We start from the raw sequence: 285,494 nt of genomic DNA on the forward strand, positions 1-285,494 counted from the left end.
CCCCTGCGGCACCGAGACAGATTCACTGAGGCCAAAGCCAGCTCTGCTTGGTCTCCACTGGAGTCCAGCAAGGATATGGCTAACACCATGTCCTTCCTAATGGCAGATGTTGTTGTAGAGCAGGTATGTTCACAGACAAGAGGAAAAAGGCCAACTGGCAGAGAGAAAGCAAGAGAGGAGCAGGAAAGCTGAGCTGAGGGTGCTTGTGACGGGAGGACTGATGTTTTGCATGGTTTGGTTCCATCAGGAGCCAGGGTTAGAATTATAAAGATTGTAAAAGACCTCTACAATCATCTAGTCCTTGTGGCCAGCCCTCCCCCCAGCATTGCAACACCTCGAAAGGACAGGAGCCCAAAGAGCAAACACAGGAAACCCCAGCTCTGGTCAAGGTCTGGGAAGTAAATTTGTAACTTGGGACAGATCGTGAGGATGCTGCTGTGCAATGAACAAGCACTCCTTTCTCTCTGATCCTCTCCTTCTTCAGAAGCCTGGCGTGGATGGGAGAGCTGATCCCAAAGCTCCCTTCATGGTTGAGTCTTCCGAAGAGACAGGACGTGGGTTGGAAATGCAGCCAGGCATGCAGGCTCCTTATTCCCTGGAGATGGGCTCCTTCCCACACTTCTGTAAGTCCTTGTTTTGTTCTCACATGAGACTACTGTGCACTGGGTACATATACAGAGGGGTGGTGGGACACCAAGAGATGTAGTGCTTGCTCAGCCCCATGGGCATGCCCCAGCCCAGGTATTGGAAAGGAGACTGTGCTTAGGGGTGAGGGATGCAATGGCTCATACTAAAGGAATTCTGGGGATTGGCTCATGACTGGGTTACACATAGTCAAGATATTTCTATTTATTCTTTTAATGGAGCGGCATATCAGAAGTTCTTACTGAATAAATATTGATTTCTTGTCAAAAGTATTCACTGTGTATGTGCATAGATGCACGTGCTTACATGTACATGTGTGGGGTGGGACAGAACTACACTGAAAACTGTTGAACTGATCCAATTCATCTCAGTTCTGCTTGAACCTGGTTTGTGTTTTGAACTGACCCATACCCATATTTATAAGTCATACATGATTAAAAATGGCAACTGCTCTTGTTGCCTCCTCAGTTAATATATGTCACATGTTGGGCACACTGGTGATAGGTTGGTGGTTGGACTCGATGATCTTAATGGCCTTTTTCCAACCTCAATCATCCTATATCAATATTAAATTTGATTAGCATCTGATTATACATTGTTGGGCTGATTCCTGTATATCAGGTAAACCAGTGCTGGAATCGATTTTCCTGGCAGTTAATTATGGCTGCAGCAGTCAGTGAATGCTTCATTTCAGCCCAGTATTATGGGGATAATTCCATTTCTTAAAGAAACTTGCATAAATAGGTGTGCATGGTCATGGAGGACAGAGAAAGGTATCTGAGGCTCGGAGTCCTGAAGAGCTGATGTGAGCTGATGTGATCTGCAAGATCCAGAAGGGCTTCCATCCCACTGGCCCGCTCTCATCCCCTGGGACAAAGAAATGCAGCCTGGTGCCAGTTCCAGGCTTTGTCCCCAGCCTCTTGTCAGGAGGTGACCCACAAAGGGCTCATTGCTGGCTGCAGCTGCCTGGAGTTGAAGCCTAGCGTGCGCTGCCAAAGCCACCAGGCAGGTACTCCTGGGTCAGCCCCTTCCTCTCTGCATCTGTCAATAACACAAGCAGCTTTCCCTTGCTGACTTTTCCCAGATGACCTTTCTAAGCATGGCTCTGGGTTCTGCCCCATCTTCCCTTTGACAGCTCTGAAGACTCACTCTGAACTTTGCAGCACAGACCGGCTTATGGCAGGGATCAGCAGCATTCCATGGCTGTGGGCTCACCTGCCTTTCCCTTCCTCAGAGCTGAGCTTGTGACCACTTGTGAGGGATGCTGCCTTTTTGGTGGATGGGGTGGTCCACCCGCTGGTGAAGCTTGGAGTTGGATTTTGCTGTGGTCCTGCTTGGCTTCTGCCTTTGCTCCTGCTGCAGCTGCTAGTTGGGGCTGTTCAAAGTCTGAGATGCAAGTTATCACTGTGTGCATTGTTTGATGCATGGCTTTACTTTTCCCCTACATTTCTTGATTGTGCTAAGCAATACCTGGCTTTCACACAGCTTCTGGTGCCTATGAAGGGGTGGCGAGGTAGCCCTGATAGAGGGGGAGATATGGCAACAGAAATCTTGGGGTTTTATGAAGACTTTACCTTTATTGTCTGGTATAGGTCATCTCACTATGGCTGTATGTACCTTGTCATGGGAGCCAGCAAGGTTACAGGAGGATAGAGCAGTGCTGACGGTAGCAAAGGGGTTAAAGCACAGTCGTTCTGCCCAATCAGCCTGCCTTGCCTGTAATAACCAATTAACAGAGTGTAATTGTGCAAATCCATATGTGGCAGTAATTACCAGGGAGATTAATGGATTCCTTCCTTTCTGAGTGGACCCCACTGCTGCTTGCCAGCATCCTCCTGCCACCCAAAAGGACTCAGTGAGGAGGGGAACAGGAGCTGCTCCATGCTGGGTGCTCTGTGATGAGCCCAGCAGACAGGGAGGCCCTGTGGGAGCTGCCCTACGCCTCTTGAAATACCCCTTTTCATCTGCCTGCACTTCCTTACGTGCAGCCTGGCTGCCTGGCTCGGACCTGGCTGCCCAAGGACAGTTTGTGCACAGCCCGCTGCGTGCCTGCTCTCCTCATTGTCCATTCATTCCCCACACCCCTTTTCCCTATTTAGCCCTAATTGCTGCAGAATATCATGTTTGTTTGGCCCTTTTTTTGTTGTATTTGTTTTTTCTTTTTTGCATCTTTGTTGCTTTAGCTGCAGTGGGTAACTCAGCAAGTTGCTACAGGCACATGCAAGGTGAAGAGGGACGGCAGCCAGGAAAGCAGGGCATTTGGTGCTGTGTTTGGGGTGGGTTTGCAAATGAAGTTTGCTGGCGTTGTGTTGGGAGACAATTGTTCTGCAAGCAAGCTGGGCCACCTTGTCCTTTGTGATGAGCTCCCTTTAGGCCACAGAAGCAATGGGTGACCCTGGAGCAGGGGGCTTTGTCCCCCTCTTTGTGCTCTTGGGGGTGTAAAAGAGCACTAATTAATGCTGAGGGAGAAGCAGATGCAGCTGGAGGAACTGTTCTGGGCTCTTCCACAGCTGTACCACCCTTTGGCCACTCAGCTCTGCAGCCTTATCTTGGCAACATGCATGTGCTGTTCAGTGGTGCTGGGCAGCTGGGAAAAACATGTCCCTGTGTCTGTACCCAGCCACAATCCCTGCTCTGACAGCTTGAGCAGGAGCTGGGCAGGGTGATCTCATGGAGGCTGATGTGCCGGCCGTCTTGGCACGCACAGGGCTGTGGGTGCCTTGGGGCAGCTGTGCGTGCTCAGCCAGGGATGGGGAGCCAGGTGCCCTTTGGAGCCTGGGAGGGCAGGGAGCAGTCATATTGCGTCTCTATGTCAAGCAAAGGTCTCTCATCCCCACTGCTGTCCTCATCAGGCCAAAATGCTGCATGAGGTGCTCAGCAGAGAGGCGAGCAAAGCCGCCTCCCAAGGTGGGCTGCAGGTGGTGGAGAAGGCTTTGGGAATCACTTGCCTGGAGGTGATGGGGATGCACAGGGAGGTGCAGCTTCCTAGAGGAGAAGTAGGGCTGTGGAGCCCTGGCAAAGGAGCTAGTTTTGCTCTGCTTGTGTTCCTGGGAGCCAGAACGTCCTTTGAGGCTTTTTAACCCAAAAAAGAGGTATGAGTGCTGCTCTGGGCTACTGCTGATGGGAGATATGTTTGTAGGAGAGCTGTGTCCACTGGTGTCAGCTCTTCCATTTCACCTGGCTAAGGGTTTGTCAACACTCATCCTCCCTTGCTGCTGTGTCATCCTGGGTTAGAGGTTATGTGTGTAGATGGCTGTGATTTAAGGGCTCTGCTGGTGAAATAAGCCAGGGTAGGCTGTGAGGGCAGCCTGCTCTGTGTGGGCACAGCTTGGCTCTTAAAAGCTGTCAAAATTCCTTTGTGAAAACAGCTCTTGCCCAGTGCTGACTCGCAGCCTGCACTTGGGAATGGCATGACGGAACGTCTGTGGTTTCTGCCAACAGGACAGACTCCATGCTGTGTAGATAGTGAGTTCACTGGTAGGGATGCAGACTTTAGATCTGCTGGAAACAGTTGTGGCAAAGAACCCAGGACACTAACAAAACTCTCTGCAAAGTTGAAAATCTCTGGATTTTGCAGCTGGGGTGCACTGGGCTACCAGAGATGGCTCTGCGTTGGAGAAGCTGCTCTGTCATCCTCAGAGCTTTCTTTAATACTCAAGCTGAAAGTTTCATAAAGTCAGTGCACATGGATACAGTGCAAATACCCAAGAGTGCATGGTTGTGCCCGTGTGAGCTCATTCCCCTTCTCTCCTCCTGCTGCTCCTTCTGCTCAAATGGACTGGGCCAAAGCATGCGGCTGTGGGCAGGCACTCACTGCTTCCTTCTCTCCCTTTCTTCTGGGACAGAGAGAAGCTATTGGACAGTGCCAGCAAATATCAGCACACGTCCCTGCCAACTCTTCACACGTTTGCTCTTTGCTGCTGTGCTGTCTGGGATCTCTGCTTGGCAAGGTCTGTGCTCACCTTGATCCAGGGCTGCTCCTTTCTTTGAGGCATGGGGAGTTATAGTCTTTAAACAGCAGTGGGTTTTCTATTTGAGGGGGAACGTGTGGCTTTCAGGAGGAAAAATATGTTTGAAAGGTGATGGAGGCTGTTGATAAGGAGAAGGATGCACAGAGCTGCTGGCTCCTTACCTGCCCCTTGGCTGTGCAAGCAGGGAATTGCTGAGGGGAGCAGATCTCATGGGGCTGTTCTGGCTGAGCTCTGTGCTGTGCTTGTCTCCCTCTGGCTGCGCAGAATGTGGGGTCCCAAGGGAAGGGCCTGCAGAGAAGAGATGTGTGCATCTGCCAGAGCGAAGCAAAGCTCAGTGTTCTGAATATCAAACAGCAGGCTGGTGGGATCAGACTGATGTTGGCTGGTGTGCTGTGGGGCAAAAGTGCAGTTGTCTTCTGTTTTCTTGGTGGCCCGAACACATTGCTTCCAGTGTTCAAGATGGCCATACTGATAGTGGTGGGTCAGCAGTGCTGGATCAGAGTTCTTGCAGCAAAGGAAAGTCACTCCAAGGTTTGCCTGAAATATAGCAGAGCTCAGAAAAATTGTCTCCAGGAAGACCCTGTCATTATAGAAATAACATGAGATAATAGAAATAGTGAGATCTTTATGCACTAGGGAAGACAGTAAAGTACTGAGAAACCTCTTCCTTCTTTCATGCAGGCTCATGTATAAGCTGGTGGTATTTGATTTTCTCCTCAAAGAACAGGCTGGGTCTGCTGGAGAAGAGTTAAGGAGAAGTACTCAATATACAGAATCTGTGTGAGCAAGCCTGGTGCTGTAGCCTTGGAGAGAGTGTGGGTTAGAGTGGGATGTGTTGGCCTCCCCTCTCTGTGGCATGATGCATAAAGGCATGGGATGGGGAGTCCTATGGTAGATGTCAACCTTCAGATCCTGCCTGCTGTGGCTGGGTCCTTGGGAATGAGGTTGTGGGGGGTGATGGCTACTTTGCCCTCAGCCAGAGAAGTATGGCTGCCAGCCCCTAACATGATGCTATTCCTCTTGGATGCCTCCAACCCTTCCTTCCCTGAGAAAGTAGCTGCTCAGAGCAGAAATAACCCCTGTTACCTTGAACTCGAAGATCCATGTTTGCCTGGCTGGTATAAATAGACCATGTGAGGCAGCCAGATGTGATGGAGATTGACAGGTTGTCTCTGGAGTTTTGCACTTGCTGAGGCAGGAGGAAATGTAAAAGCACGGATGTGGGGATGCACGGAGTGAGAACAGCAAACAAAGCCCCTGGCTGCACTGGGGCTGTGATGTGTGCCCCAGGGGATGCAGGTGGGAACCCTTCGTGGCCTCATGCAGGCCAGCAGTGCCCCAGAACCTTCACACCAGAAGCTTCACATCAAGTGTTGAGAAGGACTGAAGCGGGGCTTGCACGTAGACAATGATTTCTAAGTACTGTAGCAATCTGATAACAAAGTTTTCTTGCAGGACAGTGTCAGGAAGGTATGAAGTTCCCCATCACCTGTGGTAACTCACCGCTTCCCCCACAATCCCCAACCCTGGAGCAATGGCTGCTTTTGACAGCAAAAATCCACGTGGCAATTTCTTTGCATCCACCTTCCTAGGAATATTTTGCTGCATGCTTTTCCATGACGCTCCACCGCTGACCTTTCTGCTCCAGCAATGGGGGTTGTTGGGAAGCACATAGGCAGTGATTCTTCCCCATACAAAGGCTGGGATTGTTGGCAGCTTGACGCCCTAGAAAGTGTCTAATTGACTCGACTCTCTCTTGCTGGGCTCTGAATGGATTTTCTGCCTCAGGATATCTTCGCATTATAGTGGACCTGTTGTTTTTGCTCCTTGCATGATATTAAAAAGTGCATTGTTGGAGCAGAAAGCCTGAGTCAGAGCGGATGTGTGAGGAGAGCTGCGTGTCACCCTGCAAAGGAGAGCCAGGGCAGAGGAGCAGAGCATGGTGGGGTCCTCTCCAGCTGATTTTAGGAGCCAAAAAGTTGCTTGGAGCATCTTTTAGCTTGATGGTTAGATGGAAACCTGTGTGTTTATTGCACTTTTTAAAACTGATTTCTGTATATTTCCCCATTCCAGTGCAGGTTTGGCTCTGGGTGCACTTTGGGCTGGGCAAAACCTTCTTCAGGTGCCTCTGTCACCCTGCACCTAAGTCTGAGATCATCTCACCTGCAACCGTGTCCAACAGCACCCATGTGGGGAGGTAATTCCTGGGAGGAGTGGGCAGCTGGGACCCACACCAACAAAGCTGCTGGAGGTGCTTAGGCAGCCCTAAGAGGATTCGGTGACACCACTGATTAGCATTGAGGGCCTCATTACGGTGCTGGTAATTGAACGACTCTCGAGGTTAAAACAGACTGGGAATTATCTGCCCTTGGATGCTGTATGGGACAGGGCTTCCTGCAAGGTAGGCTGTGCCCTGCATGGTGTTGAGGATGATGCCTGCTGTGCTCCTGACCCTGTGCTGCAGCAGGTGCTGGCCTGTGGGCAGGGGATGCATGGCAGGAGGCAGCTGGGGAGGAGGAGAGGGCGGGCTGTGTGGCCGCAGGTGAGGTGGTGCTGTGGCTGGACTGTGCTGCTGCTGGTAATTGCATTAGCCTGGTGGGGCTCCAGGGCTAATTTCATTAGCTTGGTGTCTGCGGTTATTGCTTTGCAAGAGGGAGCGGTGAGAGGGCAGGGCTGGGAGAGGAAGAGCTGATGCAGAAGCTCCCTGCCTCTCAGAGAATAGTACTGGTTGAATTGACTTATCTATGTCTCTGTGATGGGCTGATGGTTGGACTAGATGGTCTTAGCACTATCTTTTCCAACCTTTATGATCATATCTCTGTGCCAGCGCCAACCAGTACAGTGCAGAGAGATAAGACTGGGCCACTCCATTGATAAGCCTAGAGAAACTCTACTTCAAGTCCCTGTTCTGTCCTGGGGGATGTATCTGTGTGTCCTCCCCAAGAGTTGTGTGGGGAGAGCTCATGGGATACCCAGCCCTGTGGCCCTGCTGCACCTTGGCTGCTGTCTGAGGAGCCCTCATCTCTGCCACCCACATCTGTGAGCAATGGCTTTTCTTTGAATGCCTACAGCTCCAAAGCATTGTGATGGGAGAGAGCTGCATGTGCAGTTGTAGAATTAGAAGGGCTGCAGCCTTTTTATTTACATCTGCTGTTGCTGTAAGTATGACCACGGTTTGCCTTCTCCTTTAAACAGAAATGGGATGGGGGAGTGATGGGATTCTTGGTCACGTCTGGGGGTTTCCTGTCTCAGTCCAGTGTTTGGAGAATGGTAATCATATTTAATCTCTTCTTTCCTGGTTCTGAGACAGAGCGGGATAAAATTATTGCACTTTGGACCTCCACTGTTTAGGGCCTGGCTCCAGAGACTCAAAGGCTGGGTAGAGCTGTGCTAAATCTTCTAGATGCTGTCCCAGCACGCTGCAGTACAGTGACTATGGAAAACTGATGGGCATCTGAGCAAAGCAGGTCCTGGTGCCATGTAACATCTCAGCTGAGATCCTATTTGTTGGGAGAGGATGAGCTGGTTCTTGGAGCCTGTCATAGACTGAGCTGTGTACAAGAGCTGGAGCCTCACCCTACCCCAAACCCATGTGCTTCCCCAGAGTGAATTGCTTGATGCTTGCTTATCTTGAGGAGGGTTTTGTTTTGGAGGTGATCTGTGTGCATGTGTTCTGCAGCACTAAGCACTCACTAACCCAGATCTGCTAAAAATCAATAAGGTAATCCACTTACAGCCTGGGACTGCGGCCTTTTTAAGGAGCTCGGGGCTGTTTTGTCTTCTTTCTCATTTCTTATAGACTGGAAGGAAGGAAAAAGGGAGGAAAAAGGGATGGGGTGCTGGCTGAGCTGTGTTGCACTCAGGCTCTTTACTCTGGGCAGATCAATAAAAATAATTCCCTACTAAAATGTCATTAGCACGGAATTAAAGCTGCTGAGATCCTGTGCCGTGGGTAAGAACTAACGCTGCTGCTAAACTCAGCACGCTGTTGTGCTTAAAGTGCAAAGCAGCTTTGTTGCTCACACCTCCCAGTCCCAGGGCAACCAGATCCATCCTGTGCAGTGAGGGCACAGCCCTCGGTTTCCCTGGGCAAACAAAAAAGAATGCATTGATGAAGCAGACTGTTGGTTGGTGGGTTTTATTTTGATTGAAAAAATGTTTCTCAGACTTGTTGCAGAGTGATGGAGGAAAGCTTTCCCTGCTGAGAAATCCAATTTTCCATCTGGAGATGGAAAGAAGCCACCTTGTAGCCCACTGCTCCTCTGCCTTCTGGGTCTCACATGCAGGGCTGGGAGCATCCCTGCAGGGCAGGACATAGCACTGCCCGTGTTAGTGCTCTGGTGTGGCAGGGGAGCTGCTGATTGCATGTGATGCTTTATGCAGTGCACATGAGATTTTATTTTAAGTTATTTCGTTCCTTCCAGCTCCATCCTGTGTTTCCTGGGGTGGCTGCAGTCCAGCACCCTGCAGCTGGATGCTGAGAGTGCAGATGGAGTGAAGCTTCACACGGGGCAGGAGCACGATGCTCCGTGCCTGCACAACCCTGTTCCCAAAGCACTCGGACAGCATCCTCTTTGCGTGGCAGGAAAACACCTCCACATGGCTGGGGCCGGCATAACTAATAGTCTACATCGAGCCTTCACTGGTGGGAAAGCAGAACAGCCCCCTCCTTCTTCACGATGCTCCTCCCCTAAACAACTTAACCTCCCCTCCACCTCCCAATTTGTGATCTGTACCAGAGCCAGCATGCATCCGATTGCGTCTTAGCCGAGCGGTTATGCTACCGGGACGCTCCGCCGTGAATTCGCAGGGAGCTCTGCTAACTGAAGGCAGGAGCCGTCCCTGAGCTGCTGGGAACGGGAGCTCGTCTCATCCCGACCGACAGCTGTGCAAAGCAAGGATGGGGCCGAGGGAGGAGGCAGCTGCCCCGCAGCCCTCCGAGAGCCCCCGCAGAGCCGTGCCCCGACCCGGCCGGGCAGCACCGCGCTCCGGGCAGCTTTGAAGTGAGAGGAGACGGTCGTGTTCTGAAAGACGAGAGATGAACTGAAGATTAAACATGTATGGGAATTATCCTCACTTCATTAAGTTTCCTCCGGGCTTTGGCAGTGAGTATTTTCCTTGCGTTTGCAACCGGTGCCTGCGGGGTGAGATGGAGAAACTGATCCCGCGGTGCGAGCACGGGGATAAAGCGAGTTTAGAAATGTGTTTAACCTCTCGTGTGTGGGGCTGTAACCTCCAGCGCCTGCGTGCTGCTGGTTCAAGTTGTGCTGTGATTCAATGGAGTGGATACGTTTATGTGATGAGCTGAACCTATTGATTGAGAGGACCTAACTGAGGAAGCATCTTTCCAATTGCATTTTTATTCATTGGGTTATTGGAGGAAAAGAAACACCCAACGCTCTTTTAGACATAAAATAACTCCCATCCTGGCTCAAGGCAACCTACAGAGGGTTCTTTCTGTGCCCAGTGCCGGCTCGCTGCCCTACCCTCATGGAGCTGTGTTAAGTCAACCAAATGAGGCTGCAAACACAACAGGGCTCTGCCCACTTGCAGGGTTGGAAGCAGCATTGGTCTCCTCCACTCCAGCAAGACCCTACTGCCGAAACCAGAACTACTCTTAGGGAAAAGGCTCTGCAGTTCCAGAGCTCACTTATTATCTTTATCTGAAGTGATTTCTCTTATCCTAGCTTGGGGGGAGTGGAGAGGGGTTAGTTTGAAGGGCTGTTGGGTGTTGCTGGGTGATGTTTCTCTGCCGAAGATGAGGTTTGGGCAGGGGCTGGTTTGCAGGTGGGTTGTTCCCACTATGTATAATTCTCAGTATTGCTGTGCTCACCTCCAGTCATCTTCCATGTGCAGAGAAGTCACAGGTATAGAATCATTCAGGTTGGAAAAGGTCTCTAATGCCTAGCTGCTGGTATAGTAGCATAGCCAAATCTACCACTAAGCCTTGTCTCTAAGCACCACATCTACTGTTGGGATGGTGACTCCTAAAGTGTGTTTTTAGCACGTTGCTGCAGTAAACAGACTTCTTGTTGGAGAGATCTCACTGGTGTTCTTAAAGATCAAGAAGAGCAAAGCCAAACTCCTATTGCTGCAATAGGAGTGAAACAATGGGAGTGTTATTTGTGCTTAATTCCTTGAGTATTACGAATTTACGAGGAGACATTCAAACTGCTCTTTGTAGGAATCAGGCACAGATCCCTGTAGGGATAGGGGTCACAGTGCTCTGCAGAGCATTTGGGAGGCTGCTGGGTGAGGAACATGGGAGTAAGAGGCGTTTCTGCTCCACCAATGGAGAAAAAGGCACCAAGCCAGCATCGCAGCCACAGTTTGATATGCCAGGACATTACCTTTCATTTAAAAGTGCATTTAACTGATATTTTAGCTTGGTTTAGAAAGACCAAATTTGAGTCAGAGAATGGATGTGCGCACATTGCTCATAAGCATGTAATTTGCAATGAGGAAGAGCACACTCTGACTGTAGTACTGCATAGGAGAGCAGAGTAGCAGTGCTAGTTTGGGTTAGTCACACTCACATCCAAAGTGGGAGAAGGACACTAAGCAGTTGGGTTTGCATTCTCAATCTGGGTTTTAGGAACATAGAAAGTGCTTCAAAATGTGTTTTTTTTCTCCAGAAAGACGCATTTCATCCGGTGCCTCATTCCCAGGGCATGGAAAGATGCTGTGCTGATTTGTCCCCTCTCAGAGCACTCTGGCACAGTTGGTTAGGGACAAGAACTAACTTGGCTCCTCCACAGAGTCTCTTTTATGAGTACTCATGTAACTTGGCCTGCAGCCACACCACCTCTGGCTGCAATCTTGTCAGCTCTCCCAGGCAAAGCAGGGTTAGACCGGGTTGCTTGGTGGCTTGGGAGAGCTGTAGAGGAAAACCCATGCTGTGGGCTGCCTGTTTGGTTGGCACCTTTGATGGACCCAGGTTTTGGGACCTCTGGGCTGCTTTTCCTTTAGGTGCCACAGCTTGCCACGTCTGAACCTTCAAGACCTTATGTGAATGTGGCAAAGGGGTCTCTGACCCAATGGGAAAACATGTGAGAAAATCCAGTGATTGGGCAAACTCCTGCAGCCCAATGCAGACGTTTTAGTTGTGCAAGTGGGAAAAACCCATCCTCAGTTGCCTTCACAGAGCCACAGACCCTGCAGTCCTTGAGATGCTTTCTGATGGGAACTTGTATCTTCTCCAGGAGCTCAAGGACCACTGTAGGAATTCATGTGCATACTTTTTCCTTGGTGAAATCTGTGTTGGAGATCCCTTTGGTCAGGTGGGAAATCTGATCAGACCATCATATAAAGAAAAGCCTCAAATTCAATGACTTCTCTTTCTTTGGGAATGGAAGACTTTTATATCACTCATGCACTACCATGGTCACCTGGGGGATGTGATATCTTGTTAGGGTGAGTGAGGCTTGCAATCTTTATTTTAAATACCTGACAAGCAGTTGCTAAGGGGCTCTTTTTGGCTGGGAAGATTTCCATAGCAGAGAGATACCCTGCAATGAGTGGTTCCCATCAAAGTCATGGCAAAACTTGTGTTGGCATCTGTGGGTTGTGCTCCCTCCTTCCCCTGGCTTGGTTTCTCGAGGAGGAGAAGAACATGTGATTACACCACAGGTGTGTGTTGTCTAAATGTCCTTGGGCATCTTGAACTGTGAACACACCGTTCGATTTCAATCAAATCAGACCAAGATCTTAAAGTGGCACCTGATGCGGAGTCTGCCCAGCTATAGAATCATAAAAGTTGTAAGATCATCTAGTCCAACTATCAACCCAACAAACTGGGTGAAAGCCTCGTGTGCTCCCAGCCAACTGCTCCCTGGAGGCCAGGTTTTATGTGGCCTTGGCTTGGAGCAATATAACTTACAACCAGGTATGATGGTGGCAGCTCTTTCCACCACCCAACAAGCAGAGGGAAAATCTTGCATGCTCTTCTCCAGCCTTCTGCACATCCCTGCTGCAGGTCTCTCTACCTACCTCCAAAACTTTGTGTACCTCTGTGATGTTGGCTGTCAGGGGAAGGCTGCATTATTTATTGACTCACAGAGCGGAAGGAAAAGATGGGAGCACAAAGGTTACTGAACCTTAAAAGCCAGATAAAGCCAGTAACCTTTATGCAGGATATTAGCATGGGGAAACATGCTTGGACAGTTATAAATATCACCAGAAATTGAGTATTTTTTTGTATTAACTTTCATACTTTAAATAAATAGGCGATTGCAGCAGCAAAGCTTCGATTCCAACTAACAGAGAGTCCTTGGTACATATCTGCATTTCATTTCAGAAGTATTTCTCGCAGGTATGTGAATGTTGTCACCAAGGACGATCCTCCTGCCAGGCTGTCTCCCTTACACCCCATGTTCCAGTGCTGAAGCCCTTCCCTACACATCCCTATTTGGTGTTCTTGGGTCTGTGGAGGAGGGGGAGGCAGCACAGCTCACACCTCTGATCCTTCATGCCAATGAGACGATCCCTCTCTGAGCATATCTGGGGCCTCAGAGGCATAGGCATATTCTTTGTTATTCAGGTAGTTTGTTCTACCTCTCGATTCTCCTGATGCCTAAAGAACAAGTGGAAAGACTGAAAGAATGATCATCCCCGGACCTGCTATTAATTTGCAGGTCTCAGGAGGCAGGATTGCCACAGGTGCCATAGGTGATAGATTGATAGTTGGACTAGATGATCTTTGTGGCTTTTTCTGGCCTTGGTCATTTTATGGCTTAGTGGGCATGGCAGTGGTAGGTTTGTGATTGGACTTGATAATCTTGGAGGTCTTTTCCAGTCTTAAGAATTCTATGATTCTAGACCATAAACACAGTGATCTTTCTCTAATTAACATGGGCACCTTTCTACTAGGCTTGCTAGATGTTAGAGCTAAAGAGGCTTTAATCACTGCAAACTTACAACTGCTGCAATGACTATGAGCTAGTGTGTAAGGCTTGGATGTTTCTAGGCTGTGTTCTCTATCCACGTTTTGCTCAAACACAGCTGGTGAGATTGGTGTCTCCTGCTGTTTCTTGGGTGAAAATCAAGACATCTTGACGTGTAGCAGGCTGGGCACTTCTATTCCTGCTGCTCTTGCCAAGACACTTGTGGTCACTTGTATGCTCTTATCTTTCCTTCCAGACGTGGTCCAGCTTTCCCCTTGGAAGTGCTCACAGCCCAGATGGTCCAGGCTGGCTTCATTGAGCTGGTGTTGGTTGCGGAGCAGCGTTCTCCCAGCCCAGGTTGCTGAGCACTGATTTCGGGGCTCTGCATCTGCACCTCTGTGGTGATGGAGACAGCATTTCTATATTCCCAGTTCTATGAGTCTGTTCATGCTAAGCTCCCTCCCTCAGCCAGGGTTTTGCAGTGGTGGAAGAAGTAAGGAATCAAAGCTGAGCAGTGTCCTTGCATATCTCCTCTCCCCCTGATGCAGGGCTGCTCTCTGCTCCTCAGGGCCCCACTACAGCCAGCTGAGTCCCTGGCACTGCATGTCACCTTGCATTACCTGATGGGCAGGCTGCAGGCCCACCGTGGCCTGTGTAAATGTTACCTGGGTTGAAAGTCAAAGAAAATCCCAGACCACTGCTTTGATTTTTGAGTAGGATTTGTATTGCAATTTATTATGGTCAGATGCAAATATTTGTATCTGGAAACTGATGGCTCTGGCCAATGTATTTGCCCCAGCTTCAGCAGGACAGCATGGTCAGTGTGGGAACAAATGTATTGCATTTGGGGGTGTCGCTGGCCATGGCACTCTTGCCATGGACACAAGCACTCCATGGGGCTGGCTCTAGAAAGCAGTCTTCTTCTTTGACTGAAAGCCTTCCTTTGCATCTTCCTACAGCTTGGAGCCTTTCTAATAAAGATCAGTGTTTCTCTTAGGTCTGGTGTAAACATGAACAGGTGAAATACATTTCCTGTCAGTCTTTTCTTAGTGGCTTAAATTTTATACGTGATACTTTGAAAATACCCTTTTCTGTGTTATGAAAAAGGATGGTGAATCGTCCCTCTTCTCCTTAACTATTCTGGTGTGGAAGACCATCTCTCTTTTAGTGGCTGATTTCCCAAGCTGAAGAGTTCTGAAAAGTATCTTGCTGTTTGAAGCAATATGAAAAGCAGTTTACTTATAAGCTTGTGTATCGATGCTGGGAAGGGCCCTCCAGCAGTAAGAGGGAGCCCTGTGCCCAGGTACTGCTTCAAGGGCTTCTGCTGCTATTGTCGTGCTGGCTTCTTCTTGCTGCACATTGCTTTCCACTGGGAGAATTGATCCAAAAGCCAAAGCAAGAATTGACAAAGACCTTTTCTCCCCCACCCTCTGCAGAATTAAGTCTGAAGTGGGTTGATAACAGCAGATCGAGTCTTCCTTGACTCTGACAAATGTCTTTAATGTTATTCAGCAAGCTGACCTTTTCCCGTCTTTATTGTGCATCTTCCCTTTGAATCAGATTTGATTGTTACTTCAGGTAAAATAACAAACACTGTCACGTAAATAACTTTGCAATAATGTTAAAAGGATGGGGAGGAAAAAAAAACAAACCAACAGCAACTCAACACCAAACCTCTACCTCACTGCAGCCACAATGGGAACAAGCATCCTCTTTGCCAGCTATGGACAACCAACTATGTGACACTGCCACACAACACCTTTCCTTTGCTGCTCTAGAGAATGGTCTCCTGTGTTGAAAAGCCAGTAGAGAAACAATGGCTCGTTTAAATGTTAATGAAAGCTATTGCTTACTAGGGTTGATAATCTAGGGAAAGGGGGAAAAAGGTTGTGCATATATCCTTGAAATGCAGCTGGACCCTTTGAGATTGGTATTTGGTGTCAAAACAATCTCTGAAGATGGAAGATGGATCCCACGGAGCTGAGTTTTTTGACTCACACTTCTTGAACTGGAATTGGAGGAATGCATGAAATAGCATGGTGGAGAGGTATGTGGGTGGGAAGGGAAGAGCTGAGCCTTGGGGAGAGGAAGATGAGCCATCATGGGAAGTGAAGGCTCATTGCAAAGCACAGAGACTTGCAGGGGGTGCCTGGCTGTTGGGGATTTCTTGGCTTCAAAAATGCTCTGTCTCCACAGCTGGTTTGAACAGCAAATGTGAGACCTTAGGGAATAGAAAGTCAGCCTGAGGCAGGCAAGCAGCAATGTCTTCTTCCAAGTCAGCTAAGGCACCAACACAACGCGAGAAGATTTGATTGTTAAACATTATCTTCATAATATGTTTTGTTGCTGTAGGTAACCTTATTTCCTGTACCATAAACAATGTTTTGCTCTTTCCATTTATACAATAAGGCATGTTTGCTTGGCCAGCATCTAAGCTGACACAAACAAGGCAGGGCAACAGACCTGTTATACAGGCAAGCGCATTCAACTATATCTCATCTCTCCCTGTAGATTCCCCTGTTCATGCCAGCTCCACGTCTGTGAGCCCATCATCCAGCCTGTCTGTGGGGAGCACAGTGGACGGACACCACAACTACCTCGAGGCCCCCACAAATGCCTCCCGGGCGCTGCCATCCCCCATGAACACCATTGGGTCTCCAGTGAATGCATTGGGCTCACCCTACAGGGTCATTGCATCCTCCATTGGCTCGCATCCTGTCTCTCTGTCCTCCTCAGCCCCAGGCATGAACTTTGTGACCCACAGCCCACAGGTAGGTAGATGGGCATGCTGGCTTCATCCCCAGTTCCTGGTGCTCAGAAGCCGGGTGAAGACTGAAACTGAAGGGTGTGAGCTGGCTGGTGGGGAGCAGCATGTGAATCTTCCTGATTAAATCACCTTGACACAGAAGATACATGCCTGTATATCTCAGTGGGGGCAGGAGGAGATGATTCCCACATCTTACCTTACTATAGAGGCAATCCCCTCTGCTGCATCTATGGCCATATGGGTAATTATTGAAATACATGTACAGTACAATAGGAAATAGTCATTCCCATTCCTCCAGTAAAAGGGTATCTGCTATGTTTCATTATATGGAAAGGATGCAGACCTTCTAGGGAGACAAATGTTAATGCTAAATGCCAGCCACATACTCTGTGCTGCATGTAGATTTTCCCTGAAGAAAAATGAAATGCTCCTGTCCTTACTGCCTGAGCTCGCTCAAGGGCTGAGGTTCCTATCCAGGCAAAGGGGGATCCCTGGGGCTGGAGTCTGTGTCCCCCCAGGGATAGATTGGGGGCTCTTAGGGTGCTTGTGCAGGGCAAGGACCCTCACGCCACCCAGCTATTTCTCATTGACTAGACAATTCTTATAGCCCATGGCATGCCAGGCAGGTGCTTGATGGTGGTGGAGCTGGTGGCAATGCTGGCTGCATGAAAACCTTTTCCTTTGGGTCTGGGGATGCTCCAGGAAGCAGTTTTCCCCAGTCCAGGAGTTTCCCCATGTTACCAGCTCTGAGGAGTGTTTTACTCACTTTGTCTCTAATGCAAGGAGACAGCTGGGCTTTGGGGATTTGGCAGGGAGGCTGCTAATGGACTTGGGTTCAAGCAGTTGTCCCAAATATCATACATGATTGCACTTAACCTGCAGGAGCCAAAGCTCCTAGACACTGACGGCTAAAACTGTCCCACTTCTCTGCCTGCGTGTATGCTGTTATTGTCTGCAAGTGCAGCAGAGAGAAAAGAAAGGTGATAACTGAGCTCTGGGTAACATTTTAAACCACAAAAAGTTCCTCCTGGCTCAGCATCTTGGCAAGAAGTTTGCAAAGTACCAAAGGAGGCTGCATGCTTGAAGGGAAGGAAGGAGTTGAGTTGGTGGTGGGAAGGATGAGCTGATGGTGGTTTTGGAGAGATGTTGTTCTGCTCAGGCAGCTTGTGACAAGAGCTGCTCAATGGCCCTTCATCCTCACTGCCCTGCTGACAGCAGCTCTAAAGCAAACAGTTATCAAAGGAAGCACCAGGCAACGTCAGCCTTTGGTCTCTGATCGATGTCAGTTTGCAACTTGTAACTTGCAGCAGCCGAGAGCAGCTCCTGGGGATCTCAGCTGGGAGCTCTGGGCTGTTGGACTGCATCTCATTGCAGCTTGTTTTAGATGTCCTGCTTGCTCCCTTCGCAAATCTGGTAACCCCAAATCTTCTCTATTCTCCAGCTTGTGAATGAGTTTGGAAACTTGAGTCCCAGGGAGGGACTGGGATTGCCATGTTTTCATGCAGATTTGTACCTCGTAAGCCACAGGCAGCTGGTGACCAGCATCCCCCAGTGAAGGAGGCAGGACAAGTGCTGTTGTTCAGGGGCTGTAACTGAGCAGCTGAGGGTTGCTGCCCACCCTTTTCCAGCTCTGCTTAGCCCTGCCTTTTGCTTACAACATCAGGGTGGGATAGGGGTTGATTTCTGCTACCCAGCTTCTGCTTTAATCCCTCCAGTTGGATTCACTAGAGGATGTTGGTCTGCCCATGGGCTAAGGGTGAGCTTTGGGATGAGTCCAGTCTGGGCAATGAGGAAACACTCAACTCAGTTTGGGGATGGTTTCCCTGGGGTACAGAGCTAAGCCATCTCTTTGTCTTCTCCTCCTGCAGCTCAATGTTCTCAGCAATGTCAGCAGCTCAGAGGACATCAAGCCCTTGCCAGGTCTGCCAGGGATCGGCAACATGAATTATCCATCCACAAGCCCAGGTTCTTTAGCCAAACACATCTGTGCCATCTGTGGGGACAGGTCCTCAGGTAGGAGGCTTCCTTCCTCAGAGAGGGCTTTGTGCAATGACAGCTGCCCTGATGCCCTGAAGGCTTGCACAGCAGTGAATGTTATGGCTGAGGTTGTGCCAGTATCACAGGGTTCATGGCTGGGACTGGTTTACCTAAGTGCAGACTCTTCTCTAGGTATCATATCATTTTATACCTTGTCCCCCTTTAACAAAGGTGAACCATGCAAATCACCATATTCCTGTTTACCTGTGCTCTGTGTTAGCTGCTCTGTAGCCGTGCCTAGGTTATTCCTCCTACCCAGAGTCCTGCAGCCTGGCTGAGCCTGGCAAACCCCACCATGTCAGTACACCCCAATCATGGCTCCACATACCTCTGCTGGGATGCAGACACATGTGGTCCCTCCTTATAATGAGAAAGTGGTAGCACAACAGCACCCTATTCTCCTTGACAAGCCAGCCCTATTAAGGCAACTCCCTGCAGGCTCTTCCTTCACCTCTGGGGTTGGTCTGAGCTCGCCCACACTGACAGCCTGCCCTCACCTCCCTAGGGAAGCACTACGGGGTGTACAGCTGTGAGGGCTGCAAGGGCTTCTTTAAGAGGACCATCCGGAAGGACCTGATCTACACCTGCCGTGACAACAAGGACTGCCTCATCGATAAGCGCCAACGCAACCGCTGCCAGTACTGCCGCTATCAGAAGTGCCTCGCCATGGGGATGAAGAGGGAAGGTACACACGGCCTTGGAGACTTTATGTGTGTGCTCTGGCCATGCAGCTGTGATGCTTCGTCCCATTCCCTGTAGCATGGTCAGTGCTGTGCTGCCCCAAGCGCTGAGGGAAGTGGGGGAGTTGTGTAAGACCTTTGATCAAAAAACCCAATCTCAAGCACAGCTCTCCCTTCCTGCCAGGTGCAAAGTGGTTTGGAGGACCACAGAGTCGATGAGACTTCCCTTCACAGAGCATGAAAATGCAAACCCCAGGCTGCTGGTGGGCAGTGAGAGGACAAACCTGTGCTGGGGGGTATAACATCCTCCTCCCAGCAGCAGTTATCTAACTGAGAAAATGAGGATTGAGCTGTCAGGCAGCCTTAGGGCTTGTTGGAGGTTTGCAGAGCTGGTCCCTTCTTCAGCATCCTCTGTCCTCCTCTGATTGGACTTTAATCCCCTTGTTTTCATGGAAATGCCTTCCCCACTCCTCCAACTGCTGACTGCTCAAGGTTGGGGGGGGGGTAGTCATTAAGTTGTTCAACAAAAAACCCCAACATTTGCATAACAGGGGCCGGCTTTGCATCCAACTTCTTCCCAGAACCTTTATCACTTAGTGTGTATAAATGCCTACAGGTCACTACCCATGACTAGCCCAGCCCCCCACCTTTCCTTATGCTTATGCTGCATTCTGGCACCCTGGATGATGCTATGTGGTCATACTGGGGCAGCGATGCAGGCTGGTAGGGCTGCTCTGCTCTGTTGGGTCTCTTCTCCCCAACAACGAGCTAAACTGATGTGACACCTGCTGGTCACTTGCCTTACCTTTCTCCTAAAGCAGGATTTCCTTATGGGATTGCCAATACAAAATTGTACACCCAGGACCTGTTATGGGCATAAGACTTGGCATGCTGTGCGTACACATCCTACACTGACCTGTCCTTCACACGCCCAGCAGCCCTGGGGGTGAATAACTGATATTTCACCCATCAGCAAATATCTTGGGAAATGGTAGAAGAGTGGGAGAGCTCCAAGCTTGCAGCAGGAGGAGCTCCTTACATCAATCCATGCCCTTACAGATGTGGGGGCCCCAGCTTGGCTCAGGAATTGGGCATGCAGCAAACCTTAGTGGCTGGGAGATGAGGTCTCTCTAGCAGCTGGTGACCACCGAGCCCAGGCTGCCACCTGGAGGTATTACCTCCTCCTTCCTCTCTGCTGGAGTTTGGAGGTCAGCACTCAAGCTTGGAGACCACCAGTCTGCAGCAACCCCAAAGTTATTGGAGAGTGATGAGGGCAGGGTGGTGATAGCGCTTTGGTTGGACCTACATCAGAAGTGTCTATTTATTTTCTCCCTACCAAGAGAGTTCGTCAACAAATGCTCAGTAAGCAGCTGAGTGTTGCCTGGGTGTAAAGAGCTGCTTTTTTGTCCCTTAGCTGTGCAGGAGGAGAGGCAGCGGAGCAGGGAGCGCAGTGAGAATGAAGCTGAGTCCACGAGTGGCGGCAGTGAGGACATGCCTGTGGAGAGGATCCTGGAAGCTGAGCTGGCAGTCGAACCCAAGACTGAGGCATACAGTGATGTGAACACAGAGAGCTCAGTAAGGGGCACTGTGTGGTGTCAGTAATGTCACACAGCTTGGGATGCGAGCATTCGGGATGTGGTTTGAAGGGACAAACCCTATGCGAGCTGTGTGCAGTGCGGGTGGTGACTATCATTGATTTTACATTGATGAATTCTCCCCTCTTCCACCCAATGTCGCTGTTCCCATAGACAAATGACCCTGTCACCAACATCTGCCATGCTGCTGACAAGCAGCTCTTCACCCTCGTCGAGTGGGCCAAGCGCATCCCCCACTTCTCTGACCTGACCCTGGAGGACCAAGTCATTCTCCTGCGGGCAGGTAATGTCCCCAACCTGCGGCCTTTTCCTGCTATCCCCATCCCTTCTCTGGGTTGTGTGTTTGTGGGGAATGGGACACCCCGAGCTGATCTGTCCCTGTTGTTGGGGCTGGTTTGTCCCAGGCCAAGATAAGTGCTTGGCAGAGGGTGTAGATGGGATGCTGGGAATCTGATGTCAAAACAGAGAGCAGAAATCCCTGCTCTGTATGGGAATGATGCTTGGCTGCCAGCTGCCCTCCTTATCCCACACACCTCCCACTCACAGGTTGGAACGAGCTGCTCATTGCATCCTTCTCCCATCGCTCTGTGTCAGTGCAGGATGGCATCCTGCTGGCCACAGGCTTACACGTGCACCGCAGCAGTGCTCACAGTGCGGGCGTGGGCTCCATCTTTGACAGGTATGTGGCCAGTTTGTCATCCCCAGCAGCAGGGCTGCTCTGTCCTCACTGAAAGGGAATCAATTAACCCTTCCAGCTTGGGATATTCTATTGTTCTATTGGGAACTAAAGCAAACCCATGATAATTTGGGGCAAAATTAGGTGACATTTGACTGGCTTAAGAAAAACACAACAGCATGTGATGAAAACACCTTGAAAGGGATTTGTAGCTGCAGAAGCATCTCTGTAGGTGGGTGTGTTTGTACAGGGGGAGGCTGCTTCTCTGTCCTCCCTTTGAAGCTTTTGCCATAACTGGATCTAGAGCTAATACTGATCAGCAGAGCTTTAGCTGGCAGAGCCTTAAGCCCCAGCTTGCAGTTTCTGCTCATGTAACAGCCACATTTGTACTGTCTGTGCCACGTCTACTGCCAGCCCAGCAGGATGTGGTGTTGCCACCCATACATAAGTGGCATGCAGAGTGCAGTGTATTGGAACATCCATGTAGTTTTCCTCAAACACAAACTGTTCGTCATAATTCCAGCAGAGCACAGAGCCCTTGTGCAAACCAGAGCAAGAACAGAAGTAAACTTAATGCTCCTGCCCCTGGGTCCTGCTGGTGCTCATAGAAAAAAGCAGTGTGTTGATGGCTGCCCCTTATAGCCACCTCTCCCTTAGAAGAGGGGCTGGGGGGGATTCTCAGTGCCCATTCTGGATTATTTCAGCCCCCATTTCTGACTGTCTGCCCACTCGTGTCCCCCACAAGCAGAGTTTTGACAGAGCTGGTGTCCAAAATGAAGGACATGCAGATGGATAAGTCGGAGCTGGGGTGCCTGCGAGCCATCGTCCTCTTCAACCCAGGTAAGTTGCGGAGCTGTCACGCAGCATCACCACCTCTCCCCTGCGTGCCGCTGGATACCTGCCACTGACTCTCTTGTCCAGACGCCAAGGGCCTGTCCAGCCCCTCCGAAGTGGAGTCTCTGCGGGAGAAGGTCTACGCCACATTGGAAGCCTACACGAAGCAGAAGTACCCCGAGCAGCCGGGGCGGTGAGTGTCCCCTCCGTCCTGGGGCTGGGTTTATCCCAGCTATAAAGGTCCGCAATACAAAAGCAAACCCCGCTGCCGGACCGCTGCGTTTGGGATGGCGGCGGATCCCTCCCATCCCGGTGCAAGTTCACCCTCTGCTGGCTGCCGTGCCGCAATGCCGCGCTCCGGCCCCGGGGCCGCCGGGTGCAGCCTCAGCATCCTCGGAGGTGCGGGGCGAGACGAGAGGGCAGCCCTCCCCGCAGCCCTGAACCAGGAGGGGTGTTCCATGAATGGTTGCAATGGCAGAGAGGAGATGCAAGTCATCGCTTCGAGCCTTTGCTTTAGGGAGAAGCCGGGCTTTTTTTTTTTTTTTTTTTAATCTTTGAAACTTACAGATACAAAATTCCTCCACCCCTTTCCTCTTTTCCCCTCCCCGCCCACTTTAACATGCCCTGAGCTTTAAGATTGGTGACTCCTCAAGGCAGCGGGAAGATCTGAGCTCTGCCCTCCTCAGCTCAGGCTCAGACACAGGTGGCAGTGCTCAGCCAGTGCTTCCCTCACTCCTCTGCCTGTTCTCCCCCTTCCAGGTTTGCCAAACTCCTCCTGCGCCTGCCAGCACTACGGTCCATCGGGCTGAAGTGCCTGGAGCACCTCTTCTTCTTCAAGTTGATTGGAGACACCCCCATTGACACCTTCCTCATGGAGATGCTGGAGACACCCCTGCAGGTCACTTGAGGGTCCAGTCCCCCCCCACCATATCCCCACACAGCTCCCACCCCTCCTCTCCAGGCTGCAAGAGCTGCCCTCCACCCTCTGCTCCTCCTTGGTGGGATTGTTGTGTCTTTGTACAGCTGTAAATCGTCCCCTCTAACCCTCCCCGGTGGGGTTGCAGACCCTCTGCCCAGCTAACCACACACCTCCCTGTACAGATAATTGCTTTAAATTATTTTTTCACTCTCAATAAAAGCCGACAAAAACATAATATGTGAGAGATGCTGGTTGGAGCCCACAGAGCGGTGTCCTGCGTTGTTGTGGTCGTGGTTCTGGGGAGGCAGTGCTGAGTGGGATGCAGGGCCCACAGGGATGTGGTAGTGCAGCTGAAGGGAGAAGTAACCCAGGGATGCAGTGGTTGGGATGGAGAGGTGGACAACATTTCAAACAGGCTCATAAATTCAACTTTAGAGAGCACCAGGCTGGTTTACAAACCACAGTGTTTTAGGGGTTGTTACAACATTAGCTTGGGTTTTAATTATCTGAGATTTGATGGAACCTGTTCTCAAGGGTTTTGTTTCCTGATTTCTTTTGTTTTCCTGCTATTCAAACCCAAATCTATAATCACACTCATCCTTAAGAAAAGCTTACAGTGCACAAGCCACTCCCAAACTCCACCTATGCTTCCCCCAGCCTGCATGGCACTGTCAGAGCTGCCCATCACCAGAGCTAACCAGAGCCAAACGAGTTAAAGATGTGAATTTGTTTGATACGTGGGGTTTATCCTGGTGGGAAAACGCCCTCCCAGGAACCCAGCAAAGCTGCCTTGCACTATTATTCATAAAACAGGTGTAGTGTTAAGTGATCTGCTCCCTCTGACCCCTGCATCGCTGTGCGCTGAGCTGCAGCCGGGCTGCGTCTGTCCGCCTGACAGATTGCCACGCTGCAGCACCGGGGGAAGGAGGGAGGGATGGAGGGGAAGAAAGAGGGATGCAAAGCAAACAGTTTGATAAAGCTCCCACACAGGGGTGTGATTTGTTCTCTGGTGTTTTGCTGTGAAGAGGAGAGAGAAGCAAAAGAACAGGAGAAAAGTACAAGATGTTAGGAAGAAATTCTTTGCTCAGAGCAGTGAGGCTGCCCAGAGCTGTGGGTTTCCCATCCTTTCAGGTGCCACAGGCCATGGATGGGCCCTGGGCAGCCTGAGATGCTGCAAGGCAACCCTTCTCACAGTAGGGGGTTGAAGCTGGATGATCTTTAAGGTCCCCTGCAACATAAGCCCCTCTATAATAAGCAATTCAGGCTGCAGCGAGGCTCAGCACGTGGTACCACAGAGGGCTTCATAGCTTGCCAAGTCCTATGGGCTATTTACCTTGGCTGGCCTCATGCTGAGCTGGGTCCACTGTCTGTGAGGAAATCCAGATTGCTGTGTGCGGTGTGAACAGTGTCTTTTGAAGCTGGAGGTTATGGAGGATGATGGCTAAGGCTGGGGCAGAAAGTCTCAGGGTGACTGTGGCTCCTGGGCACCCGTGCTCTTGGCTATCTGCACTGAGGCTGGTGGACCTCAAGTTCCTGCAGGAGGACATCAGAGTGACATGGCTAGAGCCTATTGAATCTGAAGCCCTGCAAAAAATTAGTCTGTGTAATGTAGTAACAAACACCATCACAGGTAAGTCAAATAAAACTTCCTCCCTCGCACAAACGCTGACCCCCAGCTTGTGTAGCTGTATGGGAAATTGGTAATCACAGCCTGAACCTCTGATTAATCAGCTGAGGCAAGTGTCGGTCAACTATGGGAGCACAGGTGAGAGTAATTTCGCTGTGCTCCTGGAAGGGGTGGAACTTGACTCCACCTCCTCTAGACCTCATTTAAGGGCTGACCACCACTAAGGCAGCATCTCTTGGGGATTGCTCCCTGGTGGAGATTGCCTCAGCATTTCCCAGTGAAGGCATCCATATTGGTGAGTCTTTCCTTATAAACAACCTTTTGAGTATCTGTTACTATTTTTGTACCATTCCACCTTATAGTAGCTTTAAAGTAGCATGTCAAAGAACTCAAGAAATGGAGGAAAGCCAACACTTGAGCCCCTTAAATGTGTTTGTCCTTGCACACGTGTGGTGCCCTCAAAGCCCAGGCACAAGGAACCAGCATATTGAGGCCCAGCTACCTTCCCTACCTGCTCACCTGACTCCTATCTCCTGCAAATCTTACTCTTCCCAAATCCCAGCCACCACTTTGAACCTTCAATCACTGTTTCCCTGCAGCCTCTGATTAAGCTCTGGTGTTTTTTTCTCTTCCAAAATGAGCCATGCTTTGGTAATGGCAGGTGCAAAGCCAAGTATTGCATTCTCTTCCCACCGCACAACACATCTCGTGAGCTTTCAGAGTTAGCAGCATCCCCCCGCACCATGGGTGAGCTTTGTTTTAGCGCACGTGCCAAACATTTCTAAGCACTGATTGACTCTCATCTGTTCGCTCTGTAGAGCTCCATGGAGGAGGAGTTAAAAAAAAATAGTGGGTTGAGCTGCTCAGAGTGATGACACACGGAAAGGAAAACAAACCATGCCTCAACTCCATTGCTTTGTCTAAGCTGGGTTTGTTTCTCACCCAGTAATGAAGCCAGGGGGTTTCCCTGCCCTGTCTGCTTGGGTTCTGGTGCAGCTTCTTCACTTACTGCCAAAAGTCAGCAAAACTGGGAAACAGCAGTTCTGCCTTGAGAATAAAGTTAAACAGAGCCCGAGCCATAAAGAGCTGAACTGATGTGCATTCAGTTCAGCTCTGGGTTTTGTGCTGAATGCGGAGGGCCAAGGTCTCATCCTGTAGATCCCAGGTGACTTCAGCCACCACCCCCCTGACCCTTATGGGATGTAGAGAGAAGGCTGAAGTATTCCATCTGCTATAGGGACATCACAGGAGGTGAGGGTGTGTGGGGGAGGAGAATTGCCAGGTGATGCTTTGAATGCTAACAGTGGGGGGGTGGGAGGGAGGTGGAATATTTATCTTATGTTTTTACTGCTTCACCACTCTTTGCATGGTAGGGGGAGCTGCTTTCACTGACCCCAGAGCAACTCCCTTCACATCACTTGGAATAAGGGCAGCTTGGGTCCTTCGTGCCCATCTGCAACATGGGGTGCTTACACTTCAGCGTTCTGCTCTCTGAAGGGGGAGGGTAGGGGAACTAAGTTGGTTTTGCTGTGTCCATGCATGTCTCTGCCTCTGTGCTGGGTTTTTGCCCTGGAAAAGGGGGTGGGGGGGTCAGCAGGCTGCTGATGGTGCAAACCATAGTAAGACCCTGCTGTAGACCCTTGGTGATACTTGCTGGGTATATTCCTGTTCTTGCATGGACTGAGCCAGCAACTGTATACAGGATCTGCACAGCACATCAGCACCCAGTGCTCTCTTCACTTGGAGATAGGAAGGATAAATCTGTAGCGTGACAGTATTTGGAGGGCAGCTTCTTTCCTTACTTTCTGGCGTGGAAGGACAGGGGGCTGAGCCCTGTGGGGTGGCTACACAGGCTGAAGAGTGGCACCCGGAGCCTGATGGCATATGGCTACTTGTAGAGTTGGTGGGAGATGCTCTGAGACCTTCTGGAGAGACAAAGATGGATGTGTCAGAGCCCAGCACTGCTCTGTTGCTGCTCTGAGCAGCTGCTTCCTGCTGACTTGTGTGTGGGGACCAATGCCTTTGTGCTGTGGTAATGCTGGGACACACTGGGTTTGTCCAAGATTCTGCCAGGGCACTGAGCCACCCGTGCTCACCTGTGGCCTCTCCTTGTCTTCAGCTCCCCAAGGATGTGACTTTGTTACCCACATCACATGAAGTGACGAGGATGTCCCACTGCCAAGCTAATAGGTGGCCACAGGAGGTGCGGGTTCCCTAAAACCTTCACGAACTCATAGCATCTCCGTAGCTTCCCTGGGGGAAGGCGGCCGGGACGGGCTCAGCGATGGGACAGCGCCGTAGCAGCGGGAAGGCTCCGAATTTCGGTTTCCCGTCCCTGGTGGGACCTCCACCCCCAGGGGGGTTCCCCTCCCCGAACTCAGAGCGCTGTCGGTGCGGTGCCGGGGCATCCCTCCGCCCGTGGGATTCCTTTCTCCCTCTCTTCTGTCGTTCTTTCGCCTTAAGCACTGCCCCGGCCGCTTTCCTAAGCCCTCATCTCGAGATTCTCGGCCAACGAGGAGAGGATTTCAGCCTTTTTTCACTACCGGCAGAGGCGCGCCGCCCTCCACTCTATTATTATTATCGCTTTTCTTTTCTTTCTTTCTTTCTTTCTTTCTTTTTTTTTTTTTTTCCTTGTGTGTGTGTGTGTGTCTTTTCTTCCTTGTGGGCTGCTTTCTTCGAAAGCTCACACATAGCCGGGGAGGGGCCGGGGCAGCCCGTTCGTGCCCCCCGCAGCCGGGCAGCACTCCGGCCCCTCGAGGCGTGGCGGGGCCGCTGCTGCGGGCGGGCGGGCAGGAGAGCGGGGAGGAAACTTCTTTCGAGTGGGGTGGAGAGGGGAGGGCAGGGGGTGGGGGTCGGGCAGGGAGGTATCAGCTCCGGGAAATGTGTCTTGGCAGCAGTCGGACGGGAGCTTCCCCGCAGGTCGCCGCATTTCTCTCGGCAGCCGCCCGGGGCTCGGCGTCTCCCCCCCGCCCGCAGCCCCAACCCGCGGTGAGCGCGGGGCCGCCGGGGGCCGCGACTGAGCCCCCCCGGGGCGGTGGTTGAAGTCGACAGGCTGCTTCTCCTCCGTTCCCGAGGCCTCCCCACCGGGGCCGCCCAAGGTAAGCGGCCGAATCCCCGACGGCAGTTCCGCGTCCTCCGAACCCCAAAACCCGGCGATGGCGGGGAGGACGCGGGAGGAGGGTTCGGGGAAACGAGGTGCCCTGGGGCTGCCGGAGCTGAGCGCCGCGTGTCCGGGCTGTGTCGGCAGGCGGGCGGTGCGGCCCCTCGCCCGGCCCGGCTCCTCACCATGCTGGACGGCTTGAAGATGGAGGAGACTTTGCAGAGCGCCCTGGACCCCGCCGCCCCCTTCTCCTCGCTGCTGGGTAAGTCGGGGAGCCCTGGGAGCTGGAGCACGGTGGGAGGACCCCGGTAGAGGGGAGTCCGTGGAGCTGCTCCGCTCCCGGTTCGCCCCGGCCCGGCGCCGCTGCCCTCGGCCGCGGAGAGCCCCCGGCGATCGCTTCGTTTCGCAGTTCCACGAAACCGTGTGCCCCCCTCTCCTATCGAAACGAAAGCTTTCCCTTTATCCCTTTGCTTTATTTTTTTCCTTCGTTTTCACCCCGCTGCCAAACAACCTCCATCTCTCCGATCCGCGGCTCCGCAGCCGCCTTTCCAAACAGAACGAAATCGGGGCCGATTCCCTCCCTCGTAGCTCCCCTAAAGCACGGGCCCACCCCCGCAGCCGGGAGCAGCTCCTCGCACCGTCCTCTCCCCCTCGCGGCCCACCTGGGACCCCCAGTCCCTCTCCGACCCTCGGGGACGCGGAGGCGGCGGCTCCTTCGGTCCGTTCCCGTCCGCCCGGCGCTGCCACCGACCCCATCCCGCAGGCAGAGCCGCGACGCCCCGCTCCGTGTGCGAGGGGTGCCAGCGGGTCATCGCCGACCGCTTCCTCCTGCGGCTCAACGACAGCCTGTGGCACGAGCGCTGCGTGCAGTGCACGTCGTGCAAGGAGCCCCTGCACACCACCTGCTTCTACCGAGACAAGAAGCTCTACTGCAAGCTGGACTACGAGAAGTGAGTGTCGTCCCCTTGTCCCCTTTCCTTTGCCCTCATTCTGTTCCCACCTGGAAAGCGCAAAGTTGTCCCGTGCTCCCATCCCTGCTCACTGCGCCCCAAAGGTGTTGGCATTGCTGTGACATGCGGTTGGTTTTGGTTCTCCCTCAAAGCACAGCAGCACCCACCAGCTTGGGGGGGTTTGCCCCTAGTTTCGTTGCCTTTGGTAATTTAGGAACCTTTTGTCGGGTTTTGGTGAGCCCGAACCGTGGATCAAAAAGCACTGAATAAGAGGAATAAATTCCCCTCTTTCTTCATGCTATTTTCCTCTGAGCGTCCGGAGGAGGAATGTTCAATCTTTCCAACCCCCGACTCTCGTGAGGCTGTTTCCCCAGCGCCCTCCAGGCGAGGTGACACACTGGCTCCCTCCGCTCGGATGGGGACGCCGAGGCGCAGGGCTGGGCTCAGTGTTTGCTGCCGTGCGCTGCAGCCATCCCCTGCACTAGAGCAGGAAATTGGATGTAGGCGTCCAAGGCTTCTCCTCTGGAAAGTGTGGGGCTGAAGGGGGCTTTGTGTGCGTGAGGAATGAGGATGGGAAGCTTGTTTAATATACGTACTTATTTTTTTTTAATTAAAAAAAAAATTATATATATATTTATTAAGAAAAGCCAGTGGGGACAGGGAGAAGGCTGCTGAGATTCCCTCTCCTGTAGCTGCTTTCTATTCCACATCCTGCTCCTGCTGTCACCGCTGCTCCACAATATTCTGCTGGGAGCCCCATCGGAGCCCACATCCATGACATGGGGTTAGGGGCTGCTTGCCTAGCAGAACTCAGCACTGAGCCACACATCCCTCTGCACCCTCTTGGTTCTCCTGGCCAGCTCTGGGGCTGTTGGATGTGCCTCTAGGCTGGTTACTGGTTGTTTCCCGAGGCAGCCATACACAGGCTGGGCTCCTCACTATGGCAGCACACACTGGAGTGCTGTGATTTCACTCCAGGAGGAGAAAAACTTCTCCAGCTCAGCGCTGGGACCGGCCCTGCTCGGTGCCTGCCTCCTGTTCCCTCAGTCCTGTATTGTGGGGCAGATTTAATTGCTATGGATACAAGGAAAATTGAAAGCAGAATTTGTGCACACGGCCTTGTTTTCAAGTGTTTATGGAGAAGCGGAAGAAGGAGCTGCCGTGGGGTGAAAAGGAGAGCGCTGTGTTTTAGGCAAAAATTTTGCAGAGCTTGGGTGTGCTGCTTGCTTGGCTGTAGAAATACAGCTATCGGTTCTCCTGGGTTTCCAATGCAATTTACTATTTTTTCTTCTCTAACTGTACCTCTGCTTGGAGCATGTAGAGGGAAAAGGGGTGAAATGTTGCTGCAAAAAAACCCCTTACAGCTTACAGCACGCGCATGTTTTGCTGCCGTGTGTCCCTGTGCTGGGGGCTGCAACCCAAAAACCTCCTCCTGTATCTCTTCGGCCATGAAAGAAATTCCCTTTTGCTGTGCCCCTCACCCAGCAGAGCACCTGGTACCATGGGGTTATATGAGAATGAGTGGAAAAAGGGAACAATCAAAACTATGTGCTCGGGTAGTGGCTGTGCTTTCTTGGGGTGTTTCACGGCTGTGTTGCGGCTGCTCCTGCTGGGCAGGATGGGGACATCAAGGACATGGGGCAGAACCCCATGGAGTGCTGTGGCCTTGTGTATATATAATGTCTATATAATATGTTTTTTGCCTGAACTGCCTGTTCTCTTCTGGCTGGGCTTTCCCTATTGCCAGAGCATTGATGGCAATGGTGTTGGAAGAGCTGCTGGGGCTGATGAATTGGGAACAGCAGCAGCACCCAATGCTCCATGCAAGCTGGGAATTAGTGCAGCCTCAGCCATGGGTGCAAGGATCCTCCTTGGGATGTGCTGTGGTTTGTTATTTTTTTAATTGAAAGCAAGGTTGCTGGCTGTTGGGATGCCTTGCTGAAGAGCAATAGGTGCGGTAGTTTTGACATTGGGATGTTTTATCAAAGAGCCACATATGCGGTGTTTTTTGTCATTGGGATGTTCTACTGAGTAGCAGTAGATGCAGTATTGCACAACACTGGGGCACTGTACCAAAATAATAGGTGTGATATTTTCCTACGTGTCCTCATTCCATCCGTTCTAAGGCTGTGGAGGGTTAATGGCCAAGCATGAGGCTCCCGAGCTATGCGTTCAGTTATAAATACACCCGTGGAAAGTGTTGCAGAGTAGTTTTAAGCAAGAGGCTGATTTGCTGGACGCTCAAAATTGATGAATCATTTATTAAACCAGATGTTTTGCATTTCTTTATCTTTCGTGAAGGGGTCGAGGACCTGCAGAGAGATGGATTAAAGACTGGGGACGCTGGGCCGGGTCTCAGTGTCTCCTTGGGGCATTCCTCAAAGAGCTGGAGTGGCTTTGGGGGGAGCTGGGGGCCAGTGCCCCCCATGCTATACAATCTGTGCAATGTGGTTATGGGGAAGTTTTCTTGACCTATGTGCTTAGGACAATGCAAATTTGGGACAGAGGACATTTGTTACAGAACATCTCGAATGCCGGCGCTTGGCCAAATCTGATCTATCTGAGGATGAAAAGGTTCAGACTTCACCCTGGGGGTGACGCCATGGGGACAGCCCCACTGCAGGGTGATGCAGGAGGTGAGGTTGGGCTCTGGAAGCCCCTGTATCCATGAGCAGCAGCGGCCATGCCGAGGGGTGCAGCTGGGGAGCGCGGCGACGGAGTGCCGGCTTGGCACATCCCCAGCCACGGCGGGCGGGAGCAGATGGCCAGCACGGCTCGGAGCAGGCTGGCATGCGGGTCCCCGCCGCTGCAGCACTGCACTCCCCGGCCGGGGCAAGCAGTTGTGTGACGCCGGGGCCGTCTGCGCACTGCGTGATGGCTCTGTGCTGCTGCCAGCATCTGCGGAGAGGTGTGAGTCCCAGGTCCTCTGCTCCTGGGGTCTTGTGGGTGCCTCCATGCATGGAAATGTGTTGGTAAAGAAAATCCCCTCCTGGCCATGTGTGCAAAAGAAAATGCCTGCAAATTAAACCTGTAAATCTGTGTTGGAAAAATCATGCCCAATGGGTTTGTTTGGGAAGGGTGTGCTGGGGCGCACAGCCTGTGGGAGGACTTTTCCTCAGTTGCGGGAGGTGCCTGAAGGGGTGAGATCCTAAGCTGGAGTCCTGCCTGCACTCCCACTGCTCTCCATTCTCTCTCCTGACCCTTCCTTGCTACTTTCTGTTCCCACTTACCCTTTCTTTTGCAGCAAACCCCACTTTGAATTCAGCCTTGGCCCCAAAAGGATGTCTTTGGTACCTTGTCCTTGCCCATACTTAGGTTTGTGGCTTATAATTAACATCATGTCTAATGATCCCCGAAAGGAGCAACAACCTCACATGCCAAAGCTCCTCATCAGCCTTCCTATTGTGCTAGAAACCATCAGCACGCAGTGGTGGCAACTCTATAGGGTGTCCATAGATGACAGGATCAATTCCAATCTTTGTGAATTAGGTGTCTGGAATGAGTGTTCTCCACTTGTGGTGGGTGCCAAGGGAATGCATTCTGGACACTCTTAGTGCTGAGGATGCTTGAGTAAAAGGAGGCTGGAAGGATGTGGAAATAAAAGAGGTCTCCCAGGCACTTTTAGGCGAATTTAACTAAGAAAGGTCCAATGAGTGCTGAAGTGCTTTGAGTACCTTCCTCGGGCATGGCTTTTCAGCCATTCTCTGGAGCTGTCCTGGCTTTTGTGTTGTGCATGCAGACGGGTTTTCTACCTTTACACAAAGTTGACCCAGGGTGGTGTTGTATAGACTGTAACTTCTGAGGTAAGTGAACTGTGGGGATGGGCAGGGACTGGGAAAACCCCCTATAAGGGCACTGCCATCCATGCAGGTATTCTGTGCCATACAGAGCCAACACTGCTCCTGCCCCACTGCATCCATCCTCTGCTGCACCATCTCTTGCCACTCCCTTCCCCTCTCCTTCCCTTGTGGGCTCCATTTCCGAGCACCACTCCTGGGGAGAGCTTTCTGTCCTTGACAGCGGAACAAATGCTTTTTCACGCGGCCATCTCTCCTCTGCCCATTGTCCTCTTCCCAGCCTCCGCCTCCGCCGCCACCATGGAAAATCCCTGTGGGGAACCACTGCCTCCTGGCCCCAAACCCCCCTGGGCATGACTGCCAGACCCTGTGTACACTGAGAGCTCCTGACCCCAGAGCAGCTGAGCAGGAATGAGCAGGAATAGGGATGCTGGAGTGTTGTCTTTGCTATCGAAAGCTCAGGGAAGTGTTTGGGATGAAAATTTTGGTAAGAGGAGATGAATAGCTTGACAACAGCACTCAGCCACAGCAGTTTTTTATTACAGAGAGGCAGGGTTGTCATTTTTTTCCCTCTAGATGCCCCTATCCTGAATACATAGGTGTGTTCTGATTGTTGATGTTTCTGCTCAGCCTGTCAGCTCTGTTAAAAGTATTTAATTCTGCAAAAGAGTGTGTGAAGTACTGATAGTCTCTTGGCCAAAGACATAGGTGAAGGCCCTCATGGCTGGGCACTGGTGGTCTCTGGTGTGATGGAATGACTCTGACTCACTCATGGCCAACCAGGTTGGCAATGGAGAAGTGCAGTGCTTAATTATGTATATCTGCCGGGCAGAGCACTGGAGTGCTATCGAGCATCATCCTCTTAAACAGCACTGTGGGCACAGGAGCTTGGTTAGGAAAGCCATTAAGTGTTTGAATCTTCTTGATGCCTGCTCAGGTGAACGTTGCTCCTTCCTTTTGCATCCATAATTACAAAAGAGCAAGCCCCAGTGGGCTGGCTTAAAAATTTAATGATGCTTAAAGTCTTCCAGGTTGGAGCCTGAGCTTGCTTCAGTTTTGGTGTGAGGTGAAACTGAAGGGAAGAGAGGTTTCCTGCATGCAATGCCTTGAGGATATGCAAACCTATGTGGATAGGAGATGGGTTGGGAGAAAGTGATGGGACAGGATATCCAAGATGGGTGAAGGGCCCTTAGTGGTGTCACTGTAGGTCTGTGTGAGTAAGGGATAAGTTTTGAGGTGATTTTTAGGTCCTTTAAGCAAGGGGGAAGGAAACATGTGCACTGTGAGTATGATGCAGCTGGGGATTTGGCTATTTTCATGAGGCTACTTCTCCATGGCCACCAAAGGACCCCATGGCACACTGGTGCACGATGAATTGGTGCCACCCATCCCATAGGAAGTCACACGGTGAGCCTAGTATGAACATGGAGAGCCCAGATCCACCCGGCTCTGCCGGGATGGCCCACCCCTTCCTTCAGAGAAAGCACAGTTTTGCTGCCAATAACGTCTCTTTTTACTATTTCCAACGGCACAATAGCAATCCCAGCAACTCCCTCAACCCTTGGCTTTTCGACTCAACCTGCCCCCACCCCGAGCTGATTTATTTCGCCTGTTTCAGGCACTCCTGCCTCCAAAACACCAGCCCTGGTCCTTCCCTCCCCATCCCGGCGCCGGCAGAGCCTTGCGCGTCACGTCCAGCTCCATCCATCGGGGAAAGTGCTGTGGGTGAAAGGTGCTAACGAAACGAGAGCCGAGCCCACGCCTTCCCCTGCAGCCTCCTGGAAAAAGGCAGCGAAAGGCAACCGCCAGCACATCCTGCCGGAGCTGCGTGGCTTTTTCTTTTCCATGAGGATTAGTGGTTCAAGAGCGGGGATTTTCAAACTGACAAGCCCTTGGCAGAGAAATAATTACAGACTTTTTTTTTTTTTTTTTTTTTTTTAATGCTTTGTGTTCCTTAAGTAGTTCTAAATGACTTTATCCCTCGAGGCATTTATTTTATTTTATTTTTAATAAATTCACAAAAAGGGGAAGGGGGAGGTAGGGGGGGAAACGTACTTAAAAGAATGTGAGATGTTTGTGGAGTTGCTGGAGTCGCAGCACTATGGTTTTTGCGTGCCTCTGTTTAACTGCAGCCAATCCACCAGAGTTTCTTGGACGGCGATGCTTCAGAAACCGGAGATGGAGAGAGATAGATGTGGTCATTTCTCGGCCATCCTAGGAATGCGGGTTTCTGCCTCGGCCGTGGGTTCCCGGGGGCTCTCACCCCGCTCCTTTCTGCAGGAGATGATTTCTGGATCCAACAGAGTGGCTTTTCCCCATTGTTTGCTCACGTTGAGCAGCAGACAAGTGGTGCAGAGAGTGCAGGATGTGACCATAACAATGGCCAGGCTCTGCTGTGCCTTTATGGAGGCAAGGGAGCCTGTGGAGGGAGGGAGGGGGTGGCATTTGGAGTCATTAGGTGTTCTCAGTTTGAGGGGCAGAAATGCTCGTGTCCTGCAGATGGGACAGGTGACCCGTTGTGCTGCCTGTCCCAGCTTTCCTTGCCACAGCTACAATTCCTCAGGTTGGAAAAAACTTTTTGTCTTTCTTTTCCCTCATCTTTTCCCATCTTAGACACTGTGAATCCCACTAAAACTCCTGACTGGGGCAGGGATTAGATGCTCAGGTTTCAGCCCTTGTCTGTGAGTGGTGTAAACTTTCGTCTGGCTCTCGAGTGACATTTTGTGGGAGATAGGAAAGTATTAAGTGTTGGGCCCTGCAGATAAAAATAGCTGACCACACTTTCTGGCTTCTCGTGTCTGCTCTGGTCTGGCCCCATTACCTCTGCACTCTTCACCTGCTCTTTTCTTTGCTTCAGGTGCTGGGACACCCATGGCATGACCCAGCTGTGTCCCCTCCAGGTGTCCCCACCTGACTTCCACCAGCATCACAGGGGGATGTGGTTGAACCAGTGCTGCCAAATCCCACCAACAGCTCCTCTTGGGTTTGTGGGGCTAGAAGGTAATCCCCTGCTCACTCCACTTGCTAGGAGCTTGCCCAAATTAGTGCTGCATCCCCTGAAACCCATAGCTCAGAGCAGGTGCCCCAGATCACCCATTGTCCCAATTCTGATGTAGGAGCACTGCCCATCACGGGAGTCCTTGGCTGTGCACACGTGGTTTGTCTGTTTTCCCTGTTGCTGTGTTTCAGGCGATGTTTTCATCTCGAGGTTATGGCCAGAGCTGGCTCATGGCCCTCCAGTAGTGTGGGCAGATCTAATTCTTTGTGCTCAAGAACTTGGAGCCAGCCAGAAGGGATGAAAGGAAGAAGAGGAAGGGCAGGGTCTGGCTTGCTCTGTCCTGGGACCAGCCCTGGGATAGAGCTGCTCTTCAGGCCTCTCCAAAAATGCCAGCCTGGCTCTGGAGGCCCTTGGGTGTAGTGGGAAGGGATGTTCCCAGCATCAAGCATCTCATATGGCTTGGAAAACTCGGAGTTGACCTCCGAGGATCAGCTCTTTCCATGTTGTTCCTAGGGGGATGTCTCCATTCGAGATTGTTGTTCTTACAGTATCTGCTGGCATGCTGTGCTCCTCAAGAATCACAGAATGGTTGGGTTGGAAGGGGCCTCAAACCTCCCCAGCTTCATCCCCCGCCATGGTCAAGGATGTCCCCTGCCAGATCAGGCTGCCCAGGGCCCCACCAGCCTGGCCTTAGGCACCTCTAGAGATGGGGTGTCCACATGGACCTCCTCCCATGCAACCCATTAGCTGTAGGCTTATTTAAAAGACCTTTCTCAAACAAATAATGGCATATGAGAGCAGCATTGATGGGAACCTCTTGTCACATGTGCTACCAGCCCACCATCCAGCAGGAGCCAAGTTGGTCATCTGGAGTCCAACCGGTGCAATCACATTCGGCTGCTTGCACTGGTGGGTGATTCCTGAGCCCCTGCCAGGAATTCCTCCAGTGGGATTGGGAATGCTCTCGGGTGTTAAATTCGTCCGACAGCATGTCCTCTCTGAGCAGAGCCTGCTGTGCATTGGGACGTGTCATATGATGCCAACCATCTCAGCCCTGTGCTTCAAGGTCAGCAGGGAGCTTGGGTACTGAGGCTCTTCCTGGCCTCTTTTTGGGAGCCTGAAGACCAGGGCTGTTTCATGCTGTTGGGTACCTGCACTGTGCTGATCCCATATATGTATATCACATGTGGCACACAGAAAATGTTCCCTGACTTCAGAACTTCCCCAAAAGCTGGGGAAATCATGCTGGACAGCATTTGCTGGTCCTTCTCTGGGAAGAGGCAGACCCTCTTGGTAACAACTGGTTTAGGTTGTATAAAGCCATTATGAGGTGCTCTTTGGGTGGCTTGTTAAATAAGAATTAGTGGGTGTTTATAATATTAATGGACAATTGGCCCTCACAAGTTCTCTTTTTACAAGAACGTTTCATTTATAATTTGGATCCAGGTTAGGATGTGCTGAGAGATGCTTGAGCTGTGCAGGAGGGTTAATGCGGTGCTCACTCCTGCCAGAAAATAATAGAAGCCAGGGACTGGAGCAGGAAGGATTAGGGAGAGGATGTGCACGGGTCGGGCTGCAGCTGCTGGAAGTCTTGTGCAAAGGGTATAGCTGGAAATCATTGCTTGCTGATGGCTGAGAGGGGCCGACATGGGAAGGGAGTGCATCTCCTGGAAGCTGGGGAGCTCAGCACCCAGAGAGTGGTTTTGGTAGGGAGGCTGTGTTGGTCAGAAAGGAGAAAGCTCTATCAGAAATGTTCTTCTGCCTCTGCTTTCCTTGTCCTGACATTTTTTTGTTGTGGGCAGGTTGTTGGACTCCAGGGGTGGGGATTTGGGGCTGAGCCAATCAAACTGGGCTCCATTGGTAGGGATCTGGGGGCTACACTGGGAATGCTGGGCTCCAGAGATGGGGATTTTGAGGTGAGCTGATGATGCTAGGCTTGGGGGGTGAGTAAAGGATGCTGGGCTCCAGTGATGGGGATTTTATGGTGAGCCAACCAAGCTGAGCTCCAGGGGAGGGGTATTTCAGCTTCCTGCAGGATGCCTAGTGAGTCTACAGGTGCTGCCGGGAGCTTGGCTTCAAAACAGCCTTATCCTTGTTGTCCTATTGTTTTTAAAAGCTCCAGGTGCCACAATAAGGAGCTTTAATAAAGTCCTCCCCTGCCTCTCAATGGGAGCATTTCTGGCTCCAGGCTGGTCTGGAAGATGCTCAGATCTCATGTCAGTGTCATCTGTGCTGTTTCCCAAAATGCTCCCCTCAAGTTGGCTCAGGAGTCCCAGCTCTCAGGGTTACAGGTGTGTAAGAAGCCCAAGAAGAAGCCCCATCCACGACCTCCTGCTGGAGGATCATAGCAGCATCCAAACTCCCCAGAGTGAGGCAGGGCTTTATGGCCCTCGCCCAAGAGAAGCATGTTGCTTTTGTGGCAACTATTAATTGCTTCCTGAATTTAAAAAGCACAAACAAACGCACTTGCCAGGGGATGAGTTACCCGGCGCGTAAATGCTCTGCCATTAATGCACTACTGACCCTGACGATGATGCAAGCACCAGAAGGGCTTTCAAAGAATTTACCAGAAACCATTTCAGAGGAGGTTGTGTTGTAAATCCTTAAGTGATGGGATGGAGGGAATTAGGTGAGATAATAGTTTGCAGAAACTGGGCGCGATTCCCCGTTGAGGACCTCGAGGCTATTAGGAGCATGGCGAAGTTAGGCTCTGTCCCAGCAACCAAGGAGGGGTTTTACAACCTGGAAAACGAGATTAGTGGTGTGGCTGCTGGGCTGGATTCACACAACACTGTAAGGAAGGCTGGAGGGGAGAGATGAGGGGTCCTATTATATCTGAAGCACACTGGGATGCTGCCTCCAGTCTCTCTCATTTGAAAGGGGCGTCATGGGGAGGGGGAAAAGTGCTCCACCTGTGGCAGAGAGTATTTCCCAAATCCAATATCTATGCAGTAAGAGGTGCTGCATTGGGAATTGCATGTTGTTTGATGGGCCGGTGCTGATGGGTGGAAAAGGAAGCCACTGATCTGCCTTTAACAGTTTTTCTGCTTGCCTGAGGAACTGAGGCTTGAAAAAGCAAGTCCAGCTGGTGGCCGGGTGCCCTGGGAGGGTGCAGCATCAGTTCATGCAGTGACATGGGGGTCCCTTTCCCTTACCCAGCCCAGGTGGTGTTATCTTGGAAGGTGTTCATCAGGTTGTTCAGTAGTCAGTATGTTTCAGAATTAAAGCTCTGTGGGAGGCAGCAGGTTAGCCCAGGAAGTGACAGTGGCTGGCTCCGTAGCCTGGGGGGCTCCATAGTGCTTTGATTCAGACTGTTTGCTCTCAGATATTTATTTGCCAAGCTCTAGGGAAGGCTTTTACTTTGCATCGAGAGCACCCGCATCTCCCCCGCACGATGCTGGGCTAGGAAATGGGGGGAGCATCTCAACCTCCCTGCAGGAGGAGTCCTCAATACCCACAGCCCCAGTGAAGCCAATGGCAAGTTTCAGTGTCTCAGGACCTCGTAAGCTGGATGTATCCAATGTTTTCTATATCTCCACTCCATAGAGGAGGATGCACAGTCCTCTCGGCTTGCTAGCTGCGGGCAGGGAGGAGGAGAGCATCCCGCCCCGGCCATTTCTGGATGAATAGGTCATCTGGGCGTGGGAGGGGGACGGTGTCCAAGGCAGCCTGCAGAGGCTGAGCTCTGGGTGTACGAGCGATTTGGGGGAAAGTGAGAAGGGATTTCTTATGAGAGAGGAATGCGAGTCTCCTCCTTCACATATGTCTCCCGTTCTTCCAGTTTGCAACAAAAGTCATCCCATTGCCCAAGACCTGGCAGCGAGGACAGCCCAGGAACAACCCACAAATCACTGCAGAGCATCTCCCTCCTCCCTTTCTGCTTCCAGCTACTTGTGCATCAGGAACCACTTCTAATCCCCATTTGGGTGATAAAACTCCTGCCCTTTCCTGATGCAGGGCTGCTGCACAGCCAAGAGCCTCCCAAATTTATGTCTGCTCTAGCACTGGTCCTAGCTCCGGTGGGAGGAATTGACTTCTCCTTGGCTTGGTTGCACTGTTAGACCCTCCAGAGGACCAGGGGAAGGCCTGGGATGCTGTGACATTGGTGTCATGGTGGGGACACATTGACAAGGCTGGCACAGGTGTATTTGTAGGGACAAGGTAGTATTTAGCCAGCTTGTGTGCTCAGCTTATGGGAGCGTTCTTGGCATTTCTTGTCCTTTGTTATTCCGTGATCTCTCTCCAGGGCCTCCTTCCCATCTTCTCCAGCTTATTATCTCCTGCTAATGTTATTAACATGCTAATTAAGTCCCTTGTTGCGATCACCAATGAAGATGTCAGATAAAGGCCTGATGCTAGACCTGATCCTTCATATTGCTCCTTGCTCTTTCTCTGCCTTCTCTATTGCTCTTCTCTGCCTTCTTTCCCCATTGCTGACATCATTTTATGTGCTTGCTTTACAAAGGGATCCTCTCCTCTTTCCTCCTCCAGTAAAGGCTCTCCCAGATGTGGCTCACAAAGCCTTCAGGGGCAGGTCTGCAATGCTGGTGTCACCTAGAGGGGGTTTTCTGGTTGACCCCAAAGGGCAGAACATGGGCAGGAGGACTTGGTGACGTCCAGAAGTAGCATTTGCCATCACGCGCTCAGCAGCTCAGTCACCTCCCCACACACACAGCTATAAATAGGGGGGCAAAGAGACAGTGAAACTTGGGGAGCCCATGCCTGGGGGGTACAACTGAGGCACAGGGGCTGCGGTATGATGTGGGACCATATGATGCAGGCAGGGGGGTAAACGTGGCTCTTGACCGATTGTGAGTAGATCAGGGTCGGGAGCTTGACTACATGCCAAAGAAACCCAAAGGGATAAAATACAGCCTCTGTGCTGACTCTTAGCAAACAGCACGTGGGCTGAAATCTGCTGGATAAATTTATGCCCTGTGAATTGTTCGCCCAGCTGCAGCGAAGGGATGGCCGGACCCACGGCGAACCAATCACCATATGTGGTGGGCATGCTGCTAGGGCTGACCTTTAGTAGGCTGAGGGACAGGGGTGACATGGCAGGGATGTCACTGGGAGAAAGGGGTGCGCTCGATGTGAGGGGGGGTGATGTGGGTCTTGCTGCCCTACATGGATGCAGTGCTGGGTACCAGGCATGTGCCCTCTCTCCCCCCCCCGCCCCTCCCCACAATCTTTGCCTGGGGCTGTGACTTTTGGCATGGGATGGACATATTTAGCAGTGTGCTCCCAATGCACGCAGCCACCCTGTCACCTCCGCCCGCGCTGAGTAATGGGATCTGTGGTGGCCTATCCTATGCCCGCTTCAGCCAAGCTCTGTGTTCAGTCTTTCAGTGAAAGAAATGTGGATTCTGATGCTCTGATATGGTTAGGTGCCTTTGGGGGTTGATGGATCCAATCTACCTGGCCATGTCAGTTCGCGTTGTCGGTGGTATCTGTTGGTTGCAGTCATTAGGTTTCTGAATGAACAGCAGGCACCCCAGCAGACTCGATGCCCTGCAAAGGTTTTGCCTCTCTGCAGTGCTGTGTGATGTCCTTCTGGCTGATGTCTCCCCGGGGGCCCTCAAAGCCCCTCATGAGCTTCCACAACACTGTTTTGGGGGCAGGAGAGCCTCCTGGTGTGGGGCCGGTGGTGCTGAGCTGCCTCTGCTAATTGGTACAACTAATATTTGTTTTGCAAACGCGATTGGAGGGGAAGAGGGATTGCAAGAGCCAGAAATCCAATTGACCTGTAAAAAACAGATACAGTGTAAAGGGAATCCTTCCCCTGCCAAGCAAATATTTAGAAAGGAGAAGCAATAAAATGAATAAGCAACAAAGTAATATCCTGCCTCGCCGGGGGCTGCGGGGAAGGGCTGTGATAAACCCATGCGAGCAGGAGGTAGGAACCTGTCTCCTGGAGAACGCGTGTTTGCTTTTCCAGTCCAATGTAATTATTTTATTCTATTATATAAATATATACAAGTATACATTATAGAGATAATAATTATCTGTATGTGTGATTAAATATTGTATGGTGTATCATGTGCAAGTAAAAGAAGGGAGCTGAGTTCATGGGGAAGTGCTGAATGAGCCTCAGTGCTGAGCACTTTTAGGATCCCTGAGTGTTGTCCTTGCTATGGGTGCTGACTCTTGTGTCAGAGCCTGAGGCTGCTTTGCACTTGCAGGCATCAACCAGAGTGTGAGTATTGAAGGCTCAGCACCACATTTTTCTGGTTACTGGAAGCTGCGGGGCTGCGCTCCTGAGGATGCTCAGTGCTGCGGGATGCCAAGGGTTCGTTACCCTTGGGAGCACACATGGGAGAGGGCTGCAATGTGAGATGAGCCTGAGCTGGGGGAAAGACGGCTTAAATGCAATGTTGTTTCGGATGAATATTTCCATTCATTCAGAGCTCATGCAAAACCCTGTTCCAACAGAAGCTGCCCGGAGGCTGAGCCCATGGAGATGCAGGACGCAGCCCAACGAGATGCAGTTTGCCATGCCGGTCCAGAGCAGCTGGCTTCTATTTCAGGCTGCTCTGTCTCTGTTTAGGTTTCATCCAGCCCAGTGGTTTTTACAGCCGCTGGAGCACCAGGAAGCACCCTGCAGCACCGCAGGATGTTGGCTACACTGTGCCTGTGCCTACAATCCCTGAGGGTTTGAAGTCCTTTTATTTTTTCCCCCTTTTCCTTCTCTATTTTATTAATCTTCCTTTTGAAATTCTGTAGGGAAATTCACTTTTCATTTATTTATTTGTTAGTTTGTTTTCATTCTTCAACCCGAGGAAGGGTATGGAAATCACTCTTCTTCCCCCCCATCAGCAACCCAGTGCGCCACCAGCACCCTATAGGGCAGGAAAATGAGCCTGCTGAGGGGTCATCCAGCATTCCTGCTTTCTGGAAAGCAAAGGGGAAAAAAGGGAAAAAAAAAAAAAAAAAAAGAAAGAAAGAAAGAAAGAAAGAAAGAAAAGAAAAGAAAAGAAAAAAAAAATTTAAAAGAATCACTTTTTAATCTGCCAAAAAATGAATGGCACCAACAACATTCTCTTTCCACCGGTGCACTGCCTGGAGCCGCGTTGGGTTGCTGGTGGCCGCGGCGCATCCTCCCGCTGGTGGTGGCTTTGCTGTTCCATCGTTTGCCTCCCCATTAATCTCGGCACAAACAAAGGCTCTGAAAAGCTCCTGGGGGTCCGTTGAAATCAGCCCTTTCTAATAATGGCTGTCGACCTCTCCGTGGAAGCGCCGCTCCCCTAGGAAAGGACGCGGAGTGGCGGCCGAGCGCTGAAATATGGTGGGGTGTAATTAATTCTGACCTCTGGCTCCCGTGCGCTCCTCTCGATATTAAATCGGAGCGGTGATATTGTGGGGTTTCAATTATCCCTCTTTTCTTGGGGGCACAGCGGTGGAGGGGGGGTGGCTGAGATGCACTCTGCTCCCCGTGTCCTTCCTGAATGGAGGTGCTTAGTGCTGCTGCGTAGAGCCGTTGCGCTTCCCAGTGGTGCAGGATATTATGGATGGGGGTCCCCAAAATCCGGTGCTCTATGTCTTTGCCCAAGAGCTTGCTTTCTGCCCATGCTTTTGGCTGGGTGTGGAGCCAAGATGGGGTTTGTGCTACAGGGCAGGAACTGGGTGTGGGTTTGGCAAAGTGCTTCTTGGGGTCCCCCATGCCCAGCAGCAATGGGGGATTATTGGGAAGAGTGGTTGCTTCATCCCTTCATGGTTCTGGGATGTATCCAGCCAGCGGGACGGAGCCGGGTCGGGGGGAGGAGAAAGGAAATTAAACAACAACAACAACAAAAAAAAGGGAAACGGCACTTGCTGCAAAGAGAGTGAATTCCCCAATAAACCTGAATCTGCTGAGAATACATTTTACAAACATGCAGCTAAGTTGGCTGCTTTTGTTTGGGCGTTTGTTAAGCATTAACTAAAGAATGCCATGGTCCAGCCTGCTCGGTGTGAAATCTAATTCTCCCCCTTTCTGGAGCCATGGCATGGAGTGCTCAATTTTTTTCTCTCTGTAGGACTGCAGCCTTCTGGTACTGCGGCCAAAAATCACTCATATTTTAGCAAGCTTAGCCCAGGCACCGTTGCCAGGCAGTAAAGGGAACACTTGTCTGCCTCGGGGGGAGGAGGGGACAGTGGGGAGTCAGAAGGGTCAGGGGACAGCCCGGGGCATGGGCTGGGGAAGCACCACTGCTGCTCCCTGGTTCCCCACTTTGGGGACTTATGGGGACGGGGCGACCTGGAATGAGCCGCATCCCAACCCCAGTGCTGGGTGTGGGGTTGACAGCAATCAGTGTTTCTCCACAGCCCCACTGCCACTGTCCCCTGTCCCATGAGTGAGGAGGTGGCTGAGTGCCAGGACATCTCAATTCGGTGGCACTGAGCCCCCCTCCCCGTGCCCCTTGCTGTTCCCATGAATATGTCCTCTTGGGGTGAATGTACCATCATACCCACTGGAAGAAGCCATGCCCTATGACTTTCCCTGCCCTAAGGGTGGCCCCTGTGGCTGGGGCTGACCAGGGAAGGGAGCGTGGATGCTGTAAGGAGCATCCCAGGGGGTGTGAACCCACCCAGCAGAGCCGCACCAAAACCAACCTCAGTGGTGTTTGGGATTTGTCCGTCAGCATTGAATATTGCTGTTCTCAACCCGGAGGGGCTCCCGTTTGTATGCGGCGCATGCAGGCAGCTGGAGACAGACAGCAGCCGGAAAGCGCCTGTCAATCACAGCCCCTTTCAAAGCATCACCTCCGCATAAAGGACTACAGAGGGCAGCGGGTGCTGCGATGGCCCCATGGGAAAGTGTGGGTCAGGGATGTGGGATGTAGGATGTATGATGTGGGATGTATGATGTGGGATGCAGGACACAGGATGTGCTGCCTCATTGATAGCTTTGGGCTTTGGCCACATGCAGAAGCTGGCAGATTTCAGTGATGCTGCGAGGATGAGGAATACAGTATTGATAAGTGCCGTCTTCCAGGATTTTGCTGAGGCTTTCAGTGGGTCTCTGAGCACCTGATGGAGCTGTAGGTGACCCTGTTCAGTGCAGGGGGGTTGGATCAGATGGCCTTTAACGGTCACTTCCAGCTCAAACCATTCTGTGATTCATTCATGAAGATCTGCTAGCACCATCTTAGCAACTTATCAGTGGTTTATCACTGAGAATGCAGCAATCCCAACAGATACAGCTCACACTCCATTTAAACAGGACAAGGATGCATTACCTTGCAGGTACAAATTGCCTCCCTTTGACATAAGAGAGATGTAATGACAGACGGAATGAGCACAGTGCTGACACTGGGCTGCCTTCCTCGGGGCTAGTACAGATGAAAAACACAACAGGTAACTTTAGGGACTCTGTGCTCTATCCCTTGAGCCCTCAGCACTCAGCAAGGGAGCCCTCCCTCCAGCTGTGCGCACAGCTAGCAGTGGGGGGCAGTCCCTTCCCAGGGCTTGTCCCAGGGGGCATTGCTGGTCAGCAAGGGGGGCTGCTGCCCGCTTGTCCCCTCAGGCTTGTACAGCCAAGAGACAGACACTGTCGAGTGAGGAAATGAGAAGGGGAGAGGAAGACCTTTCTTTCTTTTTTCTTTTTTTTTCTTTTTTTTTTTTTTTCTTTTTTTTTCCCCATTTTTTGATGGTTTTATCAAAATCTTCTCCTGTTAGCAACAGGGCTGACTCAGCACTTTGCATTCCCGAGGTGTTTTTTTGGTAAGTGCCCCCACAAAATAAGGGCTAAAAGCACGGTGCTTAGTGGCTCTGGGCAGGCAGCTCCATTCCTAGGGACCACACAGGGGTGAGGGAGATGGGCAGAGGAACCAGCACCCAGCGCTGCTGGAAATGTTTAATCAGAGCTCAGTGGCCTTTTAAAGTTAAAAACTAGTAATTCAGCAGTGAGCTGGGGGTCTGAACAGCTGAGGAGAAGCAGTGGTGTTCCCATGCAGGTCCTGCCTGGGGACGCATTCAGGGCACCGGGGATGCTCTTAGATAACCTCAGGGTGCGTGCTGACTTCTGCCTCTTTCTGGGTCAAAGTCAAACAGAGAATACTGATGTCCTGTTCCCACAGATATTTAAGATGAGCCTGAGTAAGCAGTGAGGGCTTTTTTTTTATGGTATCCAAGCCAAAAGCACAGATGACTTGGGTACTGGGGAGGTTCTGGTTTGGTACCTCCAAATTTTGCACTGAGCCCTCAGCCCAGGTTTGGCTCCATGCTCATTTTCCCCAGCTGTAAATGAGTGATAGTGCTGCTGAGCTTCTTGATCAGGGCATTGAATGTGAAGGGCAACAAGCTCTGCTTTAAGCTATAGGTTATTGCTATCATTGTTATCATTAGGGACTGTACATTTAAGGGTGCTGCAACTACTGTCACAATCAATGTCAAGGGACAATCTGAGCTTCTTTACCCTTTGGTCAACATCATCATTTGGTCATCAGGACCATCATGAATGGTGGAGATGAGGTATTGAGGGGCATGATCAGCGGGCATGGTGGGGATGGGTTGATGGTTGGATTAGATGATCTTTGTGGTCTTTTCCAGTGATAATGATTCCATGATTCTGAGTCTTCAGCTCACTGCTGCTGCTAACCTCACTGCTTTGGAGAATTTTGGGGCATCCTGAATGCACCCAGTAGCCAAGATGGGGCCATTGCAGTGCTCTGCTGCCAGCTTGAGCCATGGGTTACTGCTGTACTGATGCCCACCAACCCCACCACAGCTCCCTGGGGTGCACCCCATGGGGTCTCACCTTGCTCCCGCAGGTTGTTCGCAGTGAAATGCGCCGGGTGCCTGGAGAGCATCGTGCCCAGTGAGCTGGTGATGCGTGCCCAGCAGAGCGTCTACCACCTGCGCTGCTTCTGCTGCTGCGTCTGCGAGCGGCGCCTGCAGAAGGGCGACGAGTTTGTGCTGAAGGAAGGGCAGCTGCTCTGTAAGGGCGACTACGAGAAGGAGCGCGAGCTGCTGAGTTTGGTGAGCCCGGCTCTTTCGGATTCCGGTAAGGGGCCGCCTGGCACAGCATTGCCCCGACCCACTGCTCCTGCCCTGTGGTCACTTCACTGGGGAAAGAGTTCCATTGCAGAGCTGAGGTGGGATGCTGCAGGAATAGGGCAGGGGGTGGCACCCTTGGGATTGCACCAGTTGGGGGATATTGAGATCAATATTTAGACGCCCCCACCCACCCAAAAAAACCAAAAACACCCACAACTCTCTACCCAGATAGCAGTGATGGTAACAAAAAATGAAGGAGGGTAGCAAGGGTGGACCACTGTGCTGGAACCCTGGGAAAGTGCACTGGGGATATCCTGATGGCTGCAGCACAGTGAGTTCTTCTCTATGAGGGATGCAAACGCCTTTGGTTAAAATAGGAACTGAGGAGGAAATGTCAGGCAGGAAAAGAACAGAATCAGCCAGTGATCCCACAACAGTTTGGGTTTGTTCCGACTGGGGGAAAAGGGCACTTTGGGAAAGGTTGGGGAGCTTTTCTCCCTCGTGGCTCATCAGCCCATGGCAGGCCCCGCTCCCAGCTGCTGGCCAAGACAAGGGCTTTGCATTGCAGAAATTCCCCAGAAACACACTACTTTCAGTGGAAAAGTCCCAGCGGAGGGATGCAGGGGGACAGTGTGGGGCTCACCAGTGCCATGCACCCCTCAGATGGTGGAAGCCCATCCTGAGCCCCCAGCACCCCCAGATCCCTCATCGAGGGATGCAACCAGGTGTCCCCGCAGGGCTGCCAGCCCCTCCAGCCCCCCCCACCCCCCCACCCCCCACCATTTTCCGTGCAGCAAAGGCCACTTTATGAGAAAGTGCAGATAAAAAGCGAGCCATATGTTGCCCATAATCTCCCCAAACCTCACTTCAATTACTGCCTCCTCCAAGCCCACCCCGGCCGAGCCTAAGCAAACAAGCCCCTCTGAAAGAGGACCCTGGATTCCAATTAAAAGCGTCCTAACTGTTCTCCTCTTCCTAAATCCTCCCAGGCGAGGAATGTCCCAGCCCTGCTGTGGCCACACTGGCCCCCCCGTGCTGGCGAGTCAGGCTGGGGGCATGCACAATGTCCCCCGCTCTGGCCCCTTCCCAGGTGACGTCAGGGGCAGCCCCAGACAGTCATTAATTTCTCCCCTCGTTGGGGAAAGGCTTGAAAGGGAGAGTTAATTAAAAGTAATACCCAGCCAAATCCGGCTCCACTTCTCCTTTGACACATGGAGGGATTTGGGGAGCAGGTGCTGGGGGAATGGAAAGGGAGGTAGGGATCGGAGTGGGTTTCTCCCCTTCCCAGAGCACAGCACCGTGGGCCTGAGCATTGCGTGCTGAGCTCATCCCCTTCTATACTAGGGACTCTGGGGCAGGCACTCCTTGCTGGGTGCAAAGGCATCTCATTGTCTCCATCAGTGCAGGTCTCAAATCCTAGTGTTTGTTAAACCTCTTCCCCTCTGCCAAAAGTAAGCTCAATGGTGAAAGCTCACATCCTGCTCCCAGAAAAACTCTGAAATACCTACTGGGAGTTGGTTGATTGGTGTGGCCATGAGCACAACATCCCTCTTCCTGGGAACCACTGCTCCGGTGCGAGTTTGCTGGAAAAGGCTGCAAGTGATTTACAACTCACGAGGGGGAAGGACATGTGTTGGCCAAACTGTGTTGCACCTTGATGCCAAGGACATGGGGACAGTGATGCCAAAGTGGGTGAAGATGACGACAGCACAGCCATACAACCTCACAGAGGGACCTGAATATTGGTCCCTCTTTGTTCTTTGTACCCACCCCCAGGTAAAAGTGATGATGAAGACAGTGTCTGCAAAATGGGCCCAGCCTCAGCAAAGGGAGCTGAGGAGGGGAAGGACCACAAGCGGCCCAAGCGGCCACGCACCATTCTGACCACGCAACAGCGCAGGGCCTTCAAGGCATCCTTTGAGGTCTCCTCCAAGCCCTGCAGGAAGGTATGGGGGCACTGGGGGTGTACCAGGGGCTGGGCAATAGTTCTGCCCCCTCCTGAATCCCCCAAACCTTGTGTGATACCCACTGTGATGTTCCTCCTCCAGGTGCGGGAGACACTGGCAGCTGAGACAGGGCTGAGTGTGCGTGTGGTGCAGGTCTGGTTCCAGAACCAGAGAGCAAAGGTGGGTGCAGGGGCCCCCTCCTGCCCTCCCCTGCAGCCGTGTCATGACCCCCTGCTCTTTCCCCTTCTTTTTACCCAGATGAAGAAGCTAGCAAGGAGGCAGCAGCAGCAGCAGCAGGACCAGCAGAACACGCAGCGCTTGAGCTCAGGTACCCAGACCTCCCCATTTCCCACCCCAAAATGCCCTCTCAGGGCCTTCCAAGCCTCCCCACCAAAAAACCACATCCCCACTACACCAACAGCTCTCTCTTGTCTTGCAGCCCAGACGAACAGCAGTGGCCCTGGGGGGCTGGAGGGGCTTATGAACCCCTACACTGCTCTTCAACCCCCACAGCAACTCCTGGGCATGGAGCAAGTCTACAGCTCCGATCCCTTCCGGCAAGGACTCACCCCCCCGCAAATGCCTGGAGACCACATGCACCCCTATGGTAAGGCTGGTGGGGCTGTGGGGGGCCGGGTTTGCACTCTTACTTGTCCTCACAGTGTCAGAGGGTGAGCTGCATGACAGGGGTGAAGCAAACTATGGAAAGACAGCAATCTCTTCTGCCATAAACTGCCACAGTGCAAAACAGGAGGCTCCAAGGTGGCCAGCACCATCATGGCACCCCACTGAGCAGCTGGATGAGAGCAGGAAGTCCTGGTAGTAAGGTTATGAGTGTCATCTCCTCCCTGGTGGTGCTGCCTCCTTTGTAACAGTTCCACCATCTCTCTGCTGATGCCATCCCAGCATCTCTGACAGTGCCAGCACCTCTATGACGATGCTAACCCATATGGGTTTAGCACCCTGGCATGGGACAGCACCCCCAGAGCATCTCAGCAGGCTCTTGTGTCCCAATAGGATCTGGCTGCAGGGGTTGGGAGCTGCAGCAGCACGCAGCATCCCTCCAGCACTCCAGCACTGCTCCTTCCTTTCTCCCCAAGGTGCTGAGCCCCTCTTCCATGACATGGACAGCGATGATACCTCACTGAGCAACCTGGGTGACTGCTTCCTCACCACGGCAGACGCGGGGCCACTGCAGACACGGGCGGGGAACCCCATCGACCACCTGTACTCCATGCAGAGCTCCTACTTCACCTCCTGAGCATGGCAGGGCCCTGCAACGGGATGTTGTCCTGTGACATTTTGTAGCTCGGGACGCCCAGGGACCCAATGAGTTTTGCGTCGCATAGTTTCATGTTTCTCTTAGGATCCTAGGGTTAGGGGCAGGTTGGGCAGCTGGTGGGTTGGATTCAGGTTGCCGTGCAGATGTAGAAGCCTGGAGACTTCTCCCCAGGGTGTGGGGCTGGGTGTATGTGTGAGGCACACGTGTGTGCAGAGCCATGCAGCTATGCATGGGGATGTCCTGCCAGATTGTATCCACAAAGTTTATTTCTAAGTCTATCAGAAATTTACTGTACAGCGAAAGTAACTTTATTTTCAGTGTGAACCATATTTAAGGAAATACTCAATGCACTTAAGTTATAAGATGAAATAATTTACTTTTTATAAACATTATGTTTAGGTTGCAAAAGCCCAGCGGCAGGGAAGGAACACCTGTTTGTTTCAGGAGGTAGGTCTGGGTTTTGGGGTCGGTTCTTTTCGGTACTCTCAGGTTACCCCACTTGTTTCGAGGTGAACTCTGCAGGAGGATCCTCACCAGAAGGGCAGTGGGGACAGCAAGGTGACGGCATCCTGTCCTCACCACTCAGCCTGGCTGGTGCTTGGTGCTGGAGCTGGAGACATCCCCACCTCTCTCCTCCAGCACAGACCCATCCCATACCCAGAAGTGGGTGATGGGGTGGTATGGAATGATGTCCTGGCTTCGTTAGGCACCGGCCCATGCCGCCAGAAGAAAGGAGCCCTGCATCTCCCACCCTACGCATGGTCCATCTCTGCAAGTTCTCCGGGTCGAGCTTTCAGCCGACCATCGCCTCATCCCCGTCTTGTTTTCATGAGTTGTGTCCTTTTGTGCTGCTTTTCCCAAACGATGTAAAGACATGCAATGAATGGCTGTGAGGCTCAGAACACTGGTTCATTGGCACAGCTTGATTTGACACTGAATGTAGCAGGATCTGGAGGTGGCTGACCCGGCAGGAGATGTGGACATTCTGTCGGGAATCACGTAGCAAAGTGAAATTAAAAAACAACAAAATCCTGAAAAAAAACAACCCAACAGCCATGCCTGGTCTCTTTTTGTGTGGGGTGTCCTGTTGACTCAGGAGGGAAGGATCTGGATCATCTCCTGGGTCAGCAAGTAGTTGGGTATCACTTCTTCTCACTGGGTATTAAATATCAGGGGAGGGTCAGCTTGGATATCAAGTAAAGGTCCTTCACCCGAGGGCTATGGAGACAGGCTCTCCAGGGCAGTGGTCATGGCACAGAGCTGCCAGAGTTCAAGGAGTGTTTGGACGACGTTCTCAATCATATGGTCTGAGTTTTGGGTGGTCCTGTGTGGAGCCAGGAGTTAGACTCCATGATCCCTATGGTCCCTTCCAACTTGGGATATTCCGTGGTTCCATGATCAAATATTGTCTGTCCTGGGTTTGTGCTGAACCTTGAGGGTCTCTGCAGCTAAGGAATGGAGGTCAGTGGCTCTAGAAGTGACACATCTTTCATCAGTAACCACAACCCATGGGGATGGGGACTGCTCCATCAACCTGGCACAGGAAAATGGCTGGAGTTTTTGGGTATGAACAGGATAGGAAATTACTGCTTGGGATTCCTCTGCCACTTGACTTAGTGGTCTTGGAGGAATGCTGTCTGGAGCTGGGAGGGGTGGAGGGGATCTGGGTGAGGGGATATTCACTGTGGGACAAAAGTGAAGATGTTGGCTGCTTTTGGGAAAGGGTCTTTAGGAAGGATAGAGGATGTGTGGTGTGGAGGAGCTGCCATGAAGCCAACATGAGCCTGATTTGCAGGATCCAGGTGTAGATAATGGCTGGGTTAACAGCAGAAGAAAAATGAATGTTTCCACTCAGGATTATTAAAATTGCCTTAAAAACTGCCTGGCTTGGATGTTTCTTAAACCATTGCATTTTACAATTTTTTAAGGAAAAATTAAAAAAAAGCTTTAAAGATGAAAGGTTTGCCTTCCCCACCCACAGCTATCTCCTATTTGAAAAACGTTCACCTATATCAGTCTGCCTTTCTGTCAGCCCAACTATCAATTTATACTTATGAAATAACTAACTTCCCCCAGAATAGCCCCCCCATAAAATCCTTGTCACACAGACAGCTTGCCTACTTCTTTCAAAATCTTACAAAAATGTAGTAGCAATATAATAACAGTATCTCAAGGCATGTGCATATACATGGGTAGAATTATTATATACGTAGTGTGCACGTATATTTGTTTGGGATCAGTGTTGTGGAAGGGGTTAGAATGTCATCTGGCAGAGTCTGTGGTCTTAAGCCTACCCTTTTTCTGCCAATTGGTTTGTGCTTGACACAGTCCATCTTGTAAGGGTACAATCCAGTAAGTGCACACATCCTCCTGTCCACCCGGATGTGATGTTATGGTGTGCTTTATTTTGGGATGTGGACTGCTCCTGACAAGGAAAACCATCTGGACTTTATCTTCTGAGGAGATTTAGTCACAGTGTTGAAAGCAGGAATCACAGATGACTTCTTGTCAGGGCTGCTGGGGTGTTGGTGGGCGGTGGGTTTGTTGCACCTTGGGCTGGCCCCATTGGGTGGATTATTGTGGTGCTGTGCTGCCATGCAGTGCTCCATGCCTGGGCCAGCTCTCAGCCCACAGAGCAACTCCCCAGGGTAAATGGCAGCTACTTGTCAAGCCCAGGAAGAAATGAACAAGGTCATGAAAACAGGCTCTACCTCGCTCTCCAAGGCAAGGGCAACAGCAGGATGAGGTTGGGAGCCGACCTTCGCATCCCCAGTGACTTGGTGAACAAAGCCTTCTCTGTTCAGGAACTGCTCAGTGGCCAAGATCAAGCCAGAGATTGCCTTTCAGTTGAGGATGCTGATTAGATGATACCGATAGGCGAGAGCAAGCTGAGTGATACTATGTTAATTAACTCTCTCTTTGTGAATGGATGGTATAGGATCTTGGGGCAGAGGCAGACTGGGAAGGAATTCAAAATGGTCTTGGCCAGTACTGGTTGCATTTGCATTCAGAGATTTTAACTGTGGTGGTATTTCTAGGTATGTGCAGACATGGAGCAGGAGCAAGCAGCCTTCCTGGAAGAGCGTGACCTTGGTAGCAAAGGCTGTCTCGGAAATCTGCCCAGGGAAGGCACAGGCAAGGTCTTTCCCTGCCATCAGACATGGGAGGTGGCAAATGGTGCTTTCCTGGTGGGAAAAGAAAAGGCTCTGGTTGTTCCTGACACCTTTCCAGAGTGAAATCATTTGCCAGATGTCTGATACCTAAACCGATGCTGTTCTGGGCATAAAATGTCACCCATCATTAGAAAATGCTTGTGTCTTGTGACACATGATATGGCTCAAACCACTGAGAACGAGTGCCTTGGCCTTATGGTAGGTCTGTGAGCAAGATCCTAGGTAACACCAGCTGTCCAGATCTGAGACTTGCATTTGCTAAAAGTCATTTTCTTCCACTGCTTAGCCACAAGGAAAGCTCCCTTAAAGAAGCTTGTGTGAAACGGCAAAGACTTGCAAAGAAAAGGCAGGAAAAGGGCGAGGAGTTCTTTAGGTGTAAAAAGGTGAATAGTAGTTTCTTATCTAGTTGGAGATCAGACTGAATTCTTGTCTCCATTCCTCCAAGTGGCAACGTGTTGGTCATGGAAAGGTTATCCTGTCAGCTGTAGACCTCCTAGACACCAACGTGGAGGCTGACGTGCACTAGCCTGGTTGACATAGATAAGTTCACAGGCTGAGGACGAGCGTATCCAACTGCAAACCATGTCAAAACACTCCAACTGATCAAATACTGACAGCACTTTCGGTGAAGAACAGCAGATTCCCACTGCCTCAGGCCCTCTGTGCTGCTGCTTCAGAGGGAAGCTCAGGTTTCGGCCTGACCCCAAGAACAGGGGGCTCATTCAAAGGATGCTTGGTGGGTTGGATCACAGGCTTGGGGCGGTGTGAATCCCTGCCAGAGCACGGGGATGGGCAGCAAGCCCCCCACCACAGATGGGAAGCTGGTGGTAAACCCCAGTGGGCAACATCCTTGCATCCTCACCAGCTTGGAGGTTTCAAGTGGGGTGAAGAGCCTATGACCCCGTACTGACCAACCTTCATTAGAACTCTGATAGAGTCCAGGCAGGCTCAGTGCTCTGAAGAGCCAAGCTTTGGCAACTCAGATGGATGAAACAACCTGGCCCCCAGCAGTTCTAACTCTCCTTGTGCTCTGTTTCTTGCAATAGTATCTGCTTCAGAGAGGAGGGGCTGTGAAGGGAGGTATCCACTGGTGTCTCAGTGCTTTCCCAAGAGCATCTGTAAGGAAACAAGACTGTGCTCAACACAGGCTCAATGACATGTGAGCATGGTGGGTCCTGAGGCTGTGCACAGGAGGAGGATATGGAAAATACTGAAAACCCAACTGTTTGCTGAGTGAGGCATGGATCGTGTGGAAAATACAGCATGAGGTCATGGAACTGAAGATGTAGCGTAACGCCTGTGCCTTGGGTGGCTGATTATGTTGTCCTGACAACTCAGTGCTGGTGTCCGGGAGTTGGAGGGTTTGGCTGTGCAGTCAGGAACATGTAGGTATGTGGGAAGTAACTGGAGAGCCCCTGAGGAGTGTGGGGAGAGGAGACCAGAGAAACCCTTCCAAAAGGATCAGCTGGAACGTGCCAGAAGATATAACTGCCTGCTGGCTGCTTGGTCTCCTCCTGGAGTAGGTGGAGGGAGTGAGGAAGGAGCGGTGACATCCTGATGCTGCCAGAAGGGGACACTGAATCCAGAGAGATGCATTGGTGTGGCAAGGAGCTAGACCTGCAAAGCCCAAAGGTGGGAGCTGTTCTGAGACTCAGTGCCCTTATGGCACCCCAGAAATGGCTGTAAAAACTGAGCTGCTTTGTCTCTTCCCTGGGCTTTACATGTCCCATAAATTAGAGGCTAATCACTTGCTTCAGAAGGCTTTTAAGTGCAAACAAGCTTCATCAAGATGGTGAAATTGCCTCTTAATTGATTATTCCTGCAGTTTAACAGCTGTCTCCCCAACTTGCTTAATTTCTCCTTTCCTCAAAACACAGATCTGCTGTTGGTACAACCAGCTCACCTCCAGCCAGGAGCTCAGGAGGAGCTGACAAATGCTTGAGGCTGTGCTGGCTTCTGCAGACAGATCGCTGGGAGTGGAGAGTCCATTGGACAGGGCTGGAGCTGATAGAAAGAGCTCCCCAAACCCATTGGTGTGCAGCAAGGATGTTGTGGTTTTAACCCTCCCTGTCACATCCTCAAAGCTACTGTGTGTCAAGGGTAAGGGGTCCTGTTTCACCCCACAGGCCCAGGCCATCCGAGCTTAGGTGTTGCCTGGCCGCGTGCGCTGGTCCAGCCCCAGCTGATAACATCAGGGTAAGTACAGTAGGGGCTTTGTAGCTGCTGGGATCTGGTTACCTGGGAACAACTCTGCACCCAGGGAGGATGATGACAATGTACCTGGGGGGAATGGGGACTTGGAAAGTGAATGACAGTGCCAGCTAGTGAGCTCCTAGGTGATGGCTTCTGGGTGCTTCCTGAGCATGAGGTCTGCAGGATCCCTGCTTGCAACAGGTGATCTGGCTTGCATCCACCTCTCTTGGGATGCTGTGGGGACTCTGTGCCAGACCACAGCCCCTACAGGACACATGTCCCACTCCCAAGCTCCTTTCTGTGCGGATCTCTCAAGTCACCCTAATGGTAACTGTATTCACTGTGGCATTTTCTGCTTCATGGACATCAATTTGAGGGAGCAGGATTCTTCTCTAAAAGGCACAAGGCTTGGGAAGTCTGTGGGAAATACAGCAGTGAAATACAGAGATGGTGATGAAAGTTGGCCATCTGCTCCAGAACAAGGTGACTGCAGGGAACATTCAGAGCAGTGCCAACACAAACTTACTCCTGCAATGCGTTCATAGCCTCAGTGGTGTGGGAACCCACTGGATGCAGCATCTCAGCTGCTGGTCCCTAACACAGCCTGCTGTGTTGAAGATGGATGGGGAGCTGCCCTTCACCGCCTGCGGGTTGTGACCCTGGTGTTCTGCTGGGCTGTGTACTGGTGGTTATTGGTCAGCTGTCCTGGGTGAGCCACTTTTCCAAGGACAACACACCTGGTTGTCCTATCTGTGGGCATCCATGTGCTGAATGTCACTCTGCATGCATGACACAGCCCTGCCAGGTCTCAGTGACAACCAAACCACCCTCAGAACCACAGCCCAGCACAGACCTGGGCAGATTTCCCTCGCGGGGTGAGCGGATCCAGTTTCATTGCTAATGGCTTTCCCAGGATTTGCAGATGTGAATTACTCGCATTCCTGACTCCAAGGTGAGCGCAGGTGCATCGGACAGTCCTGCGAGCACACAGAGCCACTATTGTGCGGCCGGGAGCATCGCCCGGTGCGTGCCAGCTGCCCGTGGATGCTCGAGTGCAGCTCTGTGCCTTCTGGAGGGCTCTCCTCTTTCTCCTCCAGGCAAGGAGAGCCTTAAAGGGGGGTCAAGCCCCAGCCTAGCCCTTGGGCTCTTGGTCTGAGGTCCGAGGAAAGCAGACCTGGCTTTAAGCTGCCTTCCTCAAACTCGCTCGGCTCAAACTCCGGGACTATTTAACACACTTCAGCTTCTTATAAAGTTTCTGTCAAGAAGGATTAGCAGCAGGCTGACAGATTGCTATTACAGCCTCAGTGAACTTTTAATACCTGCCGGTAAGTTGTGCGAGCCCCTTAAATCCTCCTGTGGATGCCTGGTTTGGGGACAGAAGCCATACATGGCTGCTATGAAGGGTACCTCCACTGCTGCCAGCAGGAAGAAGTGACCTCTGGGGGTTGTGGTGCTGTTCATGTGTGTGCATAAGTGTTCACGCACCTTCCCCTACTACTGCCATCATGACTAAAACATTATCTACCGAGGGAGGTTCAAGCAGGATACTGGGAAAATATCCTTCTCAGAAAGAGTGGTCATATACTGGCATGAGCTGCCCAGGGTAGTGATGGAGTCACTGTCCCTGGAGGTGTTACAGAACCATGAAGGTGTGGCACTGAGGGATGTGGTCAGAGGTGGGGATGGGCTGGGGTTGAAGCTGGTGATCTGAAAGTTCTTTCCCAACCTTAATGATTCTGTGGTTCTATGAGTGAAGAGGAAAGCTTGGTGACTTTCTTTACCCCAAGCAATGGTTGGGCTGATGTCGGTCCCTCCATGGTGCTGCAGCTTAAGCTGGGCCCCATCCCTCTTCCACTCCCCAGCCTCCTTTTCCCCCCACAGATTTTTTTTTTGCCTTCTAAATCCCCATCTCCTGGAAGCATGGCAACGTGCAGGAAGATATTTACTACACTGGATAGTTTCCAGTTGACCCAGCTGCAGAAAAAACTTTGAAACTGCCTTTGCCAAACTTCTCAAAATCAGAGGGCAGAAGTCACCCAATACTTAGTTGAAGCCTCATGATTTTTTGCGTGCTTAGGACAAAATACTGGAAGCAGCTTTTGGCCAGAATCTTTGTCCCAGAGTGCGTCTGAATATGTTCCCTTTGGGTTTCTCAAGGCTTTGCCTAATGGGACACACGTTCTCCCAGCAGGTAACTTAGATCCAGAGTCTTATTAGCCTTTGGAAATGCCATCTTTCTGTTGTGCAGCACTGGACAAGTTTGTGTAGCTTGGCAGAGATACCGTCATTCAACAAGAGGCTGCAGCCCAGCAAGATGTCATGTCTGGCATGGCCAATGCAGTGCTGCTATTTTGGCCTCCTGCCTGCAGGACGTGCCTCCAGGCACCCAGAGAGAGCTGCAGAGAGGGATGCTGTCACCCTGTTGCTGTGGGCTTGGACACCCTTGTAGAATTCAGAGGTGATGGGTCTGAATCTGCTGCTACACACAGAGCGCTTGAGCATGAGTAGAGAATGGGAGCCCTTGGTTTCCTGGTGCTCATCTCAACCTCCATCTGGGTTAACCTGGGCGGCTGCTCTTCAAGTGTCTTTTTTTTATTTAATTGCACAGCCAAATGCTTTTTGGAAAGCCAGGCTATTATCCCCCCAAACAGCCAACTCCGAACCCAAAAGAGAAAGGGGCGAGGGGAGGGAGAGAGCACCAGAAAGGGGCCTTTGAAGTGAGCTGCCCAAACGCGACGTGTGACATCAGAGAGATGGCAGATAGCTGGCAGAACAAGGCTGCCTTTCAGCCTGCCCCAGCCCCGGCCAGCACACACTTTACACCCCACCTCCCGACGTGGGAGATGAAAGATGCCCCAGGCAGCCTGCCTGACCCCATTGCCTCTGCTATCTCCACTTGATTGCACAGTGTTTTGCTCCAAACAATTCTTCACTGTCTGGGCTGCACAGGTGAATCTCCCAGCTTGGCTGGCGAGCGGGGATGCCGCACATAGCAGGGCTGCCTGCTCACGGGGTGGTTTCTTAGGGCAGGCATTGTTCCACAGCAGGGCATGGAGGAGTGCTGGGGAGAAAGGGGCAGTGGTGGGCAGCACAGGGACAGGTCAGGTGTGCTGGGGTAAGGAGCATCCTTGAGGACCTTGAAGTGTGGTGAGCAGGTTGGTGAGCCTAGCATTGTGTTGAGTGCTGAGGTTTTCACTCCAAGAAGGCAACTGAGATGTGAGAGTAATTGTCTTCTCTGCCTGCTGCCAGATTCAATGCTTCATGTCCAAAGCTTGCTGAACTCCTCTCTTTGGGTCATTGCTTTACAAAGGTAGGAAGGAGGATCTCTGCAAGCATGTCCATACTGCGAAGTAGCTCTGTTGCATGCACTTTCACAATATGAAGAAGCTCTTTCTTAGAGAAGTGGTTTCACTGTGAGATACACGATGAGTTGTGCAGAAAATGAGATATGATAAAATGACAGCAAATTCAGCATGTGTTCAGTGCCTGGGGGGACAGTGGGTCCCTGAGATACCAAAGAGGGACATGGGAAAGTTTATTAATTTGGGATTGAAGCTATTCTATAAGAATTTATGGAAGGAAGGGCTGGATAAATACAGGCCACAATGACTGTGTGCTTCAGGGAGGGCTGAGGATCTGTGGACCTTTATTTCTTTATTCTTAGTTGATTTGAAGTTTGGATACCTGCCGTCAATCATGAAACCACAAACAGGCTCCTTCTGAGTCTGTCTCTGAGCGTCTCCCAATGGTGTCAAGGCCAGATGGGACTTGTCTCCTTGACACCCACTAATGGATCACTCATGTCTGCCTGTGATACTCCTATGGCCTTCCAGATCTGTTGGGTCAGTTGGGGCAAGCACCCTGTTAGTGAGAGTAAGTATAAGGTTTATTTCCACTGTAATAAATGAGAGGGCTGATCACCATCGGTTTCTGGTTAGAGCATTGTGGAAGGGAAGTGGTTCTAGAGCTGGAAGATCAGCGTCCAGTGAAACTCAACCGCCACATGCCCGGTAGATGGGCTCAAGAAAGCTCTGACTGTTCACATAGGACCAGGGATTTGTGTGCCTGTCCTTCTCAGTAGGTTTTTCCTGAGCAAATGGAGACTGAGAGGCACTTCCTAGATATGCACGAGTGGGGTAGAAGTCAAGGCACTGAAGAGTATTTAAACAGTTGAGCTCTCCTAAGATCTGAACACCCTTTTGACCTCTACCAAAAAGATCAGAGCCAAGTTTTCCATTGCATTCAGTGGCTTGTAAAGACTGAGTGCCCTAAAATCAATGTTACCACTGGGAACATGGAAATTAATTGTGTCAATCTATCACTCATCTTGCCCTATTACATCCAGTGATTAGAAGTTGGCCTCAAATGCATGAACAAAGTGTCTTCTGTGACAGGTAACTGCTGGGCAGGAGATGACAGTGCATGACTGAGTGGTGGGGAGTAAAGAACAGAAGGAGGAATTGGGTTCAACACTGGTTTGGGGGGACTTTTTAGTTTTATTTATTTTGTGTGTGGGTTGGGGGCAAACACAGTGATCTTAGAGACCTTTTTGAGTTGTAATGCTTCTATAGTTCTACGATGTTATAGGTGTACTGTTCAGTGACCTTCTTAACGCCACTTAAGGCCAGGCTCTCTAAACATGTGAAAGACAATAGTATATTTGGGGCATTTGTGTGTCTCCAGTTACCAACATACCCTATCCAAACCTGGCTGTAGGGAGCATACAGCATTGCTGGTGATCTTTTTGACTTCCTCATCTCCACACAGACAGCTAGCTTGTAGACTGGAGGTGGGGATGTCTCAGCCCTGGCTGTGAAACAGCTGGGGCTCCTGATGACTGCAGGGTGGAGATAATGAGCTAATGGCATGAGGACCTAGCTGGGCAGCCGTAACAGCTGTAGCAGCTCAGAGCTGATTTGGGGTGAAGTGACTCCACCTGGCTATGGTTATAAGTTCAAATGATGTCGTGCTGAATAGCTTCTCTAAAGCAATGCAGGAATTTCAGCTTTGTTGTGTATGTAAAACACCTAAATGTTGCCATTTTGATCATGTTAAAGGCTGTTGCTCCCTGGCAGCATTTCCATATGCTCTGTGCTGTCTTCTAGCAAAGCCTGAATCTACAAAATGGAGGAAAAGTTGAGATGAAGGAAGTCGCCTACTCAGCAGTGAAACAGGTATGTGAGCTCTGTGTTAGTCAGGATAAATAGGCTGCTGGGCACCAAACTGAAAGCATCATGCAAACACCTGGATGCAGCCTAGGTAATGCCACAGCCGCTCCATGCCTCAGTTTCCCTACTTTTGTCTTCTCCCAAACTCAACTTCTCAAACCACAACACAGCCTCAAGGATCATGCATTTTGTAGAGACTGGTAGGTGCTGCACACCTAAATAGCAGCGTGGCTCCATCCAGGTTTCCACATCCTGCTCTCAGTGCTGGGCAGCCCATGGCACTGGGTTTTTCCAGCTCCAAGGGGGTCTTTGCCACATGGATGGGGTTGCAGCTGTCCCCACCCATGGGACCTCGGTGGTTGGTGCCACGTGTCCCCTCCCCGCCTCTCCTTCATTAAGGCACCGATCCCTTCCCAATAACGAGGGGGCTTCTGTTAGACAAAACCTGCCAATTAGTCATTCTGGCTGGGTATAAACGTGGCACTTGAACAGCTGAGGGGACGGCGGGCAGTCCTGCCCCTTCTCGCAGCATTGCCAAGCTTGCCATTAACACAATGTGACAACTAATCTCTCTATAGCATCTGACTGAGCAATTTTAATTAATAGCTCTGTACGCCTGCACACATGGCCGCACCCCCTCTGCTGAGCACAGGTACCGCATGCCTTCAAATCTCCTTCCCTTGCATTGCAGCCTGTGCTGACAAAAGGAGAAAAAACTGGCATGTTCTGTCCCAAAAGCATGCAATGAGTTTGGTGTGCTGGATTCCTTTAGGAAATGTTGGCAGAGGAAAAGACACCTTCATGATTAGGAAATGAGCTGGAGCTTTCTGTTGAGGAGTATGGATGGAAAAGATGGGCTCAGGAGGAGGTGGGATGCCAGTAGGGGTTGGGGCACAGAGGGATGATCCCATCCTTCCCCCAGCATCTTGACTCAGTGTTTTGGCACACCTAATACAGGTGGTGTTGGGGAGCTGAAAGCAAAGATGTGGTACCAGAGTGGCTGGATGGTCTGGGTGGAAGAGCATGACCATAGGCCATGGTGTTGGGAGCCCAAGGGAATGGCAAGGGCATGACCCAAAGTCATGGTGTTAGGAGCCCACAGGAACAGAAACCCCTGCTGATGGTGGTCCACAGGGCCATCAGTAAGTCATAAATGTAGGAGCCTTCTCAGTCAATAGATGTTTATGCTGTGCTATTGGACAAGGCATTTCTGGCTGGGAACATCCATTCAGCCTGGAAGAGTTGTTTGTTATGGGTAAATACAGGGGTTTGTGCTTTGTTTTCTTCTTATGGAGCGAGGTATATCCACTTGGGAAGATGAGAGATAAATAGGGCGCTGGGCTGGTGACAAGGACACGGTCTCCTGGACCTGCTGACCATGCAGCCCTGCATGCCTCTGCCTTGTTCCTTGCTGGTGCCTCCTGGCCATGGCTCATTGATCCCTCTGAAGCATCTCTGGAGCAGCTATCATCTGAACATGCCTTGCTCTTATAATAAATCATCCTGCACTCAGTAGGGCTGGGGCTGCCCCAAAACACCCTTGGCACCCAAAGTAACTAGTGACTTTATTTGGGGAGGGCTGTGGTAGGATGTCATCCCCACCTTAGGGGGGTCACCTGGCTGCTCTGTGCAAGGGAAGCTTTCCTGCCTGCAGATCACTCAGCAAAGAAATCTCATGCTTTGGACAGACAGCTGGGCATCTCCATCCTGAGATGGAGTTCAGAAATAGGGGGTGGGAGGGTGGTGTGTGAGCCCCCAGCCCGGCAGCGGCTTGTGGCCACGGCCCTGCCCCATCTGCCCGCACGGCAGCGCTGCGGGGAGCTAATGAGAAGCAAGGTGAGAGGCAGGAGACGCGCTGACAACTCTCTGGCTCCGCAAGCTGCGGACGGCAGAAGGACGGCATCTGCACCCGCCCCCCCATCCCTCCTCACCCCTCCCAGCATCTCCAACCTCATAATGAGGTTATTACCGGCCCTGCTGCTTGATGGCCAGCACCAGCATCCCTCGCCTCGTCCTCACCCCAATTCCCACTTGTGGCTGTGGGATGGGAAGGTTCACCCTGCCCTTGATTTTGGCAGGGGGGTTGCAATGGCTTTGACCTTGCTGGTGGAGGAGACAGTGCTCATGCGTGCTGCCTGTCCATTGCCTTCGTTATCTTGTGAGTGCTCCTGGCCACGTTTGGTGGTGGGAGAGGTCTCAGAGATAATTAAGTTCCTACAAGTTTGGTGATAATAGACAGGAGCTGGAGAGAGGCAGGAGGGCTCATACTGGGGAGCTCATGCCTGCTCATTCTGCATTCTCACTCTGAACATGGTGCTGAGCTGGTGGGGTTTCCTGCTCTGTGTCTGTTTGGAAAAGAATGGAGTCTCTTAAGGATGTAGAATCTGGTCTGTGCTCACAACCTGCAGTGCAGGATTGCTGCTGCAGGGCACCAGGGGAGTGCTGGGAGGGACACGGCACAACTACTGCGCAATGGTTGTCCTGTGGCTCTGGTGTGGAGCACTGGGTGCCCATTCCCTGTGAGCAGGTTGCCAAGAGAGGTGGTGGATGCCTGGGGCTGTGCAAACATTCAAGGTCAGGCTGGGGCTCTGAGCTGTAGGTGTCCCTGTTAATCACAGGGGAGTTGGACAAGGTGGCTTTTAAGTGTCCCTTACAACTCAAACGATTCTATGCAATGCTGCCCATAGCAGTGTGGGCACTGTGCTGCTCGCTGTGCCGGACTTTGTCCCTTCCACCATTACTACACCGACTTCAATCCAAAGGAAGAAACAATGCTGGCACTAACCTGGCACTGCACAGATAAAGGCAGCTCACCCTCCTCTGCCCATGCACAGATTGGAAGGGGACACGGGAGCAAAGCTGCCTCACCTGCATGGGGTGGGTTCAGAGACCCAGGGTCTGTACCCATGTCCATGTCTGTCCCTTTGGCTGTGTCACCCTTGCAGTGGTGGGTGACTGTAGCAGGGCCCCGTGCAGCTGAGTGGTTGCATCTAGTGGTTGGTAGCTCAGCCCACGGCAGGTGCTGGAGCTCGGTGGGTGATCTTTAAGGTCCGTTCCACTTTAGGCCATTCTAAAATCATACGATCTCCGCTCAATCTCGGCTAGTCGCTCCGCTGAGCTCAGAGTCCTCCCTCTCTGCGGGCCAGGCTCTCCCTCTGCTGGACGAGACCGGAACCGCAGGGACGGAGGGACAGGTTATGAGATGGCAAACTCTGCCCAACCCAACAGTCAAAGGAGGGAGACACCAATACCATCCACTTTCCAGCCCGATTCTTCCCTTTGAAGGGTTTTGCATGGGTTGCTCCGAATTTGCCCCCTCTGGTTTCAGCCTCTCCTTTCTCTCTCTTGCACTGTGTGTTGCTGTTAAGCCCAGAAATTCCTGCGGCTGGAGGTGCTGCAGCTCTAAGAAAACACTCCAGTTTAAAACTGGGAGCTATTTCCAACTGGAACTTCCCTTTAGAGAAATGTCTGTTCAAGGTTTGTGGTCTTGAAACTACAGGATAGAGAAGATAATCGTGTCCCAACCCAAGGAGAAAGGAGAGGTGATGTGTGTCCCTACAGTGTTCCCAGTTCAAAATGGGTTGTGCAGCCTCAGAGCAAGATCGATTCTACAGAAATACATGGGACACCTCACCCTGATGGTAGGACCTGGAGGGATGGCATGGAGCCCAGCACCATGCTGCAATGGGAACCCCCATGGAAGGATACTAACACAACACACAAGATAGCAATGGGAGGTGGGATTATTCCCCTTTCAGATATTCCATGGGGGGTCACCTCTCCTTCCCTGCACTTTGGGAGAAAAATCCATTCTGAATGACAAAGGTTTGTAAGTGCTGCAGGATGGTTTGGTCCTCACTGGGATAAATCTGGTCGTTTGCTGAAGTGGGACTGGGAGTTGGGTGTGACATGGGGCAAGGGAAGTTTCTGCAGACGTCTGTCTCTTAATTAATATTAATCCATCTCCAGCTTTTTATCTTTGCTTGAAATAAAAGGAATCCAGCCATGGCAGAGTTCCCACTGCATTAAGAAGCTCACGAAAGCGCAGTGATGGATGCTTCTAGAGATGGCTCTCATTAATGTCTAATCCTTCCCATCAGCCCCACTTGTCCCTGACAATTTGAGCTCGTTAACCATTTTTTGCAGCACGTTTCAGGGGGATTTAAGTTGTACTGGTTTGGGTTTCAAACAGGAAGGACATGGAAGAGAGATTTCTGGTTTGGGTGGGATGAGCAGCTGTTGAGTGGCCATGGCACTAAGGGCCATGGGTTGGTGATGGGACTCAGTAGCATCTGGGCTGATGACTGTATGTGGTGAACTTGAAGGGCTTTCCCAAGCTAGATGGGTATTAGAGATCGTTACCCAGGGACGTGGTGCAGTCACTCTCCATAGAGGTGCTCAAAAGAAGGGTAGATATCACACTGAGTGACATGGTCTGAGTGGCCATAGGTGTGGCTGGGTGGTTGGACTGGGTGATCTCAGAGGTCTTTCCAGCCTTTATGATTCTATGTCTTAGCTGCACGCATCTGTATTTGCAATTAGAGTGTTGGGCTTAAGCACATCTCGCAGCTGAATCTTGTGTTGAGGCTTTAAAGTAGGTGGATGGAAAGTGCTATGAAGTAAATAAGCAAAACCCGCCCTTCGTGTGCAGCCGCTTCTGCCTGCTTTCCACTAGAGGTAGCTGGAGCCACACACAACAGTGCCACATCCCAGCCCCAAAGCAGCGTCGGTACCAGCGCTCAGCCTGCCATGGAAGGGTGTATCCAAAGCAGAAGGAAGCTCCACGCAGCCTCCTCCTTGTGGTCTGTCCTCCCCTTAGCCGATTTTAAACCCTATATTTTGGGGCATTTTGTGAGCAGAGACAAAACCCCCCTCTGCTGCTCGCACAGCTCTTCAGCCCCGGGGACAGATGTCTGCAGCAATGGGGAAGAGTAAACTGCTTTCAGCTGTTTGTTCTCACAAAGGAGGAATTGGGTGGGAGTTTAGTGGTTTAAGGGCGTGTTTGGTGGAAATAATGTGATTTCTTTTTTTTTTCTTTTTTTTTCTTTCTTTTTTTTTTTAAAGAAAGGAGCATATTGTGCAGGGCAGCCGCTGCTGGGGAGCTGCAATAACCTTGCAAAGTGAGGAGAGAAATAAGGTCAGGAGGAGAAGGGATTATCTGCCTTCCCTGCTCCCAAAGGGATTGGAGCCCTGACTTTTAATAATAGCAAGGAAAGAGGCAGACTTTGCGCTTACCCAGAGGAAAAGGCCCACGTAGCACAAAGGATAAAGCAGAAAAAGCTCTTCTTATCTCACTTCACCTTCCCCATGCAGGTGGCTGTGCCAGGAGGTGCAGTCCCTGCCCCACAACTGCCCAGGGCCTTCAGCCGTGGGTCAGGTTCAACCTGGTGCTGGTGATACCTTTGTGGCACCATCCTGGCCGATGATGGAGACAAAGGAATTGGCACAGCTTTGTGTCTTGTGAGGGGTTGGACTTTGGGGCGGAGGTAGAGCTGGGGCCAACATGGTGAGAAGGGATTACATGGGCTCAGCAAGTGTGCCCCCAAATGGACCAGGATGGAACTGGAGGGGCTCCTATCACGATCTTTGCTCAGATCTTTGTATCAGCCCTGTAAGTTCTGCCCAGTGCCAGCAGCCAGCCTGGTGAACTGGGCAGGAGGAGGGCAATGGGTTGAGCTTTCTTATGGCACCTACTCATGACCACATGCTTGTGACGCCTTCCTATGTTCCATTCCTCTGCAGGGCTAAGTCTTGAACCAACACTCAGATGCTCTCCAAAAGGAGCTGTGGGTTTTCAAAGCCATTCTCCATGGAGTGGGCAGCACTGGAGGACAATGAAATTCTCTCTCTGCCCGGTGAGATGCCAGGGAGATTTGACAGATGAAGACTGTTAATATTGAAGATATCATTATGCTGGCCACAGCTGCAATTCCTTCTGCAGCAATGTGTAAGGAGGGCATCAATATTAAGGTGAGTTACTAAATGTATCCTAAAGGTGAACTGAAAGGCATTTTGGAGGCTCCCATCCCAGGTTCGGAATGGCTTTGAGTGGTGGCTGCAGGCAGTGGGGCTGGAAAACTGTTTTGGGTACTGGTGTGAAGCTGGGGATCTGGGTACTCCCAATGGGAATGTTGAGTTTTCTTTTTTGATGGAGGAAAGGAAATAATTTCTCTCTCTCAAAAATGAATGAAAACTTGGAAAATCTCAGGCAGGTTTATTTATGACCTCATCTATTAAAAAAGCCATGTATCTATTCCAGTGTAGGGGGTGCAATTCATTTTACTTTTCCCACAAGTCACAGAACATCTTAATTTCTCTTATTTTCCCCCCAAGGAAATAATATGGCTGAGTTTCTCCCAAGGGGAAACCATGCTGGAGGGCGCAGCCTTCCATGGGGCAGTCAGTTAGGGCTGGTCCAAGGACACCAGCAGACCCTGCATTGAACCTCTTTACTACAACCGTGTTCTCAGATATTACCCCATCAACACTGTTCTCCATCCCTCCTCTGCTTGGCTGCACAGATTTGGGTGTTTATGCCTGAATTTCTCTATTTTTGCACAAGAGCCCACCGTGTCCTGGACATTTGTCACCAAACTCATGCTATGCATACACTAGGCCCAGCATGGAGGCTGATGGATTTGTGCTGGAAGGAGCCATGCTTACCTGTTCTTACAACAGTCACCCAAAATACGTTAATCCAAGCCCATGAATAGAAAACCCCTCTGGTTTTTGTTGTGTGAGACACAGACAGGTTTAGAGTGATAGAACCATTAAGGTTGGAGAGGACCTCTAACATCACCAAGCCCAACCATTGTTTACTGCATACAACATCTTACGTTCAAGTTACCCAATAATGCTGCAAGTACTACTTGCTGGGTTTGACATTACTGCTTATTGTTATGGCTTTTTATAAGGAAAAAGGGGCTATTTTTGACTATTTGCTGCATTTCTTCTCAGTGTGGCTCACACCGGGAACAGCTTCAGCTGCATCCCCGAGAGAACATTTCCCTTGGGAGCCCTGTGCCAGCCCCCACACTGCACCCGAGAAAAAGCTTTATTTATACTCATTTAGCTGCTCGCCTTTTACATAATTGCAATCATTAACCTTCTCGCTTAATGAAGAACACGCCCAGGGGGTGGTGGACCCCTCCCGGGCCACGCTGTGGATTCCTGCCCGTTGCCATGAGTAGGCCAGCTGAGACATCCTTGGGAGGTGGCCTCAGGAGTGGGGCCCCAAACCTGCTCCGCGTCCCAGTGCTGCCGGCAGTGGGATTTCAGCTCACGGTGCCCACGGGGACGGCGGGGCTGGCGCTGGCATCTCATCTTGGCAGAGAAGTCATCCGCGCTGACCACGGGGAGGGCTTTTTGCCCGCCAGGTCCCACTTTGCTCCCCTATATTTAGCCCGTTATGAATATGGAATAGCGTTGAAAATGATTCGCGTAGACATCCCTCTGTCCAGCCGAATAACATCAACGGCGGTCGCAGGGAAGGCAGCGTTTGCCCTGACAGAGGTCCCTGTGCTGGGCAACACAAAGCCACACTGGTGGCCATGCGGAGCCCACCCCTGGGATGCTTGGGGTGCCACAGGGACCCAAGGGGCACAAGCCCTCTGACTGTTGTTTAAGGTCCCAGCTGGCTGGGGCAGGACCTGAGCGGTGTCCAGCTGTGCACCTATCTCTGTGGGCAAGGCCATCCCTGTTCCCACTCTGTATCCTGTGGAGGTGTGGAGCTCAAGCTTTAAACCCCTGCACTGCCCATGGGTGTGCTGAGTTGTACCAGATGGTCTGTGGATGGACCTGATGATCTCAATGATCTTTTCCAACCTGAATGATTCTATAATTCAATGCTCACCGTAGTGCTTGGCTGGGGAGCTCACATCTCTTCCAACAGAATGTGGATACCCTTCTGTCCACATCCTCCTACCCCTGTTGCCCATGGGGTTGGGGCACCCCGCTGGCTGGGGATTCTGTCCCTGGGAACCATCAAATCATTAAGGTTGGAAAGATCACTGAGATCATCTAGTCCACCATCAGCCCATCCCCACTGTGTCCCTCAGTGCCACATCTCTGTGGTTCTTGATGTCTCCAGGGATGGTGAATCCACCACTTGCCTGAGAGGGACAGTCCCCAGTGGGAGCTTGGTGGCTCCAGGGCCATTAGTATGGGTTGGTGTCCCCATGTTCCCATCAGAGACAGGAAACAATGACAAGGGCCATCAGCTCGGGACAGCAGTGGCATTTAGTATGGCTTGTTAGTACTGCTTCCACTCATTGCCCTGTCCCAAAGCCAGGCAGGGTGGAGAGTAAGTCCTGCCCCCCAGCAGAGACCCACAGCCCCTCCAGCTCCATTTTGTTGGACTGGGATTTGAAGAGCATTTGTGCAAAAGCTTTTGGGCATCGCAGGAAAGAGGGAAGCAGCTTTATCTGAGCCGTTAATGAAATGTCATTTGTGATTCACATCCACGGGCATCATGCGGTGACAGCCCCCGGTTGTGCCAGCTCGGAGGGGGGGCTTTTTATGGATGGGGGGAAAGGTTTTGCACACAGCGATGCAGCAGGGGCCAGAGGAGCCCCTCTACTCCCCCTGTGCTGACAGCAGCTCGTGCCCTGAGGGTGACTCTACCCGTGGTGGCATTGGATATGGTTTTTCTATCCCCCCTTCCTTTGCCCATGCTGGAGGTTGAGGCAGAGGACAGACCACCCCAAACCTTCCTGTGAGGGAGGAGTGCAGCCAACCTGCAAAATTTGCACCTCTGCAAGGTGAGAGCTCTGGCTCTCATTTGCATTTTTAATTAGCTGGGATCTGTAAGCACCTCTGGGCTCCCTGCCCTTGCCAGGGTGCTTTGTGAATGGGGTTGACTGTGGAAAATTAAGCATTTCAGGGGCCCATGGAGACCTGAGAACATGGAGATGGCTTCCAATACCCAGGACAAGGTGCGTGGACCATCACTTGTCACCTTTGTGCCCATTGGGATTCTTCCTCCCAGCCCTCGTCCTCCTCCATCTCACCCCTATATCGACTCTAACACTTTATTACCCCACTCCTGTGTCCCTCTAAAGCTACTAAAGCTCAACCTCATTAGCAATAATTAACAGGTATGGCACACATTCTCAGTGGATCTTCCTCCAGGTTGTGTCACTCTGTCCCAGCCTTCATGATGCCCAAGGGGGGCAATGCCATCCCTATGCCCCACTCCCACTGTGCCATGCAGACACCACTGTCCCCTGCCCACCCCAGGGCTCTGCCTGCAGCTCCCATGAAATATTTCCCTACAAAGCAGAATTACCCCAAAGAGTGATGGGCAGGCAGGCGAGACCCACTCCTGTTGATGGAGGCCATAAGTTATAGACTCCCTGTGAACTGGAGAAAACATAACAATCACCTTTTATGAGCAAAACTTCCCACAATATATTAAATTCTCCAGCAAACAGACACGGGGTTTACTGCCAACTATAACTTTAATGCCTCCCAACCACTCGGATATTTTTAGGGGGGAGTTATGGATAACCGGGAGTGCTGCACCTTGCCCTGTGCCAGGCGGTGGCTGTGATGAGGATGGGGGCATTCCCCAGTATGTGTGCCACCCCCAGGCCAGGCTTTTTGGGGCCATTTCCTTGGTGGAGCCCACTGAGACCTGGCATTTCTGCAGAGGGAGCAGGGATGAGCAGTTATTAGAAGGAAACAGCTGGGAGCAGGATGATATTTAAACTGGTATTAGGAGAGCACCGTTGTAGGGAGATAATGCCTGGGGTGGTTTTGCGGCGCTGGTGCCGAGGGGCTGCTGCAGCCAGCGATACAGTTAATTTGCAGCCGGAGCTGGAGGCTGGCCTGCACTGATATTGCCGTGTTATTTAGAAGAGAAAGGTCAGGCCGGAGATTGAATAATCATTGACAAGAAACCCACGGGGGAGCGCAGGCAGCGACGCCAGGAGAGCTCGGGCATCCTTGTGCTGGTAGGGATTTTGGCTGACATCCTGCATCCCGTATCCCACGTAGCACACCCTGCATCCCATGTCCCACATCCCATACCCTACACAGGGTATCCGTCCCGCATCCCAAATCACACATCCCACAGCTCACATCCCATCCTGCATTGCATCCCACATCCCGTATCCCGTACCTTATCCCGCATCCCACATCCTGAATCCCACCCTGCTTTCCAGAAAGCACTGGGAAACCACAGGCAGTGGCAAATCACAGCCCCTGGGGGTTGTGCTGAGCCCCCCCTCAGCCATCAGCAGCAGTGCAGGGCTGCCAGAAGCCCCCACCCTGGTCCGGAGCTGTCCTTATGAGACATGAGGATGGGGTGATGCCTCACTCTGGGCTCACCCAAACCTCTCCCCTCCAGCTCCCACTTTTTCATTCCCCAAAAATACGTCAGTATTGGTTTAAAGGTTTTTTTTTTGTGTTTTTTTTTTTTTTTGCAACAAAAGAAACTATTTATTTGGAATATGCATTACCAGTACAAATCAGGAAACTGTAAAACCTACACCTTGTTAGTATCGTCATAGAACATAAAAGTCTCAATTGGGATCAGAAAGACAGAGGCCTTTTCTCTTTACAGAAGCAGAAAAGCTTAAAGTTTCAAAACCAGGTCGGAACAGAGAGTCCTTTTTTTTTTTTTTCTTTTCTTTTTTTTCTTTTTTTAATATTTGGAATCCATTGGGAAGGGGGAAGGGGGGGAGATGGGGAAAATGGGGGATAAAAAGGAGAAAAGAAAAAGCAACTCAGAACAACGGCATCATCTTTACAAGGGACAGAAAGGGCTCTGCGAGGAGAACAAAAAAAAGCAAACCAACAAAACCAACCCCCCAGGCAACATCTGATTTACATCCACTGAATAATAATAATAATAATAATAAAAATAATAAAGGTGTACGAAAACAAAAGGACTCCAGGAAACCTCGGGAGTAGAAAGAACACCCCGAACCCTAAACCGTCCAGTGATGTGAAAAGCTCAGGTGTTTGGTTTTTTTGGGGGGATGAATGGGGAAAACCATCTTTGAAGAAGAGATTTCTTCTCCATGAGCCCCACCTGCAGCCATGCAATGCTGGGAGACACACGGGGGTGCTTTGGCTGCATCCTCTCCCTCATTTCTTATTCCTTCCCAGGGCTGTGTAGCTTGGTGGCACCTATAAGATCCATCCTAACCACTCAAGGTGTATGAAGGCAATGGGGGTTGGCACCTCTATTGCTTCCCATCCCTTATTCTTGGATTGAGTTCAGTCAAGTGGTGCATCCAAGATGAGCTCTGGAGCAGATGCATGGAGAGATGGCAAGGGAAGGATGTAGGGCAAAGAATAAGGGCACTGAAGCCCACAGTTGGAGTTTGGGGGAGAATTCATGGCTTCCTATCCCTTCTGTACAGCTCAACGCTGCATGTGACCCTAAGGCATCAGAACTGCAGGCTCAGAGCTGCATCCTTGCAGCCCACTGGGGCATCTACTCAAAGCGGTGTTCAAGAGGTCTTGGGCAGCCGAACAGGTGGGGAACTCATGGAGAAGAGAAGGACCCCCCCTAAAGAAAACAACACCTCCAGCACTTTTCACATCACCTGGATCCCAGCTCTGAAGCCAAAGGGAGGGGGAAAGCTGCAAGGCCATCGTCTCAGACAGGTCAAAAGAAAGTCATCATCATCAAAGACCCCCCCCCAAAAAAATAACGCCAAAAAAAAGGAATTTCTGGGTCTCAATGTTAAGAAACATAAAGTGTTAGAATGTACCTATTAATGCTCACTATTCCAACCAGCTTTTTTTTTTTTTTTCTTTTTTTTTTCTTAAAGTCTTACAAAATGAAATTTACCGTCACTTCTTTTAAACATCGCATAATAAGAAACGAGTGCTCACAACTCTACGTTTGTTTGCCCGGAACTAATTCACAAATGCGAGAAAACTGAAAGAAAAAAATAAAAGGAAATAATAAAAAAAAAAATTAAACAAAAAAAAAAAAAAAAAAAAAGGAAAAAACGAAACGAAAGGGGAGATGAATGTAGGTAGTCTGATGTTATAAACTATACAGGAATGAAGCGCTTGTTGCCACAGGAAGAGCAGGGATGGACCCTTCCCCCCCCCCCCCACCCCCTCCTGCTCCACTTTGCGTGCTAAGAGGGCCGTGTTTCATCCTTTTAATATAAACACTATTAAATTCAGACCTGCGTTTTTTGGTTCTGGGTTGTGGCTTTTTTTTTTTCTTTTTTTTCTTTTTTAAATTTTTTTTGTGGTTTTTTGTGGGTTTTTTTTCTTCTTTTTCTCCTTTATCTGAATATACAAGAACATTCATTATCAAATGTTCATTTATCATCAATACTACAAAGAACGAGACACGAATCGCAAGAAACGATGGAAAATGTTAATAAAGCTGAAAGAATCCTCGAGTTTTTTGTGGTTTTCTTTTTTTTTCTTTTTTTTTTCCCAAGTTTCTGCAGTTTTTTGTTTGTTGGTTGGTTTTGTGTGTGGAGGTTTTTTTTTGTTGTTTGCTTCGTTTTGTTGTTTGTTTTTAGTGGGGTTTTGCTGTTGTTTTTTTCTTTTTGGTATCGAAGTCAGGGTTTTTTTTGTTGTTTTTTTTTTGTCTTTTTTTTTGTTTTTGTTTTTTCTGGGCAGAAAAAAAATAATAAAAATTAAAAATAATTAAAATAACCACAACACTTTTTTTTTTTGGGGGGGGGGGGGGGCCGGGAGGGGGGTGTAATGAAAGGAGATGGGCAGAGAGGGGGTAAAACCACTTAAAAAATAGCACAGACATAAGGAGAATGACCGACGACGCGACCCAACCTTGAGGGTGCCAAGTACCGTGGAGGAGGGAGAGCGGCGCTGTCCTCGGTGCTGTCCTCGCGTGGGACCAACTTGCTCCTGGCCCTCTGGATTTCATGCCCCGAAGCAAAGCACGGCAGAGGCAGCCCTACGCCTTGGGTGCTGTATGTGCTGCCCGCAGCCTGGCCCTCTCCGACTGTGGCGGTGTGGAGTCTCTCCTTTTGGGTTGAATCTTTCAAGATTTGAGGCATTCGCTCCCTTGTAAGCTGTGGGAGGCGTGTTCGTCCCATCACCCATCCAGAAGCAACCATGGCATCGACATTTTGTTGATGTGGAGGTCACTGGCTGCACGCTTGGGAGGCCCTATGGAAAGCCACGTCCCCAGGGCCGCGCCCGAGGCACCACGAGCTGCTGGCACTGGGCTGTGGGGCTAGTGCTGCTGCTTCAGCAGAGAGGGTGGAAATGTTTCTGGTAGAGCTTTAATGTGAAATGTTTGCTCTGCACCAGCCTGATTCCCAGCTCAAAGGAGCCAATACTGGTGGGGCAGAGTGAGAGCTGCGGACATGAGCTGAGGTTGGGAGGCCTTAAGGTTTGTTGTCAGGTTGTTGCCCCACGCTGCCGGACAGAGCAAAGTGCTGCCCACTACCCATGACATGAGGCAGCGGGTGCTACTGCAATTCCCTCCTGCTGCCCAGAATCCCGCTGCAGCAGGATGAAGTCCCATTTCCACCCATCACCAGCTGTTCCTAAAACAGATGGGAAAAGCTGGGCAGAAAACCCCACGGTATATCCCAGGGCTTCAGATGCCCCTTCTCTGAGTAACTCCAAGCCACAGTGGAAGCACAACCCCCAAAGGGATGTCCACTCGCCTTGCAGAGCTTCACCCTCAAGCAAAGCCATTGTACAACCCATTTCCAAAGGCACCCAGAGCGCATCTAGCCTGTGGGGTCCCATGAACCAGGCAACAGTTTGGGGATGCAGAGGGGGCCACCAACCCTTTCACCAAGAAACCCACGTTCTCCTTTCCCTCTGGTGGACCTGCAGGGGGAAGCACAAGCTAACACCACACAATGCTCTTTGCAGAACTCTATCTGCTGCTGGCCTCCCTAGGTGAGAAAACCGCTCATGTTCCATCCATCATTACTTTATGCTTGATCACATAAAGCACCATGGCCATGCTCAGCACTTTGGTTACCAGCAGTGACCCACCTGCCTCTGCTTCCTGCCCTCTCCACCAGCACTGCAGAACAGTGACCGGGAGGGACTGTGGCAGGGGGCCACATCTCAGGGCCAATGCGTTTGGGAGCAGCGGCAGAGCAGGGCTGGGAGAAGGGCAAGCAATGCTGCCTGGGGGCTGGCAGTGGGTTGGTTGGTACCTCCATAAAGTAGTAGGGAGCCCCCAGCTCCAGCTCCTACGCACAGCAGGGTTGCAATGCCTGCCCTGCAGCCCACAGTGCACAGGGATGGCTCCTGGGGCATGGCATGGGTGCAATCAGTGTCCAGCAGCTGAGGTGAAGGTGCAGCAGGTCACAGGGCTGCCGAGGCCATTTCCTACGGAGAGGTAGCGAGTGAGGAACAGAGTAAGCAGGGCAGCTTGGTGGAGAAGGAGCGAGACCCGACCGAGGTTTGGTTTTGGCTCAGTGCGAGGCCATGCACTGCTTTTGGTTCGGTTGGCGTGGCGGTGGTTGGTTTTTGCTTTTCCTCCTTAAAATCCTTCTAGCTGTCAAAATATCCTTCAGTGGGGAGGTGGGGGGAGGGAGGTGTTGTGGCGGCGGCAAGGGGGGGAGAGCGGCTTCTACCCAGAAAAGAAAGGGAAGAGAGTATAAAGAAGTGTCCAGATTGGCTGAAAAAAGCATCCCGACGAAGAGAAGAGAAGAGAAGGAGTCTTCTTCTGTGTGCTGATTGGTTTCACCTCCAGTCTGACTGCTGCGGTGTTAGGAGAGGCCCCCTCCCCTCCTGCCCCGCCGGGGCTGGCTCAGCCAGGGATGCAATTTGCTGGGAGATCAGTTGGAGGTATCAGAGTGAACGCTGCCAGGGCCTTCTGTGGGGGAGGTCACCGACGATGGGGTAGTAGCGTCTTGCCAACCTCCATTAGCCTGCGGGGAGAGAGACAGGCAGACATCAGTCATGGCAGCACACAGCCCCACTGTAATGTCCCTGCCTACCCCAGGTCTCCACTTGGATAACGGAGTGGTGTTAGGGATGGAGGGTAAGAATCCCCCTCTCTGCCACCCCCACCTCATTATGGACACCCAAAGTACAAGAACAGCTCAGGATAGCACTAATGGAAACCAAAGTTTTGATGAATTTCAAGCCTTCATGGAAATTCTGCTCTTTAAACTAAGTATGGGTTTCTGCAGAAACCCTGAACTCTGATGGTTTTTAGCTCCACAAAAGGATCCTTCCTGATAGAAGAGGAAAATAGCAGACAACTAAACATCTTTGTTTTCTGAACTTGAAACCCCTTCCCAGAACTCCATCTGGACCCAAGTGCTATGGAAACGCAGAACAAGTGCTGTACATCAGCACACAACCGTCCTATGAGTGCAACATATCCATGCCCCCTGGCTTCCTCAGGCTCAGTCGTTTGGACATCCAACCTGGAGCTCCCACTTACACCACATACACTGGTCCTGATGCTGCCCCAATGTCCTGCAGCACTGTCCTACCACAGCTGGCAGCAGAGAAGCCCACCCAGAGGTGCAGCTGAGCATCCTCCTCATCCAAGGGGTCACACAGCAAAGGCAGGCAACGTTTTCCTCCCAAAGCTAATGGGTGCATTCCCACGCAAAGCCCCAGATCTCCGCAGGGCAGAGCTGGCCGCAGGGCCCTGACTGCCAAGCACAACAGCTCACAGAAGCTGCTCTTCTCTGGCTACCGACCCCTTTGGAGAGGAGCAGATGTTGCCCCCACCTCCCCTGCTCACTCTGACATTGATTCAGTGCTCGGCTAATTAATCCACCCCGACTCCTGCCTGTGCTGAGCCAGCAGCAGCAGCCATCCCGCTTTGGATGTGCCCAGGCTGCTTTGCCTGCTCTGGCCATCTCTGTGCCTCCTGCTCTAGGGCATCCATCAAGACCCAACAGTCCCACAAGAGACCTTGTGGGAGGGGGGACACAGCAATGTTTGGGGGACATACGGTCTCACCCACAGCCCTGCATGTGGCCCACTGCGGCCCCACTGCACATCTTGCTTTCCAGGACATGGCACCCACCCTTCTCCACGTCTTGGTCCACTGCAAGAGGCAGCAATTACTGTAGATTATCAGCCCCACAATGACAGGCCGTGTAGAGAGAGACACAGAGCCAACTCCGCCGCCCAGAGACTGGCATATTCAAGTACACTTAGGACATTAATAGCAATTTACGTGCCATCAGTGAGAGAGAACCACAATAGCGGCGCTGGCAGCCTCTTATTACGAAGCCTGTTATTTGTTGGAGTTACAAGCTATAATCACAACAGAAACTTTCAAAACCCTTATCTTCCGTGACGCACCAAATCTATTTCAGAGCCGTAATTGCTATGTCACCGGAGAGTTTGCTGCTTAATGCACTCAGATGCCATTTAGTGTTTGCAGGGTCATTACAGCGAGCAGAAGGGGGGAGAGGCGGCGGGGGCCGCTCAGAGCAGGGCTCGGTCCCTATTGTGTTGCACTATTTTTAGAGGCTTTTTCATGCCTTGCTGAGGCTGAGAGGAGCGAGGGGGAGAACATCTTGCAGACAACGGCTGCGGTGCCTCCACGTCCAGTGCTTCTCTCCCTGTCTCCCCAAAACGCTGGACAGCCCTTCTGGCCTCAAGACTGGGAGCCAGCCCTCACCTCTGGTAGAAAAGGTGGTTTTGTGCCCTGATCGTTGCCTCAGTCCCACCTAGTGGGAAAAGGAGATGCTGCTGGGGAGGAGCTGACCTCTGCTCCCATGGGTTTGGCCTTGAAGGTGCCCCACACATCACAACCTCCCCGTCCTCCAGCAAGACTAGTCCCAAATAACAGCCCAAGTGATGACGGGAGGGGGCCCTGTGAGGAGCCTTGCACATGGCTCTTGACTCCTGCAGGGGGGACATAGCTAAACACACACCAATGTTCTCCAGGACATCTCTTCAAATGTCACCTTCTGGCGCCAGAGCGCTGCCGTGGCCTTGGTGGTTGTCCAAGCGTAGAGCCAGGGTGATGGATTGCTGAAGTAACTGGGTTTGGGGCTGGTTTCTGCAGGTCTCACAGCATTTTTCCTCCAGCAAGTCTGGCTGGCTCCCAGCCCGGCCTCCTGCATGGGGCTGATTTTCTGCCAGTTCTTCAAGGAGCTTGCAGCTTCACACAAAGCCTGTTGCCACATCCCACTATACGTGGTCAAATCCTTGTCCTGCCAGCAATGGGCCAGGAAGTCAGGTCAGCCTCCCAACAAACCAGACACCAAATCTGACAGAGGGGAACAGGCTTCAAAGAGTGGTGAGGTGCTGGCATTGCTGCCCAGAGCTGTGGGTGCCCCATCCCTGGAGGTGCCCAAGGGCATGTTGGATAAGGCCCTGGGCAGCCTGAGCCTGAGCTGCCAGGGGTCTCACACGAACAAGGAGGTCTCACCTCCTACAGCCATCATGGCCACTGAAGGTCCCTGTGGTCCTCGCTCCCAGCTGGCAGGTGTGGATGTACAACCACTGTGCTATGGAGCACCACCATCACAATGACAAACACTGCTCTGTGAATAGGCAGAACGGTGTTTTTAAATCAAAACTGCACACTGACTGACTTTAAAAATAGCCTCCCGTGTTAGACTTTTCCATGATTTATAAACTAGCCTGCTTGGTTTTCTTCATTAGAGGGTTAGGGATGGAGGGCAGAAAGGGGAGAAGGAAAGGAGGAGTTGGGTGTCCAGAAAGAAATTTCTGACAGGATTTTTCTTGAAGATGACTATAAACCATTAATTAATTAGCAGACTGATCAGAGTTGTTGCAGCAACCCAGTCTGCATTAACGGCGTGTTTACAGGCAGATCCACGGGAGCAAGCACAGAGCTCCCCGTGCACACAGCAAGGAGGACACATACAGGGACATCCCCTTCCCAAGTGTAGTCAATGAGGACTTGAGTCCAAGCCCAGCAAGGCCAAAAGAGACCTTGTGGGGATGCGCTGCCCAGCACCATCTCCACCTAGAGATGTGAAGCCGGCTGTTTTCGCTCTGCCTCAGCCATCGCTGCAGGTCACGGAGATCCAGTGGCAGGGACACGGCTGATCATCCTGCTAACGATGCACAGACAGTGCCGGGCGGGCTGTCAGCCGCTGAGCAGCTGCAACCAGCAAGACAGGCTCACAGAAGAACCACGGAGGAAATTGGGCTCTGGGTGTATTTCTGTCCTCAGCTGTCACGACGTGCACGCGTTTAAAAATTCATCTTCCACCAAGGAAGGCGAGCCCTGCGTGTTGTCTCCCCTGCCAAGCTTTACAGCGGTGGAGCTGGGCAACCTGCTGCTGCCTTCCCAGACCTGACGGGCTCCAGGGATGACTTAACCTCAGCCCCGTGCAGAGATCTTTGTGACAGGGCTCTTGACTCGGTTTCGGCTCATCTCCTTCCAGCAGCTCCCAGGGATGCTCGGGTTAGGCAGGGATCGCAGCTCTCTGCATTACTGGCAGCTTTCCTCTGCATCCCACTTCATTGTTGCAGCTTTAATAGGGTTGAGGAGAGGCAGGGAGAACGTGCCCACTGCTCTGGCTATGAGACAGCCCCTGCCTACACGGACCAACCTGGGACCTCACCCAGCACCAGCACGTCCCAGAAGGCAGCCAGGCTGCAGGGGTGGCAGATCACTCAGCTGGGAGCTGCCAAATGCTCTGGGATCCAGATGGATGGGAAGACATACTATTACAAGCAAAGGGTCTGGGGAAAGAAAGGTAACCCAGAAGATGGTTCCTAAACCTTCTGCTCTCTTCTAGACTGGCTCCAGATGTTATATGGGGAAACACACTAACTAGATAAGGAGTCTCCCCCGAACTGGGTGGGCTGCTTACCCGCTTGCCTCCCTGACTGTTTATGACCTTCATCCTTCGCAAGCCTGGCCCTTCTAAGCAACTTTGGGTTCCTGTCCTCCTAGAAACGAGCCAACACCACGTGCCACTCATCTTGGGTCACCATTTGGGAAGCTGTCACCGTCAGCTCACCAGCTCCCAGTGCTTCTCCCATTATGACCACCATTGGCTGCCAGAAATATGAGTCCATCCACTAATGTCCTACTTGGCTTTCAACTTTACTCTCCTTCTTTCTTTTCCCCTCTCCCCTCATCCCCCTCCCTGCCTTGTAATCCCCATCAGCAACCCTCCCCCCCAAATTTTGGCTTAAACCAGCCCACTGTTATTTTCCAAGCCAACTGCAACCATAATCAGCTCAGCCTCTTTCCTTGGGGGTATTTTAATTTATACAAAAGTATCATCTCTTATCATGATCAGCCTCCGATTCATTTACTCTTCAAGTATTAAAAAGCCAGAAAGGGAATAAATTCAGCGCACAGAGAAGTTAATGTGGAACGATAGGCTCTTTCATGTGGCATTTCCAAGCACCGTTTTTGCAACGGGCTTATGTAATGAGACATAATTATCTGCACATGTTCAATTACATTACTTCACAAATCCTCCCTGGCTCTGTCTCGTGACGTCAAGCTGCCTGCTAAGCCCCGGCACCCAGCGGAGAGGGGAGCGCAGCCCCCATCCTGCAGCCCCTTTGTCTTCCACCCCTGGGGTCTCCCCACGTCAGCAATGGTCTTTCAGACACCAAGAGCCCCAAGTTGGTCATCAGGTGAAAGGTGTCAAATGGCAAAGCCCTCCTTGGAGGGCGAAGGGACTCAAAGGGAGATGTGGCAGGGTGAGGTGCCCCATGGTTGGCAGCTGAGGCCATGTTCTCCCGTCCCTGAATGAAAAGCAGAGGCAGGGAAGGGCTGGAGGCTGCGAGGAAGCTCTTTTAATGCCTCCTCATGTATCACATCTCCATCTCAGTGCCTCTGTTTCAAACTGACAGGAAGCCACTGACGCCGGCTGGCAGAGCTGAAGCTCCCTGGGCGTCCCTTGGCTGCCTCGCCGCAGGCGGCATTTTGCTGGAGCATCCCATGCTGCTGTTGGCCCAAGCCCAAAGCCAAGGTTGGGCCTGACCCCCTCTCCCCAAAGACAATACTCTCTCAGTCTTCCTGTGAGCTACAAAGGCAGCAAAACACAACATGGCACCCATCACTTCCCTGTGCAGCCCAAGACTGCCCCACCTCAACCTTCATCCTCCTCTCCACCCAATGGGGTTGTGGAGCACACTGACCACAGGCCACAGCCATCTTCCTCCCCTCGCCAGCCCGGCCGCCACCACCGCCACCACCACCCACTCTGCGAGCACAGCCTCCTTTTCCAGGCTGCCCTCTTCTCCCAGCTTGCTGTCACCGCTGCTGAGATGGTGGACGATTGATCTGAGAAATGAAGTTGGATTGCTGTCCCGAATCTACACTCGGTTCTCCTTGTGTGTGTCTGATCGATTTCACCCTGTACGACACAGCTTGTCGCTACGAATTTTCATGCTAGTCAGAACCCGCCAGCGCACCCAAGAACAAGGAGAAGATGCTCCAAAGCCCTCCCTCCCCCTCGCATCCTCCCCCAGTTCGGTTGGGCGAGGTTTCCTTGGGTTGCACTCGTATTTTTTTCCCCTTCTCATTCTATTTATGACCATTACCGCCGTCAACTCCATCATCGCCATGCTTTCAGCCCCCTCCCGCCCACCCAGCCCTGCTTCAGACGCTGGCCAGGGATGGGTTATTTTTAGGTGGCCGCTGAAGGATGCTGCCATCAGCCTCATCGGCGTGGAGCCATCTCTGGGCCAGGGTGCTCGTGGTGACATTCCCCACCGCGGTTACGCGAGGTGTCACCTGTTTAGCAGTTACTCTCAGCCGAACGCATGTGGCCGCAGGTGCCACGCGAACGCTGATCAGCTCTGACAGTCCTCGACGCCAGCTGCCTGCACAGAGCCTGCCCAGTCGCCACTTTTTTTGTGGGCAAAGCTCTGCCGTTGGCGTGACCGATACAGAAGCAATAAACTAGGTGACCGTAAAAGCAAAGACAAGTCCTACTAAGTGGCATTCTGAGCCCTATGGCTTTGAAATAATTGGTAGTGAGAGAACAAAAATGAAAGGGAGGGAAAAAAATAAAACAAGAACCCAAGCCTTTTTTTTGTTGTTTTTTTTTCTTACACTGATGCCCTGCGGACTATACATCTGACTTGCTGCGAGTCCGTCACTGTATCCTCCTGTCTGGCTGATAACATGGCGAAGGGTATCCACCTAAACAGACCAACGACAACAAAGACACAAATTAGAGTGAACGAAAGGTTAGTGGGAAAAGCCGCTTCAGTTCACGTTTGGCACGGTAAAACAAATAAACAGCAATAATGACAGCACTAATAAAGGTATGCATTAAAGAGGGGGTGGGGAAAAGAACTGTGGTTGCACTCATGGTGAGAGCCAAGTTGGAGGAGCACTCCCTTGCCTCCCCTGGTGGCCTACACCCGTCACACTCTTGGTGGCCCCAAGACCTTGTACACCAAGAGCGGAGAGGGAGAACAGCGTGGCAAGTACAGGTTGGCACCTCCTGGGACACATCGCTGTGACCAGCTCCAGCATCGTGCCCAAGGACCCACAGTCCTACCCCTATCTCCTTCCACACTTTGAGCTCACATCAGTGGAAGGAGATCTCTGGAGATGGGAGAAGACAGCTTCTCCTTCCATTTTGGAGGGTCCTGAGAGAATATACCTACCATGGTAAGGCACCGTCAGCTCACCTCTGTGTGCCTCACTCCTCTCCCTCCACTGAGCCCAGCCCCAGCAGTGGTACAAACAGTGACGTGCATCCCTGTGTCCAGCACTGCGAGGGGAGTGATGTGGGCTTTAGAAAGCTCTCCTTGCCCACTGTGAACATATCAGAGTGGCCGTCATCTCTCAACACAGAGCCTTAGACACCAGAGAGAAGACTCATGGCATATCTGGACATCAGGTAGGAAGGGGAAGATTTGAGTGAGCTACCAGCTACTTTGAATTCTTTCTTCTTCAAGCATAGGTTGATGTTTCAGTAATGCTGCTCAAAGCTCTGTCTTGCTGCTGTGTACATGGGCAGTGTGAATGCCTGCGCTTTGGGAATATGGGGAGACAATGAGGGGTGACTTTTAGTTTAAAAAAAAAAGTAAAAAAAACCCCAAAACCCTAGCTGTGTATTTGAACATTTCTCGCCTTGCAGCAGACACCTGGTTTGGCATCAAAGGAGTAAGTGGAAGCCATGTAAAACGAGACACCAGTCCAGACATCTGACCCCTTCCCTTGGAATAATAAAGCAAGCCGAACCTAGACCTCATTTGCCTTTGTATGAGTTCTCCTGAATCTTTCCTCCTGTTATGACTATCAAGCCAGAGCCAAATGCATTCACAAAGTGTGGGCAAGTCTCCTCAAGACCATGGTTGGTTTGGTTGGGTGTTCGGTTTTGGTTTCTTTTTGATTGATTTTTCGGGTGGTTGTTGCCTTTGCTTTTTTTTCTTTTTTTTTTCTTTTTTTTGGGTTGGTTGTTTTTTTTGGTTTGCTTTACTTTTTTTTTTTTTTTTTTTTTTAAAGTGTTGGTTGGTTCGTTTGTGCTGGTTGAGATTTGCTCTTTTCAGACGGGAGGGAGAAGTGCCAATACAATCAAAGGCTCCTCCAACACTAATGCATTCACTGGCAGTACATCGGATGGGTCCCTACCTGTGACTGCACGTTGGCTCCAACCTGGGCCCCTTGGTAAGAATCCCCATTGAGAGACTGCACGCTCATGAACAAATCTCCAGAGTTTGACATGTTAAAAGAACTGGAAGAACCTGGAAAGGAAAGAGTGAGGCACCTGAATCACAGAAAGGAAAAAGATCCACCCCATGACTCTCAGCCAAGAGGAAGGAACAACATGCAAAGCAACCACAAACACAAAACACACAATCAGGTTAGTAGTATGAAGAACAGAGCAAGCAAAAAAAATCCAACAACAAAAAAGGATGCACTCTTGAGGTTATTCAAAGCCACATGTTGTTACAGCTCAATGCCAAGAACATTCTTCAACAGCTCCTCAGCTGGAGGAAAGATTCTTCATGCTCTGGACTGAGATAAACAAAACCCGGCCTGGAGGACTTAGACAGCCCATTCTTTCACTTTATTTCAGGGCATCAAAATCCCTCAGGCAGCTTTGCAGATCTCAATTTTTGGAGATGTCTACCCGGTAGACTGCACTGGAGAACAGAATTACCCAAAGACGCCTTACTACCAAAAGCAGAAGCCACTTCAGCATGGCTAACCAGGCCCATGCTGCCGTTGTCTCTGAGAAGCTCAGCTCAGTGTGGGTAAGTCTAGGCCATGCAGCCTTATGGGGCCCTTCTGCTGGGTGACCACATCCAACCACCACCCCTTTCCATGCCCAGAGCTGCCTTGAGAGAGTGGTGCATGGTTTGCCTTCAGGATATCAGAATCCATCCCTGGGGTAAGCACAACGCACTAGGAGCGAAGGTTCACAAAAACATGAAGGCACCCAGGCCAGGCTCCCATTTACTGATCTTGTTGGCACCCTTCTTTCAGCACAGCAAGCTGTTAAGAGTATGTGGGCGTCCCAGCCCCATGGGGCCAGCTGCCCCAGAACAATGAGCTCTGTAAGCAAATCCCCACTGCATGCACCAGTCGCCAGCGTTATGTTAAAAAACAACAACGGCGAGGGCAACTGGGTGAGATAAGGAACAAAAAACAACAACCAAGAGATGATAAGGAAAAATAAAAAAAGGTCCCGCTTCCAGCTTTGAGATATCTGAGCATCTCCTCGACTACCGAACAGGAGAAACAAACCTATTGTGTAACTGGAAGGCAGGGGAGGAGGGAAGGAGGTTAAAAATAAATAAAAAGGTTTTATGGGATTATTTCAGAACTCATCGTGCAGATCAGCGCGTTAAGTGTGAGACAGCTCAACGTGCAAGGTTTGGTTATATACATGATGTTAGCCTTGGAAAGGAGAGACTTCAGGGGCCCAGGTCAGCTCTGCTTTCAGCTCCAACCCAAAATATGCTCTCATCATCTCCACTGCTGCTTCCAGCTTGGAAGATTGGCAACCACAGTCCTGGTGGAATTGCCCAACTATGACTCGTGTGCTCTGAGAAATGTCCAACAGTTTCCATCCCCTGCTGGGGAGGAGAGGGAAGAAATCCTCTGGGCAGTCCCCAGGCTCTGCCCTGGAGATGAGCCAGGAAGGATCCGGATGGGAGCCAACATCAAGAAGGCTCAGGGAGCAAGTCTGCAAGTAGGAGGTCTAAGTTCATAAAATCATAGCGTGGACTGGGTTGAAAAGTACCACAATAACCTCATTTCAGCCCCCCTGCTATGTGTAGGGCCACCAACCACCAGACCAGGCTGCCCAGAGCCACATCCAGCCTGGCCTTGAATGCCTGCAGGGATGGGGCATCCACAGCCTCCTTGGGCAACCTGTTCCAATGTGTCATAGTTCATGTTCATGACGCCCTACTGCAAATCTTACTCTTTGCAAGTGACTCTTTTATCAGGGGTGCACATGGCGGAGCAGCGCACCAATGCTGTGTGAAGAAAGCAGCACTAGGTGGCAGGGCTGCAGCCAGCACCTCCCTGCTCAGCCGGTACCCAGCTCCTGTCGCCTCCCCACCTCTCAGGTTCTAAAGGCAAAAGGCTATGGATGTCAATTGGCAGACTGAGGACATTCCCCACCGACACTGCTCAACCTGAAGCGTGAAGATGGTGAAGATGGACACTTTTCAAATACAAATAGCTGCTTCCTACTGGCTTTTCTGAATGATCACTTTGACTAACAGCATAAAGCCCAGAGCAGTGTGATGGCTTTTGTGCTCCTACAGCGGCTGAGAACCAAAGGATTTTGCAGTTAACCCTCACAAGAAGCAGAGAATATCCTGCAATTACTTTAAGGTGAGCAAAACCCTTTGAGATGACACAAGCAATCAGTGTCAGAGGTGGAAAGAGGACCTGGAAAGCCCTGAGCATCTGACAGGACTCCACCATCACTCTACCCCCAAGCAGAGCAACATTTCATTCCACCTTCCTCCCCTACCAAAACAAGATAATAATAATAATAACAACAACAACATATAAAAATACCATAAACGTATCTGGTCTTAATGACAATTTAACAAACCTGCCCCTTAAAGTTGAGACTGGGAAGGAGGAAATAAAAATAAACAATCACAAACTCTAGTTCTGAAGAGCACCGGTGTCTTAGAAACCATGAGGAGCACTGGAGATGTCACTTACAAGATATACACTGCTATCGGCACAGGGTATTTTTACAATATATGTGCATATCTAAACAGTAAATATGTCTTGCTGCTGATGTGGATGCAAAGATAAATATGCGCATACCAATGGCCCGCATGTATGGATGCATTTGTATCAGAGCCATAATTGCAGAGAGCCCTTTGAGCTGCTACTCTGCTGTTTCAGCACTCTGCTGCCTATGTGCTAGCCATGTATGAAAATTACAATGGCCCAAAGCCTCAGAGACACAGCTATGAGGGACTGATGCACTGGGGTGGAAAAGGGGGGAAGGAAAAAGGCAAAGAGTCCTCAAAATGAAGACACCGGTATCCTTTGCAGAAACAAGTCGTATCTGTCTGCTGGAGGAGGCTCCATCCTTAATCTGATCTGTCCCTCTGCAAGGCTCTGTTGGCAACACACCACAGTGGTCACAGTTTGACACAGAATTCCTTGAGAAGTGAAATGTAATAACCACCTTCGAGCTTGTGGACCCACAATGAAAGGTCTCTGAACTTGGCATGTGTAAGGCCTTTGATGCTTGCATGCGCAGGAAAAAGAAAACAGAAAGAAACATTCATAGCAGTGTGAAACGGTGGTCCATCTTCAGCATCCACACATCTTATCAAACTCAAGTCTAATCACCATCATTCCTCAGAGGTGAACTCCCATCAGAACACCAGCTTCAGAAAAAGTGGTGGCAATGCTTAAAAAGAAACATGCTTTGGCACTCGGATCTTGTTATTGGGTGAAAGCCTACATCAGAGCAACGCCAACAATGAGATCTCTTCTACTTCTCATGTTTATCTGCTGCTTAGTCCTACCACCTACCACCAATGAGACAAATCCAGGACCTTGAACCACTGAAATCAACTCTGGCGGTGTACATGAGATTCCTAATTAAAGTCAATGTCAGAAGTCAACCTATATGCACCAAAAATGCTTAATTTAATGTAACTTTTCCTTGTTGTTTCTACCACGGCCAAATATAAGGGAAGAAGATGATGGACCATGAAGCAGCTCAGATGGACAAAGTCCCTTAATCTACACAAAGTCTAAAAGCAAACATAAGCCTGGGCTGGTCCCACAGGACACCTGCTGTTCTTTTTCACTTGCCAAGCAACACTGAAGACAGTGAGACCATGACAATGGGGGAAGGCAGAGAAGATGCAGCCATCAGCCTGATGAAGATTTTGATAAAACAGAAGGATAATCAGGTAATAAAAACGTAAGTTCAAAAAACCAAAAAGTTCAGGATAATTTTGGCAGCTCTGCATGGAAGATTTCACTGGATATCATCACCTATGTGCAATCCTCCAGGACTCTGGTTGGCAAAAGGGTCAGTCCTCATAAAACAGCTCTCGTTTGCCACATGGTTTTTTGTGCTGAGATTGTCCAGACAATCAAAGTGAGGATGGGGAGTTGTTAGCCCAAATGAGCCAGACATCTCAGCTTATTTGAACATCTGGCTGATAAAACCCAACTGCATGTATTCAGGATGAAAAGGTGTTTGACATTCAGGCCTGGGTGACTGAGGGTGGGGGACCCTGTGCTGAAGGTGCCAGATGGCCAGCCAGATGCAGCCCTTGCCCTTGTCAATGTGTGGCCAATCTCTTTGACTGACTGTAGCCATTCACCGAGCTCCAGTAACATGGCTGTCAATGTAGAGAACAGATGGGTCCGTGCAACCACAGCAGAAATGAATTTAGCTCCTGTCCCAGGTCCCAACACATCCAGTTCCACCTCCTCTTCCAACATCATGGCCCTCCAGGGACTACACTGCTGGTTGCCTCCTTCTCATGACCTGTCCTCTGTCTGCTCCCCTTCTTTCCATTTGCCCTGTCATGTATTCAAACCAGAATACCCTACAGATTGCCAGTGAATCTAGTCTTTGTTCAGGCTCCCTCCTCAACAAAGTTCCTGCCAATGATCTGTAAACAGGAAAAAGACCTTTAATGATATTAAAGGAGAGGTATCATCCACCTCAGTCCTTCGCCTCTTCATGCACTTCCACATTCCTCCCAGGGCAATGCAGCACACCTGGATGGCTCACAACCCTTGGTGCCACCCTCCAAGTCTCTGACAGGTACTTCATCCCAAGAATGCACAGGTGTGCTTTTGGCTGTCAGCACCTACAGCACAACAGTATAGGCATGCCTGGCTGAGCAGGGGAAATCTCAACCTGGGGTGCCACTGCTGGAGATAAATTCCCAAGGTCCTTTCAGCTGTCTTCTCAAGAGAGGATATAAGGACATCCAATCCCACTGTCTCTGCAAGCTTTCCTAGAGACTGGGCTGCAGGGTCTCCCTGCTCTGCCACTGCTGCAGCATACAAGGAGAATGGTCAGCTCAGAAACACTTTGCTTCCAACACAGCAAGGACCTTCAAGGTGCAGGAGCTTGTGTGCATCAACAAGCTGCTTTAGCACTGCCTCAGCATGGGAAAAGGGGTTGGTGTTCCCGGGGAGTGGACAAGGGAGCAAGAAAGAGGACCCAGGAGCTCATTCTTACATGTTAATAACAAGGCTGTTTGTTCTTCCTTGAAAGCACAGTGTAATCCAGGGAATATCTCAACTGTTTACTGCAGGGTACCGGCCAATCTATCACTGAAACAGCCATGTTACTGCCTGTGGGGACGTCAAAGAAACAGACTCACGATGGAGCACTATTTAACAGGGCAGGCACAGGGGAAATGCCTATATCCACAAGCCACTTCCAAACCTATTTGGGTCATCTGAAGCTCCTCTCCTGCCCTTCCACACCTTTGGTTCTGACTCCAGTTGAAAAAGGCAGAACAGGAGGAGAGCTGTGCCTCGTGGGCCCAAGCTGTGTATGCAGGGCAGCACGGAACCAGCAGGTAACCAACCTCCCAGCACACACAGCTCTGCTTTCTGTCCTCTAGGCTTTCCTACAGCCGGGCCTCAGCCATTTGAGCAGGTAGTAAGGATGACATTTTTCAAACTGTATTTAAATCTTCTGCAGTTACAGCAATGGAAGGAAAAGGGAAAAAATAGAAAACACACTGTTGGTTTTCCCTTTGTCTGGGTAAGTGCGTGGCACCCACAAAATTGCCTTTTTTTTGTTCCTTTTCATCAGGTCTCAGTTTTCCATCACTCCTGGGAGCTGGGCATAACCAGAACAGAGCATGGCAACCACAGCCTGGCATCATTTTGGAGTCAGCCACTACAGATTAAGTGAGCATCGTTCTCTAGCAGAGGAGTTGAAATCCAGGCAAAGTGCGCTGTGCCTTTGACCCTCAAAACAAACAGATGGAAACCACAGCAAATGGGCAAGAAAAGGGGGAAAGGGAACAAAGTGACCCACAGGTCTCCTGGGATCATCCTGACACAAAGGGAAAATAAAATTCACACAGAGCACACTCTTGCAGGTGATGCACACGTCATCATGTACGTAATTGAAGGTAACCACAACAGAAAGAAAAGCAATAGACAGAAATCTGCCCCAAACAACCCCCAAACGGCGTGAGTTCAGACATCCCAGAAACGTTGGGCTTTATTAATGAGGGCCACTCACGCTTTCTGCCCTCAGTGAAATGGAACAACTGGAACAAGGATTTTGTTCTCCTTTTTTACACCCCCCCCCCCCACTTTTTTTCCCCTCTTCCCACAGAGTTAACAATTCCAGCCTTTTTTTGTTGTTATTTTTCTGGTCATTTTTCTGCTTTTGTTTCTGTGCGTAGAACCCAACACATCGCCGTTCACTCACACAGTCTGATCACATTGCTTTTCAAATAAGACCAGAACAGAGAAGGGGAACCAAGTAAAAAGCTTAAACAAATCCCCCCACGCCTCCCAAAACAACCCCAAGAACCAAACCCATCTCTCTTTTTCCTTTTCAAGACCACACAAGTGAGCCAACCAAAACCACAAAATAAAAACCGGAATAACCCAAAGGAGAAAACGAGAGAGACATTAGAGGGATGGGGGAAAAACAAACAGAAAACCAAACATCAACAACCCAAAAATAAAATAAAACAAAACTAACCAGCTGAATTGGGAGTTGAGGGTGAGTTAGCCTGGCTTCCATGGGCTGACACATTGGTAGCTGTGACAGCCGTTTTGGCAGCATAAATATTGGCTTCCTCTTGAAATTTACCTATGTTCTTCTTGTACCGGATTCTCTTATTTCCAAACCAGTTTGATACCTAGAATGAGTTTAAGAAAAGACAAAGGCGTTAACGTTTCTGCTCTAGAAAGAGCGCCTGGGTGACGAAAAGGGATTAGTTTAAGTTAAACAGTGCACTGTAACTTTTTTTTCCCCATCCATTCAGCCATGGGAGGGAGCACCTTCTACCTACAGCAATCCCTTGAATTACAGCGGGGATACCTGAGAACAGGGGGATGTGTGGGTCCATCTGGTGCCTTCAGGGCAGGGCTGTGTGCCTGTCCCCTATGTGTAGGGGATTGCTCTAAGGCCTAACTTCAGTCCCAGGGCACAAGCATGTCCTTTGGAGGTGTCTGAAAATGATGGGCTGGATGTAAAGGCAGAGAGAAGCAGTGCAGCTGTGCTACTGCCAGTCCTGGAGAGAGCTGCCTGCAGGAATGTAACATGACAGCAAAAAGCCCCAAGGAGAGGTGTGAGCAGGTGATCCTTAAAGCCCAGCGAGGTGACAATCTGGGCTCAGTGCTATGCAGGCCTCAAAGAACAGTCACTTGGCCATCCTGCCTGGTGTCTGGACAAACATCCCAAAGTTTGCATGTACAGCACAGCAATAGGAAGCTCTGAGTACGAGAAATGGGGCTGCAGTAGCCTGCCAGGGCTGAACCTCCAGGGAAAAGGTTAGGGAAACTCCAGAACCTTCATACACCCAGCACTCCCCAAATCCCAGTCAGTGCCTTGCTGACATGATCTTTTCACTGCTGCAGCCAACAACTTCAGAGATGTAGGGAAGATTCAGCCTAGGGCCTGGGATGCAGCTCCCAGCTTCTTTTTCAGCAACACAGAGAACTGGGGGGATGTCTTCCTGTGTGCAGGTATCTAAGCAGAGACTTGCCGTCACTCCTGACCTTGTTTTAGGAAGCTCAACAGGATGATGGAGACGGGCAAAGGCCATAAGATGCTGTAATTCTCCAACAGAAGTTCTTCCTGGGGTTGACCAGAGCTGGGGCTCAGAACAGATCAGCCTTTTCGATGAGACTCAAAGGATGTTCTCTGCCTGCTGCTGAGCAGCTCATAAGTGCCCCTTCCCTCAAACATCGCCCTGGTGCCAAGTCAGAGAGGATACGACTGGATGTTCATTCTGGGAAGCTCACCATTTTTTCCTCATCTTATGGAAATTGTTTTGACTTGAGCTGGAGAGCTCACAGACAGCTCAGCAGCTTCTATAGAGAAGCAGCTTCATCCACCAATTTATCTGGTACTGAATTGCACCTACTGCTGCTGCATAGGAGGAAAAGGAAATTGTAACATGCAGAGACTCTAGGGAGGCAAAAAGCAATAACTCAGATCAGCACCCAAGCCAGATCTGGGACTGAATACTCAATGGCACTGGGAGCAGGCACAGGTTGTTAAGAGCTCCATTCCACCTCTCAGTCCAGCTTTCTCATTAATGGCAGTGTGCTCCGTCTCCAGCTTCCCACTTAGCTCATAAGCACAGTATTTCTCCCGGGCATTTTCTCTCCACCAGGGAGAAGTTGTAAGTGTGAACAGATGAATTAAAAGTGAGAGGGGAAGCATCAGGACAGCTGCAGTTTTACTTGAGCCAATATGTCCTGTCTCCTGCAGGTAACTCTGGACAGAATCAATGCTTGGATCTTCTGGCACAGGGGATGCGGTCAGAGTGGCACAGCAGGCATTCAGCACAGTGACGACTCCTACCCTCGGATGCTGCTGCTCCTGCTGAAGGCAGACATGCTCTCACAAGGACACCAGATGCTGCCGCTGTCTTCAGTTTACTCAAGTGATGAGCAGGCATGTGCCTTGGGGCTGGAAGGAGGCCCAAGACGAGGAGTGCAACAGGAGCCTGGAGGGAGCGCTAAGCTCACACGAGGATAAGACTACCAGAGGCAACATTCCGGCCCTCAGTCACGAGGCTTGCTCCAAAAAGTGAGAAAACAAAGGGCAGGCCTGAGTAATGTACAGCCAAACACTTCAAGGACCAACGATGCTCCTCAAAAATCCCTGTAGCAGTTCATAACTAAAGACTCCAGGAAGTACACGGCTGCTTCAAATACACAGAAATAACTCAATCTGTCTTTACTGACCAACCTTTCTCTGAGGGATAAGCAAATAAGAGAAAAATGACCCTGAGAAAGCCCACTCTCCTCAAGCACTAACTCTAACCATTGGCCTGTTTGACCCAACCCCTTCCCACCAGGACCTTGTTCCTTCTGCCTCAACAGGCAAACTCTGCTCAACTCCTCCTACTGCCTTCAAAAATCACTTGCCCTGAAGAACAGTCTTTCAGCTCAAACGAGCTCTTGTTACAAACCAGTACTGATTCCCTGAGGAGAAAACTGCCTCCATGCATTGTGCTGAATTACTTCTGTGCTGCTGACACCTTGATTGCACACACAGTCACACACATTACATCTTCATCCCATCTAAGCCCTCTCCCAAATTCACCCACGGTAAGTCTGCTGTCTACCCTCCAACTCACCAGTCTACTCTGATCCCATTTAGTAATTAAATGCTCAACAGCGGGACATAAGTAACTAGACTGAGGTCTAAATGCCCTTCAAGGCGTTTGGTTTCCCTTGAGCAGCAGCTGTCTCTGCTGTATTTCTGGGCTCTCTCACCTGTGAGACTGTGATGCCGCATTTCTTGGCTAGCTCTTCTTTGGCTTCCTCACTGGGGTAAGGGTTGCTGAGATGGGAATAGAAATACTCATTCAGGATTTCTGTAGCCTGCTTGTTGAAGTTTCTTCTCTTCCGCCTTATAGAGAAGAAAGGAAAAGCAGAAGAAAAAGGAATCAGTACCAGAGTTCCAGAAACAGGAACATAACTTTCACAGAATTATTTGTTCAACCATCTACCCATCCCCACCATGCCCACTAACCATCAGAGCCATACCTGCATGGTTCATGACTACAGGGACAGTACTACAGTACTACAGTGATTCCACCACTTCCCTGGGCAGCCTCTGCCAGTGCATCACTGCACTTTCTAAGAGGAAATTTCAATGCTCTGACCTTCCCTACTTGCCTCCCATCTTCCCCAGCTCCTGGGAGCACAGAGTGCAGCGGACTCATGGCCAGGAATCCCCATCTGCACTTTGCTAGGGCCTCCTCTCTCAGCACCTTCCAAAGCAAGTAAGTCATGTCTCTTAACGCCAGCACCCAGATCCTGCACCTGGGAAGGTGACCCCCAACACCTGGTTGTGCTAGCAGAAGATGTCAGTGCTGCTCTGCACTGCTCTGTGCTGAGAAAGCACCCACAGATAAGACCTTGGGGAAGTCTGTTCCTTTCATAGCTGGATACTGTCAGCTATTTCTTTCCACGTTAGAGCTGCCCAGCCTCCCTATCCCTGAGGACCAAACAAGGCTGCTCAGTGGGTGCGGAGAAAGGTCTGGGAATGTGAACTCACCGTGCGTCCAGAAATCGGGAGCGCAAGATCATGACGGCTTCACACGTGCTTTGCTTCAACTGCATCTGGATAGAGCTGAACTTGCGGTGGATGATGCTCACCATCCGCTCTATCTCCTTTGGTGAGATGGGCCGGGTCCGGCTCTGCTCACGCAGCAGGTTCATCACGTGGGTGGTGAATTCGTTGCATGCCTGGGATGGCAAGAAAAGCAAAAGAAACCCCAGGATCGGAAGGTCATTCGATGGCGTCAAGGAGAGCACAGGAGCAGACAGCTAAAGAAGGAGATGCAGGCAGTAGCCTCAGTTGTTAAGGTTTGTTAGGGTAGATTCACAAAGGAGTGCTGCCTCTCAAGGGGACATGGATTCCTCTCACTGGAGGAGAAAATCCCAATGTACACAGAGCAAAAGGCTGGAGTCAGCTGTATGTTCTCACATCCCATAGATGGGAGCTGGAGCAACTGAAGCTCTAGGACCTGTCAGGATGTCCCAGCCCTTATACTTCTGGATAGGGCTGGAGGAGCTACAGATGAATCAGAGGACCGCAAACCTTTCAACCAGCACATCTTCCCCAGGATCAGCCCATGGGCAGGTGATGAAACCTACAGCCAACAGCCCTGACCTGCCTGGGCTGTGGGGTTGGGTATGAGAGCTCTGAGCCCAATGACTCTTTGCTCCCAGACAGCTGAGCAATTTCAGCTTGTCTCCTCTTAGCGTGAAATAAGAGCATTAAAGGAAAATTGCAGGAGAGTGCTGTGCTGTCACAGCGACAGCCAGACACGGTGTGAAGCCAGACAGAGCTAGAAAGAGGGGCTATAGAGGTCAGGAGAGCCATCCCAACCCCTGGTTTTGCAGGGCTGCAGGTGGTGGTTCTTGCTCTGCCTCCTGCAGCTGTAAAAATGTAGCCCAGCACATTTGATCCCAAAGCATCTTGGTGGTAAAAATGACACTGGAATGGGTTGTGAGAAGGAACAAGCCAGAGGGAAGGCGCTGGGAGGGCTCTGCCCTTCCCACTGCTCTCACTGGGCTGGGATGCCAAAGGACGTGGGGTCCCTCTCCCTCTGCAGCCTGAAGGATGAGCTGCGACGTGCCTTGTGCCCCAGCCACGTGAGTCGGCCACGCTGCCCTGGGGCAGCAGCAGCAGCGGCTGAGGACAGCCACAAAGGTCAGCCCACGCCATGCACCCCCTCACTGCCAGCCCTCCTCACCCCATGGGACAGTGCCTGTAACGCTGAGGCCATGCTCTGCTTCTCCACCCAAAAGGAGGGATGCTTGGGGTACAAACCACACTCATCACAAGAGCGAGTGGTGCAGCCTGGAAAAAAGCTTTGCAAAACATCTGGAAGCGTTTGAAAGAAAGCGATTCGGAGCTTTGGCTTGCAAAGCTTCTCATGCAATTGTCAGTGTTACTAATAGCTGCATTCATGACCCAAATAGTTTGTCTTCTTTTTTTTTTGTTTTTAAAGAATCATTTGCCACAAGAAAAAAGGCACATTTTCTTTTTTTCTTCCTTTTTTTTTTCTTTTTTTTTTTTTCCCCTTCTGGAAAATGAACTTTCCAAGCAGAAGTAATACACAAGAGAGATTCTGATTCAAGCTTAAGGGTCCTTGGAAAACTGCCTGCAATGAGGCCAGTGCCTCAAAGAGGAGTCCCCTTCAACAGTGCTAATTTTTAGCCAAATGCAAAGGGAGAAGCAGGAAAACTGAAGGGGGAACACATGCTGAGCCTATTCTCATTGCACACCCCAGCGCAAAACAAGAGCTGTCCCAGTACTAAGAAGACACGTTTCCACTGTTGTACAAAGCAACAGCTTGCGCTGCCCGCGCTCTGCTAACAATAGATGTCAGTAGTGGTCCAAGGCTGTTTGCCTGGCGTGGGCAGCAGCACCGTGCTGCTCGCATCCCACGCCATGAATGAGCCTGTTACCTGCTCGTACTTCTCCAGCTCCGTGTGGTAGATCTGCCGGATCTGGGACAGCTTGGCTCTGTAGTCGGAGTGCTCCACTGAGTTGTCGGATCCAGCTCCTCCCGATGCAGCAGCGGCAGCGGCGGCAGCAGCAGAGCCCCCTCCTTTCTCAGGGCCCGCGACACCCTCGGCCAGCAGCATGTTGTCTAACCGCATCAGCTGCGGGTCCGTGGGCTCCTCTTCCTGCGCTCCCCGGATGCTCAGCACTGCAGGGACACAAAGGGAAGGAAGAGATGTCCAGTGTGCAGGTATGGAGGGTCAGTGCATGGTGACCCATGTGGCACAGGCCTAAGCTGCGAGATACCCCCGGCTTCTGCAATTTCTCTCTCCCATTCCTGCTCCTTTCCCTCTAGAAATAGGGCAGAAGCAGCAGGAGCCTCCCATCAGAAGTAACCCAGAAAGCTGCATTTTGCTGCAAACACACAGCGAAGCTGCTCGCTTGCAGCCTGCAGCATTTCCCATCGCATCTGCACCGACGTGATGCTCTCACAGAACCAAAGAATCATAGAATCACTAAGGCTGTAATAGACCTCTAAGATATCTAGTCCAACCGTGCACCCATGACCACCGTGCCCACTAAACCACATCCTTTCTCGGTTCAGTTCCAACAACACCAACCAAAACCACGCTGAATGTACCCAAACTTACTGAAATCAGTAATAGAGACCACTTCCCAATTCAAGCACGGGATGGAAAGGCTCCAGCCCAAACCTCAGCTTGCCTAGACATCCTCAGCCCCAGGAGGAGGAGGCAGCAGCACAGAGCACAGGGCAGGCCATGCTTCAGTTTCCATGTCTCTATATACGGGTGAAGCTAAAGCACAAGGAGCTTTTAGCCACTCAAGGAAATAATACTAATAAGATGTATGAAATAAAATGCATCATTTTCAAAAGGCCTTTTTCAGCATCTGGTCGTTTGAGTGAATTCTAAAACCGTAAGAAAAGGGGCACCAATAAATCAATCCGCACAGAATGACTTGCCAAGGAGAGAATTCTTCTCCCCTCTCCGTACTCGCTGCTTTAATGACTGCTCCCACTAAGAGTCGTTCTTGGAGTGTCTCCCTCCTCCAATTAATGGGTGCTGCTCTGCCTGCAGACTGGGCTGAGGGGGGATACATGAGCACAACTGCAGACCCATGCAAAACACAAGGCGTTTCATCACATGGAAGGTCCCACCTGCCGGCTGTTTGCACACACAGCCGTGGCCCTCGCTTTCCACGTGCACACAAACAGGTGTGCGCATCTGCACGGAATAAAATACATCCTTGACAAGGCAACAACAACAAAAAAAAAGACATCTCAGAAGAGAAGCAAATTGTATTTTCCTGTCTCATCTGTCACAAGGACTCAAAACACGGTGGAAGAGCGTGAGCATCCCTCACGTGGAAGCTGTTGCATTGCTGGAGCTGTATGATGCCGTATGGGCTTTAGGGAAGCGGTGCCTGAGGTACCTGGGATGCTCATCCCATCCCTTCTGAACCCCAGGCCGCAGCAGGAGCAGCAAGAGCAAGTGATTTTCACCGCGTTTAAAAACATATCTGAAGGCAGATGCCAGTAAGATGTAAAATGAGAGTAGATGAGAAACAGAGCCAAGCAAGAAGCGCGTTCCTCCTGGCTCTGAAATATGCTAAAGATCACAGGATCACGAAATCATCAAGGTTGGAAAAGACCAATATTAAACGACTCCACCCTAGAGACAATCATTTATAAGAAGAAGGATGGGGGCATGGCACCAAACTGGGGAGCAGGGGTCAATTTCTAAGCAAGAGGAGTCCCCAGCAGATGGGTCCTGCATGTGCTGACATCACTGCTCCTCCACACGGGGAAGAAGTGACAACACTCGCCATATGAACTTGCTATGGAATGAAGGGAATAAATTCCTATCTCACAATTAAAAGAGAACATTAAACTGAAGCACATCAAAAGCCCAAATACAGATGGAACGCAGCTCGGGTAAAACACTCATTAAATAAAACAAACCCGAAAACAAATCAAAACGAGAGCTGTCGAAACAGCTGCATCCAGATTTCAAAAGGGAAATATTTTTAGATTAAAAATCTCGGGAATCACTGACCTGACAGGTAGGCACAAGTGATTAATTAGTTTATGTTTGGCGATCTGCTTTGTGATGGGAAGCACGGGCCATCGCCGTGCCATCGCTGTGCTGCAGCAGCGGGAGCACTGGGATCCCTGTGTATGTGGGTATGCCTGGATATGTGTTCCCAAAACCCAGCTAGGGCTGGGGGGTCAGGTGGAATAATGCTGCTGGGTAAATAAATGGGAAGGGCAGCGTGTCTGTATAGAACTGATGCAGCTCCCAAGCGGCCACAACCCTCAGCCTGCTACCCCAGTGCTCAACATTTGCTGCTCCTGATTAAACAGAGGGGAAGGAGAAGCCAAAGGAAAGATAACAACCGAGAGCTGGGGCTGGGGGAGGCAAATTCGTGGCAGAGCTTCTGTCCTTGGCTGCTTTTCTGCAGGCTTGGCAGCCCTGAGCGGCAGCAAATGCCACTAGAGGGTGCTCAGCCCTTGCTGAGTGTTCCTGCTGGCACACAACGCATCTCTGTATGTACGTACATACATACACATACACAAATACACGTAAATAGAATGTATCCATACTCTAAAATCAAAGCAAAACCACACTGCTTGTCCCCATTTGCACTGCTGCAAACCATCCCTCAGCTCGCTCGCTGTGCACTGAGCACGGCCCTTCCATGGCCACTGGTGACCAGGGTGACCATCACCAGCAGCTGGGGATCACTGAAACCACATCCTCCTCTCACCACCACCCCCACCTCTGCCTCCCACATTAACAGAGCCATGTTCTCCTTCTCCTGCTGGTGACCCCCAACCAAGTGTACCCAGCACATAGCAGTGGGTCTCATGCATCAGGTCAAGCCCAGGGAAAGGATGGCGATGCCCTGGGGACAGGAAGAAGATGTGGGGCAGAACAGAGGCCAAGCCAGGTGGTGATATAAGAGTCGGGCACCAACACAAGCCAACTAAGGAAAGAAGCAAACTGAGGGCTTTGAAGGGGTAACAGAGGGCTCCCGACCAATCTGGGATGCTTTTAAATGGCTTCTCTCCTGGCTGTTCCTGCCTGTTCCCAACTTGCTGCAGCGCCTTTCCAGGGGGATGCTTAAAGGAGAAGGAAATTTCAAGTAAATGATTGCAACTTATCGAAAATAATGTGCTACTTAGCATCGGAGACAAGCATCCTGGCAGGCAGAAATGGGAAGCCGTGCCGGAGCAGATGGGAGTAATTAGGTTGTGATTTTCAGAAGGGTTTTCTTTCCTGCCTCCACTGTGCCTAAGATGTACTGAGGGGGGAACAACGCAGCCAGCAGCATTCGCAGGAGAAGCAAGGATCCTTCTGCCATGGCTGTGAGCTTCCTGCATGACTTTTCCATGGGGAAACGGGAGCAGCTATGCCACTTGTAGAGCCCCGCGGGGCTACTACAAGGTCCTGCCCAAACTCTTTCCTGGACTGGGACGTGCCATAAGCACGGTGATGGCACTGCAGCTCCTCTGGGAACACAGGAACTCCTATGTGCCCATCAAACAACTCTCCTCCCACCCTTTTCAATTTAAGCACCATTCACAGTATCTGCTTGGGTTCAGAGAGCTCCAGCTTCAGGATTTACACCAGCTCGCTGTTCAACTAAAAGCTTTTAGATCTGAAACAACAGCCAGCAACCAGAGGGACTGCTGTGATGCCAACACTGTGCTAACAAAACCACTAACGAATCACATTATTTCAAGCTACTCTCAATATTCCCTGGAGCTTAGTTCTACATTTGTGAACATTTGAGATCAACAGCACTGAACCTGGTACAAAAAACACTCCCATCTGCCTCAGATTTGAGGACAGTTAAAACTGCAAGGACTTAACACATGCGGGTGGCTTGTGGCTGGCTGGGGCTCACACCTGTGTGTGTGTGTCCATACCCAGGGCAGCTGGAGCTGATCCACGCTGGCATGGCCTTCAGTTGCTCTTCCCAAACTTGGCTTTTCAATGCAGCCTCTAATCACTGCACACCTACCTAAATTCCTGCTGTTTTTTTTTTCTATTCAAGTATATGCGCAGCTTGCTTTCTTCTGCAACAACAAAGCAAACACAAAAGAAAATACAGAATTCCCTAACTTGGCAGCCCTGAAGCTTGAAATCCTGCGTAAATCAAGCCAATGTACCCGCACTGCATCAAGCACACGTTCAATATACTGACAGAAACTACGGCCATACCTTGGCCAGCATGGAGAGACAGCTCGACCAATGCAGGGAGAGGCATTAAACTGCATATCTCGAAGTCACAGCCCTGTAAAATCACCAATCACGGCCAACAAGGTGGAGTGTTTCCATGCTAAGTCAACGCAGAGCCTCTGAGACCTCAGTTGGGTACGTCCACCGTGCAAAGCAACGGAGAAAATCAGCATCAAAACATCAGTGCTAATTTCCACCATGAATGGAAGCTGCTATTTCCAAGTACGCAGGCACACACCCTTCCAGGAAGTGGGAATTAAGAAAAGTTAGGGTTTTTTTTTTCTTACAATTGACATCAAAGTTCCCCTCCTCTCTCCAACCTTTCCAAAACTTACAAATGGATGAACAGATTTTGCTCAGATTTTCCAAAACAGGCTGCCATGAGATGAGGCATGGAAAATTTCAGCTGGCAAAACAGCTTTTTTGTGCATCTTCTTATTTATTTCACGGAGAAAGGAGGAACACTGCGAAACTGACTGAATCCATGAGTGCTGTGTCTGCTCAGATTAAAGGCCCACCCTGCCCTGAGGCCAACTCCAGCCATGGCCAAGAAGCCTCAGTAGACCCATCAGGGCCATGACCACAGAAGAAGCATCAGATGCTCCAGCACATCACATTTGAGCAGCTTGCGTTGCAACCCAAATTCAGATCAATCAGAAAGCATTTCCTGAACCAAGAAAGAAATCTCTTTCCATTTCATGTCATAATTTTCCCCCTCCCTCCTTTTCTTTTTAATCAAAATTTGGGTCAGCTTCAAAAGAATCAAAAAGCGGTTCAGAAAATAATAACTCTGTATCTTTCTGGGACGGAAGAGGCCAAATTATTTCCTGAATTCAACCCAAATTCACACACACACACACACCAAAAAAAAAACCCTGAACTAACCTCACACTGTAATTTTGGAGTGTGGAGAATGGGAGGAGGGGGACTTATCACATGCCAAAACATCTCTCATATCCCAACAGCAGCTTTCCATCACTTCAGGGGGGTGCAGCTCATGTGTGCCATGGAAGCTGCAGAAGGGAGAAGCGGATCGTGCAGGATGGGGGGGAATCTGCTCAAGTTTTCTCCCAGCTCCTCCCCAGTGCCAAACCAGTTGCCATAGAGAGAGATAATCTGGCAGCACAACGCTCAAAAGGTCTGGAAAATGATCACTAACACAGTGGAAAGAAATATCCTCCAAAACTGAACAGTGACCTAAAATAGCCCTTTCCACAAAAAACAAAACAAAACAAAAACAACCCAAAACACCCCAAACACACTGAATTGGTAACTGCTGAAAACCAGATTCCCTGAGCAGTGTGACTCCTTGGGCAGCAGAATGAGCACACGTTGCGTGCTTCTTTCCAGCCCTTCCCCACGCTGAGTGGGTTAGTGTATGTCCAGTGAGTGAGCTGGGCACATAAACTTGACTCTATGAGCTCAGTTAATGCTACACTGGGGTACAATAAAGCATCCTGGATCTGCCTACAGTGGTGGGACCTCACCCTAATCTGCTGGAGCCTGTGACAGAGCACAGTCCCAAGAAGGGACTCTTCAAAGGGCAGCGCAAGCCACTGCACCCACCCAATGGCTCAGGCATGGCACACATGGAAACACTCCTCAGCTCCGAGCTGGGAGTGGATGTGAGATTCTCTAAGCCCTGCAGGAACAAATCAGCAAACAAAAGATGGGACTGCTTGGAGGACAAGTCCAGTCATAAAAAAAAAAAGAGCCCTGAATGCCAGTTGGGCTGGGATCTGCCTCCTGCTCCGTGTGGCGCTTTGCATATGAATTCTCCATGCTGAAAAGAAACCAGTCCTTTGAATGAGCTGAATCTACTAATGAGAAGCCGGGGCCTCCGCAGCCCCTCTGAGGACAGGGGTCCCGATCCCACCGCCCCAGGCCAGGCCCAGAGGCCTGGGAGGAACAAAGGGAGGCCTTCCCCAGAAGGAAGCGGGTTTTCCAGCCGCTCTCCTCCTGCTAAGGTCACCTGCCCCGCCATGCCTGCTGCTCTCCATACAAAGCAGCCAGGCCAAGGAGTCATAGGTGAAAGGAGTGGCCAAGGGCCAGGCACAGGAGAGAATCTCCAAAGCTGGGGGTCTCAGCACCAAGCAGTTCTCAGAGCCATGGCTCAGGGCTGCACCTTCCAGAGGCCTCAGCAGAAACAGCCATCACCTCCACATCCAGACAGAGATCTAGGAAGAGAGCAGGCAGGGACAGACAACATGCAGCTCCCACTTGAGCCCCAAACGTATCACAGCTGCAAACTGATGCTCAAACAGTCCAGTTTCGCTGGGGATTTGGGCAAACAAATGAGGACGTACTCAGAGCGATGCTCAGCCCCTTGTGCCACCACAGCAACCTGCTGGGCCTGGCCACAATGGGCCAGGCAAAGCAACAGCCGGTCAGCAGCATTTTAAGGCCAGAAAGCAGCTCCAAACATTCAGTTCCTTTTTTAAATGGAGGCCCCTTCTGTAAATGATCTGTTTGGACAGGAGGGAGAATGCTGCAAGAGTCCAAGCGCTTGTGAAATAGGATCGGCCGCGTTTGCTTCGGCTCCATGCGAAACATGTGGGGGAAGAAAGATACCCAAAATGGGTCTTTGCTGCTGAAGGGTGGGGAGGAGAGAGGAGAGGAGACCATCCATCTCCACGTGCCTGGGAGACACCAGAGAAAATGGAGCAAAATCGTTAAAAAGGATCAATTAATGGCATTTCTGTTTCAAGGCGTCTGTGTCTGTTTAGTTATATTGCCAAGCAAGATCTCACTGACACACATTTCCATGCTGTGGGGCCATGGTTTAACAGGATCTGGGCTGGTTCTCCCAAAATCAGGCAGAGTTTTAGGGACACAACCAGAAATATGCAGGAGATGAAGCAGCAAGGAGATGATCCATGACCCTGGACAGCTCGATGTTGGGTTTTTAACCACAAAGCCATCCTCTCCCACCTCCCTGCAGGCTCTGGGGCTGACACCAAGCCTGAGGTGGGGGGCTGGCCAGACAGACTGACGCACAGCCCCCCGGCTCCTCCAGCCTCCTGCGAGAGGCCCACGCCATAAACGGGCAGGAGATTAAAAAAGGGAGCAAAAATCTTCAACAAACTCCGGCTGCGTCCCAGATCAAAGATCATCTCCAGCGGGCCATCTGGTCCTTGTAAATGTAAAACCAAATTGAAAGCCCTGCCCTCACCTCCTCCGACTCCCCTGGCAATATCGCTTTTACCGTTTGGAGATGAGGAAGGAGCTCGCAAAAGGCATCTGTATGTAATAGAGAGCCGCCGTGCAGCTGGGCTATAGCCCTGCTACCCCCCTTTTGTTAATCATGAAGCAGAGGTAAATGTTTTCTTTGGTTCTCCAGGGGCCCCATCACTGCAAGGGGATTTGGGAAGAGCCTGCAGCAGCAGCCCCAGGCTGGAACAGGGCTGCCTTGTGCCCCACAGCAAAGGACATGGCTGTCACCCTGGTCTGGATTTAAGACAGGACACATCATGAGAGAAGCTGCATCCCCAGGCAGAGCGATGGGGAGGCCTGCAGCACCCCAGCATCCATGCAGCATCCTCCCTCCTTGTCCTCAGAGCATCTCAAGCGTGTCCCCTACCCCTGCCCTATGATCAGGAGGCAGACGGGGACATGGGCATGGAAAGGGACGGAACTGAGCTTCCAAAAAGAGGATGCAATGCCTCTGAGGCACAAAGGAACGGTGAAGAACTCTGCCACTGCCAGCCCTAATACTCTAGGCTAGGCTTGAAAGCTGCACAGGAAACGTAGCAGGCAAAGAGGAGGCAGCTTGAGGAATTCCTACCCATCAAGCTTTATTGTGTTATTCCAACTAAGCAGAGACAAAAAGACAAATCTCAGCTCCCTACTTTCATTTATAATTGAACCCAGTCCAGAAGGATGGAGCAAGTACCATCTGTAATGCAGAGTGCATTAGCAGCCGGCAGAATGAAATATTCAAATTACTGTAGGCTACCTCGCATTTTAATGACAGGGTTACAAAAACCTGACTTGTAAGTGGAGATTGGACTGGAAGAACAGAAAGTTTGTTTTTCCAGCGCATGAATTAACCGAACAAAATGCTACTTTAGGAGAAAAAACACAACTAACGAACCTCTTGCCTGGGTAATCCTGCAATATATTCCAATGGGCTATCAAGAGAAAAGAATATTATTCCATTTAGCTATCCTAATTGATGTATTGTCCTGGGAAATGAAAGAAAACTCAGAGAAAAATGCTTTTTCCCTTTGGCTGAAGATGCTAAATAAACACACCTATGTGTGCACGAACCTCAACAGCTTGAACAGCTCGTGTACATGTGATGTACGGCAGCGTGCAATTGCATCCGTAGGGTGTATGGGTGCAATACCTGCATTAGCTGCATCCTTTCAATGCAGTGCACAATTTGAATATGCAAATCACCCCTTGATTTTCGTGCTTGTGCCTGTGCTGGGATCCATTCGTTTTGATATCGTTAATCAGGGCTGCCGAAAAGCCTGACACAGTAAGTGGCTGTAGCCCCTAGCAGTAGTCAAGATGGAGTGACAGGCTCCATTTAAGATGTCACAGCATATAATAAAGTGTAAAACTATACTTAAAGTAAACGAGATAGAAACAATAAACTTGACTCTGGCTTTGAACTTTCACGGTGAGTGGCACAGAGACACGGGCACATGTGTACAAGTGGATGGTGGGCACAGGACAGGGGACAGGGTTGGTTGGTCCTCCAGTGCGGGGTGGCAGAGGGGCTCTGCAGCCCTCCCCCCCAATCCCTACAGCTGCCAAATCTCCCAGGTCACAACCAGAGTGGGCTGTGCTACATGGGACCGTACCTGGGCACAGAACCAGGAGCACAGCACACATTGGAGCAAGATGAGGCCAATGCAAGGGGGATGTTCCTTGGCCACCTCCCATGCCAACGGGGGTGCCCGGCCCGAAAGCCCCATTTCATCCACAAACCACCCCTTGGTACCCCAAATCCTCCCATCGTCAGCTCTCTGTGCTGAAACAAACCAGTCGCTCTTCCTCCTGCTAAGCAGTTAAATTAGAGAGTATTCAATTAATAACAGCTGAATATTCTGTCACATTTAGGAAGATGTATGGTAAGACAAGCGAGTTGTGATGTCTGTGACAGAAATGATAAAAGTTCTCCCGACACAGCCTGGCAGATACTTGGCTGCAGGAGCCGTTTGCACTCATGGACTCCAACGTCAGCGCAGACACAAGACCCGGCGCTGGCTTCAAAGAAGATGCTCCAAACTGAGCACAAAAACCTTTGCCAAATCATTTGCAGGCAGCTCCCTCCTGTCCTCCTTCTGCCACCCAGCTGGGCCGGCCAGGCTGCGGTGTCCCAGCATGTCCCCAAGGCAGGACTGCCACCCTCGGGTGCACAGAAAGTGCTCTCCATAGGATTTGTGGGTGCACCAAGGGCAGGGAACGTGCTGGAGAACACTCTCCTCCCTGCCTCTCCCCCCCGCGCTGCTCTTCTGGGGGGTTGTTTTTCACTGGTGTTGTTTGAGAACACAGTTTTGTTGCTAAGAAACTACCTCCGTATTGCTCCAAGAGCAAAGACAAAGCAACCGTCAAAATAACACGTTATTTTGACAGTAGCCAGATCATAACCATAAACGATCCATCTTCCCCGCTCTCCCGTGCGCTCATTAACGTGCTCTAAACACAGGATTGCCGTGGATAACCCATATGCAAGGGGCTCATGCCCCACACTCGGCTGCACCGTATCCAATTCATTCCCCAACAAGAGCAGAGTGAAGCCGAGCTGGGGGAGTTGGCATATGCAGGAAGATGGCATGAGGTTTCTTAGCAAAAGATATGTTGAGATTTGAAGGGAGGCAGAAGGAGATACCTGTGCCCACGTGGCAGCTCTGTGCCTTGGCTCTGGTTTGAGGATGGCATGGGGACATCCCTGCAGGCCCCCCTGGGCGCTCACTGCTGGTCCCACTGCCACCATGGAAGGAAGACAGGTTGTGCCCGCTGCCAGGTGGGAATGGGCAGCACTTTGTTATCTGAAAACACAGTATAGGAGCAAAACAACCCTACAAGGCAGCAGCTCACCATGCGTGCTTTCACTGCCAAAGTGCTGAGCTCCACCCCAGCGAAGGAGAAAAAAGGGAAGCGCCAGGAGAGCTCTGCTGAAACCCACCGAACACCAAACAACAGTTCTCCGCAGCAGAACAAAGCCCTCAAAACCCATTCTCCACTTGGGTCCCCCAGCCCACATGAAAGCGGCGTTTTCTGGGCTAATTACACAGGCTGCTCCGAGCCTTCTGGCATAAAGCAAGCCGCAAAGTCAGACATCAAAGGGGCCAACTTTAAAATAAATACATGACAAAGACAGCAGAGTCAATGAGAGATCTCTCTGCACTGCCTGCGAGGAACTCGGCTCACAATACACAGGTGACCCCTGGGGATGCCTTCCTCGGTGCACAAAGGAGAAATCTCAGTGGCATTTGGGGTGCGATGCTTGCAGGAGCGGGGTCACAGTGAAAGGAAGAATGGAGCAACCCCATCCTGGCTTCTACGAGCAGGAATCACGGGGTAAGACAAAACCACCTCACCAGCTCCACCTCCAGCATTCTCTGTGTGCTCTGAAGGCCTCGCAACACAGCCCCTGCACGCTCTGCAGCCCTCGTGCACCGAGATGCCTCCAGAACAGCAAGGCGTGACCAGAAATCCTGCGGGTTTTAGGGCTCTGCTCCTTCCATGGGCAGAAATGACCTCAGAGCATTGACACGAGGCATTTCCGCAGTGCCTCGGACAGGAGCAAGGGAACCCACACGGGATGCTCCTGTGTTCAGAACATCAGCACGCAAAGCTGTCATCCGAGGGATGCTGCCACACTCCTGGAAGCAGCCTCCATCCGAAGCAACTCCATGCCTCTCCCTCTCCGGCACTGCTCTGATATAAGCCATGAACACCCAGGCTCCCTTCCCAGTTACGGGCTGTAGGGGCTGGACACTGCTCCCACACACAGCCAAGCAGAGGGATGAAGGCAGGAGGAAGGCTGGGATGACCGTGCATGGGGTGCGAGGGGAAGGTGTCAATTAGAGCGATGAGCCCCTGCACATCCAAGCGCCTGACAGCCGGGCTGAGCCGAGCTGACAGCCTGAGCCGGGCCCACCCCGCTCCCCCCGCACACCCCGGCCCCAAACCGGCGTGCAGAGCAGCAGCGTGGTGTCCCCATCCCTGCACCCAGAGATGCTCCTAATAACGGTAATTAGGGTGATCGGAGGCTTAAGCAGGTCACCGCCAGCCTGGAGGCAGAGCGTAATGAAGCAGCCCAGGCAGGGTGGGAAGGCAGAGAGGCACCGGATCTCCCCGACACAACTAATGAGCGCCGGGTAACGAGGTCTTGGAGACACGAGCCCAGTTTGGGGACACAGAGGAGGTGGTGGCAGAGCAGTGGGTGCTGGGTGGCATCGGCGAGTGCCAGAGCCCTGCCCTCCCCTCCTGCCGCCCCAATCTGATTATGGCCAATACACGTCTCCCACTGGGCTCTCGGACACGCTCCCCCCAGCTGAAGGATTTGCAGGGACGCAGAAAACTTGTCCTGATGGTGGTGTTAATAGCCACGCGGCCCACGTCATCACTGGAATGGCCTCAGGGGGTGAGCTAATGGGTCTCTGAAGTCATCAGGACTACCCCACCTCATCGTGCTCCCCTTATTAAAACCATTCATCCTGGGAGCTAAATGAATATGTTTCATCTCCAAATGCTGAGACACAATGGCAAGCAGGCAGAGATCTAATAGAACAATACCCATCTAATCATTCCTATTTTTCTCCTTCATAGTGCACGTGCTGCTGCCAAGCTGTGCCCCACGGCATGCCCACAGCTCACTCTTGGGAGCCACCGCTGCCCCTTCAGCATCCTGCTGGGACAACAGGGATGCTCTGAGGTGCAGCTTTCCACAGCCTGCTGGAAACAGGTTAGAGCAGCAAAGCCCTGCTCTGCCTCATTATCAGTGCTACGAGCAGTGGCTGCCAGCTGCCCCCGCCCCACCTGGGGACAGGGGGTGACCCGTGGGCTGGAGCTGGGTACCAACCCCGCAGCACCGCGACCTGCTGGGCCCACCCAGGCTGCAGAGCTCATGTTCGCTGCTGTGGCAGGCTTCATAAGGCTCCGCTCTTTGACTGGCGTTGAGTTTATGTGAAAGTAATTAACAGTAATTAATCCTTAATTACAGTAATTAGCCAAGTCGCAGTAAATTAAACCACATCTGGAGCAGATGAGGGCTTCTGAACGGGAGGCTAGCGCAGGCGACAATCGGAGAGATGCTGAATTCATCTGACAGCATCTGATTAAGGCTACCTGTTGCAGGCAGCTCATTTGCATGGTGTTTTTGTTTGCAGTAACCCTTTCAGCTGGGCTCCTGCCCTGCACCTCCAATCCTGCCCTGCTCCACCTCCCCATGTCACCCCACACGCTGCCCTTATTGGGGGACTCTGGGAATCTGTGAGCAGGGAGGAGCTGGGATGGAAGAGATGGGGACATGAGGATGGCAGAATCAGAGAACTACAGAATGGCTTCTGTTGGAAGGGACCACAAGGCCCATCCAGTTCCAAGCCCCACCATGGGTTGGTTACAGATCAGGCTGCCCAGGGTCCCACCCAATCCTGCCTTGGGCATTAACAAGGATGGGGCACCCACAGCTCTGGGTCCACCCTACAGCCCCAGCTCATCCTGGGCAGTGGCACTGACCCCATATGAGGCCATGGCAATGAAGTAGGGGACATTGACAGGGCACACAAAATGCCCACCCCCCCACAGCCACAGCTGCAGAAGCAGCCTCAGCTTCCCCACATCCTGTCTTGTAGCAGCTACAATAATAATTGTAATAATAATAATAACAACAACAACAACAACAGACCTGTGCTCCAAAGTGGAGCACATCAGCAAGAGGGACAAGCTATTATTCATACCACCCAATGTTCTCCCAGCACTGTGCAGCCTCAGAGGCCTTTGCTGATGTTCAGTCATGCTTGCAGGGAGGGGGAAATCCTTCCTTTCCCTTTCTCACAATGAAGAAACCACAAGACAGTGAGATGAAGCAGAGCACAAGAGGCCCAGCTATGGTTTGTGGTATCGGTATGCTAAGAGAAAGAGTTGAGGGAGCAAACTGTGCTGTCCTGATTCATCTGCACAAGGCCAGGAGGTTTGGATGGCTCTGAATGCCTGCAGAAACACTGGGCACAGATCACAGCAACAACTCACATGGTGAACGGGTCCCCTCATCAGTTCCCAGGATGGAGATGTCCATCCACACAGCGACGCCTTAGAGAAAGACACCCCCAAATGTACCTGCTCCTCTCACTGCTGGCAAATCCATGCAATGGGGAGCAGCCTGGAGCCTCCTGCAAGATGGACACACATCTTCATCACTGCGTCCTGCTGCACACAGACTGAAAGCAATCTGCTCCTTCACCAGCCCAGGATGTCACAGCTCTGCCTGCTGGTTACTCAGAGTGGTTCCTACATGGAGGAGCCACAACCTGAGTACCATTGGGTTTTACTCACCAGGACAACATCACTCTGGGACTGTGATTGTGGAGGTCAGGCTGGGTGGGTTCTGAGCACGTTATGGAGCTCTAGGTGTCCCCGCTCACCACAGGGAGGTTGGACCAGATGGCCTTTAAGGGTCCCTTCCAACTCCAATGATTCTGTGATTCTAAGTTTTAATCTGAAATCAGTGCCCCCAAGCAGGGAAATTCCCCTAAGGCAGAGCAAGACCGGGTCCCTGCGTTTCAGAACAGCCCAAGCCCAGGTTGGGGGACAGGGGTAGGGCTGTGTGGATGGACACACACGTGTGCGCCTGCTCCTTGCGGCCCAAAGACTGGGGTCCCTCCTCATCTGCACGGTTCGAATTAATTATACACTTTAATTTCATGAATTATTAATTCGATTCTGACTCGGCAGCTTACGCTCACCCAGCGCTACAGACTCTACGATTCCAGCTTCATTAAAACATCACCAGCTGCCTGAGAGACAGACATTAAATAGCAGAGAGCAATAATAAAATTAAGCTCCCTGCGCATAGCAACAGAGTCTTCCCCAGCCCCTCTGGTGCACGGGGCCCTGCCAGCAGCTCTGCTCCCACCCCAAGGCTCCAGCAGTGGGGGGTTGGGGGATCTATAGGGTGCCACATGGAGAGGGGCATCAAGGGACAGCCACGTCCACTGCCTGCAGTGAGGACAGGGACAGCTCTGGGGTCGGGATCGGCTCTGAATAAATAAAGTCAGAACGCTGCCTCTCAGCGTCTCCCTGGCAAAACAATTTATAGAGGGAAAATGTCGGAATTTAGACATTCCATTTAGCTGCTTCAGAAATCTAAGGACCCCAAACCTTGTGGGATTTGAGAAATCGATGGAATTAATTAAGGGAGATGTCCAGCGGTCTCCGCTAAGTAATCAGCAGGTACAGTAGACCTGAAATTCTATAAAGAAAAATGGGAAGGGATGACATTGAAGGAGGCAGTGGGGATTAAAAAATGAGCATCCGAGTGGTAAAGGCGCACACCCATTGATCGCTGCATTACGGATTAAGGCTTCAACGAGCAGCCAGAAGATTCTGTAGCAGAAAATGGTTACAGAGGATGAGCATGAACAGAGCGGATATATATAACCTCTGACAGCCGGGAACAACCGAACAGAGGACAGCTCTGCAGAGAACCCGAGAGCACCAAGTTTTGGGGAGGGGGAGGCTGCGGGCCCGTGGAGCCATTTTGTGCAGGAACAACAGCCTGCAAGGGGATGTGACGGGGACAGGGTGCCCAGGGCCCAACCCGGGGACTTCAGTGTTGGGCAGGGAGGTGACATCACCACCACAGGGGACCGCTGGCTGCACCCTTTGGCTGTGCCATGCTATGGTTTCTTGAGCATCTCCCAGTGCTGTCCTTCCTTGTGCAGCACAAACCCTTGGGACCCCGAGGACACAATGCCCTGCTTGGCCACCCCCTGCCCAGTGCAGGGGAGGAGGCAGCAGGACCGAACAGGGCTTGCTGGAACATTTCAATGAGAAATCTCAAGTTGAAGCCCTGCAGAGCAGCTCGCTGTCTGTGGAGGTCACGAGGCTGAGGCCAACCTCACCAACCTCCCTTCATACATATGGATGGGGTGAGGCAGCCAAGCTAAATGTCATGGTGCCAGCAGGGCTCTCAGGCAGCGGCAGGGACCCCCTGTGCAGGGGAAGGGCGGGAGCTGTGGGTTACAGTGAATGCTGAGAGGATGATCCCCACAGCTGGGGGTCAGTGGGGAGCAGTGGTGGCTGGATTTAAACCTTATCCCTTCTCATTCTGCCACCTCCTTCTCACTGGGGCCGGCAGTGCCATCTCCTGCAGCGCTGGCTGAGGGATACGGATGCTGGGGCAGCACCTGTATGCATGTGCACAACACTCAAGGGCTATGAGATACAAGGAGGAAGCTGAGCCCAGGATGCAACATGATAAACACAGCCCATCCTCCACCCCAGAAAGGTCTGTGCTGTGCTGGGAAGGCTCCCAGAGCACACAAACCCTCAAGAGAGTGCCCTCCAGCACCAGCCCCAGGTCACCCACCAGGCAGGAGATGCTCATCCTGCAGCCCGCGCTCCTTGAAATCGCACTTGTGAGGCCTTACGGGTGCCGAGCAACGCGCCAGGCAGTGTGTGCTTTACAATCCATGTGTCGGAGAGCCCAGAGCAAAGGCTGAAGCAGATGCACAGTGTTGAGCACATTCATTCCCCTGGCTGAGTCGCAGCGCCAGGCACGAAGCAGCCCCAGCCCTCTGCCCCTGCCTCCCCGCCCCCAGCGCTGGTTTGGCATCCAGTGCAATTAGCTCCCGGGGCACGTGTGGCCTCGCCACAAACATCCTGCTCAGAGCAGGACGCCTGCTCCCATGGGGCAAACATTAGTGGGACAACTGGAAACGTTCAACTTGATTATAATGCTTTAAGAAAAGGTCATGGTGAAATTTCAGCGCTTTACCTTGAGCTCTGTTTGTTCTGTGCAGGACGAGATGGGAACAGTCAGCTTGCCCTGGCTTGTGGCAGCCACGCAGCTCTGCCCGCGCTTCCAGGGCTGCAGAGCTGCATGAACCCCACGGCCCTGGGGACATTGGGAAGCCACCACACCAGTGGGATGCACAGCAGCCTTCTGCTGCTTCACCCCAAAACCATCTTATTCTGCTTTTGGAATGGGCCCAAACACATCCAAAAAACACGCCATTACCTTCCTTTGAGACTGGGAGGTTTTCTAGCTCACCATCCTTCCAGGTCTCAAAGGGCAGAAGCTCCGCAGGACAGCAGGGTGACCCTTGCTGATGTCAGGGACATGGCACACCCCAAAACATGCGAGTATGGGAAGGGAGCAGCCTGGCAGCCCTCCTCTTCCATACACTGCAATGGGAACAGCTCTGACCACAGCACACAGTTTGCATTTGGTTGGGCGAGAGGAAAACCAAGGTCAGTTTTGTTTGTGGCCAACTGAAAGATGCTCTGCCCCCAGCCATGTTCCTGATGCGATAATTAAATCTGGCGTCCAACCATTCGCTGCCAGGGGAGATCTCAAAAGGTCTCCGTGCAAGGCCAGGAGACGGACTCTGGTAGAGATGAAGCCATCTGCACCCACCGGCGTGCGGGCTCCCATGTGGGTGAATGGAGGAGGAAAAACCACAGGGAGCCACAGGGCCGTTCCTAGGAAAGGGCAGCAGGCAGAAAGTGATGCTGTTCTGAATAAGCATCTCAGTTTGTTCTGGGGGGAGCACAGCCCTGTGCCCCCAAATCTTGCTCTAACTTTCTGGAGTGCATAGCTGCACCTGCCTGCAGAGCCGGGATGCTGTACTCCCAGTGCCCCAGCGCCGCTCATGAGAACTCCCAGCTGCTGCCAAAAGGTATTTTTAGCTGCATTATTTATTTGAACACCTGCCTGAGACTTCAAGGCAGAGTACGGAGCCTGAGCGAAGGAGGGAGGGAGGAGCGGCACCGGGCACTGGACCGCTTCCACTGGAAGATTCGAGAGCAGAGACAAGGAACAACTTTGGGATGTGGCAACGCAGGGGATGGCACAGCCAGGATTGTGGCACCAGCCTGAACTCTGCACCAGCACAGGGATGCTCCATCCACCCTCACTGTGGAGGGTGCTGCGTTACACACCTGAGCACCACTGAAGATGCACCAGCTCCCAATGTGGTGTCTGCAGCAGAACATTCAGCTCTCTGAGCATCTCTGAAGATGGAGATACATGTACCCCAGGGTGCTTTGGGGCATGGTGTAATTCATGGGGCAGTGGGCACATGGGATGCAATGCAGAACACCCAGCACGATGACTGCATGCCTTTTTTGCCATCCCATTTAGTGATGCGAACAAAACCTCCCTCCCCTTCTGCTGCAATAATCCCCCCTTCTCTCTGAAATCAGCCAGGAACAAGAAGGGACGGGGGGAAAAGCATCTAAAAATAAAGGCCAGGCCAGAGAATGTGCCTCTTGGTTGGGCTCCTGTGCTCACAGATCTGCTTATTTTGGCCTATCTCTCCCCAGCGATAAGGCAGCTAACAGCCCGTTATCAGCCAGTCAGTGAAAATGTGCTCCAGCCTGATTAGGGCTCAGTCTTTGCCAAGGTTATAAACAGCCGTTATCGTTCTCCCAAACAGAATAATCCGGACAGTATCAGCTCAGAAACATATGGGCCACACAGCGAAGATAGCCGCTGACGGACACTTCATTTTAATTGTAACGAGTGGTTAGCAGCAGCCTCCAGACAACAGACACAACTGCCCAATTGGCAGTGGGTTCTTCTCCTCTGCACCCCCCTCCCTCCTGCTCGCTGCTGCAGTTCTCCTCTCCCCATTCTGCTTGGATCTAGCAGGAGATGGGGACCTGCAAGTCACCTGCATACAGACAGGGGTGCACAGGGAGCCAGCTGCCCCCACAGTGCTCTGCAGACCCTTGGTGAGCATCACTGCCACTCCAAGAGCCCTGCTTGGTCCCCACTGCTGTGGGGCACAAGGAACACGTATGTGGCACCCTGCCACTCGTTCCCATGGGTACTGCCACCCAGTCCCATGGGACCAGCTGCAGCTCAGCCAGGAGAGCAGGGAAGAGTGAGCTGCTTCCATTGCCTGTGCTCCCCTCTTCCCAAGCCCATTGGGAGAGCTTGCTTGATGCAGGAGGAGACACCATGCCATGAAGTATCGCTGCCTATTTGTTTGTGGGTTCAGCAGGATGGAGAGTGGGGACCAAGGGGCACAGAAATGCCTCTCGATACCAGACAGAGGGACAGCAAAGGGGCCCTAACGGAGCACACAGCCCTGCACAGGCATTGTGAGGGGGCTCCCCTGCAGCACTCAGCATCCTGCAGCCCCCATCCCTGCTGCGGCCACCCCCTTGATCCCAGCCCCAGTACTGTTTCAGCAGCGCAGGGTGCTGGAGGAGGGGAGGCAGGCCCTCATTTCACATTCTCCCAGTGTCCTTTCCGTGTCATACTACTTTTTTTTTTCCCCCTCTCCCCCCTCCCTCTTCCCAAAAGGGGTGGTTTAGCTCAGAGAGTCTTAAACACATTTGCATTCCCAAGACAAGCTTAGGCATAAATTCATCTCGGCGCAAGGGATTTTTTTTTCCCCCTCCCTATCCTCCTTATTTTCTTCCATTCTCCTGTCCTCTCCAAACCTGCAATGAATTCAGCAGGAACCCTTGCAATGCCGGTGCCGCCGCGCTGTGCAGTGCAGGATTACAAGGGATGCGAGGGCTTTCCTTCCTCTTAGCTCGCCGCGCTGTGTCTCTGCCTGCTGCTGCTATTAACAACACGCAGAATAAGGCTCTGAGCCCCATTAGCTGCAGAACCTCCCCAGCCAGCCCTGGCCCCAGTATATCACTGAGCTCCCTCTCTTGTAGGAAGGGAGTGGAGAAACCCCCCCAGAACCATTGGAGAAGCGTTAATTTGGGGAGGCAAGTTAAAAACCTCAGGAAGACCCAGGACTGAGCTTCAAGTCACGGACACTTTCTCACATAATCTGTATTCCATTCTCGGTGCCAGCGGAGCTGTGATCAGAATATCCAAGGTCTCATAAAAGATTCAGGGCTTATTGACTTCCCGATGCTCGCTGCTGCTCCGTGCTGCTCTTCTCGCTCCCTCTCAGCCTCCAAAGGACCCGCGGCCCTTCCAAGTTGCCATCACAGATACCCACGCTGAAAAAAGGCTTTTCCTCAATGTGGTGCAGAGCAGCTGTGCTCCGTAAGCAGGATTTATCCCCACTGTGCCCCGGGCTGGAGGACAAGCAGGGTGCTGGCAGGACCACTGGCACCACCCCACCTCCCTGCCAGGACCGCTCTGCATGCACTGAGATACTCCATGGTCAAGCTGTGCCTGTCTGTGCTGAGCCATCACTGCTTCTCATTCATATTCTTCCTCCTCCTCAACGCGCGCATGCAGATACTGCAATTACAGGGAGATTATTTCTCCCCAGCTAAAACCTAGCTAAATCTAATAGAAACACTAATTAAAGAGGCTAGCACGGGAACAGGATGGAAAGCAACCAGAGGATGGAGGGAGAGATGGTGGCCATGCCTTGCCGTGAAAGAGTGACAGCAGCATAGGGCCACCCCATGACAGACATACGTCCCCACGGTGACACTGGTCACTGGGGTGGGCAGGTGGAGCTCCGTGCACAACTTAGAGTCCAACACTGAGGCAAAATCACGCCAAAGCTGGAGAGCAAACCTTCCTACAGGGAGCCGACAGGGCTTCCCACCGGCCCGCAGGCAGGACAGGCTCTCTGTAGGGTTCTGCTGTCTCCAGCAGCATTACAGCCCTGTTTTGCTGCATAAGCAGCTCTGAGCAAATCTGCAGACCCGAGAATCCCATCCCTTCCCATTCATTATCTGTGCACTCCGCCGCAGCCCTGAGGAGCGGGCAGCAGAGCAGGGCAAGCTGAGCCCTCCAGACACAGCACCCGACAGCAGAGTGCAGCACAGAAGCCCAGATGGGTCTCTGGATGCGGTATAAATGGAGTAATTTACACGCAGCAAATGTCCACACATGAGTAACGCAGAGGTGCCCACCTGCACCACATACAATCAAACCCCAACAGAACCATCACATCTATGCAGGCACCCCGGTGTATTTCTGTGCTATCTGAAAGCCTTCCACGTGCACCCAGGCTCCTCACTGATGGGCACTGCGTGATACAGGAACTGGACGCACATAAAACCAAGACATGTTGATTTACAAACACACACCTGTCTACCTACACGCACTCCAACACGCACATCTCCTTCCATGTTGGTGCAAGGGGATGCACACACAGCACCTACCTGCACAGCCCGGCTCACGCACCTGTACACATCCAGGCCTGTGGAATATTTATACACACAGCGACGCCCCGCACACCCCGCTCCGTGACAGCTCAGATTTTCAGTAATATCATAATATTATTTTTTAGATCAGTTAAGGTATAAAATGTGCACTCTCTCAGTCTTTAATATTAATAAGTCTTGTAACTAGCAGTTTCTCGTAGCTCCGAATTCTTGAGCACAACTAGAAAGGGCACTTATCCTGAAAAATCTAATAAATTTACAGTTTTATATACTTCCTTCAATTGTAAAAGTCTTGTTCAATAAACTTTAAAATGCCACTATAGAGCAATAACACAGACAGTATAAACCCAGCCCTGGGAAAGCTGTGCAACCAGAAATTGTTCCCCTTTCTGCTACAGCAATAAAGTTTTATATGTTTGAACTGACTGTAAAAAGGTTTGAATGTTGGCAACTGGGGAATAATCTGTCTTCTTTATAGTTATTATCATATTTCCCACAAGACCCTTTGGTCTGTGTCAATCCTTCTCGTATATGACACCTTTGTACTGTCAGCGAAAGCAAGAATACTTAACTTTTGGTGTGTGCGTGCGCATGTGACTACAGGTCCTTCTATCTGTTTTCCCTCAGATTACAGCACCCGGGAATAAATTATCTGTGACACGCTGCATTGGAAGCAGTTTACCAAATCAAGCTGATTTGGAGAGCAGCCTTCCTTCCTTCCTTCCCAGGGAGAAAGCGAAGCACGCCTTAACAAACAAGGGGATATTTCTCCTTTTTTCTTCCTTTCCTCTCAACTGGCTCCAGTGTAATTCAGGGAACGGGGAGATGTAAGGACCTGTAATAAAAAAGGGATTTGCAGGCTGCTCCTGAGCGCAGCAGGGAAAAGCTCTTTAAGTGACTGGCTGACTGCTGCCAGCCCTGCAGCCACCCCCGTGTGCTGGCACCCACCTGAAGAACACATCTGGGCTGAACAGGGCTTGTCCTGCCTCTCTGCTGATGCTGGAAGCCGGAGACGGATCCAGTAGCAGCGATCCAATGTTGGGCTATTGGGGACAGAGCACACAGACACCTCCCCCTGTCCAACAACTGGGTGAACGTGCGCTCAGAACCCATAGAATCCAACTCAAATCTTTAAGCAGCTGCAGGCAAACGCAAGGAAATGCCCTGGACTTGTTTGTTGCACCAACTAACAACTGCTCCAGCGCAGGGTGCAGGTGAGAGGAACCCATGGTTTGCCCCCAGTGTGGGGATCCCACAGGTGGTGATTGAGATGTCAGAAGAAGCGACGCTAAAACACGTTTGGAAAATGAAAAATGAGGAGTCACCAGGACCAGATAATACCTGTCTAAGAGTTCTGCAGGGACTCCGAAATAAAATGATTGCATATTTTCATTAGCAGCTCAATCTCTCATTACACCAGAGGACACAAAGTGTCATACCCTATTTTTAAAAAATGGAGTGAGATGAGCCACGGATTCACAGACTGGTGAGCCGCACTTCAGTACCGGCTGTGATGATAAATAGGCAGGATAAAGCACCGAGATGGACACGATACCGCGGAGATTAACTAGCAGCGCCTGTAAGGAAGAGGAAAACACGCCTCGCTAATCTATTACAATTGCCGCGCACCCAACGACGGAAAGCACCAAGCACAGCTGGTGCTTCTCGGATTCCCCCAAACACAAGGACTAAAAGTTGGCTGGAGAGGTGGAAGAAGAAAAACCATCATCTTTTTCAACCTGAAGCTCAAAAGGCGCACCCAAAGGCTCGCTGCTGTGTAGCTCATCAGAAGGAGCAGCGGGAAGAGGAGAGCACGAGCAGCGCGGGTTAGCTTGTTGCACCAAGGCTCCTGCAAGGCCGCGCACCCGAAGCTCCGTGAGCCGGAGATAAGATGCGAGGTAAAAGTCAGCGAGGGTGAAATGCGCAAGGAAGTAATTTAATTACTCACACACGCTGGCCACGCCAAACCTGGTGCGGCCGGCCAGCTGAGCGTGAAGGCGAGGGGCAGGCAGCGCTGCAGGCCTGGTACCCGGCTGGCCCTGCTGCTGCCGCCCAACCTCGTCCTGCAGAGGAGGAAGCACTGTGAGAGGGGTGTCCTGGTGACCCCCCGGTGCAAAAAGCCGCGGCACACACAGCTCAGGCAAAGGCAACAAAAACAAGAGGAGCTGCGGAGAGACTTTGTAATGAGGAGAGCGAGGAGAGACTGGAACGAGCACCAAGTGCTCATTAGGCTTCAAAATGCAATTTGATAGCTACGTGGACGATGGGAAAAGCCATTTATGCGAACCAGAAGAGGAGTTCAGAGATGCAGGCGGAGCCAGGAGCCAGACAGCACACAGCTCCTGCCCGCAGCCGGGCTCTCAGCCTGCCTGCAGACACCAGAACCGAGAGCTGGAACCCAACCTGAGCACTGCAACCACACGGCGATGGCCTGGGACCCCTTGGGATGCCGGTACAACACCTGAAGCACAGAGCTGGGCTCCATGGCTGCTGCTGGGTAAGGAAGGGCAGCCGAGGGGCTGCCAGGCTTCCATGCCACCCTCAGCAGAGCCCTAAGCATACCCTAGAGGATGCTGCAGCAGCCCATTGTGCCCCATATAGCGTGAGTGGCTTGGCTAACGAGCACCTGGCTCTGGCAACTGCACCCTGATGGTCCCTGCACATCCAATGGCCCCACGGGTGTGAGCCCCACAGCAGAGCAGCGAGGGTTAAGGCCGGGCAGCACCACATCCCTGCTCCGCGTGTTGTGAGAGTCCATTACCTCCCGCCACATTACCTCATTCATTTCTTACATGCGGATGGTTTATTCTCCCATGAGCACCCTCGCCGGCAGACATGGCTAGTATAAAGTCCCCTCCCTCTCCTGTATTTCTCTATCCATCACATTTAACACTCTGACAGTAACAGTCTATAATGTTTCTATTCTACAAAACCGCTCTGTCAACTCCGGGCTTCCAGAGCAGCAACTGAGGAAAATAAATAACATCAACGCCAGGCCCGACAGTATCACAGCTTGCTTTCTGCTGGGGGTTTATTTTATTTTATATATATATATATATATTTTAGAGAAAGGGAAAGCAAGAAAAGAAAAGAAAAGAAAAAAGGGGGGGTGGGAGGAGAGAAAGAAGCGTGTGCATGCAGTGCCAAGAAAGCATGCAGGGAAGGAGGGAATTTCCTCCCCCAACAGCAGTCTGTGCAGACAAAGAGGGCCCCGCTGCCCCCAGCCCCGAACCCTCTGACCCTGCTCTTTCATCCCGGGGCTGTGGGGAGGGGACACGCTGCACCAACCCCCCACCATGGCCTTTGTTTGGGGCGCGGGGCCTCGATGCTACACAGGCCTCACCGCAGCCTCCTGCTCCCAGAGCCGGCCCATGGCCCTGAGCCCCCGCTCAGGAATTGCTAATCCACTTAATAATCCACACCCGGCTTAGCGGCCTCACGTTATTTCCCATCTACTTTCACTGCTGTGAAATCCCCCTGAACGCAGCTCTATGCAGGAAGGAGCAGCATTGCTGTGGCCATGCTGGCCCTTGGGCTGAGCATCCTTAACAAATTATAATCTTAGGGTTGTTTGGGTGTTGGGTTTTTTGCCTTATTTTTGGTTTCCTCTGCTAGGACTATGAAGTTATTGGCTTAAAGCTAATGAGCTGAGTAGGCTCCACCAGCAGAGACCCGTTCAGGTGGTGCTTTTCATAGGGAAAAAGACAACATACATGCACAAGGACTTTTCCCATCAATCAGACAGAGACAGAGCCCTTGACAGCCCTGCAGACCTGGGGCTCAGCTCGGCAGGCAGCTCAGAGAACAGCGCAGGGAGGCTCTGCAAACAGCAAAGAGAAGGAGGAAATGTGTGGGATGGTGAGAAACAAAAGGGCTGGGAAACTGGGGAACTGGTGGGGAGCATGCAACATGGGCAATAACCTCCTGCTTATCCTTCTCCCCAGTCTCTTTAGCTCCCAGGGTGCCAAAATTATGCTGAGACCCATCTGAAACCTATCAGATCCACTGCAAGCCCCAATGAGGCCATGCATGTGACCACGTGCACCTCACCCATATGCTTGAAACCAGGCTTTCCCCCAAAAAATAAGAGAAAAGAAGGAAAGAGCAGAAAACTGTTCCCTCCTTTGTTTACACACCTGCCAAGGCCTGACACTGCCTGCTGTCAGTCATTTGTATGAGCTGACTGTCTCCCAGCAGAAAGCAAGGCAAGAGATAGCAAGGTAAAGAAACAGGGCCAGACCCTGCTCTAGCAGCTCGCCCTGCAAGCACCAGGCTGGGGGAGAATGCACCAAGCAACCTGCTAAGCTTCACGTTAGGGAAACACAGGGAGTTAGTGGGACTGGGGCTAAGAGTTGGGGCTGGAAGGGGATGCACAATGAGGGCTCCTGAAGCCGCGATTTTGCCACATCTCCTGGTTCTGCTCTGGGCTTTCATTGCTCTGAAAAAAGAAACTTCCCACTTGCAAGAGCAAGAATAAAGCTTCCCACAGAGGTCTGACAGCATAATACGCATGCAGGCCCACGTGTACACATATATACCTATACAGGCACACTTACAGGGGGAACATGCAAGAGAAATACACAGAATGAACAACAAACACAAGCCACAAACCAAACTCCCAGCTTTGATGTGAGAAAAGCTCACAAACGCTTTTTTTTTGGGTTGAACTCTATTATTTTCCATTCACAAACATCCCTCAATAGCTATATACATACACAGATAAAATTTGTATTTAGCTAAGCCCTGTCACTGACAAGCGTGTTATTTGCTCCCTGAGCACAGTCATTACAGGGCTCTGAAAAGCCCCTCTGCCCAGTGCTAGAGGAGATGCTGTGCTGATCCCACTGACCCCAGTGTGCAGCCAGGGAGCTGCCCTGCACCAGGGGTGCCTGCAAACAGCAAGCGGGCTGAGATCTGCCACCAGAACTGCCTTGCAGTTAATATATCATTAATCCATTTCCTATTTGCTTTGGAGTCAGGATTTGCTGACAAACAATCCACAAAAACTCTAAAATTAAAGCAGGGGATTTGGGAGCTGCAGGGAGGGCTCAGCATCAGCACTGTGTATGCTGATGAACATGAGGACCTCAAGTGGCACTAAGGGTAAAGCAGCCTGGGCCTTCCCATCCCTCTGCTGGCAAGCACACAGATAGTTCTTTTGGGTAAAAAAAGGCAGCCAGACCCAGCCACTGAGCTTGGCGTGCAGGTTTTTGTCACTGTTTTGACCCAGTTTCCAAACTCCAGGTACATGTGGGGCAGGGGAAGGCTCAGTTTCCAGCTGCAGGATGCATGAGGTTTGGGCTGGTCTCTGCAGCTCAGGAGGTACCTGAGGAAACCCCAAAACCCACAGTTTTAACCCAGCACCCTGGGATCCAAGCTAGGGCTCCCCAGGGACCTGGTCACCGCGTGCACCAGAGGGCAGCAGTGACAAAGCCACCCAGCAAAGAGAGGCAACAAGGCTGGGTTTGTAGGACATTTCTCACCTGGAGCTCACTTTAAATGGAGGAAAAGAGAAAAGAAACAGCACCAACCACTCAACTCCTCCCCTTTACAAAACGCGTGGTAGCATTTACCTGCCAGATGCAACCTTGCAACAACCTAAGCCGGAGCCTTGTTTGCTGCTGCTGTGAGGACACCCCCAAACACTGTGGTGCCACAGCAGAGCAGCCCCCACACTCGGGTACCCACATGACCTATAGAATTCCATTGCTATCACAAAAGAAAGTAAAACCCAGCAGCAATAGGACGCCACGAGGTGGGATCCAAACTCCTCATCCAGTACACAGGCGGGATGCTCATACCTGAAGCTCAGGTGCAGACGATGGAGGACGATGAGACCCATGGCCTGGTGATGGGCAGGGAGCAGGCAGAGCGGCGGCAGGCTGGCGAGCGGGCTGGGATGCATGTAATCAGAAGGGTTATCTAATGCTAGTTTCATTCTAATTGAGTCACTACCATATGTCACCCTGCAATAACAACGCAAGCAGCATGCAACTGAATACATATTTAATTCACATAATGGGTACAACAGTAGAAGTAATCAAGGCAGTTTGCCATAAGCCATAAAGAAATGTAGCTTGTTCCTATCGAGAAGTGTTCTGTGCGTGGGGAGAGCGGGCTCAGCGGGGCGAGCGGCTGCGCTGCATTGCTGCAGTGCTGCAAGGAAGGGGGAGAGCAGACCCCAAACACACACACACACACCCCAGCACAGAGAGAAGCCCATTCGATGTGAATGGAAATCAATGGGAGAATACTGTTGACGGATCGTTAGGCCCTTCAATATAATTAACAGTAATGGATTTATTGGCTGCAACTTAATGATTCAAATGTTAAATACCGGCCTGGAATTTAACCGTGCAGTCCAGCTGAAGAGATCGCTTTCTTTCTGGTCACAAAAAAGAGGCTGAGAACTGGGGAAGGTGCCTGAGGTTGGTGTGGTGAGGTCCCCATGCTGCTCTGCCAGCACTGCGAGTGGCACCGGTAGCCCCATGCACTCACTGCCTTCATTTCCTCCCGCAACGAGAAGATGAATACGATGGAGGACCACTCATCAATATCTTTGGACAGATCAAGCGGAGTTTTCATTAAAGCCGTATTAATGCTTTTGGATGCACAGCTGTGGACAGGTTGGGCTTCAGAAATAAAGGCCAGAGAGGAAAGGAAAGAGGAGAGAAAGAGCAAGGGAGCAGCGTCTGCTCCCAGCCGGGAATTGATGGTAAGCTGGCCCCGTCCCTCATTAGGAACCTCTCCCACCAACATGTTTTGATGTATATTTCATGAGGATAAACAAACATTCATTTCACTTTGGGAAGGTGCTTGCCGTAATGTATTGGCAGCCTCACCAGCAATGAGGGGACATTAATTTCCATTCTGGTGTTTAAACACTTTGTTGAGCCCCCATCACTCATCCCCAGCTCAGCACAGTGCAGTGCAGGGGGCTGCGGGTTGGGGCACAGGGGCAGGCAGCCCCCCCAGCCAAGGCAACCACACTATTCATTCATACCCGCAAATGCTCTCCTTGCAAAACAGGCTCCAGGAGTGTCTGCAGCTACAAGGAGCTGTAGGAGTGCAGCCGAGCTGCAGTAACTCCTCACCACAGGCTGCTCAGGGTGCAAAACCTCCCTTGGGTTCAACGGGCACTGGGGAGAAATCCCACCAACACCTGCTGCACACAGACATCACACACAGCACTGCCACCTTAGCTCTCCTTTGACTATAGACCAGCTAGGGTTGGAAGGGACCTCAAATATCATTCGGTCCCAATCCCTGCCATAGGCACAGTTACCAAACCAAAACAGTTACCAAACCACCCAGTCTGTCACCAGCAGGGAAAAATGGATCCTGCTGCAGGAGAGGAGCATGGTGACTTGAGGAGAAAGGGGCTGGAAAGGCAACGTCCCTGCTATTGCTCTCACGTGTGCTGCTGGATGACAGGTTCTTTTACAACTGATCTGTGGGTTAAATGGATGGAAACTGTGAAACAGGAAAGTGAGGCCTTTAAAAAAAGAAGTGACATCATTTACGTGCCTGCTGAGGGTTTTGCTTCTCACCACCCCTCCCCTCAAATACACTGACACATCCCTAAAGGAACAGTGGAGCTCCAGCCCCTGCTCCCACCAAACTCTCTGCTCAGACACAAGGGACAGAATTAAAAGAGGTTCCGGTATCTGAGAGCGCATCAGCAGCTCTGGGGTTGCTTTGTATTACAAAGCATGCACAAAGACACACAGACACACGCCCCTATCTATCTCCACATAAATGCAGGCGATACCATAAAAACATTCCTCCTTTCGCTTTACTTTGTGTGATCTGCTTTGTGGGAATGTTGTAGAGGCAGCAGAACTGTCTCCCTGCTTGTCTATGTGCCTGCTTGTTTCTGAGAGCAAAAAGCTCCTTAAAGGAGAAAACACATTAATGCCTAAAAAACAGCTTAAGACGGGAAAGCTGCTGGGATCAGAGCTACCAGGCAGCAAAACACCAAAGGACAGAAAGCTCCTTGCCCTCAGGACCCCTTGTGACAGGCTTTCATCAGCATCCCTGATGGCTCACCTGGCCTCATCACAAGTCTCGTGCTCTCCTGTAGAGGCTACAGGGGCTGTGTCCATCCCAGCAGCGCCTCCCAAATCCCTGCCTTGGCTTTTCCAAAGAGAGACACCCCATCCATACATCACATCCACTCCCACGCCCCCATCTCTGCTTTGAAACGAAGGCCAGATACCCCACTACAGCCAACCCATACATACCCAGCTGTCACCTTCACCCCACAGCTTCCCAGCCGTGTTGGGGCTCCTGGAAATGGCAGATCCATGGACTGGAGCAGTATGGAAAATCCCAGGGTGTTCCCCGCCTCTGTCCCCCCTCCCACGTTCAATAATCCTGTTAAACTCAACCCTGGCTGGATTAATCTCTTTCCCCAGACAAATGGGCGATTATTCAGGCGTCACATTGGGACTTTTAGGGGTTTGTGTGCATTTCCACTGATCTTCTCTTGGCTTCTTTTGTAAATGGCTTTCACCGCTCCCCCGACAGCACGCACGATTCAATTCAGCCTCTCCATTAACACTTCAGATACAAATACCCGCTCCCCAGGGCTACCCACAACAAATACCAGCACAGCTTTGGGAATCCTCCTTTAGCTCACTACCAACATCCTGGTGGCCATAAAATCTACTACAGCTATTTGTGTGTGTCCTGTATGGCTTCTGAAGCTTTGCTGAGACTCTGCAAATTTGGTCCAGCTCCCTGCACTGAGCAGGGACACCCACAGCTCCATCAGTGCTCACTGCCCATCCAGCCTGACCTTGGCTGTAGGCAGAGATGGCACCCACAGCACCCTGGGCAGCCTGTGCCTCGTTGCCCTCAATGGAAAAACCTCTTGCCCTGGAGAAGAAGCTGAGACCCACCAGGAAAAGCAAGAAGAGACCTTAAAGATGGTGCTCAAGCTCCTGGCCTGAGCAGCAGATCAACACCAGTAGGGAACTGACTCACACATACATAGACACGTACATATCAATATCTGCAAACAGAGTGGAATCAGATGTTGTTTCAACCCTTTTCGTTCCTTGAAAAAATTCACTTTTAAAGGTTCTTCGCTCCCAACTCCAAACAACACAGTCACACGAAAGCCAGCAAACACTGTTCCACTGGCCAGATGTTCTCCCTGCATGTCTCCAGCTATATTTATATACTTCAGTGACTACAATAAGTTAAAACTAATTTATACTCCAGCTTGCCCTGCCAACGCAAGCTGAACAGGAGAGGCCAGCTGTACTGAGCACCATAGCACTGTCCTGCTGAGCTCCCGTTCACTGCCTGCCTGAGCCCAGCCAGGGCACAGGGATGCAAAGGAGCACAGTGTCTCTTTAGTGCCAATGGGACCCTCTGCTGAAAGTGAAAAGATGGAAACCAGAAGAGCTCAGCTCTTCAAACCCTGTGCACCTGAGACAGGAGGTGCTGAGTCACCCCAAGAAACCCCTCATGCTCACCATAGACCACCACATGGACCAAAAGGTCGTGAAATCTGAGCCCCCCCAGCATCCATCCCCTAATCAGGATGGAGATAACCCAGGCAAAATTCCCATTAACCAGCTAATGCATATAACAGTGTTTCCCAGGCATCGCCGCTAGTGGCTAAATAACAGTCTTTATCCCCCAATTTCCCTTCATCATTTGTCATCTTTCAAATCAACTCAGTATTTCCTGAATCCTCGAGTACTAACAGACTAGGGAAAAAAAGCCAAGGAGGAAAGTGCTTAACCAGGAAAACTGGTTAATGTTTCCCACCCCTCTCCCTTATTGTCCCACCAAACTCCTCTCGTGCCACCCTGGGCATCCAAGCACAATCCAGGCAGCCCAGGGATACTGCATAGGGAGAGAAAATACCATCAGTGGCTTGAGGCAGCGTTTCACACCCATGGCTCAGCTCCAGAGTAGGGTCAGTGCTGCCATCTCCAAAGCCAGCTTTTCTCCTGTGCATTTTATTGGTTGTTATTTTTCAGCCCTTTAATGCTTTCCCCCCCCACTTTGCTTTCTAACACACCACCAGCCCAAAAGCAGGAGGGCAATTCCAGGGCAAGTGGAAAGCAGAGCAGAGCAGCTGCGGGTGTGCAATGATGGGGAAGCTGCAAAGGGAATGCAAAAATGAAAGCAAACACGAAGAAAAGGGGCTTTTAGAAAGACACGGGACTTGGGGGAAAAGCAAGGGCAGCACAAGTGGAGGGGAAGGGGGGGAATTCCTCTGGAAACCATTAATACTCCTGGAATCTTCAGGACTGAACCTGAATACAGACACTTAAGCTCTCAGCTCTGCCATTAACGCCAGGGCCTAAATTATTGATCTTTTGCCTTTATCAGCATAACAGTCACGTCCCGGTATCAAGATCTAACTACACTGCGGTCCCTGTGCTGCAGCCACTGAAATAATTAGGAGAAATTCTCATTAAAGGAGAGTGAAAGGTTCAGAGATGGAGGCAGAGGAAAGGGTCTGGGAGGGTGTTTAATGTCTTCCACGGGGTCGAGAGAGTGCTCTGATCAAATCCCTGCTCAGGGCCCGGGGATGACAGCTTATCAAAAGGAGAAGTGCAAGCACTGGGCTGGGTACAGGAGCACACACACACAGCCATAGTGAGAGCATGCTGCAGCCATGCACTGATCGGGTGAGGAATAAGGGGGGTTGAAGGGTTGGGGGTGGGGGGGAAGGCATGAAAAATAAATAAGAAGGAAAAAAATATTAATAATGGAAAAGCCACTGTGGGCTGGTTTGGGGTGTTGGTGAGAGGAGAGTGTGGGCAATGAAGGAAGGCACGGTGAATGGGTCCGGAACCGGCCCACAGCTGGGATTGGACCCTGCAGTGAGAGAAGGGCTGCAGCCCTGGGGACACAGCCCCAGCCTGGCCCTAATACACAGCACCACTATGGAGCTCAGGGAACTGGAAGGAAACCACAAAGATGAAAGGGTCATGGCAGAACCTAAGTGAGGAGGAAAAACCCACCTCGTGGCTCTGGCCAGGCCCCAAAGCACTACAACACATTGGACCCCGAACCTTCAGAAACACTGCAGCAAGCAGAGGGGAAAAAACATCATGGCCTGGTGGGCAGCAGGGAGAAGTCACAGGGGATTTCAGCAGGGCTGGGGAGGAGTGATGGCGAGATAAGGCAGAGGCTGGGGAGGGAGGGAGGAGGACAGGATGGATGTAAAAAGCAGGTCCCCTCCCCCCTGCACACACAAAGTTTGCCTATATTTAATGTCAACGCGTTGTAATTTAAAAGAAAAATTCCATTTCACTCGGCTAATCAGAATGGTTAGAGAGACCATTACCACAAACACTGGGAACATCTGAAATTGATTATTTTCTTACTTCATTCGGTTAATGAAATCCTCTAGCAACTGGGAGCTGGAGCAGACGGCTCTGTGGGGCGGAGGGATGCCGGGACAGCGCTGACCTTTCTGCCCGGGGCTGCAGCATTGGGGCCGGGCTCCCTTCCCACCATTTTGTGAGCCCGGAGATGCTTAGCATGGACAGCACATCCCGTAAGGAGCACCACATCATTAATGTCTTGGGCTGGTGCGGCGGGGAAGAGAAATGCAGGATGTCACCGCCTGATAGGGAGAAGACTCTGAGGTTATTTATTAGCGGACACTTACCACAAACTGCATTTTCTCCATTTGCATTCGATACGCCGCAGAAAGCTCAGCGTATGGAAAATGCAGCGGGATGGAGGGAGCAGCACCCTCACTGCCCCTGCTCTCCCTCCCGCCCACCTCATCCCTTCCTCACCAGCCCCGAGCGCCATCTCTCCACTCTCCATCAGTGCCACAACTGTGACCAGGAACCTGCGAGGCTCCAACACTGCAACCAAGCTCTGGGGTCTCACCAAGCTTTGCCATGCCCTACAGCAGTCACCGGGCCACCAATGGCAGGACCTATCCTGGACCTATCCACCCAGGATCAGAGCATAAAGGATGTTTGGAGGCTCAGTGTCATCACTGGGTATCAAATCCCTGCCAGCAGCACTGCAAGGGCATCCCTGCCTCAGGGCCAGCCCCCGGGGGCCACGCTCCCTTCCATCCCATGGCTGCAGCCTCTCCCCTACCTCTGAAAAGTGGCCGAGTGTAATTACGCAGAAAGCTCCTCTGGAGCTATATCAATAAGACAGACGTCTGTTGTATCATTCTCTCTCAGTAAGGCATTTCTTCTCCCCAATTGCTCATATAGAATCATAGCCTAATAGCATGCTATTAACATAATTGCCAACACAACTAGTGTTCCGTGTCTCACAGCCATTTGCTTATTTTGCCATAAAGAATATCAAAAAACAGCCCGAAAACCCACAGCCGGGTGGTGTGGCCAAGGGGACCGTCCGCTCACCCCACTGCCAGCTCAGCTGCTGCTTCTGGGACCTGCCCGGAGAGGACTGGCACTGGAACCCAAGTCACAGCCCCGACCACGGCAGCAGCGCGCTCAGACCAGACTCCAGAGCAGACGTGTGCTAAGATCTAAACGGATTCTGCCAGGCGAAATGAAATTCCCATTATTTTTAATTAATCCTTAATTAAAATATATTACTCCGCAGATTCCGCAAATCTCTCTTAATATGCAAATGCGGCCCATTCAAGGATATTTACATATCATTAATTAAAACGGCACATTCTTTCAGTCTAACAAGCTGGGAGCTGTGGCTGTTGCCACACTGGCAAGAGAGCCCAGCCTGGCACTGCCATGCTCATCTGCCAGAAAGATGCTCCATGTCATAGCAAAGGTGGGGAGGAGCAAGATGGAGCTGGGTGAAAGGAGACGGCACCCAGGGCTGCTCACACTGGGAAGTGATGAGTCTGGGAGGTCCTGGTCTGTCCCCCTTGGCCGTGGGTGGAGAAGGTGCCAAAAGAGCCCCCCAGAGCCTGGCTGGGGCAGTGGATGTGCAGCTGCAAGCCAGCATCCATCCAGGAGGAAGGAGGGCCTTAAGCTGAGCCTTGTGCGTGGTCAGTACCTACACATGGTGTCTGAGGGCAGACAGTTCTCTGTGACATCAGGGACACTTTGCTGTCCTACTGAGACCTCTCACCAAGGAGCACCCCCGCAACCCATCTGCCCAGCTCCAGAGCATAGAGATCTCTATGCTTACACAAGACACACCATCAGCAACATCCAGTTCCCAGTTCCAAATTCACTTTGGACTGCATTGCATTCAGCAAGACAACCCAACCCATCAGAAAGGGTTAGACCCTATCAGTCCTCAGCCCTGCAGCCCTTGGCTAGGTGGTAAAGTAGGTGATGATGTGTTGAGAGGGAGGAAAGCTCGCCCTCCCCTGGCAGCCCATTCCACCAACATCAGCAGGATCCTTCCCCAAGTCATAAGCAAAAGGGCAGCACTCACACGGCAGGAGTACAGACTCAAAGGACACCAGAGAAATAGAGGGCAACCTTATTCCACGTCTTGGAGATCAGAGAGGGTGAAGGGAGCTGCTTCTACCTTCTCTTGGGCCATGCACCATCACTGGAGGACAATCTCCCACATCTCTCCCAACCAAAGGGAGATCTCCACACCAGGTCAGGCCGGGGAGACCAGAGCCTTCCAACAGCCCTCCCAGAAGAATACAGAGAGCTCAACCACAGCTACAAACCCGCAGCGTGGCTCCGCGGGTGATTTTTGACGTCAAGCTGAGACAGCTGGGATGCCGCCCCTGCTCTGCCAGATGGAGTTGCTGTAGGACATACAAGCCGTCGCCGTTTGGTTTGCTGATAGCTGACCAGCCAAGGAAATCTGGCCCGCAGACCATCTGGGCTGGCAGCGACCCATCAGCTCAACAGCAGCGGGCACAGCGCCGGAGCCCGAGTGCATCGCATGGGAGCCTGCTCCAAGTTGTGCGGAAGCCTTTGAGATACAGCATACCTGCAGAGAAGCCTCTCCAGAGCAATAAAACCCAGGTTTTCCAAGTAATTGAGCCTGGGCATGGGTCAAGCACAAGCTCATCACCCCCCAAGAGCATTTGGTTGTGCATGCATGATGACAGCTCCCCATTAGCACCTGCAGCTTTCAAGTCTAACTGGTGCCAACAAGAAAGTTCTGCAGTTGAACACAACAAGAAGCTCTTCTGTCCTTCACTGCTGGGGAAAAGAGGGCAAAAGAGCAGCAAGTTCCTGGAAAAGGAAGGCAACCACAGCCATGCCTTCACAGGAACGTACCAGGACAGCTACTTCTCATCACAGCTGGGATATACAGCCCCTATAAACCAGGAGGATTTCAGCCTGCAGGACTGATTTCCATACGAATGACAGCCCCACTCCGATTGTCTCAATACTGTCACTATCTTCTTCCAGACGGAAAGAGCAGAAATTCAGCAAGCAGCTCCTCGTGCCGGATTGACAGATACTCTCAACAACAATTAATAAGCCTCTGTCCTTCTGCAGTGCTTTTCATCAGAGGACTTCAATGTGCTTGAACGAACTCATCTCTACCATACCACGGAGCCACAGCAAACGCACGTCAACCTCTGTAACACTGGGGAAACTGAGGCATGCTGATGGGTGCCCTGCACCCTACCATGCAAGAAGCTTTGCACTTCTGCACTTAGCAATGCTGAGTGAGGACTGAATGAGGGCCCCATGATTCCTGAGACAGGTAGCTGGGAACTGAAGCACCACATCATTGTGCTAATGAGGAGGATCTCACAATAATCCTCCCGCATTAACAGGAATAAGTACCGAGCCAGCAAGTGTTACTGAGTGCAAACCCTGCTCCTGTGCTCTGAAGAAAAACAGAAGCCATGTGGCTGGGTGAGCCAATTCCTGTATCTGCAATGAGCATCACCCAGCTTTGGTGGGGACACTGGGGAAGGGTCCCCCCTTTCCCGTGGCTCTTTTTTGCTCTATTTCTCTGGCCTCCTGGGCTGCATGCACCATGCAATGTGGCACTGAGAGCCTGAAGCACCTGGAGAGCCCGATGTCACAGAGGTGATTTCCACTCCGCAGCTTCCTGCTCTCCCAACCAATGCACAGCCTTTCATTTCCCTACTACTTACACTACCCCCAGCAAACATAGAATACAACATGAACTGCTTAAATCAGAACAACTGGTTGCATTTCAGTGCTTCCCATGGAAGGGAAAAGTAGCAGTACCTCCATGTAACAGACTGATACTAGCACTGAGTCCATTCTGGGCTATGCCCACCCCTTTCTGATGCACAGGTTGCCTTTCTTTCAGCAGGCTGAGCCCTTAGCCAAAGAGCCATCCCTAAGGGGATACCTGCAGGGAAAACATTTCTGTTTTATCACAGACTGTTCCTCTAGCAAGCATTCACATCACTTAACTCCTTCTTCAGACCTCTTCGCCATGCCAGGTGTCCCAGCCAGCAAACTGCCACAGCACAGAGCCATCCTGCCCCTGCACCTTCCCTGGCACCAAGTCCTTCCAAAGAAGCAAGCAAGGCCAGGCCAGAGAGAGAATCAGGCTGGGTCTGAACCCATATCCACTCTGTGTGCCAACCTGCACAGACAAAACCTGCCACCTTCCCATGCTCACCCTCAGACAGGTGGTTCTGGAGGCCCTTCCCTCCTCCAGCCCCTAGTACCACTACCCTGGGAGCCACCAGGTTTAACCCACCTCCCAGTAAAGCCTCCAAATTGCCCAGAGTCCCACCCAACGCTGACCCCAACCCAAGTGCAGGACAGTGCACGGACAGCACGCCACCAGGTGCCAAGTGCTTGATGAATTATGACAATTAATACTCCCCTGGCACCTCCTGCATCAGAGAGGTGTTTTAACCTTGGTGGTCTTGGCCCAAGGCCAGCCGAGGTGATTAAATGGCTGCTCCCTCCACTCACCCCCTGCAGTTCCAATTGCACGTGAAATTGCTCCTCACTTCCCATCGCACCCAGCTGTGCTCCGAGTGGGTTAAAGCCATCCCCAGTGTCCCCAGGGTTGGGGACAGCAGCCTGTGGGTCCTGAGCACACCCACCCCAATGGCTCCGGTGGGATACATGGAGATGGGGAGAGCCACGTCTGGCATGTCCTCCTCTTCGTCTTCCTCCTCCCACTCCAAGCCTGCCCAAGCAGCTGGAGGCAGAGCTGGGGTCTTCATCTCCTGCCAACAGCAGCCCTGAGAGCCAGGGTGGTGCAGCCAAACCCCCAGCACGGCCGCTGTGACCAACGCAGAGGACAGCTAATGAAGTGCAGCTGGCTCAGCACAAGCAGAATGGAGCAGCTGGCTCTCTGCCACTGCTGATCTCTAGGATTTAAAGTGGGAACGAGTCTCCTCCTGCCACGAGCTGTGGATCCAGACAGGGATAGAGAAAGAAAGAAGCCCACGGACACATCCTCCGTGCTCACCGAGGTGACATCCACAAAGCCAGCCAGGGACAAGGATGAGGCCTGCTGCTGTAATGATGCTTTGGCAAGGCCGGGGGTCTCTGCACACTTTATCCCCATCAGGAGGGCACCCAAGGCCAAGGACAAAGTCATCCCAAGCCCAGCCTCAAGGAGAAATCCCAGCTGCACAGGAAACAGCTTAAACATAAAAGCAGCTGGGAAATGGGAAACCTGGAAGGCAGTGAACCCCCACAACACGCAGTGCCCCCCTTCTCCTCTCCCCACCTCCCCTCAACGCCTTGTTCTTGTTCTCCTTTCCCAGGCCGGGCTTAATTTGACACCTTGAGCTTTGGTAACGAGGTGGGGAGAGAAGAGCCACAGCGGAATTCATTAGGCTGAGCACTGCAGGGCCCGCTCTCAGCGCGCTAATGACATCGGAGGATAGGGAAACGAGACAGCCGCCACGCCAGATGAAATAAACATGAGCACTGTCAGCGCTGACAGCAAAAGGGACAAAATAAGGCAGGTAGAGACCTTTCCCCATCCGCTCAATGCAAAGCGACAGCTTCCACAGCCCTCTTTCTGCGGCTCCCCTTTGCCCTGAGCTTGGGAAAGCGAAAGGGTGGGGGAGATGGGGAAGGGAAAGAAATGAGTGATTAAACCACCCCAGCAGGACCCACGTGCCCCTTCCACTGGCTCCTGCAGCTGGAGCCCTGCTTGTACCACCTCCTTCCTGTGGGCTGGGCATTAGCCCAGGCTCTATGCGGGGGTAGCAGTGCACAAGTGCCCCCAGCTTTCTTCCCTCACAGTCTCCTCTGAAGAATGCTGAGGTTTGAGAAACCAGCTCTCAAGGAAGACAGAGCTGCTGGCCTTCCCAGCACGAACTCTGCTCCATCTTGGGATGACTCCGAGGTTCAGCACAGCTCTGCTCCAAGCCTTCTCACCCACCACTTCCCAAATGCATCAGCCAGGGCAACAGCTGAGACACAGGAGCCCTGATGCTCTGCAAAGTGAAACGCTTCTCAATGCAACGGTGACTGCCACCAAAAGCAGGCTGTCCTACAAAGCACAGACCTGTCCCATCACACCACCATGAGAGGAGACCTCCTGTCCACAGCAGCGCACAGCACAAGAGCTCACCCACTGGACACAAGGCAGACAGCTGGGGGTGATGGATACTCTCACCCCATCAGGAGCTTGAGCTCTCTCCTTGGCTTTGGGGGTAACATCTTCTGGCTGGATACAGTCTCCAGATGGCTCTCTTTCAGCATCTTCACTCTGGCTCTTTTAATGCTCCTGGTTGCTGGCTCTGCTCCCAGGACACAGCAGGACCCAGGAGGGGAAGGAGGCGAACCTCTGGAACACAGGAGCCCAGAGCTCTGCTCCTGTCATGGCTCCTGATCCAGACCCAGCCTCAACAAGTCACACGTACCTCAGTTTCCCCTCTTATGAAAACAGCTGAATCCCCATCTGGCCCTTTTTCTTCTTCCCCTTCTGAGCAAAGGATGGCACTCGTTGTCAGATGCACTGCCAGATTTGCTGGATGTTCACCACCCTGATTTTCCCCCCAGTGAAGAACCCCACACAACGATGGGAATACGGGACCCATCATATGGTTTAAATGACCCAGGGCTGTTTCCAGAAGTCCACTCAAAGGCCAGGAACACTTCCAGGCTCAGCCACTCACCCTTCCCTCCATCCTCAGCTTTTCTTCCCTCCCACCACTCCCCCCCCCAAGCATCCCTTGAAAGCGAATGGCAATTGAGTTTGTAAGTCCCTATTCATCAAGGAAATTAATTCCTTATGCATAATTCATTTCTTTTGTCAACTTTTTTTTTTTTTTCTTTCCTTCCCCAAATGCTCCCAAATGCATCAGGAGTGGAAGCAGCAATAGGAGAACACAGGAGGCTGAGGGGTGGGAAGGAACAGCTTTGCTTTAAGCTATGCCCTGAAGCAACCTGGCCTCTCCCGGCCCCCAGATCCTGGATGTCACACGAGGGAGGCTGTCACAAAGTCTGAGCCACCCATGAACAGCGAGTTTGCTGGTGGGAAGAAGTCCCACAGGCTGAAAGTTTATGCAGGTGAGCTGGGGATGGTCCTGCAGCAGCCTCTGGGTTCAGAGAGCTCTCCAACCTTCTGTCTTGTCCATCAGGAGGCATCTGCCCGTCTGGTTTATTTATGGAGAACTCTGGAGCTGTGTCAGAGCCCTGGGGATCACAGAAGCTCTGCAGACAAGTTTACCTCAATGCAAACACGAGTCCGGAAGGAGGCCTGCTGGTAATGCTCCTTGGAAGAAAACCTGGCTGCACCAGGACGAGCTGGCTGGAGCTGCAGTGACAGGGACAGGGCACTGAGCCCTTGGTTCCTCAGCACAGAGATGGCCCCACGCCACCAGCAGCTCCCAGTCCAGACTGGAAAAGCTGGAGCCACACGTGACGCCGTAACACCAGCAGAATGCCACCATTCCCAGCAGGGCCGGGCAGGGCAGCAGCTTGGGTTACAGGGCTCAGTTACCGCTGACCTATCCACATTGACACTCACATCTCCTCCTGCAGCCAGCAAACCAGCTTTAGATCCATGACCAAAAAAGACTGCAGCGCACAGGCCTGTGCTGCTAATCCCCCAACTTGACGAGAAGTTTGCATGCAGCACCACTCAAACCCACGTACACAGACTTCCCACCCCGTAAGCTGGGAAACCCCATATAAATAAAGCTTAATTACTGCTGCTCCGACACAGCACACCCAGGCACAACACATGGAGCCAAACAAAGCCCTGGGAATCCCCGACTCCCCCGCTCCTGCACCAAGCAGACCCTCCAGCTGACGCTCAACCAAAGCCAGCACAACCACCTCCTTACCTGCAAAGCACACCCCTTCCACAACCACAATTCTCCATCTGCTGGGGAGGGGAAGACAACCGCATGGGGAAGTTGAATTTGCTCATTGCTTCTGCGCTTGCGACTCTCAGTGGCAACTGAATAGGAAAGGGAAAATTAAGGGATGGGCCCAGGTGCCACTGCCACCTTTATTTCCTTTGCAGAAGGGCTATGGCCCTGGCTGCATCCTGCCCCCGCCCAGAGCAAAACGCGGCTCTCGTGCTGTTCCCTGCACTAAATTTGGACAGTAAGTAACACCACCTTGTCACGGGGGTGCAGAGAGCGTTTGCAACGCCCCATTTAACTGCACTGTACTCCTATCCACAGGCTTCATCAGCATATTTCAGCGGCGCCCTGATGGATGAAGATAGATGGGAGAACATCATCCTTGGTGAAATCACTGTTTTATCAAGGTTAAACCATCCCCACGCTGCACCACCTCCCTTTGTTGCTTCGTTTCCAATCATGAAATTAACGGCAGATATAATGGACATTTCCAGACCCAACTCCTGCCTCCCCAACCCCACGGGTCCTCCATGGGGCGGGCAGGGAGGGGACATGCATGGAGCCCTTGCCCAGCTCTATGCTGCTCTGCTAAGCCCTCCCACGACCCAATAAACCCCAAATCCAGGTGAATTTCATGAAGCTGCCCCCACAGCAGAGTGCCCCAGAAGCTCCCATGAAAGCCAAAGGCCAACCAGTGTTCACTCTGTGCTGGGTGGGGAGCAGGGGATGAGGGAGGAGAGGCTTTCAGTGGAGCCAGATGGCCTTGTGGTTAAAGCCTGAGGTGGAAGGGGATGCAGACGGCAGGCACGACCATCAGTGACCTTTTTTCACTGCGAGGCTGGATGCGAGCCTGAGAGCCTGGGTAACTGGAGGAAAGGGGCAGTGGAGCCAGGCAGGGAGGAGACAGGCTTTTATCTCTGGGTCACAAGTTCAACCCAAGCCCAGACCACGGTGACAGAAAGCTGTTACCTTCTGGCACCCTGCAGGCTGGCGGTGTCCCCGGGGCCCCCATGTCCCCAGCTGGCAGGTCTGGCTTCATAAACCTCCACCCAGCTCCCCCAGTGTCCCCCATTCAGATACAGGGACATGGCCCCAGCTGCTGGGCCAGGCCACCACCAGAGCCAGGTAACCCACAAACCCAGCCTCACCCCACAAGCACATGAAGCCTCCAGCCCCCGCCGTGCCCCTGCACATGAAGGCCTGTCCCTGCCCTCTTACAGGGAAGGAGATACGCGTGGCCTTTCACACCATCTCTGGTGTCCAACCCATTTCTCCAAGGACGGACATCGTGTGCTGGCTGCACAGGGACCTTGTGCAGTGTCACCAGGCTTTAAAGCACCTCGGGTGAAACCGGAGCAGCCTCTGTGACCCACACGTCCACCCCACTGCAAACCCTGCTGCCAGGCTCCCAGGTCCCCTTGGCGCAGCCTATGGATGCCTTTTGGGGTTGGCTCGTCCCCTCCTGGAGGCACCTGTTATCCTTGTGGCCTCTGGCCAGAGGCTCGTCAGAGAACATGATCCTGGCAATTTGCGAACATGTAAGGGCAGACAATTAAGGTGGACTGCATGCAGCTTTTAAGCAGCCTGCAAGACACCTCAGCGCAGCCCCAGCTCCTTAAATACCTGTTTAAATCAGTACCTCTTTATAGCACTGCTTCTCCCTGCAGGGCGCTATTAAGTTACCATAGCATCTCTGGTTCGGGGCCAGCTGCCCTTTGGGTGGTCCCCAAGCACAGAAGGGTCAGGGTGGCTCCTGCAGGGCTGGCTGTTGAAGCCCCAGCTCTGCACCACTAAGGACAAAAGCCAGCCCAGCAGCTGGGACCACTCCGCAACCTGCCACAGCATGCCAACGGACTGCAAAAACTCCCTTAGTGCTTCATAAGCACGGCTTGAAAGGAAAGAGATGGTTTGAAAGTGACTGAACATCGCTTTTATCCGTGGGGAAACTGAGGCACAGGCAGCCCCGAGGGCTGGCTCAGGCTCAGGACACACAGCAGCATCAGGGCTGCCAGCTGACCCTGCTCCTGAGGGATCTCTCCTTTGCTCTTTCAGCAGCAGGGCAAAGCATCTCCAAAATGCAGCACGGCGGCCAGCTGGCCCTGGTAGGAAGGTGATCATCGAGCCCTGCTGGGTACAGCTTTGGTGTCAGCCTGTGCACACATACACACACACACACACACACACAGAGCAACCAGGACAGGCAGCTGGAAAGCTCCAGGCTGGCTTTGTGCTTTGGGACTGGTTCCCTATGCCCTAAGCCCCTATCCTGCAGCACCCAAGCATGCAGGAGATGGAGCTGGGATATAATGCTTCCTGGAAGTTCCCCCTGAACCCACAGTGCAGCAAAGTGCCCCAGTTTACGGCCCTTATAAAAACATCTATACAGAAACAACATGTTCCGATGCATATAAGGCCAGTCCCTTCAGCCTTGGGCAGGTCCCAACACCATATTCAGGCGAAGGGAACACGGTGAGCAGCACACATCCAAAGCTGGACACAAAGCAGCAGCAGCTCCAGCAACCTCCCTGCAAGCTATATATGGAGTGTGGAGAGCAGGCTGGCCAGCTGCAGGCAGGGAGGAGAGGCTGGGAGAGCTGTGCTGACCAGCACTGGAGATATGGCTGCAAGAACCGGTGCCTAAAAGGCTAAAGAGAGGACCCAGAGCAATGAAAAGCAAAATAGAAGCAAGACTTCCTGAAGTCCAGGTGTCATTACTGCAGCAGCAGCCATTCAAAGCAGCACAGACCTGGCTCAACACAAGGCGTTCAGGCTGCAAACAGGAAGCATATGAACCTTTTTAGTTTTGCAAGTGTCCCGTGTGCTGCAGACCCACACAGCTTTCTCTGTAAGAGCCCACAGGTCGTCCTGGCCCCAAACCTGGTCCCTTCATGGCAGCACGGCAGCTGATGGGAGCAGAGGCGCTGTGCACAGCTCTGCTGTCTCAGACACATCCAAGATGCAGGGACATTTGGACTTCAGTTCCTGGAGACAATTAAGAGAAATAAATCTGGCTCCTTTATTCCCAGCACAGGAGGGGGAACGATTTTCCCTAGCACTAATGGAGGTGCTTTTCCTTACATATATATCAGCGGAGATGATGTCCAGGCAGAACATTAAATTAGCCAGTCCCTATTAATTACAGCACTTCTATAGCTCTTTCCATCTTCCAAGTGCTTCACAAACAGCTTTCATTCCTGGGCACGTTATCTCCTTTCCAAAAACCTCCCTGAAGAGCTGGCAAAGCCCAGCAGACCAAGGGAGCCTTGGAGCGAGCGCTCCCCAGCGCAGGCAGCGTTTGCCCAAGACCATTGTTTGGGGATGGTTAATTTACGAGTCACAGAAGCAGCCAGAGCTCCCCAACGAGGTCTGCCCTGAGCCCACCCCATGCCCTGGGCTGCAGCTACCCCCACCGCAGCGTTCCATCCTCCCCCTGTTAAAATTAACGAGGTGGATTTGCAGAACTCGCTACAGAGCCCCTCCCGCTCCCTGAGTTTTGTTTTTGTTCAAATTGAGCTGCAAGTCCTCTAAGTGCAAAGTTATACTAAGCATCATTTACTTTACTGCTGAGCACTAAGGGTTGGGGAGGGATGCGGGTGCTCCCCTCCCAGCGCATCGTAAAGCGCTCGGCACGCACTCGCTGCCTGCAGCTCCCTCTGCTCCAGTCCGGCAGCGCTCCCGGTGCCAAGAGCTACGGCCTGGAAAATGGCACTTGTGCTAAAGTGCCCGCATCAATCACATCTTCCCTCACACCAGCAGGGAGACAGGAAGGCGGGGAGAGATCCCACCAGCTCCAAGCGGGCTGGGAACGCTCCTGCACGCTGCCAACAGCCTGGATGCGATGTGATGGAGGTTGAAACGGGAGGAGAAGGCAATGAAAGCCACCGCATCAAACCTTGCAGGAAGAAAGAGGAAACTGCAACTTTTCTAGCTAGAATTAGCAACACGGGCTAAAAGGATCCAGGGCAGAACAGAGCCACAGGGCACACAGCAGAAGCATCAAGCTCTGGTTTGACCTGAGAAACCAGCACCTGCTTTCCAACTGGATCCTGTCCTCAGGACCTGAGTCATCACTAACAGCATGCAAACGAGGCAGCGACAACGTGCATGTCATGTGTTGGACCCCCAGAGATGAGGAACGGCACCTATGGGGCAACCACCTAATTCAGTGCCACCTAACCCCACCCAAACACAGAACAACCTCAAGGAACAAGAGCAAAGAGATCCTCAGCACATCAGCACCTACCTCATACTGGGAGATCCAACACTAGGCCAGGCTCTTGCTGCTCCATCTTCCAGCTAGAATGGGTGGGCAGCCACGCACAGCCTGAGCTCCCTTCCAGCACTGGGACAAGAGTACCCTTAATAATGCTCACAGAATCATTTGTTAAGGTTGGAAGAGAACTCTAAGATCATCTAGATAACTATCAACCCATCCCCACCGAACCCTAAGTACCACATCTGCAGGTTTCTTGAACACCTCCAGGGATGGTGACTGCACCACCTGTGCCAAAGCACCTCTGCACTTTCCAACAAGTTCTGCCTCATTCCCAGCCTGAACCTCCTGTGGTTGGGTATGAACCTGAGCCCATCACCTCTCATGTTCTCCTGGCCTGCTCTGGGGACACTCACCACAGGATGAACCTCACGTCCCCCAAGAGATTCATGCTTTGCCGGCAGCCCATCCCATCCCATCCCACTGTGGGCAGGCCCATGAAGTCAAGCCCTTCCCAGCAGGCGAGAAGCACGGCCACACTCAGCTCAGCACACAGGCAAGAAAAGGAGAAGGAGAGTCCATCCAAAGCCACTTTCTAACCAGCCTTAATAAGTTAATGCAGAAATCCTCCCAAAGAGCGTGGCTACAGGAGACACTGGTCTCCACTGAATCAAGATCCGTTATGTTGTAATATAATAGATGTAAATTAAAACAGAAAATCTATCATGCCTCTAATGTAGCCTGATAGCTGAGCGTGTGGATCCGTACAAGCAGAAGCACAGAGAGGAAGGGTGATATATGGCAAAGCTGGATGGAGGGTGAAAAGCGTGGCGAGACGAGCCGGAGAATGGCGCAGCCCGCTCTACGCTCCTCAGACCCAAGGGCAAGAGAGGAATAAATGTTGATTAGTGTTGATTTTGTCCAACGAACGCTTGTCGAGTGACAGTTGGACTAAGCTGCTCTGAAAGAGAAGCATTAATCTTGGTCTGGTTTAAGTAGAGTATATTAATTTGTGTCATTTTTACTAAGTCGCACCGAGAAAGGCTTCTTACTGCTTTGCATCTGACTGCTTTGGTGCTTTAGCCTACTTTATTTTCACCCCCCTTTTTCCCTCCTTCCCCCCTTTTAAACAGATACGGCAGCAGCAGCAACATATTCAAATAGCTCAGCAGGAGAGCGGGGGACCAAACGCTTCACTCCTGGATTAAGAAAATAAACTCCCAGGGTGTTGGCATAGCAACAGCATTTCAGATGAACTGCTATATATTCCGTGATTAATAAATTAACATTTTTTTCATATGGTTGTTCCTCCTTTTCTTCCCCTCCTTCCGATGGCAGGGAGGAGGTTGTGCGGGGGGAGGTGGGCAGAGGGCAGGGGACACAGCAGTGATGTCCCCATGGGCTGGGGATGGGGCTGTGCTCCAGCAGGGCACAGGGATGGTGTGGGGATCCCTGCCTGCTCTGCTCACAGCACGAGGCCTTCTGCTCCACGTGTGGAAATACCGCATGGAAGCACTGCTATGTCAGTCAGGGCTGCAGAGTACTGACCACGGGGGAGGATGAGGATGTAAGAGCTGGGCAGGCAGCCTGTGGCATGCAGAAGGCTGGGCCGGAGGTGTTGCAATGCTGGGACGAGGCTGGTTCCAACTCCCCTTTCAGGTCTGAATAGCACCGACTTGCCAAGGAGCAGAAACAAGGCAGAGGCGAGTCTCATTCCCTGCCCCACGGCCAGCTGCAAACCAGAAAAACAGCTCCCTCCCCACAGCCACCTCAAGCTGCCAGTGGGGACAGGGGCTGAAAACAATACGTGCAAATAAACCCCATCCAAAAGCAGTCTGACCCTGAAAGCAGCGCATGAACAGCAAATCAAGCTCAGCTTGCTTCCACACCTTTCCCAAACAAACCAGGGAGGGATTTGAGCCCAAAACACGAGCACAGGGCCTCTGCATTGCTCGCTGACGTACGTATTTATTGGCCAGGGTGCAGCTGTGGTCCTGCTGCCAGCGCACAGCCGGGTGTGTGTGCACACTCGTGCCCAAGGGCAGGCAGCAGCACGGGCAGGCACGGCGTGCACTGCTCCCACCCACCTCCCTGCGTGGGACGCATGTCTGCAGGTAGGTCCGATCCCCTCGCTGATGGATCAGCCCTTCCACAGCCATCTCCTCCCGTCTGCTGCCTTCGTCCTCTTGATTACTTTCAAGGAAAAGGGAGAAGCTAATGAAAACAGCGTGAATTAAGAGCAAAAGACTGCAAAGTTCCCCAGAGCAAACTGCAAGCATAGAGTTAATTTTCCAAAGCTGGAGCAGGTAACGAGAGCTCCCGCCCATTTTGCAAGGCAGCAGTGAGCCTCTGCAAACATAACCCGGCACTGAAATCAGACCCTCCCTGAGGAGCACCGGTCAGTGACTGACCCAAATTCAGATGCTCTCCCCCCACTGTCAGAGCTGGCAAAGTGACCAGCACTGCCCTGTGCCTGCCTGCAGGCCTCAGCCTGAGAGCAGCGGGGAGAAAGCCAGCAGGCAGGGTTAATGATAGCCCCGGCACCAGCAGAACATCAAAACGAAAGGAGGGAGTGGGATGTGATGAGCGGAGCAAAGGGAGCAGCGGGAACAAAGAGTCCTGCAGAACTGCCTGGCTCCTGGGTGCAGCAACAGCACCTCCAACAGCCCCCAGCCCAACACCCACACATCACCTTGTATCTGCTGCTCACACAGGAGCAGGCTTCTCACGAGAGCACTGCTCGGGCAGCTCCAACACGTCACCAAGGGGGTTAACAGCAAGCCAAAACCAGCAGCTCCGCGCCGCTGCCCGCACACAGCTTCAGGCATGCAGCAGAAAAACAAGACGAGTCCCAGCTGGTACGAATCGGTGAAGCTCCCCTAGCACCAGCGGAACACCCTGCTGTAAGCCAGCTGCTGATCCCTCCCGGTCTCCTACCAGGTCTCAACACATCTCCCCCACAGCATCTCTCCCCAGCCGTGCGAAGCTGCGCCGTCGCAGCATCCCCTGTATGGCAGCAGGGTCTCAATCTGTGCCTCCGGGGCACCGCTACACCCACGAGACCTTCCTCTGCCGCCAGCAATCCTACAGACATTAAAACCTTCAAATTGCAGCCGCTGGGGAGAGGGAAGCCCAGAGCAGCCCCACAGTGCTTCCCTGGCCCAATGCTGCAGGGAGCAGCGCTGCCACGCTTTGCTTTTAGTGTTTATCTCTCAAGTTGCAGCACAAAGGGCTACTTACAGAGCCCTCACCGGCACCGTGATGTTTCTCAATGAATTCTCTTATGGATCCTGCAGGATAAAGCATATGAAAGCGCTTCTGCAGCTGCATATGGAGCATTTGGGGTAGCTAAGGATTATTTATGGAACCGCCAGGCCCTGCACAGCACCTGTGTGTTCAGGGGAAGACGGAAGCAAGTGACATTTTAAGTGCCAATACCAAACTTCAGGGGCGACTTCAGTTATTAGCACATTCTATGCTGCCCAGCCCTTCCCTACTGCCATCCATCCAGCCCCAAGTATTTTAGGATCAATCAATCACTCGGAGCAGCTCTTTTCCCATGGGGCCTTCCAGGGCTGGCATCACAGCCTACAGTGGGACAAGAAAGATCCTGCAGGCCCTGCTGCTGTCTGGATGCTGCCCTGCATGGAGGATGCCCCTTTCAGCAGTGTGTCAGTGGTCCTCTCACTGCTCAGTCCTCACACCAGTGTGCTGGACCAGATGGTGCTCAGCATCCCCTCCAGGGTCAGCCTCAAGTATGGGATCCCCTTAAAAACCAGAGAATCATTAAGGTTAGAGAAGACTACTAGGATAATCTAATCAATCACCAGCCCACCCCCACCATACCCACTGCCCACATCACTCAGGGCCACGTCTCCACGGCTCTGGAATACCTCCAGGGATGATGACCTCCCTGGGCAGCCTGTGCTCACCGCTCTTTCTGATAAGTTCCTAATATCCAACCTGAAACACAAGTGGTCAATCAGCCAAGAATGGGATGGGGGATGGACCTGCTTCTGACTTTGTCAGTTCATGCCTTGTCTGATCTGACGTTCACCATACAGCTCCCCAGGTAACCCCTTACCATGTCCTTACCAAGCTTGAGCCTCCATACACCTCTGCAGAGGTACAGTGCCAACACCAATCTCCTCTCAGCAGTGGTAGATCCCCCCTGTTTGTTATGGACCTTAACAAGATTCCACCAGGAAGGGAGAATTCCTCCCGGGAGCTCCCCAGCCCCACACACATGCAGTTGCAAAGCCATCTCCGTTTTACTGATATTAATAAGATGTCTGGAGACACATGCCATAGGCAGTTAGGAACAGGAACTAAGATCTCTGCTGCTCTATCAAGTGTGGCTGCGCAGCCCAGAAAGCCCACCGCTGCACTCTTTTTGCCAAGCCACGCTGCAAATAACACATCTAATTTGCTCTCCGCTGTGCTCCTTAGGTCTTTTGCAACATTACTGATTTCCAGGAGCTTTCCTCCCACTGAATCTTTCCGGTTTGGATGGCGACGGCGCTATTTTGCAATTCCTTCCTCGCGCATTTATGAAGCGGGGCTGTTTGCCACTAAAAAGCAGCTTGCTGGGTTCTACCCCAAAGGCAGCGGCGTTGCAATGGCCGGGAAGCTAATACCATACATTACCATAGCGGTAGGCAGGGAGAGAGACACTGATGTCTGCACCATCCCCGCGTGCCCGACGTGGGAGCGGGCAGCACGCGGTGCCGATCGATAGATCAAGATCAATCGCTTCCATTGCGCCGGGCGTTAAGTGTGGCGGGGATTGAATTAAAGCAAGGCCTGTAAGAGCAGCTATAAGTTATGCCTTTTTCCCTTTTAAGAAAGAGACCCATAAAACCCAGCTTTTTTTTTCCACCCCCCCAACAATGCCCCCACCCTTTTTCAATTAGGTGAGTGGAAGGACGGATGGTGCAAATACATTCTGCTCAAGTTCTAAGTGCTTCTGAAACCCCTCCCCGTCAAAGCGTTTAGTAACGCAAGATTTAAGATGCCCAATTAATTCTTCCCCAACAAGGAGCCAAAAGTAGATGCAGGAGGAGGTTAAAAGCTAAGTGTTTAATTAATATTAAATTTATATGATTCTTTATCACTGAAAGCATTGTAAAATTGAAAAAGCAGTTAATTTTATGGTTGCTGTGTAGTCCTCTGCTTTGATCCCTGATCTGTGGAATAAAATCACGGAGTGGAGAGATTCTCATTGCTTTATGGCACCTCCTCAGCTATGGGAAGGTTGTGGTGAGTACAGGATGGGGCCATCCCAATTCTCCCTCTGCCCCAGCACTGAACGGGCACGGTGGTACTCACACACAGAGCCAGGTTCCCTATGGCTCAAGGCACACAGCCCGCAATCACCCTGAAACAAGAATCTGGTGCTATTTAGTTAGGTGCTGGTTGGACCCCAATGGGATACTACAGCCAGGAGGACACGCAGCACTGCAGCTCGCTCCCTGCATCTCCTCCCTCACGTTTCACCTTCCCTTGCAGAGATGGTAACAATGAATGAAGAACACTCAACCACCCGGATCCCCACCATCACCCGGCCCTGCCACTTGCGGGTAAGGACCCTCCAGGGCACATCTAGCAACCTGCACAGCTCCCAAACTCTTCTGCACAGCCTCGCTGCTCAGCTCCGGCTCCTGGCCTCCCCCGTGCCTATCAGTGAGCAAGACAAAGAGCTATTATGCAGAATGGATTTCAGTGGAAAGAGAGGAAAAAAGAAGGGGGGTGGTGGAAGAGGAATAATTTCTGCGAGGGTTTGTTGGTTTTTTTTGGTGGGCTTTTTTTCTTGTTCTTTGATCCCACTGGGAGCTTCATTATAATTTAGTTATTAGCAAGGGGGGAAAAAAAAAAACCAAATAAGTAGAAGAATTTCAACGTTTTTAAAATGTATATATGTATTTGAAGGGAAAAGGAAAAACCAACTGGATGAAAGTCCTCCAAGCTTCAAAGCGGCTTCAAATTCCCAATTCAAACACTTTAAGCAGCCCAACCAGCAGCGCTCTACTTTTGGGATCATGGATCCATCCCTGCTCCCTGCCCAGGGTCCCATGGGGCACACACAACCCAGACAGAAGCATATCTCTGTGCCAGCAGCACCGGCTGACCCCACTCCTTGCACCCAGCCCATCAAGGGGTGCCTTAGGAAGAAGCTCCATAAGGGTCAGCACACAGCAGTTCATGATGAAGGGCAGAAATGTGTGATGCTGACTCAGCTGAATCCCACATCAAAACAATCAGAGAATCACCAAGGTTGGGAAAAACCACTGAGATCCCCAAGTCCAACCCCAACCCGTGCCCACCACTGACCGCATCCCTCAGCACCATGGCTCTGTGGAGTAGCGAGAGTTTAAATGAGAATGCATTTGTATTAAAATCTTAATTTTAGGGCAGGTTTGAGAAGCCCTGCATATAAAGATGCACAAAGCAACAAAACAGTGCATCTCTGAGGATACAGCTGGGAAAAGCGTGAAGTCATTAAGAAAGGACAAAGATTAGGCTTGATATCATGAAACAAGATCTACTAATTGGAGCTGCTTCACGAACAACAGGAATTAACACTGTTAACCATTTGCTCTCAAAGGAGGGCAGTCCCTTTGCTGCCCTATGGGAAGCCCCAGGTCACGCAGGGAGCCCACCATGATGGTGGGCGATGCTTTGCTATCTTTAAGGTCCCTTCCAACCTGTGATTCTATGTGTGCATCTCAGGAAGGGCTGCCATTAGGTGACACTGATGGGACACAGGCAGCACGCGAGATGTGGTGCTGCTCTGTAACCTCTGCTCACTTGCAGGTGGAGTGCAGCACATCCAACACAGGCAGCCCGACTGTATTTTATACATATGCGTGCAGCTATCGACAGATGGAGAGAGAAAATTACTGTGCCCATAAATTGAAGCTTTGGTCACGTCAGTTCAAGAAGCAGAATGGGAAATTTAGAGCCACAAAGCAGCTTGTGTCAGTCAGGTTGATGGGCACCAAGCCCAGCCCCTGGCCACAGCCAGGCAGCACAGCCCAGCTCCTGCTCATCTCTTCCAGCAACTGTTTGTCTGAGGCCACATACAACTGGATTTGTCAAGCCCCCTTTTAACAACTTCTTGTCACAGTCCATTACCAAATTGCATATAGTTATATATTCCACTAATTAGGCTTCTAAAATATCATTAACATGTCTCTTGATCATTAGCATAACGTATGAGGCGTCCTCGTTAGGCACGACTCGAGTTTGTTAACGCGGTAATGAAAGGCACGGGGCTGATGCTGCAGGAACTGCGCAGAGATGGGAGGCTGGGAACATCAAAAGTGTTAGTGCTGGGCTGAAAAAATAACAACAGGGAGGGGGGAGGCAGGCAGGGCAGCAGCCAACCTCTGGGAAAGCAAGGTGATGTGGAGATAGGCCAGCATGGAGATACTGCACACAGTGTCTGCTCCTGGGCCTAAATAAAGCCCTGTGATCTGGGGATGGTGCAAGGCAGGGATAAATGGGAATGATGGCCCTGAACCCACCATCATGAGGATTTGGAAACAAAGGAAGTTACGGCCAGGAGCCATATAGGAGATCAACCCAAACCAGCACATGGCGCAGCCTTGGGCTACGATGTCTGCAGGGATTTAGGGCCATAGGCTGGCTGAGAGGTTTCTGTACATCTACACTGAAATAAATCCGGGTATGGGGAGATGACAGCACAAAAAGCACCTCCAGCTGAACCCCTCCACCTCGGGGCACCATCTCAGCATGAACCCCGAGCCCAACATCACACACTGTGGTTTATGCACATCCCTTCCTCCTTCAGATGTGCTCCCTCTGCCCTACCTACAACTGCAGCACCAGCCAGCACCTCCATCCAGCTGGCTCAGACTGAGCAAAACCAAGCAACAAGCACAGTTCTATCAATGACAGAAGACCAGCACCCACCAGGCATGAAACAACATGAGATGGAACCTGCTGGAGTACTAGCCCAAGATGGTACCATGGCATGGGACCTCAGTGAGGAGCATAGAGAAAGGCCTGAAAGGACTTATGTTCCCAAATGGGACACCCAGACAGCAACATTTACAACAGACACCTGTGTGCTTTGACGCATCCAGGGCCGGGGGGTGACGGATGTGAATTAACAGCCCAAGGTTTGACCAGGACAGATGCTTCCATGTCCAAGCCAGCTCATGTATCAGTGGTTACCACTGTTGCTATAAATAAGCAGCGTTGGCTTTTTTTTTTTTTCCCCTCCCCTTTGAGCAAATAACTCAATAAGTCACCGCATGAAAGATATTGTAAATAGCTCCAGCAGAGTGTAAGTTAGGGCTGCTTCCAATTAGCTTTCACTTACGCTCCCCCTGCCTGTGCCAAGTTTGCAGAGTATGTTCTCAACACGCCGCTGTCTGGGGAAGGATGAGGGGAGCAAACCCCGGCGCAATCTGTGCCACCGCTCCTCCAATGGAAAGATGGTTTCTCATTTGAAGCTGCAAAGGAGTCAAAGCAAGTGAAAACAGCCCGCCTGCCTTTATCTCCATCCAGATGTTAATGCAAAGGTTGGGGGGTGGGAGGGGGGGGAGACCAGGAAACAACCAAGAGCTTTTCTTCAGCTGCTGAGAGCTCACATCGCCGCCGCCACCACAACAGCTTGGAAATATGAAGCAGCAGAGAACTTTTATCAGAACAAAGACTTCAGCTCCGCAAAGGCAGCCCAGGGGCTCCGCTCACATGCATGTGAAGCAAATCCCCCCCGCCCCTAAGAAATGGGCAGGATGCACCTCGTGGGCAATGCCACTGCCAGAACAACATGGGGATGATGGATGATTTTGCGAGGCTTCATCAAAACATTCCTCTTCTATGAGATAAACGTGGTGTTCGGCTCTTTCTGAGTTTTCACTCATTCATACACACAACCTTTGCGCCCCGCACATGCGTGCATCCTCACACGGCAGCTGGTCCCAATACCAGAGGAGCATCACAGCCAGGAAACTATCACCAGCAAGATAAAACACAGGGCAGGAGAATGTGGGATCGGCTGGCAGCCTGCAGGAATGGGAGTCCCAGGGAAGGGGCTGGATTCCCCACACCTGGGAGAGCCACGGGGTGCCCGTGCCTCACTCCTGTCATCAGCACCACGTAGGTCTCATGGGTCCATCCTAACCTGTTGCCAAGGATTCAGGGAGGTGGAAGGGAATCCAATTCTCCCTTTGTACATCAGGTACCAAGCTCACCAAGCCCTTCGCAAGGGGGTCAGCAATGCTCTGGGGTCCTTCTGCAGCCAGGGGAGGAGCAGGAGATCTTTCCATGCAGGCAGATGCATTCATTCAGCGATCTCCCTTCCCTGCCACCCCAACCATAGCACTCAGCTGAAATATGGACACTGGAAGCCATCCATTGCTTTGGGGAGAGGGGGGCTGCAGCAGGCAGCACGGCACATATTGCTTTTGTTTGCTTCCTGGCTTTCAAGCCAAAAGCAACAATTGCAAAAAAGAAAAAAGAAAAGCCACTAACATTTGATAATACTTTTTGATTTGAAAGGGGTCAGGAAAAAGTTCCAGGAAAAGGAAGAGAGACAACCCTGTTTTAAACCCACAATCCAAGCAGCTTCCTGGTGCTCCCATCTCCCTTCTACTGCCCATCCATCTCCAATCCCTTCGCTGAGCCTTCCACGCAAGGGAAGTGCACATTCTGCTGCGACATTGCACAGGTAGGGCACGGTCATTAACTACAAAAGTACAGCTTAAAAACACACTGAGAATTAGCTTTGCCATGAAGGATCAGAACCCCTTTTGTGCAGCCTGGCAACTCTACACAAGAAAGAAGTTTTTACCAGGCTGACTTAGGCGAGCAAAACAGAAGATTTAACTAACTGAAGCAAAAAGCCTCAACAGCAATTGATCCATACAACCTTGTCCAGCCTGGGACAAGGCAGCCCTTGCTCCAGATGAGTTTCTCCTTGGGAGCACAGCAAAGTCCCGTGTGTTTTGGTAGGAATGTACCAGAACTCCTGCAGATCCTGCAGGCTCAGTCACCATTTACTGGTTTTCCTTTGGAAAGAAGCCTCAAGGCCCACCACAGGCTGTGGCTGGAAGGAGCGCTAAGGCAATCCCAGCGCTGACAACACTGCAGCTCAGCGCTGCCCGGGCTGCACTTCTCTGAATAAACAGCATACCACCGCTATTTGTGCTCCTGGAGCACGTCCAGGCCTCACATTGCATCAGGGAAGCTCTCCTTTACATCAGAGAGCAGATACACAGTGAGCTGCCTCCTACAACCGTGAACGATTCTGACACAGGCACGCTGCTGGAAGATCACAGTGATGCTCCGGTAGCACATGGGGCCCACATCAACCACCCGCTCACTTGGGCTGCTTTATCCCAGCCGCCTTGCACCCAAGTGCAATGGACCACGCTCAGAGCACGCCTCGATGGCTCCTGGAGGGACCATCTCCATGGACAAAGCCCCTGCATGAGAGCCTCCCTGCTGCCAGCCCTGCAATCAACTCTGTTTATTTTTGTTTGAGCAAAACTTCAAGCTCTGAGAGGCTGGGGAAGGCTGAAAGGGGGACGGAGTGCTGGAAAGCCAGGCCTGCAAGCGGGTCTCCAAAGGGATTCAGACTGCGGGGTGGGAGGAGGGGTGAGCTCTCCTTTCCAAAGAGCTTTCAATAGGAAACAGATGTTGAGGGCCCAAGCACCGAGAGCGGGGTCTGCAGCAGGCTTCCCGAGCTCCACGCTCCCTGCAGAATCTATTTTAATTAAAATATTTAAGTTCAAGCACGAGGCAAGGGGCAGCGGGAGCAGGGAAGGGCCAGGGTTACATGTGTGTTAGCTCTGAGCAGAGCGGGTACCAGGGGCCTGGCTGCAGGACCCCATCCTGTACCCCCAGCCCACGCTCCCTCCCCTCCAGCAGGGCTTGACATAAATTCTGCTGACCTTGAGTGAAAAATTGCCTCGTTTCAGTACTGAAAAATAACATTACATCATGTAGCCTGTGTCAGGTTCCATAAATGCCCCCTTCCCTCCCTTCCTCCCTCCCTCCCTCTCCCAGTGAGAGGGGGATGTAACCCAACACTATGAAAACACCAGCGCTGGAGAAGAAAAGGGGCCATTGTTGTGGACTGTCAGCTCCCTGCTCCTGCCTTAGGTGAAGAAAGATCTCGGAAAATGTTGGGCTGGGAGGTACGGGCTCCAGGCTCTCCCCTCATAGCACCATTCCCATTCTCTCCCCAATTCCCACCTTCCAAATCACTGCTTCTCCTTAGCTTGTGAGGGGCAGGCTTCTGCTGATTTATCCTCCCTTCAGACCTATTTGTAGGGGTCAGCCCTGTGGAAAAAACTACATGATGGGAGGCCAGGAAGGCAAGCTGCAAGATGACATGAGGTTAGGAGCCCAGCTTGAAGCCTGGATGAGTTGAGCCAATCCAAGTGGTTGGGTTCAAGGAGTTCCCCCAGGTGAGAATTTTCTCCCGGCTTTTCTTCCTAAAGGAACCAAATTTCTTTGCAGGAAGGGGAAGCAGAGCAGAGGACACGTGGACACACAAACCCAGCTCAGAGAGAAGAAACACAGGAACACCAGGGCCCATACCCTGGAGGACAGAGCTGAGAGGAGCCCTGCCAAGCCACAGCCACCTGAGCACACCTCACGCCCCATAGGAGGCAAGGCAGAGACAGCTCATCCCATCAGGGTTCCTTCAGGTAGAGGCACGAGCCAGCAAGGAGGAAACCAGGACCTGCAGGACATCATGAACACCATCAGCAATGCACAGCACCCCAAGGCTGTGGGTACTGCAGAGTCCATCCTGTGCATGCCCACAGGCAGCCCAGCTCAGCTCCCATCAAGGTGGCCCCACTTGGGGATGCAGGCAGGGCAGGCTGTGCTGCTTGCCCCAAGGCGAGCAAGCAGGCTCTAACCTGCTTTATTTACTTAGAGAGAGAGATGTGGGAGCCTGAGGCCCTGCAGACATAAACGTTCAACTGAGTAAGGAAGGGGGTGCAAACAGAGCAAGCCCCCTCAAAGCAGACATAAGGCAACAAGCAGCCGATACCAAATCATGGAGCAAAGCATGCCAAGTCCAAACTCTGCATGAACCCCAGCTTAGGCACCAGCACTGTGTGAGCTACTGTGGCTCTCCCTATAGCAGCGCTGCAGGGGCAAAGCCCCAGCACTCAGGAGCAGAGGGGAAAGCAGCAGCCGGCTGCCTGCGACCTCAGGGCTGCGCATGGGTCGAGAGGAAATGGAGGAGAACACCCAGCTCGCCCCAGGCCCTCGGCTCTCCAATGTATTTTCTCATTAACGTGTAATACGGTTTTATTGTCTCAAACAATGTCTGTTTTCGATCAGTTCCTTTATCCCAGGCACCGCTGCTCCGAGAGACTGAGGCCAGATGGTTCCTATTGCAGGAGGCTTCCCGCTCTTCCCCTCCTCCCGTCCCCGCCGCCACCCGCCCGGTAATTCCTTACAAATTCCTGGAATGCCTGTGCCCTCCGAAAACCAGCCGCAGGGAAGGAGGCGTGGGTCCCCCCATGAGGGGCTGGGGTCCCCACCGTGGCCCACCCCATCCCATCACCACACACTCCTCCTTGCTGCTACACAGTGCGGCTGCTGTGTCCCTCCGAAGGGTTCAGACCCAATATTTGAGACTCACACACCTCTCCTAAGCCCACCAAGGTGCAGGGGAGGTGTGAGCCACCCCCAGCCCCAAACGAAGCACTGACACATTACGCACAGGAGGACGTTTGTCTGTAATCCCCACCACGTGCCAAACATCACCCGGCCCCTGCAGCATAGCTCCCAGCTCTGGTTTTCACCCACGCCTCCCAGCATTAATCCCCACAGGGCTGCCCCTCCTTGGCTCACAATGCTCATCCCAAAAGCCAGGCGCCCACGTGGACCTCGGCCAAACCAAAGGGAAGGCTTTGGGTAGCCTGCTAGGCCAGCCTCAGCATCCACTACTCCAGCGGCACGGCTCAAGCCCATCGTGAAGCACAGCTGTGGGGTTCAGCAACACCCAAAATGTTCCCACCGTCCTCTGAGCAACCCTATGACACAGTTCCTCAGAGGAGCAGGGTGCTTTCTGCAGGGACACAGGCCTCTCAGCCTTAGCACAGGCAGCAGCCCCTCAGAACAAAGCCCAGCGCCGGCCCCGAGTGAAAGCAGCAGGGGGAAACCAGGGAAGGCGAAAGCGATCGTTCGGCCTGGAATGGGGCCAGGAGACGAGTGTTAACACCCTTAAAGATGGGAAGAGAGCCATGAGAGCGCAAAGAATCCCATCTGGGAAAAACCTGAGTCTGGGAGAAAGGAAAAAAAGATGGCACCTTCTGCAAGGCTCTCAGCAAAGTCCCATGTAAGCATGCAGAATTCAGCTCCATCTTCATGACAATCCCACTGCCACGATCCCATAGCTCCTCCCAAGAGGAAGGGTGCCAGAGCCTCAGGAGCACCACCAAAATCCCACTTGCACTGCAAGCAAGATGCCACCTTCTCTTCCTCCATCTCATCTTCCTGAGCCACTCGGTTCATTTTAGCAAGCGTTGCACCAAATCTGCCTCCATCTGGAGGAACTTCAGGCTGCACAGTTAAGAGTCCTGCCAAGCTCTGAGTGATGGAAAAATGGGAGAAAATAAGGAGGCTGGACGACTCAGGCAGACAGCTCTAACCGGCAGGAGCTCTAGTCATGCCCTGTGCACAGCCTTCCTATAGCATGACCATGAGCACCGAGTGCTGAGATGGAAACAGCCACTTCAAGATGCTCTAAAGGCAAAGCAAGTGAAGCTGAAGGGCTCAGAGATGTTTGGTTCCAAATTGAGAAGCTCACGCACAGAAGAAATGCTGGCATAGAGCAGAATAGAGGGACACAAGGAGAGGAAACAACGGCACAGCAAGCAGGGGACACAAAGGCATTTTGGTGGTTTCTTTTCCCTTAAGAGCAGAGCAAACATCACCTGCCACCTTTGGGCACCTTCAGGCATTCCCAAAGAGCTTAACTTTGGCTCCATCCAGAAAGAAAATAACACAAAAATGTAAGAAGGGCCCACAGCAGGAAAGAGTGAGCAAGCTGAAACCTGATATCCTGCAATGCTGGACGCAGTGTCTGGCTTTTCTTACCGGCTCAGCCGACCTGTACGTGCCAGCCTGGGAACTCGTAATGGTTCCACTAACAGAACTTCATTAACTTTTTATACACTCGGCCGCTAATTTATAATCATTAGCGGACAAACAGCCAACAATTACGCAGGCAACATGTTAAGAAGAGAGGGAGAGAGTAAAGAAGCGGCGATGAGGACACACTGGTGGAGCCATGGGGCAGGGAGAAGCTGGGAACACACATCCCCATCATGGGGCTGGAATGTGACACACGGGGCCAGGAGAGACAGGGGTGACCTCTCCTAAGATTTACTGGTGCATGGGTTTGTGGGCTGTCATTTGTGCACTGGGTGGCTGAAAGGCAAATGGCACAGGTGAGCAGGAGAGAAAGCACACAAGCCCAATTCTTCTAAGGGAAAAGGAATAATTGGAGATGTAGGCTTCCTGCAAAACATAATAAACGCTGCGTGCACCCTGCTGGGCCTCTGCTGCAAGGCCTCCATTGAGCTGCCCCAACCATCCAACCCAGCACAGCACTGATGGCCTCAGGACAGCGTTTCACCTCTCTGCATCCAAAACCCCAAGTACTGCATGCAGCACCCCCTGAAAAAGGAGAGCAATGCTGGCGGATGGCCATTGCTCCCCCCAGGGATTTGATGGCAAGATACAGCTGTGCTTGAGCTGCACCATGCAGGACCCACTGTACCCCATGAGGAGTTCCATCAGGGACTGAAAGCTCCAAGAGCAGAGACACAGCTGCCCAGGCCCTGTATTTCTTTACATCACACAATACTGACAGCTATAGAAGCGATTCTTTGTAAAGCTCCCACCAACATCCACTCACCCACGTGACAAGCCCTCTTCCTTCTACAGCAGCTTAACAACCAAACGTGCGAGAAATAAAAAGAATTAAAAACCTCTCCACTCAGAAGTGCAGCTCTCACAGGGTAACGCAGGGGATCAAGCAGCAAAGCTAATTTAGATGCAAATTCCAAGCACTAATCCTGCCTGGGACAGCCCCAGAGCTAGCAGGATCACTGTACCCACACACACTGCTTGGAAGGATGGCCCTGCACCACGGTCTGGAAGCACCACCACTTGTTTGGGTTATTTCCCTTTGGCTGTTCAGTCTCCACAGTGCTACAAAACCCTCACTCTGCTCATCTGAGAAAAGCAGGGAGGGGAATGAGCCACACATTATAAGCCATCATGCAGTCCAAATTGGGTAATACTGTATGATCATACAATTAAAGGCAGAATGGCAGGATATGCACAGGGAGGAACAGTGGAGGTTGTTCGTGCAAACTTGGCTTTGGCATTTCCTGCCTTTGAACGCGCAGCTCGGCCGCGTTCATCTCCCGGTTGCAGGTTATGCCTTTGACAAAAGGGTTGTTCCTACCCCTCCTTCAAATAAACGAGGAAAACCCTCTAACCTGAGCACAACAAAAGCCAAGCGAAAGCCTCACGAAAGCAGCTTTTCCAACAGCTGCCCCAATACCTGTTTGTTTCAGGACTTGTTATTCTAAGCAGCATCTCTCTAGAGTTACAGCTGTCCTTAAGGTTCTCCTAAGAGGGAACTGAAGTCAAATTGCAGAGAAATGCTTTTAATAAAAAAAAATATAGGCAAAGGCTTAATTTCACAAATGTAAATATGAGACGTTACCATCTTCTTTATGCTTCCCAAAAGCAAACCCAAAGAGCCTTCTTTGCTCAAAGACGTTGGGCAATTGAGCTGCACAAATTCACACAACGTTTCTGTCAACCCAAATATGCATTCGTATTTCATTCCCTCCTCAAGACCTTTTAATTTGGAAGGGGGGGAGGAATAAAAATAAATGAATTCCTCTTGCCTAATGAAATGGGGAAGACAGCAACGCTTCCCAAGGCAGGGATGGAAAGGATGGGGAGATGCACAAGCAGGATCCCACGCTCAGCCCCAGCCATGCCAGCTCACAAGGTTGTGAGCCCAAAGAAAGTAATAGGGCTGAGGTGGGATGCAGGAAGACGCTTAACCCATGGGAACCACCTGGTTAGTGCAAGCAGCTCAGAGGAAGGCAGGGAGACCCCACACCAGGGTCAGTCAAGCTGATAGGAAGCGCTAACATCCAGGAACCTCTGACAGAGGGAGCTGAAAGCAGACAGGCCTATAAGGAAGAAGGAAGAGGCTCACAACCAAGGAAGCAAGAATGAAGGAGACACCTGGACTTATCAGGTCCTGGGGATGCTTGCACAGCACAGGATGAGAGCAAAGGAATCACAAAGCAGGCGGCCAGTGCTGGAGCTGCCAGCAGCAGCCTGAAGGAAGAACACGCTGAGCTGGGCCAAAAGGAGCCCAGCAGCAACGTTTGCATCACTGCAGCATCAGTGGCAACCGCTCTGTGCCTGGAGGGGCTCTCCTATAGGGGCTGAACACATCTGGGAATGCTTCCATTGTTTGTAACCCCAAGAACCCCATCAGCAGGCAAGACTCCACGCCTCCTCAAGCAAAGGCCAGCCCCATCCACCTCCCATGAACAAGCAGTGAGGGACAGCACAAAGCACCCCATGCCATCACCCCACACACATCCACACCAAGGCTGGCCCCTCAGCCTGACTGCCAGCAAAGTACTGCCAAAGCCCTCCTGGGTGGGGGTCCATAACCCCAGCACCCCGTCCCCTCCCAGCGCCTCTCCCTCCCCCTAAGCTCACTCTTGGGCCCATCCTCCAGAACAATCTCGCTGCAGGCAGCTTTTGTAAGCCTCCAGCCCCAAAAGAAAAATGATGGGTTTGAACTCTTAACCCCGCCCCAGAAAAGGCTGGAATTAAAAGGGGTTTATGACTAAGTATGCAGATGGGAATACTGTAATAACAACAGGCAAAATGTTTGCCCAGCAGTTCTGGGCTCGTTCGGGAGGAAGGGAGAGAAGGGACGGGCGGCTTCTGGCCGGAGGATGACGCCACAGAGAAAGAATTCAGCGCCTCAGAGGGAAGGGAGGCTGCTGATAAATGTTGGGGCAGAGGCGGGGAGGGGGCCGGGACCCAAAGGCTCAGCTCCGGGGGTTCTGGCAACAGCAGCCGGCTGGCTCAGGAAGACACAGACATGGAGGAGGCAAGCAGGGACTGGGAGAGACAGAAAAGAGACCTCAGCTCCAGGCTGACTTGGCTGCATCCCCAAGGAAAGGGCCAGCCGAGGAGCATGCATCCTGTGGGATGCTGCTGTGTCTGATGGGAATAGGGACAATGGGAGGCAGGTGGCACAGCTCCCCCCAAACCCTAAATCCCTTCTGATTATGGGGGGACTGCACACATGAGTCCTGTTGAGGGGCAGCCTGCAAGCACAAAGAAGTGGTTTTAAGAGCCCTCGGACACCAGCTCTGTTGAAAAGGTGCTTAAGTCACTGAGAAGTGTTTTTAGAGGATACCCTGCCTCTCAAACGGGCTGTGCAGAAAAGCCTCACAAATGGGGAGCCCAGAGTAGAAGAAACAAACCTCAGACAACATACTGTGCTCTTAATGCTTCTGCACAAGGGGAGATGCTGCTCCTCTGCTGCCCATCCCTGCACCAGCCAGCTCCCACCCAGGCTTTGGATCCAAACTGGGCTCTTCCAGGCCACCAGGAACCCTCCTGGGGCAACAGCAAGTCCACCCAGGCTGCATGAGGCACCACCCAGCTCAGCTCAGCAGCTCAGTGTCTTTTTGCAATGCTCTCAGCCCCAGGGAGATGCTCTTCAGCCCAAAGGAGAGGGAGGCAAGCACACACCAAGCAGACCACAAACTCTTTGCCAGGGATATAGCTGACAGTTATTCACCCAGTGAGTCCTCCCACGCTCTCAGCTGGCGGCAGGCAGGGCTCCTCTCTCTGCTGGCACCAGCCAGGAGAGCCACCAGCCCTGCACATTCCTCCTGGGAGAAAGATGGGAGCTTGCCCACACCCAGCATGGTAGGAAGGTGCTGGGCACAGCCCAGCCTGATGCAAGAGAGCTTGTTGCCAAACCAACCATAGCAGAGAGCTATGAGATCTGGAGTGAACACTCCCTGGCTGCTTCCCTGCAGGGGTGAGGACAAAGTCTGCAGAAAAACCATAGCACAATAGCAAGCCGAGAACTCCAGGAGCCTCCAGTTTGCAACACAGGGGATTTCCAAGCATCTCACACCCACCTTTGGCAACAGGGACTTCAGGGCTTGCAGCATCAGCACACAGAGTTCTGACACGGCTCTTGTCACCTCCTGTTCACACGCTGTGTTAACCAGAGACTGGAGAGTAATGGAGGAGCCTTCAGGTCTTTCCCACTGCTATAGTCCCTCTCCAAGTGTTACCTGTTGCACATAGGAACAGAAGTAGCCTTTCCCTCATTGCTGCGGGACTGCTCTAAAGGACACCCTGGAACCACCTACAGCATCCAAAACTGCTGCTATTAACAAAGCACAGAGATAAGAGATAGAGAAGAGATCAAGCCTCCAAGTTTGCTTCTCATAACGTCCACAGAGATCTTTATTCTGCCTCACATACAGGGCAAGTGCCCCTAAGGACACGTGTGTTGCTGCCATTTGTGGGGTCAGGAAAGCCAGGCCCTATAAAGCAGGAGGATGCTTTGCAAAGGGCTTTTTCAGCAGGACAGCAGAGAGCCACGCTTCAGTCCCTTCTAACAGCACCTGCCTGCAGTGGGTACACAGCATGCAAATGCACAGCTCCCTTCATGGCCACTGCTCTGCGATGGTACAACAGCAAGAGCTGACATGCTGGGAAGCGCTCGGATCGGGTAATGGAGGGTGTAGGAGACTCACAAGAAGAGCCCTGTGAGTCAGAGCAGCTGGCTGGGGGCCAGGCAAGCTCTGCAAGACCAGGGAACAAAACGGCAATGCCTGCAAATCCCCAGCCCCTTCCTGCTGCTTCCGAGGTGACCCCAGCACGGACACAGTGCTGGGAGGAGGCATGCAGGGCCCCTCCATGTTTAGCTCACGGCAGGGCCTCCAACAGCCAGGTATGGCGTCTGTCTGCATAAGGGATGGATATTTGTGTCTCCCTGCAAAAAGGGCTAACCCAGAGCACCCAAGCCCCAAATCTGCCTCATACCTTGTGCTCCTGGGGGTGTGACAGTACAAGAAGCCCTCCACCTATCTCTGTCCAGGCTCCATACCTTCAACAGAGGACATCAGCCCTCTGCCCAAAACCCCTGAGGAGAGCAGGCAGGCTCGTGCCAGGCAGACAGAAGCAAGGCACAAGATGACTTAAGCAGCCTCTGAAGAACCACAGCATCTCTCATGGAGCAGCTCCCAGCAAAGGATGATGATCGCCTTCCCACAGAAACCTCACCTGCCTGCAGGCTTGTGAGATCCGTGCTTCCAATCCTGCCAAACTTGGTGCCACAGCTTCCATGAAAGCACCCACAAAAACCCTGCCGTGAGGCGCTGCCACCCTTTCCTCAGCTGCATCTTCCAGACATCCCTGCCAAGCTGTTATTTTTCATGTAAAGAAAGATGAGAGAAGGTGAATGGTGGGGAAGACACCTGAAAGCGGGATCAACGGGATTCATCTGAAGCATCTGACAGTTGGACGAGATAGGTAAGTGCTATCCTGCAGCATCTAGCAGCAGCAGGCAGAAAGGAGCAAGTTTGAAGGACATGCTTTAGCGGGCACGATGATCCTAGGGGTCTTTCCCAGCCTTATCAAGTACGATTCTAAGTTTGCAGTGAGAAGCACAAGCCAAAAGCTGGCCAAGCTGAGATGGCGAAGCCAAGAGGCGAGCTGTGCCCCATTCCCAAGGACAGCCTCATCTGCAGAGTGACCTCCATTCTTGCCTCCAAGGCACCCTTATCTCAGATCCATTATGGCCCTTAGCCCCTTCCTTCCCCTGCCTGCAACCAGAGGCACACCCAGAGCTAAGAGCTGAGGCTAACTTTATCCGGTCCTTCTTCCCCACCTCTATTGTCACTAAAAATTCATCCAGCTTCTGCCAAAAAAATTTCACTGCTCTTCAAAAAAAAAGCAGCTCTGCTCTCTTAAATCTCCCCCCCCCCCCCTCAATAAAGATGAGCCCGCACCCACCCAGGACCTTTCCCCCTCCCCACTTTCACAGAGTCGGGTCCCGTCAGCCTGTCTGTGGCATTTGATTCCTGTCTGTCACTAAGTGATGAGGACAAAGGGTGAGGAGTCAGGAAAAGGTCTGAGCCACTTTGTTCATCGTCTGGATACGAACTTTGGATGAACTCCGTGGGGAAAGAGAAAAGCCGCATGGAGTGGGACGCACCATGCAGAGCTCTCTCTCTCTCCACCAAGAAAAAAAAGAAGAGAGCCTTGAACAAGGGGAAGGGGTGGGAGGGGAAGGGAGTGCGGAGCATTCCCCATCCCCATGGCGGCAGGCAGTCCTGAGAGCTCCCTGCTCCGAGGAGACAGAAGGATATTCAAGCCGCCTTCCCAGGAGGCATGTTCAATAAAGCAGGATGCCAACGCAGCCTTTTCTCAAACAAATCTGTTAGCGGCGGGCCAGGGGCCAGCCACAAGGGCTCGTTTTTTTAAAGCAACCCAATGGGAATTTCCTAATAAATTTATTTTTTTTTTTAAATAAAAAAAAAAAACAGGCCCACAGTGGCACGGTTAAATGGAAGCTTGCTGGCAGCACTGAGAGCTGTCTTACATGCAGACCTCCCTGGAAACACAGAGGAAGGATACTGGGATGCACTGAGGGCCAGGCAGCCCAAAACATGTTCCCCATCCCCTCCCCAATACCAACCAGGGGAACTGAGCACTCACACTGCAGCTATTGAGGCAAAAGGAATTGATCCCCCCAGTGCCACAGCATGGGGATCAAGAAGAGCCCTGTGCCACACCACAGAGGACAGTTATTGCATCTGCATGTGCAGCCCTGCAGTGCTCACAAGAGATCTGCTGAGCACCAGGTGCTGTAGGTTACCATGCATCTCTTTTCTCACTGCTCCCTATCAGCAGTCAAACAACCCTGCATCAGCCAGCTCTACGTGGTACACAATCAAAACAGCCCAAAGCAGCAAAACCACAGAAGGCAAGGGAGTGGTTTCCCTTAACTAAGGGCACAACACGCAGAACACACAGTCCTGATCAAGACAAAAGTTGTACTCCTCGTGTAATGCCCAGCACATCCAGTGCAGGACATAGAGAGCTGCAGAGCTGACCAAGGAAGAACTGACTGCAGCTCCAGCCTGGCCTGTCTGCTCAGGGGGATGAGTGCTCAGTACCAGGCAGGATAGGGAAAGCAGGGCTGGGACTCGTGGAGGCAGAAAGGATCAAGGCTCGGGTTCATCTGTGCAAAGATACACGCAGCTCCAGCCCTCCCACAGATCCGCCCACTGCACGCAAAGACCAGAGAGAGAAGAGAGGAATGGGAAACAAGCTCATTTCTGCAGAGGATCCAGGCAAAGAGACAGCTAATACACAGAAGCTGGGAACACAGGGTCCTCCCTCTGCTGTCGGCCTCCTCCATGTCCCCCAGGAGCACACGCTAAGAGGGAGCACACAGAGGCACCTAACACAGAGGAGCTGGAAGGTGGGCAGGCAGAGCACCTAACAGGAGCCCATGAGCACCCTGATCTGCAGCCCTAATAGGAGAAGCAAATACAATCAGAGGAAACCAGAAGGGACCAGGACGAGGGGACTCGGAGCGATGGAGGCCTGCCACACGCAGCAGCAAGGCTCAGGACCTGAGCGAGCAGTTTCCATTTTAATCAGCAGACAGCCTCCTGATTAAACAGGAGCTCAAAAATTATCCTAATAGAGCTCCTTTCAAACACAAACCGCAGGGACCTCTCCTAATTGTGCAGTTCCTTTCTCAATCACAGCCTACGTATATAATAAGGCAGGTCTGTCCTCCGCCCTTGCCTACAGCCACATGCCTTGATATTCAGGACCCAGCGAGCTCCACGCAGGCCTATAGCATGCTATGGCCAAGCCACACCAAGGAGCAGGAGGGATCTTCCAGCAGCAGAAAAGGGATTAGAAAGCCTGTCCTGCCATCAGCATGGACTCTGCCACCTTTCTGCTGCACAGTAACAGCCTCAGATTCATTTAAAGATCAGGGACTTCCTCTACCTCCGTCCTTCTCTGTGTTTTATCTAGTCTCATATCATATGGTTTTCCTGAACCTCCACCACACTAGCACACATCATCCCTGTCCCCCTTTTGTCACTCCAGGCTTCACTCTGCTCCCTTCCAGTGGCACCGAATGCAAATACAAGCCTTCTGCAATAGGAAACAAATAAAGTAAAACAAACTAAACACCCGCAGCAACCCAGACCTGGTTACCCAACTGATCCATCACCACAACAAAAAGGATGAAACCAAGCAGGCTCGGAGCTCTGCAGCCTGGGCCAACAATGATCCACCCAGCATCCAACCCAGCAGGGCCCAGATGGCAGCACGGGCACCATCACGCTCTGTAATGCGGCTTCCTTCCTTCTGCTGGGTGGAGGACACAGCGCCTAACAGCTGCTCCCACCGCTGCCTGCCGCCAATAAAGAACAGCACAGATAAAAGATCACTTTTGCCCTGTGACCTTCTCTGCCATATTCCCCCAACCCCTCCATAGCTTAAGCGGCCCAGGTGTGCAAATGTTACCGAATGCCCTTGCCAGAAGGAAAGTAAATTCCAGCCAAGCAGGGAAATGCCAGCCACAGTCAGACCTCAGGATGTGCAAATAGCAGCCAGGGACCTTTGGGAGAGGAGCAGCCCCAGCCCACGCGCTCCTCCTGATAATCCTTCCCGGGACACTTCCACCAGCAGCACCCGGACCAGAAGAACCATGTTTAACTATCTGAGGGAGAGCAAAATATATACTGAGATATGCCATTGTGCTACATGACCTTGTGGTCACTGGGGGACAGCACTACAGCAGGGCTTTGCAGGAGCCAGTGCTGCCTGCCCCAAGCAACAAGCCCAGAGATAAAAGGAGATGCTTTGCTCCTCCGGGTGCCTGCAGAAGGCTCTGTGCCTCCAAACAGAGCACCTGTACTGGTGTGATGGAGTTAAGGAGTAGTTGAGGTACAAAGGGAAAAGCGGGCTGCTAAGAGCCTGCTGAGCAAAGCGCTTCACGCTGCTTCATTCCACACTGCTGGAAGCGTAAATCAGTGAATCTCACCTCGGGTTTTTCTCCATTAGCAAAGTATATTGCAACCCCCCCATCACCGATACCAATCGGTACGTCACATCTGCTGACCAGCTCCAGCAGCCAGGATTTTCTAGGGCGATAATACATCCCCCAGAAACACCATTGCTGCCACCTGCTCCCTGTGCTGGGAGCAGAGACATGCAGAGCCCTCGGTCCTTAGCAGGCACACAGGACTTGTACTCAGGACTGAGCCAATACATTTGCAACCTTTTTAAGGATAGAGCCCGCTCAAGTTAAGAGCTGCATTCGAAGCCTGAACATGGAGCCCAACCCACCCAGAGGCGCTGCAACCAGCAGGCGCCAGGTATTGTATCATTCCTAACGTTTCACCTGAGAAACACCAGGCGTGAGAAAAGAAGGAGCTGTGTAAACAAGCAGACACACACCCACAAGCAGCTTGGGCTTCGAAACATTAACGCTGGGTTGAGAAAGGCACGTTTCAGAGAGTTACAAGCAGATTCACTTTCATTTTGGCTTCAGCCCCGTGCGTATCGAGCGTCAAAGGAAAGAGCGGCACTGGATTAGAAGGAAAGAAACCTGCAGTGCGGAAACGTGTGCAGGACTGGGACTGCTGAAGTTGGGAAAGGAGCAGCAAGGAACAATGCACACTTAGCAACCGGAACGGTATTTCTGCCGCTTAACCTGCCACTGTTAATTTTGCTAATCGACATCACTCTGGAATTTGAAAATGTTATCCAACCAGGAGAGAAACTTGATTTTCCTCTTCTGGTAACAAGGAGAGGCAGCCCAGCCGGGCTACACCAAATGTGTAGTTACAAAACGCCGTGCACAGAGAGAAGGGAGGGAAGCAAGGAACCGAGTTGCTCAGTCTGGACTCTGATGAGAAACAAGTCCAGCCGTCCGCAGCAAAGTCCGGCTGGGTCCACTTGCAGCTCTGTTTGTTTTTCCATCGAGACTGAAGTAAAATGGCAAAGTTATTTCAGCTTGTTGTGACTCCTCGCAGTGCTGCCTGGTCCAACGGGGTTCAATTGATCTGTATATTTTTAAGAGGGTGGGAAAACAACCCTTCGGGCTGCTCAGGGCAAGGCAAAAAGCTATTTCGGGTAAGGCTTCTATAAATAAAAGGCCGTGCAAACTGAACGCACTGGTCAGGGCGAGGACAGTGACAAGGCTCCGTTCTGTCAAGGCATTGGATGGGACTGCTGTGATCTGCTCCATCAGCTCCCCAAAATGTCCTCAGTGCATGGATTGGGGACAGGCAAGGCCATTCCCCAGCACAGCACTGCCAGCTCTGGGGGAAGCAGCTGGTAAAGCACAATCTGTATGCAGAGGTTTTCCCAGCCAAGCTATTGCCTGGATTCCTCCCTCCATTCCCCAGCTCTGCTCGCCAGGCCTGAAGAAAGCTATTAAGGGCTGGGGAAGGGAGATTAGCAACGGCCAACAGAAGGCGAGCAGAGAAAAGGTGACTCTACAGGGAGGAGACCCTGATTGAAAAACACTGCTGAGACAAGAGAAGCACCCTAAGCTGCAAAACCCCCCTCCTAAAGCCCATTTTGGGGTGTCCCTAGAAGAAGTAGCTAAGCCCTGTGAAAGCCCAGAAAGCTTGAAGACGGCATTCAGGGCCAACCTGCTATGTTTTACAGCAGGCAGCAGATGCGCAGGCTTCTTTCTGGACCAGAGAACGGCCCCCAGTCCTGCAGCAGGGCACAACAGGCTCTCCCCACCCAGCACACCCCTTTCTACAGCTCACACATGGCTGCAGGACTGTGTGTCTCAGGATCACATCGTTCTGACTTTAAGAAGGAAAAAAAAAAAAAAAAAACCACAACAAAAACACACAAGGGCAGGGCTCATGAACAAGGCCAAGAGATATAATTCTTCAGTGCCTTTTTCTTTCCAACACAATCCCAGCACAGGCAATGCCCCAGCAGCTCCCCACCCCAAGCACTGCTGCATGTGAAGGCCCTGCTGGCGGCCCAATAGCTCCATGCCATAATGTGTTCAGCCCAGAGCCTCCTCATGCCACGGCTTTCTGCAGTCTGTATCCATAGTGCCCATCACCTTGTGTTATTTCAGCCAGCTGCTGGGGGATGCAGTGCCCCTGTGACAGACCGTACGCAGCAGCTGACTGCCCAGCCCTCCAAAACACTAAGCTGGGTGGCTGGGCAGACGTTGTTATATTGGCACCTAATGCAACCTGGCAGCATTTAGGCATCACGTGCTACTCCAGACTGGCAGTCAGGAGGTCTGATAACGTTCCCAAACAGCTCTGCCACCCTCCTGAACACTTGCCAGGGCAACCAAACCCAGACAGTTTGTGTGGACGTTCAGGGAGAGCCAAGGTGCACAAGCTGAGGAGGGGAAGGGCCCAGGTTTATTAGATTACGGACTGTCCCCACGCAAACAGGGATGTATTGATCCAGCCTGCAAACACCTGGCTGGGAATAAAAGCAGCCCCTGAGTATACAGAAGCTGCTATAGATTATTAACCAGATCCACAGCTGTAAATCACATTACCTCCTTCAAAAGGCCGAATCAGGACCGAGTTCCCTTGTGTTAGGTGCTGTACAGGCAGGAAAGCATATATCCTAGCTGTGCAAGGGAGTGTTCCTTCTGGCAGCCAGAAGCAAAACACTCAGCACAGGAGCGGGGAGCCCTCCAGGAACACACTGCTCCCCCCACATGAACCCCCAAACCAAGCATAGAATAAAGAAACTCGTTAACTAAGAAAACTGCCCAAGGAATACAAGGGAACAAGAAAAATCAAAGAGCTAGGGAAAAAAAAAATACATATACATGTATATATGCATATATCACTTATCCGGACACTAACTCACCCTCTGCTCCTGCAGCTGCCTGGAGAGTTTTATTTTGCACCAGGTGCATGCACTGCAAACAGCCCCTCCAGTGCACAGAGCCAACAGCATGGGCTCCCTGCATCCCAAAGCACCCCAACTCCAAACACAGGAAGGGAAAAACACAGGAAAATGCTTAATGCAGCTTCTCAGAAGATGACAAAATCCTCTGCAGAGCTTCAACAACAGAGAGCACAGCAGCTCCTGGATTAAAGCAAGAGCTGGGAAATGAGGTGCTACACCAGTGACAAAGGAGGAATCCCGTATTTCTCTGTTCTCCCTGCCAAGATCCCCAGCTCTGATTCAGCAGAAGCACGAACAGCAGCAGAGCTTAGTGCATCTCACTGCAAACAAACCCATTTACATTTAAAACACCACCCTGCTCCCCTAAAGAATTGCTGCATGCAGTAATTTCCTTGTGACAAGGGTGGGGGGGGAGGAGTGAGAAAGAAAGAAAACCATGATGAAACTGTCTGAGTTTCTCTGCATTTTGTTTACAGCTGCTGCCCTCGAAGCTAGGGCCAGCACACAGAGCACGAGCCTGCTAACAGGAATAAATCCAACATTTGAGACCGTTTAAAAAAGCTCTGCTTGCAGACAGTCAACGCTCAGAGGGGGAAATCCCTTCGCTGCTCTCAAATAAGGGAACTCGAGCTGTTTTCCCTGGAGAAATTTAGGCCTGAAAGATCTTCTGAGTTTCTCGTTCGGAGCTACACAGCCCAATAACAGACCCTCCATCCCCAGACTGGATATAACCACAGCACTTGGAAGCCAAGAGCACTCACAGGGGGAGTGGACAGAAACCCATAGGATGCTGAAGACCCCTAACACATCCATTAGACGTGGTTTATGTGGGCATTTTTCCAGCATCTGCCCCTAAACCAAAGACAGGAAGATGTGTGGCACAGGGGGCTCAGCCCCTTGCCTGCAATGAGCTGGAGCAGGGTGCTCAGCAGCCAGCCCCAAAGGCCTCCCCACCCACTGCAACCAAGGAAGCTGATCTGACACCAGGCACCCCAAATACATCCCAATCTCAGAACAAAGCCCTGACATTTGGGCAATTCTCTCCCCAAAGAGCACGGAGCAATAAGGCCCAGCCATGGCCCCGCTGTGCTGCCTGAGGGGAGGGTTGAGGAGCCTGCTGGCAGCCCCCGCTTCCACCTCCTGCCCTGGTGAATTGCAGGAGGCCAATTTTGATTAAACTAATTAAGCCCGCTCCGTTCAAAGAGCTCCAGCCACATGCTACCAGGGGAGAGGGAGAAAATACAAAATTAAAAGGAAGAAAGAGCAATCTCGCTGCAAGCACGCTGCTGCGATGCTACCCATCCTCGACAGGCCCTGACGGACAACACCTTGTTTGAGGAGGAAAGCCCAAAGAAAGGAGTCCCACCCCACAGAGGCAGCCTGCTGCTGCCCTGTGAGTCACCGGGCTGCACTGGAGCATTCCCATTAAGGCGACTGGGTTCCATCCCCACAGCTAGGCCCCTCACAGCCATGCAGCTTAACCCCCTCAAGCCAACATCCCCCAGACATCATTTCCCTCCCATACCATCATCCCTATCTTTCAACCCTTCCAGAACATCCCTATCTTTCAGCCCTTGCACATTCCCTTCCCTTCAAGGCAGTGGGTTTCTGGAAGCAATTTACCCGGAGCTGCACAGAGGTTTCCCTGCACACGCAGGCCTTGCCCTCAGCAGGGCCAAAGGAAAGGGGGAAAAACATTCTGCTCTCCCTCCATAGGGACCCTCAGACCCACGGGAGCACCAGCCCCATGCACAGCACGCTGCCCCTCATGCAGTGCCTCCATTGGGAGGGCAGAAAGAGAAAGAAACCTCATAACGTAATTGCTAGATTAAAGAGAAACGGCAGGCAAGGATAATAAGAGAGGTGTCAGGAGTGAAATACAGTAACAGACATTATAAAAAAAAAAAAAAAAGGCTACAGTTCTGTGATGGGGGTGTTAATTGAACACAGAGCTGGAGAGAACAAAGGGGTGTTAAGGATGAAGAAGTAGGGGGGAAAAAAAAAAATCCTGCCTCCTCCAAAGATCTGATTTGAGTTAAGTTTGGTGAAGATAATGCGCGGGGAAAGGTAGCTGAGAGGCACCTTATATAGCTATTATGTTCTAAAATTAAAGAAACAAACCCATTATTCGACAACAATTGCACAGCTAATCAGTGCTGTCTATAAATATTCCACTTAGTAAATTCCATCCATTGGCTGTATGCACGCTTTTCTGCTCAACTCTAATCCCTGCGCCGCGAAAAGCCAAGCAGGGGCTCTGCGGGAAGAAGTCAAGGCCTTGACAGAAGCACCGTGCACCTTACGCCCTCACCTACCCAAAAGAGCAGGGAAAGTGAAACGATAGGAAAAGCTCTTAAGGAGAAGGAATGAGATTAAGCAGCCCCATATCCTGCTCTCGCCTCTGTCGGTCCCCAGCAGTGAGATGGGCGCTGGAGGCTCGCGGCCGAGAGACGCCGCTGCATTTTGACAGCAGATATTTTCCAGTTTGCCATCCAAGGACCCCACCACGTCTGCACGCCTTGTTTGCTCCTTCTGCTTAGCTATTCTGCTCATGCAGAGAACAGCTTAAAGAAAAGGGGGGAAAAAAAAACCACACGGGATTGTGGGGGGGAGAGGAGAGAGAGTCAGAGCCCATCCCTGCCTTCAAACTTTCTATAAATCCACAATGCAATTTCCAATTTCAACCCTATCGATGGAGCAATTGATTGTATTCCGGACAACAATGCCTCCCATTTCCATAATTATTATTCCAAAAAGCCAGCCAGCCATTTGAAGGCAGTCCTGCCCCTCCAGCTCATAACAAAGCAGCCAACTGCAAGTGAACGCACACCAAATGAGTGCCGGCGACTCCGAGATGCAAGCGGCGATTCTTCCCCTGCATGCTCCCCAACACTCTCAACTTTTACTACTTCTAAACAAACATCACCCAAAGGAGAGAGCCTGAGGATAAAACACAACTGATGGCTTCCAACTGCTCGGCTTTAGAAAAGAAACCAGAGAATGATTATAAGTGCTTTAATGTCATTGAAAGGGCTGAGCGCGGAAGGGAACTCTTCGGACGGTAAAGACAACCTATTTTTCTGCAAAACTTTATAGACACTTTGGGTTTGCTCAGGCAACGTTAGCGCTATGAAATATTATCCATAACGCTGCGAGAGACGGTGGTAAAGTCTCCGTGAGGCTCTGGAGTCACTTAAATCAGGCAGCGGGCAACTGAGCGAATGCTATCGCACACCACAGCACCGGGGGAAGCTGCACTGTCAAAAACCCCTCAGTGCCCACCAACGGCATCTCCTGCAGCAGCTCTCATGACATAGAAAGGGAACCCAAAGGGGAAGAGCAGAGGGAGAGGTCAGCTCAGCTTACACGGCACTGCCTGCACACACAGACCCTGCAACCAAGGGGAGAACGCGGGGCCCTCGGCCCCAGAAAAAGCAGGCAAACCTCCCGCCACTGCTGGGCCCGCAGAGCAATAATGAAAGAAAAATACCATCTGGCCGTTTGCTCACTGACAAAGTGTGACTTTTGGGGATGCAGATGGGGGAAAGGGGAGGAGGTTTCTTTAATTTGCAAAGCAAAATTCACCATATCCAAAGGGAGATAAACAGTGCTCCAAGAGGCACCTCCATTCAGCCTCTTCAGAGGCTGCCGTACAGCAAGCAGTGCATCCACCTAACCCACACACAACAGCAGCAAACAGTTTTAGAAAGGTAAGACGGCCCCAACCTGGACATCAGTCATCCCCAGCAGCACGGCTCTGCTCACCACCTCACCAGGTTTCACTCTGCTAAAGGCAATGAACGTGCCCAGTCCCCGTGCCTATCCCCACCCCATAACTTTATGAGTACCCTGGCATCAGTACCCGTCACCTTGCCAAACAGCGCAGCACCACACACATGCCAGCAAACATCTTCTTTGCTTAAAGCAAAATAAAAGGGGAAGAAGGAGAGGAACCCGACAGCTCCTGTTTCAGAGAGGGGGCACACAGCAAAAATCCTAAACAGCGGCCATAAAATGTATTTGCACACAGCCTCCACCACTTCACACACAGCACCAACTCCGCAGAGGTTCCCCTATGGAACCCATCGCGTGTTACTGTGCAAACTACACAACGAAGGGCTGCTCGGTGAGGGCTTGGAGCTGAATGCCATCGTAGTGCTTTGTCTGGGCTACAAGCTGCACAAACAACATTTAACAATAGGCCCCTTTAGTCATTTCATATATATTGCACAAGTCAAGTAATTGTATTTTCAATCAGCTGCTCGCGCTAGGAGGTTTCATATATATTTAAGGAAAAAAGAAAGTAAGACCCAGACTCAGGTTTCCGAAAGCTGTTCCCTTTTTATGTGTAACTATCAATGTATATCAACCCGGAGCGCAATCATATTTATTGTCACTTTCATTCATGTCATGCCCTTGCTTATATGGTTTAGATATGAATTATTGACTGTTACAGTCCTTGTTGTAAAAGGGGGGGGGCAGCAGGATACTTTGCCGCGTGCTGAAAGCAGGCAGCTGAGAGCCCGCTGAGCACCCCTCGGTTGGCCCTGAAAGGGGCCCAAGTCAGCCCTCCACACCACCTTCCTGCTCTGCCCTTTTTCCACCCCCCAACCCCTCCTCTGAATAAAGGAAAAAAAAGAACAACAAGGAAAAAAAATAAAGGGATTCCGGCAAATAAATAAATAAGTGGTGCATGTTGCTAAATGTCCTTCCCTGAGCATCTGTTGTTTAAGATCACCCTTGATTGATGACTGCTATTTTTTAATTGTTGCTTTTAAAATTTAAATGCCCCCCTGGGATGTGTTATAAGTGTGTTAGTACATGGTAGGAGGTCTGGAAAGTGGGAAACGGCAGAGCCAAGGCTCTCATGTCATTAGCTTCTTTAGAAGCCTGAGAACACCCCATGTCATAAAACAACAGTACCCTAAAGTAACTAACAATCTAATATATTGCTTTCACTGAAGGCAGCTGACAACTTGCTCTTACACCAGCCAGGATGGATGATTGGCAGACGTGAGCATTTTAACCCTTCCTTCAAAATTATTAAAAGGAAAAGTGAGAAACCTTTAGGTTTACCTTAGCACGCACAGCAGGAACGCTGCACTATTTCACCCCCCCCTCCACGCAATGCTCTGCAGCCAATTATTTTTCTTAAAGCAGTGCCATGCTTTAAGGAAGGGAAAAACATAAAAATACCAACAGAGCAAGAGAGAAACTGCACCGATTTCCCTCCTCTTCCCCCCCCAAAAAAGACAATACATAAGAAGAGGCTCCACAATAGGAACTAAACCAAGCTATTCTCCCCGGCAGACACAAACCACATCAGTCGAGTCCAGCGCCAGAAGCACTGCATACCAGTGAGCTGTTTCTCCCCACTTAAACACTCCCACACACACGGATCGGGGCGGGGGGGGGTCACAAACTTTGTGGAATAACACCTTCAAAGAGCAGAAAGCAAAACCAACGGCGTGGCTTCCCTACCTGTTTTTTCTTTGATTTCACACAAGACATTAAAAAGAGCCGGCTTCATCCTGTGGCAGTTTAAAGCGTGTTTCCTGAAGAGAAAAAGGGAAAAAAAAAAAGGGGGTGAGGTTAGGATGAGGTGCAGCCACAACTTCCCCAGACTCACAGCACCCTGTTGGTGTGCCCCAAGGGTGGGGGGATGCTTGGGGTAGAGCCCTGCTAGGACCTCAGGGGTGCAGCACCGGAGCGGCCAGCAGCCATCTCCCCAGTGGAAAGGGAAGAAATAAGGCCAATTTTGAATGGCTTTCAATGCAGCATTTGCTACTGAGCTGCTCTCGAGGCAAGCAGCTCCCTGAGCCAGGAAGCTCAGAAGCCAGGCTTGGTTTAACTCTCATTCACACACACGCAGCACCGCGGCGGGCTACCTCCGTCTCCCACCTCCAAACTAAAGCCAGCCATGTGTTTCATCCTCATCCTGCATAGCAGAGGGAAGAAAAGCCCCCCCCTCCTTCACCTCCCCCCAGTGCTGAAACATCCTCTGCTGAGAGCTGTCAACCCAGGCAATTTCAGCGCCCAACTTGGAGCACCGACACGCACAGCCACAGGCACGCGCGCAGATGGAGAAATAAATCCGGCTCTCCGCACCCGTGCCGCACTCCTTGTGTGCACCCAGCTTCGTTGCAGGTGGTAAGGTTGAATTCCTTTCAATTGGGGCAGGAAGTATTTACAAAACACAGCCTGGTGCTGCTGGGAAGCGGTCGCACTGCGCTCTATGCGCTCTATGCGCTCTATGCTCCCTTCTCCAGGTCAGCGTTGCGGGGCTGGCCGCCCTCCGCCTGTAGGTTTGGGGCAATGGAGAGCTTTTAAGGGTGGTTTTACAGGTTTCACAGCCCGCTGGATGCCTGCAAAGCAACAACACGGGATGGCTGTGGGTTCCTCCTGCAGCCCTATGAGGGCTCGGCCGAGGGCTGTGTGGTACGAAGGGCTGCTCTTAGCAGGCGCCGGTTACGGGATTTCTGTTTACCAACCGAAACAACACGCAAAGCCGATGTGAACATCTGGCAAACATTCACACCACTTCCCCCCCACCACCCACAACATGTTGGGAGAGATTTATGCGGCCGACGAAGCATCCCCAAAGGTGGATAAACCTCGCGGAGCCACGGTGTGCCCCTTAGCAGATGGGAGCAGGAACTGGGGTGCACAAATCACGTAGGGGCACCAGTGGGGCCCTGCTGCAAATCACACTGCGGGGAAGAGGCCAAGCCCCAAAGTTAAGGAGGAAAACAACAAGAAGTAAAAAAGCAGCAGAACACCCCTATGATAGCTGGATGGGTGCAGGAAATGCAAAGCCAAAGATCTCTGCTAAATAATGAGTGTTTGGCAGCAAAAAGTCTTATGAAGATGGTGCAGGAATTGCCCGGCGAGGCAAAACCTCACCACCTCTTAAGGCTGCTCGGGTCTGGGCAGCTGAGTTGGACCAGTGTGAAGAAGCACCCTGAATGCTCTTAATTCCCATAACTTCCAGGAGCAGAGAGCTCTCTCTGCCCTATAGATGGGAAGAAAGTGTGCTGCGTCCTCCTGCTCCCAGGAGCACCACCAGCAGTGGGGTGAGGGCTGCGCTCCCCATGCAAGCTATCCCGAAGTTGTGCTGTGCTTCCATGCCTTCTCCCAGCAGCAGGGGATGTTGTGGCACTGCACCCCTCGGCCTCACGCTGGGTGAACTCTGAGTGCACCCCAACAAGGCCGACCGACTCTTTAATTCCCATTATTTACCCCTCAAACCCTGCCTTTAAGTTGGATGGTGTTTTCTTCTCTCCCCAACTTTCGCTCGCACCCCATACCCTACAGCCTTTCCTTTCCCTCCTTCTTTAAGAATACTCTGGGGTTTATGGGGAGGGAAATAAGAATAGGGTAAGGAAATTAAAGGCAGAAAGGCAGGCGGTGCGCTCACCCTGCCAGCAGAGAAGCACGGCCTCGCCAAGCCGGCGCTGGGCCCCGCCGGGCAGCGGCACCGCGCTGCGGGAGCGAGCGGGCTGCGAGGAACTGCCCCAAAGTTACAAGAAAAGGAGGAAAAATTATTTCCTAACGCCCACCCCGATGGAAACGAGGATGGGAAGCAGCAGCCCGAGCCGAGGGGAGCGGGGAAGCCGCCCTCCCGCCGCACAACAAAGCCGCACAAAGGGCTGCGAGCCGGGCTGCTCTCCCCCCCGCCGCCTCCCCCCGGTAAAGTTCCCCGCGCCCGCCCTCCGCTCACCTGGCCTGCGCCTCGTCCAAACTCTGGTCCGTGATGGTCATGATCTGCTGTAAGATGTCTCCGATGTCCTGCTTCCTGCCTGCCTCCCCCTCCGCCCCGCCTGGTCCATCCTGCATGTGCTGGGACAGGCCCGGGTGGCCCGGCATCCCCACCCCGCTGTGCGTGTGCATCAGCCGCGGCTGCTCGTCCATCTCCGGCCGCCGGCTCCCGCTCCGCCGCCTCCCTGCTGGCTGCCGGCCGCGGCGGCTGGGCTGCCCGCCTGGCTCCGCGCTTTCTTTTCTTGCTCGCTTTCTTCTTCTTCTTTCCTTCCCCCCCCTCCTCCTCCCCGCAGCCTCTTCCTCCTCTTGGCTTTTTTATTCTTATTATTATTATTTATCCTTCACGCTGCCTTCCAGCTCGGCGGTGGAGAGGAAAAGGAGGAGGAGGAGGGAAAAAAAACGCGCACACACACACACAGAGACAGAGAGGGGGAAAAAAAAAAAAAAAAAAAAAAAGGAAAAAAAAAAAAAGAGAGAGAGAGAGAGAGAAAAGAAAGGGGAAAAAAAAATCCCTTTGGTTGCTGGAGGAGGAGGAGGAGGGATGGAAAGAGGGAGGGAGGGAGGAGGGAGGGGGGGGTTCCGGGGAAGGGAGGGGAAACGGCGGCGACTCCGAAAGCAGGGCAGCGGCGCGGCCCGGGAGGCGGCGGCGGGGGGCGGGCGGGGCGGGCAGGGCGGGCAGGGCCGGCGGGCAGCGGGCGCCGCGGGGCGGAGCGCAGCGCCGAGCGGAGCGGGGCGGCCCCAGCGATGGCAGCGCCGCGGGGCCGGAGCTCGGCGGGAGCGCGGCGGGGGTGGGCTCCAAACTTTCCCCCACCCTCCGCGCTCGGCTCCGCGCCCGGCAGCGGCGCCTTCCCCTCCGGCCGGGCCTGCACGCGGCGCTCCCCCCCCCACCCCTCACCCCGGCCCTCGCCTCCCGCTTTTGTTCGGCTCCGGACTCCTCAAAGTGGCACGGAGGAGCCCGAGGAGGAGGGACGGAGGCGGGGGGGGGGTTGGCGAGGAGGAGGGAGGAAGGGGCAGCGGCGGCTCTCCGCCCCCCCGGCCCCATTGGCGGCGGCGGAGGGAAGGCCGGCCCACACGGGCCGCACCGCCCTCCCGGCGGCCGCCCGTCAATCTCCGGGTTCAGAGGTGGGCCGGGGGCCGCGCCCCGCCCGCGCCTTAAAGCGGCCTCGGCCTGGGGCGGGTGGGAACGAGCAGCGCCGCGGTGCGGTACCGCAGGCCGGGATCCTTCCTTGGCCTCGGGCATCAACGGCCCCGGCTCGCAGCAGCTCGGCCCCGCCGTCACCCCCGGCTCTCCCCTGGTCCCCCCACTCCATGCCTCAAGCAGCTCCTTCCTTCTCACCTCAGCCATCCTCATCTCCTCGCTGTGCTTTATCTCCTCCACCGACCCACGAGGTCCCACCGGTGGGGCCTTCCCGTGCAGTGAATCCGTGCCCCCCATGCCTCCTGTTAAGGTTGGAAAAGATCTCTGAGATCATCAGGCCTGGTGCAGTGCCATACACCAGACCAGGGAGCCGTGGAGGTGGCTTCCATGGAGGTCTGGTGGTCTCAGCTGTTCTCACAGCACAAGGGAAGGCCCAGCCCCAGACCCTGACCTCAGCTGAGGTCGGGGATGGAGCCATCCAGCTTATGGGAAAGATAAAAATAATAACAACAAGGCAACTGTTTTGCTTCTGCCCTTCCTTTCTAATGAAACGCTTTCCAATATTTGAAGCAAAACACGGCTTTCCACTTGGAAATTTCCTCTCGAGCCGCTCGGCTGTTGTGAAGCGGTTGAAGGCAAAGCGAGATGTTTTGATGTTTGTCGCTGCAAAGCGTTTCACTCGACACGTCCTTTTTGTTTCTTGGCTTGCCAATGTTTTTCATCAGCTTTTCACCCACGATGTATCTATGTCTTTTGTTGTTGTTGTTGTTGAAAAGGCCAAAAACGAGGAGAAAATATTCAGTATCTCCATGGCTGCGCAGGAAATGGAACTTCATCCAAGGAAGAAAGAGCCAAGGGACTCCTCTCCAAAGGCCCAACCTTTCAGACACTTAGTCATCCCCCTCACTCGCACACCAAGTCTAGTCTAGTTCCAAAGGGGCTGCTCCAAGGCAGGCACCCGGCACGGAGCCTTGGAGGAGCAGTCAGGCATGGCCAGGACACTTTGCCATCTACCGGAGTCTGTAAAATCCTTCCTGTCAGAGATAACTAATCCTGGGGCCTTTGCAACACCTCTCCCGAAAAGCACATTTCATTCTTCTGTCTCCTTCCACTTCCAAGTGCATGAGATTGCAATAGGCATTACTGAAAATATTCCCCTTGGGAGCTGACACCGGGCTCCCTTAAAGCCCAAACACCATCACCCCTCCTTCCCCAGCACACCAGCAGGCGCTATTCTCTATTATCTCTACACCCACTAAATCTTTCTGAAATAAAGAATAAACATTTCCACCACACATAGTATAAGTGGATACGCCGAGCTGCATCGCTTCCTTTCCTCTGCGGTTATTGCAAAGTGGTTTTGTTGCGATGCTGAAGCAGATGGACAGGCTCCAAGCCTGCCGGCTCGTCTCCCTGCGAGTAGGTCTATGGCTGCCTTTGGTTTATCACAGATTCCTCAAGAAAATGTTTATGGGAGCCTCTTGTTTAAAATCTCGGCTCCGTCGTGACGTAATTCCTATTACTTATTAAATGAAAAAGCAAGCTGTTGTTAATGCATCGTTCCCACGGCAAAGAGAAGCCCTGGGAAATTGAGGCCAAGAGCGCTGTCCCCGTCAGCATCCCCAACACCCGCATCACGATGGGATGAAAACTCCTCTCCTGCCCCGTGGCTCCTTAAATATTGCTCTTTCAGTGAGGAAAGCCTGAGTTCCATGGGCTCTTTTGCTTTGGGGTCTGAAAACATAGACACCTCCATACTGACACCCTTCTCTATTCTTCAAGGCCACACCACAGCCCTGGTAGCACAGTGAGCTTTGGGTGGATGGTCTCTCTTGGGTTAAACGTGGCAGGGCTGAAATTCCGAGCGGGTTCTGAGAGAAGATTCTTAAATTTACTTGGAAGTGTTGTGTTGCTTTTTTTCCCCCCTCTTTGAACTGATTGTTTATTTGTCAGTTCAGTCATTATCCTTCTCCCTTACTCATCTGGCTTTTGATAAGACAGAAAATGTCAAAGGGAAAGGAAATAGGCTCAGAATAATTTCCCCTGGCGAAGGATCCCGGTCCCCAGAAGCTAAGGGACTTTTCTCATCCACTTTAGCAGAGACACGACTTCACTCACTATGCCAGGCTAAATCAGCGTTCAAGCTTTTTGCTTGGTTTACACATTAGACCTCAGCAAAGTGCTTGAGTTTTTGGAGTCATCTTGATCTACAGACCGCAAGACCTTTTCCAAAGGAGCTCAATATGGCTCTTCCCAGTTAAAGAATGGGATTTGCTGGTGTTCATCCGGGACCAGGAGAGTCAGAAGTGGATCCCCAGCCTCACTCGCATCCAGTCCTCCGCATCACACCAACTTCAACATCCTAATGGTGTGTTCTGTTAAAATACACCTATTTTTCATTGTCCATTACCATCTCCTCCTCACAATATTACTACAAACAACCTTTGCACGCTACAACCACTCATCAACCTCTGTCCTCATAAAACTGTGCCTGAACTCGCTGCTTGTTGCTTATTCAAATGCAAGTAACAAAACTCTTATCGTCAGAACTTCACCAAAAAGGAAAACTGCTTTTCCCAATAGCTGACATAAACATGTTAAGTGCTACCAAACATACTTACATGTTTGAAATAGATGGTATAATTACAATGAGTTATAGCCAATATTCAGTCTTTTCCCTGCTTGAAATGCTACCTTCTGATACAGCGCAACACATCCCTTAATTGTGATCACGTGCTTTTGCTTAGAGGCTGCTGCAATGCTCCCCCCCACCCCCAGCCACAAAAGTGCCTGTGACTGAAAAGCAAATGGCACTGTCTGAAACATATTCTCTGCCCTCCCAGAAATGAGCAGGTGACTTACCCTGCGGAATGGCCTTATTTCTGGGGCTCTGACATTGTAGCCAGCCATTGGCCAAGTTGTTTTGGATGCCATTCCAGATCTCCAACCTAAATGTCAGCGAGGAAATACGGTTTCCTAGGACTGAAAAATTTCAACGTGCGTTTTGAAAACAAGTCAGGTAAAAACTATCAGAGGAAATATCAGCAAAAGCACTTTGATTCCTCCAGTAAAAGCAGGCCTATTCCAGACTCGACAACAACGGCCTTTTTCCCTCTTTCAGCCAATACCGATGTCCCCCAAAGGATAGGAAATAGCCCTTAAATTCACTCTTATCGAGTGCACCTCACATTCTGCATGGTACTTTTTAAAAGAGAAAGCCACATTAGAGGGACAAGCACATGACTGTACTCCAAAGCTTCTCCATGAGACCTCACAAGCCAGGCCTTTAAACAAGAGCTCCTCTTCACCATGGGCACTATGGGCTCGTTTTCATAGCAAGCCTTTTTCCAGATACTTGGCAAAACAGGCACGGCCCTGGCCTTCATTTACAGATGGGAAAATGAAGGGGCAGGAAGGGCTTCACCTTTGTGAACAAGGCAAGAGCTGCTGCTCATCACTCCAAGGTAATCCCATAGGAATTGCCCCTCTTGTGCAAAGACGTCCAGCCAAGGGGACACTTGCTGCTCTCCAAGCTAGAGCCCACCTACCCAACACGCCTTGGGTTGGCCATCAGCACGGAGCAGTGAGCAGAGAGGTCACGGTGTGACACTTGGGTCTCTGTGGCTGTCAGTCATCAACAACTCTAATTTGCCATCTTGCTTCCCGATAAAATCATCCCCTTGGCTTTCCCATGGCTTCCTCCAGCGGTGTTTTTGACCCAGTGTTCCTGCAGGCTTTCCTATTATCAGCTGTCCCATTCTTTCTATGCAGCTGCCGAAATTGGACCTTAGCCTTTCATTTCATTTTCATTTGGCTTCTTCCCCAACTTCCCATATTTCAGCACTTTGCTTATTATCAGCCCGGTCCCTCCTGTACTTTACTCAACTCCATTCTACTAATTGTTTGGAGCACGGGCACAGCATTCCCTAAAACAGGGTCATTTCCCCTCTCACGCAGCCACTGCCAGAAATTCAGTGCACTCCCCTGTCTCCCAGAGCAGGAGCAAAACTTCCCTTGCAAAGGTGCCGGTGCCCTTGACTGAGCGGGTCTGAGACAGTGATCGATATAATCACTGATATATGGTCATGTCCCATATTGGTTCTTCACAGCCCATGGAACATGTCCCTTGGCAGGCCCTGAAGGTTGCAGGACAGATAGATAGGTTTCACGACCGGACATCCATTTTCACTGCTGCTTTTGCTTTCCCAGTAACCTTGCTGTATAGCACACCACTCTGGGAAGCGCCACGTTAGAAATAGCAAGCCAAACCAAAGATTTCCCTTTAATTCTCATGAATTCCTCCTTGTTCTTTGGATTCCTGTACAGTCAGCCAGACCAAAGATGCTCACACCACCCCTGCTGACGACCTTGTCTTCCCAGAACATGTCACTGCTGCTTCCCTGTAGCTCCCAGGTCATACAGAGGTGTCAAAGCTGCTTGCTTCTCACTTCTGAGGAAGGAGATTATAACCACAAATCACAGCAGCAGCTCTCCTGCCTCCAGAACCCAACCCAGGTTCACCAAGGACTTTCACTTTTCCTGGTCGACTGGGCAGAAAACCCACAAAGCTTAATTTCTTACCACGCTTTCCCAGGAGGAAAAAATCTCACCTAGAACTGCTGTCAAATCGCATATCGTATCTCCCCCCAGAAAGACTTAGGCAGGTTGAGCCTGGAAGAAAGAAAAACTCTTCAAGGCTGCTTGTTTGATAAAGGCACATCCGCAGTCCAGTGGCACCTTGTTAGTGTGGGACATTGGAAGGGGGCTGGCAGGGAGCTGGGGGAGTGCACTGCCCTCCCTAGGAACAGACACAGTTGTCCCAAAGGGAGGCCAGAAAGGACAAGCTGTGGTTACCTCTCAGAGAGAGCAAAGCCCGCAGAATAAAATGTGTTTGCATCTTTTGCAGTGTGCTCAAATCCACCAAGCACTGAAATGCAATGGGTATCCACCACATCTACTCTGTGGAGCTGGAATCAGACTCCAACCTTAGCTTTTACACTGTTCTTCTATCACCTCCCCTCACCACCACAATTAGCTCCAACCCCAAATGCTGGATTAACCAAATGCCATCAATTAAATTGCCTCAGAGGAAGCAAAATGCACATTTTTACAGCTCTGAGCTGCAGCACTGTTCTCATGCTTCATGATGAAAGGACTTCTTTAGGCTGCACAAACCACTGGCGCTAAAAGGCAAACACTATTATGGCCTGCTTTTTCCTTTGTAAACTAACGCAGATGAGAGAGAATTCATAATGCAGAATCAGAGGGGTCCCTTAAAACAAGAAATCAATGCATCCAGTCTCTCAGTCTCTCTAGGACTGGTTGGATCCTTCATAGGGGCGGAGGGCTGGTCTTGTTTCGATGCTGGAATTGCAGCAGATTTTTAAGCAGTGGAGCTGAAAGGGAGAATCTGCAGCAGGGTGCAGGAATCCGTTCCTGCTGGAGTAAAGACAGAAGCACACTCCTGACCCTCCCCTTTAGGCAAGTGTTTCTGGAGTCAGCGTTTCTCCCCACTGGCTCTAACACCTTTCCCCTGTCCGTGCAGCAGTGAGCAGCGTTCTGTTGCTCACACACATCACACACATCCCCATTCTGGCCTGTTTCAGGCTCGGCTTCCCAGGCTTTATCACAGGCAAAATGAAATCACCTGGATAGTGTCGCTTTAAAAGCCACGGAAGTGCAGAGAGCAGCACCAGCAGCAGTCAATAGCAATTTCCACTGCCGGGTCGATACCATCTGATGGCTGTGTAGCTGTAAAGATTGTTTCACACACATATCAGGAGGTGGGCAGGGGCAGGAAAAGTGGAATTGGTTTTAATGATTGCAGGATTCAAAGTATGCCTGGCTTTCTCTCCTTCCTCTTCTTTCACAAGAAACACATAGGCACGCACAGTCAGAAATCAAATCTCCAGCCTTGTCAGCTCCTATCACACTGGCTCCCCAGCTGGATTCCTTCCCAGTTTGCCAAGGAAGCTTCTCCCAACCCGAGAAGTGCAGTACATGCAGATGGAGCTGCAGCCCATGCCCACACTTCAGCAGCTCAGGCCATTGCTGCGTCAGACACTGAGCTGAGCAGAAACCTGAGCTCAGCTCCAAACCCATGGGGTCTCCGGGTGCAGGTAACTGGCACTGGTATTGCTCCCTGCACAAGATCAGGATGTTTTTCTAAGGGCTGGATAGGTAGGCAATGACAGGTACAGTATAGGGGGAAGGTACCCATTTTGCAGAGAAAGCACGTGAATGGCTCTCAGTCGCTCCTCCAAGATGCATTTCATTTCATCCTTTGTCTTCTAGTTCATTAACTTGCTGGCATTAAGCACAAAATTATCCCTCCTATGACAGAAGGAAAATCATTTCCAAAGCCTTGGAGCCCCCAGCCTCTCCTGACCCTCAGCACCCTGGTATCAGGGGATTCAGCTCTTTGGGCCAGCAGCCAAGGCTGTTGCTACTCAAAATCCAGCTTCACCAGTAGGTCTTTTTGTTTGTTTCTTTTTCCTGGAAAGAAATGCAAGGAGAGGGAAGAAGAAAGATGGAACACTTTGTTTCATTGTTTTTAAAGGTGTCTTGCTGTGCCAATTCAAAACACTCTTGGTTCATTTCACCTGTTAGTTGTCGCAGATGTGCCAGCACTGCAGTCCCCAACCCCTGTCCTCCAGACCAGTCCACAGCAGATCCTTTTCCACTCATTCCAAGCCCTTACTACCATTTCCCTCCCAAGTTTTTCTGTTTGCAGCTTTTCTGTCGCATGAAGCCTGTGCAGTCACCACTTCCAGCTCTGGGAACATCCTGGCCATGTAGTGGTGGCCACCATCTACCACCACCAGCAAACGTGGAGGTGACCAAAGCAGTGGAAGATGAGTAAAGCCTAAACCCTGCGGTTCCCAGAATGCATTAGCCCAGCAGAGGGAGATGTGCAAATGAAAGAGCCATAGGAATTTTGGATCCTGCAGGACCCCTACATATGTGCAAGCAGGGACCCCCTGATCCCCATGATGTCCCGAGTGGGCTGGGAGCTTCATTAACTAGTCACTAAGCCAGCACCCTCGCCCCTTTTACTCCCAATCAACCGAAACATCACAAAATTCCTTACTCAATGGCAAGAATCCCTCCGAATATGAGGATTTTTGTTTGCCTTTTGAGTGATGCTTTGATGCCTCTGCAAAATCAAGTCCTTGTGATGGTGCGAGTCCAGAGGCTGGGACTTTAAATAAAATCCCATGCGCTGGGAGATGCTCCAGGCAGTGGTAAGCGCAGCTCCTGCTTCGCCTGTGCTCAACCCTGCAAAAGGCTGAAAGGGCTCTGTCTGCTCAGCAGTCAGAGGAAATCTTCGTCGTGACTTGAGCCCAGATACCCACAGAGTGAAAATAGCTGAGACTGGCATGATCGTTAGGCTCGCAGGTAAAAGGCACAGTAAGCAGCACGACCCAAAATAAACAGCAGGAGCTGACAACACTGAGAGAGGGAACCTTGAATGGGAAATAAAAGACAGTTTTGAGCTGCGAGGGTAGTTAATCAGCAGGTCCGGTTACCAAGGGAAATGGTCAGAGGTCGCACACTGAGACTGGGTGTCTTTCAAGAAGAGATGCAGGTTCAGGACCAAGCCTTTGGCTTCAAGAGTATCCCTCCAAGGAGAACAGTGCTCTCCATCACAGCCACAATGTGATGCTCAGTGCATGGTGGGGGCTGCGGTGCTGCTGAGCCCACAGCTCCCTCTGGTTGCACCAGTGCTGGGTTTGGGACTGAGTGCGGCCCATTTGCACGCACCCAGACACGTTGGGGGCTGAGTCCTACAGCCACTGTGGCTAGCTATGCTACCAGATTCCCTGCATCGAGGCAGCAGAAAAATGCTCTCTTTCCTTCCTTTTATTCTTTGTGTCTGCTCCTTCCTCCCTCCTCCACATGAAACCAAGCCCAAAATACACACTGCAGCTTCTGTTTACCCTTTCAGGCAGTCTCAGTGATGCCCAAGATGCTGATTTGATCTGACCTCTCCCATCGCCACCTTACCACCAGCGCAGCTCCCACCCCTCCATAGGAGCAGAAGCAAAAACCCAAGAGCAGAGCAGAGCAAACAGCCTCGGCATCCCTGATGTTTTCAAACCCGACCACATCTGGGAGAAAAGCAAAATGGATTAGGGTTGGATTTGCAGCTTTTAATTGCAGACAGAGAGCAGAATGCCAGCAGTACATCACGGTGCTGTTCACGGATGGGATCTTCACACCCCAAAGGGCAGAGCAGTGCTCCTTCCCTTCCCTCTGCCCCAGTCAATATGGCCAATTTAAAGAGGTTTCAGAAGAAAGCAGGTGCCTACAGCTCACGCTGCTTCCCTGACCCTTGTAAATCCAGTCTCTTGAGTGAATGGCTTGTTTGGAGAGAGCCCTCCGTTTGTTTGTCTGGGCTCTAGTGATAATAGCTCTAATTTATCTCTGAGCTGGGCAGGCATGTCTAATGTGTTTGAGTATTTAGAAGCATTACGGAGGTTTCATTTGGTCAATAGTTTCTTGAAATCCTTTCCCACACACAGAGGAGCAATGCAAAAGAGCAGCAGCTCCTGAGGCCTGTGCACCGCTCAGCAGCCAATGAGCCTCTGAAATGGAGGCCCTGTGGTCCTCAGACTCACAGCCCCCAGCCTCAGAAATGAAGCCCAAGCAGCCAACCTGTGACAAGGACCATGACAAGGTGACCTGGAACATGCCACCGTGCCTCCTCCTGCTGAGACCTTTTGCAAAAGCAAAATAAAAGCAGCTTTCAAGCCTAGAATTTGAGGGATGCAAGCTCATTTCTTGGCTTTGCTTGAGGAAAGCCTCTGCTTGTGCAAAGCCTTGAGCACCTCACTCCACCTCCCAGCTCCTCAGCCCCGTGATGCCCTTGGCTACATTGCAGACCTTACCAGGCTCCTCTGGCACCAGCAAAAGTTTCCCATGGCTCTGCATTCTTTTGCGTGGGTTTAAATGGATTGAAATAGCCCTTGTTAAAAATAAGAGCCACCAAATTTAGCCTTCCTTCCCTCAGCCTCCCATTTCCTGGAGGATCTGCAACAGGCGGCCAGTTGGGAGGGTTTTCCCTGAGGGGTTTTGTCTGTTATTTATAAAGCTTTGATGAAAAACCCTCAAGATAACAACAACAGCAATAACAACAAAAAATGATACCGTGCTCCCTGCAACAACAAGGCACTACAAGGCACAAGGCCCACCTCCATTTGGGGTCAGTGCTGTCCTCCCCTCTGCCTTCCCAGCAGCTGCTCTCCAGATCCCTGCTGTCCCTGAGGGATGCAGCGCTGAGGGATATGGCTTCCCTTCATTCAGACCTTACTAGTTCAGCAGAAAATATCATGACACCCCACCTCTCAGGTGTTGCTACACTCTGGGCTCAACATCTAAGGTGTGAGCATCGTGCCATGATGGGAACAGCGCAGGGATTTCTCTCTCTGTACCTGCGAGTACATACTATGGCACACATGCGATGCATATTGAGATTAAAGATTATGGAGAACAAACATTCAATTTTGAAAGTCACCGTGTGGCAACAAGTTAATTATCTATCATATCATCGCCGAAACCCAAACATTTTGAAAGCTAGGAAATAACTAATTAAGATCGCCATGAATCTTCCTCTGTCTCAGGAGCCCATTTTCCTAAGAAATAAGGAGAAATACATATTTCATCACAATGCAACATCCTTAACTCTGACCTATAAGATATTAATGAGTAGTTCACACGGTTCCTTGATCTAAACACTTTCTTGCAAAGGTTACCATCAGGCAGCACAGGGTAATTATTCAGTTACACTCCTGGCAACCTGACTTGCAATAAGCATGTAGACAGATAGTTAGGAGGAAAAAATATGTGTAACACTGTGATCTTCTCGCCTAACATGAACTGTGCGACGTCCTTGGATCCATTTTGCTTTGCAGCAGGACAAAGCTTGCTGAGGAACATAATTAACTGCTACCAGCTGAAGCCTCACTCCCTCCTCCAGCATCAGCTATAGCTCTATGGCTGCTCCAAACTGGTCAAACTGGGCTGCTCCTTGTACCCAAGCAACTACCTGCTCATGGGCTTTCTTCTGACACTCATTTATCTGTCGTTTTGGCAAAGAAAATAAATTCATACTGATCCTGGATATTGAAATTCACAGGAAAAATGCACAAAAACTAGGGCAGAAGTAGGACGCTATTGACATGCACAACATGACTGAAGACTCGAACAGGGAGGAGATTTCAGATTTTCTCCTTTAATTAGACAGGCAGGTGGAACAACCCTTCGAGCAAGGCTTTGAGCCTTAAGAGGAAAAGGGTATTCACACTTAGCATCAGGATTGCAGAGGGAAAAAGATGAGTTGCAAGAGAAATCAGCAAAGGAAGGCACATCTGGAAATGAAGAGATATAGGAGATGATACCTGGCAGGACTCAGGCAAGAACCTGGGGGGCCTCAGAATAAAACTCTGGGACTGAGAGCTCTCTGCTGAGCTCTGTGTCACCTCCACCTTCTGAGCCAGGGCAGTGATGGGAGCAGAGCAGTGTTTGGGAGGGGATTCAAACATCAAAACGTGGTACCCTGCTCTGGGAGATTCTGACACTGATCAAGCAGCACCAATGTTGTGAAGGCTGCAAATGAATTTAAGCTGAGTGGGTGGGGGGAAAGGGAAAGCCCTTTTTGTGCTGGAATTAAAGCGTCTAGACAGAGTCTTCCTGGTGTAACTGGACCCCTGCATACTGATCATGATACACCTGATAAAACTTCCCCATGGAGACAGGGACTAAGAAACGCTTTGGCAGAAACTCCAACAAGAGCCATTTTCAAAGTCTTTCATCTCGAGAATTACTTATTCCACGTAATGAAGCCTGCATTACGGCCATTCATTACGTGGACCCTAAACATTGGAAAGCGAGTGGATTTTCTTTGGCATTCCGACAGGCATCGGCAGCAGGAGGAGGCTGGCCCTGAGCGTGAGGTCATATCTCCCTCTAGCTGCTGGTCCTGGGGACTCGGCAGCCTCTGGCCGCCCGACACCTGCACAGGTTGCCCTCTGGTTCCTGGGGACCCTCTTGCAGTATTGCAGACCCTGGAGTCACCTCTTGTGGCAATGGATTATGATAGAGCACTGCTCTTGGAAGGCAGATGCTCCTACAGGGAGGTGGGAGGCCAGAGGGGAATGACTCCTAGCAGGTGCAAACTGAAATCCAACCATCCTCATCAACAACATGGAAACTTTTTCTTAAGGTATTTTCTTCATGTGCATCTCTGTCTGCAAACACCCTGGAAGTGCAAACAGGGGCAAGAGACAAAGAACAGCAGGGAACAGTCAGTGTTTCAACACCAAGCAAGGGTCCAGCTAAAACACTCAAGGTTCAGGAACCTCTTTGTCCAAAAAGTGCTCTCCATGCACAGCAGAAACTTCCTCAGCCAGTCGCAGAACTCTTTGCTTCATCTCACTTTCCCACAGATCTGAAAAGCAAAGGATGTCAAGGCAATGCCTGCTAGTCTGCCCTTTTTCCTGAGCAAAACTGGCTCTCTGCAGGGCTGGTGGAGGTGTACAAGAGCCTTATCCTGGCTCCTGGAGGGCCCTTGATGTGTCCAGAGCCATGCGGAGGACTCCAGCCCCATAGCACGCCTGCAGAAGGACCTGGTATGCCTGAGCAGCCGTGTGCACGCACGTGCTGTCCACCTTGCAAAGTTTCCCCTGGATTTTTGTTACCATGTCATCTATTAATTACCTAATTACATCTTCTAATTATGGGATTCCTCCAGTATTTATACTCATTACATAAATGGCGGCAATTACACTAATTAGGTTAATGATACAGGATAACAGTCTACAAATTGCTTCAAAGGGACACTCTCGAGGCACACAGCCCATGGACACGCTCCTGCCCCACAGGGCACAGCCTCCCCATGGCCGCTGGGCCTCACCAAGCTGGACTCTACCAGGGAGATAAAGGGAGAGGAGGACAGAGGACCTGCTCTGCTTCCAAACGAGCCCCAAGTCCTTGCAACTCAGCTCCCAACCTCCAGCCCGGAGGCATTTCCAAAGGGCAGACTGGCAGAGAGGGAATCCAGCTCCCTCGAGTGCCCATGGAGCTCGGGAGGCATTTTGCAAAGCAAAGCGTGTCCTCGGGGCGAGCACAAGCCTATTTCTGAGCGCCCTACTTACCCAGATTTGCTGCAGGCCGAGCGGCGCGTGACGGCGCGCTTGCCCCCACATCTCACCCAAAAGCATCCTAAAACCCTGCCAAGCTCCATTACTCTCTGGAGTGGCCTCAACCACGGGGAGAAAAGTTTCAGCCCCTTCTGTGGAGGAGCACGGGAGCCCTTTGCAGCAGTTTGGAGCGTGATGAATGGCCCTTTGTCCTGCAGCCACTACAGAAAGAGAATGTAATTACCCAAACTGGAATTCGGCCAGGACACAATTTTACGCTGAATGAACTTCCCCCCTCCCCTCCTTCAAGTGTTTGCAAATCCCCCTTTAAAGATAAAATCCCAGAATAAAATCCAGCGCTTGCTTCGAAATTGGCCTGACTCCATTCCAAGCCGACGGAACAACTCCATTTTGCACCTTTAAAGCTGCGGAGCTCTCAGTGTGTTGTGCGAGAGATTTCATTATTGGCGAGGCTGAAGAACGCAGATTTCTGCTCACCGAACTGCTGTCTTAGCCCTAAACTATATCCCCCTGTCAGCTGCCCATAGACACGTGTAACCAGGTCCATTTTCTGAGAGATATACGGCGGCGTGCGGCTCCTCGCTCGCTCCAACAGGACACGGCCGCGCTCTGGAGGCGCGAGCTGACCGGTCTGCCTCTAACAGGCAGGGTCTATGGCTCCGGCGGGAGTCCTGCAGGAGCATATATCGATTGTAAATAATGTCTCAATATCCTATAGTAGGTCATAAATCAAGAAAGGGTTGAAATATCTCTTCTCCCAGGGACTTTATTTTTTTTCTTGTAAAGGAGTCTATTTCTTGTTTAGCAGTTTTCAGAGTTACTGCATCAACCTTTTAGCCCCGGTGCCAGGTTTGAACTGCAGCCACTGATCCCTGCTTGACCTTCACCAGGTCATGGGCACAGACATCCCATGGGGAACAGCCGCAGCTCCTGCCAGCCCCTGGTGGGGCCGTGGGGAAGATGCTGTGACCACTTGGCATGGTTTGGCAGTGAGACCTGGGTTTTGCTCTCAGCACTTCCACTTGTGGCTCATTAGGAAGATCAGGGGGTGATGAGCTCAGGGGGATGATCCGTGTACCTGAAGGTAGGTCCTTCCCTTCCTCCAGACCTTCCCTCTCTTTAGGAAGTGATATGCCATGGTGCCCGTGAGCAGAAGGAAGTGCTTGGAAAGGTGCAGCTCACATCTGGGATGCTCGCAGGCAGGAACAGCTGCTGGGGTCTGCTGTCTTGCAAAACACCAGCTTCTCCAATTGCAGCGTTATTCTGGAGAGAGGGGGAAAAAAGAATGTCATGGGTCATTTTTAGGGTTATTGAGTGGAGAGAACTGAATGACTGGTAGAAAGACAGGAAAAACTAGTTTGCAGTGTAGAAAATCATGGGGACCTCCAATCCCGCTGAGTGTCATGCAGCAAAGCCTGGGAGGGCAGCGGGGCTGAGAGCTCTGATAACACAGCAAGGAGCCAGGAGAAGTGCTCCATGGACAGGCAGTGTTGGGCTCTCCAGGCCTAAGGAGTGTCTGAGCTGCGCTGACAGTAAAATGAAGCCCAGAGGGAGGTGCGAGGAGATCTCCTGGGAGCAAAATGAGAGCTACAATCTTTAGAGAAGCCAAGAGGGAATAAAAAGGAAGAGGGGTGGGAGGGGAGCTGCATTTACCTGAACAAAGCAAGAATGTCGGCAATAACGCAACTCAGCTCTGGCTTGCATGGGAGGCTCTGGAGAAGAGGGTGGGAGGCAAGGTGGGAAATTACCAGGAGCTTAAGAAAATATATATGTAAAAATTAAAAAAATAAAATCAAACTGTATCAGCATTGACTAATAATTTCCGGGCTCTGCGCAGATGTCATTAATGACCCTTTTTATTCATGCAGGAGTTCCCAAAGAGGAGCATAATGTTCCATTAGTAATAATTGAGAAAGTCTCCTGTCGGGATTATGTCAAAACCTAGAGATGTTGCTGCTGCCAAAACATTTTGGTGACAAACGTGTGAAGCGTTTGACAGTAGGTGCCACAGCAGGGTGAGGCTTCAGAAGGAGAATCCTAGGAGGAGGGAGGAGATGGCAGCAGGGTGGGAGCTGGGAGAAGGGCAGAAAACCCCGCACCCTGAGAGCTGCATTTGTGTGGTACTGCTTCCATCCCTGAAGTTACCCAAGGCCGTGGACGGGGCCATGGGCAGCCTGATCTGATAGGCAGCCTATGGCAGGAGTTGGGTCTGGGTGGGCTTTGGGGCTCATTCCAACCCAACCGTTCTATGATTCTAGCTGTGCCCTTGGCCAGCAGAGACATTGTGACACACTTAACATGGTGCTTACCACTGGTGGATCTTAGAGAGCAAGGAAGTAGAGCTCCTTCCATCAAACCCTTCCCAGTTGCAACCAGGCACTGCAATCCCTTGTGCTGGACAGCAGATGTGGAGCCCTGTTAGACCACAGCTGGTGTTGAAGCAGCCACGGCTGCAAAATACAGGAAGAGCAGCAGGTCTCCTAGGCTCAGTCTGTTTCCAAGAAAGGGTTGGTTAATGCCTTGTGAGAGCCAAAATAACACGTCCCCCCTCTGTCCTCATCCCTTTCATGCACCCTCCCTCCCCCCAAGGTCAGCATGACACAGAACCAGGCGTCCCCACAGACAGAAGAACCTTGGCACCATTCACCTCTTTGGAGGGGTTTGGCACTCAGAGCAAATGCGTTGATCCCAGCCCAGCACGGGCGGCACGTGAAGCCATGAAATTTGGATTTGGATACCAAGCTGGAGTGGGAATGCTGCAGAAGGAAAGCTGCAGAAGGTGCCGATGGCTTGCTGCTTACTCCAAGGGCAGCAGAAGGGGCCAATGCCAAGCAGCTGGTGCTTCTCAGCCCTGCTAACAGCCATGAGAGCTACTCCGGATTTGTTTTGTTCATTGAGAGTCTGCCAAGATGTCAGCAGGGAGAAATACCCAGCCTCACCCTCCTCATCCCAGTGCACTGCACCAGGGTGGATGCACCCTGCTTTCTGCCCACTCCACAGAGCTGTGCCCAGGGCAGCCCACAGCTCTGCCACTGTCTCCAGTGGGAGCACAGCCACCCCCAAGCATGGCATGGTGGCCGAGCTGAGCCAGCAGCATGGAAAGGAGCGTGAAGGCGGATTGCTGTAATTGAGCCTAGCAGGGGAATTTCGGTCAGGGGAAAGGCACAGTGCCTGTGCAAATGAGGGTGGAGAAGATCCCAGCCGCTCCTTTCGAGGACTAATGATGATGGGTTTTTGCAAGGACTCGAGCTGGCATGGATGAGAGCCCCCACAGAGTGCAGTCAGCCAAATTAAGCACCGGTTCTCCCTTGGAGAAATCCAGTCTACAAGAGTTAGTCACAGCATGCTGCCAGCCTGGGTGCAGCCTATTTAGAGAAAGAGGCAGCAGGCGAGGAGCCCAGCATCCTTGCAGGATTCCTGCTGAGCATTCAGCTAATCCTGGCTTTACAGCGTGTGTTATTTCAATGGCAAGAGCCTGAAAAGTGCTGGCAAAGTGTTGCAGGAGGCACAGACAGGACAACGCTCAGGCTCCTCTCATCACCTGGGGTCACAGAGCAGGTCTTGCGTGAAATTAACAGTGGAAGGCGAAAAATACACGGCTCTGCATGTGCAACACACACCTGTGTGTGCCCTTATGAAGATTCCCTTCTGTACACAGGGCACTGAGGCTAGTGGGCATGGTGGGGATGGGCTGACGGTTGGTAACCTTGGAGGTCTCTTCCAACCCTAATGATTCCACGGTCCTTTGATTCTATGTCTAAATGCACTCTACCATAAGGTCAAATATCTGCTTATCATTATTAACCATAAAGGATGCACGGCACCACACCAAATTCACAAAGCTCCACTGTCTGAAAGGCAAACACACCAACTACTTTTCTCCTTAATCAGCCTACAGAATTGCTTCTAATAGTTATAGAGTGACTATAAACAAGTTGCTCCAAACTCACTCCTGGCAGCTGAATCCAGAGAGAAGAAACACAAGGCACACGTTGCTGGTACTTGTGGTTAATTGCTGCTTTTTCTTTTGGGTCTACTTGTTTTGAAATAGTAAATGCAGAAAAAACACCTATTTTTCCTCCATGCCCCGTCAGTAGGAAAAGTGAAAAATGGTTTTATTCCCTGTCTTTTCTTTTTTTTTTTTGTAAACAAGGAGTACAAACTGTTTTATAGTAACCAGATAAAATTACACAGCATTGTACTCAATGGGGGAAAATACAGCCCTCCGTGTGCTGACATTTCTACCTTTCCCACTGGGTGTGCATTGACATGACAACTCGGCATAACTCTGCTTGGCAAAGCGGTCAGGGCATCTCAGAGCCAAGGGCCCAGACCCAGAGCAAAGGGGGCGGAGGGGTGCTGGGGCACACAGGGACCTTCTGCCTCCAAGCCCAGCCCTTTGCTGTGCCCTGTGATGTACTCCCACAGCCCTTCTTGCTGTGAAATGCTGCTTCAGCAACTCCGTGTCTTCTGCAAAAGTAAGAAGTTTTCAAGGCGAGATTTCATGGCCGTCAAACAGGATTTCTCCCCTTGACCCTGAACTTCCTTCTAGGATGTGCCATATTTCAGCAGCAAAACACTGCTATAGCGTTTTATGCCCGTTCCAATGGCTACTCTGAAATGTCAGCTTTTCCTCACCATGCAAAGCAAAAACACTTTCCAGACATGCATTCTTTATCCAAGGGATGAGGGGGAAAAGAAAGAAAGGACTGAACCCAGAAGCTGGGCACAGCAGCCTGGAAATCTGCATGTTCTGAGCAATGGGTCAGAGGGTCGTGGCTTGGAGCTGCAGCAACTCTCCCACAGAGGGAGCTTCCGCAGGGAGCAGCCATGACTGGCAAGTTCTTGTCATCAGCATGGAGCTTTTCCAGGCACATGGGTCCTTTTCCATTTAACCCTGTTATAATGAAGGGGCGGGGGGGGGAAGCTAATATTTCAGCAGAAATCAGACTCTGCAGCCTGCTGGCTTTCAAGTCTCCACTGCTGTTAAACAGCTTTCCATCCTACTGGGTACCACTCTGGGCTTGAAATATGAAGCCTGATGGACATCTATTTTTTTTACCCGTTTTTAGCTTATTTCCCTGCACACGGGCTCTGGTTCTTTCCCTATCAGGTCCCCCCTACCCTTTAAACCGGAGGAATACCTTGGGGACAGCTGGGGTCTGGGCCATGCTGCCAGCTCTGAGGAAAGCTAAGGAAACATAGGGCATTTCCCCTGCAAGGCACTGGTGTTCAGGTGGCCGAGCAGTGCCATTAACCAGGGAGAACTGCAGACACTCTCTGTTTTATGGTTCTGTGATAGGAGGGAGGGGGAGAAGCAGGGGGAAAACATGATCAAATCATTTGCTCTGCTGTTCCAACTTCTGGAGAAGGCGAGAGGGAAGATGCAGCTCCGCCCCACAGCTGCATTTGATCTATTGGGCTTTGAAATTAAACATTCTCCCCGCAATGGGCATGACTGAGTCCTGAGAAACACTTCTCCAGGCTGCTCAGGCTGGAGTCCTCCTCTACCTGCTAAGAGCACCCAAAGCAGCTGAGCCCCCCTGGTTTGGGTGCACCCCATGCATGGGATGCTCTCCGCACCAGGGCCTTTCCACCCAGCCTCCTTCCTAAACGCCTCGTGAATGAGGCACAGATAAAACCACTCTGAATCTGCACTGCATCCAAAAACTATGAGCCTGTTGCATTCACTGTGAGAAGCAGGAGGGGTTGGGGCACATAACTGACCATTTACCATCTGAACCAGAAAAAAAAAACCTCCATTTGCTTGAACAGATTTGGCACAAGCGTCCTCATTCACTTTAGAGTGTTTCAGCTGCAGAATGGCCAGGAGGATTTTCTCTCCTAATTTCAGCATCTCAAAGCCATACCTCCCAAAGTCTGCCAGCCTCGGCACTGCAATAAGCAGGTATTATCATGACGTTACTGTCTGATTTCTCTACTTGCAGCTGAACCTGTACCAGCACACAGACATCCAGCACATGACCAGTGATGTTTTGGATTCATGAAAGAGCAATAATGGTGGTGAGGCAGTGGCTGCCATCCCTGCAAACAGCCAAGGTCAGGCTGGATGGGCTCTGAGCACTGATGGAGCTGTGGTGTTTCTGCTCAGTGCAGAGAGCTGGATCAGATGGCCTCTAAGGGTCCTCTCCAACTCAAATAATTCCACTATAGGGATATTTTCCCTTCCCCGGCACTCTGCCCACCTTCCAGGCATCTCCTGGGAGCTGCAGGTGGGAAGGCTGTGCCCAGCTCTTCAGACACCCCAGGATGCAGCTCACTCATCCCAGTTCTCAGGGAGCACCCAACCCATCTCTGTGATGCCCAAACGTTCTCTCCGGAGGCCCTTGCTGTTAACCAGGATCCTCACCGACCTTAAAGGTGAAAACAAATGGGAAAAAGGCTCAGCACACTCCTTTGGCATCATCTGCTGAGCGCTTCTCCTCTCCCCGAGCACCAAACCAAAATTGCAGCCCTCCTGCGACTGCTAATGTGCTTCTGGAGTGATCGCTCGTTACACTTGATGTCCCCTGCTAATTGTATCTCACCATGTGCCTTGGCTCATCTGATCTTCTCTCTGCACGCGCACGCTGCGCTTTTCTACTTGATCTTCATGGCCTGACCTACTTTCGATTTCCCCCAGGTTTATTGCTCAGATCTGAGCTCCATGATCTTTCCCCACGCTTTTTCTCTTTCTCCTGCAACACCAGAGTTCGGACTGTGCCCATAATAACTGGCAACACCCCCTCAATTACGTTTGTTCCCAAGGATGTACTCATCCGCCCATGGATGGGTGACCTGCCTGTACTGGGCTTCCCAGTTCTGCTCATAGGTTCAGTGCTCTCTCCTTCCCCCCTGCCCAAGGCACCAGCTCAGCCACCCTTTCCCTTGGCAGAGGGCCCTTCTGTCTGCACATCCCCAGCCAGCCCATACCACAGAGGTCCCAGCCACTCCCACTCTCACTAGCTGAGATTGTCACTCACACACCCCAGGACCCCTTACCCCAGGCAGCAATACCTCACACTGACCCAGCAACGCTGCCAGCCACTCACCAACAAAAACTCCCTTATCCCTTATCTTGGCATTCTTCCTTTTAACCTCCAGCAGGTCCAACTCCCCTAGCTTTCAGCTCACCAGAAGAACATACCCTCAGCATACACACTTCCTCCCTGGAGCCCACACCTCCCCTGCTCCAGCTGCATCCTATTACCATTTCATCTTCAGAAGACAACCTCACCCACAAGCTGCATTTTGTTGCACCACCCCTCTTCCTCCCTCATTCAGCTCACAGGCCAGCAGCCCCCCTGCTCTTTTTTGCCCCTCCTTTGATCTCACTCTGAATAGCAGAGGTCAAGCTGTATGGCCACGGTTCCTTTCTTTTGTCTCTAAATCCCATGACTCAGGCTGGTCAGAGGATGGCACTTTGGGGGCTGTGGGAAGCAGCGCATTGGGATGCTCCATGGGGAGCCCCCATCCTGCACCCTTCCATTTGTGTTTGCCTCCACAGCCCAGTTCAAAGCCTGCTGATGATGAGTGAAATGCCCAGAGGGAGGGTGTGAACCATGCAGGGCAAACAGGCAGGAAGAGGGAATCACCCTTAAAACTTAAAGCCACCCAGCTGCCGGCACCGACCAGATTCACCTTCAGAGGCAGGATCCTGCCAGCACTCAGCGCTGAATCCCCAGCCTTGAGTGTCTGAGGTTTAATTACTGCAGCTTTGTTAAATCAGCACAGTTAAGCCCCTGTGTAATTGCTTTCTCCGGGGCCCAGTGGTGGTTTATTTGAGGACAGCTCAAGCTGATTCTCAGATGACACAAAGCAGCACCTGTGCTGTTTACTTCACCTCCAGTAACTCAGTTTAAACCCACACCTTCTGAGGAAGCCCCTTTGGAGGAGCAAGGCCTTTGCTCTATTCTGTGCCAGGAGAAAACAAAACAGATATTTTTGCTTTAGACACGTGATGTCCGATGGCACCCAGCTCCACCTGCTTACCTCTTCCTTACTCAGTGAGGATGCATAAGGCACCCCAAAAAGGAGAAACGTCCCTTTGCACTGTGGCAGGAGGCCACAGATGGGGCTTCTCAACTGCTTTTTGGGGAGAGCTTCACACCCTGGAGCCCACAGGAACCAAAGACCCTTCCACCACCTCGCCTGGCTGGGAGCACCCAGGGCACGTGGCCACCCTCGGCTCCATCCCTGCATCCTGCAGCCTCGCTGGTTGCCACGGTTACGGGCAAATCTGTGCATTTTGCAGAGCAGGAGGGGGCGGCGGATGGGACTGGGGTGATGGGGGCTGTAAATGGAATGGCTGTAGCGGGAGGGAGGACGGTCACCTGGCCCTCCGCCGCCCCGCGGATTTGCATGGAGCTGACAAGATGACAAGGTGCAAATATGCCGGGCTGCTCGGGAGTAATTTTTACAGCAGCTCTGCCTTGTGCACGCTTTTATTGCAAAGAGGGTAATCGGGCCTCTTCATTATTGAAAACATATTTACTACCCCTTGGCCGCTCTCTCCCATTTTTGCCAGCCCCTTCCTTCCCCCCTTAACTACCCTGTCCTCCACGAGATATGATCTCATAAATTTACAGTGTACTTGCTGTCTGCAAAGTGGATGTTCAGTTTCATTTTTATTGGACTTTATGATACAGGCGGATTGCATTTTATTTGTTGCACTGCTACCAGAAACCCTGAAACCGTGGGCCCTTTCCAGGTAAATGCTGGCTGCGGGAGGATGGGGGACCAGAGATGTGCAGCAGTTTCTTACCACTCACCACTGTTTGTGGTTCCAAATAACATCTTTCCTGAGGTTTTCTCTTAAGCTCATCCAAACCTTACCCAGCACGCTACAGCTCTGCCCTCAGCGTGACACCAACGTACCTCAACAAAATTGCCAGGAACCTCAGGGAATGGCAGCAACAAGCGAGGCAGTGAGGAGGTCAGCACTGCTCATATCCATGGAAACACCGCTGGCAGCCGGTGGGCTCAGTTGGGATGTCCCCTGCTCACTGCCCAAGCAAACATCCCAGCACTGCCCAGAGTGCTGTATGATTATTGGGGCAGATCCGCGCCCTGGGAACCCAACACACTTTGATCCATTCCATCGAGGGAGCAGCACAGTGGAAATGATCAACTTGTGTCGTTTCAGTCTGTAAAAAAAAAAAAAGGCCAACTTATTTTTTTCTCTTTTTCCCAAGGTAACGGGGAGAGGCCAAGCAAAGCAGAGCAAAGCAACATAAATGATTTAGAACCCAACAATTTTGCCAGGGAAACGTTAAAGACGGAGTCTAATCCTTTCATCTAACCCTGGTCCTTCTAAAAGCTTTAAGCTAGGAGTTGACTCAGCATGTCAGTGCCAAAAAGATCCATTGACCTCGAGTTCAGTGCTGAGAAATTGAGAAATGTTCTTTTTAATGTCTATTCAATAAATACAGCATCACCCTCTCCGTGGGCTGAGCAATCCACTTCAAATCCATTACGGCACGTTCCTGCAGACTGACAAGTTGTCCTGAGACAATAGTGGCAGCGAGATGAAGTTAACCCTTGCTGAGGGGGTGTAAATCTTTGTAGCCACAAGCCTTGTGCTCTCCCAAGTCCTTGAAATGAGGGGAGGGGGTATCTGAATTGATGGCAGGCGGCTGCTGTGCGCACTCCTTGCTGGACCGAGGTGAGCTGCATCGGTGAGAAAAATATGCCCAGTCAACACAGCTGGGCTTCTGGCCATCCCCATGGGAAGGAGGGCAGTGCTGGATGCATTTGCTCCCCATCACTTCTGCACCCAGCTCTTGCTGGTCAGCTCAGCCCAGCTGAGTACCACCAGTAGGATGAATGCTGCTGAATCAAGGCTTTGTTGGGAAGCACCCCCATTCCCATTCCCATCCCCTGGGCATTTCCACCAGCATCAAGAAGTGATGCCTGGCATCCTCATCCAAAAAGCCACATCACAACAGAGGCTGGCCAGGAGCTTTGTTCCAGGCTGGGCTTCCTGTCCATGCCATGCAAAGACTTAGAGCAGCGTGACACCACCACATAACTATAACTGCCCCAAGGCCAGTGAAAGCAAGGACGTTTCAGTAGCTCCTGGTTCCCAGGTGAGTGCTCCATCACTGCCTACATGCATTTCAGCCTTGGATGCCCTGGTCATCTCTAATTCTTCCACCATCACTGGAGTCTGGCGCCACCAAAGGACTGTCAAAAGTCAGTCCCAGTTCACTGGGCTCAACAAAGAAGTGCTGGTCTCCCTCTGCTGAGGGTAGAAGGCATCAGCTTGGCCAGTTTAGCCCATCAGAGCTCAGCCATGGGCAGAGGAGAGCACCTGCACAGCGCTGGTAGGATCCTGCAGTTGAGTGGACCTTCCCTCTGATGGAAAGTCCCAGAGAGCTGCAGCTTCCAGCAGCAAGTCGTTAATGAAAATTATTGTCTTAGTAATGGTAATAATATAATAATTCCAAGAGATAAAGCTATAGTGCACAGTCAATCTGCAAGAAATTGGAGTGGAGGCAGCAGGGGAGCCCTACATCTCTGGTGTTACAGGCAACCACAGGTGTTTTATGGGGCTCTCCTCCCTGCCTTCAAGCTGCTGAGCTTTGGCTTGGCCATGCACAGCTGCTCTGGATGAGCAAAGAGCAGGTTGGGGTGGTTTGCAGGGTACCCAGCCTTTGCAAACAGCATTTTCAAGCTTCAAACACTCTGGGATGAAGGTCGCATGAGGCGGTATTTTAGGCTCTGCTGACTCAAGGAAGCCGTCCTGCAACATGTTTATCTGGGTCACGTTTACAAGTTCTCAGAACGATTTTGGAGGCTGAAAGTTTCAAGTTTTTCCTTCCCCCACCTGCCTGTACGTGCCAGCTGAAGGCTGTAGCAGGGGGCTGAGCTCCTCCCAGTTGGAAGGAACAATTTTCTTTTGCAGACACAGCCCTTCATACTTCCAAATAGCCAGACTCATGTAAGAGTGCAGAGCACCACTGTCATCCATATCACTGCCTACATCTGCTCCAGAACTCCCCCCTAATGTTTTCAGTTCCCCATGTGCACAACAACACATGGTACATATAGCCATGCTTTGGCCATGCTCATGGTGCTGCATGGGACTGGAAGCACTGAAGATGCTGTGCCCATGGCTGTATTCCATGTGAAGACAGGTTGCAAAGCTGGATTGTCACCCAGTCACCTCCTTGCAATGGTCACCAACACTGGCCCCTTCCACTCAAGAGACAACACTGAGATGCTAAGGGAGAGCTGCTGACGGATCACACCTGTGGTCAGAGAATCACACAATATATTGGGTTGGAAGGAGCCTTAAGGATCAACGCGTTCCAACTCCTGTCATGGGCAGGGTTGCCAACCACTAAGATATAGAAAAGGACCATAAAGAAAACGGACCAAGAGGTCACCACACCATGCACCAAACTTGCCCCATGCACAGCAGCCATGGGGCTGGCTTTCTTCCACCCAGCCTTTAGGAGTCCCCACCACAACACCTGCTGACACTGCTAATCACCAGCCAGGCTGACACAGCTCGGTACAGCGTGCAAATTTCCTGATTGCTTTTTTGGGGAGGGACGGGAGCCTGCCTTCTCTCTTTGTCTCCCTGTTGAAGGATGGGCTCTGGGGCTGAAGTCCTGACAATCCAAGCTGCTGAAATGAATCCTCTTCAGTCTATTTACTTGATATTTACCAAAGTCTGCGATCAACAAGAAAACACATCTCAGCAGCTCACTTGGCAAGAGAACGAATTGAGGCAGCACTGCAGCTGTCATATTTATTTCAGTGGCAAAGCAGGTCAGGAAAATTGATAAAATTAATCATACAAACTAGCAAACACCGGGAGCGAAGGAGAGAGAGAACGGAAGGGAGAGAATGAGAGTGAAGGAGTGTTTGCAGCACCAAACTGCACCTGCTTTTATTTCTTCTAATGGATTTTTTTTTTTCTTTTTAATGCAATGTCACAGATAAAATTGGTGCAAGGTACATTATTTTGTAAGTAGGTCTGGGGAGGAATGGTGAGATTACTGCGAGCAGTTGCCTATTACCCCAGGGCTGAGCCCCAGCCACGGGCTTTGCAAGGAAATGGGAATCCAAGGACAGAAGTGATTTTACAGTCAGTCCCCATAGACCTGGTGGGGGGCACCTTGGTACCATCTAGAGGTGCTCTGAGTGCAGTGGGTTTGGACTCCACTCAAGGCTGTCCTCACAGCAGGCTTATAGGGCCACGTCCCTTTGGCTTCTGCTGGTGGCTGCATCCACCCCAGTGCAGAAACACCACAGCTTCCATGGGACTGATGGCCACTGAAGGCAGCACCCGTTTGACGTGCCTGGGCAGCCAAAGAGACACACATTCCTTCCGGACAAACCACACTGAGGTCTCCATCTCACTCTTTTCCATCTTAGAAAGATAAACCTGGATCAAACCCCTCCATCTACTTTCTCTCTTTCTCTCTCTCTCAGTTCCAGACCATGTTTTACATGTAAAAAGAAAAAAAAATTGCCATTTGGCACTGAGAAGTTGAAGGGTACATTTCAGAGATGTCACCAAATGGCACCTTGGCATTTCCACCCTTTAGATTTCTCTCTTAAAAATAGTACTTGCAAAACTCAACCCAAATTCAAAAATAACACCGGTTCCTCTGAAATGTTCTTTCTCCTCTTTGCTTGTTGTTTTTTTTTCTCCCTTATTTTTTCCTCCTGTTCTCTCATTATCTCTCACAAACTACAGATTCACTGAAAAACATTTCTGCTCTAATTCTGAGTCCATTTTCTGGCTTTTTGTCCTCCTCCTCCCCAACTCTCCAGCATCTCAGCACACGTCCTTGTTCCTAATGTCAATTACTGCTCTCACCACACATGATAAAAGCAAAGCTAATTAACCAATAGAACAATTTGCCTAATGACGTGGTAGATTCTCCAACACCTGCAGGCTCTAAGTCAAGCCTAAATGTCTCTCCAGGAAAAGAGTGCAGGACGTGGGAATTCAGAGATCAGGGTCTCAGACCCACAAGGTGACCCCAAGGCAGGGATTCCCACCTACCCACAGGCTGTGATCCCAAAACACATGGCACCCGCCACTTTGGGTGTGACACAGTTGGATATTAGGAAGCATTTCATCTCTAAAAGGGTGGTGATGCAGTGGTACAGCTGCCCATGGAGGTGGTGGAGACACCATCCTTGGAGGCACTGAGAACCGTGGAGATGTGGTACTGAGGGATGTGGTTTAGTGGGCATGGATGGGGGTTAAAGATTCTATGGGCCCATGGATGGAGAGCAGTGGCAGTATTTGAACAACCCTGTTTCTCCTGCTGCTGAGGGGATCCTGGCCCAGGGGGACTGCAAACCGCTGGCTCCCAAAGTCCTCAAGCCTGAAGCTAATCACCTCCCCATCTGGGAATGGTGCCCATTAGCCCCACAGCCTCGCATCTCCAGCATCACTAGGGACAGAGCTGCCAAGGGCTGTAACAGTGGAAGCAGCCTTTGCTGAAGCTGGCAGGGGCCCCGAGGAGGTGAACACAGGGGACAGCCACGAGCCAGCCAGATGCCACCATAAACACCAACACTAAAACCAAGGCTGCCGTGGAAATCACAAGAGTTAACGAGCATTTTAGGAAAGAAATCCCTCTATAAGATCTTGCTGACAAGCGCTATTAAATATTCATTCTATAGACTGTGGAGACATCATTAGACACATACGTTCAGGCTCTCCACACTCCCGGCTCTGGCATTTGTTTTATGCTGTGCTGATGAGCTAAGGGGCTAACGGAGCTGCTCCGAGGCACCTCATCTTGGGCCAGTCCACCCCTTCCCCACGGATGGGCAAGTGAGAGGCTGGGCTTGCTCGCACTAAAATATATACGTATACACACACACGCATATATATTTTTGCATACATTTGTGGCGACGGTACCATTCTTTTTAACCAATCCGTCCATAAATGTCACCGAAAATCCCAGTCTCCTTTTATTAAACCTGAAAAATGCGTGCAAAAGTAAATAACAAATGACTGATACAGGGAGAGGAACCAGCGCGTCTGCTGGCGTCACCCTCCCTCCCTCTCCCCCTCCCTCGCGCTCTCTCCTCGTGTAATTTGCATTAATAAAGAGGCTGTTCCTTGTCGGAATGTGTTTCATCCGGTTTAAAATCCCAGGGCGATCCACCAGGAACAGCTCTGGGAGAATCCGACTGTCAGAGACGACAAGACAAATGAATCCCGGTGTCAGGAGCGTGTGGTTCAACGATGACAGATTGAGAAGAACTGTCCCCCTCTCGACAGGCGGGCTTCATTTTCAAATTAATAAATCTGAATAAAATATTTTCCCTTTCATTACGAGCCGAGCCCGGATGACAGTTCCCGTGACAGGAGGGAGTCGCAGTGTTGATGAGGAGACTTTGCATGAATTCCACCTGGGCTTCTTCAGCTTTATTTTTACCTGCAATTCCAGCCCTGTTTACTTCGCTCCGCTCCCTCCTCCCCTCGCTCTCCCTCCTTCCTTCTCTCCCTCCTGTTCTCTCACCTTCTCCCAGCCTTCCTCTGCTCCTCTCCCCCCTCCTCACCTCATGGGCCGTGTCTCCAAAAACCAAATGAGACCTACAGATGCCACCCCAGCCCTGTGTGCAGCCCCAGCACCTTGCTGGTCATTTGGTCTGAGAGCCCCAGTGACACCACGTTGCAATGAGCCACCAGGAGCTGGGGATAAAATCCAAGCTCTGCTTGCAGGCTACGGGACACTGGCAGTTGTCCCATGTGTGAGAAGCCCACAATCACAAGAGAGAAGGCCAAGTCCTGGAAGAAAAGCACTTGCTCCAGAACGTGCCTTTGAACACTACGGGCAGGCAAAAGGCAAGGTCATGCAGCAGCGTGCTCATGACTCTCAAGTCCCTGCTCTGCCTCTGGATCCCACCGTGACCCATAAACATGGCAGGAGAGCCCATAAGTGCCTTTACTGCTGTGCATCCAAAAGCAGCAAAGTGGCCCACTTCCCACGGACACCATGCAGACTATTCAGCAGTGCTCCCAACATGAGCACAGTGACTGATAGCCTGGCATAAAGGCCTGAGAACCCTCTTTCTGCTCCCAAAAAATGCCCTATAGAAGGCAATCCTTCCCAGTGCCCCCACACAGGAGTCAGCCTTCTGTATGGGCAGCTCCAAACAAACCCCAAACCCTGAGGTGAGGGCTGTACGGCACAGAAGTTCACTCAACTTTAGGTTGGATATTAGGAAAAACTTCTCCAGAAGAGTGTTGAGGCACTGGCACAGTCTGCCTAAGGAGGTGGTGGAGTCACCATCCCTAAAGGTGTTCAAGAACTGTAGAGATGTGGCACCGAGGGACATACTTAGCAGTCAGTATTGGTGGTAGGTGGACAGTTGGACCTGACCATCTTAGAGGGCTTTTCCAACCATAATGATTCTATGATTCAGTGCTAAACTCTAAAATTCAGACCAAAGCCACGACACGGAGCGAGCAGAAAGACAGCGATGGGAAGCAAAGCATCTGAGCTCACTGGGGAACCGTGGTAACTGCAGGGCATGTTACAGAGAGAGCCAGCAGAAATGGAGGCACCGTCTGACTCTTTGCGAGCCCAATATCCCCTCCAAAGAAATTAGAAACATTCCAACAGCTATAGCTGTGCCTGACAGTAAATTTGATTAACTTGCCTGTGGAGTTAATGATATAGAGGGCCGTGTGGATTTTGTTGTAAAGAACACAGAAAAGACAGATGAGAAAATGAGAAAACAAGAAAGTAAATTTAAGCAGCTGGAAGCTTTAACAACTGGCATGATAAATCCAATAAAGAACTGCTCGATAAAACCCAACCACTGGAAAGCCAAACATGGTTTGGGGAGGGAGCGCACGGAGCTGGATGTGCTTGGGATTCACAACCCGGAGTGCACAGCATTGATGCTCCTGCTACAGCTAAGCTGCGCCAGCAGTGCTAAGCCAAGGAGCAGCCTGTTCCTCCTTTGCTTTTCAACTCTCAAACAAGTTTCCTTTGTGGTCTTCTCAGGACCAGGTTGAATCTGCTGAGGCTGATGTGAGCGTCAGGGGATTCACACGTACAGAGCCAAACTGTGCTAACACTGGAAGACAGCACGGCATTGGACACGCTTGCCAACCAAATGTAGAGCAGGTATTGCCAAGAAGCCTGGAGTAAAACCCGACATTTGTGCATCCATATTCTTAAAATCTTCCTTCTACAAAATGTAATTCTGCTGAATTCTACTGGAAGTCCCAGCCAAGAAGAAAACCTCAAAGAAAACAATTACTGAGGATGGCATCTCCACTTGTTCAAGCAGTGAGAGCTATGGAGCATAGTTGGAACATTTGTTGCTAACCCATTTGTTCAAGATGACCCACTGACTTACCTCTGAATTTGCAGTTTGCAGACCAATGTCCACATCACTGCACCACCTACATCCAACTTCAGTGGGTCACCATCAATCCTAAGGACTTTGCTACAAATAACAGTGAAGACCAGCAGCTCCAGGACTCAGTGATCATTATGGGTCTCTTCCAACTTGGGATATTCTATGACTCTAATGGGGCAAAGGAAGGCAGAGCTTATTTCCTACATATCTCATAGAGGCTGTGTTTTGGAAGGGGATGGGTGCATACAAAGAGGCAAAGCCCCATAGATCTCCTCCTCCAGGTGAGCAAAGGAACAGTCTCGCATGCAGATGAAGAAAGGTGGAGGCTTGAGCAGCTCTGAAGATAACTCTTGCCACTAATATTTTAACCCACCTTACACTCTCAGTTGGGTTTGTCCATAGTAACCTGGGTTAGAGATACAGAAGGAGCCCAGAGCCCCAGTTTGCTGCTGTCCCCCAGATTCCCAGGAATACCTCCCAGGTTTCACTTCAAAATTAGAACTGGACTCTGAGTGTGAGAAAAGCATCACCATGAGCTGCATTGTCATGAACTGGAGACCTGCTGCCACTGTGGGTTTTCAGGGCTCTCCAACAACCTCAGAGGGGGCAAGGAGAGCAAAGGGGTCCTTGGGAGCCAGCCCCCCCATTCCTGCCACTTTCCTGCAGCCCAGCTGCCTGCAAGACCAAACGGCTGGGAGCGTGTGGAGCACTCTGAATTGAGCTGTAAAGAATGAAGGTGAAGTTTTAAGCCGCTAGATTCATGGCTGGGATTTTTATACACACATAAAATATGAATCTCAGTTGTATACAAAGCTGAGCCCATCGTGCCAAAAGGATCCCAGTCAAGCAGGCCTGTAAAATGAAATCCTCTCGGACTAATTTAAGGAGACCTGAGCAATATAAATTCTGGCCTGCTCAAATGCAGGAAATAAAAAAAAATCTGACTTGAATACAGGCTGCTCTCAGCGCACTCAGCAGTCCCAGTGCACGAGCACTGAGAAAACTGAAAAACAGAGCAAGAAATTAGCTCTGGAGTTGCAGAAAACACCGCTCCAGCTCCCCGTTTATACCAGCCTTGTGGGCCTAATGAAACCCTCTTCGGTCAAAATTTAAGGCAGAGATAAACTTCTCAATAAATAAGGGGCGATCGTATTTGCTGATTCCCAATGACTTTCCTGACCTGCACAGCCCCCTTCTGCTGAGTGGTTATACGCAGAGAAAATGCTCATAAAATACTTCTTATGGCAGAAAATATTAACTTCTCCACCAACTAGCAAATCTTGACATTGCACAACATCTCCCATAGGTTCCTCTGGTTTTAATGGAGGGGTCTCCAATGGTTGGCATCACTGGAGGCCGGAGGATGTGCGTGTTTCATTTGTGCCCCAATAGAACTGATGAGTCCTCAGAGAACTGTGTGTGCCACATCCCTGCAGGTGCCCAAGGCCAAGGTGGATGGGACACGGGGCAGTCTGACCTGGTAGGGGCAGTCAGACCTCAGGGGAGCTTTCAGGTCCCTTCCAACCCAACCATTCTACCCTGTGCCAAATTCCCCATGCCGCAGAGACCTGGTGCAGTTGGGAGCATCACAGCCTTTCTGTAGCCAATTAAAAGCAGGAGGCATTCAGCAAAGCCATGTAATAACGCAGAGGATGACCTCCAGCAGCAGGGCAATGCAGAAGCATGTTTTGGGGGCTATTTTTCTAAGCTTTTTCCATTGAAAAAGAAAAGAACAGAAGAAAAAAAACAACAGAACTAGCCATGAAATAACTCCCTAATGAATGCATCGCTTCCACTCCAGAGCTTAAGGCGACTTCCAGCCCAGACCATCTTTGCTCCTCAGGGCCTTGGAGGAAGATCTCCTCTTGGGCAGCCAAGTAGCAATTGGGTCACAGCACAGGATTATCTGCTAGTAACAAGCCGCAAATGTGCTCTGGGACCAGTGATTCATTAGTGCACTTCATGGTGACATATGAACCAGAACCCGAGGGAGCCTTTATTTCTGCCCTCTCTATCCATTCAGTTGAAAGACAAGGGAAAAGGTTCCAGCCCTGCACTGATTTCTAACGCTGATCGAATTAGTGCTACCCTACAACCAAGGCTACTAATCAAGGACATCGGGGAGAAGGTGTGGCCTGAAGTGCAGCAAGGCCCCAGGTCCTGAGTCACATTGCAAGACAAGTCCCTGCTGTTAGAAATGCTGGCCAAAAAGGTTCTGCAAGAGGACAGTGCTGCAGATGACCTACTGCAGTCCCTGTGTCCCCAAGGCCATTATCAATGGGGAGCTGGCACCATCCCACCCACCTGCCCAGGTCTCCATCCTGCCCCAAACCCTCACATGTACACCATGGTGGTGACAAGAGGTCCCAGGAGCAGGACACTCCTGGAGCGGTGCAGAGATGCACTGTGTGCCTCCATACTAAGAAGAGGTGTGAAGAAAAGCCATTCTGGCAGCAGCAGGACTCGCCAAATCTACCCAAGCGCCCGCGTTCAGCTCCACATCCTGGATGTGCCAAGGCACATGGATTGCTCCAAGACTCTTTTCCAACTACTTCAGTGTGTCCAGTGCAGCACACACAAGCCTTTACAGCCCAAATCTTGGGGGATTTTCTGAAAAACACCCTTCACAGAGCAACCTCAAAGTCCAGCTCAGACACCACAGCTTTTCCCCTTTGCACCCTTAGAATCAGGTGAGCTCTGCCCAAAGGCTTCACACCAAACCAGCATGCATCTGAATGCTGACACCAAGCCATCAGCCACTCCTCCTCAAGGGAAGTGGCTTGCTGGTTCTCATTAGCCAGAAAACACCTCATTTCCCAAAGCTTGGAGTGTCTTGTGAGCCCCTCTGCACAGCTGAAGCTGAGACACATAGATGCCCAGGGAAAAGCCAGGGCTGATGCTACCTAAGCACAGCCCTCACCGATTTAACGTTCCTGTAGGAGCTTTAAATGTTTTATTCCCTTCCTTTTATGCCATTTGATTCTTAACCATAATGCTTCATTGACTTCATCTTATTTTTTCCCTCTCCACATTGCCTATATTGCTTTGCAATGCAAACATAAGCATCCACTCCACCATGGCAGAATTACTGCCCAAATCCACTGTGGTTGTTGGTCCAGTGGTGGCTTGGAGCTGCCCTGGGGCATTGGAGCCAAGATGGTTTCTCTATGATGGGGTAAGAGCAGGGTGACCACAGGTGAACATGAACCCAAGGAGCTCCTCCAGCCCGGATGGCCATGGCAGGACACATGCCCTACCAACACAGCAGAAAGGTTAATGGGATCGCCTCCTTCCAACTCTTGTCGTGGTAAATGTGGGATTTATAGCCACGCTAAAACACTGACCTCTATCTGTTTTATGCTGGTCATTAACTAAGATTATCTCACACCAGAGACTTGCTATACCAAAGAGCACTGACATCACTAACTGCTATTAAGTGTATTATACTTAAACCTCATAAAGGGAAGCAAAAAACCATTGTCAGCAGCGTAAGGAAAAGGCACATTACCAGGCACACACAGATTCAAAAAAAAAAATAGAAAGAAGAAAGAGCAGTTGCCTGCAGCTCCGTGTCTGGCATTTCACAAGCACAACATTGAGAAAAACCCTTGAAAACATTTCTGGGTTCAGAAATCTCCCACACTGACACCCAAACACCCCACAGCTGGGGGATGATGGCCATAACACGTCCTCAGACCCCATTGCCACAAGTGCCACGTGCATGGTCATAAGGAGCACCCACCTCCCCACGGCCCCTTTGTGCCTCCCCCTGCTCCCTGGCTGTTTCTGGGCAGTGGCATACTTGTTGACTTGCTCTTTTGGTGACATCTTTTAATAAGGAAATGTGTCTCTTAGCAGCTTCTTGCCTAAGGCTGTGCTTAGTTAAAGTGTAAAATGTCAAACTTTAGCAAGGATGACAATAGCCCTGCTGGGCGAAGAAGAGCCAACCACTACATTATTAGCTACCCAGGGGAGAGGGGAGGAATACTGACCCATTCCATGGAGGAAAACACTGCAATCCCCACTCACCCATCCTCCCACACGAGCCCAGCATCCAATCAGCCTCATGCACTGTTGGAAATCTACTTCCACTTGATCTTTCCAGCAGCCAAAGCTTGTGACTAAATCTCAACAGAATGCCACATCCTTCCTATCAGAGCAAACTCTACAAGCAGACGTGTATATATACAAAATTACATGTGTGTATAGGGGGGCAAAGCATCCTGCTCTCTCCCATTCTCCCCACTGCTGCTGCTGGTGAGCCTAGAGGGCAGACAGCCACAATCACTACCACAATCACTACCACAGTAGGCAATAGCCAGGGGTATGTGCCAGAAGAGACAGGTCAACCAAGGGCTTGTTTGCAGAGGGGAAGAAGGCTTCATTAGGCTTGTGGGTCTTTGGGCAGTGTTTCCATGCTGCTAAATGACTCACCCCTATTACATTTCCCTTCACACTCACTGATGTACGTAGGTGCGACCTTTTCATCTGGAGTGCACGTGGTGGGGACTAAATGATTGGTGTCTGGAGCTGAAGCAGGGCACAGCCATCAACTCAGCCCCAACCTTTGGAAGGGAGGGGACTTTAAGATTTGAGGATGGACAACGTTCACCTTCTTCATCCCTCAGTTTTCCATACCAAGACCCTCGCACATAAATAATGATGGGTTTTTGGAGACCAGAGCCCTCGTCTGGATCAAACCCTGAGCCCCAGCTAAGAGCAGCCCTTCTACTGGCTATGTGTAGGGAAGAAGACCTTTGGATGCACAGAGAAAGAAATAGGTGATGTCTCTGCTAGTCCATTATGCCACCAGGTTCAAGCTGTTACGAGAAGGGGAAATCTCTGAGATGTTCCCCCCACTTGGCCCAAAGTCACGCCACAGACACAACCCTAATGAGCCACAGCACCTTCCTGCTCCATTGAACACCCACATCCACAGCAGGGTCACTGCTTGGGTGCACCTCCAGCCCTCAGACCCACAGGGAAGAGTGAGGACTCCAGCAGAGCCCTGTTCAGTCCTCACTGCTGAGCAGAGACCAGAGATCACCAAACACCAGTAACAAAACGTATATGTGTGTGTATGTGTGTGGTGCACACGTGGGTGTCGTGTTTTCCCAGCTAACACATGTCAGGATCTGTTTAAGCCTCGCTTTATGCTCAAATGTCACCCTGCCAGAACTCATTACATCCCATTTATTAATTAATTAAAATATATTTATACAGAACAGGCTTTATGAGATGGAGATAAAAATAACGTTTTGAGAGCTGTCCCCCGGATGGGGCTGGTGCTCTCTGATGGCAGCAGCAAGGACAGTGGCCACAGCCTTCCCTGTCAAGTGCTGACTCGCAGGGAATTGATGATATGGAAATTTGGTAATTAAGGCTGGGGAGAAGTCAGAGGCAGCTCTGGAGCTGGTGCTGGCCATGTAGCAAGGCAGGGTGGCAGCCCCACAACCTCATCCCTGCCATCGGGTGTTGGGGTGACCACAGCTCCATATTGCAGGGAAAGCCCAGGTTAGGAGAGGAGGGGCAGGCAGCAGTTTGCTGTCAGCTTTGCACAAGCACAGGGATGCTCAGCTCTATGTTCAGGGTACAGAGGAAAGCTGGCTGTGCAGCACACAGTGAGGTTGCCCTTCACTCCCCCACCTCCTTATGCAGTGCCACCATTTCCTCCAGGCTTGGATTTGATGGAGACAGCAGAGTACCTCCCCCATGGGCAGGGTTGGGGGGTGGCCCTGCAATACCCATGCACCAACCACATGTTTTTGAAAGAAAATTCAGCAGGAGCAAACAGAGCCCTCAACACTTCCCAGCCCCTCACCTACTGGCCACCATCCCCACAGGACATGGCCATAAGAGCAGAAGGCTCCAAACACATTATCCAGTACTAGCATGTGGTAGAAACCAGGTCCCTGCGTGGTTAGGTGGCAGGTTGGTAGCTAAAAACTCAAAGAGCAAAGAAGCACCATCTTCTCCATCCCCGAGATGGCCAGTCCTTCATTGCCATCTCCATCCCCAAGATGGCTTGTGCCACACCACCCAGGACAGAGGCAGGGAATGGAATCCAGATCTCCCAGACCCTCCACAAATGAGGACACTTCCATCCTCAGCATTTCCCACCCTCAGCCCCCACAGCAACACACTCTGCCACCACAACACTATTTCTTGGAAGGACCTGGTCCTCTCCTCTGGACATGAGCCAGTGCAGCTGTGCTGACCTTGGAGGATCTCTGCCAGCTTACTCTGGCTGAAAACAGAGCCATTTATAATTTAGATAAGAAAATACACCTGTAGATACGAACACAAGTAAACCCACTCTACTTTTCTTACGTAAGCAAATACGCCTTAGCAGATCCTGACTGTATACTGGCCAGAGATGAGAGCAGCAGGAAGGGCCTGCAGCTCTGTTGTCTTATGGAAGCAGGGAATAGAAAACCTGACCCACAGAAAGGTACAGGCTCACGACAACGTGGACATCAGCTGAGGACCTGGCCATGCTGAACCCAGTCACCATACAGAAACCAAGCCACTAAGTCACCTCTTCCATCTGAGCATCACATCTTCCAGCGCTAATGGAATGATGCACCCCAGACCAGCACACATCTACGCACCCCAAACTGCCCACAGCCCAGCTCCCAGCCCACATTACCAGCATGGCCTGTGCACTCTCTTGCCCCCAGCTCTATCCACCAAATCTCAGCCCAGCAGACTCTTTGCTGCACAGGGTTCACGGTGAACCATTCGTCATCCCCTAGGCTGGCAAGGAAACCACACGCACGAGGGAAGAGCTTCCCTGACTCAAATGATTCTCATTTTTTGAAGGGCAAATTTTCTTAGCCTGCCCACTCAGTCTTGACAAGGACAGCAGGAGCCCCACCACATGAATACTAATGGCACCGGCGGCGGGGACACGTGGGGATGGGAGCGCTGGGGCTGGGCACTGCTGGCGGAGCAGTGGGGGGAGAAGCAACCAAGGCACCCCGACAGGGAGCATCAAAACCCCCATGGAATGCCCAGCCTGCAGGGACGATGCCAGCAGCTTTGGGTCCATTGAGTGCATTAGGTGCACAGGGCATGGGCATCACCAGTGGAAAAGGGTTATGATCCCACCAGCACCGTCCTTTGGCCTTGACCCCTTCTCCCCCCTCCTACAAGCCACTGAGATGTCCCTTGTGCTGAATTCTTATTCAACTTCAAACTGACAAACTGTTTTTAATCTTTTCTTTCCATCCAGCTTGGAGATTGGGAAGCAAAAATCAATACAGGCTGGCAGGTGATCAAGCGGCTTGACAGCAGCACTGCAGAGAGACACAGAGAGATCAGAGGGAGGGTGAGGACAGGAGGGAAGACGGGGTGACCATGTGCTGCATTACTGGTTCTGGCTGCGAGCATCCTGCTCATCCCCATAGGTATGGGGCAGCTTGATGGCAATCAGGAGGAGAGGTGCCACCACACCTCACACCTCTTGGTTTTAATAGAGGAACTGATCCCAGTCCCATTCCTTCCATTCCTTTCCTTCCATCCTGCTCATGGGTCCCCAGTCCCAGTCCCGGCCCTTCCTCCTCCCCCTCCATCCCCAGTCCCGGTCTCTTTCTTCCATCCCACTGTGGGTCCCCAGCCCAGTTCTCTCTCCTTCCATCCACCCCATGGGACCCCATCCCCAGTCCTTTCTCTTCCATTTGACCCATAGGTCCCCAATCCCTTCCCTTCCATTCATCCCACTCATGGGGTCCCCCAATTCTTTCCCATCAATCCTCCTCTTCCATTCTGCCTAAGGGCCCCCAATCCCTTTCCCTGCATAGATGCAAGTCTTGGTCCCTTCCCTTCAATCCCATTCTGCCCCTAGGATGCTGTGCCCAGAGGTGCAGAGGGAAGCAGTGGAGCACAAGGACGTGGGTGACACCCTCAGTGCCCAGTCAAGAACAAAACCTTCAGAGTCACCCTGGGGGAGCAGAAGCTCCGTGCCCCATGGGGTGGGATGCATAAGGAGCTGGCTTCCTCCATCCCCACCTCGGCTGTCTCGCAGCATTTTCACAAGCAGTGGCTTTGCTCCAAGAGCCCCCGAGAACGGAGCTGACATTTGAAAGTGATCAGTTTAGGAACTTCCCCCCCCTCCCCGCCCCACTCCCCTTCGCATCCCCCCCTTCCCGTTGTTGCTGCTCCTCCGAGCTTTCATCATCTAACTCGGTAAATCTCCAGGAAATACGGCTGTGTTTCTGTTGTCACTTCTGATCAGAGCCATGCCAGCGGGGTGGAGGAAGTGGGGGGAGCGCAGGGAGGGAGAGGAAAAAAGATCGCCTGGGGCCCCACACGGAGCCGGCATGCAAATGAATGCCAGCTCCGTAAAAATAGCCCCAGCAGTCACATTTTATTACAACCAAATTATTGGACCTGGGTTACGGGGAGCTGGCAATGGGAAAGGAGAAAGAGGGAGGGAGGGAGGGGAGAGGAGGGGGGGGTCAGGCAGCATTTCTTCTGATATTGGAACTTAAAGGGTGCCAAGGGGGCATGTCACCCTCCCACAAGAGCCAACTGTAGGGCTGGGCAATGAGGCTCCACCTCTGCCCCCCAGTTTGGGGACACAACGCTCAGTGCTCCCTGCAGGACCCCTATGCCTGCTGCTGTAGGACACCCAGGTGCCTCCAAGCTGGAGTGCTGTGCCACACAAGCACAGGGTGAGTCACTACCTGGGTACCAGCCAGAGAATCTGCTCTTCCCTGCTCCATCCCAAGGCACTTACAGGACCCATAAGCCCTGTGTCCTGAGCAGAGAGATGGTGGCATCAGTACATGCTGACATGGCACCAAGACAAGCAAAGGAGACATCCTGAGAGACTGTGGGAGCAGAAGGGATGCACATCCCTCCTACACAATTCTGCCATCCCACACACCATTTTATCACATCAGTACGTTTTACACTATCACGGGGCAGGGCAACAAGGTGCAGGGCCAGCACTCTCAGCTAGGAGTGGGATCTGCCATCCTAGGAACACTTCTTCACATGGTCTTCCCTCCCTTTTCCCTCTTCCTCTCCAGTTTTGCTGATGTCCCAAGGCTCCCATTGAGAAAATATCCCAACATCCACAACAGAATTGCCACCAGCAATTGGAAAGACCACTAAGATCCAACTGCTGGCCCACCGTCATCATGCCCACTAACCACATCCCTCAGTGCCACATCTCCACGAGTCTTAAATATCTCCAGAAATAAGAGAAGCTCCAAAGGCCTTCAGAGGAATGAAGCATAGGGAGAGCTTTGATATGGACCTTCCCGCTGGAAAACCAGGCTTGGAGCTCATTTGGGAAAGGTCTGACTCACTGTTCTGAAATGCCCAGCACACTCCTGCTGATGCTGCAGGGCAGATGAGATGCCAGCCAGCTCCGTTAGCACCTCTGTGGGACCACCTCGCCATTAGTGGCATCTCAGCTGCAGAGCACGGAGGGAACGACATATGGGCAGGAGCTGGGGACTGCTTTCCCAGCCTCTCTTTTTAGACCATAACTGCATTTGCAAGAGGATCCCAGAGCCGCAGTGCAGTTCTTATTCGGTGCTATTAAACTTCATTAACTGATATATAGTTTCGTGTTGACTCAACGACTCTTAAACCCTCTTCCGGGGGACTTCCCTGCACACGCTGTAAATTGCCAGTAACTGCCTTCCAGCGGGAGCAAGCTGCTCGAGCGGAGCATCCCAGGTCCCTTCTGCAGGCAAAAAGCCAAACGGATGGGAACGGAACAGGTTCCCAGCCCCACAGCTTGGCAAGGGACCCCAAATCCATGGGCTCAGCCCCATGAAGACGCTCAGAGGCACAGGAGCCACTTGGCCAGCTCTGCTCCAGATTTCAGGAGCCTCCCCAGCACGTTTGAGATCCTCAGTGGAGGAAAACTCAAGAACAAAAATTCCTCTCCCGTTGATCAAAGCGCTCCTTTGCCACGAAATTGACAGCTCTGCTTCCAGCTGAACGCTTTCAAGGTTCGCATTGTCTTATGTAAACTGTAATCCAAAACGATCTCAAACCCAAAAAAAAAAGCCCTCTGAATGCAAGCTCTTGGCTCTGAGACCAAGTGGGTCATTTCGGCAGCGGTTCCTTTTTAGCTTCTCCCCCTTCTCCCCCCATTTCCCTCCCTCCCCAAACTGCAACACGAGTGAGGCCGACCTCCTTTCAGAGCTTCTACTTTGATGCTGTGCGCACGCAGATGGGACGCGTTGCTGCACATTCCGACACTCTGGGATAGCTCTGCTCATGCAATTATTCAGATAATTTGCCAAAATTGGAGCAACTTTGCTTGCAAAGCATGGGCCCAGGCAAAGAGAGAGCACTCTGCCCACCGCAGCACAGGAAAGGCTGCAGTATGATGGGTGAATGGCTCAGCACCAAGAGTGCTTCAGGGACAGCCCTGCATGGGCACAGAGGTGGCAAAGGGACAGCATCACATGCAGGGTAATAGCAGAGCTGTACAAGTGACAGGCAGCACCACTCCGGCCACAATTATCTCAGGCCACCATATCATCAGAGAGCACATTTCTGCTGAAATTATAACGTGTCTCCTCTGATTATGCTAATTGTTAATAGGGATTCTAATTCGGGGCTCATTTTTCACTGTTAGGAAATAAACAGCAGCCGCTTCATCGCTTTCCCTGTCATCCCCAGGATCCCTCCCACCAGCGCTAATTGAAACGTCCCCACACCATGCTGACATCGCTGTGCCCCTTGTCATAAAATCAATGGCTCTCCCCTGCCCAGCTCCTGTCGGGCCACAGGGCTCTTCTACTGCTCACCGACTACATGGCTCACCATGGTTAAGCCACATCCTCGCATTGCCCAGCTGTGCTGCCACAAGCATCCTTTGGAAAATGAACCACGCTAAGTGGGCTTGATGGGGTTACCAACCCTGTGATGGCCATTGCTGCCACAACAAAATGGAGCTGTAGTGATGGGGAGATGCTGATCACAGTCTGTTTTAGATTACCTAAGGTAGTCTGGGTCTAAAGCATCCCACCAAGGAGGATAGGAAATATCAGAGACGATTGGCACCAAGGCAGAGCTCCCACCAGCTGTGATGACAATGGAGCCATGAGAAACTATTGAATGCCCCAGAACATCACCGCTCCCCATAAAGAGCACCAGAGGAGGGTCCTGAAGGTACCTAGGCCATGCCCACGTTGATGGTTGGACATGATGATCTCAGAGGTCTTTCCCAACCTTAATGGTTCTACACCCAGATCACTGTCAGCAGCTGGGCACTGAGAAGGGCTGGGAAAGATGTGGGAAGCAGCCCTTCTCCTCACAGTCTATCTGCTCCATCCTACCACCAGGTTCCTCCAGGCTGGACCAGAAGCCATGCCACACAGCAGGAGGCATATCTACATGTTCACTGCAGGTGATACTATTGCAATGGACAAAACTAAACTCCAACACTTAAGAAAGAGATGCCTCAAAACCTGGCAGAAGCTCTCACTGCTGCCTGCACCCTGCAAAAAGCCAGCAGAAGTCCAGGGAGGAACCAAACATGCAAAAGGGGCCTGGAGCAACAAAGACCTGGGCAGCATCTCTTGGCCCCACAACTAAGCAGCAGCCCACAGCAAACCCACTCAGTCCTCCCCAGTGCTCCACTTACAGTTTGTGAGCTCAAGCAGGTGTCTCCGAGGATGAGAGTTCTCAGAGGGTGATGAGGCACTTGCAGGGCTGACCAGAGCTGTGGGTGCCCCATCCCTGGAGGTGCCCCAGGCCATGGATGGGTCCCCGGGCAGCCTGAGCTGCCAGCTACAGCAGGTGGTGGAGTTCACAGATCCTCAAGGTCCTTCCAACCTAAGCCATTCTATGACTTCACAATCCCACAGCTTTGCTTTCCCCAGGCCTGCCCAGAGAACGGTGCCAAGCCAACAAGCACCTCAAGTCCACCTACATCCCTTTTATCTCCTCCCCTCCTTCCTCCCAGCCACACCATACTCAGCTGCAACACCTCACTTCGTTCCCAATTAGGGGCAGGTGTTGCCCTTCTCTTTCTGGTCACCTGCAATCCCAGATTGCTTTCCTTTGCCCTGAAGTCATGGAAGAAGACACCACCAATTGGGGTTGGGTGGCCCCAAAAAATGTCATGAAAGCCCTGGCATCTGTGGAGAGAGGAGGCAGGGGAAGGAGAGAGAAGGGCTGGGGCAGGTTGGGCAGAGGGAGAGCTGATGCAAAAGCCACTGTCTGGGAGCCACAAGCATCCTGCTGGCTGCAGCACTGTCAGCTCCATCCAGAGTGAGAAGGAGATGCCAGTCCTGGGGTGCATCGCTTTTGTATCCCCCCCACCACACCACCAGCAGCAGCACTGACAGCCAGAAGGATTGCTCATTTCCCACAGTCCCACAAGGTAAATTAAAGAAAGGAAAAGTCAAAGCTATCTCTGGCTGCTCGCACTTGGGGAGTCCCAACTCAATACATCTTGGTTACTCGGAAAAGATGCTTATTAATAAGGGAGGAAGGCAAACTTAGTTCTGCAGGCTGTGGGGTCACCAGTACGGGGAGTGCTTACTTTGCAAAACACTGTTGGGTCAGAGATAGGAAAAGATCCCCAGGTCCAACCCCAGCCCAACACCATGTGCACTGCCCACATCCTACAGTGCCAGACCTCCACTGTTCTGTAACACCCCCAGGGATGGGGACTCCAAACACCTCCCCCAGACAACTCACATGGGCAATCTTGCCACACGTAAAGCTGCAAATGCGTGCAAGTGCTGGCAAGATAAAACCGGCATTTGCTTCACTCCGCTACGTGACACCCATTGCGTGAACGCAGCCTCCCAGGCTAGCGCAAATATGGCAAAAATGTAATGCTAGCTGCAAGGCAGGCAGAAGAAAGGCTGCAGCCACAGCCCATGGAAAGGCTGTGAAATTGTATCCACCGCAAAGCTCTGTTTGCAGGCTGACTTCAAGGCAGCACAGCCTGAGCAAGTCACACTGGTGGCCATGTGCCTTTTCTTCAAACAAGGGTTTCCTGCTGTTTTCTAACCTCAAGGCAAAAGAGAAAACATCCATCCTTTCACCAGCTTTATTTCCATTCCAGATGAAGGGCTGATCCTCTCCTCTCCCTTTTCTTCGGTCTCTCTGAGTGTCACGAGGCGTCCCCTAAGCGCTGCCTTGTGCTGGTGGGGAGGCACTTGGCTCCATGCTCAGTGGGGACAACCCCATTGAAAGCCACTTTATTTCCCCGAACCATTCAGCACAGCATGTCCCCCAGCCCGAGGGGCCCTTCCCATCTCTTTACACCACATCTGGATGTGAATTGTCACGTCTGCTGCCTGCAGGGACCTGGGCTGGGCGAATATCACCAGGCAGAAGTGGAACCAGCAGCATACAGCCCAACGCAGAGACCCTTCTGTGCCCATAGAAATCCTTTCTATGATAGAAACAAATGTCCCAAAACATCTATGGCTCATACCTGCCCCTTGCCCACTGTCTTCCTCCAGCATTGATTACTTTCCCTCTGCTGCACACTGCTCCATGGCACAGCAAAACACATCCAAATCGCTGAGGCTGTGCTTTTCATGACACTGCTGCCTGCCTCATTTCTTTCCCGTCCTCTCACTTTTGTGAAGGTTAAAGGCATCCTTCCTCGGCGCCTGTCAGCCTGTTATCTGGGCTGGAACCAGCTACCTGAGCTCCACCAGGAATATTTTATGCAGATTCCCCACTGCACCTTGGATGGTTCATCAGTAACCATCCGACCACCAGCAACACCTGGCTTCACCTCCCTGATCCCCAGCTGGGTGTGAGTGCACCCAGCATCCCCCCAGCCACCCTCATGATTTTAGAGGGGGAAGGAAAACAGCTGGATCCTTCAGACAGCAGCTAGAAAAATGCCATCTTTTAATTTGTGAGCGGAGCACAAAGAGCATGAGGACAAATGGGAGTCCCCAGGGTGGCATTTTTACAAGTCCCCTGGCTGGCTGTTGGAGCCCTTTAACCAACACATGAGTGAGAATCCCTGTGCTCAAAAGCCCGCTCACCTGCTGCGATGCTTTGGGAGCAGATGGATCCAGGCAATGCAGCGCATTCTCGGTGAACATCAGGAAGACTTCTGCACTCATCTCCATGCCTGGGCTTAAGCTGCACCGGCATGAGAGCCCGCGCTCATCCAGCCACGCTCCACTGAGACACTAAATCCAACTTTATGGCACCCAGTCCCAGCCAGGAAACAACGCTGGAGAGAGCAAGAAACTTTCTGCTGCCTCGCAGGGTCTCCAAAGGGGCCAGGGAGACTTTTTGCTGAATCAGGTACTGCTTTGTGCTCCCGCCGCTGGCAGGCAGCCAGCTGCACACCATATTGCATGAGCCGGGTAATTTGGCAAAAGCTCCATCATGTGCTCACCCCCGATTCAGACCCAACTCATCCCATGGGGTGAGCGGGTAATGCGCAGATCTGGTATTAATTAAGGGGAAACCACAGACGGAGGCAGCGATCTGTCATCCTCCCTTGGATGCAGCTTGCGGCTGCAAACGGCTCCCCAGTTTGGGTGCAGCGATCCCCCAGCTCTGTGTTCTGGACCAAAGATGCTTCATCTCCAGATCTGTGCGTGCCACCATCCCAAGGTGCTGGTTGGGCTCCAACAGGATGGATTTACACTCTTGGCCAGAAGCAGACACACCGAGCAGTGAGCTCTTGCCCAGTTCTCCATCCACAGCACAGTATTTCCAGTGGAGACAGAGCTTTTGGAGAAGATCTCCCCTGCTCCAGAGGAAAAGGAGGTGCTGGTGCCCAGGATGCCAGAGATGAAGCAATTTACTGAGTCAATTGTCTTTTTTCCAAGGACAAACATGTGTGATAGAAGATCTCCAGATCTGCTGGCACGCAGCGAGCTCTGGGCCACCAGCCCTCTCCCTGTCTCAATTCATCTGTCAATAAACCACCGTGCCCATTGAGGCTGGAGAAATGGAAAAGGATGCTCGTGCTCCACCCTCTAAGATTAAACCCCATGCTGCCAAACAATGGTGACCCAAGGTTTCCTGCCAGAAGTGCCAAAATCTCCACTCTCAAGGCCCTCCTAAGTGAAGCATGAGGGGCAATTAACTGCAGGGACATTATTTGGTCCATAAAGTCCCTGACAGAGCTGATGTGAGCAAGGTAGGAGCTCCCTTTGGGCTGGAAGTTCACACCTCTCCCTGTTCCATGAATGGAAATACCACACAGTGCCAAAACAAAGAGCAAATTCCCTTTAACACAGAAGGAAGAAGTGAGCTGTTCACTTAGAGGAGCCTGCTAATGGCGCTTACACCACATCCCCACTGAGAAAGCCCTTACCTTGTGGAATGCACTACCACGACATGCTGCTGATGATAATCCCTAACCAAAGGGATTGTGGTGCTGTGGTACAGAAGGGGAGCAAGGTGTGAGAATGGGGAGGACATCTGCCTTTGTCCATAACCAACATCCCAGGCTCTGCCCTTTCCTCTGCCGAGTGCCTGGGAGAACAACTGGGAGCAGACCTTTGCGAGCACACAGCAAACCAGCTAATTTAAAACAATTATGCAACAGCTAATTAAAACCATCTCCGTGTCCTAGAAAGGCGGCCGGCCAGGTACCCAGCACGAAGAACTGGGCTTGGCAGAGCAACATCTTGGAGCCCTCTGTCCCACGTGGGTCCCATCCCGAGGTTCCCTGCCCGCCTCTGCGCTGCACGTACCTGAGGCACCGGCTGTGCTTTATGAAGGCTAAAATTTTCAACTGGTTGTGTCTTTCCATGCAAACTCATTAGACACTATTTACACCCGCTGCAGCTGTGCAGAGAGAGGTTTTGAACTCTGGCATTCTACAGTAGGCTTTGTTTCTCATTTACATTTGCATATTAAAGTGTTTGCCTGAAATAGGCTATTGAAATTAATTCAGGATTAATTGGTGTCTTTATCTCATTAGGACAATCTAATTTAAGGATGATGAAATTGTTTAGCCTCCCGTTTGCATAATTAGATTGCTTTGAATTGCTGTCATTATTGTGCTCTTTAGCATCATCTGTAGGCCTCAAACAGACAAGAGTTTCAACCTCATAAAGACCAATCATGTGTTACAGCAGAGAGCTGTTAACCCCTTTTAACCCAAACTCCCTCCAATGTGCTGCCATACAATGGAGCGGCCAACATGTGACACAGCAGGGACACCAAGGTCCGTCACCCACTGTAGGGCTGCATCCCTTCCTTCCCTCTACATGCTTAGGATGGCAAGGCGATGGCCCTGTGTCACCTGGTGTTCCATCAGGGAGGACAGCAGCTCTCCTGGATGTGGTGAGGCTGAGCAGAGCCATGTGTGTTTGCCCTCCTGCTTATGTCACTGGAAGGGGCTCGTGGACACGTGCCCAAGGATCCCACCCACTGCAGTGTTGTCCCTTCCAAGCACTCACCAAGATCCATCTTCTCTTCTTCTAATCTGGAGGCTGTTCCTGAACCTCCAAGCAAGGAGTGACCACCCAGGACCAACTCACAGCTCTGGAGTCTTGTACCAACACACTCCTTATTCTTTCTCTTCAGACAGGTCCTCTCTCTTCTGTGCAGCACACCCACATGTAGGTGTATGAGGAGGTGCCACCATTGCCCATGTGATTCAGGGAACAACAAAGACACAGAGAAGAAGCACCAACATCAGGCCTTCACATGGGAACATCCTTCATCCTAGACTCACCCTGTGATGCAAGGGCTCGCTTGATGCCATGAGGCAGTGATGAAGCCGTGCCAGCCTCACACAGGGCTCAGCCTTGTCACTGGGACCTCCACAGGCTTCCAGAAAAAGACCACAGAGGGAAAGCCCCCACAGAGTGGTTGTGCCCGCCCAGGGACTGCCATCAGGGTGTGTTTCCCAGATGCTTAGTGCACATCCCAAAACATCACAAGAATGTTGCAGGGGTAGCATCTGCCATGCATTGGCTGAAAGCCATCCTGAGGATCACCGCAGCCCACGTTCCCTTTTCAGCACTTTTCAACCCACTCAGGGGATGCAGGCATTCAAAGTCATGGAAATGGGCATCTCAAGTCAACACCAGCTCCCGGCTGCCTCAGCATCCTGAGCTGAGACCTCACATCCCTGTGGGTCTCTCCGTCAAGAACCAAACTGCTCATCCATACAGAACACGCGTCTCAGAAGTATTTGTACACGATAAAGCATCACACTGCATTGTGACCGGCTTCCTTGCTAGCAAGAAGGACCGCGGCCTTGAACGTCCCCCCTGCGTGAGGCCGAACTCGCTTTCCAGATGGCCGCCAGAAGCCGATAGACACCAAAGAGACTGTAGTCGCTCCCCGGACACTGAGAGCAGGCCGGGGGTCGGGATGGCAGCTCTGCAGGTGCTCCTGGGGATGCTCCCCGTCTGTGCTGGCCCGGCGTGAGGCGAGAGTCCTGCTTCTCATTAGCAGGCGGCTGGCTCCGGCGGCGGGGGCTGTGCCAGGCAGGCTGCTTCGCCAGTCGCTTCACGTAGCCGAACATCTGGTTGTGTCTCATCACCGTGCAAATTTATGACCCTGGAAACAACATGTTGATGATGTGCTGGGAAGGGGAGCCAGAGCTGTGATCCCGCGTCCGAGCGGGGACGTGGGGATCACCACCTGAGGATGTTGGTGTTGGAGGGGTGAGGTTGGGCAGAGCCATGGGATGGAGCACCCCGTGATGCAGCATGGTTGTTTTTCCCTCAATCTCTCTCTCTTCTGGGAAAAAAAAAAATGCAAATTCAGCAGCAGCCTACTTTGTACAACTTCATCTCGGGGAACTGCTGACTTCCAAACCAGCCAACAGACAGGAAACCTGTGAGATAGAAAAAAAAAAAACAAAACACCAAAAACGTTTCATTTGAATGCTTTAGAAAGGAACATTTCCATTTGCAGTGACTAGTCAGTCACACTTTCCACTTTATGGTTAAAATTATAGAGACATTTAAAACGATTCGAAACGAAAATGACAGATTGCATTTCAGGTCCTCTAAAGAGAGTTTCGTTTGCCTACAATGAGTAAATGTTTAAGTGTTTTTTCCAAAGATCAAACATAGCAGTCGAATCTGAACAGAGCGTGACCTTGTTTGCAGGTTCACACCAAAGGTTTGCAGGTTCACACCTGAGGGAAGGTTCAGAGGGTGGTGGTCATGGAGCAGCCTCCCCCGGGGCACTGATCATGGCACCAAGTTGCTAGAGTTCATGAAGCATATGGACAATGCTCTGACACATGGTCTGATTTTGGGGTGGTCGTTGGACTCCATGATCCTCATGGGTCCTTTCCAACTTGAGATATTCTATGACATTTCAAGAAAATATTTGCAATTTAGCCCAAGTGAGGGGGTTTTAGTTTAGTTAGCTTTGATCTGTAGGAGGAAAGGAAGAAATCCAACTCTTGCCGTCATGGTTAGGCAACCAAAGGTGGAAAAACCCTGTAAGTCAGTGTAAGAGGGAAGTTGTAGCATAGAAGGACTACATGAGGTTATCCACCACTTTCCATTTTGCAGCTATTTTGTAGTATCTTTGTACTGCTACCAGGCTCCTTAATTCATTCAAAGAGTCATGGAATTGTTATGGTTGGAAACGATCTCTAAGATCACCACCCATCCCCACTGTGCCCACTAACCCACGTTTGAGGGCAGGAGTTTTATTCAGTCTCAGGAGTTTTAAAAGAAAAACAGAAAGAGTTTCAAGGTAAAAAGTCTTGTCAAATTAGAAGAAAAGAATGGTGCCCTTGAGTGATGCCAAAGCAAAGATGGAGGTCTTGTTCTAAACTCATGCATGCCTGCACATACATGTACTTACATAGCACATATACGTGTGCTATGGCATGCTGCTTCTCCCCCAGGAAAACGAGCCCAGCAAACCCATTGGATCGAGGAGACTTCCCAGATCACTGGAGATGGGCAGTGGGAAATTGATCCCCAGTTGTTCCCAAACTCCCCCATCTCTCCTCACCAGGACAGGCGAGGGTTGTGACAGCAGCTCATGGCTGCAGCAGCCATTCTCACCACTGGCTGGAGCTGAACCAGCCCCCTGGCTCAGGAACGTGCCCATGGAACATGGACACATCCATCCGTCCCAACCACATGCCCCATCAGGCTCCCGGCCCCGCAGCACTAGGAGTGCAGCCCCAGTGCATGGGACAGGGCTCCTGACCCATGTAGGTTATCGGTGTCATCACCACCCAGCCTGGGTTTCCCACTGCCAATCAGGTCTCTCCTTTGATCAGTGTTATAATCAGATACAGCACTCCAGCATGGATTATTAAGTTTTAACAGTTGACACATCATTTCTGATACCATAATCTGGCAGCACTTTACAATAAGTGACAGGTCCTCACTAATTCCTTTTGTATTCACTGTAGCAACGTTAATCATGAGTGATGAACTTTGCGTATTCATATGGATGTAATAGGCAGTTCCCAAGGACTGAGACTGTAATTTAGCTTTAACCTAATGGGCACTGATTGTAACAATAAGTAATTATGTCAGCTAAATGCAGTGTTGATGGCAATTGATGACAGCAGCGAAAGCCACGACACCATTTTGGATCTAAGCTTGGAGTAGTCATTTGTAAAGCTGTAATGCCAAGATGAGGAACAATGTGTCCTCTCCTGTGTCTGCTATCATCCAGCAAGGTAGCTGGATGATGAGGACAGCCCCAGCTGTGACAAACACCAACAGCACAGTTTCACTGCATGGCATCCAATCTCACTCAGGGTAGCCTGCATGCCCATAGCCTATGTACATCCACAGAGAGATGCTCTTCTTTCATATGGCGTGACCTCTCTTCTGGTTAGAGAGGAGGACAAGTTCAGGATATCTTTAAGCCAGTACATTTGGATTTATATTGCTTTCTTTAGAATTGGGTAGCATGGCAAAGTCATAGTAATAATCTTGTTAATGACAGTAATAAGGCTGTAAGTGCTGGTGTCATCTTGAAAAAGTGATTTGTGCTGCCAATAAGAATCCTGTTTTGCTTTAATCATTAATGTGGTCCAAAACGCCTGGAAAATACGAAGCAGATATGATGAGGTAGAGGACGGCTTGCTTCCACAAGGCAACATCCCTGCCTCTGCCAGGCTGCGAGGGGAGAGCCAACCTCCTGTGACCTGAGCAGGGCCTGTGGGGAGCCAGCAGCAAGAGGAGCAAAAACTGACAGAACAAGTTGGTTGCTGTGCTTATTTTTCTTTCCATCATATTCCTAAATTTCGTGGCTTATTTTCTCTTTTGTGGCACCACGGCTATGGAAGTCAAAAGCGAGAGAGTCCCTCCTGACCCTGACAGGTCGCAGGGCTGCCCTCATCAACACAAGAATGTTGTGGGGAGGTGAGAAGGGGATGATATGAGCTGGGGGCAGTTCAGCAAGCCCAGAGCAGCAGTGCTGTGCCTGGTCCTGCTGCAGGCTTACCTGTTACAGCAGCATCTGCAGCTGCCTCAGCCAGGTACGATGTCAGATTTACAAGTGCTTTAAATGCGTGCCAGCCCCCTTTGAAATGCTACCTGCAGCCCAATGCTTCTGACAGCACCTGCGGGCTCATCCTGCTGCCTGCAGCCAGCAGAGCCTAACGGGTCCGTGTCCATCCCAAAGCTCTCAATGCTGCTTGCTGTGCCATGGTGACACTGCCTGGCTAGCACAGGGCAGAGGGGGGGCCCAATTAATGCTCATCACTGCCCAGGCACAGGCCAGGCCGATGTCAGAGCAAACAGTGATGGCTCCAACATGATACCTGGTGCTTGGGGTGATTGGCAGCCTGCAGCCAGTGGTGCCAAAAGCATGAGCCCCCCCATAATCAGCAGCATTGCAGCACATCCCCCCATGGGAAGAGATGGCAGCCCCTTGACCGGGTGCCGAGCACCAGCCATGTTCCATGCACAGCCAGCTCCAGCTGAGGGGCTCTGCAGAGCCTGTCCAGCAGATCCTGACCGACAGCAGCCTCAGAGATCTGCAATAATGGCATCAGCTTGTCACAGGCTGCACTGTCCTCACCCTGCAGCTGATGTGACAGCCCCAAGCAACAAGGTACCCACCATGTCCCAGTGCCTCTCACCCAAAAGTGACAAGGGAACAGATGATAAAGGTCAAGGCCAAATCCTTCATATAGAGCTGCTGGCTTGAGCTGGCTCGGGATGTCTATTTGTTTTTACCAATAGCTACCTCAGCAGAGCACTTTGCACATCCACAATCATAGGGGATGAGATAGAAAAAGGGGGAATGGTTTTAAACTGAGACGGGGGAGGTTTAGGTTGGATATTAGGAGGAAGTTTTCCACACAAAGGGTGGTGACACTCTGGAACAGGTTGCCTAAGGAGGCTGTGGATGCCCCATCCCTGCAGGCATTCAAGGCCAGGCTGGATGTGGCTCTGGGCAGCCTGGGCTGCTGGTTGGTGACCCTGCACACAGCAGGGGGTTGGAACTGGATGATCCTTTGTGCTTTTGGTTATTGTAAACCCCTCCCCACGACCACACCTGGGCTCTCATTACTGACCTGAATTTCTCTTTCATATCAAAAGGGAGCAGCGGGTGCAGCTTCAGGCTAGCTCCAGGCTCTCTCATCCCTGTTTCTGTCTGTGTTTCCTCCAGCTCCCAGCCTGGGAGGGCTCTGAGGATTTCTGTTTTCTCACAGGTCAGTGCCAGGTGGAGGGAGCTGGATTTCCATCACAGCATTGTGCTGTTTCTCATTCCATCTCAAGCCCTGAGCTTCTGCTGTACTTCTTCAAACCTCAGGAGATGTATCTGATGGCCAAGGAAAGATTGCACACTGAAAATTCAGCCTCCAAAAGGAGCACAGAAGGACAGAAGAAGGTCAGAACATGGGATGAGAAAGTGCCCTTTCCCTCCCAGTACATCACCAGAACCACGCAGGAGCTGCAGCACTGTGCTGGGTATTTCTCAGCAGGTGTTTGCTGCCCCTGAAGCCTAAGCTATTGCTGTGCCCAGGATGAATAAAGGACTTCAATCTCTGGAAACAGTATTCACATTAAAAAAACAGGAAGCTGGAGAGCGCTCCAAGACAAAGCATGTCATTCACTCCATCCCTTGCTTTCCCTTCCCTGCTGCCATGCAAGATGTCTCCCAGCTGACAAACCTCAGGGCCAGGGCAGAGGTACAAGGTGGCAGTGGGTTTCCAGCAAGGGGATGCTCCTCCAGCATGGGGCATGCAGCTGAAGCACAGTCAGGAGAGACAAAGGCACCTGGCAAACTTTGAGAAATGCCTCTCATTATTTACAGAATGACACAGGAAAACTTCAGACTGAAACAAGAAAGGCAATTAGTTTCCTGTACGGAAACAAAGAGACATCTGTGCCAAGTATGCTAACATATACACAGGGGGCAGGTATACAGTACATGAGGAATTTCTTCCAGCTGCAAATCCACCCCCAAATTCTCAAGTCAATCTTGAATATTACGACACTCAGCAATCCTCTTAAAAGTGTCCAGATGCTTTAATAACTTAATTCTCATCTTCTCAACCACCACTTTTCATTTAACTGTTGAAGCACTGGAAGGAGACAGAAGGGTCAGGACTAAAGAGTCGTGCTTGGTTTGCAAGTCAAAGAAGCACAGTTTGGTTCCATCGGTGCCAAAGCCATTGTGGGTTTGGCAAAGTGTATCACGACCTGGACATAGAGATTGTGAATGTGAAATGCACGAAGCACCTGCTCCCCTGCCAGCCCCCACTCCAGACTTTTTGCTCCAGACTTTGCTCCAGACTTCCCATCTCCGCCAGCCACCTTTTAGACAACATTTTCTTGAGGATGTTTTAAACAAGCAAGGAAATTTTGGTGACACCTTAATACATAAAGTGCTTCTTATTTCCTCGATGCCGAGGAGCGCTGCTTTCTAACACACTTTCTGAGTTAACATCAGGTGTTAAACAGACGCACACATTGTTTGAGCAGGAGCCCACATTTTATAATAGGCTTTCTATCTAACAGCTTGATATAGCCTCTTCCATTAAGCATTTATTGCTAATGCATTGTAAAGTGTAACATGCTATATATGCTATTAAAGAATGAAGCTGCCATGTACTCACCCCTTAATAACGAACCACTTATGAACGAGAACCTTAGGTTAAAGAGTTGTGAATTAAGTTTCATCTTGAGGAGATCATCCAGCACTCAGTCAGGTTATTGTGGTGGGGTGACATGGGGAGGGCTCAAACCTGAGTGCACTGAGGAAACGCTCAACTTTGCTTTGGAGAAGACCTTGGTGAAAACACTGCCCTTCAGCAAGAGTGTGGCTCAGTATCTCCTGGAGATCATAGAATCATGGAATATCCTGAGTTAACCCGTGACACTAAGGAACAGCCCCCAGACTGCAGATGAGGGACCTGAAATCAGAGCCATTACAGCAAGGTGCCCTCAGTCCTTCCAATTGCAGCTACAGAGGGGTGGTGGGAGGAGACCTATTGGGATGGGACACACAAGCCCCTGGACTCTGTAGGATCCTGGGTGCCACCACCCCAAGGGTGGTCTTAACAAATCCAGTGGCTGCATCACCAGCTCAAGTCCTTCCTCTGAGGGACTCCCAGATCACCACGTGCCCTGGTTATTGACTTTCTAATAATTCTATATTAAACCCAAACATTAGAAACCCTTTTAGATGAGATATATCTCCATCCGAGCATTATCATAATTTTTTTTCCTTACTACGCAACAAAAAAAAGCCATTAACCTCTTTAAAACATGAAGTAACCTCCCTTACTGTGGCAAGCAGCGAGTTTTCTATACGACCTTTTCCTGGATAAGAAAGCACTGGGCAGGAGGAGCATTGACCTAACACCAAAGGGTCAGGCACAAAGGCAAGCGGCTTCACGGCTGCTCCTTTGGAAATAGAAATCATCATCTCTTCCCTTCTGCTGGTCTCACCCTCCCAAGGATCTATTTATACACACACTGTTGCATGACAATTCTTGCCTTTGTTTCTTTTCCCTGTTTATGAGATGCTGAAAAAACAGGCCCCTTGCCCAGGCAGACCCTTAAGCATCCAAGATGTGCCACCTTAGGACAGCCTGCATCTCATGAGCAAGGAAAACAAGGGGCAGACGTGTGGTTTCCATATAGCCACAGCAGAAGCATGGAAGGCACCACAGTACAGACTGAAAGGACAAAACACGTGCCTCGAGGGGCTGATGCAGTGTCTTGTGGTGTCCCTGATGCTGCTGGAAGACCCAAGGGCTTGCTTAGGTGGGGACAGCCACAGGTCACGAGAGAGATCCCAGTGAGCATCCTCCACCCCTCTGGGAGCTGCTGGTATCCATGGTTTGACAGTATCAAGGTGTCTCGCTCCAATTTAGGAGTGAGGCAAAGGTTCTTCTGATATGTTATGCCCGGCGTGAGATTAAGAAGAAGAGCATTCAAATGTTGATCCGACCAGTTTATTAGAAATGATAGACAACTGAGGGGATGGGGAAGGGAGAGCGACGAATACCAAAATTAGGGTGATGGGGACGGGAAAGTAGGCGATAGAAAAGGTAGAAAAGAGCAAGAATTATGTTAAAGCGGGGAATAGTCACCTCCTGGATGCAGCAGCGACCCGTAGCACGTTGTTATGTTGGTAGGGGAGAGCAGCAGCAGAGTAGCAGGCCGCAAGCAGCAGATCGGTGCAGCACAGAGCAGGCGGTCAGAGTACCGTGGTCTCAAGAAGCGGAGTGTCGGGCAGCGAGGTCTCACGGAGCAGAGTCTCGAGCAGCAATCCCAGGAGAGACAGTAGGCAGCAGTAGGACGACGGTGGAGGAATCCGAGGTCAGTGACCTAAAAGGTTCTTCAGCATGCAGGCATCTTCTTCAGCATGCAGGCGTTCATGTAGAGAGGCATCTGATGACTGAAAACCTCCTTGTTTCCGTAGTGAGGCATCTGGTGTCAGAAAACCTAAATTCGGGGTTTGTCCGTGCCCTTTTTATCCTACTTCTTCCCAGCCTTCGTGACATTTCTGGAAGGCTCGGGTCAGAGTCATGTGAATTCCTCGGAGATGGCCATCTTCCTTGAGATAGGCCCACACAAAAAGACCACTTTAGGGACATTAATCAGCATCTTATCTCTTTGTAGCTCCCAGACTTGTCCATCTCTTGAACAAAGGGATTTCTCGAACCTTGGTTCCTGTCTGTCTCAGACAAAGGGAGTCCTGGAACCTCGGCCAGGACTTGCCTGAACTTGTCCATTTCAGCAAACTTTGAGACAGTAATATAAAAAGCATGGCCTCTTACACAAGGAGCATGTGTTCAGCTGCTTCAGTCAAACAGGGCACCTCAATGTACAGAAACATTTGGAAGAGATGGAGAGGATGAGCCCCGTCACCGCCTGCAGAACCACTCTTTGCAGCCTGCCCACACATTAAAGAAGTGACCTCACAACCAGCTGTGACTGCTCCCTGTCCTGGAAGGCAGGCTGAAAAATGCAGAGGTTCCTCAGTCCCATCCCTTCCTTTAGGAGATACATTATCAGAACTTCTTCCAAGTTTTTGCAAAGGAGGGGGAAAAGTTGAGCTCGGGCTGAGCACCGGTGCCCCTAAGACTCACAGAGGGGAGCTCAGAGGGGCTCAATATTTCTGGATCCCAGACCCATGCTGGCACAGAGGACCCCATGAAACTTCCCAGGACATGGCTCCCCAGTCCCAGCTGGGACCAGAGCTTGGGATCTTGGCGGGCACACGGCAGCACTGCCTTCCTCCCACCATGACAATAGCCTTTCTTTGCAGTGCCAGTGGTTCCCTTTGTGTTTACAATAACAGAGGGATGCTTTATTGCATTTCGCCCGGCCCGCTGCCATGGCAACTGGCAGTTGCTGCGCGCTGTAAAAATAACCCTCCTTCTTTGATAGATTTCACTTGAGTGAAAATAACCCTTAAAAATAGGTTGAAATTTCCATACTAACTCTTCCAGGAGGTTCAAGGGAGACGAAGATGAATTGCAGGATTGGCTGATGGGCTGCAGGGTGCCACCCCAGCATTTTCTGGCCTCAGCACCAAGATCTGATGGAGGAGACCGTGAGGATGCTTTTGGGGCTGCCCCCAGCCATTCAGCCATACCATGGCCAACGACACATGGCCAAAGGGCTCATCCCCCTTGATGGGGTCCAAGGTGCAGCTTCTGCATAGCCACACCACAGATGGACCAATGGAAGTGGTGGATCTCCAGGGTATACTTGGCATTTACTGCAAAGAGAAGAAGCAGTGCCTTATTGGCTACAGGGACCCAGTAGATACAGAGCTCAGCTCTATCTTTTAATTCCCACACACCAGATCTAGAAGGCTTTGGCCTTCATTAGGTCTCAGCAATCCCAGCCTAGAAGCTGGTATTCTCCATCCATGCACATGCATTTTAACAGTTGGCCATCAATAGGAAACTTCAGCATGGATTTTGGATGAATAAATCAGAGCACGTGAATTCTCCCCAAGATGAGGCTCCTCTCCTGCTTGGGAGAGCTGTAATGACCATCTCTCCAGAGCCTTCATGCTCACTCTCTTCAGGGCAGCAATGCAGCAAGTCCTGTGGGGATGACATGTGCTCATGCTGGGAGAGCTTCAAGTCTCCCTCTTTTGACTCAGGTCCCCTCCACTGGTCCCATTTCCAGCCTGAGAGTTAGCTGGAGAGCCACTCATGCAGGTGTTGCTTCCACATCTGCTCTTGACTCATCCTCAGCCAGGAACATCTTTTTTTTTTTGGCTCATTCCTTTCCTTTTTGTCCTCCCAGCCACTCAACTGTTCTTTCTCCAAATAAAAGCCGATTCACATTTTAGAGGTGGCCCCTGATTCCTCCCATGAGTTTAGGTGAGTCGAACCATAAGAAGTGGAGTAATGAGATTATGATTAAAAGCACACCTTGATAGTGGGGCATCCATCAAGCTGTCATAGAAATCGTATCTCGGAGGCTGCTCTCATCAATCTGACCTTTCAATTATTACCCAGAGTTCATGACTCTAAGTGTATATAATTCCTACCTCAAATTTGAAATACACGCCTTTGTTTTTTTGGCTTGCCTTGTGCGTGGCTGTGCGAGGTCTCCTTCACCACAGCATCAGTGATGCTTCGCAATGCAAATTAACTTAAAAGAGGTCTTTCACCCAAAAGACTGGAAACAAGATCAAGCTACCACTGGGGCACTTAGCAGAATGCTGTTTGAAATCTTTATTAACGTCTTCTCAGCTTTTCCTAAGCACTTTTTTTTTCTTTTCTTTTTCTTTTCTTTTTTTTTTTTTTTTTAAAGAAAATGACTGCTGAGGCTAATTCTTGCAGTGTTCACAGCCCACACTCCTCTATGGTTTGTGTACCCAACAAGAGGGAAGGCTCTGCCAACCGAACCAGGCATCAGTGCGTGATGATATTTTCTACCCAAACATCAGTGAAAAAAACTCCTCCCAGCCAGCACTGGACCTCAGGAGCAAGGGAAAGCCTAACTCAGCTTATCATTGGCATGGCTAGGAGGATTCCCTCACATTTCCTTAGGCCCAGAGCACCATTTGCCTCCAACCAGCTCCATGTGTCCCACTCCACCATCTGTCCAGTTTTGGGCCTCAATCAGGGATAAGGATTTCCTCGATGCCAGCCGGGTACCTTGCTGGTTCACAGTGATTTTCCATAGTGCCCAGAATTATCCTGCCTGAATCTTATTTGTATCCCAGCACACACGTGCGTTCACAGGGTGTTCCCCATGCCTGGGAATGGGGCATCCTCTTGCTCCCTGCTTGCTCCACTAACAGCAAAACAAGAAGGAGCTGGCTCTTCCTAACATAGCAAGCTAGGAAGTTGTTCCTAGACTGTATAAAACAAATGAGGCCATTTGCTTTATACCTTTCATCCAATGCAACTGTGTTTTTATAGGAATAGGCTTCCCCACTATCTAGTGAATCCTCACAAACAAGAAAACGCAGCAGATGCACTACAGGAGAAAAGCAATCCCTGGTTGGAATAGAAAAGACAGAAGAAGATTTGGGATCTTCAATAAATACAAGCCTAAAGATGCTTTGCTGTTATTGCAGGGTCTTGACAGCTTTTGCTTTCTTTAATGCTAAAATGAAATTCTTCTATAAAAATCTCTGCACTCCTCAGATGGTTGAAATTGTGGGAATTTCCATAACAAAAAGGCTCCAAAACAACTCCAGCCACTTTGGGTGTGTCCCTCTATTCTGCAGCAAAGGTGTTCAGGTGAAGCCAGAAGAGATTTCATGAGCCAAAGACCACTCTAAAAAGAAAGAACAGCTTTCAGAAGTGACCACAGTGTTGATGGGATTTAAGGACATTTATCTGCCAACATCTGTTAATCCATACAGCTCTTCATAGGAAAGTTGAAGGTAGAATCAGTTCCTGTGCCAAAGGACAAACCCATCTCCCCTGTGACCCTGCCCAGCTGACATTGCTGCAGACTCTAAGTCTTGTCATTATCGGCAAACAAGGCACCCTCCCTAGGGAGAAAACACTTGGCAATTCTTCAGGCACAGTTCTGCTTTAAAAGCTTCCCTTAATCAAAGAGTAAAGTTAAATAGTATTGCATCCCCAGAGCCCAGCTCAGTGCTGGCTAAGGTCATCTTCAAGACAAGAGAAGGATAAGAAATTACCGGTCATGCAGGCATCACCTGTTGACTGGTTGGTTGGTTGGTTGTTTGTCTGGTTGGTTGGTTGGTTGGCTGGCTGGTTGGTTGGTTGTTGATACAAGCTGTTTCACCAGCCCCTTACTCTCCAGTGCAGAGCTCTGAGCACTGTCCTATCGGTTCCAGTTTCAATGGACAGATAGCAGGGATTTCCCAAATACCACTCACAGAATATCATTTGGTTGAGGGACTAGATACTTCCTGGTCCAGCTCCTTGAGCTTGCAAGTCCCAGCCCCTTTTTGGGCTGGTTCTATCCTGCTTATGGGAATCCAGTGCGGGTTCCCCTGCATCCAAGGTCATGTGGCCACACACCACCACTGGCCTTTCTCTTCTGTCTTATAGCCACATAAAACAAGCAGTCTGGAGTCTACTAAGCTTTCCCTGCAGCTACAGGTTGCTCCCTTACAGCCTGATCTCCCCACTCTCATGACAGAAGAGTCACCAAACTCCCGATGGAGCAACTCTGCCACTAAGTGATGAAAGCTCCAGAAGCTCCTCTTCCATGTTCCCATTCTCCTTCTGCCTTATCCCAGACCAAATCCTCGCTCCCAGCAATCAAGTCTCATCCAACACAAAATTTGCACCTGGCAGAAGGCAGCTGGCAACCCCAGCCACAGAGGCCTCTTGAGGAAAAAAGGTTGCAAGATGTGCTGTTATTCAGAAGAAAGCTCTCCTTCCCAGCAACAAACTGGCTGGGGCTCTTGCATCTCACCTCTGCGCAACCAGAACAATGCTTAATGCCACCCCCTAAGGTAGCTACCACAGCTGAGCCATGCTGCAGGCCCACGCAGGAAGGCTCTAATCCTGTGCTAATTTATTTTATCAAATTAAAAAGAAGAGCATCCATGGAACACCAGAGACTTCCCGTTCTCAGGGTCCCAGCAGAAAGCTGCATGATCCCTTTGTAAAGAGGGTGGGGGGTTGTTGTTTTCCTTCTTTTTTGCCAAGAATATAAAATTAATAAAACAGGATTAAGGGAGATATGGATTTAACTGATTCCTTAATCCCAGAGAATAATTAATGAGAGCAATGCACCACTTGGCTCAACTCTTCCCACATTTGAATAATAAATAGCATCCTCAAACGAAAGAAGGGAAAGGGAACAAGAAGGTTGAGCTGCAAATTCTTAATGCAAAGACTCTTTATGAGATGTACGTGTGCAACTCTTTCTCGTCTTGTGTTCAGAAAATACAGGACAGAAAAAAAAGCACAGACCAGTTCTGGCCGCATACAGATGTGGACACAAGCCAAAATGTACAGGAATCTCTACATGTTGAAGAAACAAAATACTGCTAAAGGGCTAGATAAATTGTACACATTAGGCCATTATGCTACCATCACTCAGCATGGAACTCAAGCTATCTACTATCTGTTTCTGCTCCCCTACAACATCTTTCCAGCCAATGGAGGAAGGGTATTTGGGGTCCTCCAACTTGGTTACCTGTTTTATGGTGGAAAAACTTTTGGAAGTCATGGAGTTCTCTTAGACCAAATACCTACTTTCAGTTCAGTTGTGTCTCTGCCACACTCATTTTGGAGATGGAACACACCTTCCTGGGGCTTTGGTACCTCCCAGCTCCTGGTCACTCTTCACCTGCAGACGGAGCAGAAATCTTTGCTGTAAGGAGATTTGCACCTCAGTGTGCAGGAGGGTTATTGACTAAGAGGGAGAAACCCTGCTGGTCAGACATTGCCCTCATCACTGTTTCTTTAATCAAAGGGGAACCAAAGATGTTCTTTAAGGATCCAGAGTCATTTGTCTGTTTTCTAACTGGTCTACAGGTACCAATGGCAGACCTACAATAGGAGTCCATAAGTCAACTTGGCCCATCGAAGACCAAGACAGCACATATTTGGGCACCAAAACGCCCCAAATCCCAGAAGTACCTTAGCAGTTGGCCAGGAAGGAGGTCAGACATGCAAGGAGGAACGTGGGGATTGGCACAGACCCATCCCTGCCTGCAGCCCTTCTTAAGGCAGGGCTCTGCTTCGAGCTCCTTCCTGATGAAATGATTAATGAATGCCACGCAGACCTCTTCCCTTCCTTCCTCTGCTTTCACCTGCCACACAGAGCAATACCAAACGAGGTGATCATGACAAACACAGCTCTAATTCTTTATTAATATTAATCAGAGGCAACCTTTCCATTGACACCAGCACCCGAGCGCATGTTGGCAGGGAGGGGATAACACTGCGGCAGTGACATTTCTTGGGTAGGCGATTTTATTTTATCTTGTGCCTTCCCTTCCCCCTTTTAATATGGGCTAGCAATGCCTTGTACAAACAGAAGAAGGAAGAAGCTGATTAAATAGCAGAGTTGGAGCGTAATGAAAGCAAAAGCCCACTGCAAACAAGTGCTGATTGTTTTAAATGGAAGGCACAGGGAGGTGGATTTCAGGTGATGCCGTGGTGGCTCCTCTTATAATCCCAGCTAAGGCAGCATTATGGCTTTTGAGCTCAGAGTGAATTTTACCTAGTCCTGACTGGCAGGGAAAGAGGCTTAGGGAGAACAGCCTAAGCCAGTCCCACCTTGAGCTCACCCCACAGCAGGGCTGGGAAATACAAACCCCACACAATTCCCCTTAGCCCAAAGGGGACCCCAGACCTCACCCATCACATTCCTGGGGCAGCACTGGGTCTCTGAGCCGCCTCTGAAGATCTGGTTACAGATCTGCCTTTCTCCATCCCGAATACAGCAGCATTGCAGGGCGATTTGTAAAAAGAGAAGCCTCCGGCTCTCAGCTGAATGCAACTTCTGTCTGTCTCTTAAAACAAATAGATTTTCATTGAAATCAACATATCTTTCTGAATTGAATAGGTTTTCATGGGGACAATAAATTTCTTCAAAACAATGCATTTTTATTACAACATATTTTTGTTCAAACCAATACTTTTTGACAACCAGATATTAATGACCAGGCCAAAGCCATAAATTTGCCTCAAACTATGTGTTTTCTCATGGAAGGAAATAATTTTTCTCATACAAATACATTTTTATTTGAATCTCTCCTTTTCCACCCCCCAAAATCAGATGTGTTTCTGGGAGGGAATCAGGAGAGCCACGCACCCAGCAATGCCCCTTCATTTCGAGAGCAACCAAGTGCTCATGAGGGCTGTCTCACTCCCAGCCTCCCAAGCTCTTAAGCTGCACTCGAAACTTAAATGTAAACTTCTTTTTTTCCTCTCTCTTTTGGAGGCAGGATTTAGTGTGCTGGAATTGCAAAAGCCTTTCCTCCTGCTGTTCCCACTGCTGACTCAACAGTGTTAGTGAGGCTCTGGCACAGGTTGAACAGAGAGGTGTGGGTGCCTCACCCCTGCAGACAGCCAAGATCAGGCTGGATGGGCTCTGAGCACCTGATGGAGCTGTGGGTGTCCCTGCTGAGTGCAGAGAGTGGGACCAGATGGTCTCTCAGGGTCCCTTCCAAATCAAACTATTCTATGATTCTATGATCAAATCACAAGCAAAACTCCCATTACCCCCAGATCCCATTTCCTGAGCTGACCCTACAACCTGTATACAGACCCCACTTCAGCATCTGCCTACACCTGCTCACCTCTGAGCCTCTATCAAGTAAAATCACTTTGGATAGCAAGGACACCCACACTCAGCCCCTTCAAACCACATTTCCAAGCCCAAGCCTTCATCAGAGCCCAGGGATCCCAGGCTCTCCAAGATCACAGGCTGAGAAGAGTTCGTTTACCGTAGCCCCTGTTGGCTACTCTTTGTTGAGCTTTCCCAGTCCATGTAAACATGCTAATTGCTTGGGCTCAGCACAGGGCTGGATGCCGCGCTGTTTGTTTTCCATTGAATAGGATTAGGGATTCTGACACCAATGATTAATCACTGCACTGCAGACGGCTGACGAGCCCAGGGAAGGCGTCCTCTCTGAGCGAAGAGCACGCACAATCTCTGCCAAGCAGCTGCTGCCAACTTCTATCTAACCCTCTGCATCTTGCCCTTTATCTCCCTGCTTCTCCCAAAATGTCTCATGTTCACCCAGCAAGTCCTGGGATCACCTGGGGGTGAGGGGAGTGGGGTCCAAGGCACACACAGGGGTAATGAGCAACAGCTTCCCCATATCCCACAGTGCTCAGACCCTTCTAGCACACTTCATGCTTTCAGCTTGGCACCTGGGAGCCTGACACCACACTTCCAGCTCTCAATGCCCTGCCATCAATAGGTTGTAAAGGTGGTCCAAGACAGATGAGACCAGCTTTCCCATTTCCAGCTGCAAAAGCTCGATGTGCAGCCTCATGTGCACTAGCAGCCATGCAACCCATGATGGACTACATTCAGCACAGCACAAATGTGACCAACTCCTAGGAGCCCTCCATCCATCCAAGCACCTGCCTCAGGTTTCTCGGGATCTGGATTGAAGCGATGGGAACTGAAGCTCTCCATCACTAATTTGGGGCCATTCCACTCCCAAACCCTGATCCAGAAGCCTTTCTGCTTGCCAAGCCTCCCAAAGGAAGCAGTCTTGCAGGAAGTGAAGCGTGCCCTCCAAAAGTTGCAGCCTCTGAGATTGACTCCTCTCCTGACCTTGCAGAAGGAGCGCTGGAGGCAAATCCACCCCTCTCTGCCGGTGCCGCGCACGACATACTGTCACTCAGACAAGCGACGTTCTTAATGGGTTTGTGGGAAAGGCCTGGCCTGCCTTTCCATCTGTACCTTCTGCCGGCTCCCCTTTCCAGCACTGCCTCCCCATACGACATTCCCTTGAATTATTTAGAATGGTAAATCTTCCTGCATCTCACATCTTTAGTCCATCTGTTAGCCGGGGCTTTGCCTTTATAGGAACTGTCCTTTATGCATGCCGGCATCTGTCAACAGTACACTTGCCTCTTTTATTCATGATCTTCCGTGGGAGATGGTACAAGCTGCAGAAATGCCTCATTTCTGGTATGCATTTCATTTTAATGGAAGATTACATGACTGGGGCCCATTTTATTACTTCTTGCCCTGCACATTCATCCATCACGAGCCCCATTTGCTGAGCCTGCATTGGGACGGCAGCCATCAGCCTGCTCGCCTCGGATTCCTCCCATGCTGCTTTCTCCCCACTGTGGAATGGGGAGGAAGCAAGGAGGGGAACGCTGGCAAAGGGAAAGTTGCCAGCAGGGCTCAGGGCTCCTCCAGCCACTGGCAACTTGGCCATGGTGGCATCAGCCTCACTGTGATGTGCATCCCCTGCACCCATCCTCCTCCTCACTGTGCCTCCATCCCACCCACAATGGGGTATTTGGGGCACGGCTGCCCCGCATACCAGATGCAAATGGTGATGTTTTTTTGGAGAGATCCCACACTCAAAATAAACATGCAAGTCCTTTGGATTTCCCCACCCAGTGCCAGCCATCCGCAGCTCCCCGTGCAACCCGTCCCTGCCCTGTGCACACACACTGCACACACAGCACCGGGAGCAGCATAAATAAGATCAATGTGAACCAGCAGTGGTAATTAAACTGCCTGTGGTATTTGCAGTCTCTCTCTCTTGTAAGGAAGGTTGCATGCAATTAGTAAAAACATTTTGGACTGGGAACAGTGCCAGTCTGCGCTGTCCTTTCTTTCAACTCCCACAGAAACTTGAGGACCCCTGATTATCCTCCAGACTGCACAAATAAAACCAGAGTAAAGCCACCCCCCTTCTGCACTGCCTTTCCCTGAATTCAGGAGACACAGTGCCAGGAGGCAGAGAGCAGGGCTGGAGGGACAGAGGAGCAACAGCCTCTTCCGAGATGAGATCTTCCCCCCTCCACACACCTAGGACATAGAACCATAGAATGGTTGGGTTGGAAGGGACCTCAAAGCCCGTCCAGTCCCACCCCTGCCATGGGCTGGCTGCCCCCACCAACTCAGGCTGCCCAGGGCCCATCCGTGGCCTGGGGGGCCTCCAGGGATGGGGTAGCCACTGCTCTCTGGACTCCAGATCAGTCCTTGGTGGGCTTCAAAGCACAGAAACGTGACCTATCATCATCCCTTTTGGCTGGGACATAATCCCTGGCTGGGGAAGGAAGCTGAGCAGTTCTTGGATGACAAGGATTCCTATGCAAAAGTCATTTTTGTACAATGTATGTTATTAGCATACACTTAAAAAACAACAATGAAGGAGAATTTACCATAAATAATATGATTACTACCACGGCTGAAATGCGGGGGAGAGAAAGCAGCCACACTTGGACAAGGGATGCTTGCAGGAACTGTCTCCGAACAGACTGGGATGTGCTGAAAGAGGCCAAGCAGCTCCTGCAGACTGAGAAGAGCCCCAGCCAGGAGCAGTTCCCACGCACAGAGCTTCAGAGCCAGAGCAGAACCCCATGAGTGACAGCCAGGAGGAAGCAGCACCACGCACGTCCCATATGGCAAGGGATATCAGCGAGAGTCTAGCATGTATCTGGGCAAGAAGCTGCAGCAGAGAGAAAGGGAGCAAAGAAAACACGCTCAGGTACATTTCACAAATGATCACCACAGTTTCAATATTCCAAATAACCTTAACTCTGTCCCCATTTCCCATCCAACTCCCATCTATAGGAGACACTCTCTATATGGTAACTAGTCCACCCTGATGGCATAACTCAGCATTTCCTTTCAGGAATCAATGAGAACAAATGAAAATTTAATACATTCTCCAGACAACTCAACTCCCTTCTCTCGCCCATGGTAAATAAATAATGTGTTAGTCAAGTGATGGATGGCGTGCTTGGAGATCGCTGTCCGAGTGCTATTAGGGGCTGGGGAGGTCGGAGGAGTGAAGACGTGGCCGAGTGCAAGATGAAGTGGTGGCCGTGGATTATTTGAGGCTGGGAGGGAAATGGGGGACACGTGGAGGCCTCCAGGGATGGAAGAAGGAGCACAGAGCAGACAGGGGTGTCTCGTTATGGATTGCTGTGCTGGAGCTATTGGGTTTCTCTGTTACAGACATGGCTGGATTCAAAGCCCAGTGGCTTTGGGACAGTTGGGTGCAGATGCATGCAGGTCTAATGGGGCAAACAAGAGAAATGTGTGACAAGGTGAGCTTGGAGTGAAGCATTTGGGAGGTGGGACCTGACGGCAGCCAGACAGGAATGAGCCCCAGGTCTCTCACTTTCCCCCCAGTTGGGGGGATTTTTGCATGACCTGTGCTCAGAGCACACACACTTGTTAAAGGATTAGATTTCACATCTCCCTCTCCAGAAGAGAGGGGAGGTCTGTCTCTTTCCTCCAGCCCATAGAATAGGTCTTTGTGCCCTCAGAACACAGCTCCCAGGGTCATGGCAGGGCTCTGGGCTAGAGCTGGAAGACACCAGCATGAGCTGCTGGAGGAACAGATCTCACTTAGCCTGCAACTCTCAAAGCACATGGTGGGCAGGACAGAGAGTGCTGCCATGGGACTTTCACCCAGCCCAGATCTCCCCATCTTCACTAGGATAAGCAATGGCATTCACTAAGGTGTTAATTCACACCTTCAAACCAAGGTTTGGGGATTCAATTAGGAGCATGATGGAGTTCTGCTGGTCCTGTTCCTCTCTCCCAGGCACTGAACTAATGCTGTACCTGTATCCAGAGGCACCAAGTCCCATGTGAGGGACTGATCTGAGTCCCTCAGATGTGCCTGACCACATCTTCTCCTTCCATTCCTTGCAGCTCTGGCTTACACTCCTGTTGAACTTCAGGATGCACAGACAACAGTGCCTTCTGTGCCTCGTCCCACAGCTCTGCTTATCTGCTGAGCGACTGTGTACCTCCTTATCTCTGGGGAGAGCCTCTGTGTAAATATTGCTGTAAATTCTTTGGCTTCCCTTCCAAGTAGCGCTGCTCTTTAATGCCTTCCTTGTAAGACCTGCTTGCCCTACCCCAAGCCATTAGCTCTAACAGGACGTTAATAAGGAGGGGGTTTGGTATCTCACAGGGAGGCTGACCTCTTTCACTAGAAGCATGGCACCCATTACAAAGCAATGATAAATCACAAGCCTTCCACTCCTTCCCCAGCAGGCACGTCTTTGCATGCATAAACACACACAGGAGAGGCGCACGCGCTTCCTGCATTAACTCTGGCAACACCCAAATGTCCTGTGAAGCCAACAAGCCCATGGACCTGGGGCTGCAGGGCACATCCCCACTGCCTATGGGGAGTGGTCCCTTTGTTTCCTCTGGGGTGAGGCAGCAGCTGAGTTGACATCACCTGCACCAGCTAAACTTCACCACTGCAGATCCAACAGGATGGAGTGCAGACCCTACCCAAAGGACAGTGAGAAGACAAGAGGTGATAGCTCAGAGTTATGCCAGGGGAGGTTCAGGTTGGATATTAAGAATTGGAATAGGCTTCACAGGGAGGTGATGGAGTCACCATCCCCGAAGGTGTTCCAGAACTGTGGAGATGTAGCACCAAGGGATGGTGGGTATGGTGGGGTGGGCTTAATTTGGACTTGGTGATCTGAGAGGTCCTTTCCAACCTCTGTGATTCTGTGTTTGAAAGCTTTCATAAGCATTGCTCCAGATGGCCCATTTTCCATTGGAGCCGTCATGTTTAGTGTTGAATGTGAACACTGTATGAGCTGAACTAGAGATGAAGACACCCCTTGCCCAAGCATAAGCCCACATGCCACTGGATGTCACCAGCAATTGGCTGCAGCCACCCCTGTCCCTGAGCACTGCTCCTTCTGATCCACTCCCCATAAGGACTGAGCCTCCAGAAACTTTCCTGACATCCTTTGAACACATACCATTTTCTCCCCGTGAAAATCAGCCCTTAAAAACCTTCCTCCATTCCACTACTTCTTTCTGACATTAAATCGGAAGCATACATGGAGACCTTGCTGGCTTGAGCCCTCAGATTCAGGCTTCAGGAGCTGACAGCCAGTGCTATTCTGCTATTTTTTAAAGCAGGCAAAAAAAAAAAAAGAGAAAGAAAGAAGTAAAGAAAAGAAAGCACCAAAAGCAAAAAAATTTGGCTGAAAATTGACACATTCTGAAAAAAATTCTGCTCTGGCAGAAAGGAAAAACCCAACACCTATCTGATGAGAGAATTGCTTCTGACAGCAAACTATTGACCAGGTCTAACAAGCGGGCTCAGACCAGTTGCAAGAAGGCAGCACAGGCTTCTCCTCCATCTCGCAGCCCTTGGAGGACATGATCCCGCAGCTCACGTCGTATCACAACCACTACAACCAATTTGCTTTCAGCCCTATGCAGCGTAGTTGGAGGGCCTCCAAGCACTGCACACAGCCTCACCCAGGGGTCGTGCTCCTGAGCAGTGGGATTGAGCAGGAGGATGGCACAGCTTCCCGGCATGCCCTCCTCCTCCATGCTCATAAACAGCCGCCTCCGCTCGCAGCCATCTCTGCTCATCCCTTAATTATGTTAAGGGAATGTTTCTGCTGAGGCCAGCACAAAGCTGGATTCACGGCAGCACACGAATAGCTGGTTTCCTCCTCGACCCATCCTGATGCTGTGCCTCAGTTTCTCTCCTCTTGGGGATCAGCCACATGCTTGTTGGAGTTAAGTACTAAACGTTACAGAGGATCAATCAGAGCAGGTTTTTGGTGGCTGAAGGCTTGGATGCAAATTGCTGGGATGGATGGAGGAATCACCTCTCCTATGGAGAAAGGCTGAGGGAGCTGAGCTTGTTTAGCTTCAGGGAGCTCTGGGAGCCTCATCCTTGGAGCTGCCCCAGGCCATGGATGGGTCCTGGGCAGTCTGAGCTGGGTGCAGCCAGCCCACAGCAGGGGTGGTGCTGGGGGGCTTTGGGGTCCCTTCCAACTCAACCACACTGTGATTCTGTGTTTCTTCACTGTTGCCATGAGCTTGAGCACACCTTTTCCCCTGCAATTGCTCTATGCTGAGCTCTGACCACTGCATTTAGAACTTTGTTGCTCTCCGTACACTCCTCCTTGCTGCCAGCTCGAGGGCCTGGCTCCCTGGGGCTGTCATTAGCTGGCGGTGATCAGAGAATTGGTACAACCCTTCTGCAGCAGCCTCTTGACTTCACTCGCACCCTGTGGGATGCACTTGGGAGCACGGCAAGGCGCCAGCTGAAAGATGGCTTTTTTCCTCCTTACTGTAAAGCCCTCACTGTCATCAGAGCAAGGAGCTGCTCACACTCGTGACACAACAGCAGGAAATCAGGGCAGCCTTGCAGCTGTGAAGCGACCTGAGGCAAACGGCTCCATTTCTCTGCCTTAGTTTTCTAGGGGACTTTTAACAAATAATAATAAATACATAAATAAATAAAGCAACACAAAGAGAAGGACTGCATTTCTAATACGGGTACCACATCCTTGAGGGCAAAATCTGGTTGTGACACCCATAGGAAGGCATGTCAACAGCCCTTGGTGGCAGGGATAGCTTTCTCATGTCCCTCCAAGCTGCAGGATGGGAATACAAAGGATGTGAAAGTTGAGTTGGACAAGGCTCCCAGGCCCCACAGCGAGGATGCAGGATGCTGAATCTCTCTGCAAATGGAGGAGGAAGGCTGGGTTCATCCCATGCACAGATAGAACAACCTCAGCTAGGCACTAAGCAGTACAAATAACTCCACAGCCCTCACAGGTGCAAATGCACTTCTCCATTATAGCACCCTTCTGAAAGGATAGCTCATTTGGCAGATTATTCCCAGACACGATGAAGGGAACGATAAGGATATTGGCTCTTCTAACCTTCGTTGGTAAATTGATGGGAGGTGGATTCCACTCAAGCCCATAAAATTAAGGCCTATGGATCAATCTTTCTTCATCTGTTTTCCTGTGATTGCCTGGCAAGCAAAAATATGCACAAGTGATGATGAGGTGTATCCAATCTTCTGCTAGCAGGAGACAGGTTTCCATTCAAGGCCAAGGCTCTGAGATGCCCATAAAGGCAAGCCTCCAGCCTAGTGTGAAAAAGATCTCTTTTGCATCTCGTTACACAGGAGTAAATCACCCCATGCTCAACCATAAATTCTGCTGAACTGGACAAGGCTGACCAAGAGGTCCCAGCAGAGAGGACCCCGTTGTGGTCCAGCTGCCAGGTCCTGGCAGGATGACCCAGCTCCTGGATGGGACCGCCAGCCTCAAATCAGCATTTCTGGGTCTAATCCACTCACTTGGCAGGACTTGCTCAGCCCCTAAAAAGTTAGGCTTGCTCTGTGTCAGAACTCAGATTTCCAGAGCCAGGTTTGAGCGTTTTGGTCCCTGGAGCCTCGCCTAAGCTGTCACTGAAGTGAGGGGGAAGGAGAAATGTACTGTCAGGAAACGTAATCTCTGAAAAGTGCAGAAATCCAACTGTGGGAGGATTTACAGGAGTTCAAAACTAAGGGACGCCAGGAAAGACAGCTAAATAAACACATAGATCATGCGTCTTGAAAGCTGATGTCAAGACCATAAAAAATCAACTCGATTATAGGAGCAGACAGGTGGCGATTGGTGCAACCCCTACGCGTCGTGTCCTGGAGCCTTCGGCTGGCCCTGTCCACTGCAAAGAGCACCCAGCAGATGTTTTCTTGATTATAAATGCTGTATAATTTATAATCCGGAGCCTTGCACTTAAAACAATCCCGGAGCTGCGTCGAGGGCAAATCCTTCCCATCCATTAACGCAACAAGTCCCCATCACTCACCAGTGACACGGAGAGCAGATAAGACATCCCACGAGGCGTTAGGCGCTGGGTGCTGTCAGCAACAAGCACAGCACCTTGGAAGATTGGTTTGATGCCATCAGATACCTGCTTTTGAATCCTGCTCCGGTGTCACCAGGAACATCCACCATGCAGTGGCAGAATAGGTGTGTTGTTCACAGGAAGGAAATCTCCTTGGAGACATTCAAGGCCAAGGCTCTGAGCACCTGATGGAGCTGAGGGTGTCCGTGTTCAGCACAAGGGAGTTGGACCAGATGGTCTTTAGTGGTCCAATCCAACTCAAATGATCCTATGATTCTACAAAACTCCTCTTGATGCTGTGCCAGGCTCTGTTCAGGGCAACTGTTGGCTCTCTTCACCCTGTTCTTGCTCTTCAGCAATTCACCAAGTCTTGCCAAGGCTCCTATGGGAAGTTTCCAAGTGTTAAGACTCGCTCATGTCACTCAGAGCTTGGAGTGCAGCACTAAGAAATGGAAAACCCAGCGCTTCCTCCTCCTTTAAAAATACAATATAGAAGGACCCAGGAGGGAAAATGCTGAGCTATAAAAGCACTCTGAAAATCTCTCATCTTGGCAGAGAGTGCTGCTCTGCGCTTTGCTACCAAGGGGAATTCAGCAACTTGAATGCCTGGCCATGGAGACAATCCACAGACTTGCTCCTGGCCAGCTGAAATTGCATCTGTGCCAGTGGTCCCAAAGGCTGCTGTTCTTCATCAGCTCTCAGTGCCTTCCCCCTTCCCAAGGCCAATGCCATGTGCCCTGAGCTACCAGCACTTTGTCCTTCACTGACACATTACAGCCACCTGGCATGAACCAAAGGGCTGCATTGCCACCCAGGAGCCTGAAGTCCTTTTGGAGAGGGAGTGTTGCACAGGGCCTGTGTGCGAGCAGGATGGCTGTCTTTAGGTGATACCACTTGGCTCTCCAGTTACAACGCATTACTAATAAGTCTGTCCTAGGCTAGAAGGACTCCTCAGCTTGGCTCCTTGCTAGCCCGTTGCTCCCAGCCCATGCATCCTGCCATTCCCAAGGACAAGAAGCAAAGTGGCTGCACACAGCACATCCCAGCTCTGACCTTCCCAAAGGAATTCCCAACAAGGCTGCAACAGATGCTGAAAATACACTATGGGAGAGGAAAGCCTGGCTGCACACTTGGGGGCTCAGCCTGAAGCCCCCCATACAGCTGCTCTGTGCTCCCCCCAGCCCGGGCAGCTTGGCATGCAGTAGCCTAAGCCAGCAGTCTCTGACCCCCCTCTAGTGGCTATAAAACATAGCAAAGTTCACGAACCCTCTCCCAGAGCTGTCTTCTCCCTGATCCAGAGTCTGAGCACTGGGACACCGGGTCCTGGGTCAGCTGTCCCCACACGAGGCACACCAGGGCTCAGGGAGAGGCAGAGCTGGGGACAAGAGCAATGCTCAGCACAGCACTGGCTTCTGGCTCCAACCCGCCCTCCATCCCCACTGCAAGGAAAATGCTGAACCATGAGGAGAAGGCAATGGTAGAGGCCAGCTCCCAGTCCAGCTCCTCCACTTCCTAAAAACACAGAAATGAAAAATAAAATCATAGATCCTCCTCTAAAACCCCACAGAGCAGCACAAGGAGCAACTTCCCTAAGCAGGGCAGGACTGACATGAGCATCTCTGCAAGGCCAGGCTCCCAAATCCCAAAGGCATTCCTGCTACAGCACACACGTCCATCCTTCCATCAGCCATGCACCCCTCCAGCATCCCTGAAGTTCACGTTCAGATGGCACCGTGAGCCACCAGATACCAAATGATTGTTAGAATAAGCATTGCAAAACATATTGATGCTTTTTCGCTCCGTTCCCAAGAAAAGCGGCTTATGCAATTACACTGTGGGCTTGTGTGCTCCAATCACTCTGGAACCTGTCAGCTAATTTTATCCCCATTTAGCTGAAACAGAGAACTTTTAGTTTTAGTGGGTTGTCAGCTAGAGGACAGACACTTTGTCAGGGTCCTCTCTTGAGCAAAGGCTGCAGCGTGAGCTCAGCCTCATAGCAGACACCTGAGAATCGCCATAGTTTAACAAAAAGTGCTGGAGGAAAGGAAGCTTTTGAGAGCTCCCGATCTCAAGACCAACCTGCAGGAAGCCTGGCTTTCCCACCTGAGCTCCCTCCTTACTTCCAAACACTAAAACCCATCACATTTCATAGGTCTCTGGGAAGAACAATTCTTCTAATCCCAACCTCCCCAAAAACAGCTCTGTTCCCTTTGGTCAATAATTGCAAACACCATTAAAAGGGAAAGCTGAGAATGCTTTTCAGTAGCAGTGAAACTTGCTGGAATCTTCCCCCCCACCTCCCTTCTTGTTTTCTTAAATCCTCAACTAGAAGAAGATGAACATTTGTAGACTAAAGTGCAAATAAAACAAATCTGCTGAAATAAGAGACAGCCCTGTTCCATATGGATGGGGGAAAAAAAGCATTGTTCCAGCTACAGACAGTTGGCACCTGCCAAACATCTGACCTTGAGAGATCAGGGCAGGTTTAGTATGCACAGAAGGGACGGGGCTTTAATTTAAGAGCTTCAGCTATATATAGGAACAGATCCATTCTCATTCCTTAAAGCAAAAAGCAGGAGAAAAGCTTGGGTGAGGACAGCCAGCTTGGTAGGCAGCCCACCCTGGCACTGCTGCAATGCAATGCAGAGCCCAACATGGGGAGCTGGGGTGACCACTGTGGGGTGTGCAGTGTGGTTAGTGGTCAGCTCACAGGCATCACGCTGTTGTTTCAACCCCACTGCCAAGGTGGAATCAATCTTGCCTGAGCAGTTCAAGTTTGGATCTGCTTTTGCTGGCCTCTAATGAAAAACGCATCGTGGCAAGCATTGGAAAATCCCTGACACTCAGCACCAGAGAGTATATTTAAATAATTCTGTGAGCATAGATCAATAAAACTAATGTACTTACAGCCGCTCTGTGAAGTATTCAAACTAGAATAAAAGTCATCTTGTATTATGAAGCCTGGTATTAATACTTAGCACCTATTGTTTTACATATTCAATTAATCTTAGTCAGCGGATAGCAACTCATACACGATATTAAAAGCACAAGGGATGAGAATGTGCATTAGGGAGTCCAGGTATCTTCATGAAGCAGAGCAAGGTTGGAGAATGATGCGACTACAAGAGCCCACTGTCCACAGAAGGCACCAGGTGGGCTGTAGACATGAGAGGACAGCCATGGCCACATGGGGACATCCAGCTTCCTGCCTTTGGTCCATCTGAGGGTTTCTGCTGAGGAAATCTCGTGCATCATGAAAAGGAACCACAGGAAGAGCTTCTTGAGAGAAGTGGAGCTGAAAAGATGACCCAGAGCTGACATCTGTGACCATCAGAACACCCAACCATTTGCCAGTGACTTGACAGGACAAGAGACAGTGGCCTTGAGTTGTATCAGGGGAGATCCAGGTTGGGTATTAGGCAAAATTTGTTCTCCAAAGGAGTGGTAGTACATTGGCACAGCCTGCCCAGGGAGGTGGTGGGGTCACTGTCCCTGGAGGTCTTCAAGAACCGTGGCAACATGGCATTCGAGGACTTGGTTTAGCAGACAATATTGGGGGTAGGTGAACCATTGGACTAAATGAACTTAGAGGTCTTTTCCAACCTTAATGAGTCTATGATTCTGTGCTTCCAGTACCAGCGAGACGCGTGGAGATGTGAGATAATCCGTAAGGTTGGACTGAGAGCCTTTCCAAGTCTTTGTCGGGCTGGGTTGCCAAAATCTCTCTATTGCCAGCGCCTCTCTCACTTAGCTGCAGGGAAAAGCTATTCATTGAACAGTTATTTTGGAGAGCTCCCCGGGGAATTTGGAACAGAAATCTGTTGGATCTAATAAAACATTAGTTTAAAGGATTCGACCATGAAACCAATTAGTCTAAAAGCTGTCAGCCCAGACCTGCCAACCCCTGCCTGTTTTCAAAGCCAGCTACTACCCTGGGCCACCTTCAGCCACGATACACAGACCTGAGACCACTTTGCTCCACATGACTGTTGGTGTTGAAGTGCCTAGTGCCAAGCCAGACCAGCCCAAAGCTGGGCTATTGAATTCAGTGATGCCTTCAGAAAAGTAAGCCAAGGTGACTGAGGGAAGGGGCTGAGACAGAAGATGCAGACAGTTCCCCAGCATGTGCTGTGGAGCGATGGAGGGCTGGAAACCTTGGCGTCAGCCACACTGCAGATCTCCTTCTCAGCACGGAGCCCCCATACACTCCAGCAAAACAACAGGCCCCAACATTTTTGATCATCTCTGAATGCACTGCCCATCTCTTTAGAGGAGGATGCATACTTGGAGCAGCCACATACGTCACTGCCATCCCACCCCCACCGCCATCACGCAATTACTTAAATGGTGTTTGGGTCTCTCACTGTATTGCAGGCTTTAACCTTTATTGACATTGTGGCTGCTGTGACATCCATTAAGCTGACAGTGGCCCTCAATGCAGACCGCTTGCTATGATGAATCTGGCATCAGAGGACTGCCCTGCTCTCAGCCACTGGGCAGCCCCAGCCACAGCTCATGGTGTTTCATTTTGGGCTTACTCAGCACTTTACAAAGCAGCCCCGAGTTATGGACCAAAACGACAGCAAAGTGTGTCCTGTACCTACAGAGGAGCCCTATCTAACTATCCCAGAAGACAAAGGAACACTTAAAAAATACAGCATAGAATGCAATCTAGAGAACAGAGCGTCATTGATAGAGATCTATGTTAGCCTATTAATAACACAGTGCTAGGCTTGCATCTGGACTTGTTCCACTTGTATATTAATCATGTGCAGTTTATATAATAAGCCCAGTGTGCTGTCACAAGGTAGGGCACCCCTGTTCCCACTCGGCAGGTTTAACGACTCTGCAAGGCTAACAAAGCTCCACTTTCTGAAAGCAGCCTGGAGCTGGTCCCTACCAAAGTGAGGTTCTCAGGAGGTAATAAAACACCAAGGAGATGCTATCTAGTGGATTTGGAGCATTTCATTCCCTTGAAAGTCAAGCCGACAGCTGATTTAAAGTTTCCAGCTAGGTCATACAAAAGTCAACAGCGGCTGCATCCAGCCAGGTTCAGAGTTTGAATATTTATGGTGTCAATCTGAAATCCAGATAACCACAAATAATCTAAACCCATTAACTCCCCCCTTCCAGAGGAGAAAGCTCTCTGGACGCTAATGCCCATATTGCCAGGGTTACCGTTGTGCTGAAAGTTGGTTTTTCTTTTTCCCTTTTTCTTTTTTTCTTTTTTCTTTTTAAATAGAGGTTATTATGCACTGATGGCGATGTGTCAGGCAGTTCCCGCCATCAATGCCTGCCTTCCAGGAAAGCTGGCATGGACACCACGTGACTGGAGCTAGTTGGAAGCACTGAGACACTCTAGCGCTGCTCAGGTCGAATCCAGTCCACTGGGGAATAGCCTGATAAATTGCAGTCATCTCCTCACCGCACTGCAGAAGTGCAAGGTAATAATAATGGTGTGCTGGCCTGAGCTGCCTGTAGCACAGCCACAGGAGGAGGCATTCATGTTGCATGGCACCGTGGAAGTGCCCTCACCCAGGGGAAGGGGCAGCCCCACACCTTCCTGGGGGGGGGAGGATGCAGAAGATGCTAAAGAGAGGAAAAAACAGCAAAGAGATCCTTCACTACCCACCAGCTGGAGCAAGCCAAGATATTACCCAACCTGGAAGAGTAGTTGTTCCACAGGCACAGTCCTGCATGAATACCCCAGACAGGAGCCACCCCAGGAGGTCTTGGCACACTATCTCCAGCCTCTCTGCAAATACCCCTGAAAAAAATGAGTCTCAGAGCTCTTAGTGGCACTTGTGCATCTCCACTGGCAACCTGGATGGCCACTCAGTCTCTACGGTTTGCCTGCAAGACAGAAGATATGCTGCTGGTTGGCTGCAGTGCTCAGGAGCCCTCTGTGGGGTGGGTGGACACACACAGCCCGTGAACTGCAAGCTAACATCTGGAACATTATGCAGGGCATGCACAAACAGCAGCATCCCAGCTTTTGACATGGGACATGTAGTGACAGGAACAGCCCCATACAGATGTGTGCTGGAATAGCTCTGCAACACATCTGCTGGTGCTTGCCAGAACCAGGAGCAGCTCAAAGTGTTTGCCAAGCCCTGAGACTCGCTAAGGCAAGGCTGTGGGTACTGCCAGCCAAAGGAAGCAGCAGGGCGCTGGCAAGAAGGGCACAGCAACTTGAGATGAGAGCAGAACCAGAGTGAACGGAAGGGGGAATCATAGCAAATACCTTCCTATCCAGAAACAGCCCCCTAAAGCCCAGCTTGAGCTTTCCTCTGCTGCTGGAGAAGAGTTAGTGCCCCTCGGTGAGTTTGAAGAGGATTAGCACAAGCATTAGAGTTAAAAATAGGTTTGTAACTGTCTTCATGGACATCCAGGAACATGCCTAAATATAACATAAATTTCCATATGTCATCGTAATGGCTGTTTAATAATGTCAGGGACTGAAACAACGTGAGATGCAGTTTTCCCACCAACTCACGTGGACAACAATCAACCCCACATTGCCAAAGCAAAGCAGCTTCTGGTGAAGTCAGCAAAGCTGCTGAGGACTAGAAACACTTTGCTTTTCAACCTATATTCAGGTGCAAAGCTGTGGTAAGGCAGCTTTTAGCACCCCAGCTCCCACGCAGCCTCAGGAACAGGGTTTTTGCTGCTCTGATGTTGGATGTTCATTGGATGATCTACAACTCCCTGGTGGGAGGATGGGGCGAGGTGGGGGTCAGCCTCTACTCCCAGGTAAACAGAAATAGGCCTCAAATTGTACCAGGGGAGGTTCAGGTTGAATATCAGGAAATACTTGTTTTCAGAAAGAGTGGTTGGGCACTGGCAAAGGTTGCCCAGGGAGGTGATGGAGTCACCATCCCTGGAAGCATTCAAGGACCATGGAGATGCAGTCTGTGGTGGGGATGGGTTGGGGTTGGACTTGCGGATCTTAGAGGTCTTCTCCAACCTTAATGACTCCATGATTGTATTCTATGAATGCAACCATTCTTAGGGGCTGTTTTAGGTACCCAAAACACAACCAGGAACATGGAGCGGGTATGACAGTCAAAGAGGAAGGAAGGCAGAGATTGTTCAGCAGCAAATCATTCTACCTATTGCACGATTGTGAAATTATGTTGAAAATTGATTCATCTGAGAGAAAAGGAAAGTTTGTTCCCTCCGTTGCAACAGCAATTTGCAATGTTGATGTGTGTCTCTATTTTGACAGATTTGCAGGGCAAAGTTAAGCTTGAGTGGGTGGCGGAAGTCAGTCGGGGTGATAATGAACAAACAATAATTACAAGGCAAAAAGGGGAATTGGCTGGATACCTCAATTATGCACTTCCAGATGTTCTAAACATTAAAGGATTTTTACTTAAACAGGTATTTTATCTTCAGAAAGGAAAATATAATGGTGTGCTCTGAGTGCCATCAGAGGAGTACATGGAAATACCAACATGAGGAGGGTAATCGCATCCCATGTCTTTTAAGCTTGGTAAAATTTAGGAGGGGAATTTCCACCATGCTCACAAAAAAAGTTCCACTTCAACATAAAATAAAGAAATAAATAAAAATAGGTTTCACCTTCTAACTCTTAATTTCTGTTTAAAGCAAATCCTTCGGATTCAGAACAAAATGCTCCTTCTAGAGCTACACTAAAACATTTCAACTTGCCAGAAATTTCTTCCCCAAAAGAGGCTGTTCCAGGCCAAGCCAAAACAGTTCTCGGACCTGCCAGCAAATTTAGCAACACAATTCTTTGTGCCACTGTAATTAGTATGAATGGGTTTCCTTAGCACCATTGTTTCAGGAGCAGCTGTGCTCCTTTGATGAATACCCGTATTTTTGTATGTCACACGCATTTTCTATGGCCTGTTTATAAAATTTCAAATCATACAGTCAAGGAGCAGAACAGAAATAATATCTGCGGACTTGGGTGATTAATCACAAATCACAAACAAAGAGAAACGACAGGGATCTTGTTGTAGGATGCTGGACAAGGACTCAGAAGGCCCAACTTCAGCTCTTAACTTGGCCAAAACTGAGCTGGGCAAGTAAGAAATCCTTCTTTCATTGGCAGGCAAAAGTACCCAGAGGTGAACTAACTTGCCAGTTCCTTTGTTCAAATTGTAAGGCTTTCCATCAAAGGACTCTCTGACCTACCCATGTGGAAGCAGGTAACAGCGTTCCAGTACCATCCATGCATGCTGTGTCTATAACCACAGAGAAATGCAAATGCAGTAACATCAAAATACATTTCAAATCACTCCTGACTCCTTCGCATTGAAGGCTCTTCATTCTGAAATGTTTTAATTCTGCAAAATCAAAATGTCTAGTTGAAATACTTCTCCAAGCCTAGCGGTTCAGCTCTCCTCGTCTTGAAATTCTTTCAGCTTCAAATTCAATTAAAATTATATTTCAAAGGAGGCAATCCAGTGACAGCACTTATTACTAAATATCAGCAAAAATACCGGCACTGTTCTCCTATCAAAAATCTATTAATTATCTAAAATGAAATGCTGTGTTTCCTTTTGGCTTTCAATTCTCTAACATCAATTTTACTCCTGGACCTGGAGAGATGTGTAAGACTCAGACTCACCAAGACAAACTCAACAGCAGAGTGATATAAATAAGCAAGGCTAAGCCTAAAGCTAAGAGGGTTGACTTGGGAGGCAGGAGGGAATCTCAGTGTTGCAAAGAAGAGTTGCATATTGCAAGGCTGGATATTAGGAAAACTTCTCTGAAAGGGCAGTGAGGCATTGGCTGCCCAAGGAGGTGGTGGGGTCACCATCCTTGGGTGTGTTCCAGACCCATGGAGATGTGGCATGGAGGGACACAGGCTGTGGTGGGGATGGGTCAGACTTGGTGACCTTAGTGTTCATTCCAACCTTGCTTATGATCAGCAAACATCTTTTCCCAGAAGCTGAGGATCTGCAGGCAGCTCACCCAAGTTAGGAATGACCAACACATTTTAAAAGTGACCAAAGCACAGGACTCCTTTCCAGAATCATCTCTCAGAAGCACTGATCCTGTCAACAAAATCCTTAAACAAAAAGCACAGCCCCATACGACCAAATGCAGCCTTGCAGCAGCTTCCAGCCTTTCCCCTCACTGTGTGCTTGGCTATCAGGGGTCCAAGCCCAGCAAGCTGCAGGATGAAGAGCCCTGCAGATGTAGATGGGGCCAATAAAACTAAGAGCAGCCACACAGAGTGCATGGTCATGCAGACAACATTTCATTTCTCAGCAGGATGTTTTTTTCAGAGGTCCCCATTAACTCCTCCAAGGTCCACAAGGCCTCACCGTCTCCCATCTGTCTGGCAGGGAAAGAATATAGTGCCCTGCTTTAAACACTTAGAGACCTCCAGTCCCCTCTCTGCTCCCTGCTCAACCCGCTGGTTAAGTCACTAACCCTCTGCAACACGGACACATTAATACTGGGTGCTACGAAGGCAGTTCAAGGCTGGTTCATAATTCACCTGGCCCAAAGGACACCACATTTCTGAGGCCTGAGGCCATAACTTTAAAATGCAGAAGCCATCAAAATAAATAAATAAATAAAAAGAAAAAAGAAAAATCTGACCAGCAAAAGGCTGTGAAATTTGCATGCTTTGAAATTATTCCTGTTTCACAAGGTTCATTTGAGAAGTTACTGTAAATAGTCCTTGTAATTCACACCCTAAACAACATTTCCAGAAGCATTAATGAAACATTTTTTTAACCCCTCCCCCTACTACCCCCAAAGTTATTCCTGGCAGAAAAGGGGAAAAGATGCAAGCTGTGGAGTCTGTGACTGCAGAAGGAAAGAAGCTGTCGGATCCCATCTGTCGACCAGGAGGATGAACGACTGCATGCATCTCTGCTCTGCGCCAGCTCCCAGCCCGAGTTCCAGGGGCTCAGCATCTTCATGGTCAACCCCAATGGGCTGCAATGGGGCCAGAGCCCCCCTGCAAGGTCCTTCCCGTGTCAGCCCCAGAGCAGTGAGACTTGCTGGGCGTTGAGCCCAAAGGAGAGGGCCACACACCATACTTCCCAGATACAGACCAGCTCATGGGGTCCCTGCAGTGCAATCGGAGACAAAGGGATGTGAAGCTAAAGAGCAGCACAGAGCAACAGCGGCTTGGACGACACGGGTCAGTACTTCAGCACACGCAAGGCTGGTTTTTGATGGTTTGGGATTACGAGCCTGCAAATCGCAGCATTCCTCCAAGGCTGTCTCAGTGGAAAAGAGCTGAGGTCAAGATTAGGAGGAACCCAGAGGTCAAAGTGCCGCCAAGAAAAAGAGCTAAACAAAGCCCAGGATTTCTGCAGTCAAAAGCCCAGGCAGCTAAAGACAGCATTAAACTTGAGAAATTGGAAATCCTCTTTTGATATATTCCTTCCCTTACTTTAAACAAGCTTTTCTTACTCATTGTACAGCTAAGAGGCAGACTTTGGGCCTTCTTTTTGCAATACATAATGGAAATATAACGCATCTGTGAGGAACCTGGGACTGTTTTTATATCGCATCTGTGGTGTTTTGAGGCCCTCCTGCAACTCAGAATACAACATCAATGGCAAAGTGGGACTTTGTGTTCAAGAGAGGTAGCCATAACCTTCCCCATCCCCATGTCTATGTATTTGTAGGTGGCTAGAGGTGAATGCCCTGAAATAAGAAGAGCCACGACTTGCTTCCTCTTGTGTTAACACTATCCCAGTCTGACCTGTGGTGCTTTCCCAATGATGCAAGGACAATATTAGCGCTGCTGGTGTTTCCAGGACATCCCAAGAGCCAGGATATGTTTTTTGATGGGGATTTGCCCAGAAGAACAGCCAAAATCCTTTTCCTCATGGATCAACCAGATTCATGCAATAGCTGCAGGAGTTTGGACTCCAAGAGATGACAGTACTGCACCCTGTGTGCATTACCATGGAGTCCCACTCCTGGTTTCTGGATGGCTGGACTACAACTGGCTCTGCCCAGTGCCAACTCAGATGACAGGAAGGCAGATCTGCAACTTTATGAACTCAGCAATTAGCCCCTGAGCCCAGGGAGAGTTTGTCAAGATCCCATCGCAGGCAAACAATAACACAGAAATACAGCTTTGAGGGGGAGACAATTTATCAAGCTGACCACAGACATCTCCCTCATTTTTTCTTTAATAAATCCAGCCTCGCTCTTGGCAGTGTGCAGTATCTTGTCATTGCTTTCGTCTCCTTTTGGGCCTGCCTCCCACCTGCATGCTTCTGGCCCTTTGCAACCCTGGGGCCATTTATTTTCCCAACGTTTCCCCATGAGGAAGCCCAGTCTTCTCTTCCATTAAGGACAGGGAAACTGAGGCATGGCAAAGTGAGCTACTTAACCCAAGGTCAGCAGGGAAGAGGATAGGACAACACGCTCACATTTGGGCTGGGCTGATCCATTTCCTCATCTTCATGATGAGCATCACAGGGCTTTTGCTCCCTCTCCTGAATAAGCTGTTTAGGAATTACTTGGACGCTCTTTGCCATCAGATTTTAATCACCAGGAGTGCCTTCCTGGTGGGAATCCATGAGGCTATTCAGGCAGCCGGCCAGATCCCTGAGAGCCAGGCATCATCTCAATTCACGTAACAGTTACTCTCAATAACAGCATGCAGACACCAGCCCTGTTCCAGCCTCACCTCCACCTTCTATTGCCTGCATGGCCCAGAGGAGCGTAGTGTTTCTATCAGCACTTCCACCTCCCAGCAGTCTGAAGAGAAGGGCAATGGTGAGCTCCAGGCTGCACATCCTCCTGCAGATCTGTTATTCCTAGGAACAGCAGGGAGACTCACGGGCACCCAGATCATCCTCCAAGGACAGAGCAGGACAGTGGTTCAGGTGGGAGCGTGAGGCATTGGCACGGTGAGGCTGCTGGCAGCCGCGGTTGCCTGTGTTAATTTCATGCCCGTCCCTTTCAACTCCCCGCAAAATTCCAGGCAGGCCTTCCACTTTGGCTGACATTCAAAACTGTCACCTCTCCGCACACATTAACTTGGAGGCCTCTGTCATCCCTCACATTAAAATGCTATCACGGGGAGTCAGCACAGCTTGACTCAGCCAGCTAAGGGGCTGGCTCCGGCCGCGCTGCGGGGACAGCCGACTCACGCTTGACATCCGTGGTCAATTTGACAGTGATGGACACGCTACTTAGGAGTCATTTGCTGATCTCATTTCCCCAGGTGGGAGGTCGTGCCACGGAGCTGCCTTCCCCAGGGAAGAAGTGGTGATGCTCTTCAGCCTCTCCAGGAATGAGATGTGTGTGGACAGGCTTTCCCATCTGCTCGCTGATCTACAGAGCCCACCAGAATCCCAAAATGCAGCTGCTTGGTTCTTCACATAGAGCAGTGCCTCATAAGCCTGGGAACCTTCCCATATCCTTGTCAGAATGGCTGCTCCTGGGTTACCTTCCCCCCGCCAGTTCACCCTGGAAAGGATCTTCAGTCTTCTCGACCACTGCTGGTGTTTTCAGAGCCCGCTTGCTCTTACTACACAAGCCACAATATCTTGCTTTCAAACCAGGGCACAGCTTTGATCGCTGGTAGGATCTATTCACCATACCCTGACCTTCCTTAAAGCAAGGAGAGGCACCCTCCTGAAATTCAACAAGCTCTAGATCAGTTTTTAAAGGACAATTGCATACTCTTTTTATCAGGTCATGCCTCAGTCTGAAGGTGCTCACCCTGTCAGTGTCATCTTACATCCTCCTTCTAAGTAAGCAGTGATAAAGCAGGCGATGGTCAACACCCTTCAGCTCTCAGAGCAGAAATGCTGCAGGAAGGAAAGGGCTTTGTAAGCCTTCATCCTCCATCATGAGCCCCAGGAAAGATGGTAGGGGCAGGTTAGCATGGCATATCAACTTTGGGGCATTACCTCCTTCAGCCCCCACTGGCTTCACATACATACAGACTGGTCAATCAACCCAGAAGATGCTCACCTAAATCACACCATTCCAACTGACCAAAGGCCCCTTGATTCCTGCAACTACAGATGCCCAAGCATCAGATACGCCTCTATGCACTTCTTTAAAAACAAAGCCCACCTGCAGCTCGGGGGGTGCCAGCTAAATAAGCATGGTTGTTTTAGTCTTAAGTAACAATTAAACCACACTGAGTTAACCTGAACTGAAATATACATGGAGCTAATTAAAGCTGAACTAAAACTTCAAGCTTCCATTCAAATGTGAAGCTTTAAGATACCAGAGTGGTAGCCCTCTATATCCTTATACCAGAGGACAGAGCAAATCCCATCTTTTCCTATACACATATTTTAAAGGCATGGAGCTGCTTATTGTCTAATCACCTAAAAATTCCCTTCCACTTCTTACTGCCCTCACAGAGTGTCATTGGTAACGCTCTCCAATCCCAGGACTGCGAGAGATAATGATGGTGGGGGAACACAGCCAGCTACTGCTGGGAACCACTTCCCAGCCATCCCCAGTTCTGGGAAGCCTGAGCTGAGCCCTGTCCTAAAAACCCCGTTAAACAGATGTCTTATGCAGCATGCCCAGAAGGCCTTCCCCAAAATTAGGCTCTTTTGGATCAGACAAAGGGAGCAAATTCCAGCGTCCTCCAGCCCTCTCATTGCTCCTTTGAGAGCGAGGCATAGTCCTGCTCCAAGAGTGTCTCTTGGTCCAGCTGTGGCTGCCTGGCTCTGGGACAGTGGAACGATGTATTTCTGTCACCAATGCCACCTGTCTCAGATAAACAAGGAGAATGAGGACTTTCATTCCCTCAGCAAGGAGCTGATCAAAGCCTTCACAGACTTTCTCTCTCAAAGGTGACCTCACTTGCCCACTGGGGTGGGCCAAAGGGGACTGCGGTGACAGATGAGTTTCAAAAGCAAAGCCTCAAGCCCTAACATCGTACTGCTCTCATAGCCAAGGGTCTCCACCAGACACAATGCCTGGCTCTGCCCCACCACCCCCATCTCAAGCCAAGGCAAGGCGACGGCTGCTCTCGCCTCCCGACTCCTCGTTCAGTCCTTTTATGGGAAGGATGGTTTTACATCAAGGTCTGGTAGAGCACTCAGCTTTCTGTTCCAGACTCCAGCAGCAAGAACTTGACCTGTGTGCTCAGACCCTCTTAGTCATCAGGCTGAGCTGCGTCTCCCCCTCTCCCACCCGCCTCCTCTTTATGGAGTAGCAGCAGCAGCAGAGCATGGGGTGAGAAGTCAAGGGAAGGACAACTTGACTGATGGAGCTCAGGTTGCGGGGTCAGCGCAAGGCGTCGTGATCCGGGCTCAGACAGAGCCATTTCCTCTGTGATTTTATCCGCTGCGATTTTTATCTTTCGTCTGTTCACACGTCATGCCACCTGGACATAATACAGAGCAAGCCGAGAGCTCGGCTCAGCCTTAACCCCTTCCTGTCCTCCTGGGAGGGCCCCAACACACAGCAAAGCTGCACCCGTGGGTTCACCTGGCAACAAGGGGCGTCTCTTTACAAGCCCTTTTTATTGCCTCAAACATCTGTAAATGGCAGGTTTATCCTTCTGTGCTGACCTCACGAACAATGTTATGATTTATCCACAGATTTTGCATTTTTGACAACGTTCATTAGATGTGATTTTTGGTATTTGGATTAGGAGAGGCTTTCTGCTTTCAGTTCCCACCCAGAGTGTGCTCAAAGCCACGTTAGCATGGCCCTGGTGGCTGCTCAGGTGAGAGCACAGACATAAAGAGCAACAGGAACCATTCCTCACACCGCCCTAAAGGTTCAGCCCTAACAGCTGCTTACATGAGTCTAAAGTAATGAGGACCAGCCCTGTGCTCCCCTGAGCCCAAATGAAGGTTGCGGGTGCAATTAGGCGGTGTCTGACATGAGTGCAGGTGTTTGGGATGTCCACAGAGAAAGTGGAAACAAGACCCCCATCAAGGTCTCAGCCACTGAGCACTTCAGATCTAAAGCCCTCTAAAAACTACCACCCCATCCTATTGGTGAGGACCAACACGAGGAACAAAGGGGAACAAGAGATACAAGTCCCAGATGCCACATCCCCAACCATAATGCATGGCACCTGTCCCTTCCATCACCACACATCCCTTCCATCACCACACATCCTTTCACCTCCACAGGCCGACAGTCCAAACGTCCTCACACTGACCTTCATTTCAGGTCCTCATAGCACTGAATCCCACAGTCCAAACAGGATGCAGCTCCGGCCCGCAGGACACAGCAGGGAGCATGCAGGAAGCCCAATGGCCCCAGACCAGACCCACTGTGCCCCCCCAGACCAGATCCACCTTCCCACCTCCCTGCCTTTCCTGGTTGCCTCCAATGCATGGAGCTCTGGCACCCGCATCCTCCTAATTCTGCTGTGATTAATTACTGCCGGCTAGGACAAAAGTAGAAACTGCCTTAAGAGTGGAGTATTTTAAGGTGCTTTCTTTCTTTCCCCCCTCCACCATATTTCCTTATTTGTTTCCTTTCTTGCTACTGGTGTGATAACTGGAGAGTTATTTGGAAAATTCCTATTGCTTACTTAAGAAGCCTAGGGAAAAACACAAAGTGCAACTAGCCACAAGAACTGTGCATCTCTGTAGGTTATTTTCAATTTGTGACTTTTTAAAAGGCAATTACCTCACTTTCTGAGCTGGATAAAATAAGTCTGGACAGAAACAGCACATTCTTGATAAAATCCTTTTGGCTTTAACGTGTGTCTTCCAACTAAGCAATCTGGGTGGAATGGTGCAATATTTTAAAGGGCTTTAACAATTAAAACATCTTAAAAGAAGCTGTGCCAAGATTCAGATTGAGCTCTCTTTCGAAAGGACTATAGTAGATGGTAGGGATGGCTTGGTTTTCCAATAAGCCAGTGAACACACACAAATCAATTTCAAAAGGTTAAATAATTCTTATGCAGAAAGCCAACTCTTTCTGACATTAAGAGACTCCTTTATTCCATGAAGTCTCTATATTAAGGGCTGCTAAAAGCCAGGCGGACACAGTGGGCAGGGTCTTTCTATAAATGCCCAGCTCCCACATCTGCACTTGGCCATTGTCAAGAAGAGGCTTACTACACCGTAGAATCATCATAGAATCATTAAGGTTAGAAAAGACTACTGAGATCATCTACCCAACTACATTCCACCCCCTCACCATGCCCACTAACCCTGCCACATCACCAAGGTTCTTGAACACCTCCAGAGATGGTGACTCCACCACGTCCCTGTTCCAACGCTTCACAAGTCTTTCTGAGAAGAAATTTTCCTAATACCCAATCTGACCCTCCACTGGCACATCTTGGAACCATTCCCTTTCGTCCTCTCACTGTTATCTGGGAGCAGAGGCCAATGTATGAAAAATAACCCTGAAAAAATATTGTATCATAAGAAAAAATCAATTACATCTTTGCCCTCTGGGCTGGTGACACAGACATACCCATTGCTACCACTTCTTTCCACAATGAAAATCAGATTTTGCTTTCACAAAGCCCTCTTCTGGACACTAAGTTTTGAGACATTCACTGAAACCAACAATTTCAGGTCACAGTTTGTATGGGAAGTAGCACGCTACGCCATCAGCGCAGAGGTTGCAAATGCCACTGTTTCTGCACATGGCCAACAACCTACAAAGAGCAGGCAGCAAAGCCAACCATGAACCCAGCTCTGTTCCACCCCTGAAACATCAGAGCATCGTTCTTCCCAGCAAGCTGTCAAGGGAGCCCTCTGGCAACATAAATTTTGGGGTGCCCTTGCTCTGTGGTCAGCTCCAGTCAAAGACATCTTATCGTCGGCCGTTTCCCCATGCGGCACAAATTCATGTCCCTATCATTAAAGAGACACATGGTTTATTTACTCATTACCATATCCAGCTGTTGGCTTTCCTTCTCCCCATATTTCAGGGAAAGTAGTGATTTGACATAAATAATACCCCATTCAGCTATGGTCTGCAAGATATTGTAAATATTCAAAAAGTCTTCAACTCCAATAGCTCTTTTCAAGTGCTCCGTCCAAACCCTACTTAGTATGGGTGTGGGGGGAGGTCGGGAAGGAGAAAACCCAACGCCATTACTTAAATAGCTCCATTAAAAGCAAGCACAGAGTGAATTACGGCTTTATTAAACAGATGACATTACATCAGGAATGATGAATCATAATGTTTCTTTTTGGGATTACAATGGTATATGACCTCTTCAACTGTAATCATTCGCCTCCTACTCCCAGCCACCATCAGGTGTGCCAGCCCCTCTCCTCGCCACATTAGCAGCAGTGCTAGGGATCTGCGGGCATCCATTTCCCTACAGCTTATCAACTGCCATGCCTTGATGCTGTAGGGAAGGAAAGGAGGTTGCTGATGCCTTTGGGAAGTCCAGAGCAGGGACAATCCCCCCAGCCATCCCTGGTGCATGCACTGCTCTACCAGCTTCCCATGAGAAAATCGGATCCCCACTCCCAAAATACAAGACCCCAATTTAGCCATTTGCGGGTTCTGTCCCACTGAAAATCTCTTCTTATGCTCCTCCAAATACATCCCCTTCTCTTTTCTCCTGTGTTTAAATCATAGAATTATAGGATCATTAAGGCTGGAAAAGAAGACTAAGATCATCAGGTCCAACCATGAATCCACTGTCAGAAAGAAACTACTGCAATGCCTTCTCACTGCAAGGTTCAGGACACCTTTAAGGGTGATGGGAGCCACATCTGTGCTCTAAACACTCCAAAGTCTCCCAGCCACACCAGGTGCAGCAGAGCTCAGGAATTTGAAGCAAACTAAAGTGCAGGTCATTCAGGCCACCAGCAACACGACACAGCTGTGAAGAGAGGAATGCCTCTGCATTAAGTAATAATTGGTTGGAATTTCAACTCTCCAAGTTTCAAGCCATCTTCAAGTTGAATAGTACACATCTCCACTGTGATGTGTGCTCCAGTGTTCCCTATTCTGCCGCACACCTGGTTAACTGTAATAGGAACAAAGCCTACATGACCTAGTGGGCAACAAACTTTGCCCATGGCAGGAGGTTGGAACTGGGTGATCTTTAAGCTTCCTTCCAACCCAAACCATTCCAACTCGCACAAGACTATCATACTATGATATGATATGATATGATTCCATGATTCTATAATTCCATGATTCTAAATCACCCTTGCTCCAGGATGAGTATGGCAGGGGTTTTATGGATCTGTAGTAAGGGAATACCAAACAACTGTGCAAGTGTGAAACTAACAGTGAGCCCCTCTGAAGCCAGGCTCCCTTTGCCATGTTGGTCCTTGCAGGATTGACAGAAGCATCATTAGGAGAAGACCTAGGCAGAGCTTCTCCTTTGGCTTGTTTGGAGCATGGCTTAAATCAGCACCAATTTGTGCCCAGTGGGCACAGGGGAGATTTTTCCTGCCCCCGTTTTTGGTCCTCACAGCCCCATAGGCACCACCGTGGCCCAAAATCACAGCATGACGTGTTTCCCATGTTCTTTATCTCTTGTCCTCTCAGGGTTTGCCTGCTGCCTATAAATAACCAAGAAAGTGTGACTTCCAACCTCCCAGATAAAGCAGAGCTGTGCCATGGCCCCACAGAAGCCAACGGCTTCTATTTTTACATGTTTGGTGAGAAGCACGTGTCAGCTATCGACAACACACAAAAAAAGCCCCAGCACTCAGATCCCCACACTCCCCTTCCACCTTCTGCTCAGGCAGACCTCAGACAAGCACCCGGCGGCCCCATCTGCTCATCACCTGCTAGCATTTGGGTAGCAGCTACGTCAAACTCCCGGCTCACGTTTTCACACGTAGGAGTTTGCCGTCTGAGTGATGAGGCTGTCTGTGCTCCCATTGTGCTTTGCCATCCAGAAGGCTTTTTGGAGCTTGGACAAAAGATTGCACGCCAGTAGCTCTTACGTAAAGCATCAGCCTCTTTGCCCCCAGTTTACAGACTGTGAAACTGAGGTGCAAAAGGCAGAGAGACTCGCAACCTCCTGCATAGCCCTCTGTCTCCAAGAATCCCTTTTCTATCCTTATAAAATGTTCCTTCTGTCCACTGTGCTGCTTGGAGAATGAAGACACAACTCCTACAACAATAAAAACCTCCAATGGAACTTGAGCTCTGACTTTGAGCCTTGGTGGTGGGAAGGTCCGGGGTTACACCACAAGAGGTCAGGAGCCAGCAATTCTGAGCTGCCTTAGCAATAGCAGGTTCCCTTCTGTCTGCCCTCCTCTCTCCTTGGTTCTTGGGACACCTGGTTTGATCCCTCATCCCCCAGAAATGCACAGCTCTACAAAAACCAAGGGCACACCCCTAGGAGAGGTTCACTAGTATCAGGAGGAATCACACACTGACTCCTACCTGGGGTGGGCAGCAACAGCTACAGAGATCTGTAACAAAGCTTAACAAAAATACACCTGATAACTAGGAGCCCGGTAAGCGGATGGCTCAGATTTAGCCTTTACACATCAAAATCAACAGTGACAATCATTTTTCTTCCCGCTGCAATTGTTGTAGCCACACTGACTTTAATCTTAAAGAAAAAAAAATCCAACCCAGATTTCATTCTAGTCTAGAAAGTGAGTCAGCTCTCAGCTAGAAAGAAAGGCACTTGCTAGGATGGATGTGGGAAAATAGAGGGTTAGATTCACCAGGCTCCTCTTGGGTCATGCTAAAATTACTACGATTTAAGTTAATGAATAGATTTCCTTTTGTTCCAGCTCAGCTTCTTTCTATAGCATTACAGCCCTTATCCCAAGCTGGAAGCAAGCACTATTCAGATAAAACAAAGCACCGCTTTTCTTTTGCATTACCACCAAGACTTCTTCATAATAATATTTATAAAATAGCTATTAAGATGGGAGGGGATTGTAAAACCACATCTGTACGAGTCAAGCTCTGAGGTTATAAAATACCAGGAATTAAATCTGCCCTGCAACACAAACTCCCACCCACCCATTTATTCGCTTGCTTCAAAGCATCTTTAATGGCTGAACCACATCCTGCTTGCTCCTCAGGACCTCTATCCACACATGGCCCAACACAGGAAGGGGGGCTGTTATATGGGTCAGTGCTTGTCCATTTGGGTCAATGTCCATCCGTTTGGACAGACCCCACCTCTCTACAGAGCAGGGAGGCACAACCCACACTGCTTTAAGCTCTCCAGGGCAAAGAAGGAACTGGAGACAGAGGTCACAGCAGAACCGCAGGTGATTACAACCACAGGACTTTGGCAGCCTCAGGTTGGCACCATCTGTGCTTCTTCCAGGGCACAGGAAAGCACTTTTTTGTATAGCCTTTGGCAAGAGCCATTTCCTACCTTGTGGTCCAGAGCTGGCCGCAAAGTCCAGTCATGTGCTGAGTCCTCTTCCTCCCTGTGGTGCTCTCCACATGAGGTCAGCAGAGCCCAGAGATGCGCAGTGGGATCGAAAAGAGCCATTACCCATTCTCTTGGGAGAACCAAGAGGTCTGCAGCAATGAACTTGGCAACACCGCAGGCCTAGAAACAGGAATGAAAGGCTGTGATTGGAGTCACCCAGAACCTTTATACCCAGCCCAAAAAGACAGACAAAACACTGCCAAGAAACAAACTCCAAACTCAAACTGCAAAGTAAATTTGAACCCTGGTGCATACCCAACCCTACATTATGTATCACCATGACCAACAGTGCACCTCTTCCAATGGTGGAGAGGAGGAAACAAAACACCTGGATGCTCTGGGTCACTCTGACAACATTCACTCCTTGTCAGCTGTTTTCAGCATCTTGATGATGGGAAAGGGGAGGGAAAGGAGATTGGTGAGAACAGGAAGACCCACTGTATTTATTCAGGCTGACACCCTGTATAACATCAGCCAGAGTATTTCAGCTCTAACCCATGTTGTGCCAAGTGGTGACACTAATAGGACAACAACCCAGCAATTAAAAGGGAAGTAGAGACAACGAGATATCAAGTCAAAAAGGCTCATGGACAAGAGACAGAGAGACCTAATTCTTGCTTGTTTGCTTTAGTGAGTGGAATATTGTCAGACAGATACCATGCTCAGGAAAAACTACATTTCTGTGTCACCAGCAATTACTGCCTTCTCCTTCAGAGGCTGGAACCCTCCCGCCGTACCAGGTTTCTCACGTGGACCCTATAAAAAGCACATCAGGGCATGGAGTGCACAGCATCCCCCTCTGCACACAGAGAAGTGCCTGAAACAAGCAGCTGCTGCTGCTGCTGCACTAACTTGCATTTAAACCTGTTCACAAGCTGTGGGAAATGAGAAAGTACAGTGCCTTAGCTAGGGGTGGAGGCATGGGGAGGGCCTTTGTGGAGGCAAAGAACAACACACCAAGGCCTTGGTCAGGACAAAGTCTGGAAGGAAAAGGCAGAAAGAGGGGTAGCTGGGTAGCCAGTAAGCACGGGCAGACTGGAAAGCTAGACACGAAACCTGGCGTGTCGCAGCAATTGAGTGAGGAAGAAAAGCAGGGCCAGAGGCTGTGTGTCCAATCACTGCTTTCACTAGATTAAAAATGTAAATTCTCTGTGTAATAGCCTGGCTTGGAGATATCCAGAGTAGCAGGCAATTAGGAGAAATGAAGTAGCAACGACAGCAGCAGCGGGCAAACATCTCTGGGAAAGGAGTGGGTTTGAGAAGCAGGGATGTCAGGTCCAGCTCTCTGTATACTCCTTTGCCACTTTAATGCTTTCCTATCGAACATATGATATCACATTTGCTCTGGGTTAATGGGACCCCTGGCGCACTCAAGGGAAACATTGCTGGGAAGAGGCATGGGCAGTGTGACCTCAGAAAATGATGGGCACATGTAGTGCTGGAGCCAGATGTACACTTGGCAGCTGGATCCTTGGGGCACTCAAAGGTTGACTGCATATCGTATGCCCTTCCCCTGCAGGGAGCTAGAAGTGTCCCCTTGGTAGCCAGCCATGCACTTCTGTGCAGCCAGCACAAACTCAGTCCCCCTGAGAACATGATCCATCACTGCTAGGAAAACAGCTAAGCAGCTCCAGAAGAAACCAGAAAATAAGTAAACAAGGGGGAATAATTGTCCAGCACAGGGGCAGCCATATCATAACATATATTACCATCTTCAACAAGCAGGTTAGAAGAACTACTTGGCATGCCATAGGTCCCCTTGTGCAACACAGTACCATGAGCAGCACCAGAGCTGTGCAGGAAATACCTGCAAACTGCCCACTACCTTCCATAATGCAGACTGTGTGCAATAGCATCAAGCCACACAGACGTCCATGTGGACACCCACCAGGAAGCTTAAACGGAGCAGAAACCCAAGATTCAGACAACACTGGCCCAAGGAAGAGAAGAAAAGTGTTGGGAAATATCAGAAACCTGAAAACAGCGCTGGAAACAAAAATCCACACACACCAGGGAAAGCTCGTGTAGGGGGGGGGGAAGACTGAAAAACCAGATATGGAAGGGCTGGGAAGAAGGAGACAGAACTACGTGGAGGCAACTGGGTTATAGGCAATCTTACATCAGTTTATGAAAATATCCCATTAATCTTCATAGCGCAATCTTAATTGCAAAATCTTTCATCAGCCTTGTTATTTGTGCACCTGTCACTGGAGACACTCGGAGTTGTTTTGTCGTCATTTCTCACACTAATTAGAGGGGCTTGGGGTGGTTTGTGGGGTGGGGTGGGGAGGTGTGTGTATGTGGGGGGGGATGTTGTGTTTTTAATTGTCCTCAAGCACAGCTCAGCTTTGCAGTAACGCTGCCAATTAGGGTCCTGCCCCACGCGGGGCTTGCAGGCCTGCTAGGCACATTACAGAAGACTAGAGGGGTTGTTTTAATTAAATACCCCCAGACTAGCAGGGAAATATTTAGAGCAATTTAACAATCTGCTGCAGAGTTGTTAAGCCTCCAATATATCTGCTTAATGTTCATTTGGGTATTTAATAATCTCCCTACCTTATCTAATCCTGTTTAAATTTAAAGAGATGCATCTAAGCTGGTGGAGTAGCTAGTGCTTATTAACAGCCGCTGGTTATTAAAACATATTTGAGATGTCATCGCTAGCAAGCAGTCCCAGTAGCAGGCAGGAGAACTGGTGCCTGTGGATGTATTTCTTCCTTAAGCAGGGCTGCTCAGGGACAAGACCCAGCGCTTCCATCGTAAGCTCTGCTGTCATCATAGTGGTAACACTGCATTTCCAGCCTGCTCCACCTCCCCGCGGAAGGGAGCGGTGGCCTGATTGTGTAATTAGGCAAAGCTACCGGTTATTTATTTTTAAAGCTGTGTTCCAGGCCTTCAGCCACTCAGACTGGGGCATTTGTAAACTGGATGTTTTATGTTCCCAGGTTAATGGAAGGCACGTTGTGTTTTCCTCAGCCGGTTCCTCACAAACTTTCTCTGAAGTCCAAAGAAAATCACTTGCCTGGGGTTGATCTACGAGGCCAGAAAGTCTTCACCTTGCAAGAATTTAGCCTGGCTGTCTTTGCTTAATTTGTTTGCTCCTGGGCTGGCTGTCCTGTCCTTGGTTGTCTCCTTACCTCCATTTGATGTGCTGCCATTTCCTGCAGCAATGCTCCGCAGGTTGCTTCAGCCTTCCTTTCTCCATTCTCTTCAGAACCAGCCCCTTCCATCACACTACCAGGGCACTCAAGGCAGGTTCCAAAATAACAGTGTCACACACAAGAAGAGATTGTTGGAGAACACACAACTCACAACTGCCAAAACTCAAATGAAGGGGGAATCAAGTCAGGAAATTCACCTTTTCTCAGCAACAGGATGAGAGATAAGGGCTTTAAGTAGCACCAGAGGTGATTCAGGTTGGATATTAGGTAATGTTTCTTCTAAGTAAAAGTGGTGGTGCATTGGCACAGGCTGTCCAGAGAGGTGGTGGGTCACTGTTCCTGGAGGTGCCCAACAACTGGTTCCATGGAAATACCCAACATTTTAGGTTCTCATTTAATTTTCACCGTAATTTTGGTCTTCCAGTTTTGGACGCCACGTTTTAGACAAAAATTAACAATTTGGGAAGGGCAAACCCAGAGGTGATGCATCCATCACAAGTGTTGTGCAGGAAAACAGTCATTCAGCTTGGTCCATATTGGTCACAGAACAGTGTAGAGGTGAAACACAGCAGCTACCTTCAAGCAGGATGCTGTTACAGAAAGCAAACAACAGGGTGAACACCAAGGCTGGAAAGGAAGATTTAGGTCAGGCCTTGAGGCGGAGAGGAAGCCACACTTTTTATGCCTGTTCTGTTATTCTTCTTTGAAACCCAGGAAGAGGTTGAAAAACCTCTATCCTTAAGGGCCTTTAAAAACAGATTAGTGCAGAAACGACATAGGTAGAGTTGATCTTGCCTTGGGGTGCAGAGACAGATTCAAATGACCTTGGCAAGGTCCTTCTGATGCCTTTTCTTCTGTGGCCGTATGCTGTAGCACGAGGAACGCCGAGCCCTACGCTCTCTCCTCTTTGCACTACTTCAAGACACTGCTTATGGCACCAGAGCATCCTATACTCTAAAAATGAACCAAACAGGGACAGATTGGTCCATTAGCACAGTCCAGCAGAAGCAATGTTCTGACTTGTAAGGCTCCGTGGTCCCATGCGCAAAAAGCCAACCCATTTCACAACCCCAAACTCAAGCCCTCCTCCACAAAGAAAGCCCATGGTTCCCTGTCCAGATTTGGATGACAGGGATGACCGGAGGGGGAGCAAAGGGAGTGGATTTTTGTTGTTTGTTTGTTCTTTGTTCCTTGTTCCTCAGACACTGGTGTCATTGAGGATATTTTGTGGAGGAGACACATCAGCACAGTGACGGATCCTGTCTGGTCCCATCAGCACCGAGGCGTTGTGTCCCCAGAGTAACGCGAGAGGACTGCCGTTCCTGCAGGGAAGGCTGCTCAGCGGGAGGTGTCAGCCTGGGAAACACAACTATTGTTTCTCTCCAATCAGTTCAGTGGCACTCGGAAACTTTCAGTGCAGGGGTGAGGGGGAGAAGGCTGAGTCTGAACGCAGAGGTGTGCCAAGGACTTGCACCCAAGGACAAGGAGCAGACTTCACAGTCAAGCATCATGGTGACAGTGGCTGCCCACCACATCAAGGGAAAGGGAACAAGTATGCTCCAAGTGGCCGTTTCCTACCATCACCTTTTGCAGGGTAAGGAAAGGGACTTCTGAGCCATCTTCCTGACTGTTGACACTTTCACACCATGCTCTCGTCGCCTCTGTGTGCAGAGCTGCAGCCACAAAGCACAGATCTATTTGGACTCTTGGAAAGTAAATAAATAAATAAGCAAAAGGATGCAGCTGTTTACAATGCGATTTCCTTAATTCTCAATAAAAGATCCTATATGCTTCCTCCCCCCCATAGGTCACTGCTGGTTTAGCAGTGTGGTAGCAGGATGAAAGGAGTGGTGTGAGATAACACTGCAGTGCCCTGCAGCAACAGCTTCTGCTGTAACAGCAGGACTTCACATCCTCTTTCACAAAAGCAACAGAAGACTTCAAACTCTCCATGGCCACGCAGAGAAAAGCCTTGTGGAGGTTGGCTGTTCTCCCTGCCAGTCAAACGGGGATGCAAGCTGCAGAAAAATGGAGCTATCTGCCAGATACACACACAGGCTGACACTGCTGTAAGACCAGCCACCACGTCACCTCTGCTCAGCACCTCAAAGATCCCGGTTGAGGCTATAGGTACAAGCAACTGAGGAAAACCATCTGCAGAAACCACCCTCTGTGTGCTGGTTACTGGGAAATGAACTGGGTTCTGGGCTCCTTCCCTGTGGAACAAAGTGGGAGCACACTGCTATTGAGTAGGTGTGTATAAAATGCCACTTTTCCTTCCTTCTCTGCTGCTTAGAGCCACCCAGGCCTTGTGTGTTGGCAGCAAGAGGTGCCACAGCACAGCTCTTCACTGCATACAACATGTGTGACGGAGCTGCTTGTGAACAGCAGGCTCAGGGAGAGAAACCAGCAGAGGCAGGCACAGAGCAAGTGGTAATTTCTGCACTGTGCAATTACAGCTGGGAAGGAGTAAACCTCTGGTGCACAAACCTGCCAACAGTTTACTGCCGACAAGGAAACAAAACCGACAGTTGACACTGGAACAGCTACTGATACCCTGTAATCATCTTAAAAATAGACTCTTTGCAAACCTGCTTGTTAGTAGTGAGAACATATGCTCTTTTTAAGAGGGGGGAAAAAAAACCCTCTCAGTATCTCCAAAGCAACATTTGCATTAGCCAGAGCAAGTGTCTGGAGAAGCTGGAGTTGCAAGCGCCTTCCCAGGCCTTGCTCTGGCCCTGCTGGATGGCCAGGACACAGCAGATCTTGCATGGCTACATCTCACCCACAACTTGCTGTTCTCTCTGCATTCAACACATCAGCGCTGCAGGGGAGAAAGGAACAAACATCCCCTTGTAAGTGGATTTCATTTTGGTATTAGCCACTTAGAGATTACATCCATTTCAATTTGGGCAGGGTTCCAAGGTTAACATCCCTGCTCTTGTTAACAGTGCTACAGGGTCTAATGATTGCAAAAGCCCATCAGCTCACTTTTACATCTTGTTTGGAAAAGTCACTGCAATGTTGCACTGTGCACCAGGGCAAGGAGAGGCGAAAGGCAGATCTTGGGTGAGTGGGGATTTACTGTTTCCCAAGGACTCCTGGACACATCACTGTTATCCTTTGCTACCCAAGAATATATATACATCATAGACTGTTATTGTGATCATACAGTGAACCCAGGGTATCCAGCCCCCATGGAAATTTCAGAGGTTTTTTGTTGTCGCTGTAATCAAAGAAGAAAAACCTCTGTCAATGAGGCACAATGCACAGCATGGGGGTGACACCCTCTACCCAGGACTCACAACAGAATTCAAATCCATGCATTCCTTTTACATCTGTATATGTGCCAACTGGGGATTTCAGTGTCTGGAAGTTACATCCACGTCATGGTGCATGCAGCTCCACCAGGGTCATGGTGTTGTCCGAGTCACCAATGTATTCATGGGACAGGAGGCACAAGAGTCCAGCTCTAAGCTAAAAAACTACAGTTGAAGATGTTCCCCAACAGTTGGAGACTAAGGGCTCCAGCCAACAAGTGACACCCCAGAAAGCAGAAGATTGAGGCACAATCTGGTAACAAGGAGCACAAACTTGGTTTGTATACTTGCCAGCCTGGAAAGGGTTTGGCTACACACCAGCAGGAGACCATCCTGCTGCGTGACCCCACCACCTGGGCAGGAAGACAGCTCCTTCACACAGGGTAAATGTACAAGCAGCTTTCACTGAGGCATCCTCAGATGAGCTCCCACCAGTCAATACTGCCAGCATGAATTATTAACCAGCATGTCATTCAGCCTCAGAAGCGGATACATCCCCACCGCACAGGAAAGAAGCTTTTAGCAACGTACCCGTGTCAGCAAGCCCAGGGTGCAATTGCCAGGCGCTCTCTCCCACCTCCCCGCAGAGCTGCAGGAGGGGACCCATGGTGGGCTGCTTGCTGGCAGCCCCAGCAAAGAGCCACGCTGCCCCACACCTCCTCTCCCAGATCCAGCAGCTCCGTGCGCGGCTGCATTAGCTCAGCACATCCACCTGTCACGCAAGCCACTCGTTTGGAAAATTATTCTGCTGGAGCATCGCTGAGGACACCTTGCCAGTGAAATATCAGACAACATCAGGCGGTGTTTACTTGCTCCAGTGCAGATACTACACATTTATTATTTACACTTTGCAGCGTATTTCTAGAGTTATGTCAATAATACGGGGAGTTATCAAGTGATCTGTTTGCAGTCAGTCGAAAACTGCCACGATTCCCAGTTTGCCTGAGGAATTTTAGGACAGGGATTTACCATTTCACATGGGCTAATCCACGGCATGAGAAACTGGGGATCTAAGCAGTGCTTGTCTGGATCTGCCAGACTTCAAATTGAGTTTGTATTGCTTACCTCCTCTGCTTTCAAGCAGAGCCAGCCCCAGGGGGAAGGAGTGTAACAGCAAAACCTGGAAGGTCACCTGTAGCCCCAGGTGTCTGAAGAGGTGGTTGGGTTGACTTCCAGAGATGGGTCCAGCTGAATGCAAAACAAGACAGAAGTGGGAAAAGGATTAGGCCAGGCTGAAGGGTTCTAGTCTGGACTCCTTATGTCTGGAGTCTGATTAATGCACAGTGGTGCACTGGACACAAGGCTTAAATGAAAAGAATCCTGTTAGCTGCTTATTTGATAGCAATAGGATGCAAAGTACTTCCCAGGTGCCATCTCTTCACTCTTCTCCCAAACATGAGAGGTCCTTCACAACATATCACCAGACACATCCCACTATACCAGAGTCACCCTGGCATCACAGCCGCCCACATCCCTGCCTGAGCTGAGGTCAGATCTCCTGTACAGCACGCAGTGGGATGGCACAGCTCATCTGGCCTGGGAGAATTTGGAAAGACCAGGCCAGCATGTTTTCCCCATCTTTTGTGTTGTCTTTTAGCAGAAGCTGGGGAAGCAATGAGCATTTCCAACCCAAAATATGGCATATGTTTATTAACCGCTACCTCCCTCCTCCAACTCAGGCTGCAGTGGCCCTCTCTGAGTGCAAAAAGCAGCAGTTACCCCCAAAGAGCCGAAGTCATTGTTCAGGAGCTCGAATGAACAGCCAGAATCCAGGCGTCACCTCTAGCAGCAGCTCTCTGATGCAGAGAAATGACCCTACATCCTTTCCCCCCCCTTCCCACACTTGTGATTATCAGAAGTGCCTTGACGGTTCTGGCTGAAAGATCAAAGCACCCAACCAGGCGCCTACACAGAGACACCACATATTCAGGAGCCATGCTCTGCTGCAAGTCCCATTTGCAACAGGAGAAAGGCTTAAGGTTTGGTTCCTGAAAAGCCCCTTTTCATCAGCATCGGGCTAGAGCAGTGCTAGCATTCAAACCGACTGCAGCTCAGCAGCAGAGATCTGAATACTTGGCCAGGTAATGAGCACCAAGGCAGTTGTTTTTATCTTATTCAGTCAACAAGAACATGGAAATCAATTTTTCCCAATCTTAGTTATGGCTAGAAATCCATTCCTTTTAGGCCAGCTACAGGATTAATCTATTGAATGGTTTGCGGGCATTTTGCTGACATATAAACATTTTAAGAATACATTATACTTTCCTCTCTCCTAGTAAAGCATTAGTGCTTTTTCAGCCCCCCCCCAGCCCTCCCTTTCCTATATAAACATCTTTGTTCGGGAATCCATGAGACAGGACGTGCAAATGCATCTGTGCAAACAAACCTCATGTCTGCAAAGTTTTGCACTGCAGCTGACCATGGAGTCATAGAATCATTAAGGCTGGAAAAGGCCTCTAAGATGCCCAACCCCAAACCATCCTCACACTCTGACCACGACCCTCAGTACCACATCCCTGTGGGTCTGGAATGCCTCCAGGGACGGTGACCCCAACACCTTCCTGGGCAGCCTGTTCTTCTCGTAGAATGCTGAGCATCTCATCCTTTGTGGCCTTTGGCCTCTAGGAAGTTCTCAGCAGGACCACAGGGCAGTAGAAGAAGGCATTTATTCCCCACTTTACAGATACGGAAACAGAGGTAAATCTTCCTCTTTCCGTAGCATAATCAGACCTTCCCAAGCTGAGAAAACCTTTCTTCCTGAAAACAACATACTTTCAGCACTAGAACATTTTCAACTCAAAGAGTTGTTTCCCACCCAAATCAAGGGATGCTCTGTTCCATCACCTGCCCTTTCCCACTTGAAACACAATCTAAATTCTCATTTGACCAGTATCACAGCTTTTCCATACCCGCTCTCCAGATGTCAGGATTGCTTGTAAAAGTTTCTGCAGGTGATGGATTTCAGGCCAAAGGCTAAGATTCATTTTAAAATGATCTCCACAAAATTTGATCTGGGCAGCAGTACTGAAATGGTTCTGTAAAAACAAAGGACAATAAAGCAATTATACGCCATGCAAGAGGACAGTAGAAAGTGAGTGCATCCATCTCACCACAGCTGTCCTCTCCTCCTCCAGCAACCTGAACCCAACAGACTGTGCAGATCTATTTCTCATTACTGTGGAGGACACTACAGGTATTTCCAATGCAGTTAATAATGTGTTACCCTGGCCAGAAGGGACATAACTTGTTATAAAGATATGACAGCCCTGCTTGCTCACCTGTTCACATTGCGATTCCTTCCTTTCCCCAATGCACCTCTTCAAATTTTTGTCCCTCTTTGTATCATTCACTTGCAGGGCCCAGGTAAAACAATTCCCTGTGCTTGCCTTCAGCTAGGTCTCCAGTTGCCATCAGCAAGACCCAATCCACAGCTCTCCAAACAGCACTGCTGTAGAATCACAGAATGGCTTAGGTTGTAGGGGATCTTAAAGATCAATCCAATTCCAATCCCCTGCCATGGGCTGGCTGCCCCACATCAGCTCAGGCTGCCATCCTACTCAGCCTTGAGCACCTTTAGGAATGGGGCACACACAGCTTCTCTAGGCAGCAGTGCCAGCACCTCACCACTCTATAGGCTACAGCAGGTTGCCTTCAGGCTTTCCCCAGCAAGTCTCTATTGCCTGTGCCATGATACAGACCAGGCATGAAGACACCTACACCACCCCAGCATGCAAGTCCTCCCACTGGGAGAGCAATATGCAACGTGTACGTGCTATGCACTGTCTGGAGTGCAGGAGGTGATGCTCAAGGACTCCTTTGTGCTACAATATAGCATCACTGGAGAGTTTCCATCAGGTTCTCTCATCTTGCCAGGACATCCAAGACAGATCCACAGTAACCGAATAATCAATTAATCCTCCTGCAGAGCTCCATTTACATAATGAAAACACAGCCTCCCAACATACCACTATTTTTCAGTTGTCTAGACCAATATATCTGTCCTGTAGTTGGAGGGGGGAGACCTAACACAGCTTCTATTACAAGTGGCAGAGTTCCAGCTGAAGTCACGTGTTGGCAATAAAACTTCTATTGATTTCATGTAAGCATTTAACCCTAGCAGAGCGCATATTGCTCCAACAGCCCACAATGGACTCTACATCCAGCAACCCAGACTGAATTACAGTTGCACCTCACAGGGCACTTGGGGAATCTCTTCCCTTTCTGTCTAGCTTAGATAGAAGCAATAGGCACACAGAAACTTGACAGGCTTCAAGGCACGCTTTGAAATACAGCAACAAGTTTGAGTTTTTCAGTTCAATACGTGCCATTTTTCTCAGACCACAAACATAGGTCTCACACTATAGACCACAATGATAAACCAAACAGCTGCAACTCCAGATTCAACTCATTTAGCAAGAAGGGATGTACGGTTGGGGTAAGTCTGTCCTCAGAAGTCTTATCCTAGTCTGAAGACTATGGTGCTAAAGCATCACTCCTGGGCAATGCTGGCAAACCGCAGCCAGTGTGCAGCACAGACTGCAGTGTTGAATTAAAAACCTTTATTCTTGCTCTTCCTTCAACTTTTGCCCACAGAAATAGGACATGAAAAGCAAACAATCAGTGGCTCACAGCAGGGCCCATTCACAGCCACGGGCTCCCAGCCAGGCTGGACAGTCTGCAGACAGGAGATCAGCAGAAGGCTGAGGTTCAGCTGCAGCCCTCGGTCCTGCCACAGCCTTCTGCAGGTCAGCAGGCAAATCATTTTGAACTTATCTTCGAGCTCACAAAGCTAGTGCAAGGCTCCCATCCATCCCAGCCATTGGAAAGGGCACCAAATGTCTGGGCTGCTCTGCCAGCAGCACAGCTGGGGCACTGGAGATAGACAAAGCTCTGTCAGACCTTCTCCTGAGCAGGGCAGCATCTGCATGCAGTGTGACAATTGCTTCCATAACAGCAGTGGATCTGTATTTATACATTGCCATAAGAGTGTGGTTTAAGCGAGCATGCTCTGCCCTCCTCTGCTTGCTACAGGTTGTCTCCAGCAACCCACAGAAACCCAGGCAAATCCACACATCCTGTCCGAGGGATTACTTTGTGCTTTCCTGATGACAGCCACCTAATGCAGACTCAGTGACTTTTGGCCATTCCCCTGACCAGGGCAGGCACACAAATCAGCTGCTAATTGCATCAGCCTAACACTGCAGCTGGCTGTATGGATGCTGACGCCAAACTGCACAGCTCCCCCAACCAGCTGACAGCGATGCTGAGCACAACTTGTCCCCATCTGAACAAGCAACTGTTTGGTCAGTGCAGGCAGCTCCCCCAGGCACTGTCCTGACCCTGCACCATCGTCAGAGGTGACAAGGCCTTCGGAGCAAGCACACAAAGCATCAAAAGCATCTCATGCGTAAGCAGAGGCTGCAGCGTGCTGAGAGCCATGAACTGCCACACTTTGGGCCACATGGAATGGCCAGGCCCTGTGGGGATGGGACAGCCATCATGTTAATTGGGTGTCAGGGACATGTCCTTAAAGTCTCCCATCTCCTCCTGCCCAGTCAAGCACTGGGACAGCTCTTGCTTTCTGTGTGAGTACCAGTATTAGCTTTGACATTTGTAGGTCACTAGAATCAAAAGGTTTGGGAAGGGGAAACTTTAAAATCCTTGAAAGCTCAGCTCTGCTGCTGGTGCAGCCCATTCTCAAGCTTCCAAGCCTCCCCATGTCTACCACAACACACTTCTCCTTTTAGCCATAGAACTCAGTTAACAGCCTTCTCTCTTCTCACCCTGTGGGTAGAGGGAAATGGACTGCTGGTTCTTCTATCTGACCTATCAAATGTAGTCTAGATGTTATTTCTATGAAACAAAGTTAAGTGAACACGTCTCTGTTCTGGTTCATAGGAGCTCTAGGTCTGTTTCTTGATTAAAACTGCCTCAAGTGCCCTTTGAGCAGCCTGGGCCTGCTCAGCTTTCACCATCTTTCTTGCTCCTCGAAATGCAAATTCCAGTTTCAGCAAGCAAAGGTACCTCCCTGAGCTACAGGAAACAGCAAAGCACAGAGTAATTAAGATTTCCAGGGCTAATTCCTCTAAGTTTCTTCCAGAGGCACATTTGAGGATGGCAGACCTGGGGTGTATATACCAACATGTGTCGCCAGTAGGTTTTGTAGATTTGTTTTGCCAGTTTCCCCTCAGGCAACAGTCTTCTGCTCAGAGATCACTTGGAGCCACACCACAGAGTTAAGTCTTCAGCAACCATGAGGTTGAACCCTGGGCTGCTGCTCTCCACAAATAGGAGGACTAAGGGTCAGCGTTTTGCAGACGTCAAGCGTTCCTCTGCATAGCGCTGCCCAAGGATGACGCAGTGCGAGTCATTTAGACTTGGCAGCCCTGCTTGCCCCAGGCATAAGTTTTGGCACAGACTCCAAAGCCTGGGCAGCTACTGCCTTCCTAGATTGCAGTTATTCTCCTCTGCGCTCCTTCTGTCAACGCTTTGCCACCCTTGTGCTACCTTTTCCCTGGGGGATGTGGTGAGCACAAGGGCTGCTCCCCTCTTCCAGAGCACGCAGAACGGCTGCTTTACACAACAGCTTTCTCTGCAGGCCTGGAGTTCTTGAGAACAAGCTACATCTGGTGTGACGCGTGTTTGGAGTCACCCTCAGCTCCCCAAGGACAGTCTGAGCTAAGCGTATGTTACCAGCACCAGAAGCATGTTCCCCACTTCCTAAGCATTGCATCAGAGCACACAGTGTCAGGAGCATTTGGAAATGCATCGAAGCTGCCTTTGCATATGTGTGTCAGAGGACACGCACGCGTCCCGTCTGGAAGCTGGAAGGAAGGCCATCTGCCTTCCATTGCAAACTGGTGATGGACACAGATTCTTGCTGTCGCTTTGGCTATGCTTGTTGAGCTATGCCCAGCTCCACAGCGTGCTCCGGAGCCACCTCCTGGCTGAAATGATAACAGTCATGGAGAAAAGTAAGTTAAAAAAACAAACCAAAAACCCTAGCAAAGCGAAACACCTACCCCAAATCCCAGCCATTTGCCTTACATCTGCAGGGCTCTCTCCATGGCAGGTTTCAGAGTCACCACAGTCCAGGCAGAGGCACTACCCTGTTCTTATTTCTAAACACGACCCCAGACCTGGGCTGCTGTTGGAGAGGTTACATCAGGGCTGCTCCTCTCCTGCAGATATGTACCATTGCTTTCCCCAGGTCTGCTCAGCAGTGATTCCACTAGTTCAGGTCACAGTGGGGCAGCCCAGACCAGCTCCCTTACAAGCTCGAAGAACAGGAGACAGTTATACAGAAGAAATGTCCTTCAGTCCATCATCACAGAGCAGGAACAATTTCTCAGTTCACGTCAGGGCTATTGCTTTCCGATTAAGCTGGCTTTCCAGCAAGGCCATTTTGCAAAGCAGACACATCATTGCACTGGAGGAGAGCATGGCACTGTTTACAGTGAAGAGGTGTCCTTGAAGAGCAGAAGTTCTGCACAGTACCACCAATGGCAGGTGAGGAGGTTATGATCCTACACCCTTCCCTGGTGGCCAAAGATGCTCTCCACTTCTGATGTTCCCTTGCACAACAAAAGGTACATTACCTGACTCTCAAAGTACAGCATAAAGACACACAGGCCGGTTAAAGGACAGATTTAACTCTATTTAAGACAAGGCCATGTACACAATAACTAATAAAACTTCATATTGAATTCTTACAAAAGGCTTTTCTGCAGCATTGAGATCACTTATTTCCAAAGAAAGGCTTTTTTCTGTCCCTTTTTTTCCCATAGGAATAGGCCTAGCAAAAACAGAAGACAGCAACAGCCCATTACAGTGCCAGGGAGGACAGCACGGAGCCAGATGAGGCTGCACAGTGCAGAGTGGGACAAGCCCTTCGCCAACCAACCAGCAATTCTTTGCTGTATAAAAGGTACTAAATCAACACAAGCATCCTGCTTGACCCTCAGAACAGGACCAGATGGAGGGGATGACCACAGACCACAAAGGTCTGCAGAGAAGAGGCAATGCACAGCTAAAACCCCACCGCGAGGAAACGGCAGGAAGCCAGAAATCAAACTTCTCAAAGGTAGAAACGCACCAGACAGGCAACGTAGCCAAGAGTGACACCAGAGTCCTTATGATGTAAAATCTCTTCCCATGTTGCAGCATGTTGACCTGACAACATGCCATCAGAATTTTAAATTATGCATCTAAGAGCCCTTCTCCCTGTCAGGGAGCGTTTGAACCTGAAGCGAAGCCGGCAGCGGAGAAGAGCAGACAGGAGAGGTAATTACCCGCGGTCTCCTCCAAGAGCTGACAGAAAGCAGGCCCTGTGCTGGAGATCCTGGCCTCATTACGGGCTCTCCTGGAGGCTGCAGCTGCTCCTCTCTGCGGTCAGACGTGAGTCACGGCGTTTCAGAAGAAGGAGGAGCACTCCTCTGGGTTCATTATAATGGCTGCAGGGCCATCAGCCTTAGCATAGCCACAGCCACACTGGTGTTTGAAGGCAGGGTTCCAGTGCTGCACTTGAACTTTGGAGGCAGAGCAAAAGCCAGCCATGGAGTTGGCTTGCCCATCGCTCTGATATTTCTTTTGTGTATCCAGTCCAAATCACCTTTCTTTTAGTTTGAAACCATTTCCCCCTGTCCCATGAACTACAGACTCAAGCAGCTGCAAAAGCTGATCTGTTACAGCCACCTCTCCCCGTTCTTAGCAAGGCTTTGGCCCAGGGAAATAAGCGCCCCAAACACCAAAGCAGCACAGAGAGATACAAACAACCAAATCCTGCTTTGGGTGCAAAAAACCCTGTGCCCTTTACTCCAGGGAAAGAGACCTGGATAGCGTGAAGCCACTTGCATACCAAAACACAGAGGTGCAGTGGTGGTGGTAAACCTGCAATATGTAATTTCCCTCAGTGCTAATTGCCCTTCTGGCTACTGGCCCAGCCTAAGAAGTGATGGAGTAATCAGCCAGGGACACAGCACACCTCTCTGGGGAAAGGATGCTGCAGCCCACAGCGAGCCTATATCTTCCTACAAAGCCAGGAGCAAGCACCTTGCCTCCAAAAGGCCCACCAGTGGCTAACTAACACTTTCCTTTGGGAATATGCAGGCCTCACAAAAACAAAATCTATGGCATCAGTTGCTGTGTCTGTAGCAGAGCAAGCAAAGCTCAGACTGCAGCAGTGGCACTGCCTGCCCTTGTTTGCAGTGAGTGCAGGGACAGCAAAGATGTGTCAGACAGAGCTAAGAACATACCCAGCTCTCCACCCCCGAGAATGAGGGCAGGAGGGGAATGTGTATGCATTGAAAGGGTAATGTTGGCTATTATAGACAGCAAGTTTAATGACACAATCATAACGTTACAGGATTTTAGAAGGGACATAAGCCCTTGGGCATCAAATGACCTTTAAAAGACAGAGAGAAGAATGGAAGTAAGTCACAACCACTGCCACCTGCTCTACAGTTCCCTCCATCTTCCTCTAAACCACTGTGCCGGAGCAATCACCAACACCAACCAGCCTGAGCCAAATGGGCCAGCTCTTACTGTACCTCTGTGATCAAGTAATTAATGCAGCAAATCATTTCTTAATGATTCTTTTAAAAATAAAATAAAAAATTTTAAAAAAAAAAGAGCCACTCTGTCTCTTCCTCTCCTCTTTCCAATTCTTTATCTCAGCCAGCCTGACCAAGCTCCAATCCCTCTCACACTGGCGAGGCAACTGGGGCTCCAAGAGCAGATGCACAGATACGTACACCACGCAGCCCTCCTGCTCCCTTCAGCTCCCATCATTCTCAAGCCCGCGCTGAGCACACTAACAGATTTCCCACCGAGCTCCAGGGAGCAAGATCAGACTTCAAATGCCTCCAAGAAAACCTCGTATTTCTTCCCACCACATGTCCCACGAGGATCTGTTACACAGGCGGCTCGTTCTGCCGTGCTGGTGCTCAAGGAGTCTTAAAATGGAGCATAAACTGCTGCCTCCTCCGCTGGAAGTACAGGTCCTCCTGGAGGGATCGGTGGGGGATTTCACACAGGGTTAGTTTTTATGCTGTGAATATTCCGCGAGGTTTGCGTTCCATCTCTCATCATAAAGTTTTAATGGGAAACTCTTCGAAATTGCCAGCTTTTCTGATACATCTTCAAACAGAAAATGTCTGGCTGTGCAAAACTTGGCGAGGTGCATCCGTGCTGTACCCAGGGCACTACCAGGAGATTTTAGTTTAAGGAAGAAAACAAACCAGATGTGCGAGTTCTAACAGTGTTTTACATCGTAACACATCAACATCTCCATCCTGCACTTGCAAGCTGCAAAACCGCCTTTATCAAAGAGATATAAATCCAGGATTCGGCCCCCTTTCTCACCACCTCAAGACATAAAGTGATTCATGTTGTGAAACAGAAACAAACGTGATGATTCCTCTTCTCAGGTGGGATTTATGAGCCTTTGCACTGGGTTTTCTGGATTTGACTCTCCCTCTCTCGTCCTAAAAGATGATACATCTGCTTTACCACTTCGCCTCGCACAAGACAACCTTTCACCAGCCTGTGCTCACAGGCAATGGCCAGGGCATGGCCAGGCAACGAACAGAGACACCTACAGCTCCATCAGGTCAGCTCCAACCTGCCCTTGGCTGTCTCCAAGGATGGTGCATCCATCACCTCTCTGGGCAGCCTTTGCCAGCATCTCATGGCCCTTACAGGAAAAAAAAAACCCTTTTCCTTACATCCAACGTAAATCTCCCCTCTTTCAGTTTGAAACCATCTCCTCGTCTCACCACAGCAGTCCCTTCCCTTAAGAGCAATGACACACACCTGCAAGGACACAGCCAGACCACAGCCTCGCTCCCATTGCTGCAGTACCAGCCTCAATTCTAGGTAGTGATTTTCTGCTCTCTGCCTATCTGCTGACCTGCTCAGTGCAGATCCCTCTGGAGTAAATCAGCTTTCAGCTGCAGGCAGTGAGCTGGGGTTCATTTCCCTGCATACCTAGACCATCCCTGGCACACGCAGTGGGGGAAGCCTTCCCGGAGCCATGCTGTTTGCCAAGAGAAGCCGGGTTTCTCTCCACTTCTTCCATTTCTTTACCATAATGGTTTTATGCAAATCCAATCTCTTCTGCTGGCTCCCGCTGCGCTGCAGAGGTTTGGTGGAGGGGAGGAGAGGGGAAGGGGTGGGAAGGAGGGGGGAAGAGGATGGAGCCTTGTTTGCTATCAGCTGCTCAGAAGAGCAGAGCAGAGACAAGATTGATGATGCTCTCTGGATATAAGATCTCCTCCTTGTGAAAGGCTGCTTATGAGGCCTGATAGACTTGTCATCTCTTAATAAACATCGCTGATATGTCGGTGAGGAGAAAGCAGGAGCGAGGGGAGGACACACACAGAAAGGCAGCTGACAATTTACTTACAGGCATGCTCTTCTCTCGCCTTGGCCCACATGCAGCTCAGATAGCTCTTCCCAGGGAGGAACATCCTCAGCCCTCCCCAGCAGAGCCCATGGGCAGGTTGCACCCACCTCCTGGGCAGTTACCATCCAACAACCCATTTCCCTACGAGCTTAGGGCCACCTGCCCCAAGCTGCATACCTAGCCCTAAGCCTCAAGAAGAGGCAGTGGGATTTTCAGACAACTTACACAGCAGCTATGAGTAGATTCCGACAAGAACAGCGCGCATTTCATCAGCACCTCACAGGCTCCAAAGCTATTTCACTGCCATCGTGCTCCTTCTATAAATTGCTCTCCAAGTGTTTGTAAGTCACTCTACTCTTGCCCACGAGGCTGTAAATCAAAGGGACTTGCTTGTAATCAGGAGCCACATCCCTTGCTTTTGTTTAATCTCTGTAAAGCAGCAAGGAAATTTTTGATGCCTGTAGGGAGTGTTTGCCCTACCCAATTCCAACAATGACAATCACAGGTAGCAAAGTGACATTATCACCGGGAGCCTGCTGGGATACAGAACACCCACTTACAATCACCCACATCTAGCTACAGGCACATGGATTTTATATGAACACAGCCACATTTTCTTTGCATATCTGACTCGGTTTGTATTTAATCAAGCTATGCATGGCTAAAAATGCTCCTGAGCATTAGCAGGTGCTTAGCGGCACTGCGTAAGTGCAGAGCTAAGGAATAACGTGCTGTAAGCACAGCTAACATAAGTGTTCATAGCTCCCTGTGGGGCTCAGAACGACTGCAAACCTGGGGCTTACATATGCAAAAGCAAGTTCCCACAGAGCCTGCAGCCACCGCAGTCAGAGCTGCAGGGCAGGTCCCTTACCCACTCTCCTTTGCAAGGCTCAGAGCAGCCCAAATCCATGGGGATGTTCTCCAACAGCACGGAAGAACATTGGGACACAATAATAGATGCCCCATCCTTGGAGACAGCCAAAGTCAGGCTGGATGGGCTCTGAGCACCCGATGGAGCTGTGGGTGACTCTGTTCAGTGCAGAGCAGTGGGACCAGGTGACCCTTAAGGGTTTCTTCCAACTCAAAGGATTCTATAGGCCCATGACAACAACAAAGGGACAGTCCAGCCAGACCAGGCCAACGCTTTGTGCCCCTCCAATGTTTCTGCCTCTACCTGCTGCCCTCCTCAAAGCCTGCCCAAGAAAACAGTTGCTTATAATACTCTTCATCCTGCACTGTTTCTCTGTAAAATAACATCACACAGCAATTTTCCTAGTTTTAAACCAGTTCAGTCATTTTGCTCTAATACTTACTTACTGACTAAGCACAAGTCCTGAGAATACTCACTGAGTTACAATGATTTGTTACATCTCCAGCACTGATACTTGCACTCATAGTAGACTAAACGCTCTCAGGACTCAGATTCATAATTTTTATGAGTACTCATTGGCCATATTTGCACACAATCTCAACGTTTGCAAGACTGCAAAGCTACAAAGTTATGACCAGAAGAGCATTCCAAGGGCTAACTTCTCCATCAATAAACACCTCTGCCCAATGAGCGCAGGAGTGCTCTCATCCCAAATGACTGCCTTGCAGAAGAAACAAATATATTTCTCCCTGACTGCTTTGTGTGTGACCTTTCTACCAAGCGTCCCAGGGGAGGTATGTCAGCCTTCCCTCCTGCCCGTAATTAGTGACCCACAATGAACATGCTTCTCAAGGTTGGACCCTACAGCTCAGCATAGACCTGAACGGCCTCAATTTGATTGGAAAGGAAAACAACCTCTGCTCGACTCGGAAAGGTTAAAGTTTAGCCCCGGCATTTCCTGCCCTCAGCAGTCCATAATGAACCAATGTCCCCAGTGTCACCTTCTCAATCAAACGGGCACTTCAACACTTGAAACCCTCCTCCTTTTGCACAAAGGAAGTCAGATGGGTTTGTGGCAGCCTCCAACCACAAGGCTGGGATCACGTTCACTGACTGGCGTGGTCACAGCCACCCTCCACTCCCCCGCTTTGCAAGAGCGATGGATCACGTTCAGTTCACCCAACTGCAAATTCCCCCACTTATGGCATTTTTCTTAGATGCAGAATACAATATGTTGGTTGTCTAAGCATACGGTGTGGCTCCGTAGCTCGTATTTTAGTACAAAACAGCTTGCTTTGCAGTTGCTTCAAGCATGCAAACACTTGAGCGCACCTCCTCAGCTGGCACCCAAAGCCACATCTATAACAAAGCAATTCCCCAACATTTCCAGAGAGATGTGAGTTCAGATTTGCAATGCAGCTTTCCTGAACCCTCAAACTTTCCTTATCTTACAGTATTTTAGGAGCTTTTCCCAAGCTCCAAGCTGCTGGTGGCAAGCGATCGCACGAGAGCCACAGCAGTCGTGCTAAAGGATAATTACAAGCTTCTAATCTCTGTGGCTGTTAAGTCCTTGAAAGCAGCAGGCAAACAAATGGAAAGTCTCTCATGCAATTTTCCTTAAGTTTCACTCCCCCACGTAACCCTCCATGGCCCCTCATCTCACCTTGGGACTCAGAGCCATGATTCAGAGCTCAGCTGGAGTTTCAGATCTGTTTACACATTGGGATTTCGCATTGCAGTGGGGAAAAAAAAGCCTTTTTGATCAAAATCTGCACACAAACAAATCTTGTGTAGAATTCCTTCACATTTTCTCTATATAAATAGCACTCAGAAGCAGAGGGTATGAGGTTTCACTAACAGGAAGTAAAGTAAAAATTGAGGCTATAAACAATAAAGAACCAATTAACTGCCTCATCCAAGACACTGAATTGCTTGTAATAAAGGGGAGTGCCAATCTGCACTCTCCATTGTGATTAGGAACTCAAGGTACAGCGTGTACATTCTGTCCTCAGTACTTAGCCTAATGGTTCTAATGAGGACATCTAAGCAGCTGAAGATATTGTTTGGTCAGAGGGTCAACCACAGCAAGAGATGGATACAGCATTGCTGGAAATGATGAAGGTATTTTCACACCACATTGTACAAGCTGTCTTAATAAAAACAAAGGATGTAAGAAATGGAAAGAAAAACTCTGGCTGTACCCTTTAGACATTATTCATATCTAGAGAAATTAAAACAGGCAACAAAAGCACAATGAGAAAGAAACAAGGTTCGTGAGCGATGAGGAGATCAAGTGGGAGTACAAAGCAGCATTCTGGGAGACATACATGTTGGTTTGTTGTTGTGGGGGCTTTTGTTTAGTCTTTTTTAGGCCATCCAAACATAATCAAGCTAGAAATAGAAACCACAAAGGGAAGGGAGGTGGGGGAAATTATTCACACCCAAGAACTGTTTGCAGTCTTGCGCTGTGTTAATGGTGTCATCCCATCCATGCTTCCCCATGGCTCTGTGTGCAGAGCAAACTTGGAGACTTCCTTCCATGAGCACAGATTCAGCAAGTCATTCAGAGGGACGTGGGGGTCATGGAGCACCAGAAAGGACACGCACACACAGAGATCTGTTCCATCCCCGTTCAGTGCAGGGCAATTGGTCTAGATGACCCTTCCAACTCAAAGGGTTCAATGATTCTAGGCCCAAGGATTTCCAGGGGCATGCATCTCTCCAGCATCACCCCACTCCAACAGCAAAACCCTCATCTGAAAGCAGAACCAGAGCCCTTTGAAAACCTCAGCCTACAGCACACAGCGTCGAAGATTAAAACCCCAGCAGCTCCCATCCATAACTCACTCCTGTTGGCAGGGAGCATCACACGTAACTGAAAGCATAGAGACGAACGGAAGGTGTCAAGTCAGTAATTTCCTAGCTCTACAGTGAGCAGCATGGTAAATACATGAACCTGTATTTCATCCTCCAAAACATATCGATACTCAGATCCCAAGCAAGAGATAATGCAAGGGTAACTAAAGCCATCCCAGCCCATATTTTCAAACACAAATGGAACACAAGCAGTGCTTTAGAATATACAGAATATACTAAAATACCAAGTGGAGGCTGGAACAAAGCTAACAAACTTAAAGGACGACATCTGAACAAGCAGCCCATTACAGAGGGAAGATCCCAGAATGCTCAAAAATTACATATAATTTCTATTCATATACATGTCCATTCTCTGATGTGGTCCTTTTTTTCCACCAAGCAAGGCATTACCCCTCCTTAGATCCACTGACTAAGATTTAATGCTGCCATTTTGTAGCCACATCTCCCTCATCGTTTTACCAAAAAGCTCCCCCCCTCCCCTGCTGTAATTCTCCAGATCTGCAGTTTTAAAAGAAAGCAAATCTGACTTTGACTCAGACTCCAGATGGGTAGAACTCTAAAGATACCAACATGTGAAAGATTAGACAAAGAACTGTTCATCTGCAAGCTTAATAGCTTCTGAAACAGCAAATGCCATGAAAGAGTTACCAGGTACCTATACTGCTATCCATAATAATATCAATATTGATGGGCAGTGAGACAGAAGAAAACCAGCAACTGCAGCACCAGGTCTGCAATAAAACTGCCAACTCCTGCCCCAGAAATCTCAGAACAGGCCCTAAACTGGGGTCAGGAAAGAACAACATCCCTTCCTAAATCCACCTGCCTCCTACATGCACACTGCATTGACCTCCTGGCTCCTAACCTCCACGTAATCACTTGGAACATTCCAGCTGCATGATAAGACTAAGAACATTCAGCTTTAAAACAGGTCCTTCCTCCCACACAGTAGAAATACAAACCTAAATCCTTGGAAGCAATGAATTGACTTGGTGGTTCACCTGAACAGATATTACGGGGAGAATAAAAACAGCTGCTAAAGATGAAATGCCTTCTGACAATCACCCTAAAGGTGGGCTCCATTTCTAGTTTGTCTTGGAAAATCCTGTTGTCTGGTGTTCCTGCTGCTTTCTTGGTGCTCCAGAAATGCCACACTGGAAGCTAAGAGACACATACGCAGGGCATGCGAGGCATGCTGTCCATCATCACTAGAAAGACACATTCCTTAAGGTTCACAGTTGAGACACAGATGTGA

The 285,494-nt window shown here is 50.8% G+C and overlaps 4 protein-coding genes and 1 long non-coding RNA gene across 24 annotated transcripts; 2 read left to right on the forward strand and 3 right to left on the reverse strand.

Annotated features, from left to right (window-relative positions):
• The first annotated feature begins 398 nt into the window (after positions 1-398).
• RXRG (retinoid X receptor gamma) lies at positions 399-23,241 on the forward strand. 4 transcript variants are annotated; one of them, XM_015869816.3, is made up of 10 exons: positions 399-623; positions 16,010-16,269; positions 18,134-18,278; positions 18,808-18,987; positions 20,397-20,557; positions 20,731-20,860; positions 21,124-21,256; positions 22,002-22,093; positions 22,175-22,280; positions 22,847-23,241. In XM_015869816.3, the coding sequence occupies exons 1-10, from the start codon at positions 443-445 to the stop codon at positions 22,992-22,994; spliced, it is 1,536 nt and encodes a 511-aa protein (XP_015725302.2). In that variant the 5' UTR covers positions 399-442; the 3' UTR covers positions 22,995-23,241. The 4 variants fall into 4 exon arrangements, with proteins under 4 accessions (XP_015725302.2, XP_085368125.1, XP_085368128.1 ...); XM_085511999.1 differs by lacking the exon at positions 399-623 and adding an exon at positions 4,579-4,595; XM_085512002.1 differs by lacking the exon at positions 399-623 and adding an exon at positions 7,000-7,017.
• Positions 23,242-27,388: 4,147 nt separating this feature from the next.
• Positions 27,389-50,725, forward strand: LMX1A (LIM homeobox transcription factor 1 alpha). 2 transcript variants are annotated; one of them, XR_014932955.1, is made up of 10 exons: positions 27,461-27,731; positions 27,881-27,995; positions 28,497-28,683; positions 46,230-46,462; positions 48,232-48,401; positions 48,504-48,581; positions 48,660-48,729; positions 48,841-49,008; positions 49,502-50,130; positions 50,323-50,725. XR_014932955.1 is itself a non-coding variant. In XM_015869545.3 (9 exons), the coding sequence occupies exons 2-9, from the start codon at positions 27,920-27,922 to the stop codon at positions 49,660-49,662; spliced, it is 1,143 nt and encodes a 380-aa protein (XP_015725031.2). In that variant the 5' UTR covers positions 27,389-27,731; positions 27,881-27,919; the 3' UTR covers positions 49,663-50,725. The 2 variants fall into 2 exon arrangements, 1 of the variants encoding a protein (XP_015725031.2); XM_015869545.3 differs by having other exon boundaries at positions 27,389-27,731; positions 49,502-50,725.
• A 20,552-nt stretch (positions 50,726-71,277) lies between these two features.
• On the reverse strand, positions 71,278-172,972 carry PBX1 (PBX homeobox 1). 16 transcript variants are annotated; one of them, XM_085512014.1, is made up of 10 exons: positions 172,464-172,972; positions 170,225-170,298; positions 143,360-143,515; positions 94,728-94,972; positions 92,806-92,996; positions 92,019-92,154; positions 89,266-89,425; positions 82,701-82,813; positions 81,168-81,257; positions 71,278-75,063 (listed from the first exon to the last, which is right to left on the reverse strand). In XM_085512014.1, the coding sequence occupies exons 1-10, from the start codon at positions 172,652-172,654 to the stop codon at positions 74,971-74,973; spliced, it is 1,449 nt and encodes a 482-aa protein (XP_085368140.1). In that variant the 5' UTR covers positions 172,655-172,972; the 3' UTR covers positions 71,278-74,970. The 16 variants fall into 16 exon arrangements, with proteins under 16 accessions (XP_085368140.1, XP_015725227.2, XP_085368142.1 ...); XM_015869741.3 differs by lacking the exon at positions 143,360-143,515; XM_085512016.1 differs by lacking the exon at positions 82,701-82,813.
• On the reverse strand, positions 129,626-137,286 carry LOC146758975 (uncharacterized). The gene is made up of 3 exons (XR_014932956.1): positions 134,755-137,286; positions 134,476-134,591; positions 129,626-133,943 (listed from the first exon to the last, which is right to left on the reverse strand). It is a non-coding gene; the product is annotated as an uncharacterized LOC146758975 (long non-coding RNA).
• LOC107317292 (uncharacterized) lies at positions 172,595-219,926 on the reverse strand. Its single transcript, XM_085512027.1, has 6 exons — positions 218,536-219,926; positions 194,678-194,946; positions 188,110-188,291; positions 187,454-187,512; positions 174,091-187,063; positions 172,595-173,941 (listed from the first exon to the last, which is right to left on the reverse strand). The coding sequence occupies exon 6, from the start codon at positions 173,934-173,936 to the stop codon at positions 172,836-172,838; it is 1,101 nt and encodes a 366-aa protein (XP_085368153.1). The 5' UTR covers positions 173,937-173,941; positions 174,091-187,063; positions 187,454-187,512; positions 188,110-188,291; positions 194,678-194,946; positions 218,536-219,926; the 3' UTR covers positions 172,595-172,835.
• Between the last annotated feature and the right edge of the window lie 65,568 nt (positions 219,927-285,494).

This window comes from Coturnix japonica, chromosome 11 (genome assembly GCF_054131305.1).
Source record: "Coturnix japonica strain WE chromosome 11, WE-NBRP24, whole genome shotgun sequence".
NCBI classification, from domain to species: Eukaryota; Metazoa; Chordata; class Aves; order Galliformes; family Phasianidae; genus Coturnix; species Coturnix japonica.

Excerpts from the sequence above, each read along its gene's own strand:
- LOC107317292 (XM_085512027.1), bottom strand. The coding sequence starts at position 173,936 with ATGGGGGGCACGGATTCACTGCACGGGAAGGCCCCACCGGTGGGACCT.
- LMX1A (XM_015869545.3), top strand. The coding sequence starts at position 27,920 with ATGCTGGACGGCTTGAAGATGGAGGAGACTTTGCAGAGCGCCCTGGAC. Across the intron at positions 27,996-28,496 it reads CCCCTTCTCCTCGCTGCTGG|GCAGAGCCGCGACGCCCCGC; the intron begins GTAAGTCGGGGA and ends CCCATCCCGCAG. Across the intron at positions 46,463-48,231 it reads CCCGGCTCTTTCGGATTCCG|GTAAAAGTGATGATGAAGAC; the intron begins GTAAGGGGCCGC and ends ACCCACCCCCAG.
- PBX1 (XM_085512014.1), bottom strand. The coding sequence starts at position 172,654 with ATGGACGAGCAGCCGCGGCTGATGCACACGCACAGCGGGGTGGGGATG. Across the intron at positions 92,155-92,805 it reads TCCCGATTTCTGGACGCACG|GCGGAAGAGAAGAAACTTCA; the intron begins GTGAGTTCACAT and ends CTTCTCTATAAG. Across the intron at positions 75,064-81,167 it reads ATAGTCCGCAGGGCATCAGT|GCTAATGGAGGTTGGCAAGA; the intron begins GTAAGAAAAAAA and ends CTCTCCCCGCAG.
- RXRG (XM_015869816.3), top strand. The coding sequence starts at position 443 with ATGAACAAGCACTCCTTTCTCTCTGATCCTCTCCTTCTTCAGAAGCCT. Across the intron at positions 16,270-18,133 it reads TTGTGACCCACAGCCCACAG|CTCAATGTTCTCAGCAATGT; the intron begins GTAGGTAGATGG and ends CTCCTCCTGCAG. Across the intron at positions 18,279-18,807 it reads CTGTGGGGACAGGTCCTCAG|GGAAGCACTACGGGGTGTAC; the intron begins GTAGGAGGCTTC and ends TCACCTCCCTAG.